At 39.7% G+C, this 264,623-nt stretch overlaps 4 protein-coding genes and 1 long non-coding RNA gene across 5 annotated transcripts; 1 reads left to right on the top strand and 4 right to left on the bottom strand.

The window, feature by feature from the left end:
• Positions 1-68,826: 68,826 nt before the first annotated feature.
• Positions 68,827-72,914, top strand: LOC135464431 (cephalotocin receptor 2-like). The gene is made up of 2 exons (XM_064741857.1): positions 68,827-69,811; positions 72,397-72,914. The coding sequence occupies exons 1-2, from the start codon at positions 68,827-68,829 to the stop codon at positions 72,912-72,914; spliced, it is 1,503 nt and encodes a 500-aa protein (XP_064597927.1).
• A 13,492-nt stretch (positions 72,915-86,406) lies between these two features.
• On the bottom strand, positions 86,407-93,240 carry LOC135464612 (uncharacterized). The gene is made up of 4 exons (XM_064742057.1): positions 90,337-93,240; positions 88,403-88,583; positions 87,575-87,618; positions 86,407-86,843 (listed from the first exon to the last, which is right to left on the bottom strand). The coding sequence occupies exons 1-4, from the start codon at positions 90,476-90,478 to the stop codon at positions 86,407-86,409; spliced, it is 804 nt and encodes a 267-aa protein (XP_064598127.1). The 5' UTR covers positions 90,479-93,240.
• A 1,322-nt stretch (positions 93,241-94,562) lies between these two features.
• LOC135464768 (uncharacterized) lies at positions 94,563-97,435 on the bottom strand. Its single transcript, XR_010443684.1, has 3 exons — positions 97,067-97,435; positions 96,047-96,172; positions 94,563-94,674 (listed from the first exon to the last, which is right to left on the bottom strand). It is a non-coding gene; the product is annotated as an uncharacterized LOC135464768 (long non-coding RNA).
• Positions 97,436-113,152: 15,717 nt separating this feature from the next.
• Positions 113,153-145,922, bottom strand: LOC135464708 (mutS protein homolog 4-like). The gene is made up of 26 exons (XM_064742212.1): positions 145,790-145,922; positions 145,034-145,173; positions 143,058-143,190; positions 141,931-142,157; positions 141,078-141,226; positions 139,770-139,893; positions 136,102-136,168; positions 135,477-135,598; positions 134,833-134,976; positions 133,640-133,911; positions 132,664-132,783; positions 131,681-131,693; positions 131,029-131,082; positions 129,305-129,489; positions 128,669-128,681; positions 128,149-128,194; positions 127,040-127,164; positions 124,533-124,627; positions 124,068-124,115; positions 123,341-123,508; positions 121,487-121,559; positions 119,794-119,858; positions 117,277-117,347; positions 115,364-115,467; positions 114,497-114,588; positions 113,153-114,052 (listed from the first exon to the last, which is right to left on the bottom strand). Exons 2-26 carry the CDS (start codon positions 145,062-145,064, stop codon positions 113,843-113,845), a joined length of 2,751 nt encoding a protein of 916 aa, XP_064598282.1. The 5' UTR covers positions 145,065-145,173; positions 145,790-145,922; the 3' UTR covers positions 113,153-113,842.
• Positions 145,923-153,312: 7,390 nt separating this feature from the next.
• Positions 153,313-242,758, bottom strand: LOC135464577 (zinc finger protein 22-like). The gene is given in 5 exon segments (XM_064742008.1): positions 153,313-156,279; positions 156,281-156,423; positions 156,426-157,958; positions 205,190-205,328; positions 242,481-242,758. Coding segments are annotated over 3 exon segments (1,029 nt in total). The 5' UTR covers positions 156,520-157,958; positions 205,190-205,328; positions 242,481-242,758; the 3' UTR covers positions 153,313-155,487.
• Positions 242,759-264,623: the final 21,865 nt, after the last annotated feature.

Genomic DNA, 264,623 nt, shown 5'->3' on the forward strand with positions numbered 1-264,623 from the left:
GTCACACTTGTGAATAGATGTCGCACCTGTAAGTACATGTATCATTCCAGTTTTAAAAAATATTATAGTTAAATGGAAAATTCCATTTCTGGGAATTCTAGCCAAGGTCAGTTACTTTAAGAGTGTGTGGTACCAATGTAGTAAAACGCCAAGGAACACAGAGCTTGTATCAGCTGTTAGATGACACATGTATACAAACATTCTTGCCCTGAAGACGTTCATGTTCTGAACTGGACGATGGCTGGTTTTTCTGAAAGACAATATAAGACAATACATAGTTAGGCCTCCAATATCTATCAGGTCAGCTGTAGGCATAGCTAGTCTGGGTTAAGCAAACATAAGGAAACTAGATGAGTTACCAATCGTAAAAATATGATTATCTAAGACTATGATTATATCTAAACTTACATACCAGCATTTCATTGTCATTTAACATTATGGTAAAGATTTTCACTTATACAACAGCCGATTCCTCTCCGGTCGTAAGTGGAATGGTCTCTCAGCAACCTGCGGATGGTCGTGGGTTTTCCCCGAGCTCTGCCCGGTTTCCTCACCCTATAATGGTGGCCTCCGTCGTATAAGTGAAATTTCCTTGAGAACGGCGTAAAAGACCAATCAAATAAATAAATAAATAAATAAATAAATAAATACAACAGCCGACAATTTCATCCAGTGAACCAGTGACCTTAGTGAAAGTATCTGACAAATGTTTTCACCTGTGATGGACAGATCAGGACACCACATTGATGATGGAATATAAGTCGTCTCACAAAAGTTAGACTTAAAGTTATGACCTTGAAGGTTTAACAAATGGTGCCATATTTACATGTGCACAAAGTACGACGTGAAAAGGACAGATTTGGGTTGATAGGGAGAATACTGGCACACACAGCAGGATTGCTTCAGATCCTACTACCTCGTATTATAGAAAGGTTGCATGACCCATTTCTGGCAGCCATACTGGATCGACTACTGCTGCTTCACCTGCCCATGTTAAAAAGGACTCCAATATGGCTGACTGGCTTTTGCTCTGCCAGAGTGATGATGTCACATACAACACCTTTATAAGTAGATGCTCGTTGTTGGGGATTGTGTTTGGGGAAGACAGTGTTAGTGAAGACCGTCTGCTGAGAGAAACCTTGTAAGTACAACCTGTATATAATACATACACAGTACATGCAGGTGCGTTGATATCAAGAGATGGGCACTTACCACGTGTACGTATGCGGTATGCTCATACACAAAGGTTTTCTGTTAACCTGTTTGTGTGTATATGGGTAGCATGCTTATGCATGTACATGTATACATATATGTAGTAATTGTTATAAGTTTGTATATTCAGCTCATCGGCATAAGGGATAGCTTAAATATATAACTAAAAGGTTAAACGTTTTATTTAGCATAAGATGTATACACTTGTATAGGGATATCATTCATATGTGTGGTGAAGGTTGAGGTGTTGAATTTATTACGTGTATGTACATGTTTCAATTGTTAGACATCATTAATCATTACTACTGAAAATGGAATTAATTTTGAACTTCAATTAATTAACCATGACTTAATTCACTTTATAATTTAAATTGATAATTTTTATAAGTAATTTTATTTTACATTTCTTTAATTTTATGTCAAGCTCATACAATGTATAATGTATCACCCGACTCGCACAGTCTTGTGCTAACTGCTAAATCCTTGTTCTTTGTTGCTCTTTCATAAAAGCAATCTTGATTATCCTTATCAAAGGCATTGAAAACATTTTTTTCGAGGTCTAACGTCTAACCATTAGAAGAATGTGTGTATGTATATTTTTTTTCAAGCACTTTGCCTTTTGTCACAGCAGGCTTTATCTGGTGCCAGGTGGGATGACTGTATAAGAAAAACTGGGTGGGATGACAGTCTAGGAAACCTGGGTGGGGTGACAGATAGTATAATGTGAATGAGTGGGGTTACAGTATAATGTGACTAGGTGGGATGACAGTATAAGAAAACTGGGTGGGATGACAGTATAAGAAAACTGGGTGGGGTGACAGATAGTATAATGTGACTGGGCGGGGTGACAGTGTAAAAAAACTGGGTGGGGTGACAGCTAGTATAATGTGACTGGGTAGGTTGACAGTACAATGTGACTGAGTGGGGTGCCAGTATAATGTGACTGGGTGGGGTGCCAGTATAATGTGACTGGGTGGGGTGCCAGTATAATGTGACTGGGTGGGGTGTCGTGCCTGTGGTACTTTAGTCAAGTAGCATGGATTCGCTCTCTCACAAGAAGACACAGCCTATGTTTATTCATGTGACTGATGTTTTACGCTGTACTGACTTAAATGACAGCAACCAGCATCATGGTTTCGTGTTTTGTCAGGCATTGGCCTCGCACTTTGAGCTTTTCGTCCTTCGCTCTTTCGCGTTTCGCATTTTCGACCACAGACCACACATGAGAGTAATTAACCAACCAATAAAATTTCACAATTGTCTTTCACCTTAATACTGTAAAAAGTCCATGACTCTCGATTTATATGGAAACAATGTTTACGAAAGGCAGCATGTGCAGTTTTAAACATTTTCACAACACACTATGTTGACTGTGGGCCCCTGATAATCAAAATGCATGTATAACGTGTATGTTGTATATACCACACGTCTACATACACGACAGACCGCCTCTCGGGAACACGTGTTCCTCTACGTGTTTTGTATAATGACTCGATAATTGCGGAAAGCTTTTCTCCAGAGCGCTGCCATTAATCCAACTGAATATCAAGTCGATAAAACAGCGTGCTGTGATAGTTGATGGCTATCTGGTAATATGAAACAGAGAGAACAGATTAACTTGTTACACACTACATTGTCTCCACATGGCCTTATTGCTGGGAAGTCTGTCAAGCGCAGATATATTTATGAGTGTTTTACATACTTATTTATTTTGTTATATATTTTATTTTAGGACAAAGACTTTCTTAAAAAGAATAAAAAAGAAAGAAAAGTAAGAAAAAAAAGAAAGTAAGAAAAAGTCCATAAAAAGTTAAAAAATGAAAAGCAATAAAACACACCGAGATTTGAATCAGTGACCTCAGAATCAAGCACGTTTTGGTCAATCAACTAACCGCTAACAGACCGTTCAGCTAGCCGGTATTTGTTCGCGCCCGTGCCATATTATGCGGAGAATACTGGCAAGAGAATGCAACTCTTTCTAGTACAATTTTCAACAGACTTTCATTGCGATTAGTAAACGAGTTGGGAAGATTATATCTATTTAATGCGCATTTTTGATCCATTACATGAATTATTTCGACCTTTTTCCGTGTATATGTGTTGCGGAAAACAAGCAGATGTGGGCGTTTTTTTTTATGTTTTACTAGGCCTATTCCTAAAACACGGCGCATACGTACACACAATGACGCCTGTTTTACTGGTGCGGAGCTGTGTGGATATGTTGCCTTCCAGTATCTGTGATGCATGCATTACCCCTCTGACAATCCAAATACCTTATCATTATATACTTTGGTTCTTTATAGTTGTCATTGATTTGAAAATAATATGGGTGATATGACGTTATATCTAAGTAGTATCCCAGTCTCAGTGCTGACATATTTATGATCCTGCTTCACGTAACGTCACACCAATCTTAACGTCCCAACCAGGCACAGTGCGTGGACACGAGGGCAAGCTGAACACCAGGCACAGCGCACTGACACCAGGGCAAGCGGAACACCAGGCGCAATGCACTGACACTAGGGCAAGCGGAATACCAGGCACAGTGTACTGACACTTGGGCAAGCGGAACATCAGGCACAGTGTACTGACACTAGGGCAACACCATGCACAGTGCACTGACCTCTGGGCAAGCGGAGCACCAGGCCCAGTGCACTGACACCAGTGCAAGTGGAACACCAGGCGGAGTTCACTGACACCAGGGCAAGCTGAACACCAGGGACAGTGTACTGACATCAGGGCAAGCGGAACACCAGGCACAGTGTACTGACACCTGGGCAAGCGGAACACCAGGCACAGTGTACTGACACCAAGGCAAGCAGAACACCAAGCACAGTGTACTGAAACCAGGCACAGTGTATTGATACCAGGGCAAGCGGAACATCAGGCACAGTGTACTGACACTAGGGCAAGCGGAAGACCAGGCACAGTGTACTGATACCAAGTCAAGCGGAACACCAGAAACAGTGCTATAACACTAGGGCAAGCGAAACACCAGACACAGTGTACTGATACCAGGGCAAGCGGAACACCAGTCTCAGTGTACTGACACCAGGGCAAGCGGAAGACCAGGCACAGTGTACTGATACCAAGTCAAGCGGAACACCAGAAACAGTGCTATAACACTAGGGCAAGCGAAACACCAGACACAGTGTACTGATACCAGGGCAAGCGGAACACCAGTCTCAGTGTACTGACACCAGGGCAAGCGGAACACCAGGCACAGTGTACTGATACCAAGTCAAGCGGAACACCAGAAACAGTGCTATAACACTAGGGCAAGCGAAACACCAGACACAGTGTACTGATACCAGGGCAAGCGGAACACCAGTCTCAGTGTACTGACACCAGGGCAAGCGGAAGACCAGGCACAGTGTACTGATACCAAGTCAAGCGGAACACCAGAAACAGTGCTATAACACTAGGGCAAGCGAAACACCAGACACAGTGTACTGATACCAGGGCAAGCGGAACACCAGTCTCAGTGTACTGACACCAGGGCAAGCGGAAGACCAGGCACAGTGTACTGATACCAAGTCAAGCGGAACACCAGAAACAGTGCTATAACACTAGGGCAAGCGAAACACCAGACACAGTGTACTGATACCAGGGCAAGCGAAACACCAGACACAGTGTACTGATACCAGGGCAAGCGAAACACCAGACACAGTGTACTGATACCAGGGCAAGCGGAACACCAGACACAGTGTACTTTTTTTTTTTTTTTTGATTGGTGTTTTACGCCGTACTCAAGAATATTTCACTTATACGACGGCGGCCAGCATTATGGTGGGCGGAAACCGGGCAGAGCCCGGGGGAAACCCACGACCATCCGCAAGTTGCTGCAGACCTTCCCACGTACGACCGGAGAGGAAGCCAGCATGAGTTGGACTTGAACACACAGCGACCGCGGTGGTGAGAGACTCCTGGGTCATTACGCTGCACTAGAGCGCTAACCAACTGAGCCACAGAGGCCCCGCCCAGTGTACTGACACGCGTTTCTTTACGCTAAGTACAAAATTGAAGACTTGGCTTAAAGTTTTGAACAATCGTACGCAGAGGTCGAACAACACAGATGTCGGGTTTGTTTGGGGAAACCAGGCATGCACACCCCAGAAATTTAGTCAGACGTTTTGCAAAACTCCCAACATTATGTAAGCCAAAAAAAATACGTGAGAAGAGTGATTGAATTCTACGAACACAGTATGCTAATAGACAACAGAATTGGGAATAAAACTGGTGGAGCGGTTACGTTGTGATAATTGGTAAACGGTCCTACGTGAACGGTTAGTCCGGTCTTGAAGACCTAGTGAACATGCGCCCTTACTCCTGATAAACTAATATAGGATTAATACACGACTCTTCGATAATTTTCTGAAAGCGCATATATTGTCTTCGGGGTATTCATAATTAAACATTTATTAATAACATGGGCTCGGGCAACAGCTAGGTCATTCCCCAGGGATATGCATGGCAGACATTCGGCTGTGCGTTGTCCGGGTAATTCTTCGATAATTAAGAGCAGATTTTAAGGACAGAATTATCCAACATTATTATCCAACACTTGTGTCAGTAACTGGATGCCTTAGTATAAATGATATCAAAACTACAAATGCCATAGAATATATGAATACAACAACCGTGGCCTGGTATTTAGGAAGTATTTATTACTTTTTATTGCCATCATCCAGACAGTTGGCATGTATGTAATAGACTTGTGTTCAGTAGGTTCTCGCAACTTTTGGATGGTCAGGGGTTCGTGCGGTTTCCTGTCACTATGCAACTGTAAAACCGTCATTTGAGTGAAATACTCTTGAGTCCGGCGTAAAACCCCAGTCAGATATATAAATTTATAAATTACTACGTTCTCGCTAATATTTCAGTTTCATGACGGTTTGTTTTATTGGTGGCGGAAGCCAGATACAGCAGGATGGATATTTTGCAGTCCGCACCCTTGGCAAACCAGCTGACTTAAGACCGAAGCCGAACCAGGAGCCGCTGTAATCGAACATGAGGCCTCATCGGTTCAAAGCGTGTATGATACATAAGATTCTTGTGATAGCGAGACAGTGTTAATCGGATTGCTGGACGTAAAAAACAATACTGTCCTTACATTTTTATATGAGCTTACACAGTCCCAGCTGATATAGTGCATCAAGCCCCCAACAATGAGCCCTTCAGGTCACCTAACTCACTCCAACACCAAAGAGTCTCTTAATTCTCACTAAAATTCACTCGTTTTCCGTCTCTTCCGGCCGTGTTGAAGATTCAACAACGCGCGCCATCTATTGGGTAATTGATTTTCGGTCGATGGCATGTGAGAAATCCGGAACGGGCGATAAGTTACCGAGTGTAATGCGGCTTGCGGTGTGCGTGTAGTACACCCTTTAATGCTATAAGGCTAACGTATAGATGAGGCTCAGTCAGTCGTCACGTCATGTTTGGTTAGTGCCAGAGAATTGCCCGACAAGATAGTACGGGGATTTTACGTGATCTATGAATCAACATTCAGTGTGACTTCTTCTGTGTCGTGGTTGACTTGAATCAAAAGATGTCCTCAATACAGGTAAGCCTGAGAGAGTTACATGTACTATTGCTGATGTCCGTCTACATTTACACGTTATATTCGCGGCTTATGTAGACATAGGGAGTTATTATTGCTTATATCAGTCATACTTTTACACGTTATATTCGCGGCTTATTTGGACATAGAGAGTTAATATTGCTGATGTCAGTCATACTTTTACACGTTATATTCGCGGCGTATTAGGACATAGAGAGTTAATATTGCTGATGTCAATCTACTTTTATACGTTATTATCGCGGCTTATTTGGACATAGAGAGTTACTATTGCTTATGTCAGTCATACTTTTACACGTTGTATTCGGGGCGTATTCGGACATAGAGAGTTAATATTGCCGATGCCATTCATACTTTTACACGTTATATTCCCGATTTATGTAGACACAGAGAGTTAATATTGCTGATGTCAATCTACTTTTACACGTTATTATCGCGGCTTATTGGGACATAGAGAGTTACTATTGCTTATGTCAGTCATACTTTTACACGTTGTATTCGGGGCGTATTCGGACATAGAGAGTTAATATTGCCGATGCCATTCATACTTTTACACGTTATATTCCCGATTTATGTAGACACAGAGAGTTAATATTGCTGATGTCAATCTACTTTTACACGTTATTATCGCGGCTTATTGGGACATAGAGAGTTACTATTGCTTATGTCAGTCATACTTTTACACGTTGTATTCGGGGCGTATTCGGACATAGAGAGTTACTATTGCCGATGCCATTCATACTTTTACAAGTTATATTCCCGATTTATGTAGACATAGAGAGTTAATATTGCTTATGTCAGTCATACTTTTACACGTTATATTCGCAGCTTATTTGGACATAGAAAATTACTATTGCCGATGTCATTCATACTTTTACACGTTGTATTCGGGGCGTATTCGGACATAGAGAGTTAATATTGCCGATGCCATTCATACTTTTACACGTTATATTCCCGATTTATGTAGACACAGAGAGTTAATATTGCTGATGTCAATCTACTTTTACACGTTATTATCGCGGCTTATTTGGACATAGAGAGTTACTATTGCCGATGCCATTCATACTTTTACAAGTTATATTCCCGATTTATGTAGACATAGAGAGTTAATATTGCTTATGTCAGTCATACTTTTACACGTTATATTCGCAGCTTATTTGGACATAGAAAATTACTATTGCCGATGTCATTCATACTTTTACACGTTGTATTCGGGGCGTATTCGGACATAGAGAGTTAATATTGCCGATGCCATTCATACTTTTACACGTTATATTCCCGATTTATGTAGACACAGAGAGTTAATATTGCTGATGTCAATCTACTTTTACACGTTATTATCGCGGCTTATTTGGACATAGAGAGTTACTATTGCTTATGTCAGTCATACTTTTACACGTTGTATTCGGGGCGTATTCGGACATAGAGAGGTACTATTGCCGATGCCATTCATACTTTTACAAGTTATATTCCCGATTTATGTAGACATAGAGAGTTAATATTGCTTATGTCAGTCATACTTTTACACGTTATATTCGCAGCTTATTTGGACATAGAAAGTTACTATTGCCGATGTCAGTCATACTTTTACACGTTATATTCGGGGCGTATTCGGACATAGAGAGTTACTATTGCCGATGCCATTCATACTTTTACACGTTATATTCCCGATTTATGTAGACATAGAGAGTTAATATTGCTTATGTCAGTCATACTTTTACACGTTATATTCGCAGCTTATTTGGACATAGAAAGTTACTATTGCCGATGTCATTCATACTTTTACACGTTATATTCGCGGCGTATTCGGACATAGAGAGTTACTATTGCCGATGTCATTCATACTTTTACACGTTATATTCGCGGCGTATTCGGACATAGAGAGTTACTATTGCCGATGCCATTCATACTTTTACACGTCATAATCGCGGGTTATTTGGACATAGAGAGTTACTATTGCCGATGCCATTCATACTTTTACACGTCATAATCGCGGGTTATTTGGACATAGAGAGTTACTATTGCCGATGCCATTCATACTTTTACACGTCATAATCGCGGGTTATTCGGACATAGAGAGTTACTATTGCCGATGCCATTCATACTTTTACACGTCATAATCGCGGCTTATTTGGACGATTCGATCAACAGCTTTTAACATGGACAATGCGACAAAAAACACAGATACGTTACATACAAGAATATGTTTTATATGTATATTTAATTAAGTCACATGTTTAGGCTTAATACTCTACTTGAGTATTCAATTGCGAAATACATAAAATGTACCTTTCAGGACGTGTTCTTAATGATTACGACTGTTGCATGAAATCTGTACAGAGTGTGTGGGGGTGGTGGGGGGGGGGGGAGCGGGAAGCCATGATTGAAGAAGAACAGTCATGGCTAATGTAAACTAAGGCAGAGTTATCCCACGCTTTAGCAAGAACAGACGGATATTAATTTGTCTGTCCGTCAGCATGTTTCGATTTGTTTGTCGTACAATAATGCTCCCCTTATATGGGAAGGTCTTCCAGCAATCTGCAGATGGTCGTGGCTTTTCTCCCACCATAATGCTGGCCGCCATCGTTTAAGTGAAATATTCTTTATATTGAGTGCGGCATAAAAGCCAATCACGCAAATAAATCAATAACGCCCCTCAAATATTGTCCCACTAGACAAGTTCATGGGCCTATGCAGCTTTATTGTAAGGAACCTCACACCCACTTGAAAACCTGATCTGTTCATGAGTTTTGCATATGTAATAAGTTCTGGGATCCTCATTAGGAGTTTTGGTTTCTTAATTTGTAAAAGCTGCTGTTACTGTTGTTTAATTGTGATAAAATTTTGTGTTCACGCATATTTTTGTAACCTCATATCAAGATTGAAAACCAGTCCGTGCATTTGTTTTTTCTGTTTAAATATTTGATTTTTCTGCAATGCCTGCTTTTGTTATTGTGCAATTTAGATAAAAAGAGGTGTGACAATTCATTTTGTGTACCGTCGGATCAAGTTCAAAAACCAGCTTATACCGCTTATATTTATGGATATTTAGTGTGGGCTATAAATACTCTGTAGAAGCTTGATGTTATAAAGGCGAAAGGTATGTTCTTGGAGAATGAGTGAAATGAGTGTTCAGACCGTGTGTCATGCTAGTTGTCGGTAATAAAATATGTATCTCACTTGCGCTTGGATTCCAACGGTTTATGTAGCTAATATAGCGATCTAATTCAACGCAATGAATATACGACTCTTTAATATTTTCGCACTGACAAAGAAGAATGGCAAACGGGAAACTCTGTCTGTTCTTTTTGTTTATACTGTTTATGTAAATTTGATAGCATGTTTTTTAAAGTGTGGGGCGGGCTTATGTGAACGGGATCATGCTTATTCAGCTTAGATCCGATTCGGTATTGCGTGGATACCCCGATGGAACTAGGCCTAAGGAACTCTTACGACATGGACTAAGATTTTCCATTAAATGCTGTTTGTATTGTTCATGTAAAGTTTACCTTTGATGTAAACGATACGTCTGTGGTATTTTCCCTGTCTTTGTCCAGGCCTGATTGTCAGTCTCAGAAAATGAGTGTGTTAAATTAACCCGCATGCACCACTTTAAATAGATGAGCTCCTTAACAGATGCCAAAAGTTTAGTACTTAAGGCTTTTGTATATTGTTTTGCGCTAGTAAGCTAATCTCACAGGGTTATTAGCGAAGTCCCACAAGTTAAATGAAGTTGTAATTACGTAGGGCTGTTAGGTCGTAGTCACGTGACTACGAACCCCAATTTGCCTCCTTCAGGTAACTCCCGATCATCCCATCTATCTTCGCCCGCACCATTTATGTGACTGGTGCTTAACGCCGTACTTAACAAGACGGTGGTCCGGTATATGGAACAAGGAAACTGAATTGTCCGGAGTGATCCAACGCCCACCGCCAAGCACCTAACGAACCACCGATCGCAAGACGACGGGAACCGCAAGGGAAAGTTTCGAACACGTGGCCTCGAAGGTCTAGGGCCAGACAGTCGCGACGAGCCAGCGCTTTCATCGTCTTAGCCAGAGGGGGCCCTCTTCCACACTAAACAAATACAATATTAAGTGAATATATACATGTGGTGAAGAAATGAAGGTAGAAAACTTCCAATTAATCAATCAACCATGCAACTGCTCATTCAGTCAACGAATTAATGAATTCAATTAACCTTTGAACCAATCAGTCCAGGAATTAACTAATCATTAAACTAGTTTGCCGGTTGCAGTCCGCTAAGACAAATTGTCCATAGTATATTAATGACCCTTTTAGGTAAGTACGATGAACCACACCTCAATTCTCTACGAGTTACAGGTGCTTGACATGCTCCCTTTCTCCACAAGGAAAAACAATCTGGGGTAGCTACAGCATTAGCGGCGTCTCTGCGACACTCCATTGTGAATCTTCCCATGGAGGGGATTTCCATTAGTTTCAGGCTCAGATGGCACCCCTAAACAACAATCCAATTAGACTTTTACAGACTGATTGATAAACCTGCTTCAGTAATCGATTGGTGGTTCGGGGCTCAGCAGCTGGGGCTTATCTTGGCGGCGGTTCGTGCTTCCCAGTAATCGGACACAGTGAAAAATGACGGAACCAAACGGAAAGTGAGTCTAATTTCTCCCCTGTAAGAGGGAAGTGAATGTCGCAAAATGGTTATCAACGAAAAATTTTGGTTGCGGAGCAGTTAAAAGGCTCAACTACAACAAAGACCGCTCGACGACAATAACTCCATTAGTTGCTGATTGGCTTTTAGCTTCTTTACTTGCGCCCAAACGTCTTTTGAATCTACACTGTAAACATGTGCAGGATTAAAAACCAACAAGTATGTGTGAAATCTCTTACGTTATTTTTAGTTGCGGTATATTGTTGCGGGTAGTTTTTGAACTGCTTAACGGTTCTGCTAGCAGGCTATCCCCCGGGCACCAGTCAATTTGGTATCGAGAAAGGCTTATCCAGACTAGATTCCGCCTTTGGTGGTAGGAAGCTCTCAGCGTGTGATGTTATCCAAACTATGCTTCCGTTATCAAGAATAACAGAGAGGAGGGAGCTTATGCTTATGGTGCTGGCGTCGCTGCAACTATCAGGCCAATGGCCACTGGCCAATGTTCGAATCCAGGTCTGGCTGTTTCAACCTCGGCGTTTAGTCAGAAAGTTTGTCCGATACCTTGCGAAGGTCAGTGGTTTTACACCAGGTACACCTCCTTCCATAAACCTGACTACCGTCATATAAGTGAAGCATTCTTAAGTGAGGCGTTAAATACCGATCAATAATGAGTCATGAATAACAATAGGATATTAACAGGCAGTACAAATTCCTTTATTCCGATGGACGCTCTGTATACGCTCTGTACAAGTTTACGCATGAACCCACCTATCCAATGCTGAACACAAGTGCTTTCCAACACCGTCCTTCACAGCCAAAAATTATTTGTGAGTACCCATTTGATTTAGGCGTAGTTTTCCGCTAACAAACCAACTTGCACAAAATCAAGGTATGTAAAAATTCATTTGGGTATTAGTGATAAAAAAAGAGAAGACAACACTAGACCAAATGTAAATATGCAGCGATCAAGTATCCAACAAGAACTTTAAAAGCATGATTTTTTTTTGTGATGACGTACAACCGAGGTATCGCAGTTCAAGGTAAGTAAAATCGCGCACATTCAGACAACCTGAAGCGATGCGTCAGTTATATCCAATCAGGCGTGAGTTATTGCTTTATCTGTTTCCGTTTTCGTCACATATATCTTGTTTTGCCGGAAATACGAGTGACCAATTGAAAGGTATAAAGCTGTCGTTATTGTTCTGGTTTTACTGTCTATACTGCAAGTCTAATTATTTTGTATTACCTGGTATTAATATAACAGATTTTTAGTCCCAGACATTACACAAATGCTTGCGGAAGAGTATGGCAATTACAGCCTTGTTTAGCCCTGTGCTTTGAGCAAGCAGATCTTACAGCAGACTTTGTACAACACTGAAGCCTGCTATTATCGCGTATGGCAGCCAGAGGTAACAGTGATATGTTGTGCTGTACCTCGATGCACGACACCATCAAACCCGTCATGAACAGCGGAGTTCGTTGGTCAACAAGAACCTAATTATGTATCATCTGATTACAGGAGCCATTCACTTCCACCAAGAGGTCTAAGGCATCCAAAAATAATTCACCCTCGAACCATGAGTCTGAACGTTGATGTAATTACAGCGTACAGCATATAGGATAAAACTAGAGCAGTGAAAATGTGGCCACAGTAGGGGTTTTATTCTAACTGTTCATGTAAATGGTTATATAGTAGGAAAAAGCACACCCTCTATACTTTCTTTAAGAGAGTCGCCTATATTAAGCTGCCTGTAAGATCAGTTATAGTCCCTACCAAAATTGCCTTTAGTCAGTGACAAATAACAACACAAGCTCTACAAACTGACATGTTGAACGTCCATATTATTACAAGGAAAATTCATTTATAATACTTTTTGCAATTCATAATGTTAAACTCATTAAGCTTACGGCTCAGTTGGATAGCGCGCTAGCGCAGCGTTATAACCCAGTAGCCTCTCACTAATGCGGTCGCTATGAGTTAAAGTCCAGCTCATCCTGGCTTCCTCTCCCGCCGTAAGTGGGAAGGTCTGCCAGCAACCTGCGGATGGTCGTGGGTTTCCCCCTGGGCTCTGCCCAGTTTCCACCCACCGTAATGCTGGCCGCCGTCGTATAAGTGAAATATTCTTGAGTACGGCGTAAAACACCAATCAAATAAATAAATAAATTAAGCTTACTTTCGACGCTAAGAACTCATTGCCTCGGGTGACGTCATGATTATTCAAAAACAAGTTGCATACTGGACAGTGGGCGTGGAGAGTGATTTGTTTTACAATAGCTGCACCAAGAAGTGGTCAGAACAATCTCCACGCAGTAACTCAGCCTACATTACTATCTCTTCAAATATCCAGTCATCTCTAAATCCACAACGCCGTGACAGCATATACTACATGAGATAAAATAAAATTCATTTATCAAGGTTATATCATACTAGAACGTGTAAACAATTTCAGATATGCCAGTGTCAGTAACAAGAATAAACGTCATTGGGTTAGAATTAGTGAAAACGCTGTGTTGTTACAATTAATGTATATTACGTTAATATACTGCTGAATATAAGTATTATTTAATTTTAAGGCGCTCTTAATTTACACCATATAAAGACAAGACGACAAATAATATAACGACTTATTTTTGAGTGAGTGAGTGAGTGAGTGAGAGAGTGCATGGGGTTTAATGTCGTACTTAACAAGTTTTCAGTCATATGACAACGAAGGAATTCTTAGAGTGCATGTTTTGTGCCTCCTTGTTGCAGGACGGATTTCCACCGCTTTTTTATCTAGTGCTGCCTCACTGAGACGGCTTACCGAAGGCAAGTAAGCTGCCGGGCCATTATACTGATACAGGTCAACCAGTCGTTACATATCCTCTTCATGCTGACGCCAAGCGAGGCAGTTACAACTTCCTCTTTTAAGGTATTAGTGACTTTGTGACTCGACCCAGGATTGACCCTGGATCTACCGCTCACGACGCGGACGCTCTACCAACTGTGCTAACCGGGGCCGGTCACTTATTTTTGAAGACGGTTGGATTCAGACCTAAACGGCCACACAACATTCTTTCTCAGGTGCTTGGTAACACGGTAAAACAAGTTTTAATTAGCAATTCTAGAACAACCAGAAACACAGTGTGCGACTGACAGGAACAGTTGCGTTTCGGATTTTTGAAATAACTCACGCCTGACAGGTTAAAACCGATAACATGGCGACGCTTTCGATTGTCTCAAAGTGCGCGATTTTCCTTACTTTGAACTGCGATATCTCGGTTGTGGTACATGACAAAATTAAAACGCTAAGCTCACTATTATAAAGTGATGTTATCTGCAGTTTATTAGACGTCACTGGTCTAGAATTAGTGCTCATTCAACAGAAGTCTCTTTTAAAGGTGCGAACAAGACAAGAGAACATTGAAAGCTGTTAACATGTAGATACTGTTATGATATAAACAAAATGATGTTATATGCCATGTTAAACGACAACGAAAAAATATTGGATAATAAATGGTTGTTGGAAGACATGAAATATACCGAAAATTTTTCTTGGCTCCATGTTCAATAACATTCTAAGTATTCCCAAATAATAATGGCTACACAACAAATAATAAAACCAGAGCAAGGACGAAACGACAGGGTGATAGTCTTGAATTGGTCACGCGAAACGGCTGAAATTTGACCTCTTGTCAGCTTACCCCAGCTTTGGCTGAAGTCCACTTGTTCATGTAAACACTTCAAGTGAGTGAGTGAGAGAGTGTTTGAGGTTTAACGTCGTACTCAACAATTTTTCAGTCATATGACGACGAAGGAATTCTTAGGGTGCATGTACGTGTAATGTGCCTCCTTGTAGCAGGACGGATTTCCACCGCTCTTTTATCTAGTGCTGCTTCACTGAGACGACTTACCGAAGGCAAGTAAGCTGCCCCGCCCGAGCCATTATACTGATACGGGTCAACCAGTCGTTGTACCATCCCCTTGATGCTGAACGCCAAGCGAGGAAGTTACAACTTCATCTTTTATAGTCTTAGGTGTGACTCGATCAAGGATTGATCCTGGATCTACCGGTCCCGATAAACACTTCGAAACTAATCACCAACGAGTCACCTGGCACTATAATAGTTGTAGTTCTGCTCCATATTTTATTTTCATAATTGCGTGTACTCCCGTTTATGTACTTTATGCAATAATGGTTTTTCATGTGCACAGATGTCGTCCATGCAACATGTGTCCTTGATACATTGTGTATATCTTTCATATCATCTAAACATCTACATGCTTAATTATAATGACATTATGATTATTATTTCTATTGGCATCGTTACCACTTCTAGGTACATGGCGTAATAATGCTTTTCATGAATACGGCTAAATGGGCAACCCGGAGACATTTCATTATCGTGAGGCTGTATTTAAAGTTCTATATTTCAGTATATATATTGTTACGAGCCCCATCTTTAAATATTGTATTATTTATTTATTTTTTACTTTACCGGGTCAATGTCTGACTGATATTTTCCCCTTTTGTGTATGTTATAGCCAGCACTGTGATTCCGCCGAGCGTTCTCGGGGCTTTGGTGTTTATGAGTTTAGTGTCATTGTAAATAGAACGTACATTCTGGAAATATGTATCAGTGTTGTAAACATGTTGTAAACATGTTGTAAACATGTTGTAAACATGTTATTCACTGTGAAGGATTTTGCTTTTTTGTTTGGAGATATCGGCTGTCACGCCATTCGACATTCGTCATTTGTACTCCATTTTCTTTACAGAGTACTTCGTGAGCTCGAGTTTCGCCACTTGATATTTTTTGTGGAGACGTTATTTTGAAGCCCATTGTCTCCTTGTGCGATTACGTACATTTCATCACAGTTTTCACTGAATGTGACTTTGTGTATATTTCCGAGGAATGAAACATACTCTGACAGCTCGGCAACACGAACGTTACTGTCAACCTGTCTGCGCTGAGAAGTTACACAGGCACTTAGGGAATAAACCACTTATCGGACAGTCATCGGTAAATTAAGAAATCGATCTTAAATGTGAATTCAATATTTACTTGGACTGACTTGCCTTTGGAAGCCGGAATGTTCCATCCGGATTTGGACAGTTGTATTATTTGTCTATATTGTTAAAATATATGTATTGAATTTATTCCATTGTCTTCATGTTTCTTTGCTTGATTTTGTGTGATGCCTATCGCTGGTCTGAGAGTTAAACAAGTCAGTTGTTTCTCATCTTTAATCTCCGATAGCGGTAACCTTACATATTTTGGGCTTGTCCGGGAACTAAAACCTGCTTGTCCTCGATTGTAGCACGTCACTTGTTAGCTTGTTTATCGGTGTTTTGGTACCTGTTTTAGATAAACAGAGATTCACATTTTGTTCAACTATTTATGTAGATTTTTATGTACACTGTAGTGTGCCATTATGGCTGAGGAATTTAAGAACAGTGTTCCTAATGAAGTCAAGGTTTATTTAGGTGAACAGACGGTCAAGGACGTTAATACCGCAGCCAGTTTGCCCGATGAATATGAGTTAATTCATGAAACTAATGGACAAAAATTTCAGAAATAAGTGAAATTGTGATAAACAAAACTTCAAATTTTAGTACTGACAAGCAGCCCTGTGAGAAGCATAAAGTCAAATGTGGGTCTTTCTTGTGACAAGAGGACCTTCCAGTCCAAACCTCAAGATGTAAATTCACTTTCTTGCCGTTATTGTAAAGCCACAGGATACCTATTGTCCACATGCCCAGTACTTAAAAGGAAAGAGGAGTGAAAGTCAGTAGTTAATGTTAACTCTAGTTGTAAACCAGTGAGGCCACAAGTTGAGATAGGTAGTGTTGGTTCTATCAAACCACAAGTTAAGGATGTAGGGCAGACTCCTGAGACATGCTGGAGATTCACGCACGATGGTATGGTTACTGGTAATGGAGTTCCCCTCCCCCCCCCCGTTCGTATACTTAGGGGTACCAGGGCTAGTCAGTCTTTGATGTTGGCAGATGTGATTCCATTATGGCTGAGGAATTTAAGAACGGTGTTCCTAATGAGGTCAAGGTTTATTTGGGTGAACAGACGGTCAAGGACGTTAACACCGCAGCCAATGATTCCTGCACATTCTGATAAGGTGAACAGCCATGTTTTCATCCAGGGCATTAATGGCAAGTTTATTCCTGTTCCATTACTGGAGGTTACCCTTAGTTCTGATTTGGTTACTGGTTTAGTCACTGTAGGGATTAATAATACTTTGCCTGTGGAAGGTATTTCCTTTTTGCTGAGTATGACTTAACAGGAGATAAAGTTAGGGTGTGTCCTCATGTCTGTAGTGTTCCGGTTTTGAACGGCAATACAGAAGACCTACAGGAGGAGTTTCCAGGTATATTTTCCTCTTGTGTGGTTACCAGGTCACAGAAAAGACCTATGGAGAAAGAAAGTAATTCCTCTATTACCTTTGGGGATTCAGCGGGTAATATTAATTTGGCTGAAACTTTCCTTCATGATAATGATGGTGTAGAAGGTGGTCAGGAGTTAGACAGACCTGTGTTCTCTCGATCTGATGTGGATAAACAACAACAGTCAGATCCCAGATTAAGAGAATTAAGTAAGTCTACTTTATTTGTGTAGGAAATAGGCGATGTACCTGCTGGTTATTACAAGCAGGATAAACTGTTGAGAAGAAAGTACAGATCCCCTCATGTATCAGCTAATGACGACTGGGCAATTTATAATCATGTTGTTTTACCTCCAAGTTGTAGACAGAAAGTATTTAGAATGGCTGATGAGAATCCGATAGGTGGATATTCAGTCATTAGAAAGACAGAAAGTAAAATCACTCGCCATTTTTACTGGCGTAAGATTCACAAGGATGTGGTTGATTTCCGTAAGACATGGCACACCTGTCAGCTGGTAGGAAAACTGCAGCATAGTGTAAGACCTATACCATTAATTCGAGTTCCTGCTTTTGGTGAAATTTTTATAGGCTGCTTATTGATTGCGTTGGTCCACTGCCTAGAACTAAGCCAGGATACAAGTATCTTTTGACTATTATGGATACAGCTACTAGATTTCCGGAAGCCATCTCAATGAAACAGATGACTACTCCTCAGATAGTTAATAGTCTGTTACAATTTTTCACAAGGTATTTTTTTTTCATTCACATAGGGAAATGCAATCTGACTGTTGGTCAAATTTTATGTCAGGCTTATTTAAGAAAGTTATGTATCAGTTCGGGATTAAGCAGCTTAAATGCACGTCTTACCCCCACCCCCCCCCCCCCCTTTTATCCCAAGGGGCTTTGGAAAGATACCAAGCCTTGAAAAGTGCTCTCTACGGAAAATGGAGTACAAATGACGAAAGTCGAATGGCGTGAAAGGCGATATCTCCAAACCCAGCAAAACCCTTCACAGTGAATGACAGTAAATGTGACTGCTCTCAAATGGACTTGAGTAAATGACTGCTTACAAGTGGACGTGAATGAATGACTGCGAGCTTCACAACTCTGTTGCTCATATTTATAGACTAAAGCAAAGAAAATTCTGGATCGTTTGAATGCAAACATATTTACAACACCGACACACTCTGTTTACAATGGCAGTAAATTCATAAACACCAAAGCCCCGAGAATGCTCGACGGAATCACAGCTGGCTATAACATGAACGTAATGGGAAAATGTAGGTTAGACATTGACACGGTAAAATAAAAAAATATACAATACAATATTTAAAGACGGGATTCGTAACAATATATTACTCTCTTTTTATTTATTTTTGGAAATGTTGGGGGATGGTAAGGAGCATTTCGAACATTCCGATACTAGTTCATTTTGGTCATTGACTTTGTTCATCTCTGACCTCTCAGGGATGAGTAAATGCCTAAGAAATAGCAATTCACGCTCCTCTTTTAGCACTATTGTAGATGCAATACTCACAAGTCGAGACCAGGAAAAATACTCGCTCAAGTGATACTTGGCACATATTCACACTTCACCGGTAATAAGACCTCTAGTCAATTTACCTCAGTTAAGATTTTATTTTAATTGTTCATCCACATGCTTTTTAAGTAGCAACTTACTAATAACCTAGCACGATGGCGCACTCTATATCAAGCAAACAATATCAACTTCAAGCACAGAACATGGACATCAGCGCCCTAGCGGCTTTTTGATAGGATCAATAGATGCGTTAGATAAGGTTAGCCCTATGTAACAGTGAATCAGGTGCATGTGTTTAAATAGTAACGGGAAAATGGAAGCGATTGTGAGTAATTTATATATCTAAGCTTAATTCGCATGTCACTTATCAAGATTCTGCGCAGACTACAATTGAACTGAATCGTGATCGTAGTTAATTTGCTATTCATATATTCACAACGTTACAAATATTGCTATCTGCGCAGCGCATGCGTGCTTTTAACCTTGTGCACAGCATACAGGCAGGCTAGCTCTCTGTTATGGCACAGAAGAGGGCTTAATACTAAAAATGAATGATAGTTTATGACGATTTGGACTTGAAACAATTTTTAAAAAAAGGTGTAAATCAGTAAATATTATAGCTTTGACAAAATGTGAAAACAAAATGTAAGTTTTCTCTTGAAAATAATATTTATGCGCAGGAAATAAGGTGAAAAATTGAGACACGACATTTTTCTGCTAAATTTTTGATTGTTTGACATGGTACTCAAGTTTCGAATGATGTGTGGTGTGATTAGTGATTTTGCTATTGTGACACTGCATGGACTTGAATGTCATTTAATAAAGAATAAATCATTAATTACCTTTTATGGATATGTAGACAGAGGAAGAAAGGGATGTTCTGTGATATGGTCATTAACCTGCATTAATGGCAATAAAACACAGCCCTCTCAGTGCAGGCATTTGTGATACGTACGTACATCAAAATGCATGGCTTAGCCTTCATTACTGTCTCCTAACGACAAGGTGTCTGTAATTGTAATTGTTGCCTTAGCGAGATGCATTTGCCACATTGGAATGTTTCATCCGCGACAAGCTGTTATCAAAGTTCGAATTGATAAAACCTATGGCTTACCGCAAGCCTGTGGCCGTATTACAACCGAGCGTTTTCTGTTCATGAACTGTACCTGTCAAACGATATAGTGATATCCCTTAGATTAAAAATAAATTAGCCTGAAAATGTGTGAACAGCAATCCGCTTGGTTAGGCGGCCGCAGTAATTTGTACAATTCAAAATTATGCCTTGGGAACAAATTATTCAATCAGCGAATAGAAAGGTGCTGGCTACGAAACTAAAATATCGTGCTGAGATAATTCTTCGTTATTGATATTGAAGTCATTTGCAGAACACAAAATCCCATCTAAAGCAAAGCCTTTGACAAGATAATTTGCAGTTTTAGCGACAGTCCACCTATCTGTCAGCTGTATTATTTTATCAGCAACGGATGCGCTGTGGCAACCTGAGCTCGTCCATAACCTGGCGTGCAGTAAGGTAGTTGCTTTAACATTCTGTGTCATAAAGGAAAAATAAATAGGTCCCTCCGCTAGAGACTTATTTCTGGGACGGTTTAATCACTATCGTAGAACCAAGTCTGTCCTGCATTATCTGGCGTCCAAGGGAGAGTATGGTCGCAGAACCGTTAAAAAGATTCAAATTGATGTAGGGGAATTCAGATTGGGCTATTCATTTCTGCACGTAAACTCGATAACTCAATAACGCCATGTGTATGTTCCAGTCATGGAAGATCTCTTAAAGTCATGAACTGCTGGAGTCTTTTTAGACGGTACCATCTATACCCGAAAGACAACGAGGTTTTTGCGGGACTGGACTTACATCCGTCAAATGTATAGTTATAAGCTATTTCCGTGCTGTGGTGATGCGATAACCAAGTGGCTAGCATCCTAGACTAGAAATGACCTTTCCGTAAAGCCATGCCAGTTTTCCTGGCCATGCATGTTACTCTCATCCATGAATCTCAGCATTCTGCTTCTTTGATTTGTCATGTCCAGAAGTCAAGACAGCCTATCTAACGAAATTGGCACCTTACGATTTCAGTTGTATATTTTTCTCGTTCTTCAGTATTTTAAAACATTTTTTATTTATAATTTTTGGTCTACGAACAAGACAAAGCCAATCTGTAAATGCAAGGGATTGTAACTTTCAATCATCAAAAACAAGTGGAAAACTTCCTCAGAATGGCCACCAAAACGGCACAAGCCTAACATTATTTCAGGCACCAGAAGCTAAGAACAGTGGTCACAATATGGCGCTACGTGACGTCATCGTTTTCTGTGGCAGCCATTTGTCACCAATTCGCCACTGTGAATTTTGTTTCTTTTAGCGTGCCGCCTATATCCAGCTGTCTGTAAAATTAGTCATACTCGCTAGGAAAATTGCCTTTAGCCGGTGACACGTAACGACCCAAGCTCTATACACTGACATGTTGAACGTCCATATTATTACAAGGAAAATGCAGTTAGAATAATTTTCTAATTTATATTGTTAAACTCCATCAGCTTAGTTCCGACACCAAGAACTCATTGCCTCGGGTGACGTTGTAATAATTCAAAAACAAGTGACATGCTAGGAAATTAGTGTAGGGAGAAATTTGTTCACAATGGCTGCACCAACATGCGGTCAGAATAAACTCCACGTAATAATACAGCCTGCACTACACTATCTTCAAATACACTACATGGCCTTTCCTAACAGCCATCTCTAAATCCACACCGCCGGTAGATCATATACTACAAGAGATAAAATAAAATGCATTTATTAAGGTTATATCATACTAAAATGTGTAAACAATTTCAAACCTGGCAGTGTAGTCGTTAAGCGTTTAGGTTAGATAAGGACTAAGCACTAGATAAAAGAGCGGTGGAAATCAGTCCTGCAAAAAGGACGCACATTACCTGCATTCCAAGGACTCCTTTGTCGTCATATGACTGAAAAATTGTTAAGTACGAGGTTAAACGTCAAGCGCTCACCCACTCATTCCGTAATGCATATGTGAATGTAGACATCTGCTAGTAACTTGTGGGTGTTTTACGTAAATGTTTAAAGTTGTGTTCATCAGCTAAATAAATATAAAACACAAAAGAATCATATGTCAAGTTCTGTGTTAACCCCAGTGTCTATTTGAACCAGCGAAAGTTAGTTACAGGTAAGTTGTCACACTGTCGCATGAACTTCACTGGGTTGTGTGGACGGAAATGGCCTTTTAGCGGCTGAATGGTACTGGTGCCGGTGTACCCCTCCTTGTGTTTTATGCATTCTGAATTCAATGAACAGTATTCAACCCGCAGTTAGACATGCCAGGCTTACTCTGCATTGTTATTACGCTTTCTGGTATAATGGGTGCTTTGTCACCGACTAATGGCTGTTAGTAACCAAGGGAACGCGTCATACCACATACACATTTACATAAACGTCAAGCAAACGTGTCGCTCTGTATCAACATCGCAGTTTGGTATCACTATTTAACGCTAATAAGCTGGCCTACAGCAAAATGGGAACGTAAATATAATGCCTTTCTCTAAAGTGAACTTGTTACATGTGAAGGTTTAGAGTGTTTAACGGGAATGCCATAACTCGAACAGCAGCCAGCCTTAAGCGCACCAGTGGTGTATGTTAATTGAATGTGTATCTGAACTATGGCAATCCGGTGGAATGGTAGCCGGCTGGATGGAGAAACAGCTCTATCCTGTTTAACTACACAGCATGTTAATGCTTGCTGGGTTATCGGGAACCTACAGACGCGATGAAGGTAAATAATTAGGAGGGGTCAATTTAGAAAATGTCGCAAAGGTACGCTAAGTGCATTTACCAAGGTGACAAGTTTTAACTAGTGTTGTCACGGATATTAAGTCAGGTGTTAAGAAGGTAAGTTTGGAGGTGCAAGTTGCGAGTTATGAATTACGAATTAAAACGGATCCGTCCGGCAGCTTACCAGTGCTCTCCGGCAATTCCTGCGAACAAACCAAACGTGACTACTCTGACAAGTACATGTCGAAATGCGGCGTTCGATGTGCCCTTTTCATACAATGTTCAGTAAACCCCTGAACCCTTTAGCCTGTTGTTGACCAACATGTGGTTTCTGACTTTTCTCCGTTAAAAACATGTGCATCTCCTCAGGTTTTAACTTTTGATGAATGAGTGAGTGCGTGAGTGCGTGAGTGAGTGCTTGGGGTTTAACGTCATACTTAACAATTTTTCAGTCATATGAGAACGAAGGAACCCTTAGAGTGCATGTAATGTGCCTCCTTGTTGCAGGGCGGATTTCCACTGCTCTTTTATCTAGTTCTGCTTCACTAAGACGCCTTACCGAAGGGCAGTAAGCCGCCCTGCCCGAGCCATTATTTTTTATAGTCTTAGGTGTGACCCGAGCCAGTATTTAACCTGGATCTGCCGTCTCCCGAAGCGGACACTCTGCCAACTGTGCTATCGGGGCCGGTCAACTTCTGACGAGCAAACGGCACTTAACTTCAGAATCTGTTCATCGAACGGCAGAGAATCTATAAGAAACACAGAAAAAGAGGCCCAAAACCAGGGCTGAATGATTTGAACTGTACACATGATTCCAGGAAGTGATGATTTCCGTCTCTATCCACTTGGCTCATGCCCATGACTTGATGGTTCAGATTTCGAGTTCTAATGCCACTGATACGACCCAGTCGCAAATTAAAGCAGCTTACATGAGATTCAGCTCAACAGAACAAATCATGATTAAAGCTTAGTTTGCAGATGTTATTTATACCGTACAGACAAAGTTTTGAAAACTGTTTATCTTTAATCTCTTCGATACATGAAGAGATTATATTTGCACCATCCAAATTATCATTTTTTTCTTATGGTGATTTTGCTGTCACGCCCACATAAAACGAAACAGCCTGTTGTCTATTTCTTTTAGCGAGTCACCCATATTCAGCTCTCTGCAAAATCAGTGCCAAAAATCAGTACTCGCTGCCAAAATTTCCTCTAGTCAGTGACTCGTAAGAACACAAGCTCTACACGTAGACATGTTGAAAATTCATATTCTTGCAAAGAAAATGACGTTAGAACACTTTTTTAACTTATAACGGTGAAGTCCATAAGCTCTGTTTCGACGACAAAAACCCATTGCCTTGGGTGAAGTAAGAATTATTCAAAAACCAGAGTCATGCTGAATATCGGGTGAAGTTCAACATGTCTTGACGGAGAGTGACACGAGTTACCTAAACTGCCATCGACTTAACTGTAAACCATGCTACTGACACTGTCATGTTTGATATTGTTTACACGTTTTATTATAATATAAGCTTAATAAATGAATTTTATTTCATCTCTTGTAGTATATGATCTCAAGGTATCATAGATTTAGAGATGGAGGTTAGGGAAGTTAGGGAATTAAGGAGACGCAGTCTGTTAGCAGGGACAATAGTGTAGGCTGTGTTACTGTGGAGTTTGTTCAAAAAAATTACTCTCCACTCCCATTGTCTATCATGCAACATTCTTTTGAATAACTATGACCTCATAGGCAATCAGTTCTTGGTGTTGAAACTAAGCTTATGGAGTTTGACATTATGAATTAGAAAAGGTATTTCCCCTGCATTTTCTTTTTAATAATATGGAAGCTCAACGTATGTAAACCTCGTAGAGCCTAAAGGCAATTTTGGTAGCGAATATGACAGATTTTACAGACAGCTGAATATGAGCTACTCGCTAAAAGAAATAAGACTATAGTGACGCCTCATACATGGTAATTAACATGACTGCGTTTTTTACCTACTTCTCCTTAAGCCATGGTGTTAGAGGGCGTGGAATTTGTTACTGTTTAACCATTTACATGAGCAGTTAGAACAAAACCCTATCTGAGTTTAATTGATAAGAGGCTATATTTCACTGTTCTGATTTTACACATGTCTTAATTATATGGTTGGGCCTCCGTGGCTCAGTAGGTTAGCTCGCTAGCGCAGCGTAATGACCCAAGAGCCTCTCACCAATGGGGTCGCTGTGAGTTCAAGTCCAGCTCATGCTGGCTTCCTCTCCGGCCGTAAGTGGGAAGGTCTGTCAAGCAACCTGCTGATGGTCGTGGGTTTTCCCCGGGCTGTGCCCGGTTTCCACACACCATATGCTGACCGCCGTCGTATAAGTGAAATATTCCTGAGTACGGCGTAATACACCAATCAAATAAATAAATAAATAAATTATATGGTAAATTTGATATAGACATAATAGCACCGTTATGTGTTTTCCATCAGGTTTTAATTAGTTGTTGGGCGCCCTGGATACATTTTATAATTAAACGTGTCCATAGTACCTCTTACAAAGTGGATGGAAAAAATTTTCTGTGCTATATTAAAAGGCTTGATCTTTTAATAGTAAATACTTAATATGCAGATATTTTAACATTATATTTATAGAAACAATTACATACACCTCTGATTTATTATTGTTTCCTATCGGCCTAATGAGTAAGTTGTGACCTGAGCAGGACGCCATTTGATAAATTCTGATGAACTGAATTGGAGATATACACGAAGTAAAACATGAATTAAGTTTCCATTTGGAACAGTCTACTACAAAATTACCAGTTCTTGATTTTAACGATTTTAGCAAACAAGTTGTCACTTAGTCATAACGAACAGACTATGGTATGTTCTTTTTAAAACATTCGCATTGTTTACCGCGAGTAGATACGTACAGCCTTCCTAAGGAGCGTTGTTTATCATGAGTAGATACTTGTAGCCTTCATTTTTACCACAAGCAAATACGTATGCCTTCTTAAGGAGCGTTGTTTACCATGAGTAGATACTTGTAGCCTTCCAAAGTAGCGTTTTTTACCATGCGTAGATACGTACAGCCTTCCTAAGGGCGTTGTTTACAATGAGAGATAATTGTAGCATTTTAAATGAGCGTTGTTTACAGTGTGCAGATACGTATAGACTTCCTAACAGCTCTGTGTACCACGAGCAGATACGTATAGCCTTCCTAAGGAGCGTTGTTTACTGTGAGTAGATACTTGTAGCCTTCCAAAGAGCGTTGTGTACCACGAGCAGATACGTATAGCCTTTCTCACAGTGTTGTTTACCACAAGCCGATACTTATGCCTTCCTAAGGAGCGTTGTTTATCATGAGTAGATACTTGTAGCCTTCCAAAAGAGCCTTGTTTACCATGCGTAGATACGTATAACCTTCCTAAGGAGCGTTGTTCACCATGAGTAGATACTTGTAGTCTTCCAAAGGAGCGTTGTTCACCATGACTAGATACTTGTAGCCTTCCAAAGGAGCCTTGTTTACCATGCGTAGATACGTACAGCCTTCCATTTAGAAGCGCTAATGCTAACAAACGTTCACACAGTGACAATCATAATGTGGGTAATTACAGAGCTCATTTTTGGCTTGTTTCAATCAGAAAGAATAGTGTGAAAAGAACACAACTTTAACAAAAGTGAAAAAGCCGATAGGGAAACAGTCCTGTGCATGGAAGGACCCAGTGGATTTCTCTGTAAATTTGAAGCCCCGAACTCGTTAACGGCTCTTGTCTCTCGGGAATTTTCAGCTGTTATTAAGATTCAATAGCTCAAATTTTCAGATATAAAAAACGTGTTAGGCCTTGATTTGGATCATTTTTATAATTAAGATTCAATAGCTCAAATTTTCAGATATAAAAAACGTGTTAAGCCTTGATTTGGATCATTTTTATAATAAAGACTCAATAGCTCAAATTTTCAGATATAAAAAACGTGTTAAACCTTGATTTGGATCATTTTTATAATTTTAATATATTTATAAATGTTATCATAATTCAGATTAAATACATTTGTTTAGATATAAACGGATATTTTCTGTACAATTCCAAACTCATTTTGGTATCTTCAGTATAAAAAAATTCTTTTTTTTTTTATTTTTCTCACTATTATTCTTAAGGGTTTAACACCCTCTTCTTGGTATTTGGTGTTAAATTCGGTTCTACCCTAAACAATTGCGGCAAAAACTACATATTTAATTCTGCCGTTCTCTTTCGCCCCCTCCGGAGAGGTCATGCATTTTAGACCAATCAACGGTAAGCTTTGGCCATTGCAGTTGATCTAATTTTTTCGAAGGTGCGTCTGTATGACATATCGCCGAGCTCAGATTGGAACGTCATAAAACAAATGGTTCTTTTTCCACTGCATGGTGTCTGGGTGTAAAATATCAAAAATGTAAAAGCAAAAGCACCGAAGGAAATTCCGATAGCTCATTTCATCAAAGCAAATATAACAAGTAAACAAACTCAAATTCTTTTATTTGTAGAAATACTCAGTATGAACTGATATTATTCAGGGAGGCAAATATACCGGCCAGTGTGTTGCGTGACAAACTCGATGTTGTTTCAAATGACATCTTTATTTAATATGTATATTTACAAACGGCAAATAACAGCGTGGAAGAATATAGATATTGGAACTAGTTTTTTCCAGAGACTAAATGATGCATGTTCTTTCATCAGGCAAAATCTTGTGAAATAAAGATGTTCATGGCTGTGTTAAATTTTGAATTTTGTCCGTTACACTAGTCTACAACTCACAAGAGGGGTGCAAACGCTGAGCTGGTTTGGGTAGTTAGAGCGGCAGTTGTCCGTTAGATCGGTCTACAACTCACAAGAGGGGTGCAAACGCTGAGCTGGTTTAGGTAGTTAGAGCGGCAGTTGTCCGTTACATCAGTGTACAACTCACAAGAGGGGTGCAAACGCTGAGCTGGTTTGGGTAGTTAGAGCGGCAGTTGTCCGTTACATCAGTGTACAACTCACAAGAGGGGTGCAAACGCTGAGCTGGTTTGGGTAGTTAGAGCGACAGTTGTCCGTTAAATCAGTCTGCAACTCACAAGAGGGGTGCAAACGCTAGACTGGTTTGGGGAGTTAGAGCGGCAGTTGTCCCGTTAGATCGGTCTACAACTCACAAGAGGGGTGCAAACGCTGAGCTGGTTTAGGTAGTTAGAGCGGCAGTTGTCCGTTACATCAGTGTACAACTCACAAGAGGGGTGCAAACGCTGAGCTGGTTTGGGTAGTTAGAGCGACAGTTGTCCGTTACATCAGTCTGCAACTCACAAGAGGGGTGCAAACGCTAGACTGGTTTGGGGAGTTAGAGCGGCAGTTGTCCCGTTAGATCAGTCTACAACTCACAAGAGGGGTGCAAACGCTAAGCTGGCTTGGGGAGTTAAAGTGGCAGTTGTCCGTTAGATCAGTCTACAACTCACAAGAGGGGTGGGGGCCTCCGTGGCTCAGTCGGTTAGCGCGCTAGCGCAGCGTACTGACCCAGGAGCCTCTCACCAATGCGGTCGCTGTGAGTTCAAGTCCAGCTCATGCTGGCTTTCTCTGCGGCCGTAAGTGGGAAGGTCTGCCAGCAACCTGCGGATGGTCGTGGGTTTACCCCGGGCTCTGCCCGGTTTCCACCCACCATAATGCTGGCCTCCGTCGTATAAGTGAAATATTCTTGAGTACGGAGTAAAACACCAATCAAAAAAAAACAAAAAAAAAACAAGAGGGGTGCAAACGCTAAGCTGGCTTGGGGAGTTAGAGCGGCAGTTGTCCGTTAGATCAGTCTACAACTCACAAGAGGGGTGCAAACGCTAGACTGGTTTGGGGAGTTAGAGCGGCAGTTGTCCCGTTAGATCAGTCTACAACTCACAAGAGGGGTGCAAACGCTAGACTGGTTTGGGGAGTTAGAGCAACAGAGTAATATTCTGAAGTCTTGTCTTCCAAATGCCTTAAAATGGTACATCTACATGGTACAATGGTACATTCGTATACAAGTCGTCAACAAAAATTGACCTTCCAAGTCTATAATCGCAACACATAGATTATAGAGAGCAAACCAGAGTATGGGGGACCTGTTATAAATTAACGAGAGACCAAAACAACGAGTGGTAGTCAAGAGCTAACAATGATGATAGGAAGACACAAGGAATGTTCTAGGTTGTCGATGGTCAAAAAATGTATCTGAGTCGCTTTTCTGCTGCTACTCTTTATCCACCCAACGCCCAGATCGTACTCAAAACTCCCTTGACCCGGATTAAGCACAGTTGAACACATTTATGAAGCATATCATGACACTGGTGCAGAGGAGAACAATGACGTTCATAAAGGTACATTTGCAGTGTTGGATAAATAAAACTGTTTGTGTTATGCCATGGTGATTCCTCACTATTCACAGTATATCAAGCTTCATGGCTTTTCACCTTTTCCACACACCCGATACTGATTGATCAAAAATTGTTCGTAAAATTTTTGTTAAGTCCATCTTACCCTGGCAGTCATTTAATCTATCAAGTCGCCGATCTGTTGAGCTTTCCCCACTCCGACGTCCACTAAGATTTCTGACAATTCGTGTTTTGCTTTTTTTTTTTAAATGAGGTTGAGCATCGTGATATTCTAATTTTCCCCATCGGCTTGTTTCCATCAGCAACAAATTAGGGGAACATGATCAATTAGACCTTTCAGTTTCCCTTGATAAAAGCGGTTGTCTCACTAGTGATGTAACAGTGGTTGACACTGGCTAAGTAAATTCTATGCTTCCAATCCTCAGGAAGTGGAGGAGGGAAGTTTACAGGGTCAAATTACGCGGCCTTAGGCGCTTCGTAATCCATCGCAAGGCAAATCAGTGCCACTTGGCTTTAGAATTCCGCCCAAGTAGACAAAAAAGCTTTACTCTCTCAAGGTAGGTCTAGTCTGGAGGCCAAATTCGGTGTATGGCTGATTAGCCTGTTCTTTAGAGTGGATTTTCTGATTCAGAAAGTCCCACAGCGGCAAAACTGTTCCATGTGTTATGTATGCCGTTCGTTGGTGGTACTTGGTCGTTAGCGAAGTTATAAAGCGGAAGAAAGCCCTGAAGGCTCTACTTTCCTGGCGCCGTCTGTCTCTGGTGACACAAACACAGGCTGGAAAATGTAACAGGGATGTTTGGTTTTGCAGACGAAAGTCGAATTACCAAAGTGTGACTACTTTATGACATTGAATTCGAGATGTAGCCATCTTGTGCGGCTGAATGCCTTGTCAAACACTATTGCAGATGTTATAGCTAAAATTTCCGATGACGATATGTATGTCTTGCAAGCTCACGTATTGATCATTTATAGGGAAAATTTGAAGCGGTATAGACTGGTAGACACGCATGTGAAGACTGGCAGGAATAGAGCTAGGTGGGGGTGAACGAGAGCGCTGAATGCCCGCCACATTACCAATAATATCCGTCGCCTTTGAGTGAGTGAGTGAGTGAGTGCTTTGGGTTTAACATCATACTCAACAATTTTTCAGTCATATGACGACGAAGGAATCCTTAGTGTGTATCTAATGTGCTTCCTTGTTGGTGGACGGATTTCCACCGCTCTTATGAAGTGCTGCTTCACTGAGATGCCTTACCGAAGGCAAGTAAGCTGCCATTATACTGATACGGGTCAACCAGTCGTTGCACTATCCCTTTCATGCTGAACGCCAAGCGAGGAAGTTACAACTTCCTCTTTTAAGTCTTAGGTGTGACTCGACCCAGGATTGATCCTGAATCTACCACTCCCGAAGCGGACGCTCTAGGTGTCGCCTTTGAACACATATTATTAAAAAATTACCGTGAAAATATTCCAGATGTTTGGGCTTGATGTCCCAATGGTGGCTATTAAAACGATTCTCTACAAGAATGTAAGTTCAGACAACATTAACAAACAACACAGTTAATAGATACAAGAACAATACACAATTTCCTTTGCTAAAGTCACAGCTTTAAGACTTGTGAACGAAGTAAACTGGTACTTTTAAGGCCATATCTGTTTGGTTCAAGTCATTTTTGTTGTCCCCAGATATGTTTTAGTTTGTAAGTAATAGACAATTTAGGGAATAAGGGAAATAAAACTTTACATATAATCATGAAAATCAAATAATTTGATTAGATACCGCCATTAGTAACGCATTGCAAATTTAAGTCTGAGTGCAAAAAAACATGACATCAGGAACATTGCTTTGACACCTTAACGTTTTCATTAGCATTATTTCTTGTTCTATAGAAATCTGACACTCTTATTCGATATATGACAGCTGTCAGGACTGTATACGGAAGAAATCCGTCCATCGTCCATTGTCACTCCATCATTCGTGATTCTCGATTGCCAGTGGCTGATCAGGCGAGTTAAAATGTTGCCATGCACTTGTCAGAGCTACAGGCCATGCCTATAAGGGGTATATGAGATTTAAACCCTGCAAAGCTTTATTACTGCACTGGCTGACGTCATTTTTCTTTGTTACGCTACATTCCATGGCTCGCCATTGTGGCGTCACACCACTATACCAGTGCTGCCTGCAGTCGACATAGCTGTCATGATTTTTTTTCTTAGCTCAGCTTTACATGTAGGCGAGACTGGGTTCTATTTGATAAATAGTGTAGAGACAAAATCGTTAACCACTTATTGAGAAGGTATATGTGGATTTAAACACTGGGTGTAAACACTGGGTGTAAACACCGGGTGTAAACACTGAGTTCAGAGAGCACGATGATCTCATCATTTCCTCTCACAATGGTGTTGACCGCCGTCGTAAAAGTGAAATATTCTTGAGCACTGCATAAAATACCAATCAAATAAACAAAAATAAAATTTCAGTAGATGTTATTACGAATCAAATCAAATATAATAAACTTGACTAGAGCATAGAGAGTAGTAGAGACGACAGTATGGTAGTTGGCAAATGGTCACATGCAATTGGTGACAGCCATCCACTTGTTAGTTAGCCTCAGTTAGGGCTTTAGCTTAAATGTTCATGTAAATGACTAAATGGTAGCACCTTTTTCTTTCTGCGATGGTAGATGCATCCATGGAGAGGTAAAAAGAAGCCATCCATCTTAGATGATCTTTAGTTGTAGTTAGTACATAAAGGTAAGCGTAAGTCCTCACGTACACGTATTTTTGTGAACTTGAAGCTTTCATTTGCCATGGCTGGCCGAGTATTATCAGGCGTCATTTAGCTGAATAGTCCGTAGTTCCTTTATGACACGGAAAAGGATTTCAGATAAATACGTAGATAAATATCTCCAACTTTGAATTTAATCATTTCGCACGATGCATTTATTTTTGTATAATTTAGTATATGATATATATGAAAAGGCTTAATAAATAGAGAGTAAAACAAAAACAGCAACAATAATGGTATACTAGTCCACTGGTCAGACGTAATACATACTGTAATATAGAGTAACATATGATATTGACAAATGTCCGAATGCAACCGTTGAAAATACGGTAAGACAAAAATGCGGGGATGCTACAGGTCATTAATTAGACGTCACTGCTCTAGAATTACTCTAAATGATGTACTGTCATCTCGTTTAATCAACACTGACCTGACCGCAATATAAAGTGTTAAAAACACAACAACTAGGCAAAGAACGCTGAAGGCATTCGTAAATTTAACTGGATTTTTTCTATTATTTCTATTAACAATCTATATTTCAGTTGGAATTTGACAAGTAAATTCCCCCAATGTACGTCAAGATTCAACAGTCATTATTTCTACATGACAAGTAATGGTAAAAGTCACTACTTATGAGGAAGCTCAGCCTTGTGAGTGTTACATGGGACACCTGTCATGGTCACGTTGTTGATGAGGTACTTCTATGAAACTGTTAGCAATCTGACAGAATTAGGCTGATTCTGTGGCAGAAGTGGGCAAATCGCAAACTGATGGCGCAGTTAGCGGCATGGCAGCTGGTGAAGTCCGTGTGTTAAATTATCAGACAGATGGTACCACTTGTAGTCTGACCACTCTCAATTTCTGTGTGGAAAAGCAAAGGCAATGCTAACATTTCGTTAACCAAGAAGGTGCCAGATGTCACGTCACTGGCCTTAAATCTTGACTTTTCCCAACGCTAGAAGAATGCTAACCTGTATTGCGACACACCCGTGTGATAGAAAGCGTGAGAATGGATTTCGAGTTTGAAAATTCAATTGAATATCTTGACTAGAATATCATCTGTCTTCCCTGTATCACTGGAAAGTGATGACTACATATTAGTTTAGGTTTATTTATACATTAATTCTTACATACTCATTTGGAAACGTATTTTAAGTGGCCGAAGTGAAAAACCCCTTCGTAGTGTTAGAGAGGCATACGAATATCGGACTTGACGCTTGGATCTGACGGCGTTTGCCTGATTCTTGTGTTTTCAGTTGATATACTGAATAGCTCCATCCATTTGCCCGACATGGCTGACATATTGTCATACAAACAATCTTTCATTTTAACATCGACCAGGTCTGTGAAGAACTGAAGCTGGCATATCTGATACTATCACATACTGCTAATGTTGAAATCCGAACATTTCATTTCTTAACCAGTCTTTTGGAAAAGTAATGATATGAGTATTTTGTTCATTAGATGGTCTAGACATGTGAGAAAAAAGAAACTCAATATTCCTGCTAAAATTACATAAATATTGGCTAAAATGAGCAGACCAGGTGTCCCAAATTTTACAAGAAATAGGGTTTTGCCCCTTTTAACAATGCCTCTTTGGAGATTTATTTATTAATTTTTAGAGTTGTCACTTTTATTTTTGTTGACAAATCCTATCCATGATCGATTTATTCTATGAGTGTTTACATGCATACACAGCCTCCCACATACTAGGCAAGTTCAAATCATGGACGGGTCTAATGAATTTCTTGTGTACCACTTTATGGAAAACATGGTGAGCTGGATGTTTCATATCTGATGATTCTTAAACTTCGAAAAGCTTTTAAAGATATGTTTTCTGGCAAAAGTGCTTGAATGATTTAAGTTAAAAGCCACATGTTTGAATGGAAAATGTATTGCCATATTTCTGTACGTTTCAAAAATTTATAAAAAACATTCGCCCATACATAGGCTGTTTTTGTAGAACCGTGTTCCTTCAGTATATGATACCGACAGGTAACGGTCATATGATATTATTTTTTTTTTAATTTATCAAGATTGAAATATTGTTAAGAGGAAAGAAAAGTGTGCTCCTCACCTACATAAGCCCATTCCCTTTAGCATACCGTTTGATGTTTCTAATCATGGACAGCACATGAATTTCTCATCTCGTTTGACAGATGGTGTGTCGTGTGGACTGCGAAACACGTCAGACATATCCAAGTGTAATTGCAGCTTGAATTCAGTTAAGATCGCGAATTTATCGATCGTCTTTTTTAATGCTTGCCGTACATTCCTTAGAGATGTTAATTCAGTTTTCCCCCTAGTCAGTAATTTTCCACATTAAACACCGATAGTTTTGTACTTTTGTCTTTGAAGAATGACGTGGAACCCACGTGTCATGCAGATTTTGTTGTGGACGATATATATCTTTCCATATTTTACCAGTTTCAGGATGCGTTTAACATGCCATTATAAAACATCAAAGCCACGAAATTTCCTGAAAAAGTTTGAACTGAAAATGATTGAAGACTTTTTCGTTCTACATGACACCACCAGGCGTCATATGGTTAATTTGGTTAGTAGGGTCATATAACTCATAAAGACATCAGTTAACTTGTAATTGTAACTTGCCTCCTATCTGACTGCCTTTGCTGCACGGTCCTGATGTGGCGACCTGCAGTCGCGGTTATCAAGTGTGTCTCACAGAAAGTGAGTTTCGACTGGCGCGCCAGAGCGAGTTTTTTTGCGAGCATATTGTGACGTATATAATCGTGTGATGTGAGAACAACGCTCACAGTTGGTCCCAGCCGGTAGCAGGCGGTCGTTTTCACTCTCCAGCTTTCGCTGTTTTGGGTAGGGAAAAACATCTGCGATCGCTGATTCGATCTATTGATCTCACAAGATCGCGAGTCGCAACTAGCTTTGTGCCAGACCCGCTTTACACACAAAAGTCGCGATCAGGCTAAGCATTATGACACTTTTGCAATATTGCAACAAAGTCTGACACACTTTTTAAAAAACAGTACCAGATATAATTCGAAATCAATTTCTCACAATTAAAAATACATAGCCTATCTAAATGTGTACAGAAATGTACAAGAATTATTTTTTATGCCTTTAAGTAATTAATGGCAACGTAAAAGTCTTGAAACCTGGAGAGCAAAACCAGAGCAGCGATAACATTGTGGTAGTTGGCAAATGGTCACACGTTACCGGTTAAGTACGGTCTCGTGTGAATCAATCCTCCGATGTTATTCAAAACCTTGATGCAAATGCTCAAACAGTAGCTCCGGCCGTACGTGGGGAGGTTTTCCAGCAACCTGCGGATGGTTGTGGGTTTTCCCCGGGCCCTGTTTCCTCCCACCACAATGATGGCCACCGTCGTATAAGTGAAATATTCTTGAGTACGGTGTAGAACACCAATCAAATAAATAATTAAATCAAACAGTAGCATATTACATGACCACTCCCACCATCACTTAAGTAGAATTAGGTAAAACACAATAGGAACGCTGTGATGTTACTGCTAATATATTAAATTGCTTTATCTTTTAATTAGTACCCTGTCTAAGGCTAAAATGTCAAGAATTACGGATTTAAATGTTTGTCGTCTTTATTGCCAAGAGGTAGAAGAGCAATATTGGTTTTGAACAGAATTTGACATTTCTAGGTACGATTTTCTAGCGGAACCGTTAATGATAGGCCCGTAGATCAATTAAGACCTTAACAAAGTTAGACATAAATTTAGTAAAAGATCGGTCAGCACCCCAATCGCTGTTAGACTATTTATATCGAAAGCCTCTGTTTCTTCTGATGACTGTCTTAGGGTGTTGGTAATGCCTGAATACGTGCCAAATCTCATTAACTATGTTACCATGGCACACTAGTCGGGTACTGAGTATTTATACGCCTACAACTTGTATCTTTCCATCATCTCTGAAAACTGTTCACAGCTTGTGTTTAAACGACGACCGGCCATTCCGGTCAATCCTGAGTCGGGTCACACCTAAGACTTTAAAAGAGGAAGTTGTAGCTTCCTCGCTTGGCGTTCAGCATTAAGAGGAAGTGCAACGACTGGTTGACCCCTATTAGTATAATGGATCGGGTGGGGCAGCTTACTTGTCTTCGGTTAAGTCGTTTCAGTGAAGCAGCACTACATGGAAGAGCGGTATAAATTCGTCCTAGAACAAAGAGGACGAACATTACCCATACATGCACTTTAAGGACTCCTTCGTAGTCATATGACTGAAAAATTGTTTAATACGACGTTAAGCACCAAGCACTGACTCACTCACTCTTTACACGAATCTGTCATATGCTCTCACTTTTTTACACGTCCTTATATCTTGTTAAACTGTTGACAGGTCAAATGTTTTGCGTTGAACAGGGCTCAATATTACAACAAGTATTTTTCGCGCTTCTTTGACATCTCCAGGACTGACCGTATAATCATTTTGCATCGCCATGGTAACAATGATGCTCTAACGTTGGTAATTACAAGAGTAATAATAATGGGTTGTGTTGACATATTACTCCGACATGGATAATTACTAATGATAACCATAATAAGGGTTAACGACAACTCATAAACTACAAGTAGCATAGAACATTATGCTCATTTTATTCATTCGCTTTGAATAAACTTTGCATCGTTCCAGCACGATTGAAAACAGATGGGTGCTTTGTTTCGCATGAATGGCTTTCATTTCTGACTTTCTTAGTTATTTGGTGGTTTGTAGTGGACGTTGTTTTAAGGATAGGCCTTGGGCTTCCTGACCTGAAACGTTCATTATGGTTAAAGGCTGGTTTACGAACGCCTACATCACTCCGAAAATGTCACGTGATCCACCAATGGAGAAGCTTTGATAATGAGCATACTGCTGGTTTGACAGCCAGAAACTCCGACGGTTCCGGAGACGATGAAAGCATGAATATTATGCTTACTTATGGCAATGGCCAAAATGACGACGCCATGAATGGTTGTGTCCGCCAGAACACTTGGCGTGTACATGTACCAAGGCGCAATAACTGTATTTCGCAATGGTGTCTACAAGGCTTCAGGTATGATCCCCCCCCCCCACAATGCGGATTGGCTAATCAAACAACCTGACCTATATGGCCTGTCCAAAATAGCGCAACAATCAATCAGCTAAGTAGCCTCAACTTTCTTTGAAAAGTTTTAGGTATATGCTTATGGATTGAACAGCAGAACACATTGTTTCCTGATTCGGGAGGAACGAATGTAGTTCCGGCAATCAATGGCTGTAGTTTGAGGGATTTATTGGTCTACGTTTGCATTTTCCAGCGTCTTGGTGGACCGCATCTTGTGGTTTTCTGTTGGTTGGATATTGGTTAAAACGTCGGAAGATGCGAACACCTGGAACCGTGGTAAAACGTTCGTCCAGACTTCTTTTGTGTTGGAGTGATAGTTGGCAAAAATGACATCATGCATGATGCTAAAATCACACAATTTTCAGGTAAAATTTCAAAAACAATTCATATTATTAAATACATTTGATCTAAAAACGATTGTATAGAAACAGATAAGAATTATACTGTTTGATTTACGTTAAGCGCGGTTGAGTTATGAGTGACAATAGAAAATACTCACTGCATACAGCGTTAAACCAGAGCAGCGATAAACAATGTCTTGCAGGCCAGATTTTCGACTTAAAGATTTTGTGACTATGCAGTGGCCTTGAACGTTGACATGTACGTAAATGGAAAATTATTATTGGCCACTGATGATTGGGAGTGCGCTCTCTTTTCTGGGCATATTTCAAAATGAGATCTGTTGATGCCAGCGAACACTAGTCCGTGGTTATGTGGGATAATCGAAATGAGACAGCCATATAAGCGATGGTGAGATTCCAACCTGAACAATGAAAACAGATATAGTGATAACGATATCAGAGATCATTACCACAGCTGCATTTTAGTCTTGTAGCATACAGTTAAAGCACTGTCCATAAATTAAATTAAGTTAATGTATTGCCATACCACTTACCTTGATGATCCAAGTATACAAAGGTTGCAAGGCAAGGCACAATTAATATTTTTCAGTCTTGACCACCAAACCAGTCATGTCAGGCATGTACGATGAGACATGACATGGCACTAGACAGGCGCTTATGATAATCATTGATGGACGGACCTTTTCACCAGAAATATAGTTCTGTCTATTGAAAAAATCAATGCGATTACCATAGAAAGTTTTTACACTCAAAGGAAAATGGTAAAATATAGCATGGCGAAAATAATACTATTACCATGGCCACATAGGAAATATATAATATTAAGATGTAAGTAAAGGTCAGAAAATTATTACCTGTATTCGAGTGTATTAAACACTGGTGAAAGTGTAGAATAATACTGATTTGATATGAATATAAGGGGTATAAAGCCTGTAGTGAGACAGCTATATGAATGACATAGCGAGATTACTCGGCAGAATTTGAGAGTTAAATTAGGGTGGAATCATCGAGCTGAATTTCTTGTTATCTGGACATTCAAAGTGACACTTTTAAGGGTAAAATCGCATGTAAATGGAAGAACTATCGTGCATGTCAACAAGAAAATTGCTCAGGGGCTAAATATCTGCTTGGCTTATCTTCAACGTTTCCTGATATGAAAACAACAGTATTATCAGTAGAATGTTTTGTTAAACCCAAACTCGCTCTGCCGATTTTTGTATAACATGATTACCATGGCAATCAATCATATAAACATTATCTCAATGGGTAAAAGTTTTTCGGTTGAGCTACTGTTCGCGTGAGTTTATACGAGAACACGCTATGCTGCGCGTTTGATTCGACATGCTTATTGTCTCTGGTCTACATCATTTGTTACTTGGCATGGAATTTGTGGATAATCAATGAATCGATGAGTTGTAAGCAGAATGCCGACTGGAGACAACCAGTAAGGTCATGGAAATACTCCGACTGCTGCTTTATGTTTGATATGTCACATTATACAGCGCTGTTGTCTCGAGGCTTCATTATTAGCACGGGATCCAACATAACCAATCGGGGACACCGTTATCCTTTCACCCCGTTGCTGGCGTTGGCTGATTGCAACTGAAGTCAAAATGGAGCTGGCGTTTCACGGCGGCTGTTGTTTTCCGATACGAGTCGGTGTCAGAAAGGTGAAAATGGACAGAGCGGCTGATCCATTCCATGCTTTGTCTGCTTGTAATATAACCACGCCATAGCACAAACTGAACAATACTCCTCCCACAGCGGAGTGTTTCCACGTATAGACATCACAGCGTGCAGCTACAACAGGGTGGATCTTGTCACTATTGTTAGTCCAACTTCGTTCCCGCTAAGATGAAGAGTAATTTGCTTCAGTCTTTTGGTTTTCTGCTCATTCCTATTTTAATGAAACTTGCACAAGTTAGCCCTAGAAATAAACCAAGAATCATCAACAGCATATAGTACCAAACGTTCAGAACTTTGCTCTTTGAAACCTGTGTCACAAAGTCGATGTACGATTACCACAGTTATGGACTTTCATAAAGTGTGATACTACTTTCAATCATTCAATGATACAAATAATATCTGTATTTTTGTGCAAATAATAGGCCTACATTGTTTACTGAAAAAGCGTTCAATCGATAAGACTGGATGGAGTTGAAATCTCACTCTACATGTGAAAGTACCCCAAATGTTTTAGTTGCACCGTGTTACATGACGTTCGGTTCTGGATATGGCCGGGGATTACAATAAAAGAAAGTCAGTTAGATGTTGAACGATCCTTAAAGAAGTTTGCCTGAAACCATTCATAATTAAAGAACCCGCGGCTATCCCGGGATTGACAAATGCGACTAATTCGTCGATAATATACCACAGAAATGGGTTGCTGAGATATGCTTTCCATTGATGGGCTCTTTAACTGGTGAAGAAATGTTACATAATTATTTACAGATTTCTCAGAAAAAAAATAAAGTGGAATAGACGAAGTACAGGGTTCGAGCGCCTGCTACTTTAACAAATTTGACATCATCTAAAAACATCCCATAGTGCAAGAACTAAATCAGCAATTCATTTCGAGCAATCAGCGCGGGAAATAGCATATTATTTACCTACTTGCATGAAGCCTGGCTTTTAAATCCGTCTCGAATTACAACCTTGTTCGAAATGTCGATCTCAACCAATAAATTAATCACCGTTATATCCTATACTCTGTTTTCTTTTATCAGGGACGTTCGAGAAAAAAATTGTTTGTCATTTTGGTTATAAAATTAATGGCGCTGAACGTTTGCGTACATTAGAGTTGATTGTTAGGGACGCTCTCAGGGTCATTATAGCTCCTGTGATTATGTCAGTTTTATTTCTCATTCCTGAATTGAGGGACCTTACAAACATGTCGTGCCTTGCTATCAGATAGGTGGTTTGATTTATTAGTATTCAATTAGTATGCTTCGCCGTGTAACAAGGTTTATTTACCCATCCAGTGATCTCGAAAACAGCTCGTGTTCGCCCGTCAGATCCATGCAAGGTTCCGTGCGCACATCGGGGAAGTGTCCTGTCTTCTTGGTACTTTGGTTCTTGCGTTTATTCTCTGAGAGTGGAGGCCAGTACGTTAGAACTCTGATTCAAAATTCTGAACTCATCAACAGTTACTTTTTACGATAAATATTAGAAAGATAGATGCCACTCGTTCCAGACCTTGCTGGGGTGAGTTTGGCTGAGAAGCGTTAGACTATGGTGTTTTGATTTCGACGTGCTTCAAAAGAAATTTATTCATTTATTTATTAGTTATTAACATTGTTAAGGGTACAACACCCATAAGTTCTTGCTGTGGAACCCTTTGATCGATTCACATCACCTCTACAATAACCTAGTATAAAGTACGACCTCAAGTCACTCTGACTGAACAAAATGACATCATAGGACACATAAACAGAACTATGAAACAAAGGGAAATGAAGAAAGTTATTGCACAAAGATGAAAAATAAAATCCTTACTACGCATATTTTGTATCTCTCTTGATAACCCGTCCACATGCATTTTATGTCGTCATATTTTCCGTCAATGACCGGAATTAATGAGAAATGAACTCATCGCTGAACTTGCTGGGGACCAGCTTAGTGCTCCCACTGGCGCCTTTCACACCCCTCTCCCACCTCTTCCCCCTCTCCCCACAGAATTGTTTTGACAGCTATCACCTTTGCCGCATATTGAGTATCATTTAAATCTAAATTAAATCATTTAAATCTAAATTAAATACATGTAAAAATCGCAAAAACTATTTCTGACTATTAACTTCTCTCTATGAGGTATAGTTATTATTTTTCCTGACCTTTTTCTTTACACTACTGTCAAAGACATTAGTCATACACAATATAACGCAAAAGCCTGATGTCAATAGATAGGCCTACGTGAAAGATCAAACGTAGAAAGTATAATGCGAAAACAACGATGGCAGTATTGCATATGAATATGGCAGCCGGATAAGGACATCTGGCCGCGGCCCGAGGGCGGTGCAAATTGCGCGCCTCCGCACATCGTGTGTATCTTTTAACATAATGGATTATACGACCGCGTCCAGCATTATAGTGGGAGGAAACCGGAGGAAATCCATGCCCATCCGCAGGTTAATGGCAGATCTTCCCGCGTACCACTGGAGAGGACGCCAGCATTGTCTGGTACTGAACTCACAGCGACTGCATCGGTCTAAGGGTGTATCAGTCATGTTCTACATGTAAGTCGAAATCACATTTTAGAGCGAGATTTGCAGGTTATCAGATAGACTCGTGTTCACGTGTTAGTCCCATCATTTTGAATTAAATTCACGCTGAGAAGCGGGATTTCGCATTACGTGAAATATATCTCCACCTGCATGGGCTATTGTAACGCGCTGGCACGCTAATTACTCGGCTGGTCACATCGAGAACTAAAGTAATGTACCATGAAGATGAAATGTGAGAGAATATCTGGATACAGATAAAAAAATTCAGAGAAAAGGGACATGAAATAGAATCTTTTGTATAACTAATATAAATGCAGTCCTCTAAATAAACTGATACATTTGTGAGAGTAAATGATGGAATTATGTTAAAGAAATTGTTATTGAGCGATCTACATCAATTTCTTACTCTCCAGGATTATATTTGTTCTTCGGTTACCAAAATTTCACCATATTGGTGGCACTGGCGGATAAAACATTTTTCTACAGTTATTTTAGATTCTTCATTGCTCTGATTGAATATGGTCCTTCCCCGCACAGCTTGTGGAAAGAAAGGATTACTAAAGCTGACTGATCTTCTTGGAAACTTGCTAGTGGTTTGGTGTTCTGATTTGGTGCGTGTTACGCTGATATGTGAGTGGTGATAGTTTATTTTCAAGTACATTGCTTGATACATCATTGATGTGATTTGGAATGAATAGCAGGCGATGTATGCAGAGTGGTATACGCATTTGTACGAAGCCCGATTCTTCATACAGTAGGTTAGAAACAACGCGTTTATCTAAATCAGTGATACCTCGCATATTGTCCTTTTGGATATTTTCCACGGTGTTTATCTGACCTTCAGCAATATTGTCCCAAGCTATATCTGCAGGATATTCCACAGGTGATGTAATAAAATATTTATACTCAGTTTCTAAGTATTTTCTGCTCAGACGATATTTAAGAACTCTTTTCATGTATAATTTTTATTGGCAGCCTCTATAAGTTCGCCCATTTCATAAGTCTAGTTCAAGGTTTAAGAATGACCCATGTCAAATTTCTGTCAGAGGGCTGCGCTCCAGATAACTACTATTGATCTATAGTACGTAGGCCAACATCACGTTGTTGCGGTTCGCGGCACGAGAGAGGAGCAAATGGCTTCAGAAGGATGACGGTAACGTTGGCGCGCGATTTGCTCAGTCCTCGTGCAGAGGGCCGCGGGGCGAGATGTCTTCATCCGACTGCCATAAGATGAAAGACCAGCCATAGAGAATATAACTTTGCTGATAAAGATGTTTAATACAATGCACATCGGTACATTGCAAGCAATAAAGCAGAAATTGTTATCCATATAGAAACTTTGCGATGTTAGAGAATTAACACAAAAAGGCATGATGTAGATAGGGTAACCGAAAGATCAGCCATATGGAATATAATATTATTAGTGCAGTCACAGCTAGAACTTGATTTAATCTTCACTTTTTTCGAGGAAATGTGCAACAAAAAAAGTACAGACATTTTTAGCTTTCCGTTAATTAACACTGTCTTAGGAGAGTTCTTGTTACAGGTACATGTAGTTCGGTTGTACGCTGTGAACCAGAACAGTATTTCTTGTGTCTTTGGAACAGAGTTTACATAAGTTATGTTGTTAACGTTAGGTGTTGTAACTCAGCCCTGTGCATTCCATAAGAAATAAGGGCATCTGTAAAATTTTGAAATACATGTAGACTAACGCTAGAAGTCTGGACTTTCCCTTGCCTCCGGCAGGGATGAGTACTTTGCCACGTCGGGTGTCACTGCCTGACACCATGTATTTATTAATTTCAAACTGTCATCAGTAAAACTCACACCTTCCCACAATTTCCAATAGTTTCATTCAAAGGCATGAAAAAAACCCTTGCCTCAAAAACGACTTTGCAACCTATACCACACATGATAACATTGGAAAAGCGGAAGTGATGATAGAGGTGGTCCATTTCATATCGGCCAACGCACAAAAGATGAGGTCATGATCTTACACATCCACACTCCCAATCCTGGATCTGAAAATTAAGGTAAAAAATTGTTTTCTTTGAAATTGCTAAAAACAAATGTACCATTTTTTTCATTTTTCTTTTTTTTAAAATTCTGCCAAGTGTTTATGCCTTGAATTGTGTGGCTTCCAAACGGAAGTGAAACTCTATTTTAAGTTGGCGTTAATAACGTTAAGCTTAGCTTTATATAAAAGTCCGATCAAAGACATGCGTGTGCGATTGGACAGAGCGCAAACATGATTTCATCAACTCGATAAATTACGAGACTGAAATGCAACATGTAAAACTTAGAGAAGAAGAGTGGAAATTCGTAAATAGAATTTCATCACTTTCTTTAGCTTTGATGCCGGGATTGGTTTGATCAAAGGTTACGTCATTTCATTAAAACAAATGTAGTTTTATTCAGGTCACTCTAACCTTTTTTCCGATCACGTGGTCTTTGTTTCTCGCTAGCTTATCACTGTTTTCTGGTAATATCACTACAAACCGGCCTTCAGCCAAAACACAAAGATAGAAACATAATTATGTTTGTAATTCCGGTGGGTATTAGGCTCATGTATATTGTGGTTGACCCAAGAGAATGTGAGATGCTACATTTTGATGGAAAAATTTTATTAATAGCGTCTACGCGGACAACAGACCCTATAAAGATACCAAAGACGCGGGCAATATTTTGACAGATACCCGGTGAAGGGTAGGATTTTGACAGGTGCCCGGTGAAGGGCAGTATTTTGACAGGTACCCGGTGATGGGCAGTATTTTGACAGGTATTCGGTGATGGGCAGTATTTTGACAGGCACCTGGTGATGGGCAGTATTTTGACAGGCACCTGGTGATTGGCAGTATTTTGACAGGTACTCGGTGATGGGCAGTATTTTGACAGGCACCTGGTGATGGGCAGTATTTTGACAGGCACCTGGTGATGGGCAGTATTTTGACAGGCACCTGGTGATGGGCAGTATTTTGACAGGTACCTGGTGATGGGCAGTATTTTGGCAAGTGCCTGATGATGAGCAGTATTTTCCGTGACCTCTTCCATATTTCCGCCACCCTCGACCCTTAGCGGCAATATCGGATTGAAATGTCATAAAGGACGTGAAGCCCAAAGAAGAGATATAACAGGCATCTGCGAATATGTCACTGTGAAGAGCATATCTGCTTGATGAACTAGCCCGATAAGAAAATATACCTTCGGAAAATTGGAAAACGCCATAGGGATAATCCTTGAAGGGCGCATTTTACGAAATGCCCCAAACTTAGTGTATAAAATCCGAAATTAGGGAAAATGTCAAGTGACTGAGCTTAACGGGCTAAGTGTGACGACCAAACATAACAGCGTTGGTTGTCGCTTTTGTGTGTCACATTTCATCCTACATATATCCGTGCGCCGGACACGAAAGGCTTGGGATACAGATCGTTAACTTCTATGCTTGTCCAACCTCATGGTCCGCACGAATGACAGAACAATGTGGACAAAGGTACAGTATAACTCATCCTGCATGGTTTCCATATATCAGCTTTATTAAAAACACAGCGTGAAACCCAGATTAGAAAAGCACCTAAAACAAAAGCAAGGAGAATTGTAACCTGTCGCTTGTTACAGCCATAAGAAATTACATTTCTAGAGTGGTATTGTCCGCAATAAAGGTCAGGCTTCGGCTTAGGATATTGCCGCTGAATGGTCGAACATATAGTGATCTTGAAGGTCCAGGCGTCGTATCACAGAATGTGCTTGTAGCAAACAGACGTGTTTTCGTGAGATAAAAAATCCCCCATGGCTTGTCTGATTTAGTTAGCACGCGATTGTCCACTTTTGTGCATGCTGATCTATTGTCCCATGTACAATGAACGATGACATATACTGGTCTGTAACAGCATAATCTGCATGAACTGTCGATATGATTTATTTATTGATATGTTTGTTGTTTAACGCCATACTCAAAAATTTTTCACTTTTATGAGGATGGTAAATGTCATGTGTGGGTGAAATCAGAGTGTCCCAGATAAATTGTTATTTTAAATGACAAACTTTCTCTGGTTCGAACTCCTTTGCCGTGGGTCTTAGTGACGGAAAGCCTAGCACCTTAAAGACTCCGCCAAGTTTCGCTCGCTCCATGTGAGGGAAAGTCAATACAACATCAACAGGGGAGAAAGATGGACCTGAATAAAACCTGCCTAGGTTTTATTCTGAAATGAGAGAGTGAAATGTCCTGTGGAAATATTACTATGGATTTACGTGAATGCGCAAAAAATAAGCATCATCAGTGATCGATGACATGCCTTACCAGAACAGTTTGAAGACAGCTGGTCAAGTGGTTGCCCGATCATTCGTGCTGTTGTGCCATCCACAAAGGCAATTCAGTGACAACCCCGTACATTTCCCCTGTTTCACTATGAATCCCATTAAATATTCATGACGCTAGTGTAGTGTGTCACAGATGGAATCAATTGCCTTTGTCTTTGAATCGAAGATCTCCAGGACACCTGATAAAGAATTCAAAAGTGCCAAAAAATAAATTGACGATGCCTGTGAGGAAATTTATTTTTACCCCTCCCCCCCCCCTCCTAAAAAAATAGAATAATTGTATGAATTTCAAATTTAATCCCAACGAACACTTATGGTATCATATAGCCATGACTAGCAGGGATGAAGAAAAGTGCATTAAGGTGACGAGTGCATTATTTTCAGAGGTAGGTAGGTCAGTAATATTTTGCTGATGTATTTAATATACTTTCTTGTGGTCACACCATTGTTTTGTTTGGCATTTAGTGTCGTTCTCACGAGATTTTCACTAATGTGATGGCAGTCATGTTCATGGGCAGAGCGCCTCCTAAACAAACCTCCTAACTGAAACCCGCAGTGGGAGCAACGGGAGATAGATACAGCCTCACGATCTCTCTGCAACAATATGAAGAATTCAGACTGAATGCTAGGCATTGCCACGGAATGAGAAAACTGGAAAACCCGTTTTAAGCTCCTCATTTTAGATTGATCTTTTGAAAGTCTGAATGAATTTTGTCAGTGGATCACGTTTACTACACAATCAGAATACTCATGAGTGTATTTTTCAACAACTTTACACGGATAACGTCTATATAGTACTAAATTTAGAGGTGTACAATTTGATGTCAAGAAGGTTTGGACCCTTATATATTCCTTTTCGCGACATATCACGTCTGACAACACGTCTGTATAGTTCTAAATTTAGAGGTGTACAATTTGATGTCAAGAAGGTTTGGGCCCTGATATGTTCTGTCCTTTTCGCGACATATTAATTGGTGAAACCGAGCCAAGAGTTCCATAAGTTAACTTAAGCGCATTCAGATTGTTTTCATGTACCGTTCGCTAGTCTGATCTATGGCCTCCACGTTGGATAGACAAATAAAGACAAAATACTAATTTAACGAAATCACTGTAAAATGTTCTGAAATGTAGATAATGATGCCATAGCGGTATACCATTAGACAGGAAGTGGTTAATTTAACTGTTGATCTGCCAAAATAACTTGAAACATGTTTTGTCTTGGAACAAGTTCTACATGCAGTTCGACCTGCATGCTAACAATTATCATCACCTTTGTTCTTGATGTTTAGAATGTTACAAGATAGTTAATGGGTCTGTTCCTCTTGCCTTAAAGGCAAAGTCAAACACACACAAGAGGAAATCAGGCGTTCATAAAAAATACACAAATCTTTACTTTGCTGCCTGTTTAGAAGTTCTCCTTTACACAATGGGGGCTTCTTTCAAATCTCGTTAAATATCGTGTTCTGAACTGGGATCAGTCGCAGACGAACAATGTGGCCCAACACGTTACATGCGTTAAAAGCTCTCGCGGACATTTACATCCGAGTATTGATAATTTGGGACATCACGTGATCAGTTCAAAGGACTCAGATAACAAGAGATCGATACGATTGGGTTACAACAGGTAGGGGCGTGTTACTTATGGGATAATACCTTGTTCGCACTGAACATTACATGCTTTCGAAAATGATTTCATTGCCCTTTTCCTGAAAGTTGAGGTCGTTGAACGGACGAAAGCGAAATATGATAGCCTAATCAGGCAGTATGGGGCTTTGATGTTCTGAGGGGGGGAGGCGGGGGGGGGGGGGGGGTGACAATGACACCACTTCTGCCAACATCCCGATGGCGCGTTGTAATGATATGGCGAGGATGTCACAGACAGGTAGTAAGATGCATGACTAGCAGGGTAGGAGACATGTTGGCGGATTAATGTCATTTACACAGCGATAATCTGTGAAATTACTATCAGCAGTAATATTCGCTGTTTCAAAATTCGTTGTTGTAATACATTATGGAAAACATCGCCAGAAACTACATGTTGAGTATTCAAAGGGTGTTTGCATTCGAGTCCAATCAATGTGTTATCCGTGTAAATGTTAGGTTTAAAATATTTCCTTATTTTTGACAAAAATCAGTATCAGTTTGAAGGGAAGAAGATTGCGGACGAGATAATTACAACTTGGTTTTTTAGTATGTCGTCGCGCGCACGTCTCTTAACACTTCCACTTACATGTAGGTTGGCTATGCAGATGGGAGATTTGTGCGTTATTGACTAAAACCTAGTTATAGCGATCACCCACTCGGATATTGTCAGTCTTATTCAGAAGTGTTTGCCAATGCTTTACATCTGTAAACATCCGCTTTAACAATGACAAACGGAATCATAGATCAATATTGCCGATGTTATATATTTCACAACACTGTGTAAAGCATGGATTGCTTGATTCACTATAAAATACGCCCATACTGAATAGATTATAGGTAAATACTGAATAAATACTGAATAGATGTACCAGTGTATTTACCTACAAATACAGAGAATCGGATACGCTGGGTTTAGGTATATTCACAGCCCCAAACATAACTTATAACATAAATTATCGTCAGATTTTTATTTGTTTACTTCCTTGGGAAGTAAATAGAGAGTTATGGCAGTGTCATTACCAGAATCAGAACTTGTTTGGACCAGTAAGATGTGAAGGCTAAAGAAAGCATGATGTATCGATGACATTTAGGGCTTCTCTATGTAATGACAATTCTCAATATAATGACATTATTGTTAAAGAAGTTTGTGATCGGATCTCTGTGCTAATTGATTTTGTGGTTACACAGGCAAGCCGCAGTCACATAAAAAGCCCTTCGTCGTCATCATGCACCGGATTCACAAAGTTCAAAGCATTTTTTTTTGTGTTTTTGGTGTCATGAAGACAGCTTATGAGTCTCTAGTACAACCGCTCGGTAGCTTGATCTTATTCCCGCTTTCTATATTGGTCCAAAATGGTTTTAATCTAACTTTTTCTTTGAGCAAGGACTTTTTTCCTTGAGAATCTAGGTGTCAAGAGATATATTCTGTAAAATCTTCACTACGTTATAATTCTGATATTTTCTAAGAAAGTTAAATTCTTCAAACGCCATTTGTGAGCGAGTTATGTACCGATCGTTCCGCATCTATCCTTGCGCTGCAAGAGCGCATCAAATAAGATGTCGATAAGATTACAATTTGTATGCAAGCCGTCAACCGAAATAGACGATCCGCGTCAATAAATCATTTCTAAAATCAACGTTCTACACAAATCACCAAAGACCTAGGAATGTACATTAAACCTAAAATAAGAAATTAAGACAAATTCATGAGTATTATGGACCGGAAATGTCACGAATAAAAAAGCTAATTTGGTGCTCTTAGGACCGCTTATTATCGCTAATGCAGAATTTGCAAGTAACTTACAGTTATGAAGATGCTGAAGAGCGCGTTGGGTCTTTGGGGATCTTTGTTATTTGAGTACCGTATTAAAAACTATAATGATGAATTAAAACCGAAGTTCGCGTTGTTGACAATGCAATTTCCCAAGGGCAATGTGTATTTGACATCTAGGAGAAATCTCGGTGGTTTGGTGTTCAAGATCGCTGAGTATATTTGTCTCAGATCATTCAAGAGCGTAGAAAAGAGTAGCGATGTCAGAAATGTCATGCTCACCCAGGAAGTCAGCAAGTACTCGGCTAAACATTGATTCAAGGTCGATTTTATACAATAGCTCCATGTTGTAAAGGTGCTTTTCTGTACGGTGCTATTTAAGGTCGCGGTATGTATATTTGTTGCACATATATGGCGTGACTATGCTAGGCTAATTTGTATTCCAGTAACAAAGGGTATCACTGAATATATTGTATTGTTTGTAAAACCAGACATTATTTCCTGTTTCACATGTGACAGTTGAGAACGTTGCATTCCTGTGATCATTGCCAGCGATAACAATGCTTCCGAAATGACGTTTTTAAATTCATTGGCACCTTTTGTGTGCTATATGGCAAGCTTGAAAAGAATAACAAGAAAACAAATGTGTGCAAATTTGGTGAGCAGAAAATAATAAGTCTCTGGATTTACATTTATGGCAAATAATTTCTTTTGTGTCCTAGTCCTGCAAAACTGAACAATTTAAGCGAATGTACAAGAAAATGTTGAAATGCATGAATAGACGAGTTAATCTGACGAATAATTAATAAACTTAGAACAAAATGATTTTCAAATGGATAAACACATTTTGTAAGAGAAAAAAAATGACGTTTATTTTCAACAGATGTATTTCATTAATGGCAAACGTTTTGCGATTATGAGACGTCACAAAAACTGCACGTATCTCTCTTAAAGATCTTCGAAAGTTCTTCGAACGAATTATAAAAACCAAAAAGAAAATACGTTTGTTCATTTTTGATATAGAGCAAAAACATTCATCAAATAACAATTTCTGTTATCAGGAAGCTCGTGACTTGGAGTTCGTGACTTCGTGACTGAAGAGTTACAATCCGAGACTGTCCTTTCCCCATTAATAGACTTATGGATGATTAATGTTTATTATCAGTACAGTTTTACCTTGTTTTCTGGTAAACAGTCCCTAAAGTTTGTGTCTATGATGTTCGTGTTTAATAAGGTCATGGATCACTACTTGACTTCAAAACATCTCTAATATCTAATATCCGTGATGTATGATTTATACAACCTAGCATGCAAGAGCGCCTCTACTGAAAACTGTGACGACGCATGGAGTTATATATTCTGAATATATAAAGCAGTTCATTATATTTACGTTAAATGTTCCGGGTTTTCTTTTTTTAAAGTATAGTTAGGTGTGAATCTTGTGTATGCATTTTCCACGTTTAAAGCAACTATATCTGTGATCTTCTGTGAGTGACATTTAGACGTTGTTTTCGTCATTAATGACTTAATGACGGTGTCGCCAGTGTTCACTATAGTCAGTTTTCAGTAGAAGAAAGGAGATGTATTGTGAGAAGGGGATCAGATGCTGTCGGTGGCGGTGTTGGTGTCCACTTTGGTTAAAGTTTTTTGTCAATCGTGGGGTTGCAGTGGCCACCAATAGTACACAGATATCACATGACTTGAACATTATCCAGTTTTACGAACTGCTCAGTCAGACTAGCTACCGGGTATTCTCTGAAAGCCTTGATGGATATATCTGATTATCAAATGAATATTCTCATGCTCGGAACTATGCCAACTCCTTAAGAAATGAGGCTAAGGGACGTGTAGCTTTCTACTGCTTAACGGAAAAGACCTCTAAAAATCGAAGTAGGCATCACTAAATATACCACTTATAACTATACACAAGTATACTTTCATTTTATAGATTTTTGTGAAAAGAGTCGAAGGCGCTTAAACATTTAAATTCTAAGGTGAAAGTTGGAATAAATCTTTTTGCTTTTTGTGTGTGTAAAAGATTACTAAAATGATGTTGCCAAGAAGTCCTTCCTTCTGGTGAACATCAGGGGAAAAGGTGATGTGACGGCAAAGTTCCAAGATACGGTCAGTATGGCTCATAAAGCCCACCATGGTATTCAAATATTTGAATGCCTTTCATCACTCTTGAAAAAATCTATTTTTACGCACAGTTTTCAGTTGTTTGTTTGATGAACCTTACCTCATATTTCAACTTTCTTTTACTTTAAGTATTTACATGAACAGTTTGAATAATACCCCAACTGAGGTAAATTGACAAGAGGCCGTATTTCATCGGTTGCATTCGGACGTTTGCCAACATCATATGTTACTCTTTATGATGTTAGTCTTTTATATTGTTTCCGAAATTTTGGTTGTGGACTCAGCATTCCGAGGCATGGTCGCTTGGCATAATTTTAATGTGTTTATATATTAAACATGATGACAGCATTTTGAGTATTTTTAGGCCTGTGACATTTAATATACTGCAATTCACATCACAGCATCACAGCTAGGGAGCGTGCAAGTTGTTACTGTTTAACCCTTTACATTCCAAAGAATTTCACCCAGATTCAGATATATTAAGGCCGTATTTCACCGATTGCATATGACAATTTGCCAACTGTCGAACTGTCGTCGCTGCTCTGATTTTCCTGTCCATGGTGTAGTCCTGTGTAGCAATAGCATCGTAAATATCGTCAAGATCAGAATGATTAGCGACAGCAGAATAATAAGTACACGACTACAATGATTGAAATCAGGAACAGACTAATAACCTGAAAAATGAAGAATGATTTGTACCACGTATAAAATAATATAGGTTTTCCAAAGAATGCTGTGTATCACTGTTGAATACCAACATTTAAGTAAGTGTTATGTGCATAATGATAACATGTATTACCATGTCCGGAGTTAGAACATATCTAAATAGATTGTATCCAAGTGTACACGTACAACTGACCCCCTGCTGGCAAACATCAGTGTTCATGTAACAAGGACAGTGATAATCATAGGTCGTCGTGCTGAGCTTCAGTCAAATATTCATTTCGTCGCACTTTTTTACCATACTCGAGAAACATTTCACCTGTGCACTGTCCAGTACTTTTTAAGGAAGAAGGAAACCGTATACTTTCCCAGGTACAGACTTGCAGGTCATACCGCTAAAAAATACATGAGGCCTTCATCGAGCGTAAGACTGCGACAAGGCCCTTCATCGAGCGTAAGGCTGCGCCAAGGCCTTTCATCGAGCGTAAGAAATTGCGTCAAGGCCTTTCATCGAGTGTAAGACTGCGCCAAGGCCCTTCATCGAGCGTAACCGGCCCGAATAGCACAGTTGGTAGAGCGTCCGCTTAGGGACCGGTAGATCCAGGATCAATCCTAGATCGAGTCACACCTAAGACTTTAAAAGAGGAAGTTGTAACTTCCTCGCTTGGTGTTCAGCATGAAGGAGATAGTGCAACGACTGGTTGACCCGTATCAGTATAATGGCTCAGGCGGGGCGGCTTACTTGCCTTCGGTAAGTCGTCTCAGTGATGCAGCACTAAATAAAAGAGCGGTGGAAATCCGTCCTGCAACAAGGAGGCACATTACACGTACATGCACCCTAATGATTCCTTCGTCGTCATATGACTGAAAAATTGTTGAGTACGACGTTAAACCCCAAGCACTCACTCACTCACTCATCGAGCGTAAGACTGTGCCATCCAGCGTAAGACTGCGCTAAGGCCCTTTATTGAGCGTAAGACTGCGCCAAGGCCCTTCATCGAGCGTAAGACTGCGCCAAGGCCCTTCATCGAGCGCAAGACTGCGCCAAGGCTCTTCATCGAGGGTAAGACTGCGCCAAGTCCCTTCATCGGGCCTAAGACTGCGCCAAGGCCCTTCATCGAACGAAAGACTGTGCCAAGGCCCTTTCAGTCATATCATCATTTTATTTTTGTTTTGAGGTTGCACATGTACTTGAAAATCATCGTGTCAAAATCTAAATCTGAGCAGCTGAGATAAATTGACAAGAGGCCTGAATTCACCACTTACGTGTGGCCGTTTTCACCCACCTTCGCTACTCTAGCTTTTCCATCTATACAGTAGGTTTGCATAGGGTGAATAACATGGCGTTTTGGTCGACATCATAGGGTACACCACTAGGTATCGATGCAAGCCTTTGTATAACTACTGTATTGAGGCTCTCGTAGGAATTGTAAAAGTACGAATATTGTTTAAATCCGGAAAAAATGAAAATGTTTCCCACAGCTGTGCGCGCTATTGGACACCATTGTTATCGATTTGTATCGTCAGTAGGCAGCATTAAGGTGTTTCTAGAATTGATTATGTCCGAAAGGCTATTCATTTGTCCTAGACAACAAGTTCTGAAATATGAGATAAAATGTTCAGCAACCAAAGTGGTGTGCAAACAGAACGAATGTACGTTCTCCTGTACAGTTATAGTTTGGCATTTCACCGAAACATCAAAAGGGCAGAGCCCATTATCCAGTTTAGACCAATGCTAATATTTGTCATTGTAAAGCAATAAAAACTGCCGAAGCTCTGAATTAAATGTGTCGACTTATGTTATGTCGGTCGGCAAACGTTGTTTTCCCCATTAGTTTGCTGGTTAATGAAGAGCCGAAACAGTGTAAATAATATATTGGCATTAAAGCGATTGTATTTCAATATTGTTTGTAAATTCTGCGATATTTCGTCGGGTAAAAATACCTAAAATTTCAATTGGAAACGTTTTCTTATAACCTGATGTGCTAAATGAAAATTGGGCAGATAGGGGTATTGAGACGTAATGACATCTGTTTAAAAGTTCATGGTTTTAATGAACAACCATTTGTGAAAATGAAATAAGAAATAAACGATGTACAAAATAAATTCAAGGTGCGCATTCAATGAGAGAATAGAACAAATGTACAATATATTCATAGCCGTTTGTTAGGAACTGTAAATATATACGACTATGGAATATCCTAAATAAATAATAAATAGCAAACACTGATCTTAAAGGAAGAAATGTGTCATAAAATAATATGTCATACATTCATAAAAACAAGACATGACCTTATGGTAAGGAACTAAAATCGAAATTGATTTATGAACACCGCTTTCCCTTTAAAATTCGATGAGTTCTGTTTTATCCATCTAACTGGCGTTTAACGCCATTTTAAAGAATTTTTCACTTTCAACGAAACACGAAGTTTGAAAAAAATCTCTCGCGTGATGTTATTGAACCGTTTAACGGAGCCAAAGCTTGATTCACACAACTATTGACATAATACTTATTATGTGCATTCCACCAGAGGGTCTGAGGAGGATAGAGAATGTTATCTGATCCACCAGAGGATCTGAGGGGGATAGAGAATGTCATCTGATCCACCGGAGGGACTGAGGAGGATAGAGAATGTTATCTGATCCACCAGAGGGTCTGAGGGGGATAGAGAATGTTATCTGATCCACCGGAGGGACTGAGGAGGATAGAGAATGTTATCTGATCCACCAGAGGGTCTGAGGGGGATAGAGAATGTTATCTGATCCACCAGAGGGTCTGAGGGGGATAGAGAATGTTATCTGATCCACCGGAGGGACTGAGGAGGACAGAGAATGTTATCTGATCCACCAGAGGGTCTGAGGAGGATAGAGAATGTTATCTGATCCACCAGAGGGTCTGAGGGGGATAGAGAATGTTATCTGATCCACCGGAGGGACTGAGGAGGATAGAGAATGTTACCTGATCCATCAGAGTGTCTGAAGAGGATAGAGAATGTTATCTAGATCCAACAGAGGATCTGGGGAGGATAGAGAATGTTATCTGATCCACCGGAGGGTCTGAACAGGATAGAGAATGATATCTGCTGCACCAGAGGGTCTGATGAGGATAGAGAATGTTATCTAGACCCAACAGAGGATCAGGGGAGGATAGAGAATGTTATCTGATCCACCAGAGGATCTGAGGAGGATAGAGAATGTTATTTAGATCCACCAGAGGGTCTGAGGAGGACAGAGAATGTTGTCTGGTCAACCAGAGGGTACGAGGAGGATAGATATTGTTATCTGCTTCACCAGAGGGTCTGAGGAGGATAGATAATGTTATCTGCTTCACCAGAGGGTCTGAGGAGGATAGAGAATGTTATCTAGATCCACCAAAATGAAACCAAACTTGAAAGTTGCTCTTGTGCTAAATCTCTTCCAAAGTAATTAAAAACGTTTCTTCGGGAGTTGATATAGTGCTCTTAGTCACGTGGACAGATGTGCCTTTTTGTTTTTTATTATTTGTTTATTTATTTATTTTTTCTTTGGCGAGAGCTTCATATTACCAACATATATGACTTATCGATATCAGATATCTTTGGAGATTTCTCTTCTATTTCACGAACTGAGATACAGTTAGTTTTTAAAGCTCATTAGTCTTGAAATCAGAGGAGCTCTTCTGTATTCATTTCCCAGCAACATCGTCTGCTTCAAAATGACACGATATTCGGCTAAGCTGACAAAATTGAAGCCCGATTAATACAATGATCGCGCGTAAACGATAACCTCACATCGAAAGAGCGTCACCCAGTCGCTCAGATGATTGTGAAGGTTTGTCTGTGACGTAAAACTCGAAATTTCGGTTTCCACAAAACTGACAGTTAGACAGTTTCTTCCACAGAAATTAATGCTGCGCTATTTTGACTCCATTTTCAGCCGAAAAACGAAGCTTTCGTGTTGTTCGCTGTTAATATATCCACAATTTTCCACGTTATAATAACTTTAAATTCTACAGTATTCTACATTAAAATCCAATTCAATAAATATTTGTTTTAGGCCTTAATCATTTCTAAGAGAAAGATGAGGTAAAAAAACTCTTGGAGTCTTTTTTGGATAGGTTGCCACTTCACAAGCGCCATATGTTAATGCAACAGGAATAAAGCGTTCAACAGAAGCTTGTCCTTAGACAAAACATTAGTGAAAACTGACTGAACAAGTTATTACTATGAGCAAATTATCACATGCGACGCATCTCAGTGGTTTAGTACTTACAGCACAGCCAGACTAGAACATAACATCAACTAGATGTTACCTGAGTAATGGTACATGCTGTGTGGTCCGCCTCGCAGGCGGGAGACCTAGGATGAAAGCCAGGTCGGGTCATACCTAAGACTGAAATGGTACTTGTTGCTGCTTTGCTTAGCGCTCAGCGCTGAGAAGTTTAGGCAAGGAAACACCACTGGTTGGCCCAGTGTTCGTAAAATGTGAATGGGTGGGGTGTTATGTTTGATGTTTTCTGCATGATACTTCAGTGGTAGGAGCACATTGGCGGCATGGACTCTCGCAAAAAGTCACTGTATATGTACACACACTTAATGACTCCTCGTCGTCATATGGCTGAAAAATGATTCATACATACATACATACATACATACATACATACATACATACATACATACATACACACACGCACACGCGCACACGCGCGCACACGCGCGCACACGTACACACACACACACACACACACACACACACACACACACACACACACACACACACACACACACACACATACATACATACATACATACATACATACATACATACACGTTGTGTCCAGTGGACCTTAAGAAGAAGATAGATGATTAGTTATTCAGCGTTTAATAGCAAGATTGGCATGAAGAGTGCCCAGTAGTTGTTAATTAGGTAGGTTAGATAGTTTGGTTGCGTAAAATGTGTTCGCAAGCTAGTTGGTTGTTTAGGCTGCCCAATTGGTGTAAATAGCTCAGGTGGTTCAAGGATGTGAGGATGATACTTGTGCGTTCAATCTGCTATAACAAACCAGATAAGATTGTCACTAATGTGTCCAGTCTGCGTTTACTGGTTAGATGTGTTTGTCTACATTTACCTAATTACACATTAACTGATTGAAAATTCTGAAGTTCTGAAATGAAATTGAAATTCTGCCATCACTGAAAACTGTTGATTGCTTCTCTTTGCATGGATCCATCCTTATTTCTTATTTTATATGCTGTCTTAGTCCTTTGTGTTAAATGTTACTTTGGAAACAGATGTTACGATTACTGACCTATGACGTCCTTTTTTATTGACGTCTGGTATAAGACTATCTGTTTCAACACTTCCATTCACAATAATTTTTTCTGATTTGTTTTTTGTTTTATCTTAATGGGTTTTTTACAGCAGCGCGAAGGAATTTTACGGAGACGTTGTTAGACAGTTTTCCAGGAAGAAAAAACCCAATATATGCTGTTTACATTAGCCGATACAACGAACACATTAGGGACTTTCGAAATACAGTGTTATTATTTTGAAATACCGAGATCAGGTTATATGTTCTTTTGCGCGTGCGCATTAAAACTGCCCTTGAGTAACATGATCTTTTACGATAAATTGCCTCTGACTAACTGATGCTAGGATTTCGACCGCGTTTATTTATCTTTATGTCTATCTTTCTGTTTGTCACTGGCTCCGTCGCCTTCGTGGCTCAGTTGGTTAACGTGCTAGCGCCGCGCAATAAACCAGGAGTCTCTCACCAATGCGGTCGCTGTGAGTTCAAGTCCAGCTCATGCTGGCTTCCTCTCCGGCTATAAGTGGGAAGATCTTCCAGCAACCTGCGGATGGTCGTGGGTTTCCCCTGGGCTGTGCCCGGTTTCCTCCCACCATAATGCGGGCCGCCGTCCTATAATTGAAATATTCTTGAGTATGCGTAAAACACCAAATCAAATAAATAAATAAATCTTTCTGATTCTCTTTACCATTTTTGGGTTTATTAGGGTATTTTAAAACGGTAATCTTCACTGTTACAAAGTAGGGCAGAAATGTAAAGTATTATCTCTTTGTCTGCAATGACCATATGGAATTGCACGCTTTGTTAAAGACGAGGTGTGCACTTGTGGAATTCATTATGTCATTAAATGATTTATTTATTTGGTTAATTCTAACAACATACGTATTTACGGACGTAATATTTAATTCAGACCTAGGAATGTTTAAAGTGCACCACAGTCATGTTTTTGGACGGAGCGAATCGTGTTGATTTGCACAGGAATCTGCTGAAGCTGACCAGACACGCCGCCAAGTCGACTAAATGTGAACCCGCCTCCTAGTAGATTAAGGGCTCGACTGTTTTCTAATTGCCCTTGAAATGGTCATTCACCAACGTAAGTAATGGATCTGAAACCATTGAGTATAATTTAATGTGGAAACATTATTTGAAAGGGGAAAAAAGGACCCCAAGTAGCAAAAGTTTTATACAGAAATGTCAGTGTTAAATACATACACCCCACCACCATCTTCCCCACTCCCAACTCTCCACACTAATCCCTATAAAGAGATACGTTTGAGACTCGTATCAATAAACCATCCCTACACCAGTTGAATATTTATTTGTTTTGTTTCAGATTTAATGATTATAACCAACATCTACGTTCAAATTTGTTGATAAGATATAAAACGGACTGTGGGACAATTTCATCACGTAGTATTCGCAAGAAGCAAAGCTTTTATTGTAACGAGATCAGCATGACTCTAGTCAAAGAACTCTCACGCAAAAGTCCCATGCAAATCGTATGAGGATAAAAATCGTATTTTGGGATCAATCACCTGCGTCAGCTTTTCAGGACAAGCTGGTTTAAAGGTGCTTTTAAAGCGAATGTCGTGTAAAAATCCTGTTGACACCTATCAAGGTTGAAAAAATGTCCATTTTCTGGCGAAGTAATGTTTTGAAACTTGGAGAAGTAATCGGCCAATATCGATTAAGGATTATATTTGATATAATGACTTCCAAATAACCATTTGCCGTGGTAAGGTTTTTTTGAGTTTCAAAATGTGAATTAAAATTCTGTAAGTTCTGAGGATTACTTTGAAAATATAAATTTGGCTGCGAACATTTCCTCCAATTATTCGATACACAAGAATGCTCTCACAAAATTGTACAATTTAAAAGGGATTCACAAAAGATTGTGTGGCGAATGTAATTTATGCCTGAGAAAACTTGATTGTCCAAACTGCGAAAGATACTTTGGTCTAGTTGTGTCAGATCATTTCCACTAAACTTAAGTCAGGAGACTCTCGCGAAATGGCGTAACTTTAGGGCAACAGAAGATGTTCTGAAAAATCAGAAATTCTTTTGACAATATGTTGTATTATTACATATATTATGGTTATTCTTTTATTATCCTCTTATTACCCACAACGCCTTTTCTGTCGCCCACTGTAATTTTCTCCAAGAACGAACGCTATACCATTCAGTGCCCTGAGGCGGCTCTCACACAACACCCTGACATAGATACTTAAATCGAAACATTTAGAATGTGAAGTGGCTGTCCGGTGTCAAGCGCAATAGCTGGAGAGCACGAATAAAACATTTCAAAGTACGTTTCTCTGTAAAAAGAGACGCAACCACGTTTGTGATAATGAAAAGAATAATACGTAAAGCTTGTGCTACAAACAGAGACTGTTCGTTTCATATACTACAAGTCACAAGGCTTTTATTTGACACTAACATCCCAGTTACTAATGTCGCTTACCTCTATATATTAGTCGGTTAAAGCGCTAGCGCAGCGTAATGACCCAGGAGTCTCTCACCAATGCGGTCGCTGTGAGTTCAAGTCCAGCTCATGCTGGCTTCCTCTCCGGCCGTACGTGAGAAGGTCTGTCAGCAACCTGCGGATGGTCGTGGGTTTCCCCCGGGCTCTGCCCGGTTTCCACCCACCATAATGCTGGCCGCCGTCGTATAAGTGAAATATTCTTGAGTACGGCGTAAAACACCAATCAAAAAAAAAAAAAAAAAAAAAAAAATCTATATATTATGGTGTATCCTAGCAGAAATGCATGAAGGCTTAAGTAATCAGTCATTAAATCATACTGCTATTCATGCGGTCCACCAAACAACAACCGGTTTTTCAATGGGGATATGTGTCAACTTGTTAAAAACAAGTCACTGGCTATGTATGTGTTGGTGCGCTTCACTCTTTTGGTGTCGTCGTACATGAACAGGAATCAGTAGACCCTTATAGGTGGAGAAAACATAAAACTTACGGAAAGTTCAGATGAAAGAGTGCGAATAGTTAGTTGTTAATGTGGTCTTCAATATTTCTTTTTCGGATTTTTCTTAAAGAGAAAAAGACATTAGATAATAGTTTTTGTATGATGGGTATTTGGGACCAGCTTTTGGTATATATAGTTTTTGTGTAATAATGTTATAAATGAGGATGTAACACAGGTTTAATCAATATTTTTGGACTAGAATTTGGACTTTTCAACTAACAAATGTGTTAAACCCGGATTTTGGTCATCATTTTTAATATATTCATAAATATTATCATAATTCAGATAAAATGCATATGTTTCGATATAAGCTGCAAATTTACATTCAAATTAATTCATTAGACATGCATCACATCCTTATTTAGAACATTATCATACAAGGACAATAAGTGCCAAAGTCATCCCAACTACCCACCATACAAAAACATTCTCAAATACCCTTTTGTCCTAAAAAAAATATCAAAAAAAATATTAACGACCATATGTGCGAATAAGTTTTGACGCTCTTTCATTTGATTTCAGTAACTTTTTATGTTTTCTTCTCCTTTAAACATGATTGCGCCACAAAAAAGAATACTGCAAACATCAAACTAGAACTAATCCAGTATTAGGCCAAATATTCAAGGGATGGATAAACCAGGTCTTAGATCAGCATCAATTAGTAACTCTTCCATTTGCCCCATGATATCTGCCCCGTGTTTTGTCGTGGGTACTGTCCCATGCTGCTGATGATCTAAGCTCTTCAAATTGTCTTTCACAAAATTGGAAGAGCATCCCGTCACACAGCTCTCTCAAATTGGCGAGAACTGTCGCTAACTTTAAAAAAAAAGGTAGGGTTGTACAATCCCCAGAGCCAATCGGAATTGTGGAAAGGTTTTCAAAGTAAGTATGATTGGACTGATATAATGATTCTGGATTAACACCAACATTGCGAAGGAGAGTTGAAAAAGACAAGTCATATAAATCTGACTAATTCTGTGAGGCGGGGGGTTGGCTGGGGGAGGGGTGTGCTCCGTGGCCGGGGTGGTCAGCTTGCCAGCACGCCGCAATGATCCAGCAGCCTCTCACCAATGTGGCCTTTGTGAGTTCAAGTCCACATCATGCTGGGTTCCTCTTCGGCCCTAAGTGGGAAGGTCGTCCAGCAATCTGCGGATCGTCGTGGGTGGTATAAGTGGTATAAGCTTGAGCACGGCGTAAAACACCAATCAAATAAATAAATAAGATAAATGAAATCTGTTAGGGAATCCATATTAAAACATACTCAAAATATGAAATAGTTTGACTCCTTGTTAATGTGTATGCTGACGTAAAATTTCCAATAAAATATGCAAATCTGTATTTGATCATCCTAGTCTAAATTACCCTGGCTATGACATAAATGTTATACAGCTATCGACTAATTCCTGCCAACATTTTGAAAATTATCTGACAACAGCAGTGCTAAATGAATTGTTCGAAGTTTGCTATTTACGTCAGTTACATTTTTTTAGCTGTTTAATGGTGTAAAATACAAGATTTTGAAACCCTCAAACCCAATTGGGGTTCTCTGCATGGACAAGCCCAAGTATTTTTATGTCTCCGATAGTGCACAACAGACCTCATTCCGCCCTAGCAAACGACAGGTTAACGCCGCTGTCTCTCCTCATAAGTCGAGTTTCATTCATTCATTTGATTGGTGGTTTACGCCGTACTCAAGAATATTTCACTTACGCCACGGCGGCCAGCATTATGGTGGGCGGAAACCGGACAGAGCCCGGGGGAAACACACGACCATCCGCTGGTTGCTGGCAGACCTTCCCACGTACGGCCGAAGAGGGAGCCAGCATGAGCTGAGAGCGAAATTAGACGATGTCCCGTTTCTAGCTTATCAGAAACTTAAATGTAAGGAGATTTTATAGCAATTAACCATCCAGCTGTAGACAATAACCGCAAATAGAGTACCTTCATACTAGATGCTGGGTAAACAAAATCTACTTTTCTTATCTCCACTCTTGTCGATAAAAATTGTTCATGTGTAGAGTTTAATATGTCTTTTGACAGGTCTATGTCAGGAAATTCAGGCTGCAATGACTGTGAACATCTCCAGATATTTAATTATAGCCGCTTGGCATATCAATAATATTTGACAATATTTTATTAACTCAGTACTATACTTGTCAGTATTTGATATCGATTAATTACTTGTGTGTGTACAACTCCTAAAGTTATGATACATGCCACTTCACGACTGTTTCACCACACTTCTTTGTAAATGCTATAAGAACCGCCTAATATAGCAAATATATTGCAACATATTGCTACCAAGCTTAACTTTCACATCTTTCGATCTCTCCTTGCAACAGGCCAGTCACAGTGGCGACAAGCTATACTTTCACTGGGCCGATCAGTTCTTGGTCTATCGCCTTACGCTAAGCAACAAGGAATGAAATGCCAAAATTCCCGAGTTTAAGATCTAAGATATTCCCCAGCCCGGGATTAATCTCGGTTCTACAGTTCGCAATGTCGAGTATACGTTGGGTGTACGATTGCATATAGGTCATAGCCTTCCAATTATGCATTTCAAAACTACACTCACTTTGCCTGAGCTCGGCCAGAAACTTTGCTGGCTGACATGTTTAAAGCCCTTCGCTTCGGCTCTCCTTGACCCTTTGTGGCTCTCGCTGCTTCAGTTGCGACTTTAAATCAGGAGCTTTTATGATACCTGGCAAAGGTAGATGGTTTACTCCACCCATAAACCTGGACTTGGTTGTTCAAAACAAATCTTGACCATGGCATTAAACACTAATCAGAAATATTTTTTTATTTGATTGGTGTTTTATGCCGTACTCAAGAATATTTCACTTATACGACCGCGGGCAGCATTATGGTGGGAGGAAACCGGGGGAAACCCACGACCATCCGCAGGTTGTTGACAGACCTTACCACTTATTAATCAAAAATAGAATTCACGTTGTCATGAATTACAGCAATATGTATGAACCCAACTGACTGATTTTCTTCCAAATATCCAAACATTTGTGATCGTTGCATCAAATCCCTGGTATATTTTTACAGCAAATAATGCCTTAGGAACAGCAAGAAACATACCTTTCCCTATAGTGAGGTATGTGGTAACGTCGTTTTAAAAATGATAAAAGTGTTTTGTTGAGAAATAAGGCATTTTTCACTTGTACAACAGCGATTAGCTTCATGGCTGTCAGCAGAGCATATAAGTTGCAAGTATCGAAGCATTTACATGAACAGTGAAACTAAAACCTCAGATAAATTACCGTGAAGCCGAATCTTACTGGTTAAGTGAAACCATTTGTCACATTGTCCTCATATTGGTGAAGTTTTAGTCTTCATGTGACAATCTTTTATTTATTTATTTATTTATTTGATTGGTGTTTTACGCCGAACTTAAGAATATTTCACTTATACGACGGCGGTCAGCATTATGGTGGGTGGAAACCGTGCAGAGCCCCGGGGGAAACCCACGATCTTCCGCAGGTTGCTGTAAGACCTTCCCACGTACGACCGGAGAGGAAGCCAGCATGAGCTGGACTTGAATTCACAGCGACCGCATTGGTGAGAGACCCCAGGGTCATTAAGCTGCGCTAGCGCGCTAACAAACTGAGCCACGGAGGCCCCAACAATCTTTTATACTGGTGAGATGTAGTATCAATTGCCAGGTATAGCTAATGTGTGTAATGCGCTGTACGAGTGTAGGTCAATAAATGAACATACATCAATAAAGTAGGGCAAATTAAAACGCCTGGAAATATGTCCGGAAGGTTCGCTGAACAGTTCTCATGTGTAAGTCTAGACAGTCCATCTTCAGAAATTCTAATAAAAACTAATCGTTACCATCGATTTGCCCAATCTAATTATCTGTCTGCAAAATTAAAACCTTGACAATGTCACGAACTGGATTCCATTTTGGACAGCCGGCAGATGTTGTCCGGATTTGTCCTTTCACATGGTATCCACTTCCTGAGAAAGTTCATCCATGTGTGAAACAAAATTCACTGGACTGATGTATACTAGAATACTAGCTTTGAAAGATTCATAAAACACCAGAAGGTTTCTCCGTGGTCCGCGCTTTAATTGGACAGCGCTTCCAGCAAAAACGGCCAACACTGTTTGTTTTACTGATGATTGAATGCTCAGTGTGATAATATACACGTATTATTTATTCACTCCGTGATGCACCCATTTCCAGATGACAAAGAGGGAGAGCTCAAAACGTAAAGAAACAAACTGATACATCTAGCTGGTTTGAAAAACTAACTTTCAAATATCAAGAACGGGTAAAAATCTTAAAGGTTATGAAATCTTAATTTTAGGATTGTCTCACACTGCTGAGTAACACATGAACGTTTCCTAAATACCTTATTAGTAACTTCTCAATTATGTAAATACTTTATCTATTCCGAAATTCAGTTTTCTAGTTGACTTTCTCGCTCTGAGGTGATTGTTATCTTTCTTTGTTCGTTCTGTGAAACTTTTGTGTGAACGGTTGGCCGGAATGATATAACAACAATTTTATATGCCGTGATATAAGGTGATAATTCTTAGTGGGAAACTATCTTAAGTAATGAACTAATTTGTTAGTATCCTATCCAATGATAAAATTTGTTTGGTCATACAGTGCCGACATTTTTGGGTAACATTTTGTGAAAAAAATAAATAAAATTATTTTTTCATGGCTAAGTCACAATGTGCCATTATTTTTGGCATATTTTTTTTTATAATATGTAATGGCCACACACACTCACACCCACACCCACACCCACACCCCCACACCCCCACACTGCACACACACGCACTCAACCCCCACGCACAAACACACATGCAAGCATACACTCGTGCGCACACTCCCCTCCCGTCCTAAATATACCTCCCGTTCCTTTTTACTCGCGGTACAGTTAATTGATCATCTTCTATGTGCCGGTTTTCTCATTGGCTCTATTTAGCTCTCGCACCGGGAGTGGAAAAAAAATAACCTCAGGACAAAAGTTCGCTTAATTATTTGTGTCACGCATGTTCAGCGCACGATGGTTAATCTGCTCGGAAGCTGCTCTCGCACAGGTCCGCGCTGATAAGCGTCACGTTCAGCATGACGTATTGAGCCATGGCCTTTCCGGTACGTTCTCCCTTTGGTAATACAGTTCAAGTTAGTGTTGGCTGCTGTCATACCGACCAAATTTCGGTGCCTTTAATTACGACAAATATCACATGGACAAGTTGAAAACAGCTGCTTTTCGGGCATCCCTGAATACTTTGAAATACTTCGTTCAGGTAACACGCTTTCTCTTATTTAATGGATGACTATAACTGGATGTTACAGATAGATGTTTCTTGAGAAATGTTCGGTTGTTTTTGTCTAATAGATGACAATTTTATCAGCTTTGATACTTCACTTACTCTTAAGAAGCAGTCATCTTTTGTCCTCCGTCTACGGAGGGTTGTCTGCATTCATTTCCGTAACAATTCTTTTCAGCTTCTATGGGGATAGAAGATAATGTGCAATGTACATTAATTAGGCTATGAGCATTCCATGATCGTTTGAAATTAATTTGTTTAATAGCTGTAACACCATGGCAGTGATTTGGTCCAGACCGAATTATAGCCTTCTATGGATAATTGGCATTCTTGAACAATTTTAGACGACAAAGTTTTTGTACGGAAGTTGACAGATATAAACATAATTGTCGTGTCCATTAACGAAGTATCGGACAACGATAACAGTAGCAAGCGAGGCATGTCATTTGGTGACCATTGTCTGAAAGTGGCTGCTTAAAAATGACACTATGGTTACCATACGTATTATATGTATACTTTGTTCTTCTCGGATAAAGGAAATGTGTTACGGTCTCTCTATTTCCGATCGGAAAAAAATGTTGTTGCAAACGTAAATTAGAGTGCTGTGGCAAATCATTTTTTTTATTCATTCAGACATGAAACTAATGACATGGGACAGAATTCGCTTGATTTGGGATTTGATAGTGGTGTTCGTTTTACAAGTTGATTGACACTAATACGGCCGGAGAATGAGAGAGAAGTTGAAATAGGACTGTACTTGTGTCATTCGAATTGCTTTGATTCAATTACTGAAAAAGCGCAACAATATCTGGCATATCTTTTTTCGTAGCGAGGATTTTGGTGGGAGGAAACCGGACACAGCCCGGGGGAACCTACGCCCATCCGTAGGTTGCTACAAGACCCATCTGAATATAAGCGTTAAATAAAAACTGTCAAATTGTAATTGTGACTTAATAAAACTCTGCATGAACAGACTTCGGGGGTTTCACGTAAACAGAAATTACAGCATTATTCAGCCTGACATAACGACAAAGAACTAGGTTTCGTAAGTAGCATATTATTGTATTTGCGGTTGCTCAGTCATTTATTTTTCCATTATTAAATATGGTGGTAATTAGTAGACTCGAGGCGATATTATTATAAATGTTGCTTTATAATGATTTTGCCTCACGCGAGAATTCTTCCAAATTGCCTGAAATGAGGATTATTTTTACACATTAAAGTTTGGAGGCATTTGAAGCCTCTGTTTTCACACAATTACCGCGTCTTCCTCATAACATGGAGTTAATTTGCTTCCTAGTGATAAAAAACAGAAGTTTTTCAGAAATATTTTTCATAATAAGCTGAAATAATGCAGAGCGTATTTCTGGGGCTGTTCTTTTCTGATATTTGACTGGTACTTAGCTGAGCATTTTCCTCATATCACGTAGGTTGGGCATTGTGTGAATCGTTTTCCTATGGCATTTCAGTGAGGCAATGCTGTAAGCTGAACGCCCTTAAGATATCACAGCCATATGACCGAATTAATGCTGAAACAAACGTTAAATCTCAGTGAAACATACACATACTCAAGTGAGGGATATAGAGGTGTTTTAAAATTACAAATGTATTGAATAAGAACAGCTCGAGTTCCCTCCTGTTTTTAGTGAAAAACCGACAAATACATACTGGATGTGGTTGTATTCTAACTTTGTTTTACACAAGTAAACACACATAGCTATAAATGCATAGATATTATAAAATAATACAAAACATCTCCTTAAAGATAAAACTCCAGATAACTTCATTCCTCCGGCATTGATTTATTATATCGCTTATAACGAGGAGCATTTTCTGAAATGTAGTGACACACTAATAGATTTCAGTTAAAAAAATAAAACTCAGAGTAATGCAACATTTTGAATATACAGGTTTTAGATGGATTCGAGCTCACCCTAACCGGACTCACTAGGCTCCGAGGAAATGACATGGAGGGGTCTCCGGGGCAGAGTAGCTAGCGAACTGACGTGGCACAATACCTCTGGAGACTCAACACTGCGGTCGCGACGAGTCTACCGTTGTACATGGGAATGTCTGGCAGCAACCCGCGTATGTTCGTGGGTTTCACCCCTGGTCTGCCTGGGATCTGACCGGTTTCCTTCCACTGTAACGTTTGTCGCGATCATATAAGTGAAATATTCTTGAGTACCGGTACGGCGTAAAACACAGATGTAATAAATAAACGAATGCCGTAAACAAATGCCCTGGATAATTCTCCGCCTAATGTTATCATGTGTGCGTTGGGCGATTCTGTCGAGCTTATCTGTCAAGAAGCCATTTTTGTTAATGTAAATGCCGTTAATAGTGTTATTCAGAACGAAGTTTGGGAGCTATCAATCACCATCGATGTGCCTTACAGTGAGTCGAAACTCTTTCGCTCTTAGCATCTTTAAAATTTGAATGGGGAGAATTTCACCACTGAAATGAAGAAAGTTAATTCTTATGAAAGAAAAGATGAAGTACTGGAGAATGAACACTTACGATTATATTTTTTGTCCGTTGTCTTGCTTTCATGATTTTCTGTTCTATATTTCAGTTTCGAAATGCCTTGTGAGGATATCAGCAAGGGGGAAACATTTCCCGATGAAAAACATTGCTCTGTGGGATAGAATGGTGCAATTAGACGCAAGAGGAATGCGGCTGAGAAGCCAACAAACCCCGCTACTTTAGATAAAGAGAAGGGGTTATTTGTCGCTAACCTATTAGAATGGACGTAACATACTCACCATCAGATGTCGTTTGGCAGAAAGATGTTCACTGGTGGAATGGAAGCACGTGGCTGAATAACACGTTGAAGAACGTCACAAAACACAAGACAAGGGATGAAGAGTTGGCCAAAATAGAAATTGCGGTACTGGCAATTATTTTGGTGCTGGCAATTTTCGGCAATACTTGTGTCCTCTTAGCTCTGAGCAGAAAACGAACGAATGTGTCTCGGATGCATATATTCATTATGCACCTCAGCATTGCGGACCTACTGGTCGCCATCTTTAACGTCTTGCCTCAGATGCTTAATGATATCACATTCCGATTTCAAGGAAACGACTCTTTGTGTCGATTTGTAAAGTACATGCAAGTCGTAGTAATATATCTCTCTACATATGTGTTAGTCATGACGGCAGTGGATCGCTACAGGGCAATCTGCTTCCCGTTGTCGAACCACTCATGGACTGCTAGGCGAGTGCACTTGATGGTTGTTGGAGCTTATTTTATTGCTTTCACTCTGAGTACGCCGCAATTATTCTTGTTCCACTATGGACGTACAGTTACCGGCGAAATGGATTGCTTGGCAAACTTCGACCCCTTTTGGTTGGTTAACGTTTACGTCACGTGGTTTACGGCAGCCGTGTACATCGTTCCTTTACTCATTTTGACGTTTGCATATGGCTCAATTTGCTACACGGTATGGTTGCGCTCCAGACAACAAAAGTCCGCCAGCCACCCTGCCAAAGTCATCCACGAGGTACAGTACAAAAGTACGGCAAGCACGTTGAATTCTGCTGCTGAAATTTCCAACCGTGTCCACAGGAAAGATGTCCATCCCAGAAGCCATTCATGCAGGGGATTCTCACGTGCGAAAATCAAAACAATCAAGTTGACTTTCGTTGTCATTTTGGCCTACGTTATCTGCTGGTCGCCGTTTTTCATTTCTCAGTTATGGTGGCTGTACGACGAATCCGTCGCTGAAAAGCGTAAGTGGTAGAGACAGCACGGCTAGGCCGCTCTGGTCCATATTTTGTGGTCAATTTTACCAACACATCATTGCATAGTTACGGTGTTTTTCGACGTACTCAAGAATATTTCTCTTAGATGAAGCAGGTCAGATTCATGCGTGGGGGAATTAGGTAAAGGCAGAGAAAATAATCGCATCTTATGAGGTACCGGATGAACCATAATATAACATCGGAGTAACACAAGAATATCGACAGCAACAGCTCGGTTCTAAGATGCAGAAACTCGGGTGGTACATAATATTTGGGTGGAAAATGGCTCAATCTTGAACTGGTCCTCCCAGTTCAGACTCATGAAGGCGCTCCTAAAAACGACTCTAAAGGGCCCACTGCAAAGTTGGCGAATATCTCATGGTGAGAGGCCTCCGTGGCTCAGTTGGTTAGCGCGCAAGGGCAGCGTAATGACCCAGGAGTCTCACACCAATGAGGTCGCCGTGGGTTCAAGTTCAGCTAATGCTGGCTTCCTCTCCGGCCATACGAGGGAAGGTCTGTTAGCAACCTGCGGAGGGTCGTAGGTTTCCCCCGGGCTCTGCTCTTTTTCCACCCACCATGATGCTGGCCGCCGTCGTATAAGTGAAATATTCTTGAGTTCGGCGTAAAACACCAATCAAATAAATAAATAAATAAATATCTCATGGTGCACACGTTTTTGTCCTCACCCATCTAAACTCCTTGCCCATAAGTAAAGCGACACAGATCAGGTTAAATTACTTGGCCATTCTTCATTTAATCAAGCTAGCGATGTCCAACATGATCTCCCCTGATTTACTCAGCCTCTTCAAAGCCCTGAACTTTCCTTCATAAATATGCACGACTCATGGCCCAATCAGATTCCACGACCGGCACCATAGTTGCTGACGATGATAGGAGTTAAAAAAAACATGGGATGTATCTGTAGTTACAAATATGCCGTGAATGGAATAAATTTATTTCACAGTAGACATAGAAAACTACTAGAACAAAAAATAACTCCCTGCACATAGACTTGTCAAAGGTTATCCTTGGGACGGTCATTTTAAAGCAACACAGGCATGACAGAAATTAGTGGCGAAATGACAACAACATACGCTGCATTGGTTGTTCGACCGCTTTTAATGTCACCGGTAATGAGTGATAGCAGAGTGGTTTTCCTCTGCCTGTTCCTTTCGATAAAGGGACATTACCGTTCATAGCACTGTTTATTTCTGGTGTATAATGTTGTGTCAAGGAATGAATCAGAACTTAGATGCATTTGCTTCGAAGAAAGAAAACCGCTTCGGTGGCTTAATGGTTAGAGTGTGCGCCTCGAAGTCGGGAGACCCGGAAACAAACCCGGGTCGAGTAATAACAATTTTAAACATTACATACATTTGTTTTGTTTTGTTTTTTGAAGGAAGCAGCTGTAATTAACAAAAAATACGTGGGTTTTGTTAGCATGGGTGTACATATGAACCTATATCTGAAATACTTGGAGTAAAGTAAACTGAAATTAAGCATTTTAACATCAGTTTTAGAGCATTCGTTCTTGAAGTAATCGTACAAGATCCCTGTGGGAGACAGGTTCAGTTTTCTGTCTATAATTCCTGAAAACCAATGAATTTGACAAGAGAAATAGTCTTTTGTCTTTGGGAGTTATCCCCCTTTGAATCAGGACATGAGGGGAAAATCAAGCAATGAACTCTTGTTTGACAGTCAGATGTATGTCATACCGTACGTTGATAATTTCATGACACGAAATTATATCTCAACAAAAGGTCATCTTCTCGAATTGCGAAAAGTTGCAATTTCTGCTCAATTAGAATTACGTAAAACACTTACGTATATAAATACTCGATTATATTCATATGAGTGTATATTTATTTATTTATTGATTGATTTATTTATTTATTTATTTATTTATTTATTTATTTATTTATTTATTTATTTATTTATTTATTTATTTATTTATTTCATTGGTGTTTTACGCCGTACTCAAGAATATTTCACTTATACAACGGCAGCCAGCATTATGGTGGGTGGAAACCGGGCAGAGCCCGGGGGAAACCCACGACCATCCGCAGGTTGCCGACAGACCACACGAGTGTATAGATTGATACATTTACTGGATATCATCGCATTACAAGGATTACGGCGACTTGTTAACTGGACGGGAAAGACGTCGGTGTAGAAGACATTGGGCAAATATTTGTTGGTCATTGGGTGATTTCCGATTGATACCTGTTTTCCATTACTTCTCTTTTATTCACATTTATCAGTAGATGGAACAGTGCATCTATACTGAGTTACCAGTAACTATTGAAGGCGATAATTTTGGATGGCTGAATGAAACTCCCAAACCACCGGTTGCTGATTTGTATCATTATGAGAATGTCGTAGCATAAACCCAGCATATCTGCAATACAACAGAAAAGACTACAGTACAGGAAGTAAAGCTTGAGAAGCAACGAAATGACCACACGTAATCGATGAAATCTGGTTTCATGTCAGTTTGTCTCAGTTAGGTGTTTATTCTAACTGCTCTACTTTAAATAGTACTAACTCAGCCGTTATTACTACTGTCTTTGCAGAGTACGCCGTCATCATGATGCTGCTGGCAAGTCTTAACAGTTGTTGTAACCCATGGATATACCTGGCATTCAGTGGAAATCTTCTCTATCATATCATACCTTGTAAATCCTTAAAACCACAACGGAAATCGACCCAGTTCACCACGCAGCCAACGGGACAATCCAAATCCAGGAAAGACGGTGATTCCATTGAAATGCCAATTCTGGAGGGCCGGGGATCGCTCACGGGGCAGTCTAGTCGATTCACTCGCTTAACGTCTTTAAAATGGGAAGTGAATTCCATCGAATCTTCTTCCCCGAAAAAGAGTCCCTCTCCTCGAAGTTCTTCTCTAAAGAGCCTCGTGTCTCCGCATGTGAACCGAAAGTTCCAAGTGAGGGAGTTGAACGCCGACAGGGAAGCCACATCGGGGATGATGATATCCGAGAACACGGCAGTTTTACCCATGAGAAACGGACAAAAACAATGTTTGCTTGGGGAAACGGATTCTTTAGAATCTGTGCATTCTGCTGCCGTTTAAATTTTGTATAGATTTCCCTAAAACATCGGCTTGACATTTCCATATGGATACATACTGATGGATTACCTTTGTCATAAATATTCATTAATAGTGTGAGTGGCCTATGCTACTAATCCTCCCCTGATCGCACGACGATTAGGAATATTGTTTTCATTTGCTGACACATTATCCTCTAAAAAGCGGAAGTGAATTCTCCCGTCAGAAGCGTTACAATGATATTATACGTATGTTAAAGGAGACGAAAACTTAAAATTGTGAAACTACAGGCTGAAAAGAGCACATTTTTTTCTATCTGGTGCTGCCTGCTGCATAATTTTGCGATTTTTCCTCGCCACACACGTACAGCCTGAAAACGGCAAAGCTGGCATAAATCGCTGAGTCCATCGCGTCCTCCATCTTTAAAACCCTGTAATTTATACTGGGGGTGTGTTGCCTCTGTTCCAATGAGAGTCGTTAAAACTGCCGGCTTGTTCGTGTAAACTCGGAACCTACGTCCAACATTCCGGTGTCCCGATCGTTAATCGGAAAACGAACTGTACTTTTCGCTACCTCCTGGGAAGAAGAGCTCTACCCGAAATGTACGAACTGCACATTGGCGGTTTCCAACGGCAATTCTCCTCCTAACACAGAAGACTTCAGGACTAGTTCTTAGGCAAAATGGAGTCGCCCACAGCGGATTTTGGCGCTGACTTTATTTATAAGTTATCAACTTGAGGTACATATTAGAACTTTTTATGGCATGCACCTGCGAAGAAATGCATACTCTTTTCAATGGTATTTGTTTAATATTTAAGTTTTCTTCTTCTTTAAGAGTGTGCACCTCGGTTACACAGGAGAATAATTCCTTCTTTCTGGTTAGGTATGCGTTTCTTGCTTCGTTGTTATTTTTTTCTTTCTGTGCTCGATAAGTTCAAGACAAGGACGAGTGTTTCTGACAGTGATGATAGTCGTAGAAGTGCAGTTATCACGGTAGTCAGAGATTCCTTTGGCCTTCATCTATAAATAGCTGACCAGATTTATGAATAATCAGTGAGAAAAACGATTAAAGCGGCAAAGAATGGAATGTCACTTGACTTGCGTTCAGCATCTGATCTACTGGTACGTCTTATGAATTCCACATGTACCATGATTTTTATCACAAGACAAAAAAAAGACTAGCCAATTATATATTTGACCGGTGTTGTATGCCTCATTCAGGAAGGATTCAATTATACCTCACCTGCCAGGCTTATGTTTGGAGGAAACCACTGATCAAGTAAAGACATTCGCCTAAGTTTTCACTGTGTCATTTTAATTCTTCAGAAGTCATAATAATAAAAAGGCTCAATGTTGAAAAGTAAATGTACCGCGTACAACCTTTATTGTCTGAAATCTTCCAAATGTGTTACTGCAAATATGTACAGGTCTCACACTTTGGCATATAGATACAAAATTGAGTAAATCTGTGCACAACTTCAACAATCCTGGCACTGCTGATGAGTTGCTGGTACTTTAATCATCGGTGAATGTCGACAAAGCATTAAAAACGCACCAGAGGTAAAATGTGGAACTGATGCTAATCCAAATTTTATTTGGTGTTGGCGGTGTATTACATTCACACTCGGATAAGTCATATATGCATTAGTAATAACAAGTGGCGTTGGAAGTGCACAATTTTAATACACAGGAAGTGGAACATACAAGAGGTCCGATGGGATCACCCCTGTTTGCAATGCATGCCACATAACACCTTCTCGTGGACACTAACAGTCTCTGGATAACAGCTTGTGGGATCCTACGTCACTCATGTTGTAGCCTAGGACAAACTCTGGATCTCTAACGTTGGCGATTTGGGGTTGACGTCCGATTCGCGCTCGATGGGAGATTGATTGGGAGATAAGGCAGGTCATATCATTGTCTGTTGTACATTATTCTGGATCAGGAAATCCATAGAAGCACATGCTGTATGTGCTCTGGTATTGTCCTGTTGCAGCTAGCCCAGTTGACGGAAACGGAGGACAACGCGATGTCTTAAAATGGCGTCTCTGTAGTAAACTGCATTAACACGACCAATGATACAGGTGATGAAAAGTGATACTCTCCCATACCATCACACTTCCACCACCACGCCGATCACACAATCAAGATAACGTTCACCACCACAGGCCAGAGAACGCTATGCCAGTGTCGAAGTAGCAGTTGTCTGTTCTGTCTTGTGATGGCACTGTGGTGACATCCAAACCTTGCTGCTATGACCCTTGTAGTCAGGCCAGCTTCAGTCAACGCAATGGCTCATTCCCGATCCTCACGTGTTCCCGCTACACGGATTGTGCGGATAGCCTTTGAATGTCTTCCCTTTATACCCCATTTCTGCACCCAAAGGTAATGTCTATTTGAAATTGTTGTGCTTTTATTGTGTAAAAACGTGCTTTTCAGTCCTGTTCCCTTTTGCGTTTTGGTGACGACTCACACAAAGGCTATCAAACGTGACAATACCTTTGGAGCACCATTAACCATTATTTCCGTTGTTATTCTCAAACTATCATGATATTTTCATAGATTCATGTTGGTGCGTTTTTAAAGCGAGTCAGTATATTATGTGTCTGTGTCATCAGAATAAATTTGCGAAGTGTGTGATAAAAGTCCCAACAGAGGTTGATTTTCTCATAAATAGCAATGAACGACACTTATTCGTAAAAACCAAATATCACGTGTTCTGTAAATGCTATTTTCCTTTTTCGTTATTGGGTCCGGCCGTTATAAGCGATTAAGAACCCATATTGTTGTTGCATTTTATTTAATTTTATGCCTAATGTGAAAATAGATAACCAAATCGACAAGGTTTTCTTTTTCAAAAGTGTATTAGCATACTGACATTAGGTTAGGTTTTATTGTCAGACTTTGAGCGAAACCCAGCAGCCAATCACAGGAGCTGTAGTTCAGTTTGACCCCACATATGATACAGTGAGGAGAGACCAGATTGGTTGACGGGTCGATCGTCATCAGAGAGTTAGCCTCGCCCACTAGTTGGTTTTCCAGGCCTTCTTGGAAAAAGGGAAATAACTTTTATTAGATCCGAGTCAGAATGTGGCTGAAAACTTTAGCTTGAAAGAACAACCTGATAACATTTCTCCCTTCTTTTTGCTTATAACATTGCAGCAAAACATATAATGGCGGCGTTTTTCAAAGGTCTAATTAGAATCAGTGAAATGAAAATATCATTTATATTTTCGCCAAAGCGTACAGATGGAAAAGGAAATAATCTTGATTCTACATCGGCCTACATTTCTCTGGCAAAGCAGAATGTATTTCCAAAAGCGTTTCTTTTATGGGTATAGAATGCCCATAACCTTTGACTTTTATGTTGATACTAACAAATATGCACCGTTCACGGCATAAAGTGTAGGCATGTACACTATGTATAGTGTAGTTATTTTAATTTCATTTTTGTTCTCTTTGTTTTTCACATAATTTTGTTGCGTTGTATACCTGAATGTGAGGGTCAGTTAAGCTTTTCATGCGAAATTGTAGTTTTAGGTGTTATTTCGGTAACAAAATGATGCACAACTGTATGCCAGTAGTGTGTCATACATACAGGTAAATGTGAGTTCCTACCTTTATCTATATTGTGTAAACACAGGTTATACAAATAAAGGCCCTGTGTTACGATGGATATCAATCGAGACCATTAAAGTAGAAGAAAGCTAAAATATGAAGTAATCTTCATCATACAAACAACTGAAAACTGTGCGTAAGAATACTTTCATTTAGATTTTTTTTAGACTTTTTTAAGAGTGTGGGCTTTATGAGCCAAACTGCCGGTATCTAAGAACTCTGACGTCACATCACCTTTTTTCGCTGTTGTTCACCAGAAGGAAGGAATTTTGGGGAATCTTCTATCCGTAATCTTTTACTCATAGGTAAAAAGAGTTATTCCAACATTCAGTGTTGTGATTAGAGTTGGAAAAACTCCCAGAGTTCCTACCCTCTGATAGTATGGTCCATAAACCTACCTTAGAATTCAAATCTTTGAGCGCATTTAACTCTTTTCACAAAATTTTTTAAAAATAAATAGAAGTATATTTATACATAGTTTAATGTGGTCTATTTAGTGATGCCTACTTTGATCTTTAGATGTCTTTTCCTTTAATAGACGAGTGATACCCCCAGTAACAGGGTCGAGAGATGTATAATCTTTTCTCACACTACGGAAACTTTTCACATTTTAAGTCGTTTAAACACAACCAGATCAGATTTAAACACCACGAGTTTCGCTACCTTTTTCATAGTCCTAAAAATCTATAAGATCAGAAGCTTTTTTACCGTTTGAAAATGAGGCATGAACATTACGAAACACAACACAGGCCACACAAAATAAGCCTCTTGATGACTAATACTTACAGGTGAAGTAAAACAAATGTACCGTTTTATTCGAAAAGATATTATTTACACCTAGAAAAACTATCTGCAAAAAGCAGCCTTTTAATTTTCTGCGAAGATCATTCCCGCAGTTGTGTATATGTGCACCCCCTGACCAAGTTTGCACTGGAATTTCGTAGCAGTCTGAGGTGGAGCCAGTGAAGGCGAGTATTTGTCGGGTGATATCATCAGTTTTACAAAACACAATGGCAATAAATTTGAGAAATCGCTAAGGAAGTCAAAGAAGACAACTGCAAGTGACAAAGAACTTTCACGAGGAAAGCTTACTATTGATAAAATCGTATAACACTGACAGATTTGTTGAAAAGACGCACGTGAAAACGTCGACCAACAGCAACACGTCTTTATTTAATAAATCCGTGTCTGGTTACGTGGTTGTAAACTTTGTAGATTTAGATATGCTAACCCGACACATGAATACATAAAAATATCATGATAGTTTAAGAATAAGAATTTGTGTGCGCCGTCATCAAAACGCATCAGGACACACTAGTGAAAAACACGTTTTTACACAAGAAAAGCACGAAAAATTCAAAGAGTATACTTTTGGGTGCAGAAATGGGGTATAAAGGGAAGACATTCAAAGGCTATCCGCAAAATCGCTATAGCAGTGGAACAGTATGGAAGATACAGTACCGTGAATAACATCTGAGGAACCGGAACGCGCCATTGCCTTGACTGAAGTTGGTCTAACTACAAGGGCCATAGCAGCAAGGTTTGAATGATACCACTGTACCATCAAAGGACAGAACAGACAATTGCTACTTCGACACTGGCATGGCGTTTTCTTCTCTGACGAATTCGTCTCAGGAACGCTGACGGCGGTGGTGAACGTTATCTTGATGATTGTGTTGTGCAGACTTGATCGGTGGGACGGCGGAAGCGTGATGGTTTGGGGCGGTATCACTTTTCATCACAAAAGTGATGTATGCACTGGTCGTGTTAATGCAGTTTACTCCAGGGACGCCATTTTAATACGTCACGTGGTCCCCTGTTTCCGCCAACATGGACCAGCTGAATACTTTCCAACAGGACAACGTCACAGCACAAACAGCACGTGCTTCTATGGACTTCCTGTCACAGAATAATATACATGTTACGACATGGCCTGCCTTATCTCCCGATCTAACGTCCATCGAGCACTTGTGGGACTTAACAAGGGACAACGCGGTCTTAAATCGCCAGCGTTAGAGATCTCGTACTTGTCCTACAAGTAGGATACCACAAGCTGTTATTCAGAAACTGTTAGTGCCCATGAGAAGGCGTTGTGTGGCATGCATTGTAAACACTTGTCATTACTCATGCGCAATTTGAATGCAATAAGCCGTCAACACCAAATAATATATTGTTTAGCATCAATTCCACTTTTTACCTCTGCATTTTTAATGTATTTCAGTATATAAGAAATAAACAATTTATCACATTCTTGATAGGAATCTCACTGGAAATAAGAATTGCTACATTACTAGAGACATTAAATCGCCGTCTGCAAAAAACTTATATATTACTATGTTCAAAAAAAGCCAGATTTAGGGCTATAAATAGCCGATTTATTTAGTGATCCCTACAAATGGTTGAAGTTGTTTCTGGACTAACAGAGGGCCTTTACTACACACTTTGATCACAACTAGAATGATTATTATCACTATCTGATAAATCAGGGCGTGAACAATTAACAATACATGAACATCACTGAAAAGCAGTTTTTGATTAACCAGCTGAGTGAAACACTGAGTTTTACATCGTTGTAGTTCGTCCATGATTTGCTCAATCCCTGGATTGTCTCAGAGTAATTGTTTTGGTTTAACTTCTGCATTACATGTTTTCTATCTGAGCAAAGAAATAACATAAGTTATATGTATGCACAATGTATTTGCGGCATGCCTTTCTTAATATTTGTGACATTGCTCAATTTTGACTCCGTTAATTGCTTCATTCATTCAGACTTCAAAAGTGACAAGAATAGAATCCACAATCACCTGTTGAGATACACATACATTTGAACTTTGTATTGGTATGTGAGATTTTTGGAGTGAAAGATAGTTATTCATTCTTTAAAACTAATTAAATTGTAAAGTTACTACATTAATGTGATTTTTATCTTGTTCCCCGGTACATACATTAAAATGCATGAATGAACTGCTTGAATGTCCGTGTAGCAGATAAATGTTTTATTTAAGATATTTTAATTCTGACCGCCGTCGTATAAATGAAATATTCTTGAGGACGGAGTAAAACACCAATCAAATAAATAGATTTATGGTAACGGTAATAATATACAATGCATACTGTATTTAGTCAGTTGTGAATGTTTTGATCGCAACAAATTAAATTGTAACAATACTAGGTTGTTTTTTATTCGGTTCCCCCTATACATACATGTACATGCATGATTGTCCATGCAGCAGATAAATATTTTATTTAAAGTGTTTTCGTAAAAAAAAATTGAAAATATTATCGATATTAACATGACATAAATTTATTCACAACTTAACGTTCGATACTAAAAGCACACATCTAAATTATAATTCAGACATCATGCATAAATGTATCAATTATTTAAAAAAAACAGTAGTGATTGTAAATTTACAATTTATACATTGTTTCATCATACATCATCATCATACACCTGTTTTATCAAACATCTACATCCCATGGTAATAATATACCAGACTTACTGTCAGTTGTGAACATTTTATTTGGAATAATTTAAATACGATTAAAAGCAAAAAAAAATTTTTCTGTCCTCAAAATACTGAATGAGGTTCACTTCTTTTTCATGAAATCTGTTACTTTTGAGTTACCTTTGAGTTGCTTTTAGCTGTATAATGTTTGTAAATAGTGCTTTGAATCATTCCTTTAAAATTGACAGTAACCAAATTCTAAGGTGAAGTATTTCTGTAAATTTGCTGTTTCACTTCACACAAACTGATTGTTCTAAAGACGGATCTTGCGGCACCTTAGTGCTGTCTAAAGAAATATGAATACTAATACAGTCTTAATGCATTTTTATGCAAAGAACATCCCTTCAAAGGGTATATCTGCATCTTTTATTTCTTAAGATTTTTTGTTGTTGTTGAAAATAGTTTTACCCTAAATCACGGAATAACACACCAGTTATTATTAACCAAGAAGTTCTTTTTCGTCTGTATAATTTTTTCTTTGTTGACCTATTGCTGCCTGTCACAGAGGTTTGTTGTCTTCTTGAACTTTCTTTTTTAAAATCCACAATTAGATGTAATAAGTAGTGTTTTCAGACCTCGAACTCAGTGGAGGACAAACAAACGTTTACGTGACAGCGTTACACTCGCTGTCACAGAAGTAATACAGCGTGTGAAACCGTTCGCCAGAAAAGGAATCGCCGAGTTCGTGACTCTGAGTAGAAGGGTTATGGCTTGCCCTTTAGCATAAAAATAATTCCAGTTTGTAAACGTGATTATCATTGGTTAACACTTTATGACGTTGACCATGCAGTTAAAATTGCTTTATGGAATTTAGGGCATTAACTAGGTCCGAATATTACTATAAGAAATGAATGATTCTTATATTCTGTGCATTTCGTGACAATAAAAAGGCCTTTCTCTTCCACAACGTTGCCCGTTCCTAGGGCGTTATTTGTGGTCAATTCTTTATTTATCAAGTTTATGAAACATAAGTTTATTTGGCTGCTGAGAATGATGTGTGTGTGTGTGTGTGTGTGTGGGTGTGTGTCTCTCTCTCTCTCTCTCTCTCTCTCTCTCTATATATATATATATATATATATATATATATATATATATATATATATATATATATATATATATATATGTATGTTACACAAACATTATTTTTCAAGCCCTACAAAACAGTGTCAAAAGTTTTGGCGTCTGAATTGTTAACCGAACTGTTAACTGAACTCTTAATTGTCACTTCCTCGTTAACTAAAACACGAAGAAATTTCTTACATGGTAGACAAACTACTTGCCAATATAAATAAACAGCACAAAGAGAAGAGCCAGAGCAGCGAAGACAGTGTGATAGAAGTACAGCTTAGAGAGAAAAACGGGGCCTCCGTGGCTCAGTTGCTTAGCGCGCTAGCGCAGCGTATTGACCCAGAAGCCTCTCACCAATGCGGTTTCTGTGAGTTGAAGTCCAACTCATGCTGGCTTCCTCTGTATGTGGGCAGGTCTGTCAGCAACCTGCGAATGGTCGTGTGTTTCCCCCGGGCTATGCCAGGTTTCCTCCCACCATAATGCTTGCCGCCGTCGTACAAGTGAAATGAGCAGCGATGACAGTGTGATAGCTGGCAAACGGTGACACGTAACCGGTGAAATATCAATTTACTTCAGTTCAGATTTTATTCTAACTGTTCAAGTAAATGCATAAATAATAGCAAATTACACGCTCCCTAGCTCCATGGCTAGAGCAGAATTAGGTTTAAAAAATGCAGTAAGGTTAATTGCAATTGAGAGGCCTCCGTGGCTCAGTTGGTTAGCACGCTAGCGCAACGTAATGACCCAGGAGCCTCCCACCAATGCGGTCGATTTGAGTTCAAGTCCAGCTCATGCCGGATTCCTCTCTGGCCGTACGTGGGAAAGACTGCCAGCAATGCTCGTGGGTTTCCACTCACCATGCTGGCCGCCGTCGTATAAGTGAAATATTCTTGAGTACCAATCAAATAAATAAATAAATAAAAAAATAATGGAAATTTATTAGGCGTCACTGATCTAAAATTACTCAAAATGCTGTGTTGTCATCACATTTAATATATACAATAACATTAAAATAATGCAAGCCCTACAAAGCTGCGTTAAGTGTACTACATCTGACGCCAGGTGACCTCACACTGAATTGTTAACCGAACTGTAAACTGAAATGTTAAATGATGCTTACGTCTTAACCAAAACACGTACAGATTTCATATTTAATACACAAACATTACTTGGCACAGCCGACAAAGCGGCACTCAAAGTTTTGGCCTCTGACGTCAGGTAACGTCACACTGAATTGTTAACCGAAATGGTAACCGAACTGTTAACTGGCTCTTACACCTGAACCAAAACATGCACAGACTTTAAATTTGGTATACAAACACTATTTGGCTCACCCTACAAAACGGCACTAAGCGTTCTGGCGTCAGTGTGAAGTCATGCTGCAGTTTTAAATGTTGACTGAACTGTTAACTTGCGCTTACGTCTTAACCAAAACACGTATAGACTTTATACTTGGTACATAAACATTTGAACTTCTTCTTGAGACGGATGTAAGACATAGTTACATATGTTCGTCGGTAAAAGGAAACAATTAAAACTGTGAGAAAACATCTTAATTGTAAACTTTTTTAGAAGACAATTAACATTTCTTCGTTTTGAAGCAATATAAGAGTATTGAAAATCAAACGTTTACACAAGCTCTAAAACATAATAAAACACGTCCTTTCAATAACAGATATTTTAAATATATTTATTTTTATGAAGAGTACATGCAGGCAATTTTGTACTCTGAGCAAGCTTATATGATATGGCATCTAATTCTCAACAGAATAAGAACGGGGATTGAAAACATTTTCATCTTGTAGATCAGTATATTTTCAAAAGAGTATATGCAGGAAATAATTTATTCTGTGCCTGGCTACTATATGGCATTTATTGCTCAACGTATTGTCCTATAGAGGGATGTAGGTTGCATCCTGGATAAAACTGACATTTTTATCCTTTTGTTTTCTTGCCAAGCAGTGTTTGTTTATTAAATATTCCAGAACAGAAACTAGTAACTTCCTACCGAAGCAGGTATGGTCTACTTCCCTTATAAGACATAATGTAATCAGAAACCGGCCATCGCAACGAACTGTTCCTTAAGAATTCAATTCCTGTAGGATAACACTAAGACTTTATAATACCTGGAAGGGATTAGAGCCTCAATCTGGTGTTGAACTTGGAATCCCTGTCTTGTTTGGGTTAGAGAGGATCCAACACTTTACTTTACTTTACCAGTTCTTTATTTACTGGTTTTGTCATTCTCAAAACAAGTTTCACATATACGATGGTGGTCAGTTTTAGGGAAGGAGAAATCCGGGGTATGAAAGGTGAACCACCAACCTTTGGCAATTTACTGCCAAACACTCCACATACAGATATGCACGGTATATTTGGTGGAAAACAAGCTGTCATCAATCAAGGTTTTAGACTGTGTAAATGGCCACATGAGTGGGGTCGACCAGTTATTTTTACCAACACCACATGAACAAGGTCAAGATAATCGAGGTTTGAACTAACGCCCTTCCAAAGACACCAGACATGCGCTGGAATTAACGACATTCCAAAGACACCAGACATGCGCTGAAATTAACGCCCTTCCAAAGACACCAGACATGCGCTGAAATTAACGCCATGACAAAGACACCAGACATGCGCTAGAATTAACGCCATGACAATGACATCAGACATGCGCTGGAATTAACACCATGAGAAAGACACCAGACATTCGCTGGAATTAACACCATGACAAAGACACCAGACATGCGCTGGAATTAACGCCATGACCAAGGCACCAGACATGCGCTGGAATTAACGCCATGACAAAGACACCAGACATGCGCTGGAATTAACGCCATGACAAAGACACCAGACATGCGCTGGAAATAACGTCGTTCCAAAGGCACCAGACATGCGCTGGAATTAACGCCATGACAAAGACATCAGACATGCACTGGAATTAACGCCGTTCCAAAGGCACCAGACATGCGCTGGAATTAACGCCATGACCAAGGCACCAGACATGCGATCGAATTAACGCCATGACAAAGACACCAGATATGCACCACATCCAGGCCTTCCCGTTACATTACATACTAACACTGGTGTGACCAGTATATGATCAATCCCGAAAACTGGCAAAATTTGTGTAATCCAGATTGTATTTTCTGACTTAAAAGATTTAGCGTATACAAATCGAGTTTCTTGGAATCGGCCTTCTTTCTAAACGGATAAGCACTGAAGCTGAAACTACATGTAATTAATTGAATAAAATATATATGTATATATGTATCACATAAATAAATATTAAAATGTGTAACGCAATAAAATGAACACAATAATGTTAAAAACAAGTGTTAGCGGTTTATTAGTCAATATAAAGCCCCGTTTACACTACCGCTTTTCAACCGGGCTCGGCCCTGATGGGGCACGGCCCGGCAAAAAATTGAGTAGTCTAAACGGGTTAAGCGTACTCGGCACCGTGCCAGATTTGACCGGGCCGAACCCCTCAACGAGAGGTAGGCTCGGCCCAGCTGAAGCTCGGCTCGGCTAGCCAAACGTGTAGTGTAAACGCGCCACCGTGCCTGGCCCGCTCAGAGGACTTAACTGCGCATGCTTAAAGGCAACTTCCTCTGACCTTCCACTTCCGGCTTTTCAGTTGGCGCACTTTTTTTCGAACAATAAGAATTTAAATATGTCAACAAATCGTGGCGCTACTTGGACAAAAGAGGAGACAGAACAGCTATTAGCTATTTGGGGCGAGGAAAACGTGCAGGCGCAACTTGAGAGCGCTCGTCACAACGAGAACATCATACAGGTGGATGTATATGAGTTTCGAAAAGGCCGTCTGTATCTTTGCCTTACAACTACTGGCAGCGCCATTTTCGCAGCTGAATAAAGTGTTTGTACCTCCAATGTCTGAAGAGTGCCACAAATAAATAGCCCAACTCAACCTGAGTTGTCGTTCCTGTTTGTGATAATGGATTTGGCCCGCCAGCGAGGCGTGTAATGTAAACGGTACTTGTCAAGGGGGCTCGGCCCTGATCAAGCGCGACCCTGCTAAAATGGGCCCGGCCCGGCTGTAGTCTAAACGCGGCTTAAGACTATAGTAACATATATATGTATAAAAATAGATCTTTACTTGAAGTATACATGTATATATTCTAGTAATATTGTGGCCTTTTAAAGACACTTGAAATAAGCGAAATAAACATTAACATCGAATCCAGAAAAAAATGAAAGCCATATAAACATATATCAGGATGATCAAAAGAGATACTGTCCTCCCCGCAGGTAGTAAAATATACATAGATAAAAATAGCACTTTACTTAAAGTATACATGTATACATACTAGTAAAATGTAAAACCATGAAAGTATCAGGATGATCAAAAGAGATACATACATATACACGTATCACATTAAAGGTTATATAGACACTATAATTAAATGTATAATAGAATTTTTCCACCGAGTAAAACAGAATTAAAACATCAGAATTTACGGTGGTCTGTAAGGTGAAACATGGGAGAGTACTGTACAGATGACGAGGTGAAACATGGTTGTTTAATGAACACACAACGAGGTTAAAAATAACATGAGAAGGTAATGAACATACGGCGAGGTGAAACATGGGCGAGTACTGAACGGACGACGAGATGAGACATGGGAAAGTAATGAACAGACGACGAGGTGAAACATGGCAGGGTAATGAACAGACGACGAGGTGAAACATGGGAGAGTAATGTACAGACGACGAGGTGAAACATGGCAGGGTAATGAACAGACGACGAGGTGAAACATGGGAGAGTAATGTACAGACGACGAGGTGAAACATGGGGGGTAATGAACTTACGACGAGGTGAAACATGTGAGGGTAATGAACAGACGACGAGGTGAAACATGGGATGGTAATTAACAGACGTCCAAGTGAAAGATAACAGGGGAGGGTAATGAACAGACGACGAGGTGAAAGATAACATATGAGGGTAATGAACAGACGACGACGTGAAAGATAACATGTGAGGGTAATGAACAGACGATATTCAGAGAAGAATATGGCTGATAATAACCAGAAATTATAGTATGTATGACAACAGAACATGCAATGTGCACAGCATGTATAATTCATGAACGTCAACACAGCATGGTTTTCGATTCCTGGGGCTGTGGAGCGGAGTTTTGTATTAACTTTCATGTTATTTAAACAATGTTGTCACCGTAATGTGTGAGAGAGTATGCGTGTGACGTGAGTAAAGCCACAAATACCCGGGTGGCCGATGTACGCCTCCCATCCCTCCTTCTAACGCCCATAGTCCATTAGAATACAGGTAATCGTCCTTAGACTGCCGTGTCATGGTCAATGTAAACGTGATCATAGTCGGCTCGTGTCACGCCAATTGAACCACTCTGTCCTGTGACTTTCTGATGACTGAGATTGTCATACTTCGTATTTTGACCTGCGCGCACATCAGCGGAAGTGGCTGTAGCTTCCAAGTTGTAATAATCACTGGTCTCGTTTTCAGTCTGTGTCTCGTGGAAATCTTGGAGATGCCCGTATGTATTCGTGGCCAATTCACCACCGCTTTGTAGGTTATCGGCTTCCCGCAAGTGATTGTAAGAGTACACGGTCTGGTCTAGGCCAGTCACGTGACCATCAGACTCATTTTTATTGTATGATAAGTTGGCTGCATCTTGATTGGCCTCTCGCTGCCTTCGCTTCCGTTCTCTGATCACTTCCGGTGACTCATAGTAAACATCCGCTCCAGCAGAATTTTCTAGAAGAGAAAAATAATATTCACTGAATATATCTTACTGTTTATCTATTCTAAATGTCTAAATACAGGGCCAACACTAAATTATAGTGTAGACCTCTGTGTAAACTAGAGCAATAATTTGCACATACATATCGATAGACTGACATGACAGAAATGATTGAATGGGTAAGCCGCACTTAGAGCTCAAATGGAGTATATGCTCAAGGCCAACAATGCCAAATATACAAGTATATGTACGAGTTACTGCACATGTCAAGTATTTAATATAATGTATTAAGACATGCAACTGTTTCGTGTACCGGTATGGTTGACAATCTAAGTGTATGCTTAAGTCTACCCTTATCCCGAGCCCATGTGTGAAAACCGCGCAAAGGACGCAGTCAGGACGATATTAATTCTCTTGAATACCTGCTAGACTGCTATCTCTGGCAAGACAGACTCTTGCATATAACCTGAACGTGTACGACCGCTCGGGATTTTAGTAAAGTTGTGTTTGAGGACATTAAAGGGATCATATCTCAATTACACAACGATGAATCCCAACATTCTACAGTTTATGTTTTAGGTGTCACATAGATCACTGTTTCTGTAAGGCATAGACCGATATATCACTCGATAAAGCATAGTTTTGTACTGAACCTATTCTATCAGACCCGCATTTGACGAGTGCCGGGGCACGTAGGCAAGCCTTCAGCCTCACATACACTGTAGGGGATGGATCTTATACTCACCGGACGGCGAAGGTGTTTGTTTGTTTGATTTCCCGGAGAAAGGGCTGTGGCAAAACAGAAAAATATATTACATCAGCATTTTATCAATACTGGTAGATTTGACGCGGACACATATGCAACCAGACCTTTCGTATTGTCGTAAATATTTTAAACTCTTTGTGTTTCTTGCCACGTAACGCATGTCGTTACCGCCTGTACGGAATCATCGCTTTCCTTAACATAGGTAGGCCCAACTAGGGAAAGCATGCTGGATTCAGGCTCCCCTGTCTCATACCTTACACAACTGTAAATCTATATAAGACGTAAATGTTTGATAATTTGTAAGAAGTTTGCAACTTAAACTTGTAACGTAGTAGCCGTTCAAACTTTGACAGTGTAACATGAATGGCTAGATGCTTGTGTTTAACGTCGTACAAAGAGTCATTAGGTGTGCGTACATAAGTCGTGTCTTCTTGTGGCAGGGTGAGTCCTTGCCGCCAAACTGTTGTGTCCACTGAAGTATCATGCCGAAGATACCAGATATGACACCCCACCCAGTCACATTATACTGCCACCGGGCCAACTAGTCCTGCTCTAACAATTCAGTGCTGAACGCCAAGCGAGGCAGCAACAAGTATCATTCTTTGTACCAAGTACCACGTCTTTGATTTGACCCCACCATGATGTTCTAACCATTAAGCCACCGAAGCGTTCCGTAATGTGTTAGTCTTGCTAAAACAAAGACTTGGAAGTGAATCCAAGACATGGAAAATAGAACTGCAAACAAAATGCCGCCTACTGGAAAAGAAAGCCAATAAATTGAAAAGAGCATGAAGTCAAGGTACTGACCTTTGTTTTCTCTGTCTTCTTCGTCGGATAAACTTAACAGCAACAACGACGATAACAACCACAACGGTTACTATGGCGATGACCCCGATGATGAAACCAGCCATTTGCCCGGATGACGGTTGTCCATCTTGCTGACCTTGCAGATCGGCAGTACCATTGGATATACTCGACTCGTTGACTGCTATACAAACGAATCATAAGGACACGAAAATTATTATAAATATTTACACTGTTTTCAATTAAAGGGTCCAATGGCCAACATAAATTGTAGTTTTGTCATAGTTTGCATGTCTTCCACCATGTCACACGTGGGAAAGTTCGCCAGTAACTTGCCAAAGGTCGGTGTATGATTCTTGAGTTCATATGGCGTTAAACAACAAATCTGAGTGAATTCTGGGTTTAGCATGGACAGTGAAGGCGATGTCCACAATCACCTCAATATACCTGCGATATATAGATACTCCGAAAAAAAACTGAGGAATCGCATACGTGACATTTCAATATTTCGACGAAATTTTACTTATCATCTTCAGGAAACATATAAAGTCATACAAGTAGCTGGTAAATATACACAGTTCCGTTCTACACGCAAACAGTAGAAGGCTCAACAGGTTTAGACTGATGGATGATTAGACAGCCTTCCCTTCCACTCAACCACCAGTGAGTGAGCGCGCGTGCGTGCGTGTGTTTAATTATAGATGGTAGGCCAAAGCTGCAAGTCATGCAGTGTAGAGAAAGGCTCCTACATGTAGATCTGACTTCAATCAGCTGTATTTCTAGCAAGATACAAGTCATACAGAGGCAAATGTATCTGACTGTAGTCTCTTGGTTTCTCCCCGAGACCATCTGGACACAGACCCCCATTAAAACTTCCGTTTTTCGGGACGAAAGTAATTCTGTGTATTTTAGGGTGTAAAGTCTTTTCATGCTGACAGACTGCCGTTTTTGGTGTAGAGGTGCATGCTTGGTATCAAAATGATGGAAACTGTCTAACTTTTGGGCAGGTGATGAAAGTTGTGAAATTCTGGGCGAGAGGACACAAGGGGAAAGGTGGTGATGAGGCTGCAAGTGACGTCCCCTTGGCGTTGCTAGGCACCCCTACCAGCCACCGGCATAGAAAGGTCTAGATTTTGACGGTCAACCTATGTCAAGATGTTTATGGCTTCTTTCTTACAGGCTGGACCAGGTATGCACCAAAGTTTATTGGCCACGGAATGTTTGGGGCTGAACTATAGCGCTAAACGTTAACATTGTCACTTATGGGAAACTACTGGGGGTCTGTGACCAGGTTTATAATATCATCTTTGTCAGGTTTTAGTAACGTGCATTGGGAAGAGAAATTATGGAGCTCATTCAACTAAGGTAGATAAAAGCAAAACATTAGTTATTGAGTGAGTGAGTGAGTGAGTGAGTGCTTGGGGTTTAACGTCGTACTCAACAATTTTTCAGTCAAATGACGACGACGGAATCCTTAGGGTGCATGTACGTGTAATGTGCCTCCTTGTTGCATGACGGATTTCCACCGCTCTTTTATTTAGTGCTGCTTTACTGAGACGACTTACCGAAGGCAAGTAAGCCGTCCCGCCTGAGCCATTATACTGATACGGGTCAACCAGTCGTTGCACTATCCCCTTCATGCTGAACGCCAAGCGAAGAAGTTACAACTTCCTCTTTTAAAGTCTTAGGTGTGACTCGATCAAGGATTGATCCTGGATCTACTGGTCCGAAAGCGGACGCTCTACCAACTGTGCTATCCGGGACGGTTATTAGTTATTGAAGTCAGATGTATAACAATTTGGACTTCAGGCATACATGTAACAAACAAAAGGTCAGTTAAATTTTGTCCCCATTCGAAAATGGATGCGGAATTGACCATGAACACGTGGTGCTTCGTAATTTCAATTTTTTTGCCTACTCGTGAAAATGTAACATACCTGTTGTTGAAGGTTGAGTTTGTATCTCCTTTGAATTTCCGATGGTGCTCGTATTACATGGTAGTCGTACGTCATTGGTGTCTGTGACAGTCCTTGTGAGCTTCTTAATCCTGTACAAGCGCATGGAATTAGGATAATGCATATAAGTAGTAACCCAGTCTCGCTCGAAGGACCGGCGATAGTTTACTAAAAAACATACTAACAATTAAGTAATAACGTAATCCGAAAAGTTGCTGCGGCCATCGTCAATGTTTAATGCGTGTGGGGTGTTGAGAGCTAGTATATGAAGTATATTCATTTGACGAGTCAGTCAGCAGCATAACTGTTTACCTCCCTGCGACCAATCAAACATCCGTGACAAAATGCCATGGATCGCCTACAAGCCTTTGTCCACAGGCAAAACCTACCCTGTCTCTTCTAAGAGTCTAAGAAACCTGTCTCTTCCACGTATCCCCAAAGGTTCATAAACCACAACAGATAGATGATCTGCATATCTATAAGCTGGGGACTGATAAGTGTTGTGTGGAGAGCGTTTCAGGCTGTATGGCCTCTAAGTCGTTGATACCAGCCTTATGATCGAGGTTTATACCGTCACTTAATATGTTTAATTACATGCTAAAACATCACGGAAACTTTGAACGAAGACAAGAGGCAAGACCCGACTCTTATGTGAAACATCTCGGCGAAGAAATATGTATCTAAATCTACCAGATATCTGCTATTAACAAATATAAAAACTGTCTGAGTTTGGTACTAACATTTTAATCTCACTACTTGTACACTTATACCTATATCGTGAAACAGCCTGTAACGGATTCTGCACCATTCACCATAGAGTCCGACTCTTAAGAACATTCTGCTGCTTACCGCCGATGTGACGTCACTTAATACCAGTCTGCCATTCGAAGAAATATTGGTTGAAATAAATAATTAATGGTAAAACTACTGTTGAATTAGCTGAATTATCAGCATACGTATCATTAGCAAAGATTACAATGCCTTTCGGTACCTTACAATGACAGCCTTATCTCTGCTATGTGCAAAACAAGCTTGTTTGTCTTGAAATTTTACAATGGTTTAAACATATGGGATTAATGCGCCACTAATAAGCATTTAGCACTTCCAACCAACATATCGTTTTTCCTTTGGGAAAAGTTAGAAATACAACGCACATATAAATGTATTATAGAATGAAAGTTATAACTATTCTGTCTGCCTCTACTCTCTTTGTCTGCTGTTGCAATACATTGCCCATAGTACAGTGTAAAGTAGGTATATGTATGTTTGAGGTATTAAGTACAGTAGGTCTAAATTTATGCACTGTTTACTGGTAGGGTCTAACTTGCACCTTAGTAAGTCGTCTTACTTTGCTACCAAAAGTTTGAATCTTTATCAAATTGAATTGTATTCTGTCAAAATAAAGTATTTAACCTTCCAAATTCTGTCATGCATGTTGATCGTGGATTTCATCTACAGTGCATCTCCATTTTCTGGTAATTAACTCTATTGTCACATCCTGACAACAACATGAAATTAAAACTTATTCTTGAATTTAGAATTTGTATATTAGTTGATTGTATGTGTGTCAAATCTACCCCCGCAATTAATGAGCTAAACACAAAAGCATAGCCTGTGACATACATACGGTCAAAACATTGAATTTTTTACTTACAAAAAACAAAAAACAAAATAATCACACACTCACATTAAAGATTTCCCTTTCATTTAATACTAAACCTCGTGATTATTAGATCGACACAGATGCTCAACCATGCGATACCTCGATTGGCATAGATGCCTTTATTCTTTGTAAAAGGTGGCTACAGTTATACATGTACAGTGCCTACAGTATGTATAAAATAGCACTGTCTGTCCCTAAAGACCACAAAACATATATATGAATGCCTTTATGTAATCCGAATATACGTGTTTTCATTAAAAATGTTTTTAATAGCAACAATTCTGCAAGTCATGATTCGCCAGGCTAGGATGTTCCTTTTAAATGCTCGATGAATTAGTCTAAAATGTTACAATTAACTCTGAAAACAGGGAGATTGTGTTTTATCTGTGGTGGAAATTCATTCAAGAATACTCTGATTAAACCAGTTCACGATCGCAAAATTTACAGACAGACGTTCTACGTATTATTTAGATCTCAGTTTAGAACTATTTATTTAGTTTTTCTTCTTAGTCATTCTTATACATTCAAAGGGCATGTAATCAGATGATAAACGGTGGTGCTGAGGCTGAAATGACAACTTGACACTGTAGGAACAACCGAGCACAATAGAACTTACACGACCGCGAAGTGGCTGCTTTCCAGGGCTTTCGACTTTGCTTTGTCGCCGAAACGATCAATGTCACAGTGCTATCAGTCTGTGTGGTAATTAAATTTTCCAGTTTGATTAAGTTGTAATCTTTGGTTTTGTTTATAGGCGTTTTTACATTTTCACAGAATAAGTCGGAACGGCCTTTCACTGTGTGCCTACATAATATTCAATGCCTATAAGTATGTTCAGTCTGCGGTTCTTTGTGGTTAGTTGAAGGGGAAACGCCTTGCGGGTTCAGTTTTATAGATAATGTCGATAAAGACGAATACTCAGCATTATCAGTGTGTCATTGACGGAGTTTGTTGTATTGGTAGACAGATTCTCCTGTAAATATATGTTTGCCTATGTATGAGTATTTCATCGCACGTCTGAGCAGACTGGATATGCATCAAACACCTAGACCCTGACCACATTCACCTAAACACGGCTCATGTAGCCACCTAAGAGTTCAAAAAATTTCCTTTTTCTGTTATCTGGACAGATCCCTTTGTGGTAACTATCTCCAATGTCACATCGTATTTAATAGAAAATCATTCCAAAAGAGAAGGAATCTCCACACCGCTCCGATGACCTTAACTAACCCACGCCGCGCTCAGTTCCGTCAAAGTAACACACCGTTACAACTCTTATCTTATCGCTTTGTAGTATTCAACTGATTTCGCACATTGGCCATTCAACACACAGCAAGACCTACCAATAACATATGGCAAGATTGGAATTTACAGACACAAAAAAAAAAAAAAAACATTCTCGCCCAAACTTGACTATACAGGTCAAAATTACACGATTAGTCATGTTCTTGCTAACTTACACAGCATTTCAAATAAAAATTATTACTCAATCAACAAAAAAATCTGCATGGGCATGTAGCCTTCAAAATTAAAAAAAAAGATTATAATCTATACGCCACTGTTGCATGGTTTACACCTGACAGCTTCATTGTTTTGTTGAACATTCGTACTATCACCAATCTGAAACAGTTTATAAGTTAATATTGCTGTTTGAAAACCACTCGTCTTATTTAAAATCTATAGGTTGCAGCCTCATAGGTCAGCGTTCCGAGGGCAAGACTCATGCCCGAACCGAGTATTTCGACAGTATTCACGGTATTCAGAAAGTACTTAATGTCTGCAAAAACAATTGCTCGACCCACAGTGTACTAGTTGAAGCTCTTTTTTTGTTCAAACATGCACAGTTATCTTTTTTTCCATCTTTTGATTTTTATCTTTTGTTTCCCTACGTAAGTGATTTCTTTCCTCTATTAGACCTACCAGCACTATACACTATAGCTATCTACATGTTTTTACAAAGTGTTTGATATGTATCCTATGTGAAAACCCTTGTAGTTATCCATCCGTATAGTCCTGGGTAAAGGTTTAGGCACCGACATTTTTGATACAGATATATACACAAAATCATGAAGTTTGTTTTCAGCCTTGTAAGATTTGATCGTATTGGTAGACATGTTTTCCTCCCGACTGCATAAAATGTATTTGTCCACGCGCATATATAGGCTGTTTTAACCCGTGGTTATCAGGGCGTCAAAACGTATACACTAATCAGTAAGGCCGGTGTGGTATAGACACACCTCAGCGCTCGATATTATCCGAAGGCCATCTGACATAATGAACAAGAGAGCGGACGCTCGCACATCGTCTCCAAGCAAGGTTAATGAACAACCAACACCTCCACATGCACAAAACACTGAAGATGGCCACCGCAACTTTTCGGATTATGTTATTACTTTAATTTTTTTTTTTTACAAACTATCGCCGGTCGTTCGGGCGAGACTACGTTATTACTCATATATGTTCATATTAGTGCGTATATATGTTTTTCTTAAACATTTCCATTTCTTAAAGCATTTCCACTGTATTTTAAAGTGCAAAATACATCACTTGTTATACAATTCAATATATACCGATATATAATCGTCGTCTTTTTCCAGAACCACCATCCCGAGTGTGCCTTCTTATGAACAGTCATGGTATAGACATCTTGGCGCGTACTGAAACAGATAAAAAAAATAAGTGACGTACATCCTTTTTAATCCATGTAAACCAAACATATAATACACTTTCCATGTAACAATTTGCAAAGCCTGTACATAAATAGTGATGACAACAGAGCATTTGAGTCATTCTTGACCAGTGACGTCAAACATATTCTAATTTACATCACTATATACTTTATTTAACTATAATTCTGCTTAAGTTATGGTGATGAGAAGGGCGGGGAGTAAGTTGCTACTATTTAAACATTACATGAACTGTTATAATATAACTTCGTAACTGAGGCCATTTGACAAGAGGTTGGATATCATCAGTTCTACATGTGGATACATTTTCCAAATATCGCTACTTTTACTCTGCATGCCATAGTTTTTATGTCCCATAAAGACTTAGGGCACTGCATTTGGCTCAACCGTATAAAGTGCTATTTTCAACCAAGCAAATCAGCCCTGACCAACCAAATTACATTCAGGCTCCAATCCAGCTATCGCTATAGTTCACGGTTTGGTTGCTTCCTACTTCAGAACGGATGTTAGTGTCTACCTGGTGAAGGGTGGTTGTTTACTTCTTCCATTCATGCTAGAAGCCTCAGTGAAAAAAACCTTTAGCTATATGCCGTTAACCAATATTCAAATAAATAAATAAATAAGTCAACCGATACAATACAAGTGTGTAAATCAACGTGACATCCTAGTATATGCTATAACAGAATATTTATTTTATTTTTACATTACACTGTATTCAAGAAGACTTCATAGGCCCATGTCATTAATGTGGGAGAAAAACGGGCAGACAAGGCTGGGTATCAATTTTTCCAGATTATGTCTATAATATTTTCTTTAGTGGTGTTTTACGCTGTTCTCAATAATATTTCGTGGAACAACTACCAGCGTTATGGTATGAGGAAACCGGTAAAATCACGACCATCCGCAGAATGCTGGCAGAACTTCCAAGACACGAGCCAGCATGAACTGCACTTGAACTCACAGCGATAGTACTGGTGAGACTAATTTTAATATTGTGCTGCGCCAGCACGCTAACCATTCGGAAACGCGGAAAGCCCTGTCCTATCAGAGTAAACAGCACATCATAAATTACACACAAATGCCCACATTTATTTTGATTAAAAAGTACAATAATAAAGAAATAACATAATAAACGAGACAAGTTGTTATATGAGGGGTATAGCTTTCACCGGTTTCAGAGGACAGCTAGTTCGATTCGGAATGCTCTTTATCCTTAACAGCAATCAGAGGCAGAAAGCTTTATTAAAAAAAGACAGTGAGATATAGCACCTAATCCAATCCCCTCAAGTAAATAAATAAGCAAAAGAATAAATAAATACATGTAAATAAACAATGGCTTCACCTGACATTCTTGAAGCACCCCCCGTCAGTCGGGCTCACTGTTGTCATGTGAATCTGGTGAAATGACATCAGAAATAAAACCACTGGCCAACAGTCCATCCCTCCAGGCAACATGGCTTTAGAAGATCTGAAAAATGGACCGAAGTTAACAAAAACAATAATGAATCTGACATGACCGCATGGCTACTGAGTGGCAGAGAAGCTCACGGTCTAACCCGCGAAACTGACTTGAGTGACTGAGAAATTGACATGACTGCATTTGTGACTGAATGACAGAGAAACTGATGGTTTAACTCGAGAAATTTACCCGGGTGATTTGAGAAATTGACATGACTGCATGTGTGACTGAGTGACAGAGAAACCCACAGTCTAACCCGAGAAACTGAGTGAGTGATTGAGAAGTTGACATGACTGCACGGGTGACTGACTGGCACAGAAACTCACGGTCTAACCAGAGATATTGACCGAGTGGCTTAGAAATTGACATGACTGCACTGGTGGCAGACCGCAGTGGCAGAGAAACTGGTCTAACCCAAAAAAGTGACGGTTGGAGCTGGAATTTATCAAGTTTCCACTGTAGTTTTATGCTTGTGTTGATTTACCATGGAAACACCTGGGAACACGTACTTACCTTAAATTGATAGCTCACACGACTGGTACAACGGACAGATAAACTAATTGGTATCCAGCAGTAGTACAGAGATATTCAATGTAAGCTTATGGAAGAAGACAGGGCTGTGACAGTATACGTGATCGCAGCCCTACAGAGCTATAAGTGGGGTACCACTGTAAATCGAAGTCATCCACATCACATAATTAGATGCTTATGTATGTAAGCATACATACTTACCTCACGGATGGGACACTGGGATGACAGAGAGGAAACCATACAACATACTCATAATTTTGACATTTTCAGCATTTCTGAATTAAATTCTGAACATATTTTCTGAAGTATTTTTTTGTATAAAGAGGAATTCCTCCAAAAAGAGGACAAATCTCATGCCTGTAACCTGCTTACCAGTGTTTACGCGTCTTGTCATACAACGCGACCAACCAAGCAGTTGTCTGTCATAGGTGACAATCCCACCAGCAGTATTACGCAGCGGTACATGAATCTGTATAAGGGTTAGAGGTATGCGCTGTAGGCTTATCACTGTATGGCGTACAGCCTCAATAGGCTTCAAATACATATAGGGCCGGATGAAATGTATACGCACTTTTCAGTGTGCAGGTCAATCCGGATGTTTGAGGCACACGATTGACGCAAGTACACATGGGTAAAGATCCGAAGTCCGCATAGACATAAGCACTGTATAGGCCTACAGTACATACATATACAGTACACTCTTGACAAGCAAACTTTGGTGTTTATCACAGTGGCGGGACATATACATAAATTACCATGTAACCAATGAATACCGGTCTGCATGTGTCGTTGCCAAACGAGACAGGCGTACAGGCCTTTAACAGTTCATCATACGTCATGTATTCATGTATGTTTGGGAGATTTTAAGGTGAATGGAAGGACGGTAACAGCGTGTAGGCGATGTATTTTTTGAATACCCTATATATTAAAGCTTTATTGAATCACGTGTAAACATCGTTAAGCTGTTATTGATTCGGATAAAAATATGCTTCCTTAAATGTTTCGGTAGGCCTATGTAGGACACTGCTGCAAACAAAAAGGCTATCCTTTCAAGCAATATACGTTTAGCAGACTGAACGTATATCCACACAGTTACAGAAGCCCTTATCATATATAGTATTTATTTATTTGATTGGTGCTTCCTGCTTGAGACAACATGTGGAAATCTGTCATTAACTTGTCATGTTGCGTGTAATAAGTAGTAGAATTGTAAGGCTGAAAGTTATATTTGTTTTATATTTATTTGATTGGTTTTTAACACCGTGCTCGAGAAGTTTTCTGAGAGTTACAATTGTGGTACAGTAATTTTCCCCACTCTACGTACAATGTGTAATACTACAGACAAATATATTTGAGTTTGTATCGAGTAGGTTAATCATTTCCTGACATATAATCAGTTGGTTATCTAACAGCAGTTTTTCTGTTTCCTCTTACCTACAGCATTACACAAGGGAACTGGGTGGCCACTCAAGATACTGACCCCGATACTGTTGCACGACGTGACTTGCAAGTCTCTAGTTCATGCCTACATCACAGACAGTATACATACAAGCTTAATACATGTGTATGCTGTATTTATCCCAAAATTCGCTTGAAAAAAAGTGCCTGTTTAGAGGCATATAGAAAAGGTCATAAAATATTACTTCTGGCGGTGTAACATACATTTTTCCACAATATCATTCTACATCCAACTTTCTAAAATCAATATAGTCAGGCAAATGAGTAACTCAGTCATGGACAAAATTTGAGGTCAAATACAGTAAGTCACGGACAAAATTTGAGGTCAAATACAGTAAGTCATGGACAAAATTTGAGGTCAAATACAGTAGGTTTGAAGACGACTTCTCTCCATTTACCGCAGACTCCTGCACTCTTTCCCTCTAGTATGCAAACAATATTTACACAGACTACGAGACCAGAGCACCTTGAAAATCAATCTATTTCTGCTGTACAGCGTAAATGGCATGACTTGGTATAGTATTCATTCCGTAGCTAGGGAAAGTTTGCAGGCAAAAGAGAATGCAAACTTATGAATGCCTAATTTGCATACTGAACTATGCAATTTATGAAATACTCGACAATGCACTTACTTGGGTCCTCTACAACAATAGTGGAGGAAATCAGACAGTACGGACACAAACGTTATACATACATGTACTGATCCCCTCCTTCATAGTTACATGGATATTTCTAGAGTGAAGAGTGTGCATACTGAGACAGTTTGGGCAATCACGGGAAGTGGCTGTCTTCTGTGACAGGTTGTGTCGTCATGTGAAGAGTGTGTATACTGAGACAGTTTGGGCAATCACGTGAAGTGGCTGTCTTCTGTGACAGGTTGTGTCCTCATGTGAAGAGTGTGTATACCGAGACAGTTTGGGCAGTCACGTGAAGTGGCTGTCTTCTGTGACAGGTTGTGTCGTCATGTGAAGAGTGTGTATACTGAGACAGTTTGGGCAATCACGTGAAGTGGCTGTCTTCTGTGACAGGTTGTGTCGTCATGTGAAGAGTGTGTATACTGAGACAGTTTGGGCAATCACGTGAAGTGGCTGTCTTCTGTGACAGGTTGTGTCCTCATGTGAAGAGTGTGTATACCGAGACAGTTTGGGCAGTCACGTGAAGTGGCTGTCTTCTGTGACAGGTTGTGTCGTCATGTGAAGAGTGTGTATACTGAGACAGTTTGGGCAATCACGCGAAGTGGCTGTCTTCTGTGACAGGTTGTGTCCTCATGTGAAGAGTGTGTATACTGAGACAGTTTGGGCAGTCACGGGAAGTGGCTGTCTTCTGTGACAGGTTGTGTCGTCATGTGAAGAGTGTGTATATCGAGACAGTTTGGGCAGTCACGTGAAGTGGCTGTCTTCTGTGACAGGTTGTGTCGTCATGTGAAGAGTGTGTATACTGAGACAGTTTGGGCAGTCACGTGAAGTGGCTGTCTTCTGTGACAGGTTGTGTCGTCATGTGAAGAGTGTGTATACTGAGACAGTTTGGGCAATCACGTGAAGTGGCTGTCTTCTGTGACAGGTTGTGTCGTCATGTGAAGAGTGTGTATACTGAGACTGTTTGGGTAGTCACGTGAAGTGGCTGTCTTCTGTGACAAGTTGTGTCGTCATGTGAAGAGTGTGTATACCGAGACAGTTTGGGCAGTCACGTGAAGTGGCTGTCTTCTGTGACAGGTTGTGTCCTCATGTGAAGAGTGTGTATACTGAGACAGTTTGGGCAATCACGTGAAGTGGCTGTCTTCTGTGACAGGTTGTGTCGTCATGTGAAGAGTGTGTATACTGAGACAGTTTGGGCAATCACGTGAAGTGGCTGTCTTCTGTGACAAGTTGTGTCGTCATGTGAAGAGTGTGCATACTGAGACAGTTTGGGCAGTCACGGGAAGTGGCTGTCTTCTGTGACAGGTTGTGTCGTCATGTGAAGAGTGTGTATACCGAGACAGTTTGGGCAGTCACGTGAAGTGGCTGTCTTCTAAGACAGGTTGTGTCGTCATGTGAAGAGTGTGTATACTGAGACAGTTTGGGCAATCACGTGAAGTGGCTGTCTTCTGTGACAGGTTGTGTCGTCATGTGAAGAGTGTGTATACTGAGACTGTTTGGGTAGTCACGTGAAGTGGCTGTCTTCTGTGACAAGTTGTGTCGTCATGTGAAGAGTGTGTATACCGAGACAGTTTGGGCAGTCACGTGAAGTGGCTGTCTTCTGTGACAGGTTTGTGTCGTCATGTGAAGAGTGTGTATACCGAGACAGTTTGGGCAATCACGTGAAGTGGCTGTCTTCTGTGACAGGTTATGTCCTCATGTGAAGAGTGTGTATACCGAGACAGTTTGGGTAGTCACGTGAAGTGGCTGTCTTCTGTGACAGGTTGTGTCCTCATGTGAAAAGTGTGTATACTGAGACAGTTTGGGCAGTCACGTGAAGTGGCTGTCTTCTGTGACAGGTTGTGTCGTCATGTGAAGAGTGTGTATACTGAGACAGTTTGGGCAATCACGTGAAGTGGCTGTCTTCTGTGACAACTTGTGTCGTCATGTGAAGAGTGTGTATATCGAGACAGTTTGGGTAGGCACGTGAAGTGGCTGTCTTCTGTGACAGGTTGTGTCGTCATGTGAAGAGTGTGTATACTGAGACAGTTTGGGCAGTTACGCGAAGTGGCTGTCTTCTGTGACAGGTTGTGTCGTCATGTGAGAAGTGTGTATACCAAGACAGTTTGGGCAGTCACGTGAAGTAGCTGTCTTCTGTGACAGGTTGTGTCCTCATGTGAAGAGTGTGTATACCGAGACAGCTTGGACAATCACGCGAAGTGGCTGTCTTCTGTGACAGGTTGTGTCGTCATGTGAAGAGTGTGTATACCGAGACAGTTTGGGCAGTCACGCGAAGTGGCTGTCTTCTGTGACAGGTTGTGTCGTCATGTGAAGAGTGTGTATACCGAGACAGTTTGGGCAATCACATGAAGTGGCTGTCTTCTGTGACAAGTTGTGTCGTCATGTGAAGAGTGTGCATACTGAAACAATTTGAGCAATCACGTGCAGTGGCTGTCTTCTGTGACAGGTTGTGTCCTCATGTGAAGAGTGTGTATACCGAGACAGTTTGGGCAGTCACGTGAAGTGGCTGTCTTCTGTGACAACTTGTGTCGTCATGTGAAGAGTGTGTATACCAAGACAGTTTGGGCAGTCACGTGAAGTGGCTGTCTTCTGTGACAGGTTGTGTCCTCATGTGAAGAGTGTGTATACCGAGACAGTTTGGGCAGTCACGTGAAGTGGCTGTCTTCTGTGACAGGTTGTGTCCTCATGTGAAGAGTGTGTATACCGAGACAGTTTGGGCAGTCACGTGAAGTGGCTGTCTTCTGTGACAACTTGTGTCGTCATGTGAAGAGTGTGTATACCAAGACAGTTTGGGCAATCACGTGAAGTGGCTGTCTTCTGTGACAGGTTGTTTCGTCATGTGAAGAGTGTGTATACCGAGACAGTTTGGGCAATCACGTGAAGTGGCTGTCTTCTGTGACAGGTTGTGTCGTCATGTGAAGAGTGTGTATACTGAGACAGTTTGGGCAATCACGCGAATTGGCTGTCTTCTGTGACAGGTTGTGTCCTCATGTGAAGAGTGTGTATACCGAGACAGTTTGGGCAATCACGTGAAGTGGCTGTCTTCTGTGACAAGTTGTGTCCTCATGTGAAGAGTGTGTATACTGAGATAGTTTGGGCAATCACGGGAAGTGGCTGTCTTCTGTGACAAGTTGTGTCCTCATGTGAAGAGTGTGTATACTGAGACAGTTTGGGCAGTCACGTGAAGTGGCTGTCTTCTGTGACAGGTTGTGTCCTCATGTGAAGAGTGTGTATACCGAGACAGTTTGGGCAATCACGTGAAGTGGCTGTCTTCTGTGACAAGTTGTGTCGTCATGTGAAGAGTGTGTATACCAAGACAGTTTGGGCAGTCACGTGAAGTGGCTGTCTTCTGTGACAGGTTGTGTCCTCATGTGAAGAGTGTGTATACCGAGACAGTTTGGGCAGTCACGTGAAGTGGCTGTCTTCTGTGACAGGTTGTGTCCTCATGTGAAGAGTGTGTATACCGAGACAGTTTGGGCAGTCACGTGAAGTGGCTGTCTTCTGTGACAACTTGTGTCGTCATGTGAAGAGTGTGTATACCGAGACAGTTTGGGCAATCACGTGAAGTGGCTGTCTTCTGTGACAGGTTGTTTCGTCATGTGAAGAGTGTGTATACCGAGACAGTTTGGGCAATCACGTGAAGTGGCTGTCTTCTGTGACAGGTTGTGTCGTCATGTGAAGAGTGTGTATACTGAGACAGTTTGGGCAATCACGCGAATTGGCTGTCTTCTGTGACAGGTTGTGTCCTCATGTGAAGAGTGTGTATACTGAGACAGTTTGGGCAATCACGTGAAGTGGCTGTCTTCTGTGACAAGTTGTGTCCTCATGTGAAGAGTGTGTATACTGAGATAGTTTGGGCAATCACGGGAAGTGGCTGTCTTCTGTGACAAGTTGTGTCATCATGTGAAGAGTGTGTATACTGAGACAGTTTGGGCAGTCACGTGAAGTGGCTGTCTTCTGTGACAGGTTGTGTCCTCATGTGAAGAGTGTGTATACCGAGACAGTTTGGGCAATCACGTTAAGTGGCTGTCTTCTGTGACAAGTTGTGTCCTCATGTGAAGAGTGTGTATACCGAGACAGTTTGGGTAGTCACGTGAAGTGGCTGTCTTCTGTGACAAGTTGTGTCCTCATGTGAAGAGTGTGTATACCGAGACAGTTTGGGCAGTCACGCGAAGTGGCTGTCTTCTGTGACAGGTTGTGTCATCATGTGAAGAGTGTGTATACTGAGACAGTTTGGGCAATCACGCGAAGTGGCTGTCTTCTGTGACAAGTTATGTCCTCATGTGAAGAGTGTGTATACTGAGACAGTTTGGGCAGTCACGTGAAGTGGCTGTCTTCTGTGACAGGTTGTGTCGTCATGTGAAGAGTGTGTATACCAAGACAGTTTGGGCAATCACGTGAAGTGGCTGTCTTCTGTGACAAGTTGTGTCCTCATGTGAAGAGTGTGTATACTGAGACAGTTTGGGCAATCACGTGAAGTGGCTGTCTTCTGTGACAGGTTGTGTCGTCATGTGAAGAGTGTGTATACCGAGACAGTTTGGGTAGTCACGTGAAGTGGCTGTCTTCTGTGACAGGTTGTGTCGTCATGTGAAAAGTGTGTATACTGAGACAGTTTGGGCAGTCACGCGAAGTGGCTGTCTTCTGTGACAGGTTGTGTCGTCATGTGAGAAGTGTGTATACCAAGACAGCTTGGGCAATCACGTGAAGTGGCTGTTTTCTGTGACAGGTTGTGTCCTCATGTGAAGAGTGTGTATACCGAGACAGTTTGGGCAATCACGTGAAGTGGCTGTCTTCTGTGACAGGTTGTGTCGTCATGTGAAGAGTGTGTATACCGAGACAGTTTGGGCAGTCACGCGAAGTGGCTGTCTTCTGTGACAAGTTGTGTCCTCATGTGAAGAGTGTGTATACTGAGACAGTTTGGGCAATCACGCGAAGTGGCTGTCTTCTGTGACAGGTTGTGTCGTCATGTGAGAAGTGTGTATACCGAGACAGTTTGGGCAGTCACGCGAAGTAGCTGTCTTCTGTGACAGGTTGTGTCCTCATGTGAAGAGTGTGTATACCGAGACAGTTTGGGCAATCACGTGAAGTGGCTGTCTTTTGTGACAGGTTGTGTCGTCATGTGAAGAGTGTGTATACTGAGACAGTTTGGGCAATCACGTGAAGTGGCTGTCTTCTGTGACAAGTTGTGTCGTCATGTGAGAAGTGTGTATACCAAGACAGTTTGGGCAGTCACGTGAAGTGGCTGTCTTCTGTGACAGGTTGTGTCCTCATGTGAAGAGTGTGTATACTGAGACAGTTTGGGCAATCACGTGAAGTGGCTGTCTTCTGTGACAGGTTGTGTCGTCATGTGAAAAGTGTGTATACCGAGACAGTTTGGGCAGTCACGCGAAGTGGCTGTCTTCTGTGACAGGTTGTGTCGTCATGTGAAGAGTGTGTATACTGAGACAGTTTGGGCAATCACGGGAAGTGGCTGTCTTCTGTGACAACTTGTGTCGTCATGTGAAGAGTGTGTATACCGAGACAGTTTGGGCAGTCACGTGAAGTGGCTGTCTTCTGTGACAGGTTGTGTCATCATGTGAAGAGTGTGTATACTGAGACAGTTTGGGCAATCACGCGAAGTGGCTGTCTTCTGTGACAAGTTATGTCCTCATGTGAAGAGTGTGTATACTGAGACAGTTTGGGCAGTCACGTGAAGTGGCTGTCTTCTGTGACAGGTTGTGTCGTCATGTGAAGAGTGTGTATACCAAGACAGTTTGGGCAATCACGTGAAGTGGCTGTCTTCTGTGACAAGTTGTGTCCTCATGTGAAGAGTGTGTATACTGAGACAGTTTGGGCAATCACGTGAAGTGGCTGTCTTCTGTGACAGGTTGTGTCGTCATGTGAAGAGTGTGTATACCGAGACAGTTTGGGTAGTCACGTGAAGTGGCTGTCTTCTGTGACAGGTTGTGTCGTCATGTGAAAAGTGTGTATACTGAGACAGTTTGGGCAGTCACGCGAAGTGGCTGTCTTCTGTGACAGGTTGTGTCGTCATGTGAGAAGTGTGTATACCAAGACAGCTTGGGCAATCACGGGAAGTGGCTGTTTTCTGTGACAGGTTGTGTCCTCATGTGAAGAGTGTGTATACCGAGACAGTTTGGGCAATCACGTGAAGTGGCTGTCTTCTGTGACAGGTTGTGTCGTCATGTGAAGAGTGTGTATACCGAGACAGTTTGGGCAGTCACGTGAAGTGGCTGTCTTCTGTGACAAGTTGTGTCCTCATGTGAAGAGTGTGTATACTGAGACAGTTTGGGCAATCACGCGAAGTGGCTGTCTTCTGTGACAGGTTGTGTCCTCATGTGAAGAGTGTGTATACTGAGACAGTTTGGGCAGTCACGGGAAGTGGCTGTCTTCTGTGACAGGTTGTGTCGTCATGTGAAGAGTGTGTATATCGAGACAGTTTGGGCAGTCACGTGAAGTGGCTGTCTTCTGTGACAGGTTGTGTCGTCATGTGAAGAGTGTGTATACTGAGACAGTTTGGGCAGTCACGTGAAGTGGCTGTCTTCTGTGACAGGTTGTGTCGTCATGTGAAGAGTGTGTATACTGAGACAGTTTGGGCAATCACGTGAAGTGGCTGTCTTCTGTGACAGGTTGTGTCGTCATGTGAAGAGTGTGTATACTGAGACTGTTTGGGTAGTCACGTGAAGTGGCTGTCTTCTGTGACAAGTTGTGTCGTCATGTGAAGAGTGTGTATACCGAGACAGTTTGGGCAGTCACGTGAAGTGGCTGTCTTCTGTGACAGGTTGTGTCCTCATGTGAAGAGTGTGTATACTGAGACAGTTTGGGCAATCACGTGAAGTGGCTGTCTTCTGTGACAGGTTGTGTCGTCATGTGAAGAGTGTGTATACTGAGACAGTTTGGGCAATCACGTGAAGTGGCTGTCTTCTGTGACAAGTTGTGTCGTCATGTGAAGAGTGTGCATACTGAGACAGTTTGGGCAGTCACGGGAAGTGGCTGTCTTCTGTGACAGGTTGTGTCGTCATGTGAAGAGTGTGTATACCGAGACAGTTTGGGCAGTCACGTGAAGTGGCTGTCTTCTAAGACAGGTTGTGTCGTCATGTGAAGAGTGTGTATACTGAGACAGTTTGGGCAATCACGTGAAGTGGCTGTCTTCTGTGACAGGTTGTGTCGTCATGTGAAGAGTGTGTATACTGAGACTGTTTGGGTAGTCACGTGAAGTGGCTGTCTTCTGTGACAAGTTGTGTCGTCATGTGAAGAGTGTGTATACCGAGACAGTTTGGGCAGTCACGTGAAGTGGCTGTCTTCTGTGACAGGTTGTGTCGTCATGTGAAGAGTGTGTATACCGAGACAGTTTGGGCAATCACGTGAAGTGGCTGTCTTCTGTGACAGGTTATGTCCTCATGTGAAGAGTGTGTATACCGAGACAGTTTGGGTAGTCACGTGAAGTGGCTGTCTTCTGTGACAGGTTGTGTCCTCATGTGAAAAGTGTGTATACTGAGACAGTTTGGGCAGTCACGTGAAGTGGCTGTCTTCTGTGACAGGTTGTGTCGTCATGTGAAGAGTGTGTATACTGAGACAGTTTGGGCAATCACGTGAAGTGGCTGTCTTCTGTGACAACTTGTGTCGTCATGTGAAGAGTGTGTATATCGAGACAGTTTGGGTAGGCACGTGAAGTGGCTGTCTTCTGTGACAGGTTGTGTCGTCATGTGAAGAGTGTGTATACTGAGACAGTTTGGGCAGTTACGCGAAGTGGCTGTCTTCTGTGACAGGTTGTGTCGTCATGTGAGAAGTGTGTATACCAAGACAGTTTGGGCAGTCACGTGAAGTAGCTGTCTTCTGTGACAGGTTGTGTCCTCATGTGAAGAGTGTGTATACCGAGACAGCTTGGACAATCACGCGAAGTGGCTGTCTTCTGTGACAGGTTGTGTCGTCATGTGAAGAGTGTGTATACCGAGACAGTTTGGGCAGTCACGCGAAGTGGCTGTCTTCTGTGACAGGTTGTGTCGTCATGTGAAGAGTGTGTATACCGAGACAGTTTGGGCAATCACATGAAGTGGCTGTCTTCTGTGACAAGTTGTGTCGTCATGTGAAGAGTGTGCATACTGAAACAATTTGAGCAATCACGTGCAGTGGCTGTCTTCTGTGACAGGTTGTGTCCTCATGTGAAGAGTGTGTATACCGAGACAGTTTGGGCAGTCACGTGAAGTGGCTGTCTTCTGTGACAACTTGTGTCGTCATGTGAAGAGTGTGTATACCAAGACAGTTTGGGCAGTCACGTGAAGTGGCTGTCTTCTGTGACAGGTTGTGTCCTCATGTGAAGAGTGTGTATACCGAGACAGTTTGGGCAGTCACGTGAAGTGGCTGTCTTCTGTGACAGGTTGTGTCCTCATGTGAAGAGTGTGTATACCGAGACAGTTTGGGCAGTCACGTGAAGTGGCTGTCTTCTGTGACAACTTGTGTCGTCATGTGAAGAGTGTGTATACCAAGACAGTTTGGGCAATCACGTGAAGTGGCTGTCTTCTGTGACAGGTTGTTTCGTCATGTGAAGAGTGTGTATACCGAGACAGTTTGGGCAATCACGTGAAGTGGCTGTCTTCTGTGACAGGTTGTGTCGTCATGTGAAGAGTGTGTATACTGAGACAGTTTGGGCAATCACGCGAATTGGCTGTCTTCTGTGACAGGTTGTGTCCTCATGTGAAGAGTGTGTATACCGAGACAGTTTGGGCAATCACGTGAAGTGGCTGTCTTCTGTGACAAGTTGTGTCCTCATGTGAAGAGTGTGTATACTGAGATAGTTTGGGCAATCACGGGAAGTGGCTGTCTTCTGTGACAAGTTGTGTCCTCATGTGAAGAGTGTGTATACTGAGACAGTTTGGGCAGTCACGTGAAGTGGCTGTCTTCTGTGACAGGTTGTGTCCTCATGTGAAGAGTGTGTATACCGAGACAGTTTGGGCAATCACGTGAAGTGGCTGTCTTCTGTGACAAGTTGTGTCGTCATGTGAAGAGTGTGTATACCAAGACAGTTTGGGCAGTCACGTGAAGTGGCTGTCTTCTGTGACAGGTTGTGTCCTCATGTGAAGAGTGTGTATACCGAGACAGTTTGGGCAGTCACGTGAAGTGGCTGTCTTCTGTGACAGGTTGTGTCCTCATGTGAAGAGTGTGTATACCGAGACAGTTTGGGCAGTCACGTGAAGTGGCTGTCTTCTGTGACAACTTGTGTCGTCATGTGAAGAGTGTGTATACCGAGACAGTTTGGGCAATCACGTGAAGTGGCTGTCTTCTGTGACAGGTTGTTTCGTCATGTGAAGAGTGTGTATACCGAGACAGTTTGGGCAATCACGTGAAGTGGCTGTCTTCTGTGACAGGTTGTGTCGTCATGTGAAGAGTGTGTATACTGAGACAGTTTGGGCAATCACGCGAATTGGCTGTCTTCTGTGACAGGTTGTGTCCTCATGTGAAGAGTGTGTATACTGAGACAGTTTGGGCAATCACGTGAAGTGGCTGTCTTCTGTGACAAGTTGTGTCCTCATGTGAAGAGTGTGTATACTGAGATAGTTTGGGCAATCACGGGAAGTGGCTGTCTTCTGTGACAAGTTGTGTCATCATGTGAAGAGTGTGTATACTGAGACAGTTTGGGCAGTCACGTGAAGTGGCTGTCTTCTGTGACAGGTTGTGTCCTCATGTGAAGAGTGTGTATACCGAGACAGTTTGGGCAATCACGTTAAGTGGCTGTCTTCTGTGACAAGTTGTGTCCTCATGTGAAGAGTGTGTATACCGAGACAGTTTGGGTAGTCACGTGAAGTGGCTGTCTTCTGTGACAAGTTGTGTCCTCATGTGAAGAGTGTGTATACCGAGACAGTTTGGGCAGTCACGCGAAGTGGCTGTCTTCTGTGACAGGTTGTGTCATCATGTGAAGAGTGTGTATACTGAGACAGTTTGGGCAATCACGCGAAGTGGCTGTCTTCTGTGACAAGTTATGTCCTCATGTGAAGAGTGTGTATACTGAGACAGTTTGGGCAGTCACGTGAAGTGGCTGTCTTCTGTGACAGGTTGTGTCGTCATGTGAAGAGTGTGTATACCAAGACAGTTTGGGCAATCACGTGAAGTGGCTGTCTTCTGTGACAAGTTGTGTCCTCATGTGAAGAGTGTGTATACTGAGACAGTTTGGGCAATCACGTGAAGTGGCTGTCTTCTGTGACAGGTTGTGTCGTCATGTGAAGAGTGTGTATACCGAGACAGTTTGGGTAGTCACGTGAAGTGGCTGTCTTCTGTGACAGGTTGTGTCGTCATGTGAAAAGTGTGTATACTGAGACAGTTTGGGCAGTCACGCGAAGTGGCTGTCTTCTGTGACAGGTTGTGTCGTCATGTGAGAAGTGTGTATACCAAGACAGCTTGGGCAATCACGTGAAGTGGCTGTTTTCTGTGACAGGTTGTGTCCTCATGTGAAGAGTGTGTATACCGAGACAGTTTGGGCAATCACGTGAAGTGGCTGTCTTCTGTGACAGGTTGTGTCGTCATGTGAAGAGTGTGTATACCGAGACAGTTTGGGCAGTCACGCGAAGTGGCTGTCTTCTGTGACAAGTTGTGTCCTCATGTGAAGAGTGTGTATACTGAGACAGTTTGGGCAATCACGCGAAGTGGCTGTCTTCTGTGACAGGTTGTGTCGTCATGTGAGAAGTGTGTATACCGAGACAGTTTGGGCAGTCACGCGAAGTAGCTGTCTTCTGTGACAGGTTGTGTCCTCATGTGAAGAGTGTGTATACCGAGACAGTTTGGGCAATCACGTGAAGTGGCTGTCTTTTGTGACAGGTTGTGTCGTCATGTGAAGAGTGTGTATACTGAGACAGTTTGGGCAATCACGTGAAGTGGCTGTCTTCTGTGACAAGTTGTGTCGTCATGTGAGAAGTGTGTATACCAAGACAGTTTGGGCAGTCACGTGAAGTGGCTGTCTTCTGTGACAGGTTGTGTCCTCATGTGAAGAGTGTGTATACTGAGACAGTTTGGGCAATCACGTGAAGTGGCTGTCTTCTGTGACAGGTTGTGTCGTCATGTGAAAAGTGTGTATACCGAGACAGTTTGGGCAGTCACGCGAAGTGGCTGTCTTCTGTGACAGGTTGTGTCGTCATGTGAAGAGTGTGTATACTGAGACAGTTTGGGCAATCACGGGAAGTGGCTGTCTTCTGTGACAACTTGTGTCGTCATGTGAAGAGTGTGTATACCGAGACAGTTTGGGCAGTCACGTGAAGTGGCTGTCTTCTGTGACAGGTTGTGTCATCATGTGAAGAGTGTGTATACTGAGATAGTTTGGGCAATCACGCGAAGTGGCTGTCTTCTGTGACAAGTTATGTCCTCATGTGAAGAGTGTGTATACTGAGACAGTTTGGGCAGTCACGTGAAGTGGCTGTCTTCTGTGACAGGTTGTGTCGTCATGTGAAGAGTGTGTATACCAAGACAGTTTGGGCAATCACGTGAAATGGCTGTCTTCTGTGACAAGTTGTGTCCTCATGTGAAGAGTGTGTATACTGAGACAGTTTGGGCAATCACGTGAAGTGGCTGTCTTCTGTGACAGGTTGTGTCGTCATGTGAAGAGTGTGTATACCGAGACAGTTTGGGTAGTCACGTGAAGTGGCTGTCTTCTGTGACAGGTTGTGTCGTCATGTGAAAAGTGTGTATACTGAGACAGTTTGGGCAGTCACGCGAAGTGGCTGTCTTCTGTGACAGGTTGTGTCGTCATGTGAGAAGTGTGTATACCAAGACAGCTTGGGCAATCACGGGAAGTGGCTGTTTTCTGTGACAGGTTGTGTCCTCATGTGAAGAGTGTGTATACCGAGACAGTTTGGGCAATCACGTGAAGTGGCTGTCTTCTGTGACAGGTTGTGTCGTCATGTGAAGAGTGTGTATACCGAGACAGTTTGGGCAGTCACGCGAAGTGGCTGTCTTCTGTGACAAGTTGTGTCCTCATGTGAAGAGTGTGTATACTGAGACAGTTTGGGCAATCACGCGAAGTGGCTGTCTTCTGTGACAGGTTGTGTCGTCATGTGAGAAGTGTGTATACCGAGACAGTTTGGGCAGTCACGCGAAGTAGCTGTCTTCTGTGACAGGTTGTGTCCTCATGTGAAGAGTGTGTATACCGAGACAGTTTGGGCAATCACGTGAAGTGGCTGTCTTTTGTGACAGGTTGTGTCGTCATGTGAAGAGTGTGTATACTGAGACAGTTTGGGCAATCACGTGAAGTGGCTGTTTTCTGTGACAAGTTGTGTCGTCATGTGAGAAGTGTGTATACCAAGACAGTTTGGGCAGTCACGTGAAGTGGCTGTCTTCTGTGACAGGTTGTGTCCTCATGTGAAGAGTGTGTATACTGAGACAGTTTGGGCAATCACGTGAAGTGGCTGTCTTCTGTGACAGGTTGTGTCGTCATGTGAAAAGTGTGTATACCGAGACAGTTTGGGCAGTCACGCGAAGTGGCTGTCTTCTGTGACAGGTTGTGTCCTCATGTGAAGAGTGTGTATACTGAGACAGTTTGGGCAATCACGGGAAGTGGCTGTCTTCTGTGACAACTTGTGTCGTCATGTGAAGAGTGTGTATACCGAGACAGTTTGGGCAGTCACGTGAAGTGGCTGTCTTCTGTGACAGGTTGTGTCCTCATGTGAAGAGTGTGTATACTGAGACAGTTTGGGCAATCACGTGAAGTGGCTGTCTTCTGTGACAAGTTGTGTCGTCATGTGAAGAGTGTGTATACCGAGACAGTTTGGGCAGTCACGCGAAGTGGCTGTCTTCTGTGACAGGTTGTGTCCTCATGTGAAGAGTGTGTATACCGAGACAGTTTGGGCAGTCACGCGAAGTGGCTGTCTTCTGTGACAGGTTGTGTCCTCATGTGAAGAGTGTGTATACCAAGACAGTTTGGGCAGTCACGTGAAGTGGCTGTCTTCTGTGACAGGTTGTGTCCTCATGTGAAGAGTGTGTATACTGAGACAGTTTGGGCAATCACGTGAAGTGGCTGTCTTCTGTGACAAGTTGTGTCGTCATGTGAAGAGTGTGTATACCGAGACAGTTTGGGCAGTCACGCGAAGTGGCTGTCTTCTGTGACAGGTTGTGTCCTCATGTGAAGAGTGTGTATACCGAGACAGTTTGGGCAATCACGGGAAGTGGCTGTCTTCTGTGACAAGTTGTGTCCTCATGTGAAGAGTGTGTATACCGAGACAGTTTGGGCAGTCACGTGAAGTGGCTGTCTTCTGTGACAAGTTGTGTCGTCATGTGAAGAGTGTGTATACTGAGACAGTTTGGGCAATCACGTGAAGTGGCTGTCTTCTGTGACAGGTTGTGTCGTCATGTGAAGAGTGTGTATACTGAGACAGTTTGGGCAATCACGGGAAGTGGCTGTCTTCTGTGACAAGTTGTGTCCTCATGTGAAGAGTGTGTATACTGAGACAGTTTGGGCAGTCACGTGAAGTGGCTGTCTTCTGTGACAAGTTGTGTCGTCATGTGAAGAGTGTGTATACTGAGACAGTTTGGGCAATCACGTGAAGTGGCTGTCTTCTGTGACAGGTTGTGTCGTCATGTGAAGAGTGTGTATACCGAGACAGTTTGGGCAATCACGGGAAGTGGCTGTCTTCTGTGACAGGTTGTGTCCTCATGTGAAGAGTGTGTATACCAAGACAGTTTGGGCAGTCACGTGAAGTGGCTGTCTTCTGTGACAGGTTGTGTCCTCATGTGAAGAGTGTGTATACTGAGACAGTTTGGGCAATCACGTGAAGTGGCTGTCTTCTGTGACAAGTTGTGTCGTCATGTGAAGAGTGTGTATACCAAGACAGTTTGGGCAGTCACGCGAAGTGGCTGTCTTTTGTGACAGGTTGTGTCCTCATGTGAAGAGTGTGTATACCGAGACAGTTTGGGCAATCACGGGAAGTGGCTGTCTTCTGTGACAAGTTGTGTCCTCATGTGAAGAGTGTGTATACTGAGACAGTTTGGGCAGTCACGTGAAGTGGCTGTCTTCTGTGACAAGTTGTGTCGTCATGTGAAGAGTGTGTATACTGAGACAGTTTGGGCAATCACGTGAAGTGGCTGTCTTCTGTGACAGGTTGTGTCGTCATGTGAAGAGTGTGTATACTGAGACAGTTTGGGCAATCACGGGAAGTGGCTGTCTTCTGTGACAAGTTGTGTCCTCATGTGAAGAGTGTGTATACTGAGACAGTTTGGGCAGTCACGTGAAGTGGCTGTCTTCTGTGACAAGTTGTGTCGTCATGTGAAGAGTGTGTATACTGAGACAGTTTGGGCAATCACGTGAAGTGGCTGTCTTCTGTGACAGGTTGTGTCGTCATGTGAAGAGTGTGTATACTGAGACAGTTTGGGCAATCACGTGAAGTGGCTGTCTTCTGTGACAAGTTGGGACATCATGTAAGGTGTCTGTCTACTGAAACAAGTTAGGCCGTCATGTCTGGTGTCTGTATACTGAAACAAGTTAGGCCATCATGTCTGATGTCTGTCTAGTGAAACAAGTTTGGCCGTCATGTCTGATGTCTGTATATTTAGACAGGTTGGGCCGTCATGCGAGGTGTGAGTATATTGAAAGTGTACAGCAACTTGTAGGTGGTCTGATTTATTTGACATAGCAAAAGGATGTAGCATTGTAAACACGCTGGCATTAAAGTCAGCCAGTGGCAAGGAGAAACTGCCATGACATGAATGAAATAGTGTTGAAAGCAATGCTAAACCTCAAGCCAACACACCAATAATAGCAGTCACAGATATGAACTGTGAAGTTAGAGGTAACACTGACACAGTAATCAAATCACTGCCCTCCTCAATATAATCAAATTCATTCTTTTTTTTTTTTTTGATTTTCAATTCACTTTTTATTATTAGGTAACACTCAGTGTAATGTGGCAGGCTGAGCCATCATGTCAGCTGTCTGTACAAGGAGATAGTTTGGGCCGTCACATCTGGTGTCTGTATAACTGTATTTACTGTTTATGACGAGGTAGAATATAATATATTATCTCTTTCTAAATCGCAGCAGTCCTTCATTGTTTTGATTGTTTCTGTGGGGTTTTTTCTTTTGTCAAACCTCAGATGATGAGGTATTGGTTTCACTCTCAGCCACTTTTTCTGCCTCTTCAATCTCCTTCAGGTACTGTTTCTTCAGGGTGTTCAGATAGCCTCTGAGGCTCTCCTCCTCCAGCCGAGAGTTACGCGCTGCCTGTATCAGTTTGGTGGCCAGCTTGAAAGTGGCTTGTTCCTTCAGTGTCTCAGCACTCAACTTGTTTTTGTTCTGAAACACAAAGGATGTACGGTTTTAATGATTTTAAATTAACAGGCTGTCACATTATGCCTTCAGCACTTATGTTATGGGGGCTCCTATACCACACAAAATACTTTCCTTATTCGATAAATATATCAGGATGACATTTTAAGGGCAAGCAAATAATAATAATTTACATTTATTAAAATCTTATTAGCACCCAGAGGACAATTTACTTTATTTATTTGATTAGTGTTTTACACCACACTGAAGAATATTTCCCTCACATGAAAGCGACCAGCATTATGGTGGGAGGAAACCGGGCACTGCCCTGATGAAACCCACTACCATCCACTGCTGGCTTACCTTCCCAGCATGAAGGCTACTGGGTTATTGTGCTGCACTAGCATGCTCACCAGTAGGCCATGGAGGCTTCCCAAGTAATTCCAGGCAAAACTTTCAAACTACATGTACCTTTTCTTCTTCTTCTTCCAACATTTTGGACAGTCTTTTGGCTCCCTCCACCACAGGTCTGGGCATGGTGGAGATTTCAGCTAATCGCAGACCTGTGTTCAACAAACAATTATACTCAAAATACTGCTGATGCTGAGAACTGATCTGATGGTGATATCTTTAGATAATTCACCTTTGGCAAGTGACCAAGAAACATTTCCACTTGTGACCTACTTTCAGTTTCAGTTTCATTTTACAGATATATCCACCATTGGGGGGAAAACAAGTGGTCTTCAACAAACGATAGATGGTGCTAACAGCCACATGAGCATCTGTGCTGACATCTGATTGTCACCAAGAACCATAATCAGTGGGAGATACATGCATCTACAAATTCCTGTCCCAGGCCACAGATTTTCATACTGTAACAAAGCTCAATTAAAGTCTTTGACACATAGCACGCTCACAAGTAATGAGTATCATGTAAGACTACATAAACCTACAGACCAGAGGTGACAAGCCAGTCTGAACCTAAGTATCTCTTCTGGCCTAAAGTAATGTATTTGACCTAAAAATTCATCTGAAAGATATCATTTTTAGGGACAAATAAAGGTCATAAAATATTATTACATTCATTTTTTCCAATATATCATCCAACCCTCTAAAAACCCTCAACACATCAGTCTATCAATAAAACTCTCAGTATCAGTATTGGGAAAATTGAGTAACTTATAGTTATGGATGAAATTTGCGGTCAAACACAGTACTTTATAGTTAAGGATGAAATTTGGGGTCACACACAGTACATTATAGTTGTGGATGACATTTGGGGGTCAAACACAGTACATTATAGCTACACTTAGTTGTCAGTTCAAGTTTTTCACCCACCATAGTGATTTTCTTCTGTCTTCCCCTTCGACAGGATGTGAGAATGAATGGTTTTGTCACATTTCCCTGTTGCACTGACAAGCTGCTGGACTTGAAAACAGTAACTGTACAACGAAAATAATAAAAAAAATAATCCAAAAAAAATCAGTACAACTACAGCTATATTTTTGGACAGGCATTGAAAACTGATACCAGAAGAACAATTCTGGTACCAAAAATAATGTCTCCTCCTTGTCCACAATATCACTTGAATATCACAAAGTACTGAACCTGTGAGAGGCAATGAAATAAGTAACGAAAGACATTTCTAACAATGACAGATACATATGGGTATGAATGTTGGGTGACCGACAATGGAAATGTTTCAAATGGAATCCCGATTCAAACCAGATTTGATCAGGTTTAACCCAGGTGTTCTGGAGATGTTTCAAGGACAAGACAAGTTACGTCAAAATATTGATTCAGTAAGCATCATTCACATTTTAAGGATGCGTGCCACTACAATCTCCTAAACAGGGCAGCTGTGGTCAAATTAGCACCCAGTTCCAGACAGTGGCCTTTGAACTTTGAGATTACATCTGCTTTTCACGGCCAAGACAACAGCACAATTTTCAACATTTTCAGTTTCTCCACTGTTTATACCATGTTGCTGCTGATGGGGACACAATTTCCACAGCTGAATTTCAGTGAAACAGATATTTAAAGTAGTAAGCATGCTGCTGCTAGATTAAAATATATGCGTGAGTGCAAATTAGCACCCAGCTCCCATGTAATGCGATATCTCACGACCAACTGACAACCAAACCACCAAAAGTTGATCAACCCTGTAGAACCATGCCATGAAGCCTCAGTTCGACTCGGGTCCAATTTGGTAATGCTCTCACTGCTTGTGGGGTCTTAATGGCATTCAACAACCTACTATGCTCATCTGGCCATTTACACAGTGATATATTGACAGAGGCATTACTTATGGATAACAATTCCTGGATTTATTGTGTTGGTGACGTTTCGATGCAGGTTCTTACATCGTTATCAAACCATATGAACATACAGAGATACAAGACAACATATATACAGTAAGAGAGTGAGTGGTGTCAACAACAGGCAACAATGTAACATAGATAGTAACTTCAGGGTAATGGCTTCAGGGTTTAAGGCGGTCACTGTCTAATCCGATGAGGTCATTGTAGGCGCTCGGTAGGTGGTACCCGCTGTCTCGGTTTAGCTGTGGATTGTGTCGTCGGATCATGATGGCTTCCAGCAGTTTCCTTCTTTTATAGTCTGACTGGTTGTTTTGTAGGGTTTGAACTGTGTTCCATTGGAGTTGGTGTTCTGGATGGGCTCTGATAATGTTGTTATGTTGTCTTGTATCTCTGTATGGTCATATGGTTTGATAACGATGTAAGAACCTATATCGAAACGTCACCAACACAATAAATCCAGGAATTGTTATCCATAAGTAATGCCTCTGTCAATCTATACCATCCCAATTCCTAAATGCCTCTGAAAGAAGCTACACAGTGACATGTTCATAAAAGACAAAGTGTCATCCACCAATGTGGTCTCAAAATCATTACCTCACATATGAGAGAGTCATTAACAGTAAACTGGTCTGGTGGTTTACACCACACACAGGATACCAATTACCACCATCATATAACAGAAAACTCTTGAGTATGGCAATGAAACAACCATCAAAAAAATGAATAAAATTTGGTGAAGATCTGCCCATTATAGTTCTGAACATGGTTTGTGTGGATAACAAATGCGGGACAGCACAAACACGATATCATATGTCTATTGAGGAATTAAGTGACAAAATCTTCTGAGCAACTCGTTTGAGCACAGTACATAAATCGTGCAATGCACAACTGTGGCATCAAAAAGAAAGGAGTAATAAAATAGACACTCACTTTTCTACATTTGGATAGAGCTCAGCAAGATTGGTCAATTCCATGAAGTGAGTTACAAAGAATGTAAATGCCTGAAAAGGAAAAAAAAATTATAACTGCCATTTTAAAATATCAACCAATTATTCAAGCATTACATTTGTTGTAGTCTCATCTTCTAATAATGGTCTATTCATAATAAATTCCCTGCTAAAGACTTAAGCAAGATTGATACTGACTATAAAATCTGTTATGAATGTTCAGTAACAGACAATTAAGGTCAGAGCACATAATATACATTTACCATCTGTAAATGACCTAAAATTTTCTTCAAGACTAAGCTCTTGCGCTGGTTCAGAGAGTTCTGGTTTTTGAAGTATGAATGAAGGTAAGATGATATCCTACAGGAAAAATGTAAGTTCAAACACCAAAAACTAATATTCTCTGACAATTATTCGCAGTTGAAAAATCACTTTTGGGGGGCCAAATTTTAGGTCATTTTTCAGTTCATATGTCCTTTGGATGAAGCTGATAGTTTCACAGGACAGGAGAAATAATTATATCTAAGGTGTACTAATTTCATGTACACTGATCAATATTAGTATAATAATATCTCTGTTTATTAACCGAAACACAGTCAATTTAGAAAAACACCTTATGTGTTTTCTTGAACAAAAGCAATAAAATCTTGGTGCGAGTGCTGAAGATTTTATTTGGTCAGATTTTGTGACCTCTTCACACATACACTACTGCTATAATGACTAGCACAAATCCGCTTTAAATACGTTGAGGTTCATGAGGCACTGATATCACCAGTAATTCCTCTATGCAAACCTCCTATATGTACCTTGACGTTCATGAGGCACCGATATCACCAGAAAGTCCTGTATGCCAACCTTCTTTAGATATGTTGAGGTTCATGAGGCATTGATATCACCAGCAAATCCTCTATGCAAGCCTACTATACGCACCTTGAGGTTCATGGGGCATTGATATCACCAGCAAATCCTCTATGCATGCCTACTATATGTACGTTGAGGTTCATGATGCACTGATATCACCAGCAAATCCTCTATGCAAACCTACCATACATACGTTGAGGTTCATGAGGCAATGACATCACTAGAAAATCCTCTATGCAAACCTTCTTTACGTACGTTGAGGTTCATGAAAGACTGATATCACCAGCAAATCCTCTATGTAAACCTTCTACACGTACCTTGAGGTTCATGAGGCATTGATATCACCAGCAAATCTTATATGCAACCCTTCTATATGTACCTTGAGGTTCATGAGGCATTGATATCACCAGCAAATCTTATATGCAACCCTTCTATATGTACCTTGAGGTTCATGAGGCATTGATATCACCAGCAAATCCTCTATGCAAACCTTCTATACGTATGCTGAGGTTCATAATGCATTGATATCACCAGCAAATCTTATATGCAACCCTTCTATATGTACCTTGAGGTTCATGAGGCATTGATATCACCAGCAAATCCTCTATGCAAACCTTCTATACGTATGCTGAGGTTCTTAATGCATTGATATCACCAGCAAATCTTATATGCAAGGGGGCCTCCGTGGCTCAGTCGGTTAAAGCGCTAGCGCAGCGTAATGACCCAGGAGTCTCTCACCAATGCGGTCGCTGTGAGTTCAAGTCCAGCTCATGCTGGCGGCCGTACGTGAGAAGGTCTGCCAGCAACCTGCGGATGGTCGTGGGTTTCCCCCTGGCTCTGCCCGGTTTCCACCCACCATAATGCTGGCCGCCGTCGTATAAGTGAAATATTCTTGAGTACGGCGTAAAACACCAATCAAAAAAAAAAAAAAAAAAAAAAAATCTTATATGCAACCCTTCTATATGTACCTTGAGGTTCATGAGGCATTGATATCACCAGCAAATCCTCTATGCAAACCTTCTATCCGTATGCTGAGGTTCATGATGCATTGATATCACCAGCAAATCGTATATGCAAGCCTACTATACGTACCTTGAGGTTCATGAGGCATTGATATCACCAGCAAATCCTCTATACAAACCTTCTATACGTACCTGGAGGTTCATGAGGCATTGATATCACCAGCAAATCTTCTATACGCACCTTGAAGTTCATGAGGCATTGATATCACCGGCAAATCTTCTATGCAAATTTTCTATATGTACCTTGAAGTTCATGAGGCATTGATGTCATCAGCAAGTCCTCTATGCAAACCTTCTCTACATACGCTGAGGTTCATGAGGCACTGATATCACGAGCAAATCCGCTTTGCAAACCTTCTATGCGTATGCTGAGGTTCATGAGGCACCGATATCACTAGCAAGTCCTCTATGCAAACCTACTATAAATACGTTGAAGCTCATGAAGTATTGATATCACCAGCAAATCTTATATGCAAACCTTCTATATGTACCTTGAGGTGCATGAGGCATTGATATCACCAGCAAATCCTCTATGCAAACCTTCTATACGTACCTTGAGGTTCATGAGGCATTGATATCACCAGCTTACATGCTCTGTACAAATGTACTGTACGTACCTTGAGGTTGAGGAGATATTCACAAATAGCATGACATATTCCTACTGCTTCATCACAACTGGTTCCTAGAACAAAAAACATCACTGTACCTAATACCATCAAAACTGTGAGAAATTCAAAGACAAGCTAACAAATAACATAACTTTTATAGTTTAACTGTTTCAGAAGATGCGTGGAAACATTTTTTTTCCCCAGCGCGCTTGGTAACTCCATAAATCAACTTTTAATCTAAAATTCTTACAAAGTTCATGGGATGTGCCATGCTAGAACAACTGAAAACAAAATGTAGCATCACTGGCTAACAGCATGAACAGACACTGATACTGTCTTGAGTTATAGAAACATTAGACTTGTGATTGATTGGTTAAACTTATGTGGGATACTTTATTGAAGGATACATAAATCTGGCCTCGCTTTGCCCTTTTTTTTTGTTTTCTTGGCTCAATTCGTGAAGTAGAGACAGCACTTACAGTGTCCGATATAAATCATATACATTAAACATCTACTGTTCATCTTAATACGTCTTTACTCACATGTACATTTGTTTGGAACTGTATGATTACAGACAGTATCCTTGAAAATATATCTTGAACATTTTAATGCAGATGATCATTTCACAATTTAATCGGTGTGATTATCTTATCATTTTTCAGTGTCCGAGAACGTTATTGTGTTTTTATCACTGAAGAGCCATGCGTCCCAGTCCAAGTCCAAACCAAGATCACTGATAGGTGACAGGTGTAGTTGTGCCTACCACAGAGATTTAGAGGTGTACTTTCAGAAGCGACGAGGGTAAAGTTTTACAGAATGGGGAAGGACAGATGGGTAAAATACAAGAAGCTAAAAACCTCCAAAGTTGAATTAGGGCTCTGAAGTCCTTGTATATATACCTCCATGGCTCTGGCTCCAATTGCAGCTTAGTTTTGTCATATACAGGGTGTCCTGTATATGTAGTCACGTACCATCCTGAATCCTGTGTTTCAGATTTAACACTGATTTTAAATTTTTTCCTCTCTTTCAGAGTTAATTATGGCTAATAAACTAAAAGTACAAGAAATAGCTGAATTGGTTTTTATGTTTGGAAGAGATAGGGCAACACACCGCTGTGTAGCTCAAGCATTCAACCTTAAACTGGATAGCGCCCGACTTCTGGGACACGCTGTATATGTGTCCGGAAGACTCTGTGTATGATGTGCAGACCCACTGTACTACGACCAATGATGACCAAGTGGCAGAAGGCTTGTGGTTTATATTCCAATAACAAAAATTTACTCTGCAATCAGGATACCAAAAGTCCATAACTTCTTACCCTGACATGAATGGGTCATTAAGGTTTGCGATGAAACTAAAAATTGTGATCTCTGTATGAAGACGATTTGGATGAACGGTTTTTGGTGGAACAGCATTCCTGTGTGGGTTTCTGTCTGTGTTGGGGTGCATGGTAGGGTCATGATTTTTTCCACAGCCTATGGTGCTAGTGGGTGCTGATGTAAGGAGCTCTCTTCTCCATGGGTGAATCTGAAACGTAACTGAATTGTGAATGGTTCTTTTGTGGCTAGACTCCCACTGTGTAAATACCTGGCTGCGTGATGGGCAATCTGAGACCTCAAAGGTAAAATAGTCATGTTGTGAATACCCAAGCCTACGGTTATGTTAATACACCTTTGTCAAACAGCTTCTATATGGGACATACCTCGACCAAGTTCATCCATAATAATCAAAGAGGAATGGGATGCATTCTGGATGATGTAATTTACCTCTCGTATCTGTCAAAAAAAAAAAATAAATAAAAAACAAAATAAAACGGTTGATCTTAATGTGTACATTTTTTAGAATTTTTTAACATGACATGGGTTACCCTTATTATTTACAACAAATTTGGGATCAAATAATAATGGTCATATTTTTAAATCCTGTGGTGTGGCACTAGTGTGAACCAGGATATCCATCCGGATGGTGTTACATAAACTGATTGTTGCACGTCTATATAGTGTCATGATACATCCTTTGCTACTGTAATGGCCTAATGTGACACGATTATGAGCTGGGAAAGGAATGTCTGACTTCAATAAAATGGGGTCAGAGTTCTGCTGTTGGACATTTGATTGCCAGCTCCCCATTATGTATATTTTTTTTTCTGGCTACCACCAGGCAGATACGCTAATCATCTTCATAGTGTCAACTAAGGTATATACTCCACGTTTTTTCAGTGACATGTGCAGGGATGCGAGCATCTTTCAGACAAAAACATACTAAATGTCAGAATTTTACACCAAAATAATAGGTTTATAGGAAATTTTTTGATAAAATTATGGGCATTTATAGGATTAGAAAGCAAAAAAAATACCCAAATACTGTAATCATAGCGGCCTTTATCACCCCATACAAACACTGGTACTGTCTTTTTTTATCCACAGCAAGGGAAAAATTAAGAGCAGAAATGAATATGAGGTGAACATCATATAGACAAGAAGTCTTTTGTTTACATAGGAACCATTTCTGTTCAAACTCCAAATGATCTCTTACCATCTATAGTTGATGGTCAGGTTCATTTAAAGCATGCTTCACTCAGCAGACACCTGTCTTTTGACACGTTTGCTGCTAATGGAAAATGTCCTTTTAACATGACTGTGGCCGTAAGAATTAAATTAAGTGTAGACACAATTGCTAAAATTTTTCTCAACAGAAATTTTTGTCCTTCTATATATAGTGGTTGAAGTCAATATGAAGGCTTTTTGGCCAATAGGGAATCATCTGGGTTTCCAACTACTCATATATTGATCTCCATTCTCATCCCTTTCTTGAGAGTACTTCTCACATAAACTTTGTTGTTGTTAAAAGCACCATTTATCAGCTAAGCAGTGACTAGCTGTTACTTCCTCAACTTAACTGCTGTCATAGACTTCTTTATGAATTGATGATGGACCAGTTAGTTTTGTGAATTCAAACATCTGGCATCTTTCAAAACATCACAGGTCAAAAGTAATTTATTTGTGAATTTCATAAACATTGTGTGGTGCCAGTCAAAGCTGCACATGTGTCATGCCTTGTTATATACATATGTGTCTGGTATAAGGGTAACTATGAAAATAAAAATAACACACAGGCTGTCACTATTATTAAGCATATAAATGTTTAGATGATATGAAAGACACACACAAAGTTTCAGGGATATTGGTGTAAATGCATCAACAAAATCGGTGTGTATGAAAATCCATTACTGCTCTAAGTACCTGAACAGGAGTAATTTTGAAAATAATTGACCAATTACCATTAAACTTAAAAATGCAGAAGTTTAGGTAAGTTCAATACGTTTGGTAAGTTTCATCAAAATCGGCGCAAAAGTTTGAGAGGAGATATATGGACAAAATTGTGTCTATAGACAGACGGACAGACAGACAGATAGACAGGGTGAATCCATTTTTTATATCCTGGAGTAGACACTTCATACTGGTCTTACAGATCAGGCCTATCACTGAAGAATGGACAAAGTACACATACAAGAAGCTAAACACTATGAGGGTGGGCATGTGATCAGAGCACACACCTCAAGGACGAATGTTGAGGCATTCGTCTCCGGATCATCATCTGTCCTAACTCGGGTAAAGATCTGGTCTGCAATGCGGAAGGACGCATAGTCAGCTGGTACAAAGGAACCAATCTGAGCCATGATCTGCAGCAGCGCCATCTGACGGATGTACGTCGACTTTCCACTCTGTAACATTATGTTAGAAAAAGCATTTTCACAAAGGGTTACATGAAGGATCTTTTCACCTAAAATATGTAATGTCACACTAGCCACAATGGACACACAACACAACACTGGACACACAATGCCACACTGGACACACAACACAACACTGGACACACATGCCACACTGGACACACAATGCCACACTGGACACACAACACAACAATGGACACACAACACAACACTGGACACACAACACAACACTGGGCTCACAATGCCACACTGGACACACAATGCCACACTGGACACACAACACAACACTGGACACACAATGCCACACTGGACACACAATGCCACACTGGACACACAATGCCACACTGGACACACAACACAACACTGGACACACAATGCCACACTGGACACATAATGCCACACTGGACACACAATGCCACACTGGACACACAATGCCACACTGAACATACAACGCAACACTGGACACACAATGCCACACTGGATACACAAGGATATACAAAATTTCAAGCGTTTTCTGAGCTACATGTATGTACGGTATATAAATAATTACCATGTTGGGTCCAGTGAGTATTAGGAAATTACTGTCCTGAGAGGCATACTGAAATGTAAATAGAAAAAACAAATAAACAAACAAGAAAAATTAGAATGTGTCACCAACAGCGATGCCCTGTTCAACAAGAAAGTTGAATCAGTACAGGACCAATCTTCTTGGAGTCTCTCACACTTTCATGTAAATATACAATCTCACTCCTCATTCAAATCAGACACGCTATATATATATGTTTACAGTGATCAGTGATCTTGCTTGAATGAGTCCACCTAAACGCATACACGCTTGGCTTTTAGACACTGATGAGCACTGCTGGCTTATACACATGTACGGTTATGATGTGATGGAAAGAATGCTGAAAGCAATGTCACACACCCCAAAACCTTTACTATACAAATATAGCTTTGATGAAGAGGTTTGCGATTCCATGAACACAAAGTTGTTGTATGTACTGGTGAGTCTTACCGTGTTGTTAGGTACTGGTGGCTCATCAAGGATCTTGTCCAGGATAGGATGCCGACCTTGTTTGATGGCCATTGTGTCCGTGAACTCTGGCCTCACTACAATAATAAACCAATATAAGACTTATCAATCCGTAAGCTGAAGTAAACTGTTACCATATTAAATGAGCCAGAAAAGAGAACAGTGAGTAATAGCTAATATCACCTCAAGAATTTATTGCTCACCATACTTAAGAATTTATCACTTTCACATTGATAGTCAGTTTCATGGGTGGAGGAAACCATGTGCCCTGGGAAAACAACTGACCTCTGACATGTAACTGATGCACATAAACCAGAGAGCCAAAAAACACCAACCATTGGCTCGTTATTGATGAACTTTCCCACATGTAAAGCACAGATATGCACGCCATGTTAGTGAAGACAAAAGGTTTTCAACAAACCAAAGCTCCACAGGCAGTAAGAAAAAAGGAATCTAAAAATTCCCAGTTCTAATCTGGCTTAAACCTGTACCTTGTGTGTTCCAGCAATTGAAAGGCAAACCCTTCTAAGCATTAGAACATGGCCCGCTAACTAGTGATTTAGTAAATTAAGGGGACAAGTTTTATCTTAATAGAGATACATAGGGCCTACATGTGTTATGGCCTGACTGTTCACATTGACAGACAGGTGCACTTCCAGTCAGACAGATAAAAACCTTGTTCAATGGTAAATATACTGATCTAGTTTGGAAATGTGCCCGTGTGGGCATAGGATACAAGGATGTTTAAGACAGATATGAGGTGTATACATGTACTAACCATAGTTTGACAGTGTGCAGGCATGGGCAAAGGAGACAAGAGTGTCAAGGGCAGATATGAGCTCATCAGGTGTATACATGTACTAACCATAGTTTGACAGTGTGCAGGCATGGGCAAAGGAGACAAGAGTGTCTAGGACAGATATAAGCTCATCAGGTGTATACATGTACTAACCATAGTTTGAGAGTGTGCAGGCCAGGGCAAAGGAGACAAGAGTGTCTAGGACAGATATGAGCTCATCAGGTGTATACATGTACTAACTATAGTTTGAGAGTGTGCAACCATGGGCAAAGGAGACAAGAGTGTCAAGGGCAGATATGAGCTCATCAGGTGTACACATGTACTAACCATAGTTTGAGAGTGTCAAGGGCAGATATGAGCTCATCAGGTGTATACATGTACTAACCATAGTTTGACAGTGTGCAGGCATGGGCAAAGGAGACAAGAATGTCTAGGACAGATATAAGCTCATTAGGTGTATACATGTACTAACCATAGTTTGACAGTGTGCAGGCATGGGCAAAGGAGACAAGAGTGTCTAGGACAGATATGAGCTCATCAGGTGTATACATGTACTAACCATAGTTTGACAGTGTGCAGGCATGGGCAAAGGAGACAAGAGTGTCTAGGACAGATATAAGCTCATCAGGTGTATACATGTACTAACCATAGTTTGACAGTGTGCAGGCATGGGCAAAGGAGACAAGAGTGTCTAGGACAGATATAAGCTCATCAGGTGTATACATGTACTAACCATAGTTTGAGAGTGTGCAGGCCACGGCAAAAGAGACAAGAGTGTCTAGGACAGATATGAGCTCATCAGGTGTATACATGTACTAACTATAGTTTGAGAGTGTGCAGGCCAGGGCAAAGGAGACAAGAGTGTCTAGGACAGATATGAGCTCATCAGGTGTATACATGTACTAACCATAGTTTGAGAGTGTGCAGGCCACGGCAAAAGAGACAAGAGTGTCTAGGACAGATATGAGCTCATCAGGTGTATACATGTACTAACCATAGTTTGACAGTGTGCAGGCCAGGGCAAAGGAGATAAATGTGTCTAGGACAGATATGAGCTCATCAGGTGTATACATGTACTAACCATAGTTTGACAGTGTGCAGGCATGGGCAAAGGAGACAAGAATGTCTAGGACAGATATAAGCTCATTAGGTGTATACATGTACTAACCATAGTTTGAGAGTGTCAAGGGCAGATATGAGCTCATCAGGTGTATACATGTACTAACCATAGTTTGACAGTGTGCAGGCCAGGGCAAAGGAGACAAGAGTGTCTAGGACAGATATGAGCTCATCAGGTGTGTACATGTACTAACCATAGTTTGAGAGTGTCAAGGGCAGATTTGAGCTCATCAGGTGTATACATGTACTAACCATAGTTTGGGAGTGTGCAGGCCAGGGCAAAGGTGACAAGAGTGTCTAGGACAGATATGAGCTCATCAGGTGTGTACATGTACTAACCATAGTTTGACAGTGTGCAGGCCAGGGCAAAGGTGACAAGAGTGTCCAGGACAGATTTGAGCTCATCAGGTGTATACATGTACTAACCATAGTTTGGGAGTGTGCAGGCCAGGGCAAAGGTGACAAGAGTGTCTAGGACAGATATGAGCTCATCAGGTGTGTACATGTACTAACTATAGTTTGAGAGTGTCAAGGGCAGATATGAGCTCATCGGGTGTATACATGTACTAACCATAGTTTGAGAGTGTGCAGGCATGGGCAAAGGAGACCAGAGTGTCCAGGACAGATACAGCCTCTGTCAGCTTGTACAGACATCCCACATCGTCTCTTATATCACTCAGCAACCTTGTGACCACACTGCAGATAATAACATGCATTTAAAACTACAACATATGCGAATAAAATCTTGCCTGACAGCAAAGTACAGTAATCATGAACATCATCTGCTGCTCATAATTTTGTAACGTCAATTTAAAACTGATAATCACTGATGAACCAGAATTACAACATTCATTTTTTTTTTTGGAAAGGTGTCAAAAATGGTTTAAAGTATCAAATGTGACATCATCAGCTCTTTACACAGTTCTAATCTCTACATATACTATAAACCAACACATAATTAATACAAGATTACTGACAGAAAATATGTCACCGGCCAAGTATCTTCAACACAGCAAAATTGCAAATACCCTAACTTTTCAACCGCCTCTACAACCAATATTTTGAAACATTCTGAGAGAGCCATGGGTGTAGAGAACTATTTTGCAGAATTTTATAAAGTTTGCATCTTTAGTGACACAAAACTGAAGATCATTTCAGCATCAATTTGATAATAATTATATTCTTACATTTCACACAATAAAAGTGCTTTGTTGGTTGAAAAGTTTGAACATTTACAGTAACTGTGTTAAATTTATTAGTAGATTACTACATTGTAAGCTTACATAAGAACCTTTATCATCATAGAAACTTCACAGTTAAATTTAACAAATTCTTGCCTAAAAAAATTTCAGTGTGCCAGAAAAGATCTGAAACTGACACAAACTGACCGAACAGGAACAACTCCACCAGCCCAAGAGGTATTTTGTATTTTATCTTGAGCATCTTCCACAAAGGCATAATGTCAATAATTCTTTACCTGTGACTTTGTGACTTTTCATTTGAAGATAATGGCATACAAATAACCAACAACTAAAATGATTATTTTTCCTTAACTGTAACGGTGTATCTACATATATGTAGATGCATATACGATGGAGTTTGTGGAATTTCTTCATAAACCAAAGACTATACATGGCTTTTTCTTTTAAGTCAATTATTGCCACATCTGTGATTACTTACACGTTAGTCATCAGGTAGATTTCTCGCAAAGACTCCTTGGCTCGATCTATAAAAATCACCATAATATGAATACATTGACATTTGTGGTGTCACTCCATACTTCTCTCGTTTTTTAGCAATCGTAAGTTAATACCAGAGCTACTGACCATATCCTACATTCAGTGATGGTGGAAACAGCCCCTAAACAAGCTGGCGTACAGATTATTTAAATTATTTCAAGTGCATATTTGCAATACTCGCAACATTCACAAAAAGTCGATGTCATCATCAAATGAATGGCTTATGTTGAAAGATGAGGATAATGATGTCAAAAATATCACTTAACGACCAACAAGAAAGAGTCATTTAGATATACATGTATAAAGAAAGAAGAGCATTTTGGGCAATGCTTCTAGTTAGGCCTGCTGCAGGTTGTATATTAAGATCCAGTAGTCAGTGAGTGCGGAACAATCCTTAACCATATTTATTCCCTGACTTTGTCTACAGAAGAAACGATTTATTACAATGATATTCTACTCACCATTTAATCTAATCTGTGTGAAAACAAATAAACAGGCAAACATTATTATGGGTGGAAAGACATGTGAATTAACATCAAAACTTTCTTCCCAATTATGGACCACACATCATGGCAAAACAACTTTTATTATTAAATCATTCAGACTCAGAATGTATGAATGTTTGATACGACATGAAAAGGTAAGAATTTATTTATTTATTTATTGATTTGATTGGTGCTTTATGCTGTACGCTATGTAAAAATATATATGCATGACTCCATGATCAAGTCTGTGTTATAATGACGTATGCAGATAAGCTGATTTGAATATTCCAGTATACATGTATACAGGTTGGTTGGTGCATTTGGATGCATCAGTTATGCCCATCATGTACAATGACATGAACTGGTGGCACAAAGCTTTTTAACCAAATAATAAAACCTGCCAAACAATGTTTAAAGGTTTATAACAAACACAAAGGGAATGTCTATGTAGTATTCAAATTAGTGATCAAATTGCTACAATCACAGATAAACACATGCAAACCTGCATCAAGCCTCAAAAGTTTAAAATTATTCTGAAGGCTGAAGATTGCAAAAACTGATGTAAGTTTAGGTGTACAGATTTCAATGATCACAGGTTATTTAAACACTCACCATGTCTGATGTTGTGAAGCTGAGTGTGTTCCGATGCTTGACCTTCTTGATGAAGATTCCTGGCAGATCATCAGCCGAGTAGGGATTTTTACCTCCACAGTTCAGCTGCAAGAAGAACCCACGACAGGAATTGTAGCCGGTCTTCAGAGGGAGGTTGAACTTCTCACCCAACTGTTTGGTAATCTCTGCAACCAGATCAAGATAAAACTTGTAACTCAAACCTGTATCTGGAAATTGCTCTCAAATATATAAAGCCTTAACATGCACAGCTGTCCTACAGGTCCCCAGGGCTGTCTTATAGAACACCAGGGCTGTCCTAAAGACACCATGCTGTCCTATAGAACCCAGGGCTGTAGAACAGTTTTGTAGAACTTTTGGAACAGTAGAATCTCTCTGTCTATAACAATTCCATAGAACAATTTTTATTAGGTTATGAGACACCGCAGGCATCGAGTCCAGTGTGTATTTCCAAGACAACATGGACTAGGTGTTCTATATATCCCCAAGGCTGTCTTATAGAACACCAGGGATGACCTATAGAACACAGGGCTGACCTATAGAACACCAGGGCTGACCTATAGAACACCAGGTCTGACCTTTTGGAACAGTAGAATCCGTGTGTCTATAACCATTCTATTTTATCAGGTTATGATACACCGCAAGCGTCAAGTCCAGTGTGTATTTCCAAGACAACATGGACAAGGTGTTCTATATATCCCCAAGGCTGTCTTATAGAACCCCAGGGATGACCTATAGAACACCAGGTCTGACCCATAGAACACCAGGTCTGACCTATAGAACCGCATGCTGTCCTATAATAGAACTTTTGGCACCGTACAACCTGTCTTGATATAGGAATTCTATAAACCAATTTTATCAGGTTATTGTGAGTCCAATGTGCATTTCCAAGACAACACGGATGAGGTGTCCTACAGATCCCCAGGGCTGTCTTACAGAACACCAGGGCTGTCCTAAAGACCAAATGCTGTCCTATAGAACCCAGGGCTGTCCTACACAGCTCCAGGGCTGTTCTGTAGAACTTCTGGAACAGTAGAATCTGTCTGTCTATAACAATTCTATTTTATTAGGTTATGAGACACTGCAGGGGTCAAGTCCAATGCATACTTGTACATCTAATAACATTTTTCCAGTATTAACATACGTGTACATATACTGATTATTCCCCTTCTGAAAAAAAAAATGACGTGAGACCTGGATTCTCTGCGTGCATGTTACACTATATGTCCCTGAAAACAGTTCTGACCTAATTGAGATTTCTGAAATGTCCTCTACATGTACTTCTGAAAATGCATATAAGCAAATAAAAAGATATCGTGGAAAATCGTTGACAGTTAAGCTGTTTTAAAAGCATCTGAGAAGGGGTCCATGTACTAATACTCCGGACTAACAAAAGAAGAATGACACCTAAACAATGAGCGAGTTGTAGGGTTTCAAATCCTGTAAATACCTTCAAGGTCAAGAAATATGATACAATCAAGAAGGAAACATAGCCCTATGTATACAGCCATACACATAATCCGTTTATCACACTGGCAAACACCTGATCATTAGATGGGTACCATTTGAGTGAAGGTTGGTACAACTTGACTGGAGTTGCATGGGTACAACTTAATCAGGTTACAAGTTTGCATGTGGGAACGCGTTGCTCTTTATTCTCTTCGGCTGATACGATTACTTCTTAAAGGTACAATCTTAACAGATACCTGCTATGTCATCCACAATCTCTGTGTACGCTCTCCGGGCGATGTCTAGCAAACCTGAAACACAAGGTGCAGTTAGAGGTGAACAGTTTTGTCTTTACAAACAAAATTTGGTGTAGGCTCTTTGGGCGATGTCTAACAAACCTGAAACACAAACAGTTTTGTCTTTAAAAACAAAATCTGACACAATTCAACTCAAAAACTTAATTTTTGAAGTTGGTATAAAGGCTGGATATGTCACCACGTTATCATGTTCATGTTAAATAAGGACTTATGAAGTAGTAATCTGTTTCTTTTTTTTTTTATCGTGAGAAGAAGACAACAATTTGCTAACATTCGAAAACAGCAATTCAAATATTATTTCTGAATAAATAAAATTAAAAAAAAACATGCAGGTATATACAGACACACATAAACATAAATTTAAATTAAATTAAATTAAAAAACAACATGCTGCAGGTATATATAGACACACATAAACATAAATCGTCGTCATATGACTGAAAAATTGTTGAGTACGACGTTAAACCCCAAGCACTCACTCACTCACTCATAAACATAAATAATGCATTTTTAAATCTTAGTAACAATATTTAAAATCTTAACAACATAAATAAACACTGAATCAAAAAGCAAAGAACATTCTCATTCTCACCATTAATGTTTGGCTGAAATTAAGAGAAGAAATCCATGAAATGCAACACTTAATAAATAAACATCTATTTAATTTTTATCGTTGTTTAACACCATACTGGTAAGTTCTTTACTTGGCCGTCTGTTTTCTTGGTGGAGGAAATTGAACAGTCAAGATTTAACCGCTGACTCATGAACTTTTCCAAGTGTGCTATACAGTCTTGTATTTTATATTAGTGGCAGACAAGTGATCTTACACAGAAGATTGTGCAAATGGATCAGTACAAATACCTCAGGCCACTTACACCGGCCCGGATAGCACAGTTGGTAGAGCGTCCGCTTTGGGACCGGTAGATCCAGGATCAATCCTTGATCGAGTCACACCTAAGACTTTAAAAGAGGAAGTTGTAACTTCCTCGCTTGGCGTTCAGCATGAAGGGGATAGTGCAATGACTGGTTGACCTGTATCAGTATAATGGCTCGGGCGGGGCGGCTTACTTGCCTTCGGTAAGTCGTCTCAGTGAAGCAGCACTAAATAAAAGAGCGGTGGAAATCTGTCCTGCAACAAGGAGGCACATTACACGTACATGCACCCTAATGATTCCTTCGTCGTCATATGACTGAAAAATTGTTGAGTACGACGTTAAACCCCAAGCACTCACTAAGCACTCAGGCCACTTACTGTCACCAAGGCCCCAAGATTTGTCTCCTACTTTGTGTGCCTCCTGTGCACCCTATATCCCACAAGCCACATCTGCTATCCTGGAGTGCTACAGTTACACGGATATCCTTAATTTACCTTCCATGAATTACACTGATATGCAGCTTTGTGCATGACAAGCTCACACAAAACGCAAATAAGAGTGGCAGGCAGACTTGCGATTGGCCATGTCCAATTACCAAGGCAACACAAATGTGTATACAACTGATAACACAAACCTATATATATTTCTTATCTTAACAGAAACCAACAGTGAGACCTGAATATTTATTTCGTCTACATACTCTGACAGCAAAACATTTCTGTGTCCTCATATTGAGCGTGCCTTTCTGGAATCTTGTGTCGTCATGAATCACAGTCTTTATCTTCTCCATTATTACCCCAAACCCATCATCTTGTAGAGTCTGCAACAAAATCAGCCATGCCTGATATTTCTCTAACCGACTTCTGCTTTATGCCTTCCTCACACATTATTACAACAGAAAAACAATGGCAAATTTCCTGACTTCACAATGACCATATGTTGGCCATAACTTAAAACTCCTAAAAGTGTTGTGAGAAATCATTCTGTCAATTATGAAATTTTTAAAATAAAACTATTTTACATGAGATAAACACCAGTGAGACTGGACTGGACTGGCGTATACTCTGTCTTCATTTCAGCTGACTGTATATCCAACCTCATGGGCCAGCCTAGTCCAGTATTAATCAGTATACTTCACCTAATGTTTGGCCTGTAAGACGCACTTTCAGAAGTACAGACAGACCTAAAAATGGTACTTCTCATGCCAAAAGCTGGAATTAATTAAAATTCACAACAAAGTCTTCCTTTGCCATATAATGTGGTAGATTTAATCAGAATCAAGCCAACTGTGTCAGCCTTATATGACATACAGCAATGGTCTTTGTAAAGTAATGGGAACAATCTTTCGGATGTCACTGACACCTGAAAGAAGCCAAACTTTAACACTGACGGCACTTTTATTCTTAAAAAAGAATGCCTAAAATATAAGAAAGCTAGTTTTGGGGTTTAGGGCGCCCCCTTTTTATTTTATTGACTTTTAAACCCTTCTGTGACATATGTCTCCAGCAAAATGTCATTCCCCAGTAAATAGTACCTCTCTAGAAGGTAAACAGTGGAATGGTTCATACACTCCTCCAAATTGGCTGGCAGCCTGTGGCACCGCCAGAAATTGACATAGTACCTGTCAAAAAGTTTACAAGTTCTGAACAGTGGGTTTATCAAAACAAACTTAGAACCTGTCTAAAAGCTCTGAACAGTGGGTTGATGCACTCCTCCAGTGCGGCTGACAACGGCTCCACCAGTTCCAGAGTGTGTTTCAGGTATATGATGTGAGTGATTTTCCTCTCAGCTATTCTGACCGTCTCTTGTTTGGGGATTTGAATGCAGAGGGAGAGGAGGTGATCAATGTCAATGAATCTTCCCAGAACCACCTGGAGGTTACAGAACAGCTCTTCATTCTCTGTCAGCTCCGTGACGGCATCTTGTCGTAAAGTGATCGTGTCCAAGTCTGTCAGAAGGGAATGACACAAACATTTCATGACTGTCTGATGCAAAGGGTTTATTGGAAGGCGCATGGTTACCAGTGACCTGTAGCCTACTATTTTACTTCATGTCATTCTTTGCTAAATAGCTGGTCACTTTTCTAGAGTAGCCTTTTACCCGAACAGATACAGAAAGCCCTGATGATGATACCTTTTATTATTTATTGGAGAATACTGTTAAGAAAAATTTGAATTCAATACACATACATATAAATGCAGTTTTAACATGTTCAAGTATGACAGTTCACCAATACAAAGGAGGTAACTCACAAACAGGATTTATTTATTTATTTATTTTATTGGTGTTTTATGCCGTACTCAAGAATATTTCACTTATACAACGACAGCCAGCATTATAGTGGGAGGAAACCAGGCAGAGCCCGGCGGAAAACCATGACCATCCGCAGGTTACTGCCAGACCTTCCCATGTACGGTCAGAGAGGAAGCCAGCATGAGCTGGACTTGAACTCACAACAACTGCATTGGTGAGAGGCTCCTGGATCATTACGCTGCACTAGTGCGCTAACCAACTGAGCCACGGAGGCGCCCCCCCCCCCCCCCCCCCAACCTTCACCAATAGGAAGAAACAGGTTGGTAATTCTGTTAACCTTTTATTACAGCAAATACTTCCAGCACATGTGTAAATTGTAATGTATACTTAATTTCTGAATATCTAATTGTCATATAAAAATCCTAAAATTTGTTTCAAAGTGGATAAATCACCTAGTTAAATCAGGAGCATTACCAAATCATTTCAAGCCTGTTTCTTTTTTTATTTCATTTAGATTTACTCAAGGCGGGGCTTTGTTCTACAAAACTTTAAAGAAATTTTAAAATAACAAACTTTAGTGCAGCTATTTCAAGTATACCCCAGACTTGGGATTTACCACATGGAGGTTGAAGAATATTGGCACGGAGAAATCTAGCACCCCCTGGCGTTTTTGTGAAGTTGAGGACCCCGTATAAACTGTGACGGCTTCTTGGATCTTTCATGTTTTCAACCAACTCTAAGCTCCGAGCAGTTGATGCATCTGGAAAAAAGTATATGAAAATGGTAAAAAAATACATAAAAGGCATGAAGAATACAGGAATATGATGATGAGGGCTCAAAATTAACATCCGTTAACCACCTTCCCCACATGGGCACAATTTGCTTTGGACACCCTAAACTGCAGTAATGGCTGTCGTGGAACTGTCATGGAATGACTGCTCTGGGGACAGCCAGCTGGAAAATCCCATTTTGAGGCCTGAATGAGATAAGCATGGAAAACATTATCACCAGCTTCCGGCTTTCCATGAACAGCATAAGCTGTCTTTATTGTTAACCAAAAGGAACACAGAAAAACAAGCACTTTCACCTATTTTCTGTTTCATCACATCTAACAAAACAGCATTTTCCCCTCACTATCTCCAATTGTTTATATTTAAAACTGAACTCTTCCTATATTATAGTCACAAGTAAATTGCGCTGGGACTCCAAAACATTGCTTCAATAACCACTGGAATTTGTGATTTGTGGTGAAATACTGACCAATCATGGTTGTGTTTTCACTGCCCTTGAAGATGATCTTGAGAGATTGCGGGGCAAACATGATGTTCTGTATAAACTCCACGTACTTGAGCAATGCTGCAGCCGCAGACAGACAATAATACCTGCCCAAATATACAAATATTTGTTGTTTCATTAACATTTTTTAAATATTGTCCGCAGGATTGCCTTTTTGACAGGAAGCCTTCTGATACTGTATATACTTAGCTGGGAAATCTTGGGCATATACCTGGGAAACCAACAAACATTGATTACACCTGACTAATGATTTAAAATAAACTTGCACCAAATCCAGAGCCTCAATTATAGCAGATGACTTGTTGATCACAGACGACTGGTTTCAAACATTTATAATGAGGTCCAAAAATTTTCACACATGTAAATCCAATTAAAATTCAGATGTTTTCCATATACATTTGCAATGTACAAACACATACATGCAATCTGTGGACTGTGACTCTTTTAAGGTAAAGACAGCGATGTTATTTTCATCTTTTAAATCACCATTCCATCACTATTCTTACTCCTGGTTGTAAAACACAATGTGCACGTGTTCAACCAAATCATGTATGATCATTATACCTTCGCTCTACAGAAAACTACTTACTTTGATGCCAAATCCATATCCAATGTCTTCATTTCAGGCAGGCGAAGTTGTTTTATCATCTGTAAACCTGAGCAAACAAACAAAACAAAGTAACACCACACCACACTAAATTTTAATATAACTTTAATAAATGGATATTATGCAGACCCTACATGCACAGCATTACATAATTTACAGCACTGCTGTACATGTTGTTCTGTGAGTGGAGGAAACCGCAGTGCCCAGGGTAATTAAACCATCAACATTAGGCAAGTTACAGAAAATTAAACACTGCCTTGTGTGATGCCAGAATTACATGTCATACTTGTGGTCTTCTGAATGAATGAAAGACTATGTTTAACAAGCTTACTGTCACCAAGGTCACTTAACAAGTAAATAAGGGCTGGCCGGTAGCAAAAACACTATAATGTTTCATGCTTTGTCTGTAGTGTCATTGCTGTTTGGATTCCCTTATCCTTCACTGGCAAAGCATCATATTAGAGAAATTTTGTGAAGTACTGTGTAAAGCAGATTAATTAAATTTACAAACATAATTCTCTTATTTATATATCTGTGGAGCATTATGGTGGAAAGAAATGGTGCTGAGCCCATGGGAAATCCACGATCGTCCACAGATTGCATAATTCTCTGTCTCTTATATTCTGAACATTGACAGCAAACTTATTACACAATGTACCTTTCAAGACTCTTTAGCTCATACAAAACCGATGATGTAAGTCAAATAAACAAATGCAAAACAACTTAAGAAAGCAAAATATACACGTACATGTCCACTACAGCCAACCAAAGCTAGGAGGTTCATCCATTTTTGAACTATTTGGCCTTCCTGACAAAAATTCCTTCTTGGGCGTAAACCCCTTCAATCATTATCAAAGGCCTAGAGTAGGTCCATCACTTGGAAGTTATTTTCTTTTTTCTTTATTTGGGCTAATGAAAAAGATTGGGATTTTTCAAAAAAATGAACTTTGAGGGGAAAAAAAAGAAACAAAACAAACTAATAAAGTAAGCAGGGTTCCCACACTTTTGAAAAAATCTTTTCTGAGAACTTTCAAGGACTTAAATTGCGATTTTCCAGCACTTTCAAAGACCTTAATCCACATACTAACTATATTAAGGTAACTAGTTTGTACAATCACACAGCTGTACACATCTAATACTGAAGTCCCCCATAATGGCCACAGTGTCTGGTAATTTGAAAACCCACAGTCATATTCTTGAACTACCACTGGAATTAAACAAGAGTACTTGGACTTGGCTTGTCAGTATACATGGTACACATGCAGTGTGACTTTATTGGGCAACGGTGTCAATTACCTACATGTACAGCATGGTACTTCAGTGCTGACATCTCTCTAGTGTCAGTTACCTACATGTACAGCATGGTATTTCAGCGCTGACATCTTTGCAGTGTTAGTTCCCTGCATGTACAGCATGGTATTTCAGTGCTGACATCTCTGTAGTGTCAGTTACCTGCATGTACAGCATGGTACTTCAGTGCTGACATCTCTGTGGTGTCAGTAACCTGCATGCACAGCATGGTATTTCAGTGCTGACATCTCTGTAGTGTCAGTAACCTGCATGCACAGCATGGTACTTCAGTGCTGACATCTCTGTAGTGTCAGTTACCTACATGTACAGCATGGTACTTCAGTGCTGACATCTCTGTGGTGTCAGTAATCTGCATGCACAGCATTGTACTTCAGTGCTGACATCTCTGTAGTGTCAGTTACCTACATGTACAGCATGGTACTTCAGTGCTGACATCTCTGTAGTGTCAGTAACCTGCATGCACAGCATGTACTTCAATGCCGACATCTCTGTGGTGTCAGTAACCTGCATGCACAGCATGGTACTTCAGTGCTGACATCTCTGTAGTGTCAGTTACCTACATGTACAGCATGGCACTTCAGTGCTGACATCTCTGTAGTGTCCCAAAACCCAAACCTCATACATGTACCCCTGTAGTGCCAAGGACCTGCCCCTTCACAAACAGACACAGTGGTCAGGGGTGTATACATATGTACAGAATGGCACTTCAGTGCTGACACCTCTGTAGTGCCAAAGACCTGCCCCCTCACAAACAGACACAGTGGTCAGGGGTGTATACATATGTACAGAATGGCACTTCAGTGCTGACATCTCTGTAGTGCCAAGGACCTGTCCCCTCACAAACAGACACAGTGGTCAGGGGTGTATACACATGTACAGAATGGCACTTCAGTGCTGACACCTCTGTAGTGCCAAGGACCTGCCCCCACACAAACAGACACAGTGGTCAGGGGTGTACACACATGTACAGCACGGCACTTCAGTGCTGACACCCCTGTAGTGCCAAGGACCTGCCCCCACACAAGCAGACACAGTGGTCAGGGGTGTATGGGGTGTATGTCCCAAAACCCAAGCCTCACACATGTACAGAATGGCACTTCAGTGCTGACACCCCTGTAGTGCCACGAACCTGCCCCCTCACAAACAGACACAGTGGTGTATGTCCCAAAACCCAAACCTCACACATGTACAGCATGGCACTTCAGTGCTGACACCCCTGTAGTGCCAAGGACCTGCCCCCTCACAAACAGACACAGTGGTCAGGGGTGTATACACATGTACAGAATGGCACTTCAGTGCTGACATCTCTGTAGTGCCAAAGACCTGCCCCCTCACAAACAGACACAGTGGTCTGGGGTGTATACACATGTACAGAATAGCACTTCAGTGCTGACACCCCGGTAGTGCCAAGGACCTGCCCCCACACAAACAGACACAGTGGTCAGGGGTGTATGGGGTGTATGTCCCAAAACCCAAACCTCACACACGTACAGCATGGCACTTCAGTGCTGACACCTCTGTAGTGCCAAGGACCTGCCCCCTCACAAACAGACACAGTGGTCAGGGGTGTACACACATGTACAGCATGGCACTTCAGTGCAGTAAAAAGGGGCCAATTTCTAAATTTCAAGTACTTATTTTGAAAATATGTGATTTTCAAGCGATTTCCAAGTCCAGCAATCACTTCATCCAAAATCAAGAACTTTCCAGGATTTTAAGGACCCTTTCGAACTCTGGTAGCTTCACCTTGGCTATCTACAATGAGCATATTTATATTGATTGGCCCTTGGAAAGAATGCTTATTGCCAGCCATTATTGTTAGTTTTTTTATTGTCAATGTCTTCCTAAGACTAGTAATACTGTAAAATTGATACTCAGTCACAAAACAGTATGTCGTTGGCATACACAGTTTGGGGTGCTAAAGGTCACACAAGCACAATTCAGGCAAATGGGTCCAAAATGGCCTTCGAACTAAAGAGTGAGGGATTTTTTGTCCATTGTTACTACCCAGGAAGGTTACCTAGGTAACCAAATGTTATGACTTCATTTCCAGCACAGCTCAAAAATATGGTGGTCATGCTAGGCTGATTTTTTGATACGCTGTAGTGAAAAAGGCATCCTGCACGCAGAGGTATGGCATGATGGCACCACGCAAAAATTACGGTATATATATTCTTAAGGTTGAAGTTGACAAATTTACTGCATAAATAGTAAGGAAAATCAATGAGCTTTCCATTCTGTAAAGTCTCCAGTTTAAGTGCATAGATTTTCTTCAGTGGAAAATTTGGGGGTCAAAATAAAACAAACAGTAATTCCTAAAATAAGTAATTATAACAAACCTTTAGTTTCGTTGAAATACTTCCTCTGTATGGTTGAAATGCTGCTTCCTACAAAGGTGTCACTGATGATTTTGAACAGCTTTGTCATGCTTCCCCTCTCACCAGCTGTATGTGGTAGAACAATCTAGAAAAAAGAAAAAACAAACACCTTTCTATGTAGAAAAAAAGTACTTCATTATTAACTTAGGATTCAGATTTTATTGCCTGTTGACATTTGTTATTTATTTGATTTGTTCCACATTATAGCTAAGAATTTTCCACTTATACAATGAAGGTCAACTCCATGCATGAAGAAAATCAAACTGCTTAAGGTACCTGAACGTCATCAACCTTTGGTGAGTTACAAGAAAAAAAATGAAAAAAAAACAAAAAACACCACTGTACACTATGACATAATGTTCAGGAGAGAAAAAAAATACATATTTTTATCAAAACTTTGTTGACAGTGTTGTAAATTTGTCCAAACTTTGGAACAATTAATTAATTTGTGCCAAATTGCAAATAACTTCTAAAGTTTATTACAACTGTGTAATTATCTTAAATTATATGAATACTTCAATCTATTTATTTATTTATTTATTTATTTGATTGGTGTATTACTCAAGAATATTTCACTTATACAACGGCGGCCAGCATTAGGGTGGGAGGAAAGTGAGCAGAACCCGGGGGGAAACCCACAACTATTGGCAGGTTGCTGCCAGACCTTCCCACATACGACCAGAGAGGAAGCCAGCATGAGCTGGACTAGAACACAGAGCAACCACATTGGTGAGAGGCCCCTGGGTCACTACACTTTGCTAGCACGCTAACCAACTGAGCCACGGAGGTCCCCAATCTGTAAAATTGTGCGTAAGTAATTCCAAAGAGAAGCGTTCTGAACACCCCAATATTTTGCCACTAACTAAACCATTATCAATATTGCACAGCTTATCTACTGGTAATGACACTAAAGTTCAACAAACAGCATTATATTTTATTTACTTTATACTTCTGTAGGACTGTGCATTTGTAGTTTAGTGTTAACCTTTACCTAGAATTTAAAGGTAGCCATATTAGTTTTCTTGCAACTAGTATGAACAGTGGTGGTAGCACCTTAGAGACCAACACTGGAAATACTGTACTTCACCTAAAGTTTCGACTGTAAAAATGCAATTTCAGCTGTACATGTACATACCAACAAGTTTTTCTGAGAAGAAATTAATCAAACGTCAAACACAGCCCATGTGGTGGCTGAATCAGTCAGAAATTATCAAGCAAAATGTGCCCTTCCAAAAAAAAAGTAAACTTTAGGTGAAACACAGTGCTTACTTCTATGGGATTGTACAGTTGTAGCTTAGTCACAGCTTTCACATAGGTGACTGTGTCACAGAACTGAGACAGAACCAATACTGGGCTCCTTAGGTCAATACAAGCCATGCCGACTTCCCCTCGAGCCTGGCCACGCCCCTCCGTCAACGCTGTAACAACAATATTACACATCAATACATTTCTCAGATTTCTCAACTGTCTTACACAACTGGAAAAGCCAAACATTATGATATAAAAACGTATGTGTGGTAAATGACCTACAAGTTTGCCCCTCAAAATATTAATGTCATAAAATATTAACTACTTTGTTGCAAACAGGTTTCCAGTAGGACATCATCCTGTCTGTCAACAAACTTCAAAACTCCTATTCTCTGAGAAAAATTCACACGGTCATAAAGTGTCAAAATTTCAGGTCGTTTTTACTCCAAGTGAATGGAACACATGTACAGTAATGAACATGTATGGTACACATGTACAGTTATGAACATGTATGGTACATATGTACAGTTATGAACATGTATGGTACATATGTACAGTTATGAACATGTATGGTACATATGTACAGTAATGAACATGTATGGTACATATGTACAGTAATGAACATGTATGGTACATATGTACAGTAATGAACATGTATGGTACATATGTACAGTAATGAACATGTATGGTACACATGTACAGTAATGAACACCTATGTGCATGTAGGTTCAGAGAACAATGGTAGCCAGTTGAATATTCTCATAAATTTAACCAAAATCCAACTAATCTTTCTTACACTGTGTACATTTATACTGACATTAATTATCAAATAATGGCCACAAAGACTTAAATTTGCTCTTTATATTTCACCCACCAACAATGACAGAAGACTCTTCTTCAGGAGTAGAAGAGCTGGAGTTGTATGGGGTCTCACTTGACGCCGAGGTTCCAGCTTGGGCATACCCTGGCGTTCCACCTCGGGCAGGCCCATGAGTATTGGCCCGGGAAGACCCTGGGGTCCTGGCTTGGGCAGAACCTGTGGTATTTCTTGGGGTGTTCACACCCAATGACGTGGAACTGCCCCTTGATCTGGGTTCTACACTATGGTGAAGGAATATTAAAGGGCAAATGGTAATAAAAGTCATTAAGTTACCCATATGCTTCTACACTGTTTGTATAATAATAAAATCACACCTGACAGAGCAGATTTCAAAATGTAACAGTCAGTCATAATGTCTCGTATTTCAAGTCTGAACAATAGACATCAAAAAATCTGATAGTCTGTCTACTGTACTTTACTTTTTTCAATCACACTTAACATATAATTCAAAAATTGGCAACGACTAGAAGATGGAGTGATACATGTAAGTTCCCAGTTGAGCTTAAATCCTTAATTTAAACTTACTTCCAACAATATGAAGAATTGGCTTTGCTGTTAAAATCTGTACTTAACATGCAGGATAGCTTGTTAGTTATTTGCTAGTACAGGTTTGTTCTAGGTCCTACGGTTTCCCCCTCCAAGTAATATAAGTGCAATATTCAATCAGGCAATCAACCCATCATGACAACATACTCAGGAGTTTGATTTGAGCCTTGTTTGTCAAGAGCTAGCGAACTTCTGATGGTCGCCACTGAGGAACCTGGTAATAGTAGTAACTCTGAAACTACTGTTTGTTTATTTGATTGGAGTCAAATATCCTTTTCAACATTATTTCAGTCACATTATGATTGTGTGTCCTTGTAGCAAACTGAACCTAATGATGACATATAGTGCTGCCTCACTGGAACACAATGATAAGACACGAGGCACGACACTCAAAAGAGTCACAAACTATGCTGACACTAGGTCAACCAGTACTTATTTCTATTCATACTGATGTCTACAACAACTACTGTAAGTTCCCTCCTTAAAAGATGCTGTCTGTTCATCACTGGTAACACCTTGACAAGTTGCTTCAGAGTATAGTTTTCAGCTACGTGTACATGCATAGTGACCCTGACCTGCTTGTACTAGATTTCCCAGGATACAGGCCCCTGGGGGTGGAGAATCTGTTACATGCAGGTGTGCCAGATCCTGTGAGAGGACCCCTACTTGTGATCAAGGCTGTGTTCGGGGTTTCCAGCAAGGAGAAGTCTGTGTGCAGGAAAGAAGAGATTATAAGAAAACAAAACGGGATTTCTTGAAGTTTTAATCGAATGTCTTTTTTTTTTTTTTTTGGAACACAATCAAGATGATTTCAAATGAACTAAATGGCTGTGGAAGAAGTTTCTGTGACACAAATCCTAGACAGAGAAAATGCAATTTTTGCCAAGCAAGAGAAGAATGGGTTGACTTTAACACCCTCACAGTTGACAAGGATGATGTGCATGAATCTGAGAAACACAGGTTGCCACAGATACAGCACAGGGGTTACTTTCACAAAACTTTGTATATCAATTTTTGTAATTTTTCTCATAAATGATGATGCTTTATGGCACTATAACCTAGACAATGTCTTTTACAAAAAAAGTTATGAGAAATGTGACTTACAAAGTTTTGTGAAAGTGGCCCACACTGGACGAAGTAAAACATAAATATTACCAGCACATGTTAGCGTGAGTTGATAACTATACCATGAAAGACATGGCATGGTGCTTTACTTTTCACTGAAAACAGGTGTGATTATTGAATGTTAGTTCCTTACTTTTTCTCTATTATGGTTATAACTAAGAAATCCATCGCAGAGAGCTACTGTATCTAATGTTGCCACCTTTGTTACCCATGCAGCTATACATGAAACTCTTTGGTTTTATTTCTTAATATGGATTAAAAAAAGGTGGCCTAAACTAAACTGTAAAAAAAAAAAAAAAAAAATTCTCAGCTTTCTGTTTGGGGCCTAGCAATAAATCCCTGTATGTAAAATATGCATAACATAGAGCGCTTATCACGAAACATAGTATATGCCTTAAAAGAGAAAACATTTTTTCTTGTTTTCTTGGGCATATCTTTTTTCCTTGAAACCATATATATTCTCTTTATTTTATAGTACCTTTTCATATATCCTTCAAACCAGTATGATATATGCTCCAAATGGAATTCTGTGGTATTTACATTTTTACCTTCATTGTAACACATTTCCAAAAAATAACATTTCAAAATCTGAGCCAAAAGTCTCAATACTGTCAACGAGGATATTGGGTTTTAAAAGTAGTGTGACACTGATTTAAAAAATGTGCTGGAAATTAACTTATAGACGGTGAGTTTGAGTATCAAAAGGTTTCAAGTTCGATCAATTTTACCTATGGATTTTCGTTTACAGTAGTCGACACCAAGTTCATTCTGGACTAGTCACTGTTTCCCACACTGTGACATGTACACACCTTAAAGGTAAACTTAGAAGAAAATAACATATTTATACAACCTTAACTGAAAGAGCAATACAAAATGTGTCAAATTCTATTTTCATAAGAAAGAAAATGATTTTAAACATCATCATTTTCTACAAAATCCCCACATTTGAGGCACACTGAAAGTCCTGCCATGTTTTAGGCTTGTGCAATGAAAAGCCTCCTGTGCTTAAGGTTTACACTTACCATATGATAAACGTGCATTTCTAGTCCTAACTAAATATGTTCGTATACTGTGATAACTGATTTTAAGGTCTGTGAAAGCGAACTCTAAAATGAAGAGCTTAGGATGTACTTGAGGGCCACAGGAACATGCCTACATGGGTGGCTGTAGGCTGCCAAAATGTGTTTGGAATGTCATGCCCGAACAGCCACTGGGTAAACCCTAAGCAAGATGACGTATGCACAAATCTGATAAAATGCGGCCAAAAGGAGACTTCTAAGCCTTGGATGTTTAACTATTAAATACTCAAATAACAAGCACTGCTGTCAGAAAATAGAAATATTTTAATTAACCTTAAGAATAGCTCTTCATTTAATGTATAGGTTGCATAAATATATCTTTTTTCTTTTAAGAGATCAATACTCACTGTATTTTGGAGGTTTCCATGTTGTTGCCATCTTGATAATATCTTCGTTGACGAAAGTTCCTTAAACAAGGACTATTGCAAGTCAGTAATCAGCAACTACTGATAATCTTGATAATATCTTCGTCTTCAGTAATCAGCAACTGCTGAATAAAGATATAAGACAGAAAAAATGTACAGAGTGATTTATATGGATTCTATTCGCTTTATTTTTTGGATTTCAGGCAGCCATAACATATATGTATTCAGCTACTGTGGATTTTATATAGGGCCTACCCAGCAAAGCCTTTTTGAAGCATTATTTTGTGAGTTTTTCAACAGAAAAGACTGGAATTGATAAACAGCTGATGGGTAGGCCTATATGGGCACTCCATATTTTGTTGTTGTTGTTTTTCCTTTATTTTTTATCAATAAAAATTGTAATTGACGGAGGAAATAAAACTTATACATCTAAATTTAAGGGATTGCATTGAGATTGTCAGTAGAAGGCATATTACCACTTGCTGACGTATCTTCAGATTCTTGACTAATTTCTCCAAATGTAAAACGACACTTACCAGAACATTCTGTTTTAAGTCTGGTTGGGATGAGTTTTTTTTACATCAGCTTAAAACTTTTGCAGAAAAATTTGAAATTATGTAATTTGCGTGATTTTTACGTTTTTTAAGAATAACAGATCACGGAAGTTTATAACTTCAATTTCAGATACAGAATCACAAATTAATGACTAACTTTAACCACGTCTTGATCCGAACTCACATCATTTGTGCTCTGAACTTCGAGAGCAAGCAGACGACATCTCCAAATGGTCCCGGTCTTTTTCGCCCAGCAAAGATTTACTCCAAGGGAGACAACTCCAGTAAGTTGAATTCGTGAGTTATACCCCCTTGACCTAGACATTTCGTAGGTGTGTGATTGACTTGCCATCTAATTTTTGATGAATCTTTCTAGATCACACTTCTGTTGACTGCTTATGATTTTACAATTGCAACCTAGGATTCCTCATCATATGATTGAAAAATTGTACGACTTATAACCCCAAGCATACATACATGCACACAAGCCATAAATTCACATGTCTGTGGTCGACTAATGAAGTCAGGTTCAAATCCAGGTCTCTGGATTTTGGTGTCAAGCCAGGTGGTTTATCAGTTACCTGTGTGTGTGCAATGACTTCCTATGCACAATGACTGACTTCTTTGCTTTATAATACCTGCCAACACTTAAGTGAAATATTACAGGTATGACACTGAACACTAGCTAAATTAATTTTCATTGATAAAAAGGAGGTTTTAACTAGTGCAGTTTTCAGAGTTTTTTTAGGTCTCTTCATATCGACATATCGCTTGCTTTTCTTTGTGAGATGATGCCCCTTGAACTATTCTTGAGCACTCAGCGTAGAACTGCCAATAGTGTACTGCTTGATGTCTTGGGTTCTGGTCAGAGTGCCTGGGATTTAAAATCATTAAAAAGTAGTTTGCCACATTTTCAGACCTTTTTGAATCAGCCAGCTTGCAGAGACTATGTGCCTTAAGCATTCAATAACAGAATTCTTAGATGAATGATCTCAACTGTTACTTTCGCCTGGCTGATTCATTAAGAGCTCTGTTGCTGACATACATCTCTTCATCAAACCGAAATCCCTTCTTTAAAGAGGAACATTGTCACAATTTCTAAAACGGTAAAAAAAAAACACATACTGTCGTAATATTAACAGTATTACATGAATTTTCACCAACGAAGTCTGATCTCCTTACAAAATATGAATACATCTTTGAGGTATGAAATTTCCAATCCACATTAAGCCAATTCACCTGCAGTCATCCCGTTTTTGACTGGTGACATCCTGCAGTGAAAACCCTTTGTGAAAGAAGCTGACATGCAGTGCCAGATATGTTTCAACAACAAGATGAAAACTTGAGATGGTCTGCATGACTGTCACTTACTAACCTCAAGTCTCATCTGGGTCACTGCTTGCAGGGTTAATCTTGAACACTAATTTTGCCCATTTAAAATTTTTATACATATGGTACTCTCAATCAGACAGTAGGTCAGCAACCTGCGGTTATCCTCTCCGCTGTGAGAGGTTTCCTGTCACCATAATGCCGGCTGCCGTCATATAAGTGAAATATTCTTGAGGACAGCGTAAAACACCAATCAAATAAATAAATACAGAACCATGGAGCCAGACATAGTATCATGATGATCAAGCCAGGCCTTGTGCTGATCCCAAGCTGCCTGACAACGACACCAGACAGGACACCCTTGGGCCGTGTCATATTATCCCGAGACCAGCATTATGATACCCATGAGTCAGCCTCATAGGCAGGTATAGGCATCACTTTGATCATGTCCAGTATGGTCAGACTTCGATTTCCATCATAAATAGTACAGAAACACCACATTAGACCAGACGTCACTTTACAAAACACCATATTTTATTTATTTTTTTTTTCATCCATACCTATTAAAATATGTCTCAAACTAAAAGCACTGGTTAGCAAAGCACCTGGATTGACCAAAAGGGTTATGTCCCTTGCCTGTCACATACAAGTGTACACATCTAACCAGGATGCTTTACCTCATGGGATGAAATAACAAATACCAGTACATTGACTCATGTATGACAAACCATCAGAATAGTGTCATAAGATAGATTGCTGTCATAAAAAATGTACAAACAACGACTGTGCTATACAATATAAAATATGGCAACATTATTTTTAATAAATTCAACGAGCGAGGTAAAGACTCTTTTTACACTGAGGTTTTCTGCCAAGAACAGCACTTGGCGGAAGAGGACAAGAGGCGATATTTTATCCCCTATCTCATTATTTCAAACTGTCTTATGTATATAATATATATGTATGTATAAAAAAAAGAATATAATTTTTTTTTTTTTTCTTTTTGGAAACGGGTCTCATTTTCAAGACTTCCTCTTACAGACTATTCTCTGAAAAACGCAATTTCAAAGTTGTTAATTCCCAAATTTTACAGGGTAAATCCTGGGCAACTAAATTTTACCTAGTTCCCTGATAGGATAAGAAACTCCTAAAACATAAGACTTCTAATATCTCAATGCACAAACAGTACTTAAAACAGGTCAGTTGCACTCTGCAGTACTACCTTTGTCAATTGTCTTATTAATTAGACATCCAATCTACAAACATGAATTTGACGACCTTGCTACAGGCTTCCACCATCTTGAAAAAGAAGTATGGAGTCTCATAGAAGCAGAGGTCTTTCAGGACAAAACAAGACTGAAGTAAAACATTGAGCATTTGAAAGGGACAAATTGTGAAATACTCAAATACAGTCCAAAGTTCTTCATATATTTTTTCTTCTGATAATTGGAGCTGTTACATCTTTTTTTCAAACGCACTTTTAAAAAATTAGTCTTTAAATTTTAACATGCATTTAGAGCAAGCTGTAATATTTTCCACAATCTTCAGACATTAAATTACTCATTACATGCTGTCCTTTCTTCTCAACAGACACTTCATTAAAAAAAAATATCTGGATTAATTGTTCTGAATATGTTTTATTCATGTAGATTTTTTGATGTTACTTCAAAATTGTTTTGTCCACATGTGATGAGCTAATCGACCGTTCAAAAATTCATAATCTCCACAATGACGAACAAACTGACTCCCATAATTCATTGTAAAGATTTTAAACAACATTCCATTTCTCCTCATTTTCAACAAAAATAATTTTCTTTGTAATTCATTGTACAAATTTCAGTTTCCCTTTAAAGTCAGTCCCAAAAGGCCTCTTAATCCATCATCGAAGCTTTAAACAAATTTTCCCCTTTTCATACGAAGTAAAACATTACCTGTCAAAAGTACATTTACATACAGTATGACTAGACTGACAACCGGGTTTGCTGTTTGTAGACCAGTTACTCCAATTACTGAAAAGTTATGTCCTCTGATATAGCCGACACAAACTTTGCCTTGATGCAGAAACGAATGGCGAATCCCCTCCACCCTTACACACACACCAGAAAAACCAGTTCATTCCACATTGTGTGTTGAAGATTCAGGAGAATAATTTGTTGATGGGTGCATGGGGCAACATCTTCACTTGCCTCGCACCCAGAAAGTAACTCAAAGAAGAAAAGAAAGACTCCTGAAGACTACAGTCCGAAAGTCTTTAAGAACAAGGGGGTTGAGCTTTACGCACTTTGCAAACAAAGGCTTTGCCAAGAAATAGCTGCAAAGATGGAAGGATTGTTTCATAACGATACACTTCAGCAGAAAAATGCTTGTTCATCGCTGGATTAAATTTGAACACCTTGATATGGAGGCCATGATGAAGAACAAAACGCACACCTGCTGATGTGTTATATTTGATGAAAACCGTCTTCACGAAAGCAAATGTGATGTCTTAAACCACTTGCCCACACCATGAGTAATAATGCAGCTGCCTTAAGAAGATGACAGTATAAAAATGAAATTTGCTTCTCTGAAAAAGGCAGGTGGCTTTATGTGTCACATTACACTCAAAAATGGTGTCAGAAAACACCTACATAGCACAACAAAGGCACTGCTGCATCACTGAAAAAGTGCCGCAAATTTCCAAATCAAAGGCAAATATTTTAAATGATATCAATTACTTCATGCTGAATAATAATACTTTGACTGAACATATGATATGGGAAAAAAAAACACCTTTCTTCTGTTATTAAATTAACCTTAACAGAAAAACAAAAATGGCCCACATCTGCACATATATACAATAAGACCAAAACAAAAAACGCATGGATACAATTAAGTGCTGAGATAAAACAAGAAAAAAAATTACAACCAAGTTGACAACAAACTTGCTGGTATGAATAGTCTATCAATAACATGTACAGGTATATTACTTGATCATTAAGAAATTGTTTCAAATAAATTTGTGTTGCAGAGACATCCTAAAAGTTGCAACATGCCACATTCTACAAAGCACATACATCATCTGTGTTATATGATCACTTTATGAACAATAAGTTAAAAATAGTCTTTGGCAATAAAACATCTTCATATTTTTTTCATTTTTTTTCAGATTGTCAATTATCTGATTTCAAACCAAAGAGGTGAGTTAAGTGTTGGTGAGCGCATGTGTGACAATAGTTAATAACTAATAAACAGAAACCTGCAAAACTTGAGAGATGGAAAAGTTCTTTCTTTTGAATATATTGCATTTTATCAGACAGTAAAAACTAAAAACACTCACTGTCATTTTAGCTAGCCTTGTCTTTCTCATAAAACAAAGGAAAAATAGCTCAATTAAGGAAAGATCTTTCATTACATCAACAGTTGCACATTTCCACTGGCTTTTATACAATGGCTACATAATCAGTTCAGATGGAAACTTTGAGGAAAAGGCAGAAAAATGAATACAAAAGTGTCCGAAAAGCTGGACTTCATGTCAGGCAGGTTTATATTGAATATTTTTGGAGGTTTACTCCATCACCGGTTTTACAGTACTGATCCCTTTAGAGAAGGAATTTTGTACACTTACATAAATTCACCCCCTGCCCCCTCCCAAAACACTACTAATTTCCACAGGTAACTAGCATTTAATTTACCACAGCGATGAAAGCGCATAAAAATTGTCACTTTTCCCACAACTGGTACAAAACATATGAAAAGCACTACATTAACAACCTGTTCAATACACATCGCAAGACACACATCTTTCTCTCACAAGGCAAGCGAATATCTTTCAGCTGTAATTGATTCTTCAACCGGGAAATTCTGTTAACAACAACATTATTTAAACAGTTAACAATTTATGTGTATTGGCTCATAATTGTGTGAATGTGGGTATTACAGAGACGGATCAATGACTGTACAGAGTACAATCAGTTCATGAAATTCAAAAATCCCATTTCTGACACCATAATTTTCCCAAACCCAGCAGCCAAAGTGTGCTCCTCTTCCCTTAAAAAAGACCTTGGAAAGTATTTTTTTTATATCTGAGCATATATCATATGTCTGAGAGAATCATTCCATTTGGGGCATGTATAACGGCCTAAAACGGTTTCAGCATGTCTTCACTGATCAATGAAATTTAACATCCCATTCTTATCAAATGTTATCTTTACAGAATGCAAGATTGACACTGAACAGAAAAAGGGAATCACCTAATAATAGATACTGAAATTCTGCACATTTAAATCTTTTCCCAAAAAATTATACGACTGCCTCTTTCAGGATATTAACAATACTTCAAAAGTAAAACAAATCCATGATCTTATAATCAGCTGTTATTTTAATGCTGTAACCAAACAGACAGACAATGCTGGAAAACTGACAAAACAATTACACTACAAAGTCTAAGACACAGTACACTAGTGTTTGCAAGAATTTCAAACAGGGAAGCATAGGTAGATATACAGGTCTTTCATGATACAGGTGGAATCAAGTAAAAACATTCTACCTATCAATATAAAAATATATTCGAAATATGCCTCCCTCCAAGAAAATTTTCTACGAAATGTCAATCACTGTCCAGGAGGTGGCAACTCACCAAATTTACTAGAACCAACTCCCCCAATATCAAATTTCATGTATGTTTACATTTATTAAGGTCAAACAATAGCGTCTTCAGCCTATTACAGTAATGAAATGCCACTCTTTAACATATGCACTACTCAAACTACACTAGAAAACCCCTTTGCTTTGTTGCTTTGTTTTCTTATTTATTTATTCATTTATTTAAGCATTTCCTGAATAGGCTACATACACTTGAAAGCTGGGATCGCACACAAACAGCTGTCCGGGGGCAATTTTCCTGTGCAATGGCAACTCAGGTCCAAGCTGGAATGAATCAATGTTCTCTTGTAATACATGGGTACTACCTTACCAGTCTGGCCACAAATCGCCACAGCAAAAGCAAGAAAAAACAAAAGGCTACAAGCTTAATTAGGTCTGAATTATCTTAGGTGGTAAAAATTTCCCAATAGTTAACTGTAACTCTCCTGGGAAGACAGTCTCAATGTGGGCAACTGACTCAAACTAAACAACCAAAAGCTGGCTAATATGGCTCACCAAATACACATCATAAATCCAAACACCAACAACCACATCCTCCACAATGCTCAAGCATTGGAATAGGTTTTGGGGCTTTCAAGAATTCACACAATTTTTTGCTATCTGTTGTCAACTATAGAAGGTGGTGTACAGTAGGAATTAATGTCAGTGTTCCTCTCAGTTTTTCTTCAAGCAAATCTAAACATTTGTCTATCTGGAGACCAATGTCTATCTGGCATAGTTCATGTCACTAAGCAACTCTGCGATATGGACCTGTAAAACCAACTGCAGTCGTCAAGCATCAATGCCCAGTGTGAAAACACTATCCAAAATTTATTGCCACTTTAAGTAGAAAAGCATTTGTTGTTTTCCATTTGCTTTGTTCTGGCAAACTGAATCAATATCCACTTACAAAATGCCATGTAGAATCCTACACCTATTGAAAGGTTAAACATCAGAAATACTGGTGTAAGTCTGTTTACGTTTGCAAGTCTGAAGTTATTTTTAATTATCCTCCTAATAATTAGTATACTACTAATATTAAATCCTAATACAAAGCTCAAAGTAGCAATTAATCCAGAATTACTGATATCAAATTCAACGACCACAAATATGTAGTGATATCAATATATATTAAATAAATACATGTACATTTATTGATATCACTAAATATTCATATTGACATGAACTGATATCCACCATTCTATATTAAATGATACTTTTGGCTGCCCCATATTATATGAACAATCAAAGAACGTTATCTGAAACTCACCGGTATAACTGACATCAAACTTCTGAATTTATCTTTCTATACTGGGTTGGTGGACACCAGAGGTGCAGGTAATTTCTACAATAATATCAACCTTCTCAACCACTTCCACATTAGCAACAAAAGAAAAGACCATTTCAAAAAATCTTTTCTCAAAGGTTACAATGGTGGAAAGATTCTTGGATCAACACTGTAACCACACCACGAAAACATCGAAACCGCGTGGGCAAGCACTATAATCCCTGTGCAGAAAAACCTGGCATTTACAATAGCACTATCCTCTCAGTAGTTCTTGATCCTTACAGCCCGTTCAACACCTCCCCCACCCCCCCACATTAATACCTCTCTCCCCTCATCCCCGACAAATAATCAGTGAAGCAGTTGGCAACTCAGAGAGGCCTGAGAACAGTCAATTGCTGAACAATTCAATATAAAAATTAACCAATCAAAACAATGAATTTCTCTTTCAAATGTAACAATTAGCAAATTAGCACTTCACCTAACAACAACTGAAACAAAGCCAAGTTTCAACAATAGTAAAAACAGGAAAAAGTATTCAAAATATTTGACTTGGAAATTATCCTTTGACAGCAAAGGCACAAACCAATCTTTAGAGCCAAAGACTTCAGTTAATCAACTCTTGACATCTCAAAACCCAACATTTATGAAAATTCCAAGGCCCAAACCATTGTATTAAACAAAGAATGAATAAACAAGATATTAGGGGGGTAACACCATACGGGCAGTATTTGGCCAAATCATGGCAACTGTATAAACTAAGAGTCTACATTATTTTCCTGATTTCATAGAAATATGTACGCCCAAGCTTGGTCTGATCAATAAGGCAGAATTTTTCTGTTAGAACGGACAATGAATGACCAGCAAATTCGGCAACACCAAGTCTACCTCCATAACTGTGTATACCCTTTTGTAAAATAATTCTACTAATATTTGTATTACTCTAGGTACCATATCAGTGGTTCTTTTGGAAGTCGAGATAAAGGAATCCAACATGTATGTATGCGCAGAACTTCACAGGTTGTGAATTGCAAGAGTTTTAACACCTAAAAATGTTAAGGCATTGGCAACTGAACAGCATGCAGTTTTCTTTGACATCTTTGCCCATTATTAAAGCAAAACAATTTCCATAAACTCCGAAGACATCTGGACTTAAGTTAGTTAAAGGATTCCTAGTAGAAGATCATTGAACATTGATTACCTAAACACTTCACTAATTGTGGCAACCTGATCATCAAGAATGCACTGATATTCAGCTTTTTTTTTGGTTGCTAAGGACAGCTACACGTATAGACCAACTCTGCCTTGTTTTTTACCACATAAACCCTGTACATAATAAAAATATAAATCAATTCACCTTGATTTCTTACTTACTTTCAACATCCTAACCAGCACTTTTAGTATCACAGATCAAAACTGCACTATTACAAACTTGCTGTCCCAGTTTGTCGTTTTCACTTGCACCCCTGCCTACAACCATCCCCTTTCCCTCCTTCCTCAAGGTCAAAAAATTTTGGCCCTGATCTGTGAGTGTGAATTCCCAGAGTAAATATCTAACATATCTACTGAGAACAACATTGGACACTCTATTTCATACATAACTTTAAATGTTGACTTAGCATCACTGCTTGTTGATAAGGGCCACACATGGAGCTTAACTTACAAGAGTGAATATCTGTCACAATATTCTGAGTTCACCCACAAAACTTTAATTAACACAATGTTTTTAATTTCAACAATAACTGTAAAGAAAATTTCTTCACTGTACAATCCTGTTAATGGTCATCAGCACAATTCCACTCTGTGAAGGAAACAAAGTTTTTATTTCAACTCGAACAGTTACAGTTGACTAAAACCCTGTCTGTTTCAAGTAGAAGACTTCCCCAAGGGGAGACAACTCTCACCCGCATTCTGACAAAAATCTGTTTATATACAAAAGGCACTAAAAACCGTGCAATTGCCAGCAAAAATGCAAAAAAAAACTCACAAAAATGACAATCATCTAGAACCCTTGAATGTTTTTACTAAGCTACCAAACAGAGTAAAAATATGACAAAAATGACTTGATATAAATCAATAATGAGTAACCTGCTGATAGATTCAAAATGAGAGTTTTAGATACATCCTCATGGAACATCCACTTTCCCAGTGGAGTTTGAAAAAATACCAAAGGTGAGAATAAAAAATGATTCAGATGTACTTCCACTAAGACCAATAAAATGAGTTAATCTTATGATAACAAAACAGAACAGGTGTATGAAAAGAATGCAGCTTGTGTGCTGAGTAAATGTACTTGACATATCAAGACCAACAAATCTGAACAAACAAAACCAATGTGGAACATTAAAAAAAAACAAATAAAATAACTCAAAACTAGCATCAATTTTGTATATCGTCTGAACTGATGGTGAATTTTCGTAGACTGTCATCGTCAATGACAGGTGTGTCACGTGCGCTACGATGTTCTGTCGATTCTTTAGTGTCCATGTCTCCAAAATCATCTGCTACTGAATCGCGTCTGGAATTGGACCCTTCAGAGTCTATGCTCTCAAAACTTGTTGTTGACCAGTTCCTTGACTTCCTATACGTAAAAGTTGGCTCTAAAAACGGTCCTGGACTGTCTGCGTAAAATGCTGAGCTGCTCTGCCTTAAGTGTGGACTCTCTTCAAAGTCTGTGCTTTCAGCACTCGCAGAAGACACAGCCGATTGCCACTAGACAACGGCTGAGCTTCCGCTTCAAAACTTTCACCGCTCGTTGCCGAGCACTTCCTGTTACCACCTTCTGATTCCACGCTGTCCACGCTCGAAACGGAACAGGTGCGTCCCGAATGTTCCTGTGAATCGGTCGTGTCTGTGCTGGACACAGAACTTTTGCGCACATTGGAGCTCTCACCTTCTGGCACTGCCAAGTATTTGCCACGCTTTGAGGAGCGCTTTAGATGAATACGCATGTGCCTGGTGATCATGTCTCGGCGGCATGCAGCGTAAGGACACTGCGGGCACCTGTACGGTTTCTCACCTGTGTGAGTGCGCTGGTGAGTGTTGAGATGGTCACTGCGACTAAACACCTGGCCGCAGACCCTGCACTCGTAGGGCTTCAGTCCCGTGTGCAGCCGCATGTGCCTCGTCAACATATCGCTGCGTGAAAACGCTCTATTGCACACTTTGCAGTAATGAACTTTGTTGTTGTCGGCTGTTTTGACAGTCTCTGTGGGTAAATGTTTTGCCATGTGTTTTGCCAAGTTGTCATACGACGGAAACACTTGTCCACACACAGGGCAAATGTAGGTCAGCTCTGAGCCTTGGGCATCGTCAGACTGGCGCTGGAATTCAGTGACAGGGGGAGGTGAACAGAAGAGCTTAGGCAGAGGCTTATTGGAAGAGACCTGGAACCTTGCAGGGCTGCCTGGGTACACCAGGCGAGGCGATTTTGGCATTCTTGCTGTGCTCTCCTCCCGACCCTAAATATGGCGATCGTGGCGGAAAAGTAAAATGTAACCCTGGTGAATCCGGGCTGAATCCAGGGGATAAAAACTCTGGGTCTGAATGGCAGCGAGACTCAAACGGACTAGGTAAGTTAAATTGAACACTCGGCCCTCTGGGACTGACCAGAGTGGAGAACGTGGAGACATCATTTCATGCTGAGGCGAGTAGAACATTGGAGGGGAGTGATGGTACATTGAAGGCGACAGCTGTGTAGGAAAAAGGGGCAGGATTCCTCAGTTCCTCGTGACTGGCGAAAGTCGCAGACGGCATTTGCTTACTGCGGAGATCCAGAGGTTCCTCGTTCCTGCGACGTGCCTTCTGCGAGGATCCTACAGGAGCCTTTCTTCCTGGTTCTAGATACTCAGTGGCCTCGAACACATCATCTTTAGTTTCAGTGCTTTCGTCTTCATCTGCCCTCCTTGATGACGATGGCTCAACATCACGTACATGAATAAAAACCTCTGAATGAAGAGACACGTCCCCTCGTCCTTCACTATCTGTACTTGAGAAACTCGGATTTTTGCGTTCAGACTCTGCCTTGACCAATTCCAGTCTTTTCTTCGGTGTACCTGGTACACATTCTGAGGGACCTCTTCACACTTTCAGGAGATCCCTCACATCAGTGTCCTTCAAACTTGATATGTATCGCTCCTGTAAATACTTTTTAAAGCTTTTGGGGTAGGATGCTGCCTCCTTTTTCTCTGTATCGGCCACTGTCATGTAGCCTTTCTCCGCCTCCGTTTGTGACATCGATATGCACTCCGGAGGCGGAAACAGTTCTATGTTCCTGGAAGGCTCATCAAATGACATCTTGCTTTCCTGTTTTGACCAAGCCTCCATTTGATGCCTCCGTTCCTCAGAAGTCTGATACTGCTCCGTTTTATCTGATTCTTTGAGGTAAGAAGCACCATGTGTTGGAGACTTCCACAGATGGGGACGATAAAATGGAGACTGTTGTCTCGGCACAATGACCGGTTCGCGGTACTGCTGCGTTGAAGGCGTGTTGTGCATCTTCGGCGGAGGCGAGGGTCTCTCTGAAGGCGATACATCCACGAACGCCGGCGAACCACACAGCTGCTTTTGCTCGTGTTCTGATTGGCAGGCACTTGAGGAAGGCAGCTGCTTAGGGATGGGGTAGCAGACGCTGTGGGACGTGCTACTCTGCTGGATCACTTCCTGTTGATACTTCATCCAACCTTCCTGCTTCATCTTCAACCTTCTCACATGCACCTCCTCGTACTCTGTGTAAGATCGCACCGTCTTGGTCACATTTGTGGAATGTTCACCTACAGTTATCTCCCCTTGTTCGCACTCTGGGATCAGGGGCACCCGAGGCTCTGTCGGGGTTTGGGTGTACAGGTCAGACTCTTTTTCAGATTCGTACCCGGAGCTCTGTTTATCAGAAAGTCGCTGAAGCACGGCACTGATGTTCTTCCTGCGTTGTTCCTTCATTTCTGGTTCCTCGGCACTCTGTCCGAAGTTCCCCATCATGGACATGGTGGCGGGACTGATGAGGAGGACAGAAGGAGGGCACTACCCTCGCTGTCAGGGGCAGCCATTAGCTCGGACCACCCCCTGCAGCTGGCGGACCCGCAGGTTCTCACGCCCCCACACCCAGCCATCCGGGTACAATCTGCAAAGAAAGGATGAAGACAGCAACATGAGTGGAAGATCATTATTAATTTCCTGATTTCAGCTTATTTTGTACAAAAAATAGGCAAAGGAAGATGGCATTTTAGTGAAAGAACAATCCACTTATTTCAACCCATATTTTGTACCTAAAACATACAGACATGCTGGCTTCCTCTCCAGCCGTATGTCAGCAACCTGACATCCACAGGTCTGTCAGCAACCTGACATCCACAGGTTGCTGACAGACTTCCCTCGGGCTCTGCCCAGTTTCCCCCCACCATAATGCTGGGCGCCGTCGTTTAAGTGAAATATACTTGAGTAAAGCATAAAACACCAATGAAATAAATAAAACATACAGATGAGCAAAGGTGAGTGAAAGATTATTGATGTATTTCGCCTACAGTTAAGCATTTTTCAAGTGGCACATAATCTTTACAAACTTTTTCCCATGAAGTTTGATTAATTTCTTATCATTTGTAGGGAACAAAAATATCATTTTAAGATATTTAGGTGCTTCTAAAAAATGCCATTTCTTAACCAGTCTTTAGGTGGAAATACAGTATGTGCATTTTAATTCCTGCATATTTGTTTACATCAACATAATTCAACATTGTTTTCAAATTATTTTACTCCTCATCCCGCAAATGAGGTTCATTTGGTACGATGATATTCTACTGGAAAGATGTAAGTTTCATCATTAAAAGATATATTTGTAACATTTATATGTCTCTAAAAATGTACATTTCAAGGTGAAATTTTAGTTCATTTATCATACACATACATGCACTATTTACACACTTGCCCCCAAAATTCATCCCCAAACATGCATTTTTATAAGCAATTACCTATAAAAATAGGGAATTACTTTGGTAGTGAAATTATACGTTTTTCCTGCGGCATATCATCAAACTTTCCAAACAAACCTTAATAGGCATTTCTAACATCAATAAATCTCTCGGAATACAGTAACTTAGTCATGAATGACAGTTCAGGCCACATACAAAAATTCAGTATTAGTTTTTAATTACTTTCCTCCTGATATGGTCATCTAAACTTTCAGTCAACTGTGCACAAATATCTAAACTTTCAGTCAACTGTGCACATGTATCTAAACTTGGAAAAAAGTCGATGCAGGACATATAACGCCAAATGTTCCAGGAATTCACATTATTGAAGAAGTTACAATGTCATTTACATGGCAGTATTGTCCTGTACAAGATCTGGTCCCTGTCGAAATACCCTTTGGCGGAGAACATTTTCCTTGTTCTGCCGCTTACCCTAAACGACCTAAAATTTTTTCCAGAAATTGGGAGTCCTATTGATTTTAGAAAGCTGCTTTGGAAGGTACGATGATATCTTTCTGGGAAAATGTAAAGTTCAGTACCAAAAGTAACATCTCCGGTCATTTTTTTGAATCTAAAACTGCTCCTTTGTGGTCGAATTTTTTTATGATATTTCCATGTACATAGTACTTACTGCATGTCTTTCTTTTTGCGTAATTTGTAGTGGGGGATAGAGGATGGGGGGTGGGTGAATGGGAGCGGGAGGGGGGTTGGTGTCACACATGTGACATATATACATGCTTGGGTGACCTTTTCACCCTATGATATCACACCACCCAATTACTACCGGAGAATGCCCAAACATTTATATAATCACATCAACAGAACTATTAGCCAGCCAGGCTGTTTATCATGTAGAACACAAATACATTATATCCTCATCATTCCTCACACATGGGCGGTAAACTGCGCAGTGTTTGTGTTCATGCAACTCGTGAACAATGCACGCAAAGCAGTACACATGTGACAAAGCTAACATGTAAGGTTTATATTTCCATAAAATCTACATCTGCCCTCGGCCTAAACTGATTTGAGAGAAATGAAAACAAATCAAAATGCAGATGGTAATTAACCTTAATGACTCCATAATTAGTAGACATGAGAACAGACTGTGATTACGGCCAGAACTACATTGAATCAGAGATATTCAGAGGATTTATATTGCCACAGAAAAGAAAACAACACTTTCTAACATGACCACGATGTTCAGTTATAAATGTACATGTATAAATATGCGCTCTATCCATATTTGTATGGGCTGAATACCGGCCTAATTATTCGTCAACCATTTACCTTACCAAATGTTTTCACTTTCATTTAACGAAAAGAGAAAACACATACAAAAAAATAAAGAATTTCTCATAAAAATGAGAAATTTTATCAAGAGTCCTACAAATGTTAGAGTGGGGTTTTGATGAGTGTGATGTTATCAAAAATAACAAATATCACATAAATAAATACTGAATACTGAATAAATAAACACATTCATAGAGTTTTCAAATATCTGGTCAATCAAAAGAAAACCTGAATCTGGACAAATTCAATGTGCCCATTTCATACATTTGGTCATCCATAAAATCAAATAGTGAATGTGCTTTCAAAGGTGCGCTTTTCTATAAATGCAAAAGATAGAGTGCCAGCACCCTGCGGGTGGTCGTGGGTTTCCTCTGGGCTCCGCCCAGATTCCCCCCACCATAATGCTGGTCGCCATCGTATAAGAGAAATATTCTTGAGTACGGCGTAAAACACCAATCAAATAAACAAGTAAATGCAGAAAAGGGAGGACCATTCCATATACATGTACTTGATCATTTCTAATTTATAAAACATGCACAAGAACGCTTGCATGATGTTACATACATGTATAGTTACATCAAAGGTTATTGGAATCAGGCGAGTTGTTGTCTTATTTCAGGTACCTCTTATCAACTTCTAACTGCCGCTTAATAAAGTGTTATATGCAAGAATCTGACTGCTTGATCCACAAACAGATTTCAGAATTTCTGTCAAGTCAGAGCACTTTGATCTACCTTGTCACAACCACCTTATCAGTCACAATGCCCCATATATCACAAAATTCCCTGCACAGAACAGAGTATCCGCTGATGAAGCATCAGTACATGGACATGCTGTTAACTATCTGTCTTAGATAACACAGGTATACATGCAAATCAGTTATCACAAATACATTAGAAATACAACTTCTTAAAGTGCTAATCTACATGTACACATGTACACAGCCAGGAGTAAATGCAAATCTAATTAAAATACGTTCTCGAGTTTCCTGAAAATCAGTAATTATGCAATGCATGTGTACCTGAAAATGTGTACAACTGTGACAGAAAGTATGATCCACCCATATATGGTGTCACTGGAAATAAATGGAAATTCTTACCACAAATTTTACCTCTAACACAAAAATCCCAATAATTTCCTCTCTCATAATAAACCTTGTGCTCTCATACAGGCACTGGTAGGGGCTCATGTCAAACCTAGTCCATGGAAAAGCATGAATTTACAGGTCAGAGAGGCGGGACCCCCTCCACGCTACCCTCAATGCAAACAAGCCACATCCTGGTTCACCAGAGTAATCGAGGTCTCGGTGGGGGTGGCCCGCTCTCCCACACTAACACCATTATTTTTACCACAAACCACACTTCCTTGTACTCAAACAATATATTTAGTACCGTAAAAATCCTACTCATTCAATAAAACTTTTCACAAATCAGCATTTACTTCACAGATACCTCTAAAGCAACATCAAAAGCTGCTTAGAGTTTACCAGTGATAAAGGTGTGTGGCTTTGATCCTGCCCTGAGCAGATGACTCACTTAACGATGGATTTATCACCCACCTGCTGAAACATCTGCACGTAGCTACTTAATCAATACTGGAATACTGACATGTATGTATATCCTGAATATATACCTATTGAGGTCAATACTTAACAGGTGACATTCCGAATGCATGCTTAGGATGACTCATTGATTTGCTGATTGACATGCATCATCCACACAAAGGTGCTTACTTAATGCATATAACTAACACTGAATCATTAATCATTAAGTGTTAATGACACTATCACGGCCATATATCTAGAGCCATTTTGGTTCCAGAATAAATGTTTGGGCTCTCAAACTGTTGGATGTCCCAAAATAATCCTGCTGTATTAAAACTATCGAGTAAATTAAACACAACTATATTGGTTTACCAATAAAGAGTTAAATTTTCATACAAATTTCTTTCATTCAAAAACTAAGGGTTGCATTTTTATAAAATGACCAGTCACTATGTCAACTTTAAAGTTTGGGATCAGAGCCTTTTAATTTTTTTCTCTAAATAAGACTCATTTGCTGTCAACAACATTATACTCTCACTTACACATAACTTTCATTAAAACATGCATTTGTACTGATCAACAAGTGACACTGAGCTCTTAAAGAAAGATCCTGGACACACTTCATACTGATGTTGTCCACTGGCCTTTGGCCAGATGGTGTGTCTGTCCACAGTCTTATTTGAAAAATCTTCTCAGCTTTGACATAAAACAGGTAGAATTATTATTACACGTGTATCAAAGTCATACCCCAGTAAAACCACTAAATCTGTTATATCAAATAATGTTAGAGACTCAATCTGGGTCACCGGGCTGTGTGAATTCTCAGCTTAACTCCCCCACAGTTTTGTAGGTGTACACCTAATATGTATCTACAACAAAGTGTCCCAACAAAAACTTGTCAAAAGTAGGTCAATCCGACAATGAGATATACATTACAGTACAATATCCATAAAACTTACCAGCAACATTACATCTTAATACAGCCCCCAGTGTAAAATGTTCTTAATAATTAATTCTTCAGATCTGACCAACCATATAATTATTTTTTTTTTTGTTTTTAGATAGTGCACGGTCTTGGCACTTTAATTTTTATGAAAGTTTATGAAATTTTTTTTTTTTTTTTGCGTTCAATGCAGACAGAATTTGTTGTTTGATATGTACACTTATATAATGTTGAACAAATTCACAGACAAACCTGTAAGTGGCAACTAAACGAAAACAAGTCACCAAAGTCAAAAAAAAAAGATATGAGCAGATCAATGGTCGTAATTTCGACCTGAATTTGTTGAGCGGAATGCGAGTGCTGCTAAAAGTTTCTGACACCTCTGTACTAAGATTTTGGCATCTACTTGTCCAAAGATAGTTCAACGCTCAGCCGTTGTTGCAGATTTATTGCTCATCACAACAGCTGCCCCTGGCAGATATACAATAGCAAGGTTATAATACAGGCTTGAAATAAGGGCAGTGTGACAAAACAATGTTTTCATGCACTTGTGTTTCTCCTGGAAAATCCCCCAATGACCACCTGATGTGAGCAGTTTAGGCCTCCATATATTTACATGAACACAGGTTGCATCAGATTTATTTGAATGCCCTGTTCACAAATATTTTCGCTTTCATAGCCCTCAAGCTTATATGTAGATGGAGAAAATGTGTAGCTAAAAAGCCTGTAAGAGCTGTTACAGGAGGATAACAAATAACATCAGATAATTCAGGACTTCCTGATCTACATTTTCCTACCCTATACAGCCTGCTGTTCTTCTCGAATGACCTTTTAGTCATGCAAAGAACTTCAGGAAAACTTCTTGGTCACATCTAGTCACGAACAGAACAAAAGAAAAACATCCACGTTCTAGTCATGCACAGAACACCAGGAAAACTTCCTGTTCACCCGCAGGACAGCAAGATAACTTTCTAGCTACATGTAGTCACACATAGGAGGAAAACTTTCTCGCTAAATTGGGGCCCTTCATAGAACAGCACGAAAACTTTTTTGACTACACAGTCTCACAAAAAGTAGCAGGAAAACTTTCTGGCTACACGTAGTCACACACAGAACAGCAAGAAAACTTTATGACTACACTAGTCATGCAAAGAACAGCATGAAAATTGTCCGGCTACATGTAGTCACACATAGAACAGCAAGAAAACTTTCTGGCTACATGTAGTCACCCATAGAACAGCAGGAAAACTTTCTGGCTGCATGTAGTCACACATAAAACAGCAGGAAAACTTTCTGGCTACACGTAGTCACACACAGAACAGCAAGAAAACTTTATGACTACACTAGTCATGCAAAGAACAGCATGAAAATTGTCCGGCTACATGTAGTCACCCATAGAACAGCAGGAAAACTTTCTGGTTGCATGTAGTCACACATAGAATAACAGGAAAACTTTCTGGTTACATGTAGTCACCCATAGAACAGCCGGAAAACTTCCTGGCTACATGTAGTCACACACAGAACAGCAAGAAAACTTTATGACTACACTAGTCATGCAAAGAACAGCATGAAAATTGTCCGGCTACATGTAGTCACACATAGAACAGCAAGAAAACTTTCTGGCTACATGTAGTCACCCATAGAACAGCAGGAAAACTTTCTGGTTACATGTAGTCACCCATAGAACAGCCGGAAAACTTCCTGGCTACATGTAGTCACCCATAGAACAGCAGGAAAACTGTCAGGTACACGATTCAAATACTGACTTCACTCATTTCACTAAAACATTCCTTGCATTTTTCCATCATAATTATAAAGTGTTTACTGCTTCTCTCTCAAAGTATCAGTCCTAATTTCGTATTTTACGTACTTTCCATTTTGCTGATGTTTATTTTCACGTCCAGATATAATGCTATAAACGTCCTTATAACCATCTTAATTACAGTGTAAGAGCTATAAGTGATGTGTACACAGATCAGTCAATATTAGTGACTGGTGGTCATCATTTAGAAAGAGGTTCATGTGACAGTCCAAATTATTACTGTGGATTTACATTTTCCAAGTACAATAGCAGAGTTTAAATCTCAAACAAGGGAAAAAGTAATAAATAACAAAGCCTAGGAATCTCCAGGCAAATTTATAATGTCACACCAGCTTGATCCTCAAGGTGGAACTTTTTATCAGTGAATGCCACCTTTCATAAAAAATAAAGCAATAGTACTGTTAAGTGATCTTAGTACATGCATACTTATTTACTTATTTGGCTTGAGTCGCTTCAAGAACATTTCACTTTTACGACTGAGTAAAAAATACTCAGGCAATATTTGCTGCATAAAACCAGCGAAAATTTAACTAAAAAAACATTGTACATACTTAATATGTTTGAAAAACCTCTGCAGTATACTAAGACAAAGATTTATAATTCTTTAAACTTACCAAGCCATAGTTGGGAAGGTCTTCCAGCAGCCTGCAGATGGTAGTGGGTTTCCCCTCAGGTTTTGACCATTTTCCTCCCACCATAATGCTGGCCGCCAATATATTAGTGAAATATTCTTGAGTATGACGTAAAACACCAATCAAATAAATAAATAAATCAATAAATAAATAAAAGTTTTTATTCAGCCACCCAGGTTACTACAGCACACCTGTAAAACTAGGTCAATCTCTGTAAGTTCACGAAGGTTATGGGCAGATATAGAGAACAAACGCTGGTTCAGTTCAACTGGAGCAGCTCACATACCTGCAGACATGTATGTATACCACTGCACCCAAATGACCACAAATTTGCAACAGCTACATCATCACATCTAACATCCTGGTCGTCTTGCACTCATCTTTAGATGAATGGCTCATGTTAGAAGATGGGATGCCAAACATTTGACTGATAGACAGAAGAAAGTGTTGAGCTCCTTGTCGCAGCCAAAAATTTGATTTTCCTGGTTCTGATTACAGACACAAAACCTTCGAAACAAAATAAGAACCCGGAGGTGTGCATGATCACATTTATGAATACTGGAACACTTAAAGAAGACTTTAAAACACACACAATTCATTTCTATTATACACCTTAAGCTCTTTTTATATCAGTGGATTGAAATGGGCATGAAAGACTGTAAATGCATGTGTTCCTTTCAGGATTCAGCCTTTTTTTTTCTTCTCAGCATATGTTATGAATTTTTATCATGAGTAATAAGCAATACCTGTCCACCATTATCAATCATACTTTTAATGTCCCTGTATCAATCTCAAAGTCTTCGCTCCCATCCCTCTCCCCACCCAGTGTTATACACTCCAATTACCACAAAGTCATCAGATGTAACCTGTGGAATCCAAGACAAAAGCCCCGTGGCAAGACGCCCCGCAGACAAAAACCCCAGCGGACAAAAACCCCAGCAGACAAATACTCAAGGGGACAAAACCCCAGTGGTCTTAATTAATGCACAAAACATACCTACACTGTCATGTACTCTTTTCTGACACATTGTTTCTCTACTTCAACCTGCATATATGCTGACCTTAACTTCAAATTTGAAATTTGCATTTACAACTATGAAATATTATAATGGGCATGATAATACTGAAATATAAAAGCCGTAGTTAAACGCTCAAACTTGCAGCAAAATCACACTGCAAATACATGTACATGTGTACAAAAACTTAAAAGTATGTTTAAGTCATATCTCATGATGACACATTAGACAACTTGGCCAGCAAGGTCCACCTTGGTTTCTTGCTTCACTCATTATTGTACACTCACCTTTGATTTATTTCAGCTAAGAATTCAAACAATTTCAGCTTCAACCTTTCAAGGCCTTAATATCAGAATAAGGAAGCAAAATCAAAATTGGCCTCAGCTTGATATACCTACCCAGGGTCACAGGACACCAGGTGTACATCATTAATTGACTGATCTGTATATGTAATATATACACAGCCTTCACCCTGACACATTTCTCAACATAGTCTGGTATTCAAAAAGTAGGTCAGAGTCAAACCCATGTTTCAGGGTTTCTCTTGTAATGTGATATTGTCTGATGGACTGGGTGCATCAGGACAGTTAGGTGTGAGATTTTCTGTACACCTTTAATACATGGTGTAGAGTTCAAGCACTGTCCTGAAGTAAAGAAAGTTCATTTCTGCCTGGGAAAGTCAAAAAACATAAGTCAAAACTCCCAAAAAATAGTATGGGAACAGCCCCCAGTGTTTAACCCTGAATTTTTTTCTCGCGTACTTAGCGCTGGTTTGACGCTGTGGTACAGAAGAATTATTTCCCTTATAAAACATGATGCTGGTTTAAATAAATTTATGTAGACCAACCGCAGAGGGTGGGTAAGAAGATGGGAAAGGGGGTGGGGGAGAGTGGTGGCTGTTAGGATTAGGGAAAATTATGACCTATTTCCCATGCACCTTATGATTTAAAGTCAAAGACAAAGGCAGCAAATCCATGCTCTTTAATTTTTTAGTCCCTTGAGGTTTTGTTAACATTTGGAATGGGAGACAACTCTGCAAACTGTTGTATTTTGATGAAAGACATCTGTGACTGAAGATTTCCTGGAATTACTTTCTACACATCGATGTTGATGATTTCCTTTCATTTCCTTTCATAAGTGTTTATCAGACCTGAAGACACTGAAAATGAATGGCCTAAGTTCTACTTGTAAACTGTGAAATGTTATATTTCAATGCATATCAATGTGGCATTTAGCTCTCACAAAACATTTAAATTATTACTAAATTATTAATTCTTTCTCCAAATTCTTTGTCATGGTGTCATCCTGGATCATAAAATGACATGGAAAACACACACAAATGTCTTATATCACAAGTCCAAAAAATCAGACAGCAACACCTAATAACACTCACCTATGACTGGAGGTTCAAATCCAAGTCTTTCCAGATGATTCAGTGGTATCAAAGTAAATTATTCTATAGTGAATATAAAAATGACTTCTTTTCTCCCATTTTAATTCTTTTACAATGGCAAATTTACATGCATGTTCCATATTTCACCTGAAGTTCAGTACTTCTCACATGACACGTTTGGCTTGATTCTGAGAGATTCATCCACCTCGTAAGGCCAATTCAGAGTCGTGTGAAGTTGGATTAATTTTCTATCAGAAAATTGGCATCAAAAATACCATTTGACAGTGGTTGCTTAACAACACAAAATAAGAATCTGCGAGAAATATATCGATATAAAGATTAGACGTTGCTCCATCCTGTCTATGCGTCACCCAGTTATACCATGTACTGTATGATGCCATAATGTGCATGCAGCCTTGAAGGGCTACAGAATCTAAACATACTCATATGTATAACTGCCTTACTGCAAGTATTGGTGATTAAGTCGATAAAATGCCAAAGTGTCTAAAACAGCCAAAGAACACGTAAATATACTACTTTTTTTTTTGTTCAAAGATTGCTGCATAAATCTTAGATGCAAGAGACATAACAATGCTCAGATAAATCCATAAAGAGCTATCTGCATGCAGTCTGTACAGACAGGTTCACATGGCGATTGTATCTATCAGGCACATTTCCTCACTTCAGCGGAGAGTGAACGTGGGGGGTGGGGATCAAGGACATGGGGACTCCTTTCACAGATCACAAAGCTTGTATTGATCAACATTAGATACACCTGGCTCCTTTTAGGAGAAAAAGCTGTTATTACCTGAGATCATCCATGACAGATGAGTTATGTTCCAACCAACAAAGACACAGGTACTGAAAATCCTCAGAAATACTCAGAAGCAGCTACCTGTGGAGCCTGGAGAAAAAATTAAATGCAGACTTACCTGAAAACATATCGGTATAAATCTAACCATATACAGGCAGATGAACACCCTTCACCTGTACGAGTATACAAATATATGTACATACCTGTTAATACAAGCCAGGAAGAAAGAATCCTACGCAGAGCTTTAGGTAGGCATGCCAGCGAGAGGCACGCGTAGTGAGTATACTGTTGGCCGCAGCAGTGTTACACAGAGTGTGTATGTTTTTCCCTGTACTGAACACGTGGTGACCCCAACTGTCAAATGAGCAGCCAGGGAGAGCCAGCCAGCCAGCCAGCCAACCAGGATGTAGCAGGATCAGCTGTACAGTTGGGGCTCTAGTTGGGTGGGTGGGTGACTGGCTGTCAGAGTTGTGGGCAGGCCAAACTCTCCTCAGCTTTTAATATGCATCATGATGTCAGCAGGCCTTTGGCTGATCTCAGTCCTTCTACCTTTAACTTCCTAATAAAGTGCAAGCGTATTGTATCTATTACCGGGGCCAAGTTAAGGAGCCTGGCCTGGGTGTTGGGGTGAGTGACCACATTTCACACCACTACTAAGTGCATGTATATATTGTATTTGCACCAGCAACATACACATGTAATGTAAACGCCCTAATAAATGCGCAAAAAGTCTTACTGCGGCGTGGACAATGTAATATAAGTTCTCCTCCATCACCATGCATCAATATTGGTCGGATCAGAGAATGTAAATATCCTAATAAACTGTACACGAGTCTTAATGACTAAATTGCTCTCTATTAATTGTGGTATACTTTCTTAATGACAGAAATAAGTGGCATTAATTGTCCTGCCAATGAGTTATGGGTGTGTGCTACAGCAAGCAAATATAAATCTTTTAATAATGTCGTGTTAACACATGTACTTGAACATGAACATTACAAATTCAAGTTTCAGAACAGCGTACTACGTCATACATTCATTTTTACGCTTACACGTGAAACCACACTGGACGCCAGTTTATGAACAAATGACATTATACTATGTTTTATTTAATTTTCAAATCATTGTAAGTTTTATAATTGACTATCATCTGCATCTTGCTTAAGGACAGGAATGGTATGGTTACATGCCTATTTTGTAGCAGTATTCAAGTTTACATAATACTACCCCACGAATATCAGCATTTTTCTTTTTCAACAATTGATACCCAAACCCGAGCAAGAACATAATTTAGAAGATTAATCAGTCTCCTAATAAATCAGTTCTCTAAATTAAATATATTTCACTCCATTGGAGAATGACATTACTGTTTCATAAAGCATTGCTCCATTGTTGTGATTAAGAAAGTCTCAAAATCTGACTATACAGGTACTGTCAAAGATTTAAAATACGGGTTTGAACCCTGTCTGTACTCAGAGGTGATGTAATAGTTGTACACATTTATATCATTTGACCCTCACCACCAAAGTAATCGGCTGGCTTCATCGCCAGATGCAAGTGCATACACCTATATATGTGAACTTATTAAACACCTGAGCTCCGGTAAACCAGTTTCCATCTCCAGTGCTTTGAAGTGCATGCAATGTGCCTGCTCTGACCCTCACCTAACGTGTATTTAAACCTCCCATTTTAGTGCCAATAATACATATAGATCAGTGAACTCTGATGAAACAAATAATCAAAAGGATGATCAACCCATCCAGGGAAATGAATTCACAGTCGATGCCAGGAATGCCCATGTCTATATAGTAATGTTCTCTGCATGATCACCAAATGGACTATGGATATTTTTAGATTACGAACGAGCCAAGCGATGGAAACTGAAATACTCGCACCTTTATTTAATAAACTGGTAGATGTACAAAAAAATTTCTCACAATCTGCTTGCGGCCCCACCGCCTTGTCAAAGTCAAACTGACTAAACCCAAGAACGTTTTTTTAAAAAAATTTAATTCAGATGACAGTCAAAATGGAAAGTATACATGCATAAAGTATAGGCCAATCAAGTTTTTTAACATTTCTAGCAGATATGATAGATCTGACCCCAATTTCATGGTGACACATGTCACTTCTGAAAGGTGAAGAGCATTGCGCACGTAAACTACTGTGCGTAAGCACGGAGATCTACTTTCGATTTTGACAGAACTGTTTGCTTTAAATCTCGCATGTATGCTATAGCTTGATCAGGAATTTAGGCGTGCACTCATATCGGTATGCATATTCAGTACGCTCTGTTTTAATTTCAGAAGCGTCATCTAATTTTTATGCGCATGAAACATGAAACGAAAAGAACAGTAAATGAAAGCACGCCTCCAAACGTAATAAAATTTTTATTCAGTGCATAATCATAACATATAAATCCCCTCAAAACAATGAGGAGAACATCACGAAAGGAAGCTAATATTTGACCATATCATACGGTCTATTTCGCTAGGCCCACTGACACGTTGTGCTTAGGTGAAACTACTTCCTGCAATTTGTTCACATTTTTTCATGCCTCTATAATGGGTCTCTGGCGATTCTCACCAATAAATGCATAATAAAATGTACACTTTATCATGACAAATTCAGATGTCAAATTATACTCTTAGGTTCAAAAAATTTAGACATACATTTATATACATACATGTATACAGGTATAGAGGTATCCTAATAGCTTTGAGCGAAAGGTATTAAAAAGAAACCAGCACATGTGAAATATGATAAAATTAAATCAGACCAAACAATTGCAAGATTATTTCCTTGCCATAAAGGACAACCCTGGTGGAAGGAATAGCTTCCTTACTCAAAGTGAAAAACTTGCAGGTAGATCACCTGACATCAACAGGTGGAGCGATTAATTAGGGCAGTATGTGGGGGAGATCAATATTACCATCAACTTAACAGTAAAACCTGTACCTGTATGACTAACTAACTTTGTTGTTGACACACAATACAGGTAAACACAAAGCTATGTGTGATGGTTAGTCATCTCATACAGGTCAAGGCATGGTCACATGTGGGGGAGGGGACAGCCTGGGTAGGCGAGGGGTGTAGTAGGTGGGGGAGCGGGGGAGATAGGGAAGGGAGATGACAGACTGGGTGGGTGAAGGTACATGCAGGGGGAATCTTCTTTATACTAAATTGTACAAATGTTTTTTGCCTTTCACAACAGAAGAGATTTAAACTCAAAACCACAATATTATGAAAGCTGCCTCCGATGCACTCTTCTATCACAAAAATGTGACTCAACCTACCGTATGTATGAAAACAACCTGTGCCTTTATGCATGTCAGTCTGCCAGACATCGTTTAGCTCAAACCTGTCTACGATATTGCTGAATATTACTGCTAAGGTCACGTAAAGCCATATAATCATTCATCTAAACATTCATTCAATCAAGTCCAAAAGCAAAAAGGATTTTCTTTTTTATTAAAGTGCAGAGGATTGTCAGAAATGAAGTTGCACTGATGGCAGCACATTGCATGTTTTAATGAGACATCACTGGTGAATCACTTCAATTACTGTATCCTGAAATGTCAGCACAGACAGGTGAACTGTACAGTAATTTCAGGTACAAGGATAGGTCATACAGAACCTTGAGACTTACAGGAATCAAATAATACCTTCCATCTAATTTCTTTTGGCAAGCAGTTTGATTTCATTTTCATCTGATAGTGTAATGTACATAAGTAGTCTGGAACCTTAGCTATTGATTCAGAACATTGATAGAATATTGATTTAGACATAGAATTTCACATACACATGTACAAGGATGAAAATGTCCCCATATGTTATATACCTATAGATTTTAGGTCACTGCCTGTGATGTGTATAGCAAGAAAAGACAGAAAAAGTTAAAGTTTTCAGAGCTATATCTCAAAAACAATTGTGATATCAACCCATCAAGGTGACACTGCGATAGTGCTCTAAGAAATCTTACAGAAATGTAATTCAAAATAATGCTTTCTGAGAGCTTTTAAGTTGTATGAAAACTTAAATGTTTTTAAAAATCATAAATCATATTTTTTAACTGAAAACAACATGTATGCCTAAAAATTCATTTATTTTTTCAGATATTTTTAACAGTGTTGAAAGGCATTTGAATATTTGAAAACTATGGTGGGTTTATGAGCCATACTGACGGTATCTAGGAACTCTGATGTATATCACCTTTTTTCCTGATCTTTACCAGAAAGAAGGAATTTTTGGGAACATTATTTCAGCAATCTTTCACTCATGGGGAAAAAAAAGTTCGTGATTAGAGTCGAATAAACTTCCTGTGACAACCGAGTTGCTAGCCTCTGATAGTGCGGTCCATAAAGCCCGCCTTAAAACTCAAATATTTGAGGGCTTTAACTCTTTCACCAAAAAAAAAAAATAAATAAATAAATAAATGAAAGGACATTTATGCATAGATTTAAAGGGCCTATTTAGTGATCCTACATCCATTTTTAGAGGTCTTTTTCTTTAAATTAGTTGTTTTAATACAGCTTGATCAGCCCAAATGTAATCCAAAAATAAAATGGCTCCAGATATGGTCTTCCATGGTATTGCATCCATTATAATCTGTATCTACTTATAACTGGTCACAACTGGCTACGACTTTAACAGCCACTATGAGTTGATGGAATATATTTTATATATATTAAGTCCTAGAGTAACCTAGCTGGACCCAAGCTCTTTGTGGAAACAAATATTATGCGTGCATCGTCTCGTTCCATATGGTTTGCATTGTATCCTTGCAGGTAAGAAGCCCTGCATCTTGCAACATTCTGCAATTAATCCAGGTGACAATTCAATGCGTACATACCATAAGACCCATTCCATGAGCATGACATCCATTTCCAATAAGTTTAGTCAGTGCTAGATGTGACAAACCTAACTGATTATAAATTTTTGTGACCTAATTGAAACTTTTGTTTTCTAAATCAGGACTAAGTTTCTGCTTTGACAAAGGCAGCCATGCAATTTGGTTGGTGTTTTACGCCGTACTCAAGAATATTTCACTTTTACGACGACGGCCAGCATTATAGTGGGAGGAAACCCACGACCATCCGCAGGTAGTATTACCTAAAAATCAATTGTATGGCGTACCACAAAAAGTGCTCCAATGGAGGCTACCAGGATTACAAACTAGTTGGATGTTTATGGTAATCAATAGGTACTAACCCAGATACCTGATTCTGAAAACCATACTAGCACACTCGATGTCCTGGTCACCCCTAATGCCCTGGAATTATACAAACCTCAACCATAACAGCGTACTCCACGTAGGTGTGGTGAAAACTGCATGCAGCAGGTCCGTAAGATCACGCACGCATGGATAAGGCGTTTGTCTGTCATAGAACGAGAGTAAAGTTACAAAGGCCTCGGGTAAATATGCATCATTCGCTTGAGCTGCTGATGAAGACAATTTGCATACGGTTTTATTTTATTTATTTGAATGGTCACTTCATGGATGAAGGCAATCATATTTGTGCATGTTGAATACCAATGTGTCAAGCTATACCGTCATTTACTATGTTGGTACGAGACTTCCCACTTCCCACTTCATGATCTACAGACTAGTTATGTAAACAAGGTAAATAGCAGGTGGGGTTCAGCATAACAGGATATGCTATTTAATGCTGACAAAACATAAATTAACACAACTCAGATTCTAGGAAAATATTTACTCACAGTACATGTAATTTTTGTTTCCTGGAACCTGTCTTTTTCAAAACATCTTATGTGCTTGTAATGTATCCATAAATGTACTTCATGTTTAATTCTTTTATGATGACAGTTAAGATTAACCAGCAGAATTATCGAATTATCAGCAGAAACCGTTCCAACTGTAACACTGCACAACTGATCCCAATTCCTCAACCATTTTATACATAAAAGGACAACTCTGAATTCAACTTTGGCACCAATTTGCATACAGTTGAAATCTGAACTGCATTGGCTTGATTTGCCGAACTCAGGGATTGACAAAAAGTGTAGTTGTATCAGTCTAGTCATGATATTGCTTTCAAAATTCCCCTATATAAACACCGTATAGAACTGTATGAAAAGGTGCAGCAAATGTGGTATACACACTTTCCACTGTGAACCAGAAAAGCTTATTACCTGAAGTTAATACTGAGATAAGGCCAGCTGGAAAATCAGTTATTGTCTGGTGACCTAACCACTAGCTGCCTAACCAGAGGCATATGCATATGTATGTAGATAACCTAGAACTAAGAAAGCAAGACATGGTAGCCAAAAGGTTAACAGTGATTGTTACAAAAGTTTTTAATAAAGCAAAAAAGGCAATTGTAACATCATATTTAGACGTGTGCCAGATGTGGTTGGCTGCTTGCTCTCATATCGTAACAGTATTATGTGTAACATCTAAATGCATCTACATGTAAGTCCTGCTGCATATAGAAGTGCACACACAGCATGAAACAATCACTTATTGTACACTGTATCTGGTTGAGCAAATCAGCACAACCAACCTGTAACACATGACATGGATAAAACGCAACATATTACCTTCTGAACAAACACATCTCCTTCAGAACTGCTCTCATCACAGACACAGCACGTCACTCAGAATTTCACTGCTTATGGAAGCCCACCCCTCCCCTTTATTTTGTCAGCAACTAACGCCGCAAATTTTTAAAAAGTTTATCACTAAGGACATGACCCTAAAGTCGAACCACCCCCTTCTTCCTGTTCCACAAAGTTCAGCTACTATATGGTACAAGTACTTTACATCTGAGGTCAGCAGACATGTACAATGAGACTAGAGCAGAGTACAACAAAAGTGTTTATAACAGGGTTGCATCAATGATATAGCATCTGAATACTGTAGAAAATTCTCACATGCACACCATCTAATACCATTTAAGCCTCCCGGGTAGTCCCAGCAAAATTCCCTGTCCAACAAATCATATATCCAAGCAACTGAAAAACAAGAATCTTAACTATGGATCCATGACTGCCTGTTCTGTACACTTACATCCAGATTTAATGCCTCAATTGATGTTCAAACTTTGTTCATCAACTAATCATGGAAGGGGGTAAAGATGGTGGGAGGGAATGGCAAGGCCATTACGGTCAGTATCTTTCACTATGACCGCTAGGGGAAATAGCTGTTCTAGGCTATGATCCATCTATCCTCTTTACTTCTAAAATCTGAGTAAACTGGTGTATACCTTCGTTGCTTTTTAAGCTGCTTGCCAATTATCATGGATGGAAATGATCCATTTAGAAAAGGATTTTCTACTCTCACACTGAGTATTTTACTACAGCAATATGCTATAAGGAACAAACCAGCCAGAGGTCACACAGATATGACACCTGCCACTCCTCTCTACCTAGTGGTTACCATCAGAGTAGTTAACACCACATTATTTTATTTATTTATTTCATTGGTGTTATACGCCGTACTCAAGAATATTTTCATTTATACGGCGGCGGCCAGTATTATGGTGAGAGAAACGGGCGGAGCCCAGGGGAAGCCCACGACCATCCGCAGGTTGCTGGAAGACCTCCCCACATACGGCTGGAGAGGAAGCCAGCATGAGCTGGACTTGGCGACTGCATTGGTGAGAGACTCCTGGGTTATTACGCTGCGCTAGCGTGCTAACCAACTGAGCAACGGAGGACCCCAAGATCATATTAAGTTCCTACTGAAACTTTATCAAGTAATTAACATGCAAAACCTGCAGCCATGCACACAAGCCAGCTGTTTAGAAAATCTCAAACTGTGTTTCCAAAATCTTAATGAAATTTAAATGATTTGTTAAAATCAGCACTCCATGAACTAGCTTAAAAGTCTGGCCTGTCTATCACTTTAACTCTCTGTCCACCGTTTCAAATCAACAGTCCTTGAGAAAATCCACTCAACACTTAAAATCAAAGGAAATTAAGTATGATAACAAAAAACACCTTCTGCAAAATACATTTATATGACACGTTTCCTGGCATTCAAAATCACGTGTCTGTGAATTGCTCAGCAATCCACCCTCATATAACAAGTTTCTGGTCTCGAACATCACTTTAGGCCACAAATGCAGGCTTACTTGTACTGCAGGAAATGATTGGATGCTTTCAATTTCAAACTTTTTTTTTCATATATCCATCAACTCTGACTAGAGTGTGGCCAAAAAAAAAAAAAGCCACACTGTTTCCATGACTTTTTTTTGTGTGTTGACATGATGTTAATATACCTTAGGCAAATTATAGGAAAATATTGTCCATCTTTCAATAAAACCATGTTTTCATTGTCCTTCAACTCCATCTGGGTCAATCCTGATAGTTTTGTGTTCTTTAAGAAATTACAAGGAAACCTACACCGTACATTACACGTCATTTATAAACAAAAATGGATGAACAAGCAAGATGATAAAATCTGAGCTCAGTTGTTCAAAACTGGTTTAAGGCTTAATACCAGATTTACCTTGGTTCCAGTATATTAAGTATGAACTCAAACTGCTGCTGTTATCTTGACTTTGGAGAACTGCATTGGCTGGTGAGTTTGGGTAAAGTTTTAAATATAACATATGATTTAATACCAGTATTAGCTAATACACTTTCAAACAACTTGGCCGAGTTTTCAAAATAAATTTATTTTGATTGTTCCAAACCCATGAAGTGATTTCTTACTAAAGCAATGTTTTCTATTTTTTACTGCATACCAGTTTAATTATGCAAGTTTTGTTATTAAAGCAGATACATGTGTAAGTAAATAACTAAGTTAATTTTTTGTTCACAGAGTTGAACACTGTGTACACATATGGCCCTGCAACGCAGGACTTCTACACAAAGGTACACAAAGTTATGAAAGTTCCTTTTGAAGTACATTACATGACCATACATTTCGTGCATGACTAACCTGCCCATCTTTCCTGATTCTGAGAGTTCTATTGATTCAAAAATGGTGTTTGCTGGGAACATGGGATGATATTCTGCTGGAAAATTGTAAGTTTCAGCAACTAAAATAATATTTTGTGACATTTATTCGAATCTAAAAATGTACTTTTATGGGCGAAATTTATGGCCATTTAGAGTATATGTCTTGTAGAAACTGGTGCATGTAATAAATGAGTATGTCTTTTACTTCTTACACATGTAAACAGAGAGTCTTTTAAAGGTTAAAAAATTTGTGAACAATTTGCTTCAAATAACTAGAAGAATCTTTCTCAATTGAATAGTTCAAACAATGTATTTAAACAATGATTTAAACCCACAAATCGCTTACATATTCAGACATTCCAGTGTCCCTGACCTCTTTCAAATGGCAGTAAAGCCCCTGGACTATCAGACATATACATGTAGGTGGATGTGTATTACATGTATACAAACCTGTGCATGTAAAGTAGCTGGGTATCGAGGTTACTCTGGAATCCCTGCAAGGCTTGCATTATTGCTAAATCTAAGTCAAACAACAACAGCATTTCATTTCAATAGATTGTGGGTGGATCAAGGGAATAATGTTTGTTTCCGAGTTTCGCCGACAGATTGGCTGAATTATTAGCTATACAAATGTGTGTAAGTAAAATGCTTGGTTGTTGTCTACAATCCCTGCGAAAGCCTAAAGGCTGCACGACTCTCATAACAAACAAACATCATATTAATTTTCATTTTACCTGCAGCACCGTACTGCCTCGGTATAATATGAAGAGTAAATAAATTATTAAACATCTAGATGCACAGATATACATATACATAAAACTATACAGTAACATGTAGTCTTAAGTTTCATAAGCAAAGCTCTAAGACAATTAAATGGCTATAGTTCATTAGCTTAAGGAAATAAAGCCTCTTAATCCCTATTATAAAGCATGGTCGCACCATTAAAAGTGAAAGTGCAAGATCACTGTTGTGACAATGAAGCCAATTTACGTTTATATATTTACTCATCTGAGAGATGATTGAAGCAGTCCTCATGATAAATATTTCACTTCACATGCATACAGCACTGGTCATGCTTAAGGGAGTTGGAAACCACAGCTCTTCCTCAGATTTCTGGCAAACATCTAGAGTGAGTGAGTGCTTGGGGTTTAACGTCGTACTCAACAATTTTTCAGTCATATGACGACGAAGGAATCATTAGGGTGCATGTACGTGTAATGTGCCTCCTTGATGCAGGACGGATTTCCACCGCTCTTTTATTTAGTGCTGCTTCACTGAGACGACTTACCGAAGGCAAGTAAGCCGCCCCGCCCGAGCCCTTATACTGATACGGGTCAACCAGTCGTTGCACTATCCCCTTCATGCTGAACGCCAAGCGAGGAAGTTACAACTTCCTCTTTTAAAGTCTTAGGTGTGACTCGATCAAGGATTGATCCTGGATCTACCAGTCCCGAAGCGGACGCTCTACCAACTGTGCTATCCGGGCCGGTGCAAACATCTAGACCAAAAGGGTACATGAAACATTTGATCTTTATTTCCTAACATGCAGTTTAGGATATGTCCTAACACAAAAATACCAAAAACAGACTTCAAAGGTAAATTCTTTGAGGCATAAAAATGGCTTTAAACTACAGTTTTCCTAAGGCCCCATTGGTCAGTCTGGAAATTAAGTTGATAAAATTCCTGACCATTGACAGAAAATATCAATAACCCAGAGAGGTTATTAAGAGGTTTAAAGTAACATATAAATTTCTTTATTTCGCTTATAACCATAATCCTCATTTTAGAGTTCCTTTTTTTATATATCCATTTAAAGCCACAGCCAAACCAGTCAGGACTAGATTCAAGCTACATGTACTGACCTAGCCCGTCAAAGGCAAAACAGCTGTGGAAATTTGACAACTGCCAAATGAGCCACAGAGACAAGCACTACCTAGTTAAGGGTAATCAGGTCAACAAGTTTGACTTTGTGATGGTTTGCCCTTATAAGATGATGTTTGATGAGAAAAACGATATTCTTTAATGAAACATTTGATATATTTCTGAGATATTTGAATATTCAATGCCTCTTGGTCATGTTTAAGAAACAAACTGTCTGCACACAAATTTCCTGTTCATAGCAAAAATTAAAAGTGGAATGTAAATAAATAAAATTTGCAAAAAAACTGAAGTGAGTGACATGGTAAACACTCCAACAGTGCTAATCCTGAAATGCACATTTGTATGGTACTAAATAACAATGTCACTGTTTCAAGATATCACCATACACTGTATATTGGCTCCTAAGTAACAGTCTTAATTAACTGTAAATTTACACTGCAGCTGACTGAATGTACCCAGGCATGGCCTTGCTTTTACAGTATATCCACATGTAAGCTGAAGTATATCCACGTGTAAGCTACAGTATATCCACATGTAAGTTGCAGTATATCCACATGTAAGCTACAGTATATCCACATGTAAGCTGCAGTATATCCACATGTAAGCTACAGTATATCCACATGTAAGCTACAGTATATCCACATGTAAGCTGAAGTATATCCACATGTAAGCTGAAGTATATCCACGTGTAAGCTGCAGTATATCCACATGTAAGCTGCAGTATATCCACATGTAAGCTGCAGTATATCCACATGTAAGCTACATGTACAGTATATCCACATGTAAGCTGAAGTATATCCACGTGTAAGCTGCAGTATATCCACATGTAAGCTACATGTACAGTATATCCACATGTAAGCTACAGTATATCCACATGTAAGCTACAGTATATCCACATGTAAGCTGCAGTATATCCACATGTAAGCTACATGTACAGTATATCCACATGTAAGCTACAGTATATCCACATGTAAGCTGCAGTATATCCACATGTAAGCTACAGTATATCCACATGTAAGCTACAGTATATCCATGTGTAAGCTGCAGTATATCCACATGTAAGCTACAGTATATCCACATGTAAGCTACAGTATATCCACATGTAAGCTACAGTATATCCACATGTAAGCTACAGTATATCCACGTGTAAGCTGCAGTATATCACCATGTAAGCTACAGTATATCCACATGTAAGCTACAGTATATCCACATGTAAGCTACAGTATATCCACATGTAAGCTACAGTATATCCACATGTAAGCTGCAGTATATCCACATGTAAGCTGCAGTATATCCACATGTAAGCTACAGTATATCCATGTGTAAGCTGCAGTATATCCACATGTAAGCTACAGTATATCCACATGTAAGCTACAGTATATCCACATGTAAACTACAGTATATCCACATGTAAGCTACAGTATATCCACATGTAAGCTACAGTATATCCATGTGTAAGCTGCAGTATATCACCATGTAAGCTACAGTATATCCACATGTAAGCTACAGTATATCCACATGTAAGCTGCAGTATATCCACATGTAAGCTACAGTATATCCATGTGTAAGCTGCAGTATATCCACATGTAAGCTACATGTACAGTATATCCACATGTAAGCTACAGTATATCCACATGTAAGCTGCAGTATATCCACATGTAAGCTACAGTATATCCACATGTAAGCTACAGTATATCCACATGTAAGCTACAGTATATCCACATGTAAGCTACAGTATATCCACATGTAAGCTGCAGTATATCACCATGTAAGCTACAGTAGGTACGCTGTAAAGAAATTTATCCTAAAACAGAATTACTACATTTCATGTAAAGCTTGACTTGTAAAAACGCACTGTCAGAAGTACATTCAGGGCTTATACAATACTTCTGAAGCCAACAATGAACTTTTTGTGGTAAGAAATTAAATAAATTTTAAAAAGAAAACCTCTGACATGGCCGTAAAAGTTGGATGAATCAATTCAATTAGTCATTCAAATAGGGATTTTGAGCTAAACTAGATGAAATATAGTACTAGATGAAATATAGTACTATTACTCACAGCTGTATACTATACTCTGTATATACATGAACATATCATCATCAGACAAAAACAACACTAATTATTCACCAAATGATTTTATCCACAGTGTCCCAAATGTCACAAAGAACTGGTAACCCAAACTATTGTCCAAAATTAAGTCTTCAACTCGAAAATTCACTGTGCACTCACTCATTCATTCTTGAGTCAGAGAATATACAGCCTGTAGATTTGCATTCTTGAGTAACAACAGAATATGTGTACAGCTAACAGACCAAGGCGCTGAGTTACAGTTGAGTGGATGGTAATTATATTCTAATTTCATGCACAAATAAGTTAAAGTCACATGTACATGCATATAAACATTCAAAATCAGCACCTATTTGTTATGTCTGTTTCTAGGCATTATTTTTCTTTTGGACAATTTTATATGTAGATTGTTTTGCAGTTGTACCCCACATATTCACCAAGGTGTGACATGCCAAAAGGTTCCAGAAAAAAAAAAAATCAATCACCACTTCCAGTAATTAATCATCCAGCAGATCAATACAATACCTCATTAACGGTCAATATAAAAACACTGATGTGAAGTGGGTCAGTGTACCATGGTGCGTCTACCTTCCTAATAATCATACATGTGCCACTTTATGAAGAAAAGCCTAATGACATCAAAACAGGAAGCAGTTGAAAAACTACAATGCCTAATTACCACAACCTTTTAATTTTTGCAAAACTAAACTTCACTTAATATAAATTTCTTTATTGCTTGTTTTATTCATTTTTTTTTCTTAAATAAAACTGGAATGAACACGCTGAAAATTGCCAGCCACATGATGTCAGCATTTATCAATTATACAACAAACAAATAGGAGCTTTACAGCGGCCTGCAATGGATGGAAAACTGTGCCGGAAGCGCCTGCGAGAGGGCAATGAGAGAATTGCATGCTGCCTGATGGCTGCCTGCCACTTCTATGTACCAGACGACACAGTGAGGGTGATTACCAGGCTGCAATTGCGGTTTCCGCAGATTTAATTGCACTTCACTTTCTGCACAAACTTTCAGGAAACTCTACAGAAAGAGCAGCTTTAGCAACAAAGCCCATCAGTTATAATCATATCAACTAACGGAAACATTTTAAAAGAAGCTCTTCAAGCTTACTTAGTTCATATGGTAATATTCTTTGTTTACCGCATAAACACTATTGCCTACTGCTCAGATATTTATGCATCAACATAAAATACACATGTTACGGTCACTGTGAGTTCAAGTCCAGCTCATGCTGGCTTCCTCTCCAGGCCGTACGTGGGAAGGTCTCTCAGCAACCTGCAGATGGTAGTGGGTTTTCCTCAGGCTCTGCCCGGTTTCCTCCCACCATAATGGTGGCCGTCGTCGTATAAGTGAAATATTCTTGAGTACAATGTAAAACACCAATCAAACAAATAAATAAATAAATAAAACACACATGTAAATTGGGAAATCTAGAGGCTTTGCTGTCCAACTATAAAATCTTTCCCGCAAATCGCATAAAAAACACAAAAACATAGAAGTCCCACCTTATTACTGGACACCAAAACAAGACCAGCACCACACAGGCTGGATCAACTTCTAGAGATAAGTAATGTAGATTTAGTCACACTTGAGTAAGCTTGTCCTAATGTCTGATAATATATGTTTCATGGAAAACATTTGACATGCAGTTTAGGCAATTTTACTTAAAATCTACGTTCAAGTTATAATTTTACTGTTGGAATTTGCATGTACCAAGAACAATCCGACCTACTTTGCCTTCTTTAGCATGTTTAGTGCTATAGACCTACATGGCTGATCACAGCAAATGCATCAATCAATTCTAACCAGGCCCACCCAGGTCAGCTTCCTGAGAGGGAATCAATAAAATACCAGACTCTATCACAGAAATTAGGGCATATCAGCATACTTAAAAAATTCGCTTGTCTGATGGCAGCCATCTATCTACCTGTAGGTGTCCGTAAACAGTGGGGTTGAGGGTTATGGGAGTCATGAAGGGTTGTGGGAGTGATGGAGGCCTGTGGCATAGGTGCATAGGACATGAAGTCAGGTAAGGTAAGATATTCAGGTGGAAAGGAGGACACATTCGAGGTGGGTGGGTGGTGACTAAGGGATCGATGGGGCTCACTGAGATGGGAGGATGGTGATGGGAGTAACAGGACAGTGTCAGACAGGTAGGAAGATGGTGATGGGGGTAACAGGATGGTGCCTTAGGTGGGAAGATAGTGAGTGGGGTAGGAGAATGGTGCCAGAGGTTGGGACATGGTCAGTGGGAAGACGGTGCCAGAGGTGCAGGGTTTTCGGTAAACAGACCCAGACATACCCCCTCAGACACACAAAATAGTGAAATAAAGAAAAGTCTTTTCAACCACCTGTGAAATATTTGAATCCTATTTCAGATGTTTTTACAGTTATAAATAGTTAATGCGCCAAACAAACCAATCTGCATACTGCCAAATTCTTGTGTGTCCACTACATCACCAAAGAGTTCCGTTCCTGAATCTCGTCAAAATTTTCAGAATCTATGTCCGAGACCCATGACTTAATGCAGGAAGGGCCAGTGTGCTCCTGCATAACAGCTAGAATGCATAGGCCTATCGTACCCCGAAAATCCGGTTTAAGGATGGTCTACTCTACTGTCTTCTTCGTACGTGAATAATATGGGGAAAATGCTTTAAAAAGAGACAACAAATCAAGGTTTGATGTGCGAGATGATGTGCCCTGACAGGCAATATGTCAAGGCAAGATATCATGGAATTGTCTTTCACATACAGTACACCATGGAGTAAGATGAAAAGTATCCACAAGACGTCAACGGATTTAACTAACCTGACTTTTGTTCATGAAGCGCACATATTTTCATTTCACCAACTTGCTCATCAGACTACTCTGATAAAACACAGGAATTTTAATATGGATCATCTTGCATTACACCTGATCAAAAGACTCAAAACTGAAGGGGGGAGTACCACCTTCTTACTCTCCCCACCCCTCTTCAACCCTCAGCCTTAAACAGACTCAAAATTTATTTTCTGCCAGAAACCCTGAGGTGGGAAGACAGTGAATTTGGGTAAGAAGATGATACCAGAGGTGGAAAGATGGTGAATGAGGTGGGAGGATGGTGCCAGAGGTGGGAAGATGGCGTCAGTGAGAGGATGGTGACAGAGATGGGATAAGGGTGATAGCGGAATGGTGTCAGAGTAGAGACAGACACTGGCTGACAGAGGAAGCTAATGTGTTAATATACTGTATGTACCAAGTGCAAATCACATAATTGATTACCACTGGACAGCTGCACTGAGCAAGCACATCCTTCTTACTAATCTACATACATATAACATGTACACAACACACATTCGCACTTTATACTCCCTCCTTCTTTATTTATCCAACAGGCTTTTCAATGTTTTTTTACTTAATATAGAAACTAGTCAGAAATGAAAACCCACTGTACATTTGCTATAGATACATAAACTTCTAATCAGATTGAGGACATTAGTCTGAAAATCCTGATGCATCAGATATTTCAAAGAAATCAGATATTTCAAAGAAATCAGGCATCAAACAATTACCACCAGTATGAAACAAGCGAAAGCTTTTCTTTTTTTTTCAAATAATGAAATCAAATAATGCAATACAAGGACCATTTAATAATTTTCTCATCCCGCTGCCTACCTGTATCAATGAAAATTCTTGAATATGTTATTAAGCAGCAATCAACTATAAGTACATGTATGCCAGATATAAGTATGCCCGATATAAGTATGCCAGATATAAGTATACCAGATATAAGTATGCCAGATATAAGTATGCCAGATATAAGTATACCAGATATAAGTATGCCAGATATAAGTATGCCAGATATAAGTATACCCGATATAACTGCCCGATGCTTTCCACTGCACATTTCACAAATATATCACATTACAGCTTTTCTCAACACTAAGTAAAGCAATGATCATTATAAATGCTGTTGGTAATATTCCAATAGACAACTGAGATCATTTAATCTAAAGATTCATGTATGCTGTGAGTATGAGACATGCTTCAAAAGGATGAGGTTAGTGACAGATACCATTCACAGACCACGTTTAATTTTCCACAAAATTACCGAGTATTGTCCATTTTATCTATTTTTAAGAGAAAAAGCTGCATGTATAATGTAATTGGTATCCACTTCATTCAGGTCTGCACATAGTAAAAGTACTTAGCCCTAAATCCAAAATGTTAGTTTCTACAGCTAGATTACAGCTAACCCGATTACAGCACTCGCATTTTACACGGAAAAGAAAACAATACTTTGGGCCGTATTACATCCCATTTCAAGCTATGTCCAGGCTTCAATGTATTATCAAGTCTTACAAGCTGTCAACAAAATGCAAAGATTCCCAGACAGACATTGCAACACTAATGTAACAAATACATGTAAGAGCGACAGGGCCTCTGTGGCTCAGTTGGTTAGCAGCGCAGCGTAATGACCCAGAAGCCTCTCACTAATGCGGTCGCTGTGAGATCAAGTCCAGCTTATGCTGGTTTCCTCTCCGGCCCTATGTGGGAAGGTCTATGTGGTATGGCGTAAAACACCAATCAAATAAAATAAATACATGTAAGAGAAAAAGGCTAAAGAAACTTACTTACCCCACCACTTGTGTGCGAGTCATAGTATTGCAACTGACAATGATGATGAAGAAGTGGACTGAATTTATACTGGACATAAAACCCTTACCAGTCATCAAAAAATTCTGTCCACACCATGAGCATCATGGTCTACAGACCAAATATAAGTTTCTATATCTGGCTGTTCCAGTTGACCCAGTTTACAATTAAATGACTTACTGCAAAAATAGAAACTGAAGTTAAGATTGGAGTGGAGAAATCATACTGTTTAATAAAAGTGATATTACATGTGGAGGAGACGGTGGCTGGTATAAATGGACTTGACAGACACAGTAAATCAGTAAATCGCTTAGCATTCATTTGACAAAAGAATTACATGTGCTATAAATGAATCTAACCTAGTGCACTAATTTCAACGAAAAGACTTCTTCCATTTTTCTTGGGATTCAATAGAGCCATCCGCCTGCCCATTCCAAGTGAAATTGCAGATAATAAGGGGACAAGTGTGCCAGTTTCCATGTAACAGATTAGAAGACTGACCTAAAAGTTTTGTTTAATCCAAATATGCCACTTGGCACAGAATAAACTTCTCAGCTTTAAGGCAACATGGAGCCCTCTTCCATTTGACAGCACTTTAGTTGCACAATCTCGCGAATATAAATGCAGAAATAAGCCCCAATAAAAGAAATTGGGTCAAAATTATTACTCAGTCCCCCAGTAGATATCTACTTAGTAGGCGATCTTACTACTTTGACCTTGCCCATGAAAAAAAAAATCTTAGATTTTATTGTATTACACATGTACTTATTTATTTCATCCCACTCAGTGCCCAAATTGTAAATTGAGCATAAGATTTCTCTGGTAATAGACAAAATTGGACACGAGCCTATAGTCTGTAACAAGCTTATTTTAGTGCATTGTACTTATTGCTGACACTGTCATTTAAAAACCACGTGATTTTAACTCTGCCAGCCAATGATGTTGGCCTGACACAGAACAGGATTCCATAGAATATGGTAAAAAAAGGCGAATGTCAAGGTTTAATAAAAAGTAGTATTTCAAGGATGTCTGACTGTTAGCAAATGACTGGACTAATTTTGTGCGACTTGTAAGTTAAAGAGAGGATATAATTGACATGGTCCACGATAAGAGTAATTCCACTTAAAAAGAAATAAATAAAAAATAGCGTAAAACTGAATGTAACACGAACTGGCCTTGTCCAAATCCCGATCAATTTAGAACCTGATGATGAAAGTTCGGTGTCAATTTTTCTTTTCTTTTTGTAAAATCCAAATCAATTTATCCCACGATTCACAAATTACATGTACTCAAAACCCACTTTGGGTTTATTGATAAAATCGCCTTTTCTTTCAATGAAACAATTAAAAAAATTCATTAAGAAGTATTCCACTGTTGCACTTCCAAAACTATCAGAAAGTGTTGGAGGCAAATTGTTGAAACAAAATAAGACGACAAAGCTTTTGATTGTTGAAATCAAAATTGGAAATTTTATTTCAATATGACCTTGGTGATGGAAGACCAATTTCATAAAGATGTGACATGTAAATTATATCAGCATAAATCCAACCATCCTGTTTCCAGACCTATCAACCTGCATATAATTTTTGTCCTTGAATCCTGACATGGTGACACATATTCCTAAAACTATCCTGAAAAATCAACGTACATGTAACAAGCCATTCATCACAGAAACCAATTTCCAAAACACACCACATATATGTCTTCCAAAAATTGAAGAAAAAACACAGGGAAGAATTTAAGGTTTTATCATTAAAGAAAGAAGGTTAGCACAGACTGGGTATATACATGGGGCTGACTACAAAGCGATTTTTAATGAAAATAAAATTTCACACTTAGATTTGCATGTATATATAATTCCAAACTGTCTGTGGTATCACCCCTATCTATATAGCTTAGTGGTAACATATATACATATTTGCAGATCAACACTGGCATCTTGATCATCTTGAGAAGCTCCACCTACAATATGCAGTTTTCGAGCTACGCCATTAGGACAAATGAATGAAGTCGTGGTGCAAAATGACGTTGCCACTTTACGGCACAGTAGGGCTACTTGCGTATCTTTTAACGTGGCACTGATCCTGTTTAGATCAAAGTACCGGGATAACATCATTATTTTTGCAATATTGGGAACCCAAATCCATCCAAAAAACATGGTTCAGAAGATCAGTCTAATGCTTTTTAATTAGTACTCTATATTCTATATACCACCCCATGTTAAAATTACCAGATTGGCCCTACTGTGCCGTAAAGTGACGACGTCATATCATAAAGGGACGTCACTCTGTCGTTGTTAGGTCATATCTCGAAACATGCGTATTGTATCATGCCTTTACAACTAAATCAACTAACCATTCGGAGAGACTATCCAGGGATAGTACACTTGTTTAAGGTTACAAAAGAATCCTACACCATAGCCACTGAGGAACACCTGTACAAGGGGAAGAGAACAGGGTGGCGCCGGGAGGAGGGGGGCAATGAAAACATCCAGATATTATCAATAGTAGCTAGATGCAGCAAAGTGTCAGCATATAGCATGTATAAAATTTAGAACAGCCTTTTCTTCAAAAATATCCAATAATGTCCAACATCTGATCCACCAAATATTGTAAATGTCATTTGATTAATATCATTGGTTTTACTTACCCCAATCATATAAAAACTCATCACCAAACTCTCATTCAACTTCTCACTTTTAGACATCTCTGATCTAACAGAAAATGAATGCCTGATATAAAGGCCAGTTGTGTAAGTTGAGGAAATATCTGCACCATTTTTGAAAGATGTGACTATAGCCTAGATGTAGCTGATCACTTTCACAGTTGACTCGCAAGCATTTTCCAGGAACCACCTTACCACATTCTCCAAGAAGCAATCAACGACAGCAGTGGGTCACATAATCTGTGCGCCCTCTCACTCTCGTTCATCTCACTACACCTGTCTGTGTCTGATCATTGCACATAAATCTGTCTGCTTCTTACACACTTACCTATACCGACTCTGCTAACGGCTCTCAATGTCAAGTCAGCCTCCACCAAAAGAGCAAAATGAATCTGAATGAAAATCTCAGAATCTAGATGCAGACATTTGTACTTGTCACCGAGCCAGTTAAAGAGTATCACTGACTGGTCTATAATAAACTTCATTCCTATATGAGGACTGTTTTTCTCTGAATTACGGTATATACTGACAAGAATCAAGAACTGGGGAGATATATATCACAGGAAGGCTCAAGGACATTTTCAGCTGACCCAAATCATGGCACTCTCAAAGACATACACTCAAAAGAACTAAGACAATGAAATACATATTTCACTTTAATCACTTTAACGAACAATTGGGCCTTCAAATGGCACTTATTACCTCTGCCTATACCAAAAAACTTTTAATCCATTAAGCCGCTCAATGATGTAAATAGCAATGGCAATGTCTTACAGGAGACATACACATGGAGTACACCTTCATAAGTACATGTATGTATCATAAAAGACAAAAATAAATGCCGACGCGATGGCTGCGACTATCCATGAGGCACACGGCCAATAAAGTGATATGTTTAACTGCAGCTCTGGTTGCTTTGGCTGCAGATTTAAAGGTGGAGAAAACATAAAAATGACAAAGTTTGAATGGAAGAATGCAAACAGTTATTCCTAAATGTGGTCTTCAATACTTTTTCTGATTTTTTGTAAAAGAGAAATAGACACTTGAAAATAATTTTTGTATTGTGGGTATTTGGAACCACCTTTTGGTATTTATAGTCTTTGTTTAATAATGTCATAAATGAGGATGTAACACAGGTTTAATAAATATTTGTGCACTAGAATTTGTTTTTTCCAGCTAACAAATGTATTAAACCTCAATTTGGATCATACTGATATTTTTAATATGTCAATAAATATTATCATAATTTAGGTTAAATGCATATGTTTTGATATAAACAACAAATTTACATTCAAATAAATTTATTAGACAAGCATCAAATCCTTATTTAGAACATTATTATGCAACAACGATAAATACCAAAAGTTGGTTCCATACACCCACTATACAAAAATATTTTGAAATACCCTTTTCTCTTGAAAAAAAGAAAAAATCCCCAAAAAATATTACAGATCATATTTGCAAATAAGTTTTGATGCTGTCATATGATTTTGGCATCATTTTTATGTTTTCTTCTCCTTTAAGTCAGAAGACTCATCATGTGTCTGGACAATCAAACTGGTTTTGATACACTCAGGTTTCCTCCACTCATAAACCAGACTTTTAACACAAACTTGCAACACCTGTCATCAACCACATGAAAAGTTTTTAACTCTGACATTGGGACTGCACAAATGATCATAAATCAAAATCTGATACCTGGCAATGATTCCTAACTACTGGGCATGTTGGCCATCATACACACATATCGACGTATGTATATCATTGTATATATATCATTATAACATATCACTCCTACATGTACATAATTTGATTTTCCCAAATTTAATTTTGTAAGGTGCGACTGGATTGGATAAATTTTTGCGTTCATACTCCAATAAACTGGGAAAAAATGAAGCCACGTAGGACTACTTTTTCTCAGAATAGAGCTGAAAGAGACTGAAAGCACGTCATGTAAAATGACATACAGAACACCATAAATATATCTGCTTTCACCTGTATTATATTCACATTCATAAACAGGAGCATCGGTACAAATTCTGTGGAGAGTCTAAGAGACAAATTAAGACCGTTTAAACAGTATTGTTTACCTAAGTTTGAACTTGATCACAAACACGCAAAGGCTTGCTGGGTCAGTGAGTGCTTATGCATAGCCGAGGGCCAGCGCTTGCCTAAACAAGCCAATTTGATCAAAATCACTTTCTAGCTGATGTTTAAAATACAAACTGTTGTTCTTGAATAAACAGTATGTTTGAATACTAAGATCTCATCCTTAAGTTACAACTACACATGCCTTGCATCCGGCAGGTGTAGCCTACATACTCCAGCATATCCTTGGTGCGCAACAACTGCAGTAGTCATTTATGAACAGTGCAGACATGTTTGTCTCCTAGAGATGCATCTCACGAAATAAATTCAACTCTCAGCCTCTTCTGCTCCCAAAGTTCTCTAGCTCGGGATTCCCCTTCTAAATGTAAAGTTATTCACAGGTCTTTTTGAAAAGGCCCCGCAGCCGTAAACTTTGCCTCGCCATTTCGCTCACTTTGAATGCGACATTGCTTTGAAACGGCAGAACTTTTCATTGGCCCATAGAATCTCATTCAAATAATCGACACTGGCATACGACAATTAAGATAAAAGTGCAAAACACAAGCCATGAGAAATGCGAGAAGTTATTCTTTCCAGTTCTTAATAACTCCAGAGGTATTACTGACCTTCAGAGTACAACACCTGTAATCAACCACCTGCTACCTGTCAACCAGCAGGTGATATGCCAAAAATAAGCTACATCTGATAATCAGCATTTTTACCTGACCGAAGGTAATTTTTCGGCTTAGCCCAATATCTATACTTGTACCTATATATATATGTACTGCAGTAATTCAGATGTGCAGAATGTTTACGCACACTAACACACACTGCTGCGAACTCCTACCTCATCAGAATAATTAAACGCCATAACTTCACACGATTTTTCACCAAATGAACACCCTTCTCTACTCCAATGCAATGTATGACGACAAGTCCAATGGTGAAAATTTCCGTGCAATTATAGGTGATTTGCTGTAACAACCAGCATGTGACCCTTTCCAGGTAAGTCTACTAATATTATGTTTCCAATGTCTATAATAATAATGTATTATAAAATATGCATTTTCTTAAGTTATATATTTTTATACAAAAACTGTACATACACATAATCATAATCATTTTTAAGACCTGATGGCATATATATATACTTTTTCCATCTTAGTTAAGTTAATTATGTCAGTCAGTTGAGTCATCAAGCCAGAAAGTATGTCAGTTGGTTTAGGAATGAATAAACCTAAATATATAAACTTCAACATATATGTACAAGGCAGAGACAAAACCTATCCAAATGTACAGGTAATGCAAAAGCCTATGAACAGCTACATTCTGTACACGTACCTAGCAAGGATGTGGGCAAAGACAGACATCAGGGTTGAATTTTAGGGGAAAAAGTTACACACAACAGTGCATCTGACTGCATCATCTACCTGCACTGTAAAACAGCAACATGTAACAGGTAACACTTGTGACAAACCTGCACACAAGTAAAAGTCTGGCTATTTAATACACTGCATTCTAATGTAGATTTATGGCTAATATAGATGTAATGGTATAAGAGTGGAAAATCTATAATGACAGTTTTCTACATGGAGACTGTGCATGTAATCTTGTTCTACATCAACAGCCAAATATTTAGGTACACTGCTGAGTGCACATGCTCCCCATATTAATGAATGCATGATAAAACAGCACAGTGAAGTATTGAAGTCAATTCTGACAAAAATGCAAAAAAAAAAAAGAAAAGAAACAGAAAATAAACAGACAGATGTGACTGGAAACGAAACATAGAAAAACATGACATACACTAAGATTGACTCTTTCCTGTCAATTTCTTTACACCATGCCAATGAAAAAAAAAAAGAACTGACAGAAAAATAAATAAAAGAAATAGGGGGAGAAAGAGAGAGAAAAGAAGAAAAGAGGATTGTGGCTTGTCGTACCACGTACCTGACTTCTTTCTACGGGAGGAAGGACTGGAAACTGCTCTTGTTATTAAAATCAAATATGCAATTTTCACACGCACCCACAAGTCTGTGTACACTTCTAAACATCAAATCAAACAGCCATCCTAGAAGCCTATCTGCATATCCAGCCCCCAGCAGTGCACGTACTTTGCCAAAAAATTCACACAAACTGAAAACAATTTGGAAACTGATGCATGTCAAGCATTTTTTATATGGATTGAGCACGAACAACGCCTGCCTCATAGACCAACAAAGAGTCATGGGGCTCCATACTGGGCTCTTGTTCCCGATTTGAAATTCCCATCGCCAAATATAACGGTGTGTGTACAGGCAAACAGGCGCTGATTAAATAAGACGCTAGCTTTGTGGAGTTCTAACAGCTTCATGGCACTTTTACCTGATGCTACATTTATACAAGTGTCATTTGTTTGCTGGGCTTAGCCCCTGTCTCTGTGGCCTGTCTAAAAACAGTGGGGGTTTTAACGAATATCTAAAGTGTACACTACATGTAGCAGGTTATTTTCCAGGAGTGTGAGGGGCAAAAACTAGAAATGTACGTACATCAGACGTTTTTATTCACAATCCTGATGTTTTAGACTATAATGTTTCTGTACATGTAATGGACACGGGGACGAAGGAGGGGGTTGGTTGAAGACAAGGGATAATGAATGCATCACTTCCGCCGGTTATTTTTACCACAAAATGTTTAACGCATAGCACATATTGGGGTTCGGTCATGTTACATGTACTATGTTGAGAAATCATTACATTAAAGATACACAAAATACATGCACATGAACTCAGAGATACTGGACCACACCTTTAGCATCGTTACACGTACTTTGTTAAGAAATCATTAAATCAAAGATACACAAAATACATGCACATGAACTCAGTGATACTGGACCACATCTTTAGCATTGTTACATGTACTTTGTTAAGAAATCATTACATTAAAGATACACAAGATACATGCACATGAACTCATAGATACTGGACCACACCTTTAGCATCGTTACACGTACTTTGTTAAGAAATCATTAAATTAAAGATAAACAAAATGCATGCACATGAACTCAAAGATACTGGACCACACCTTTTGCATTGTTACATGTACTTTGTTAAGAAATCATCAATGTAAAGATACACAAAATACATGCACATGAACTCATAGATACTGGACCACACCTTTAGCATTGTTACATGTACTTTAAGAAATCATTAATTTAAAGACACACAAAATACATGCACATGAACTCTAAGATACTGAACATCACCTTCAGCATATGTATGGATGTACTTACTGGATACAACCAGAAGGGTAAAGTTAAATGTTTGCACAACCACTTATTACAGGTTCTGGGAATGTCACAAAATGACATTCCGTATCCAGTGAAATAAAGTTAGTACGGCATAATTTAACAAACGACAAACAAAAGCTTGTTGTCATTACCATGCCCTGACTACAACCATGCGCCTTATTCCTTACTCAATTCACAACTAACAACTTTTTGGCAATTTATACAAAATGATTTACAATGGGAAGGTTAGTAGAAGGTGCATTATAGGTGCACATGGTCCATAAGGGACGGTTAGTAAAAGGTACATTATAGGTGCGCGCAGGGTATGTAAGGGACAGTTGGTAGGTGTATTATACACGCATATGGTCCTTAGGGGGCAGTTAGCTGAGAGTAATATTAGGCCCAAAAATAAATAAAATGAAATTCCCCACATAAGGTCACTGAAAGATTACAAGAAAATACGAATGTCCACAGCCTCCCAATCGAAATATTTACACTTGATCTGTAATACCTGCAAAGGCAGATTTTTTGTCTCCAGTCAATGAATGAATATACCTGCTCTAACAAGATGATTTCCATCTTCCCATAGTTTTGATCAAGTGATTTTGTACTTGCACATGGCCTGCAGCACTGATGCGAAAGTCGTGACCCGAGTGAAGGTGCTCATTTAGACCTAGTCTGACGAGGATTGTCCTTAGATGCGTAATGAAATACCTTCTAGACAAAGCCCTTCCCTCCTCTGTCAGAAAAAGAGGTTGCATAAGAGCAGATTGCGTGAACATCTGTGTTCACAAAGTCCACTATGTTCGCACTGTTTTAACAGGACAGATTATACCCTCATATTTACTAAATAACACCATAACTCCAAGCCTGAAACGGTCTGCCTTTGAGCTCTAAGCCTTATATTAAATTCTTCATTATTTTTCCAATGGAGGTCATCCAAAGCTATATTATCTTTAGGATCAAATCTCCTCCCCTTAACTGTAAATTCACCACACCCAAGAAATCCACAGAAAGCAGTAACACATACTGCTAGCAGCCACAAATCAGTATAATGGCCAACCACATCCTGTCTAAAGGTTGTATAAATCTGACACAGGATGCTGTATGTAATAGGCGAGCGAGTTCTGTTTGATGCACTCTTTAATCTTTTGACAGCATTAAGAATACAGTGTAGTCAAAATAATGGGTGCTGATGCACATCCACTAAAGGGTTAGACATTCCTGCCTTTAAATACGGAAACTTGATACGTGCCAAATGTGATCTAATGGTTGTGTGCTTAAGATTATAAAATCTGAAGCAATGCATAACACAATATATTAACAACTACTCAGTCAGTTGTGGTTAAACACCATTCCAACTGTAGCAATGCATCACAAGAAACTTTAACAACACATCTACTTAGCTCAGCACCTAATTGACATGAAAGAGTTATGGGACCTACTGCCTTGCTGTGCTTAGCTCAGCACCAAATTGACATGACCGAGTCCTAGGACCTACTGCCCTGCTGTGCTTAGCTCAGCACCAAATTGACATGACCGAGTCCTAGGACCTACTGCCCTGCTGTGCTTAGCTCAGCACCAAATTGACATGACGGAGAACTAGGACCTACTGCCTTGCTGTGCTTAGCTCAGCACCTAATTGACATGACCGAGTCCTAGGACCTACTGCCTTGCTGTGCTTAGCTCAGCACCAAATTGACATGACCGAGTCCTAGGACCTACTGCCCTGCTGTGCTTAGCTCAGCACCAAATTGACATGACGGAGTACTAGGACCTACTGCCCTGCTGTGCTTAGCTCAGCACCAAATTGACATGACCGAGTCCTAGGACCTACTGTCCTGCTGTGCTTAGCTCAGCACCAAATCCACATGAAGGAGTCCCGGGACCTACTGCCCTGCTGTGCTTAGCTCAGCACCAAATTGACATGACCGAGTCCTAGGACCTACTGCCCTGCTGTGCTTAGCTCAGCACCAAATTGACATGACCGAGTCCTAGGACCTACTGCCCTGCTGTGCTTAGCTCAGCACCAAATTGACATGACGGAGAACTAGGACCTACTGCCTTGCTGTGCTTAGTTCAGCACCAAATTGTCATGACCGAGTCCTAGGACCTACTGCCCTGCTGTGCTTAGCTCAGCACCAAATTGACATGACCGAGTCCTAGGACCTACTGCCTTGCTGTGCTTAGCTCAGCACCAAATTGACATGACGGAGAACTAGGACCTACTGCCTTGCTGTGCTTAGCTCAGCACCAAATTGACATGACGGAGTACTAGGACCTACTGCCTTGCTGTGCTTAGCTCAGCACCAAATTGACATGACCGAGTCCTAGGACCTACTGCCCTGCTGTGCTTAGCTCAGCACCAAATCCACATGAAGGAGTCCCGGGACCTACTGCCCTGCTGTACTCGCCTTACTCTGTAATTCAGACGCCCCATGAATTCCATAATTTTTTTTTTTTTTTTTTTTGATTGTTGTTTTATGCCGTACTCAAAATTCCATAATAACCGATGAACTGCGTCTACCGTTCTGGATGATTGGGTAGGTCAACCACAGTACAACACTATACGTTTGCCTGTCCAAAACCTACCCCCCATGCAGTCTCTGGCCACAACTAGATCAATTTCTGTGTATGCTATCCGTAAGGTACCCTTTAGATTTGACACAAATCCCTGCCATGAGGAGCAAAATCATTTTCTCTTGTGTTATGCAACATACCCTTGGCAGTAGCTACATAAAAGTCTAGATTAGCTGCTGGCATTGGTTTTTGATCTACGAATACAGCTCTACCATTCCATTTTCTTAAAAACTCTAACCACATTTTGAGATCTTTGCATGTATCTGATGTTAGCTGCACCTTGTGATGTACTCTCTTACTTCAGCTACCACCTATCAGGCAGCATTACCTTACTCCCAAAATCGAGATGGCCTAATAAACTAAGTAACTCTCTGTTTGTCACTTTCTTTTTCTGTGTTATAATACTAACAAACTCTATTATCCTACTGAGAGTCACCTGTGGTAATCTTGCTTCCATGTGAAATGTATCTAAAACAATACTGAGTTACTCTAGCTCATGAGTGGTACCCACTGTTTTGTGTGGTGCTATGGGGACATTCAATCCATTAAAAATGTGATAACAAAGCTCTTTATACGATGGACTATCAATTGTTAGAAAGTCGTTTAAGAGCTGAAACATGCAGCTGATTTTACATCTGTGAACTGCTACTCATTCGATTACTTCAGACAATGCATCAAAGATTTTTTGACTTGACCTAGATCCAAAAGGAAGTCTAACACACAAGTAATACTTGTTTCTCCACTTAAAACCCATACAGGTGCCACAGTGCAGGGTCTACTGGTGTTAGCATGAATGCATCTGTAATATTTGTTTTACACAGCCACTGTCAGTAATGCCTGGTCCACGCTGCTTGTATCACCTGCACTCTGTATTGGTACATGTAGATCATCTTTTCATCTGGTTTGATCAGCATGTCTGACCCTCTTAGACACAATACTGGTATTGAGTACAGTGTTGGCTTTGTAGAACGCCACCAGCTGTACTTTAGAAAACTCAATATGTGGCACACACAGGCCTATTAACCTGAGATTCTTCTTCAGCTCACTAAATGTCCAGTTTTCAGGTCTCTCTGGGTCCCATAGAGGAGGCAGGGCATCAACACTGGTACCTGCTGTTGCTGTTGCACCTGACATATTTCTGTTCACCCTGTCTGACATATTGAGCAATTCTCCTCATGATGTATGCCGATGATGTCTAAACTAGGAATTTGAATTTGGAGCTTTAGGAACTTTGAGAAGTAAGCTTTTGTACACTGAGAGCTTAGCTGTCCTAACAGAGATTGCATAGTGATTAGCCTTGGATCTCCTGATTGGACAACTAATGTCTAGCATCTTCTGTGTAAAATACATCTAACTGGACATCAATTCTGAAATTAGGCCATTTTATTGGCTGAAAAGAAAGTCTTTTGATTGGAGTATTCCTAGGACTTACTGACAATACAAATAACATTCAACCCTTTAAATTTGATTTAATGGCTGCTTTGTTTTTCTCAGGTTTACATGAATATTAATTGGCTCGTTAGTGACAAAGGTTAGGGATAAGTCTGGCACTTGGTCAAGACTCTACCTGTGTTTTCTTCAGCCAGTGTTCATCTGACTACAACGAACTGTGCAGACAGAGTCATTTCACTAAATTTTGTGTCTACAAAAGCAGACACCGAGAAACTGTTGGTGTCTTCTGCTTTATCGCTGTCCATTTTATCAGTGTCAAGAGTGGCATGGGTCATGTCATGGCTAACCAAATCTCTTGATAACCATAGTCAATCATCCTCGTATACCACACATGTTCAGTACCTGACATTGCTGACCATTGTAATATTATCAGACAAATTGTCATTCTCATTAGGGGTTAAACCCTTAAAGAGAAAAGTGTTAAGGAACAAAAGACGGCCGATGGCAGCCATATTGGATTACCTACACTGAGGAAAATCAATCCCAACTTTTCCTTCATTAATGTACATGTATTGTGATGCCGGTCACAATTTGTAATCAGGAACACTCAAGGCAGGATTTACTTATGTACTGAACACTTTATGAACGATAGGAAAACAAGCACATATAAATTAGACAGATTCACAGTAGTTGGTGTAACTTCAGCTATGGCACAGTTGTAACGCAGAGTCGGTGGTTCCGGGGCTCTGGGTTCACTTGACAAGTGACAGCACATTTTTATACAAAAACATACAGTATAGTAACAAACAAGTTTTAACAAGGTTTACAGACACACAATTCTAACAATAACGCACATGACTGGTCCTGATATGCAGCATTGCGGTGGATTAAAACAATTGGTGGTCACCAAGCCTACAGTTCCACTGCAAGACCAGATTAAAACAGATTATGTGTAAGGCCTGCTAACATTCACAATACAACACATGTACCTCAAGCCAGCGTGTAAATATGAATTTGACAGGGTTTAAAAGTGTTGAAGATATCTTGATTACAAAAATTTTAATGCCAGAGAGTAGTATGAATACTGAAATGGAAGCCGTTATAACAATTGCATCCAATTACTTCTGTGCAGTGCTTTCTGAGTAATTTGTGCATTTTAACCTATTGTAAGAAAATACTAGCTTTACGCTTCGGTAAACTACCAATACATTTATCATGTTTACACAGCCTTCATGCTTCAATATTATTCAAAACAGCTGTTGACCAGCACTGATGGAACAAAACTCAAAATTCAAAACCTAACTGAAACTATGCATGTGGCTTTCCATAAATTCTATGTTTTTTTGTTGTTTTTCTTTTTGATGTTTTTTTCAACTGTATGACAGTATCTCCATCTAGATGTTGTAAGTTGACAATGCAATGGACAGAATACCATAAGGCTATATTGGACTGTTATTATCATGCTGTATGTTAGTATTTCTGGGACCCCTTACTGTTTTTACTTGTCCTGTATAGTGAATTTCCTTATGATGCTGGGTAGTTACTAAGCATGGGTTTAACCACCACTTTCAATGCCCCTAGACACTGGGATTAAAATTGCCATATCATCTAAATCCTAGGTTCGTTTTTAATACAGGATCGAACAAAACACTCCTGTCTACATTTACTAATCTACTGCATATTCAGCATCCCATAGGCCTGTTGACAACATTATACAAGAGATCGAGGTTTGAGCTGGCCCAAGACACTACACAACAGATGATCTGATTGGTCAGTTTTTAGGTCAGTTGAGAATGTCCAGCCGTGATCCGAGTTCATTGCCAGGCCAAGACCACATTGGTCACCTCTGTCCAATGTCTGTATTACAACCACTGACCGCAACACATGTATCATTTCAAACCAATATTGATTTTTGTCTCACTATCAATGTTTATATGTAGAGGATTTTCTAAACAGGAGAAAATTACAACGCACATCATGTGTGACGAAGGTGTAGGAGCATAATTTATAGAATGGACATAAAAGTACAAAATAACAATGATTTCAAACAAGACAGCTGTATACACACATTCACGTTTACATGTAGTTTAGATTATTCAATTCAGACCAGAACAGGTGCAAAAAATCTAACTGCTGAGTAGCACAGAACAAAAATAATAATACAAAGGTAAACAAGAGGAGAAGATGTACATGCATATGATGATATATTATAACATATATGTACATGTATAATATATAAAATATACATACACCATAGGCAAATCAATTTGTTCTCAAAAGATAAACCAATTCAGAGAGTGGATAAATGAAGTGTAATGCCATGTCAGCAACATTTGAGCCCGATTGTGGCAAGGGTACATTTAAAACAATCAAAGATCAATGCCAAGAGAAAAAGGAATATTCAAGCGGATTTTTACCCCATTTGAATTTTTTGTTTTTAACATGTTGTCCCGAATGACATAAGGAGATTTGTAATGAATAAAGAACATCCAAGCATAGTTACAGGAATCATGCATAGAGTAAACATGGAAAGAATTATTCAATTGTTCCAACAAACACAAAAGTTAAAGATAATGAGATCTTCTTGATAGGCTAAATAGTGTACCATCATAACACTGTCAAAATGCACTGTCAGCCTCAAAGGAATGATTTCTGTCTTAGAAAGCGGATTCCATAATCAATCCAAATGACATGTCTGATCATATAATCTTAGATTCACTGAACCTGTACTCACAGGAAAGAGAAAGAGAAAGTAAATTGTCAAATTCAGCCATGTAGTTTTAACATCACTTAATCTGCATTGTCAAAAGACTAAACAGACAACTGCTAGGCACACAAGCCTGATTAACTCTAAGTTGTGAAGGGATTTTCTGTGGGTCAAGCACACTGGCCATTCCATTGTTGACCAGGATACCAGGAACGAGACCTGACCTCATGCAGTCTACAGGGGTCAACGCCCGCCAGGAAGACTTAAGCAGCTGCAACTGAGGGCGACATGCAGCGGCAATCGACGTACTGTGTGTCAATGACTAAGCTAAGGGACAGTGAACTGGATCACACAGTGCAGGTTTACATCATGCATATATTGACTCTGTTTACAGGCAGAACCTACACTGTATCTGTCCTCCCACTGGCTGTACCAGGCCCCCTAGCATGCCTAGGCACATGGAGCCAGTGGCAGTGAGCCAGTTCAGAGCTGAGCCATCAGACACAACCAAATTTAATACCTTAAGCTTTCTAAACTTCCAGTATCATAACCAGACAGTCAACTTATAAATCTTATCAACCCTTCATTCCTTTCTGACATCAACATTTTTCAACAATTTGAAGGGCTGATATTAAGTTAATATCTCTATAACTGCACAGTTTAAAAAAACATTTTGACATTATGTCTTATCAATAGGTTTTTTTTTATTTTGCGTATTAGGGGTAATATTTTGCATATTAGGGGTAATATTTTTCTATCTGTTCAAAAGTTTCTCCACCTGCACACATTCATTAACACGTTTGTCTCAGGAGCTAGAAACATCATGCTCCCTTCAAACAACTTAACGTGTCCACGTAGTTGTACATGAAAATGTAGTTTTGACATGCTGAATTTTGGTCAAAAAATATTTCAGAAGCAGTGTTCTAAAAAAGACCAAAAAGGACTGATGTTATCTGTTTTGAACCTTAAACATACTGAAAATAAAAATCGCTAATATCTTATCTTATGATGTACTCAAAACTACCTTGATGGAAGCAGGATCAAACCTTTGGAAACATTTTCACATGATGATGCTAATTCCCACCTATAGGGCAATTCATTAAGAACTAAGCAATCACCAGTTTCCATTCCTCACCCTCATACTTTTAATAAATTGCCTTGTATGCATCACTTACTTAGTGGAATAAAATATGAGATCCAGGAGTATGGTACAGACACAGTTTGTGGAGGATCACACTGGCTTCATGGATAATTAGAAGAACTACGGTACTGACACAGTTTGTGGAAGGGTAACACTACCTAAATGTATGATTAGAACAACTACAGTACAGATGCAGCTTGTGCAGGAGTCACCCTGCCTACATGTATGATTAGAACTGTACTGTACTCAAGCATTTTGTGGAGGGGTCACCCTGCCCACATCTCTGGCCTGAGTGACCCCAATGAAAAGTTTACCACTGGACAGTTTGCAGTGTCTCTTTGTTTTGACCAGCTGGTGTTTATTAAGTAGCAAAGACCAAGGCCTGTCTAGGACATGGAACACACAGTTTCCAGTTTCACACCTCCACAGCAAATTGTCAACCATGTCAGTTCTTTTTTTTTTAAATTTTGCCAAAACCATAAAATATTTGTAATAAACATGGGGGACATATGCATGTAATATAGGATTCACTATATAAAACACATAAACTTTTTCCCTCGATTTCTGATGTTTAGAAATATACCTACATTGTACATACATATCTCGTGAAATAAACATGATTTGCCAAGATCTCACAAATGACTTGCACACATGCAATTTTTTAACAGCGCAATAATTCCACACCTTCCTTTGATTACTGGAATTCATTCATCTGAATTACATGTATTTAACACAAAATATTGGTTAATTTCAAAAGCTCATAAAATATATACAATGGACATTTTTATTCACATGGTTACACCAGTTTGACTTTGTCAATTTCACACTTATTGACCAGCTAATATGTTTTTGTCACAACCTGTTTGTGAAACATGTCACATGTAGTCTTATGTATACAGGTGTAAAGATCACCTGGGTTCATGATCTACAAATTATCACCATGGTCCATCAAGACAGACAAGCACATGATGACGTCATCACCTGCACCTGTGGTGCATTGTGGGCTTGAAGTGGGGTACCAGAGAGGAATACAATATGGCAGAGTAAAAAGTTTGGGGAGAATGACTGAAGGAATGGTTGACTGACTGGGGTTTATAGGCCATTAATGAATGAGTGATTGACTGACTGGTGTTTAGGTCAAGAATGAAAGCTTAACTGACTGACTGGTGTTTAGGCCATGAATAAAAGAATGATTAACTGATGAGTGTTTAGGCCATGAATGAATGATTGATTGACTGAATGCTGTTTGGCCATAAATGAATGATTGACTGACTGACTGCTGTTTGGCCATAAATGAATGACTGACTGACCAACTGACTAGTGTTCAGGCCATGAACGAATGGATGATTGACTGGCTGGTGTTTAGCCCGTGATTGAATCAATGAATGATTGAGTGACTAGTGTTTATGCCATGAATGAATTATTAGGATTTTATGCTACGCTGTATTTCAGGTACAATCTGCTGAGAGGTGTTTGTAGAAGACTGCATGCACGTGAGGAAGAGAAATGTGTCAGCAACATAAATGCTCTTCAATTTTTTCCTAGGAGCTCTTAGGAAACATGATCGGGTTCATCTGAAGTGTAATTTTCTTCAATGCCTATGTCCCGTACACAGGTACCTGTCCTTGAACCTATCAATCAACGTTACATCACAGGTATTCATGGAGGACATTCTCATCGCATCCATGAAAAATTGTAATCTGGTTTATCAAACAAATCATTTATATCAACAAATCAAAATCAATTTCCAGAAACCAACACTGTAATAATCTGATCACTTTAATTTCGGTTCAATTAATTAATGTACTCCTGAAGAAATTTTCGCTTCACTAATATGATGGCAACTGGTTCTGAAGGGTGGAGGTAACCAATGTTGAAAAAATAAATCACGTCCTGTGAAACACTATTCGGTTCTTCTCCTTGAATGGTTGCACACGGCATGTGGTATGAACAAGTTTTATGAAAACTGTCTACAGACTTTCAATGCTGCGCCGCTTTAGTCTGGTTATGGTCAATGGTAATATTTATGGTAATGTGTTCCTGCAGGTTGGAGATATTTATCTATGTACATGTATAAGCCAAACTATTATACACCACATCACGTCTGTTCAAAGAAAGCAAAGGTCTTTCAAACCTATATGTATAATACAACCTTTTTTTCTCAAATTTTGACTACATAGGCATCTTTAGATTCCTCCTACGTGATACAAGAGGCTGTTGCGTCGTAACTGTGTGGCTGTAACGATGCATTTTCTAAATTACACTTTAGTACTGTCAGATAATACATGTACATGTGATATTTTTGTATGTCAAATGTCGCAACATTTCTTTCTGAATAAACAAGTGTGGAACTAAGCAATATAACAATACGGACAAATGTTGGTACAGGACAAAATAGCAAACATGTAAAAACAACTTTTTTAACGAAGTGGTTAGCTGCAACAAATTGCTAATTACTTTTCTAGTTAAAAATTATTTCCAGGCCTGATCAATACACAGCAAAACATATAGTAATCTACCAGCCACCCATGAAATGAGTACACCAAACCAAATAGTTCCCTTTTTTTTTGTGAACAAAATATTACTCATAACATAACAAATCACATCACGAGACAGAATTTCACAATGTCAGCTTTCACAACCACTAAAAGTGCGCACACATTTGTCCACCCCTTATGTAACATATTAGCAAAACACAGTTCAATAACATTTTGGCTTTCAAAGCAAATCACATATGTTCTCTCACAGCACATGCTGGTAATAACAGTGTAGTGTGTGTACACGAGTATGACTGACACCAGCTTCCTGCCATCTGATGACATCAGTATCATTCACATTTCAGGCCAGTGAACCTGGTTAATACAAAAATAAATATTTGCTCTCTACTTTCATAGATTTCACCACGTGGGTGGTTTATGTAATTAGTAATGTGTAACGCGTAATTAGGAATGTGGTGCATCCTTTGGTTCTTGTTTCTCTGTCCTTTACAACTAGACAGCTCTGGATAAAACATGGTAAATACTGATTATTCAAGACACTTATTGAAATGCCGACAATACATCATTTCAGACAGCTGGTTTCCACTTATTGATAAGCCCTTCTCGCTTTATAAAAAATATGACTGGAATTCCAAATCTTCAGCTGACCTACTTCTTATAAAATTCCATTATGCAAATGCACAATTTTATAGGCACTGCAACTCCAAGTGGATCCAAGATAGTCAAAGCAGCTTTGTGGACAGCTGAATTCAGGAGTAACACCTGGTAAATACCTCTCATAAAAGGCTTCATATCAAAAGCTGTGGCAAACAACTGAACCCATATTTATAGGTTATCAAAAGGAGACAGTAGAGGGGGCGTATGGTAAGTATGTCAACAGTGGTTTAACACATGTCCCTGTACATTAGAAGCATCAGATCGGGACAAATTGATGTGTATGCACCAAAAACTGGGCCAATCAAACCAAAGGCATGCCATTGGCCACCCAATCATCGTATAGCAAGCCAGTCTTGTAACATAATAACTGTACCTGTCCTAATGACAAAACTGGAGCACTGACCTTTGTGCGCCGATCCATTCCAGTAACTGTGTGTGTATTACTGTGCTCTGAAGTGAGACAGGACAGTGTTCATGGGATCGGATCTCTTGCCACCACGAATCCCAGCCCTCTGGTTGGTGGAGCAGACAGCCAAAGAAACCTGCAAAAGGCAATGGGCACAGTTTTGGGTGAAGATTCTTCGTATGGGGTGAACACAGTGTCAAGGATTACCCTGACATAAATACCCTCATTTGTCGATCTGCATGACACTAAAAATGCCACTTTTTTCCCCCTAAAATGCCTCTGAGGCTTCGAAACCCAACAGTGCTGCATGGTGATTGGTCTCCTTTTAGAACTGTTCCAGGAATGATGCATTTTTTTTGTTTTGTTTTGTTTTGTCTCAACAAAACTATGTTCTCAGAACGTATCAAGTCAGCCTACAGTGATACTAGGGAGCATGGTTGATCACTTCCTCTATACTGGTTACCCATCATTTTCAAGGTGAAAAGTGCACTGCCAAATCATAAAGCATGTATTTATATAAAACACATCTCATATACACAACTTAAATGAAGGATGTATTCTAAATGACATCATATCATTTAGATGTCTATGTAATATAATTATATATTATGTAATATAAAGAGTAACATGTCAAGATACTTTATTTTATTTACTCATTTGATTGGTGTTTTACACCATGCTCAAGAATATTTCACTTATACAACGGCAGCCACCATTATGGGGGGAGGAAACCAAACAAAGCCAGGAGGAAAACCCATTGGTAAGAGACTCCTTGGTCATTGCACTGCGCTGGTGTGCTAACCACCTCAGCGGCGGAGGTCCCCATGTCAAGATAAAAACACATTTGTGCACCCATACAGTTAAAGGCAACATGAGCAACACATTTCCACTTAGCAATTAATTTGAGAGGGTCTCCAGAATATGACTTTTACAGGTGGAGGAAACCAGAATGTCTAAATCGAGTAAATCACCTATTAATGTAACAACTATTACACCATGGCATAATATGCATATAATATATATATATGTAAAAGGGTAACATGTGATACATAGCTGCCTATTTACATGTAGTTGTCGTAGTAATACATGTAATATGCATTACAAATACTGATCTGTGAAACAATTTATCCTCTTAATTGTTGTACATGTACATTATTCATGTAACTGTATGTGATACAAATGGCAATCTGATGAGATACAAACTTTTACAGCAGATGTACGAGATACAAATGACAATCTGATGAGGTATAAACTTTACAGCAGATGTACCCGATACAAATGGCAATCTGATGAGATACAAACTTTTACAGCAGATGTACATGATACAAATCGCGATCTGATGAGATACAAACTTTACAGCAGATGCATGCGGTACAAATGGCACTGTGAAGAGATACAAACTTCACAGTAGATGTACGTGGTACAAATGGCAATCTGATGAGATACAAACTTTACAGCAGATGTACATGATACAAATCGCAATCTGATGAGATACAAATTTTACAGCAGATGCATGCGGTACAAATGGCATTGTGAAGAGATACAAACTTCACAGTAGATGTACATGGTACAAATGGCATTGTCAAGATACAAACTTCACAGTAGATGTACATAGTACAAATGGCATTGTCAAGAGATACAAACTTCATAGTAGATGTACATGGTACAAATGGCATTGTCAAGATACAAACTTCACAGTACATGTACGTAGTACAAATGGCATTGTCAAGAGATACAAACTTCACAGTAGATGTACATGGTACAAATGGCATTGTCAAGATACAAACTTCACAGTAGATGTACATGGTACAAATGGCATTGTCAAGATACAAACTTCACACAGGTTGAGATAAACCAGTGCATATACTATTACACACATGATTTTGACCACTGCAAGCAGAATTTTTGTACGTTCAAACAAATGACCTGGTCTGGCAAAATTCAAATCGCCACCTTTTATTCAACGTCAACAACTTCAAATGACTTCAAAACATCGCTTCATCAGAAATCGTATTTCCATAAAGTGTACCAGACTTTCTTCGTTATGAAAACAGATTACCCTGTTCCTGTGGCTTTTCATTGAGCAAAGAGACGCAAGGCTCATATCACATTGTGAATTTAACGGGGACAGGAGCGTGATTCTACAAATATGGTAGCCGTTAACAGCAAAACAAAAAAAAATGATCATTCCAAATGACCACCCGACTTAAATTTGGGTTTACCCGGCGATCGACTAATGGATCAATAACTGACCCAAGCGATGAAGCTAATTCAACAACATTGTCAGCCACGCAATGATGTTTCAAGGAAGACTGGAAGCAAATGTGTGAAAATTATGGTAACCGCAAATAACCCCCATGGTCGGTTATTAAAACAGTTACATGTCGAAACTAAGTACACAGTGCACTTAATCACATATATAGACCAACAGTTCAGTATTGAGAAATTTTGTCCTGTGAGTGGCAAAAAATGTCCAGTAATTTTTAAGGATCAACAGGACAATTAGCCTCCTGACTTTACTACTAATTTCCATCCCTGTGTGTTGTACATCATACTGCACTTTGGACTTTGGTCACCATATTTAATGCCCAGGGCGACTGTTCATTTAATGATATATTGGTGACATTAACAGGTATTGACATACGTATATGTATTCATTTTTAATGGAACAAATCCAACCAGCCTGTCAATGACATATCAGTGAGAGAAAACCTGCTGCTAAACCACATTTCATTATAACCCTAACTCTAGCAAGATTGGCGTGAAAGAAGATAAAAAAAAGGGTCAAATATTGATCTGTTCAGCATTGCGCAAGTCTGTCCAGTCAGTGTACTTTATTGTCACCCAAGTACTAACACGCAATTTGGGGATGGCATGATGTGACCTAGAGATAATCCCTTAGAAAACAAAGCAATGCTTTAAACCCATGAAGATGAGGTTCCATGTAACTAGGCCAGAAAAACATTAATCTGTTATACAATGTATATCTATAAAAAAAAAAACAAAAGAAAAAAAAAAAAACAGGGTGCAGGTGAAGCATCACAACAAATACGATTGGCCAAATGTCTGGTTCAGATCTTGTGTTCTCCGGCGTTTGGACTCCTGATCAAAGGGTTCCAGGGAATTGCAGAAATGGTGTGACCAGCTTGCAGTGACTAGGGTCTGGCAGAAGACGTCACTGCAGGTCTACTGACGTCAAACGACGCTCTCTTCCTGGCAGCAGTCCCCTGGAAAACAGGCTATCAACCAATCAAACCTCACGCTGTCAGAGTAGACAACCGATTTCTATCATGTTTAATGTTGTTGCTTTTTTGTGTCGCACCGTATTACTCTTCACAACAAAACAAGCGACTGATAATAATATAGGTACATGGACTTGAGAGTCAAAGCTGACGGATAGCCTGTTCCTCCTTCACTAATTATGAAACTCTCAGGGCATTCACATCACAACCTGACTTCAGAATCATGGAGTCATGTACACAGAACCATAACCATATGCCTTAAAGAAAAGGAGCTTATGTGAAGCGAAAACTGATCAAAACATTCGTCTCATCTTGAAATGTAACCAGAAAGTGTGAATGTTTCCCTGCAGCAGAATCAAGTGACTCTAGTCACTTAATGACAATCATGCAAACACACAGATCTATATTTCCTATTCTTATATCTTGATTAAAAGGATATCATAAAATAGTCAATCTTTAGTTCCAATTGACATGTTTAGATGAATGGTACAAATAATTTGGCAAAATCATAGTTCAATCTTAACTATGGGTCTCCTAGGGTCCACACTTTCCCAGTTTTAATAGCTCCCCCTTAAAATGCAGTGCTCTTTTGCCATTGAAGGTAAATCTAGTGGACCATTTATGTGTATATCTGAACGGAAGGGAGAATGCATGTTTTTTAAACACCTAAGGAAATATTTTGTATCTTTACTACTTGGTAGTTTGTCAAGCACACAAAAGTAGTCATACTCAAAAAAATCTATGTTGCTATCTGATCTTATGTATCTACTGATATTGTCATTCTTGAGATCTAGGTATATTTGTCAATGAGCCACCATGTTCAGTAGGTCTGGCTGCGCCAGCCAATCACAACTAAGAAGACACAGTTTTTAAAGCATCACCCACGTAAATGTATACTCAGGGTCACCCTACAAGTCACAGGTTTTAAAGCCAGTTTTTAAGTAACTTCCATACTCTGATACAATTAACACTGAAGAGATAGGTAAAACTGGAGAAAAACTGGAAATGAGCCATGCTGATTTCAAATTCTGACTGTAAATCCATGTCAATCAACCATCAGGGTCATTTGAGGAGATTTGTGACCTTATACATGAATTCAGCTAGAGGACTAATATTTCTATTTTCTTTCATTTTATCTTTATTTCTCTGACTGGTGTTTTAAGCAATCATATGCAACGTATGCATCTCACAGATGCATGTCGATAGAGGCAATCAGGTATAGCAGTTGAAGCAGCCTGACGGAGGCCAGCACAACATATCAATACATATATGTACTTAGAAGCAATACTTATATGCACTTCTAAAACCGCCAACAGAAGATAACTAGTGAGCATTTCAGGACTGGGTTTGTACCGAATCCGCCTTGAGTGAGTGATTGAGTGCTTGGTGTTTAACGTCGTACTTTACAATTTTTTTAAAATTAGGAATTGTTTTGTTTCAAGCAAGACTTTCACTTGTAACACCCAATTTGTTTCCAAAGAAATGAGCCGTTTTATTAAAGTGCTTGTTATGGGGGTACCAAGCGTGCCCTTTTCATGTTGTCGGGACCAGTAGAACTCTGGGAATACGGGTCCTGCTGGCCAGTTAGACTTTCTGCTTAAATTCTAGCCCTGCCACTCCAAACAGGTGGAGCAAAGCATGCTTGTAGTAACTGAATTCTGATTATTTGTTTCCAGCATTTCTCATTAGTTTGAACAAATTTCTCGGTATGTGCGAACATGTTGTCTTGCTTATTTATTCGCATGACGTCAATGCTGCCTGTGTTAATGAATTCAATTGACAGTGGGATGAACACCTGTGAAAACCACCTTACTTTGTCCTTACGTCACCCAAGATCAAGTGTTGTGATGCAAGTCGTCTAGTGAATGTGTTCCGTAGCGAACATCTGAATTTTTACCCGCTGACATTCAATATTACATGTAGTAGGAATATATAACAGAATTCGCAATATGACCCTGTTGTGCCACAAATCTACGATGTCTACGATCTTGAAACCTGTTCGTAGTGGACAGTTTCCTCTTTAAGCAATTGGTCTGCTTAACTTGCAAGAATCCCTCTAGACAATCATGTTACAAGTAGGTGACCAGAAAATACATCTTGCATGTCGGTATAAAGAGAATTTTTACCACGCTGTTAAAAAAAGAAAAAATCCCCAGAAGCCTAAAGAACGAGGATGTGGATGCAGCATGGGTACATATATCTTAGCCTAAAAAAAACTTAATCTGACAAGGCAGTTGTTTTTCATAAATTTGCGAAACCATAGGTTTAATGCACAAATAAAGGGCTCCGACCATCAACAAATACAGTTTAGCAGGAACACTAACAACTATTTTGAATTTTACATTATGACCTACTTTCTGACATCTGTCACAGTCAGACAGCTGAACCAGCCTGCAGAGCAAGTGCAAGTGCACCTACAGATTTGAGATTGCCAGACTTCTAAATACACACCACAAGAAATGTAAGTTATTTTTTTGGTTGTTGTTTATTTTGAATGGGAATGTTAACAAGTACAAACCAAAGTGTAACCAGAGGATGGCTGTTGGTCAGATTTTAGAGCATGCTTACATGGAAAGGGCTGTATATCTCTTCTGATATTTACAAAAGCATCATTAAAACAGTTGATTCCATACAGTTCTGTTGTTAATGTGCCTCCAAAATTTACCAAGTTGTTGTTGTTCATCAGAAATGAAATATATATGTAGTTGACAATGTGAAACATGGTTAAGTGTTATAGATATGTGACACAGGTCAATTTTTCAACTTTTATTTTGCTTGAAACTCACTGAAAACAGCAAAAAATACATACATGTACTTTTCATAAAATATAACGCAAAATATAAAGCAAAAGATAGAGTCAGCGATCATGAAATTCATCAACTAAGCTTTGCCCTACAAACAGAGGAGATATAAACAGACTGCTGTCTTGAGTACATTATATTTTGACACTTTCAGGCTTCTTTTGAAATAAGAAGTTCATTATAAATCAATTCCACATATAAATCAAGTTCACAATTTGAATAAACCTGTTTTCTCTTATTTGTTCTTTTATTCCCATTTCTTATGACTTACATATACAATGAACAGAACTCTCCTGGGATTTATTTAAAATAAATACAGACCTTTGTAAATGGTGACACCTGGCATGTTACAAATTCCCTTTGTTCTGAATATATATATATGTATATTTTTTAATATTCAAAAGTGAAGAACTGCATCCAAATTGTGCAGGTTATGCCTTTAATTGTTAAAGTAGCCTCTGAAACAGAAACAAGTGGATCTCATACATAGTAGACATTAAAAAACAAACATAAAGAGAGATCAGTATAGAATAACACTTTGGAACATTTGCACTCTGTTGCAAATGTTTCAGTTAAAAAGAAAAACAAACAAACAGGCTTGGTGTACATATTTATCCAGAGACCCATAACAATTCATTGACTTGGCTTACAATTTAACAGCTTCCACTAGGTCCCTTTACATGTACAAGTACACATGGATGTCTTTATACACGTCTACATGTACAAGTACACATACAGACATTTATAATTCTACATGTACAAGTACACATACAGACGTCTGTATTTCTACATGTACATTGTGAGTTATATATATGTACACGGCATGTCACAGAGTAGGTCAAAATTCTGTGTTGAAGGTAACACAGAAACTAAAGCCAGATAGTGGAGATTTTTTTTTTGGTGGTGGGGGGGGGGGGGTGCGGGGGAGAGGGGAGCTGCTAAAGAAAATATACATTGAGAAAAAAGTAAGACAGAAATTCAAATTCCAAATTCCACATATAACAAGTGGGGCGTGTGTCAGTTGGGTTAGCTGATGCATGTCAGAATGGATGAATCGGACAACTGGAATGTCAGGTACAGGTGACGCAGGTGACAATCATCAAGACGTGACCAAAACCTGATCCATGGACACCACAGACGGAGCAAGAGGAACCCCACCCTCCCACACCTACATGTATATCCATACCCTCCACATGTGTTATATGATGGGATCTGCACAGTGCTTTGGTGGATGACATGTCTCAATAATGCATAGTGATGATGTGTCACAGTGCCTTGGCAATGTCACATTGCTCTGGACATGTGTCTCAGTGCTCTGGCATCACAGATCTGGCAGTGCCCTAAAGATGTGTCTCATTCCCCTGGCAATGTCACAGTGATGTGGGTAAGTGTCACAGTGTTCTTGCAATGTCAGTACTACAATGGTGTATCACAATGCCATGTGCCACAGTTCCCTGGCAATGTCACAGTGATGTGGATAGGTGTTACAGTGCTCTGGCAAAGTCAGTATTTATTTTTTTCTCAAGAATATTTCACTTATACGATGGCAACCAGCATTTTGGTGGGAGGAAACCAGGCAGAGCCTGGGGTAAACCCACGACCTTCTGCAGGTTGTTGGAAGACCTTCCCATGTGCAGCCGGTAAGGAAGCCAGCATAAGCTGAACTTGAACTCACAGTGACTGCATTGGTAAGAGGTTCCTGGGTCATTGCACTGTACTAGCACGCTAACCAAGTGAGCCACGGAGGCCCCTGCAATGTCAGTACTACAATGGTGTATCACAGTGCCATGATGTGTCAGAGTCCCCTGACAATGTGACAGTGATGTGGATAAGTGTCACAGTGCCCTGCAATGTCAGTACTATGATGGTGTGTCACAGTGCTCTGCTTCACCCCAGGCATCCACTCACTACCATCGCACACTGAAATGAAAAATTCTTGAGTATGGCGTTGAAGAACAATCAAATAAATAACCTAAAAGACTGAAGCTGATGTGGCAGTCATGTTAAGTGAAATTCCACAATAAGTATACTCCATTTTCCTGCACTATAAACTTGGGTGGATCGATTGATATAGGCTGAGAACAAGGCTCCAGGATTTTGTCAATAGCAGTATGTCAGTGGGTCACAGGAAGTTCAAGCATCATAAAGAGGCCATTACTTGTAATCAATAGAGACAGTTGGTGGTACATCTTCTTTACTCTGTGGTGATCATGTACCTATACCATATGCACCACACCCAATATTAGTTTACCATACAATAAACCACAATTTTGGTTCAGTTCTTCTAAAGGCTACAGAAGGATCAGAAATTATCTTCTTTGAAAACTTCCATTACAACTTCTGAAGTGTATTTTAGGAGAAAATTAAGTGATCCTAGAAAATTTGGGATGGCTCCGAGAAAATTGGTTTCAACCAGGTTGTATAAAGTCAAAATAGTCACAACTCGCTCATGCACTAGGGCTAGGAACAGAGCCCAGTTTCACAAAGCTCTCTTAAGGCTACAAGCTCTCCACTACAATGAGGATGTAATGCCTACAGTATTGGTTGCCGTGGTAGTTAAGTGAACACAACGTTAAGAGTGCTTCATGAAACCAGGCCTAGAACCTCAGTCAATGACATGGGTCCTGGCTGGCTAAGTCAGCTAGAGTGTTCTCACCAGACAATCCACCAATAAGGTCACAGCCTCAAATCCAGCTACAAAACAAATCAAAGCTATGGTTTTGATTTTATTGAATGGTGTTTTATGCCACACTCAAGAATATTTCCCTAATGACGCTGCCAGCCAACATCATGGTGGGAGGAAACTAGGCAGCGGCGGGGGTTGGGGGGCGGGGGTTGGGGGGTGGGGGGCGGGCGTTGGGGGGTGGGGGCCGCGGAGGAGGAATCCACAACCATCCGTAGGTTGCTGACAGACTTTCCCACTTACAGGTTTGAGCTGGACTTGAACTCACAGCGACCTCATTGGTGAGAGGCTCCTGGGTCACGCAGTTATGGCTTTAATTCAGGACATCTATCTGCTAGATGTAAATGTACCTGCCAAGAAGTGGTGACACTTCTGTTCGCTCCACCCACAAACCTGTACTTCAGTCATACTTACACGTGAAGTTTTTGTGGACTAAAGAGGTGAAGGACAACGACACTAGGGATCTTTAGTTTGCAGGTAGAATTTTACATAGGGGTGGGGGTGGGGGAGGTATAGGTGATGCCCTGCTCAAATAAGTTATCTATTGGTTGCCACAACAACATGTAACAGATCTTTGATCCTTAATCCCTGACCCACTGACCCCAAATCTATCAACCAGCATGGAACACGGCAACTTTACAATAGGAGCTGCTAAAAGAGCTGATGAGCTGACAATGTCAATGGGACAGACAAAGTTCACAATTGAATGTTCCTGGTGATCAATACTTAAACCTACAACTGACTTCCTGAATACAATGCTTACCTTGCAAAACATAAAAGTCAATATTGCGGATTGTATACCTATTAATTACAATCCACCAAGTGTGGAGGAAGATATCAATGTACATGTGAGCTAACGTTCTTCCGGTAGGGTTTCATCCAACCTGCCATGCAAATCTTAAAACATCCTTATAAAATTAATACTACAAAACTCTGAGAATCAGCCAAAATGGGTAATTCAGATAATGCTTATCCCTGCCAAAATGCTCATTGCTTGAAGAGAACCAAAACTCAACACACCCTTGACATGCCACATTTAAGCCATATCAATTTGCAAGTGGGTGGGGGGGTGGGGGAGGGAGGTTTCTATTGTATCTTCGCTGAAATGGGTAATACTAAAATAGTGGATCAGACACTAAAAACGGACCAGTATAAAAATAAAAACAGCAAATCAGACTTGATTTTATTTTCTTCCATGTATGACAACTTAGCGTTCTTTCTACGTCTTTGGCCTACTATCGTATTTTCTACATCTATGGCGTACAAAATACGCCAAAATCGTACAAGCAGGCCGGTCTGGAGACAGTCAAAAAAGATAATTAGGCAATTATTTAAAAACAAGGATTTGCTTCAACAATAACAGAAAAGTATGCAAAAAAGGACTGCTTTCCATCGATCTTCTTAAAAGCTTTTCCACCAGAAATTGGGAAGACCTCAATGTAAGGCAGTCGCACTTTGATTAAGTCATAACCTTGAATCTTGGTACATGCATTTGAAGAGTTTCCAAGCAAGGTCAACAGTACATCATTAAGTGACATGTACATATTCCAGACATCAGATCCTATACATGTATCTTGGACATGTAAAAACAGGAAAACTGTCCTAAGGACAGAAGGACAAGGTGTCTTTCACAGAACTGATGATGTCCTCCATCCACAAGACTTCATAATGAAGAATGATCAATGCAGTTGGCCTACATGACATAATTCACAATGAGACGTTGACAGCAATCAATAGAGAGATCTCCATATGGTACATCTGACTCAATGTATATACAATATCCACTGTATTTCACATAACGTTTAGCATGTAAACAGATACTTTCAGAAACTTATAAAGGTCTTAAAATGATACTTTGGATGTCATCACAAAAATATTTCTAGTAAGAAATTAATTAAACTTCACATACAAGCTTTTTTTTATTGCCCTGCAAAGTTGATGAATCAGTTAGAATCAAACAAAATTGTGTTGCCTGAAATATGCTAAACTTTAGATCAACAACACTATGTAGTGTACAAGTGCATCTTCTGTGTACTGTACTGTGCATACCATCAGTGACCCACACATTGAGAACAGGGAGACATCTAATGCCACTCATAATCTCCTCACACAAACAGCTCAATGACGGGCGTCACCTTATGCCAGCACTATGCATACCATCAGTGACACACAAATTGAGAACAGACATCAAATGCCAGCCATAAACTCCTCACAAAAATAGCTTAATGACAGGAGTCAATTTATGCCAGCACTATGCATACCATCAGCGACACACAAATTGAGAACACAGAGACATCTAATGCCAGCCATAAACTCCTCACAAAAATAGCTTAATGACGGGAGTCACCTTATGCCAGCACTGTGCATACCATCAGTGACACACAAATTGAGAACAGAGAGACATCTAATGCCAGTCATAATCTCCTCACACAAACAGCTCAATGACGGGAGTCACCTTATGCCAGCACTGTGCATACCATCAGTGACACACAAACTGAGAATAGACAGACATCTAATGCCAGCCATAAACTCCTCACAAAAATAGCTTAATGACGGGAGTCACCTTATGCCAGCACTGTGCATACCATCAGTGACACACAAATTGAGAACAGAGACACATCTAATGCCAGCCATAAACTCCTCACAAAAATAGCTTAATGACAGGAGTCACCTTATGCCAGCACTGTGCATACCATCAGTGACACACAAATTGAGAACAGAGACACATCTAATGCCAGTATAACGCCTCACACAGTTTAATGATGAGAGTTTACCACCATTCATACTGTCCTCCGAATAGATTAAAACCAGGGCTGATCAAATCCAGGTGTTTCTACACTGTTCTAGTTTACACACATACAACATGTACATGCCCCAAATCACCACACAAGTGAAGTCCTCATCTGTATTTGATTTTCACACCTCATTTTTTTCCAGGACTTTTTCAATGAGTCCTGACATCTTCTGGAGACCAATGCACACAGCATTGCCAGCTACATCTAGGGGCTATGTTGAACATGTCATGAAAGCAAAACATTTAACTTTGCTGAATTCTCTAAATATCACTGTCATTTCAACATCTAGATGTACCTTTGTCCACTACATGTTTACACTGTCAGATGTCACATTCTAACTCGCTCTTTTTGTCCAATTTTGTTCCTATTCTTTTGTAGCGGTGTTTTATTAGCTTTGTTTCCTACATGTATATGTACTTTTAAAGGCCAAACCAACTATATTTTGTGTTTCATAAAAGCAAGCTTTCTCCCTAACCTCCAACATCGACAACAGCTAGTATTAATTACATACATATTGTATAACACTCTATATTTTTAGTTAAATATTTGGCAGTATAAAGACAAAGACTTTTCCCCCTTCCTTAAAATCAATGAACACTTCATTGCATATTATTAATATTATTGTGTATTACAATTTATTTTTTCATTAACATGAAACCTATAATATGCATAGCCTGAATTAAATTTTCATTTGTTAAAATATACTAGCTGAGGGAATTTTTAATATTCACCAATTTAAACCTTAAATAACATCTGCAACTTTAAACATTTTATTATATTTTCCTGCATTTGTAACTAATGCAGGTAAAAATGTGCCCATAAAACACATGAAGAGATCACATTTGCCTGAGACCACAAAGAGGGATAAAATGAGAGGTTTGTGTGTTTATACACACTTGCCTCCCAAGCCAATCCACCAAGTAACATATTGCCAGACAGAGCCTCTGGGAAAAATGATCTACTTCGAAAATTAAATGTTTAACTTTGAGATTATAATAATCCTGTAAGACTTGAGTGAATTGTGACACAAAGATAGCCATAAAACATTGGCCTTTTCCTTTCAAATTTCCGGAATGTCCCCCAAAATTCCTAAAAATGGCATTCTAAAGTTATTTAAAGATTGATGAAATCATACATATACAGGTTCATTTGCTGTAGTTTTAAAAAAAAGATTACAACAACTTCGAAGGATTTGGTCAGCTCCGGTGAGAATGGTTTAATTTTTGTACAATATGAACAACATGTCCATCTGCAAAACAAACTTGTAACCCTTCGAAAGAAACAACGCAAAGTTGTAAATCCATTAATCATGGTAACTTTGATAACTACTCATAGCTTCCCACGTCCTAGAACTTGAACAGGACAACACTACAACCGTTTATGTGCAAACAAGCTGAACTGCAAGCTACCAAGAGTGATTAGCAGTCATCACAAACGACTGTAAAGGGAGACAACTCCTGCAGATAACATGACAGTATTCAATCACACTGAGATGGTAATATACCGCCTACTATAAGCCTGGAAATAAGCAGCAATTATGTCCTGCACACAGCACAGTATTTTGACAGGGGAAAACGGTTTGGCACATGACAAAACTGCCATGTAAATAATACTGTAAGTTCATCACAATGTATGTTTTTTCATTGCATTCGTGATTTAAGTCAGACTTTATCTCTTAAATGTACATTACATCATTCACGCATAGGGGTGAGGAAACCACTGTCAAAAAGAAATTTTCCCCTTAACTTTATAGAATGGATATCGACTTATAATTGTTTAAAGTTCAGACACTTGGTGTCTGAGAGAGTTACAGCAACACACACACAATTGTCTTCATATTCAATCTCTGTTTGTTCTTTGGCGTTTTTGTCAGCGTGAAAAAGAGAGGAACATTTGTATTGCTGGTTCATATCCCATCTTGAAAGAAAAACGGAAGATAGAAGAGAAACCCTTGGGCCTGGCACGTCTGTTTTCATCAGATGTACATACATGGAAATATGTTCCCAGGGGTGAAGAAAAACCAGGTCATCATAATCAATACATCTTTGATCAGATCTGTATATCAACTGTTCCTATCCGTTTACTCTGTTGATTTAAAGCCATGCTTCAATCAAATGGATTAGGCCAGCTGTTTTCAGAGAAAGTCTGGACTATGCTCTAGAAAGCCTTGGTACAGTAAGCCGGCCATACATCTAGCAATCCTTTGTACAGTAAGCTGGCCATACATCTAGCAGTCCTTTGTACAGTAGGCCGGCCATACATCTAGCAGTCCTTTGTACAGTAAGCTGGCCATACATCTAGCAGTCCTTTGTACAGTAGGCTGGCCATACATTTAGCAGTCCTTTGTACAGTAAGCCAGCCATACATCTAGCAGTCCTTTGTACAGTAAGCCGGCCTTACATCTAACAGTCCTTTGTACAGTAAGCCGGCCATACATCTAGCAGTCCTTTATACAGTAAGCTGGCAATACTTCTAACAGTCCTTTGTACAGTAAGCCGGCCATACATCTAACAGTCATTTGTACAGTTAGCCGGCCACACATCTAGCAGTCCTTTGTACAGTAAGCTGGCCATACATCTAACAGTCCTTTGTACAGTAAGCCGGCCATACATCTAGCAGTCCTTTGTACAGTAGGCCGGCCATACATCTAGCAGTCCTTTGTACAGTAAGCCGGCCATACATCTAGCAGTCCTTTGTACAGTAAGCCAGCCATACATCTAGCAGTCCTTTGTACAGTAGGCCGGCCATACATCTAGCATCTTTCGCACACGATTTTTTTATTTTAATGTTTAAAATGTTTAACGTCCTACTGAAGAACTTCTGCCATATGTTAGTGAACTAGTATAAGTACATTGTCAAACCTGAAAATAGTCCTGCACCAAATAGTATTTCGACAATGTCCAACTGTTTGATACAGTACAAAACTGCCATGTAGATACCACTGTGGAACTTTTTTAATAATGCTGTAAGATTTGCCATTATATCCGGTACAAACTTCATTATTTCTAGGCTTGATTGTGGGTAGAGGAAACCAAAGTGCCATTGGCTAATCCCTGACCATTGGGTAAGTTACACTGGTGGACTTTTTCCACATGTGACATTGGTAATAAATGGTGGAAAGCAAGCCATATTCAGCAAACTATTTGCAAGACTATATGAAAAAGCTGTGTCTACTGATGATCACCACTAAGGGCCCCTGGAGAACAATGGCATGCACAGTCAGTAAACAGAAAATTAAATACTGTAAATGCTTTTTTATTCGCGTGATACTAACATTCGCGGATTTTGTGGCAAACACATTTCCGCGAAAATAAGTGCCATTGACTATAAAACCCATGTAAGCAATTTATTAATGTTGCATGCCTAAGTTATAAATTTGTTAACAAGCACTACAGTTGTAATACTTTTTCAAACACGCTAATAATACCTAATTAGAATGTATTTCAGCTTTCACAAATCCAGCTTAATTGATCGTCAGTTAATCTTGCTTTCTTTTAAAGAGGCCTGGCTCCGTCTAAGTATCGCCACAATGCGACGTTGGGCGTGTCTACGTGATACGATATACATACGATGAGAGAGGCTGTTTTTTTATCAACTGTATTGCCAGTCAGATCACCTTTCCGACGCGCCCGATACACCGCTTGAGGGTTTCCGCACTTCAAACTTCCTTTTAATAATGATGACTTGTATGTAATTTACTCAAATCTGTCACAGTTCACCCAAAGTTCCGCTCACCCAGCTGATGCACGAGAATTAAACAGTGGGATTTATTTATATCACATTTAATACTTCGTCGTCTCCCAGAGTGAGCGACAGGAATATTTGCTAACACAGCAGGTAAGGGCTTCGTCTTATAAAGATTAACAGTCTTCAAAAGATTAAAAGACAAGGAGGATTAACTTCCTTTGTCTGATCAAGTTACACATCTTACAGGTGCAAACAAGTTTAAATGATAACATTCTTACTCCAATGCTTGAATTGTTTTATTACCTGACGTTTCTGTATTAAGTTTGATTTTCGTTTATCATTCTGTTAAGATCCGCGAAGGTTGATTCCCGTGAGTGTGTCGTCTTACCAAATCCGCAAAAGTTTATGCACACGAATAAAAAGACATTTACAGTATACGTAGGTACTATTAAAGCTACTGTTATATCTGACCTTTAACACAAACACATCCAATGAGCATTATTATAGTGAAAACTACTTTTGGACAGTCTTGTATTTGTGTAAAAAAATGGACTTATAACATAAAATGAAAAACGTGTCTCAAACAAACACACCATAATAATGTAACCGTTTGTTTCCATTCTGTTGTTGAGTTCCAAAACATAAATCCCAAATATACATGCACTTTTACCCAGGAAAGTTCAGCTATAGGGACTTCCCAAAGTAACACACTGAGCAATGACAGTAAAGGTGTAAATGAGCCATTTACATTTACCGTAGCCATTTATATACATCTGTAGACCTCCAGCACTAGCTGAGAGCAACTTTTCCCTGAAGGAAAATGAGAATTTTGTTACATGTACATTCCCTACTGGGCATCCAAACAAATCTCGGAGCACTATGTGTGTACTGCAGCAACTTTTTTCCAGGATCCCGGGATAAACAAATACGCAGCGGTCATGACGACAGTTAGGCTCCTCCCACTCGACAAACAGTGAATGGCATGTTTCCCTGGCCTTGGGTCCCTTGTCGGGTGGCGAGTCCCAAAGCAAACAATCTGGGAGACAAGAGGAGCATAAGCCTCAGAAACCAGGCCATGGATCAATGTACTGGCTTTATGTGGAACCCACAGAACAAACCATTGATAATTTCCATAGTCACAGCGAATCATTTGCTTCATTCATCCATGTGCAAATTGGTGTTTGCTGTTATGAAAGGGAACCTGTGTCAAAGCGCCACTCATTAGGCCTTCACATCTCCTATATTAACGCATGTACATACATACACATATACATATATAAAGTGCTGTATGTTTTACTCTTACCAAATATTGCTCCATCACTTTCATACTATGTGCGATGCAGTTTTTTATTTTGCTGAAAAACAAAATTCACAAACAGTTTAATTCCTAAAGAATGACATTAATTTCCCATTTTTAGATAGGTTCTGCTAACGATATTTAATTTATTTATTTATTTGATTGGTGTTTTACACCATACTCAAGAATATTGCACTTATACGACAGCGGCCAGCATTACGGTGGGAGGAAACCGGGCAGAGCCTGGGGGAAACCCATGACCATCCCCAGGTTGCTGACAGACCGTCCCACATACGTCCGGAGAGGAAGCCAGCATGAGCTGGACTTGAACTCAAAGCGACCGCATTGGTGAGAGGCTCCCGTGTCATAAAGCTGTGCTAGTGCGCTAACCATCTGAGCCACAGAGGCCCCTCTAATGATATTTAAGCCATTGATTTTGAATGTGTCAGGACTGGTATGCACAGAGAAAAACTCTGGGCAGTGGTTTGTCAACTAATTTATTTCTTGTTTCATTAGGGTTTTATGATGTACTCACGAATATTATATTTCGATGACCATAGCCAGCATTATGGTGGGACAAAATCGGGTAGAGCTGGAGAGAAACCCCCAACAATCCGCAGTTTGCTGGATGACTTCTCCACATATGACCAGAGAGGAAGCCAGCATGAGCTGACTTGCAGTCACATCGACCGCATTGGTGAAAGGCTCCTAGGTCATTGGGCTTATAAACTAGGTCATTATGCCTATAAACTAGGTCAATATGCCTATAAACTTATATGCTCATGTCAAATGAGCATAATAGCAAATGCTTTTATTACTGAGCAAGTTTTCCACTGCACCATTTTAATTCCTTGCTCATATACATGCTATAGGGTGTATTTACATATATATACAAATATATATATATATATATCCATTTCACCAATGATTCTGTAGTAAAGTTTTATTAGAGAAGATACTAGAAAATATCACTGACATACCCAAACAGAATGTGCATAGATATGTATTCTACCACTTTGTTAGTTGCAGGCCGTGTGCAAATATACATATTAAACAGGGATGACCTTTCAAACGTCTAGTGTGTCAGGCAACACACCGGCCAGTACGCTTACCTCCCACACTTCCCAGAATAATATTATTTCACGCCATTATTTCTACAAATAAAAGAATTTGAGTTTGTTTGCATGTTAGTTTTACTTTTATAATTTATACTCAGGTGAAATATCGGAATTTCCTTCAGTGATAAATGCTTTATTTTGCACAGTTTATAGATATCGCTTTTGTTTTCTACATTTTTTGCTATTTTTCACTCAGATGCCATGACGCGGGGAAAAGAAACGTGTTTCATGATCTTGAAATCTGAGTTCAGCTATACGACATCCTAATACTTGTACAGTATACTTTTACATTTCTACATCATGCAGCATCATGGTGGAAGGAAACCCACGACCATCCACAGGTTGCTGAAAGCCCTTCCCACATTCGGCCGGAGAGGAAGCCGGCATGAGCAGGACTTGATCTCAAAGCGACCGCATTGGTGAGAGGCTCCTTGTACAGTATACTTTTACAATTCTACATCATGCAGCATTATGGTGGAAGGAAACCGGGCAGATCCCAGGGGAAACCCACGACCATCCACAGGTTGCTGAAAGACCTTCCCACATTCAGCCGGAGAGGAAACCAGCATGAGCAGGACTTGAACTCAAAGCGACCGCATTGGTGAGAGGCTCCTTGTACAGTATACTTTTACAATTCTACATCATGCAGCATTATGGTGGAAGGAAATCGGGCAGAGCCCAGGGGAAACCCACAACCATCCACAACCAGTATACTTTTACATTTCTACATTATACAACAATGAGACCCAACATCATACATGTACATATATAACCTTGAAATATCTACATCAACTCCAATGACCTAGGACTGTCATTCATTTGTCAAATGCATGACCTTTGCAGAGGGACTGAAAGAGACAGCAACCTGAACTACACCTTTCTTGCTTCATTTTCTTCCTTTTTGGGGTGTAGAATAGAGTAACCCCATCGTCTTAGTGTTTGTTGTGTAACGCGATGCCATTGGACTTGTTTCGTACGAAATCAAATCCCTTGAATTCCGCGCTTTCTCAGGATTTGACATGGTATGAAACAAGGGCCAGTGGTATAGGGTTACACGACAATCATCCGCATTCTCAGGATTTGACGACGTAAGAAACAAGGGTGAGTGCAATCGGGTTTAAACCAATAACGCTACGGTGGTGTTAAACCCTTAATCAATTGGCTTTAAATATAGCTAGATAAACCATGTAGATTCACAGCTTATGAGCTGTGTACCTGTTTCAATAACCTCAATTTGATTACATGTGTTCAAGACATGGAATCCTGCGCTATAACGGACATGTGACATATTGTGACGTCATTAGAAAAGAATTCCAAACGGCACTTTCAGATCAGCAATTACCTAGACCCAGTGTATTCAGGCCAATCTGCACTAGAAGGTGATGTGTGAAAAGCAAAGCCATTCTGACTGCATGCCAATCAATTTCAATGCACGCAAATTATATAAAGGCGTATTTGGCGTGACATCAGCATCAATGATAGGCAGTGGAGGAAACCACTCAAATCATTGTACATTTTCATGCACTGTACATGTATTTCATAGGCACTCTTCTCATGTACATATATAGCATATGCATCCTTTTGTATACATGTATTTCACATGCATCCTTTGCACGTACATGTATTTCACATGCATCCTTCGCATGTATATATATTTCACATGCATCCTTTTGTATACATGTATTTCACATGCATCCTTCGCATGTGCATGTATTTCACATGCACCCTTTGGACGTACATGTATTTCACATGCACCCTTCGCACGTACATGTATTTCACATGCACCCTTCGCACGTACATGTATTTCACATGCATCCTTCACACGTACATGTACTTCACATGTATCTAACATGTATTCTGAAAAAACCTCCCGATGGTCGGTGGATGTAGGTGTCGTTATACAATTGAAATATTCGAGTATGGTGTTAGTCCAATGTAAATGAAATCTTCTGACATGAAATCACTTAGAACCAGCATTACTTGAGCTAGATCGGAAAATACTCTTGTTGCAGATGGATGTTTGTTTAACAGTATTCTCACCTCTGGCCCTATGAAAGCCTAGGAGCTGGGAAAGCCTTTAGAGATTGTTGAGGAAAAGTACTCGGAATTGAAAATCAAAAGGTATATTGTGCATTTAAAATCTAGCTCATTATTCATGTTGGAATATCAGGTTAACATGCTTCCAGAGAGCATATAACTCAACAAGGAAAGGAATGATGAATCCTGTACACTGTTCAACAATTTGCGACGAATGCCATAATCTTGACTGCAAACTCATATCATGCTATTAGATAACACTTGCTTTTGCCTCATTTGGGTGACAGTAGGCCTTCAAGGATCTATTTTTAGATTTTTCAGCGGCGACCAGAAATTTTTGCCCAGCCTAGACACAGCGACAGTGAAATTGGCTGTCACTCACACAATCAATAAATCAATAGAATTCCAAGAAAACTTGTTAGAGAGAAGGAAGTAGGTCATGGCTGAATGTCACCACAGACCGCAGTACCAGGAACAGTGCAATAAACCCAGTCTAAAAATAAACAGCAGGTTTTAACTACCATTTGTCGAGAAATTTTGTGATTTCTAGCAAAAACTTGGGAAATCTATGCCCAAAAAAACTTACAGCTTTTATAGGCCTTGGAGAACATTTTTGCAACACAGACTCATGTGTAATGCTGATGTTATATTTTATGCTCACTCAGGTTATTCCAAACCTTGCAATGAGAGCTTGTTATACCTCCAAATGAGAGCATGTTATACCTCCAAATGAGATCATGTTATACCTCCAAATGAGAGCTTGTTATACCTCCAAATGAGATCATGTTATACCTCCAAATGAGAGTTTATTATACCTCCAAATGAGAGCATGTTATACCTCCAAATGAGAGCATATTATACCTCCAAATGAGAGCATGTTATACCCCCAAATGAGATCATGTTATACATTCAAATGAGATCATGTTATACCTCCAAATGAGAGCTTGTTATACCTCCAAATGAGAGCATGTTATACCCCCAAATGAGATCATGTTATACCTTCAAATGAGATCATGTTATACCTCCAAATGAGAGCTTGTTATACCTCCAAATGAGAGCATGTTATACCTCCAAATGAGAGCTTGTTATACCTCCAAATGAGATCATGTTATACATTCAAATGAGATCATGTTATACCTCCAAATGAGAGCTTGTTATACCTCCAAATGAGATCATGTTATACCTCCAAATGAGAGCATGTTATACCTCCAAATGAGATCATGTTATACATTCAAATGAGATCACGTTATACCTCCAAATGAGAGCTTGTTATACCTCCAAATGAGAGCATGTTATACCCCCAAATGAGATCATGTTATACCTTCAAATGAGATCATGTTATACCTCCAAATGAGATCTTGTTATACCTCCAAATGAGAGCATGTTATACCTCCAAATGAGAGCCTGTTACTCAGGACAATGAGGAGATTGTTAATACGGTCAACTGGGAGACTTGTTACACCAGTCAAACTGAGAGCCTGTTAATCTAATCAAATGACAGCCTCTTACTCAGGTCAAACTGAAAGCCTGATACTCAGGTCAAAATGAGAACCTGTGACTCAGGTCAAACTGAAAGCCCGTTACTCAGGTCAAAATGAGAGCCTGTGAGTCAGGTCAAATGAGAGGTTGTTACTCAAGTCAAACTGAGAGCACGTTACTCTAGTCAAATGATAGCCCATTACTCAGGTCAAATAAGAGCCTGTTACTCAGGTCAAAATGAGAACCTGTGATTCAGGTCAAATGAGAGCTTGTTACTCAGGTCAAATGATAGCCTGTTACTGATGTCAAAATGAGAGCCTGCAAGTCAGGCCGAATGAGAGCATGTTACTCAGGTCAAATGAGAGCTTGTTACTCAGGTCAAATGATAACCTGTTACTCAGGTCAATCAGAGAGCCTGTTACCCAATTCAAGGTGAAAATCTGATACTCAAGACAAATTAAGAGCCCGTTACTAAGTCCAAACTGAGACAATATTACTCAAGTCAAACTGAGAGTCTGTTGAGTACTCAGTTCAAACTGAGCGTCTGCTACTTCTTCCATGCAAGAAGACAATTAATTAGGTCGAACTGGGAGCATACTAATTAGGCTGATTTGTGTGCCAGTCCCATGTAAGTGGGTCAGTATCTAGGCCTCTGTCAGGCTAGCAGATCAATGCTACGGTGATCGCTGAGAAAGTTGAATCACCCTCGATGTGTTTTATTGACTATGGCAAGGTCTGTTACAGAAGCCCGGCCTGCTTTTCATAGTTACGCAGCCAACTTGCTCTCTGATCAGCTGACGACGGCCACTGACACAGATGATAGAGAAATCAATACCCATGTCCGGGGAGCCTAGCCATCCAGGGCCATTTCTTCTACCTCCTTACATTTAATGAAGTGACAACAGCAGAAGATAGTGACTGACATCTCCCAACAAATACATGCTAAATTGAAACATTATCTAATTCACAACCATAAATTTGTTTAAAACCTTCCAACTGAATTTGTCACATCTGTAGCGTTGCAGAAAGTCTGAAGCTTTTGTTTGCCATAAATAAACAGATACATTTGAACTTTTGAAAACTTTTCACTCTGTCGCACTCTTTTCATTCTGCAGCACTCTGGAATGTCAATATGTCTTACCTTGTAAGTATAATTTTCGTGAACTCACATGGAAACAGTAGGTCGAACTAAAACTAACATTTGCATTGAAAGACATAATTTCATTAACACTTGAAGATCACACATGAAGTGAGTTGAAAGATATGTATTTAATTCGGTGAAAAAAAAAAAAAACACTGCAAACATTTTAAATTAACATTTTAACATATTTTACAAGTTAAAAAAATAAATAAATAAATAATAAAATACAAAATTGTGCCATTTTAAACACATCTACCCATAAATCCCATGCACATGTATGGGTACTTCACAGATTCTATGTTTATCACTTTTCCCCATTTTGTTGCGGTGAAGCTTTACTGCATGGCAATATTCTGCAGGTTTTGTGGAGCAATATTGATGTCCTCTAGTCCAGCCTGGGGTGATGACCAGGGCATTCAGGAATATGAGCGTAGCGAAGCACTGGTCGATTAATTCTGCCCCAGTTTTCAGCCAGTCCACCCACCCTGCCACAATGATCTTGATCTAATGATACCCTCTGCTTCAGGGGTTGCCAGTTCCTTTTGACCCACATCTCTGATACTGGAAGAAATCAGGGTCATACAGTGCGTACCTGCACATGTGTATCTGTCGTTATGTAAACTAAAAGGATGCAGCAGTTATTACTATCTCAAGTGTACATGTATCTTGACATCATGACAAGTGAACCTTGGAAATCTCATGTTAACAAAAACTACAGAACATATGACATTTACCATTTGCAATCTGAGTTGTGCAAAGTAACACTACGAGTGAATTCTGTTTGCAGTGAGTAAAAAATAAACCAAAAAGTGAATACTGCTAGTCGCAAATGAAAAATTAATCTGAAAGCACAATTTGCAAGTTTGTCACATGTACATGTAGTCTGCAAGCAAGAGAAGAAATTTACTTCGAGGTAAATAAAGTTTGAAAGTTTGGCATAGAAAAAATAATCTACACAATGTTGATATCTTTGATAACTGAAGTGTCAACAAGTGATACCACAAGCATTACGAGTATGTAAACTACGCAATGTAAGAAGCATTCAGACAAAATGACAAACTGAAAATGAACAATGAACAATGTGACAAAACAAATTAGCAGGAACAACTAATATTTTGACTGAAAATTACCAATTCAGAATCCGATACAATCAATAATGTATACTTATGAAATCAGTAATCTAGTTACCACGGCAACCCCAAAAATGGGCAAATGTAAGCTAGGCACCACATATCATCACCGCTGTTTATAACTAAATCAAAAATTAAAAACACTTATGCAAAACAATTAGTTACCACAGCAACCAAAACAAATGGACAAATGTTAGCTTGGCACCACATATCATCACCTCTGTCTATGAATAAATCAAAAATTAAAAACACTTATGCAAAGCAATTAGGTACCGCAGCAACCAGTACAAATGGACAAATGTAAGCTAGAAATCCGGCATCACTTCTGTGTCGATCAAAAATTAAAACTGTGCCTGCAAAGAAATTAGTGGTGTACCCTGGACACGGAAACAAACGGACAGCCAAAATATCCAAGACCATTATACGACTCATCTAAAGTTGGGTGGATAAAAAGTGATAAACCATTATTTTTATCTCACATAACATTTTTGGTCATCCAAGGCCATCATTTCAATCCTGGTTAGCCTCTTTGGTCAAGGTCATTTTTATCTAAAATTGAAAACGTTGACACAGATGTTCTCAGTAGGGCAATGCAATCAAAAAGCCTGCGGCAAGCAAGAAAACAAAGGAGAAGAAAATAAGAGCAAGAGAAAAAATTCTCCAATGCTCCATATTTTTAGGGGTTCCCTGAGGAATTTATATGAAGAGTAATCATGCGAGGAGAAATCAGACTGGGAAGTTTTTGAAGCTGGTTTATTTTGAGCTCAAAATTGCAGAACAATTCCCCATCCAGGTCATATGTGCAGAGTTTGAAATGACCGCAGGCACACAATGTCCGAGGATATAGTGACAATTTTTGTCGGGCTGTCTGGTGTCGGGGGGAAGACAGCCCGCCAGGCACCTGAATTTTCACCAATGTAACAACGATTAGCCCCAGGCGACAATTCCCTCCGAGATGATGATTTCTGATATCATCTTGTATTTACAGCTTGTGTGATTGCCTCTCCAAGTAATTACTTTCCATTATGCAGTAGCGCAATTCAAGGGAGGTAACAACCCTAGTCGAAAGTGCCACAAGGCATGGTTCCTGACAATATCCGTAAAAATGTGAAGCTAAAACTCTTAGTGGGTAGGTTTAGATGGAGGGCACTAGGTTTTGCCAATAACAGCACCATGGCCATCAAAATTGCTGCCAATCTGAAGACGATATGATAGAGATTCCGAAAACATAGATATTATTAGATTTATGCTTCAGCGATGTACATTTTTGCTCATTCTCAAGTACTAAACCTGTGTCAAACTGTCCACCTTTCTCTCATCCAAAATGCCAACGAGTAGAGCATAGTTTTTGCTGGCTAAGTTTTTGGCTGCATTACCAACCCTACAGGCTACATGCACCTGTTCGGTGTGCAAACTAAATACATGGCTCAAAGCTTTCTTTATTTTCATAATCAAACCTATCTTTACAATTTCAAGGACTGATTACAAGACTGAGCTGGTCTAAATAAAGGCACATGGATAGTTTCTGTCAAACCGGAAGAAAATGACTTCCTGAAATCCAGACCTGCTAATTTCTGACACATTCTTCAGAAATATCTCATTATGTGTGATAGAATTGTACCAGACTGGGATGAAGCTCCTCAGACATGTCAGACAGGTACAATGTGCTACTGTTTCAAGTTTATTCCTTTGCTGTTTCCAACATCCAGCTGGTTTGAATAGGAAGCTTCTCATCCCATGAAGAGGCACACCTACACTAAAACAATACTGTTACATATAAACAACCTTATGAAACATCACCAGAACAATTCCATACAAAACACATCACTTCTACTGGTATTTTGGATATACACCCTGTATAAGAGTTATGATTATTGCTGTCTGGGCACACACACATCCCAACCCTAAATACAGAGTTCAAAAAGAGTCCTTAAAAGCAGGATTTGAAATATTTGGGAGCCCACCAGTTCCAGACAAGGACTTTCTTTTTAAAAAAGAAAAGTTACTTCTTCAAAACAAGAAACAAAAACAAAAGACACAGTACCTGTGGAAATTTCTGAAATATATTTAGGCCAGAATTCAGCCTATCAAAACTACTCTTAGAATTTTCTATCTTCACTTTTGTAATATTCTTTTGAAAGCTGTATCATGTTTGTCCTCTGAGACGTATGTTTTAATAGCAGGGATTCAAAAAATTTAACAAATGAAATAACTATACCCAATTTGGTTGCCGATAACTGAATGTTAAAGAAACTGAATTCATAGAGCTAACCTTTCTAAAACAAATTAAACACGTGTCTCAGGAGACAGGCCGTCCAATTTCCGTTACCTTGCCATTGCACATCCACACGTATCACTGAGGCTGTTCACAATAAACTGGGTCATTATGTACAGAACAAAGATGGTGTCTTGGCTTCCATTCATTATCCTAGTAGCACGTAGTGTTTTACTTGTACAGTATGGGAAGTGACATCATAGGTGGCGCTGTTTGTAGCTGTCCCCACATTCAGCATGCTTGTAAGTGGTAAGATACTGATGCGTCATATTGAAAAAGTGTCAAATCAGCAGAATCATAAAGAGATTCCATTCAGGGAAGAATTCTGAAGTTTATTCAGTTGGGATAAAAAGTAAAACGAGAAATCTATGGAAGCAAAGATCTTATTATACATTCCTACTACTGGTAATTTATCTGTCAAATAAACAAAGCCACTTTAAAGGAAACCTTATGTAATGTGATTGCTTCTAAATTAAATTGGGCAAAATAAGTACTGAAAAGGTTTTAAAAACTAAACGAAATACCATTTTCTCATGGAAAATAAAGCAGAAAAAGTATATTTTAAAGAAAACTGCAGTACTAAATAAATAGCATTTAAAGATGAAAAGAAAACCTCCAAAATTAAAATATAAATCCCCACTAAACAAATTTAAAACTTCTGAAAAGGATATATGCCGTAGATTTATGGCAAAAAATCAAATCAAATCAAATCAAATTTTCTGTACTTACCTCTAATAGCTCAAATTATTGCCTTTCAGTAAGCATCAGTATACATACCTGGACTATTTGTATTATAGTGTTAAAACGGTTCTAAAATTTGAAAAGTTATCAGGCTTAATACAATTTAGGAAAATTAACACTGATTTCAAACAGTAACATATGCACAGACAAGGCTGATATTTTGTGTAAGTTTATTATTTGGGCCATGGAATTTTACTAGATGTGCACTCTCAGTCAAAATAAATCAGGGAAGACATGTTATTTTATCCAAATAAGTCACTTTATTCCTTGTATATGCTGGCCTACATGTTTTAAGTGGTAAAATGAATATTATTAGAAATATATAGATAATAACACAACACAACATGAACTTTAGCCTGATTTGTAAAAGATATTTTAACTCAATTCAGACTCCAAACTGGTCGGTAACTTTTTTTAAACTCAATTTTTGACTTTCTCTTTGTAAAATTTGGACTTCTATGAAAACTTCTGAATAGATATGAAGAAACTGTTGATCAAAAATTTTTAAAAAAATGTAATATTTCAATCAAGGAGATTACGCCCTCACATCCAAGGTCTCTAGCCCCTGCAACAATCAGGAAGGGGACAATTGGTTTGGTAGCCAGCAGGTGCTACCAAGATCAAATACAAGAACATTCTGATACCCTTTATAGGCAGCCTCATTACAGCACACCTTAGAAAATGCCCAAATTATGAAAAATATTGCACGACATTCTCAAGTCTAATGATTGAAAACATTCCCTATAATCATGTGCATTGACAGTACTGTGACTGTATCTGCAATTCTAACCACAGAATAAAGTTGGCACATAAGACATTCAGGTCAAGATTCCTAATGCATGAAAATATTTGAGCCCAAATTAAAATGCTGGTAGTTGGCCCTGCCTTCTGGCATTACTCGCTGCTCTTCAGTTTTTACATGTCTGTATAATTACTGCCCTTGCAATGTGAGTCTCTTGTCATGACTTTAATCTGTGCATCTGGTCTGTCAAACACAGCTTCTAAATCATAAACATTGATTACTCACGGTCATACTGAGATCTCACATGCATATCAACCTTGGTGACACAATACCCATTTCCAAGATAGTGCAAAGGTCTTTGACATGTACATATATGCTGGCTTACTTTATTGATGTGAAACGAAATAGTGTCATTTTTGAAACATGCATAATCTTTTAGGACTGGGTCTTCAAATACATCCTAAATGGTAAATGTATACTTCATTGCAAATATTTAGTTCAAATAAAAATGGGTTTCCTGGCAGATTCAAACTTTGCAGGAATTCATAGTTCGGCTGTCTCCCCTGGGAAAATGGTGCTCGCACAAGGTTACCATGACGCTATAATGTTATAATAAGGAGAAAAAGGCTCAAGAATTAGAGTTTAAGAAAGCCGGTTGGCTGAGCAGAAGACTCCACACGATGCCCAAGAATCAATCAATGGGCAGTTTAACAAGGCTGGCTTCTGGTTAGTCCATTCTGCATGCTACTTGATAAAGATCATCACCACCTTGTCTGCCATTCTTCGTCTCTGTTTGGGTCATGGTCGCCCCATTTCCAGGAAGTAAGTTTCATTGCTTGTGCGTCACTGGTGGCACTTTTCTGGTACTTTAATATTCCACATGCCTGGAGAGCCTGTGCTGTTACACTGTAGCAATGACAAGGAGGGGAGGGGAGGAAAAAACATGTCCACAATTTAATTTCCTTGCATGAGAAACCCAACGTCTGCTAATTCCTGATAGCCCATCATTCTCCAAAGCCCCCTATAGGACTGGGTGGTCCTCCGTGAACAATGCAACACTTGCACAGTGGCATAACACCATTTGGGAGATAAGCTGCCTTCTTCAATGAGGCCTTCGCAATGTACAATTTAATTAAACCACAAAACTCTTACCAGAAAAGCAGGGCACCTGGTGGTGGTGGTGGGGATGGATGGGAGGGGGGGGGGGAGGTTGGTTGACAGAGAGATCTGTGAAGCAAAACACCTGTACATCTTTAACAGTTTCATGTTCATACATGTACATTTCAAGGAGATAGTTCTAGGGGAAAAAAATTTTGATCACCAGTTAAACTGCAGAGCAATGAATAATATTTCACTTAAAACAAAATTCACCCGAATCCGGTTCAGATTGATTTATTTATTATTTTGACTTGAGTTTTACATCATCCTCAAGAATACTTTGCTTATACAATGGTGACTATCATAAAATAGTTTGAGCGTGACTTAACTCGAGGACCAGCTGATATCAAGGAACCATTTCAAAGGATACTGGTTGAATTGGCCAGACATTTCTAGTTATTTTGATCCCTGGAACATTTAAAAATTGGCCTTTCAAGAAATTCAGTGTCCTAAACACTGGCAGTGAACTGATTGTTGCCGACTAGGAAGATTATCTCCCTTTGCTGACGAAGTGCCTTACTGTGTATACAGCCAAGTGTAATTCAGACACCACAATGAGTCTGTCAGATTACACATGCAAGATTATCTCCCTTTGCTGCTGACGGCCCAATTGCCTTACTGTGTTTACAGCCAGGTGTAAGTCTGACACCACACTGTGTCTGTCAGATTACACAACAAAGATTATTTCCCTTTGCTGACAACTGCCCAAGTGCCTTGCTGTGTATACAGCCAGGCGTATGTCAGACACCACACTGTGTCTGTCAGATTACACAAGCAAGATTATCTCCTTTTGCTCACGACTGCCCAAGTGCCTTACTGTGTATACAGCCAGGTGTAAGCCAGACACCACAATGAGTCTGTCAGATTACACAAGTAAGATTATCTCCCTTTGCTGACGAAGTGCCTTCCTATGTATACAGCCAGGTGTAAGTCTGACACCACACTGTGTCTGTCACACTACACAAGGAAAGATTATTTTACACTACTCCCAGCAAGTATGGGATGGACTAGTGAACATAAATAACATGTATTCTAAGAATCTAATCAGTGATTAAAGGCAAGCACCACTAAATCTAGCTAAAGTTCGGACGTGGCTACATGTACCTCTAGTGAATGTAATGTGTACAAACACTCATGTTTACATGTAATAAGTGTACAAATCGAATTTTATGGGTACAAAATCGCAATAACAATGCGGCAAACATATTTTTAACCCTTCTTAAAAATGACTTCAAATAAAAACACCAATGGAAAACATTTTTAATTACGGTAACCGTTTACTTGTGTCACTAGAGCAGAGATGTCAGGAATTTCCAAAAAAGGGGCTGAGATGCCCCAGAGGGAAACAGAAGACATGTTTGGTGTGTTAGTTGGGTCATTAAGGGGAAAATTCTTCATGTTCTAGTTCAAGATAATGAGGTTACTAAGGATTCAGCATGTTTGACTGGTGTAGTGTCTTTGATGTGTTCTGTATATCTTTTGTGATCAGACTTTTTAAGACAGTTTCTTCTGCTGTAAAAAAAAAATCGCAGATCTGAACAAATGTCACATATATGGATACCCTAAATATTCGTGACACCAGCAATCATAAATCATTGAATTTGACAGCCATTCTAGATTCTAGATAATGTGGATTTTCCAGATTAGACGTGGTAAATTCTGAGAATTAAGGGGTGCTTGTTTAAGAATTTCTCACTGCAAGTAACTTTGTGCTTTTACATCTGCTTTCTTTATGCACATCACTGAAAGGCATTTAATCGCCAGCCATTTTGCCAGGAAAACAATGTTCTAAGACAAGGGTTGATACAAACAGAAGGAATTAACGGGTCACCATTCGGAAACTCTTTGCACACTACATTTAAGCTATATTAATTTACAAGGTCGGGGTTTAGTGCTAAATCCTAGCTTGTAATGTGAATGCTAAAATAGTGGATCTGATACTAAAAAACGAACTTGTATGAAAATAAAAAAGAAATCCGACTTTGAATTTTATTTTCTTGTGTGTATGGTGTCCAAACATATTTTATACTTCTTTGGCATACAGTCGTATTTTCTATGTGTTTGCCGTACAAAACATGCAAAAATCGTACAAGTAGGCAGGTCTGCTAAAAATGTATGATCAGTCAAAAAACTGTTACACATTTGACCTTAAATACTAAATTCCTAATTAGTTTATCTTTGTCACTGAATGTAATCTACTCTGAAAGCACTAAGCAAAGAGCCTTAAGTCACACGGTCTGAGAATGCTATTGTTTATACATTAAGAGGATTAATTCAGATTGTACATGTATCTTAGTACTTGTTCCTTACGTGGGAAGGTCCTCCAGCAACCTGTGGATGGTCAAAGGTTTCCCCCGGGCTCTGCCCAGTTTCCACCCACCATAATGCTGGCTGTCGTTGTATAAGTGAAATATTCTTGAGTACGGTGAGCACGCCTCATAAGAACTGCCAATCAGTATGCAGTAAGCCAGAGTTATCAGAGAGAATGTGTGGAAGAGTTTTGGTGAACCAAACATATGGACCAAGAAGGGATACATTTACCTACTCCAGACATTTCCATACCAGTCAAGAAAACTACCAATAAATGTTAAACAAAGAAACAAATTTGTGACATGTTTCACAGATTTATCATCAAGACAGAACATATGACGGTAAAGAACAAAAACCATAAAAGCCTAACTATACTGACATAACCATTGTATTAAATAGAGGACAACCCAGTAGCCATAGCAACCTCTGAATTACAGCTACAAATGACGTTTACGATTAAGCAGAAACACCGGTGTCACCAGCTTATGAGGACCAATCACGTAGCAATAATGGCGAATAATGTCACACAATTGACTAGGCTAGGCTAGGCTGGCAACATCAGTGTTTCTATATAATTGTAAGCGCCTAAAGTGTACATCTACCTCTGCACTACAATACAGTGTCTCTCCAGGACGTATCAAACAGTAAAAACTTAAATTCAATGTTATAAATTCCAAAAGTTAAAACAAAACCAGGGGTGAAAATACGGTGCATTAGAGTGTACACCTCTCCTGGACAGGTAAGTTTTCTGAGACACAGGTGAAAACATTAAGCAACTGTCGCATGTGACAGGTTCAATTTAGCATTTTTGTACAATTCATGCAAAAAAAAAAAAAAAACCCCAGATATGTTAACTGATTTTCATAGCAATTTTCATAGCAATTTCCATAGCAACATTCAACGCTGCTATACACAACTCTACCTGCTCACCAAATATTGAAGGCGTGGGCTAAGAACACATAAGGCCGTAACCAAAGCACACCTGCATATCCAAACTGACAATGCAACAATCACCTGGTTGACATGGCAACTTCTGAAAAGGACAACAGCAGATGATATAAAGTGACACTTGGTCTCATCAACCCAACTTCAAAAACAATCAAGCATGATTTTACGCATTATACAAACTACATGTACTTGTGTCTCCTGATATCCCACCTGTCAGCACTTACTACGTATACAGTGGTTCCGCTGACCTAACATTAATAATAATAATTCACCTGCCCTACCAACACTCTGCCCGTTCCTTGCTATATAGCCTGTTCATGCAAAACACAACACAACAGTTAACTAATGACCTGAAGCCTTTAATGACTGATTAAACTGAATCCTCTATCAAGTGCATTACAGTTTTCGTTTCCTCTTTCGAAAGAGGGCTTCTGCACAGGAAAAGTTGAATGGCTTATCAGCTGAGTTGGCAGCATACATGTTTAGGAAGGGCAGCGCTCACAGGAATTGATAATGTAATCGCAGCAAGCACAGCGAAGTGCGGGAAAATGTCGACAAATTCTAGAATCACTGCGCAACAGGCGTGGTCGAATGACGTTGTGCTGATAGCAGCGGGGGCTGACTTGAGCTGTATGAAGTCTCGCCTGGCCAGATTACGGTCCAGCAAGCCGGGGAGCGGCTTCCCTGGTTTCAGTATCCTCATCCGAAGACACGGTAAAATAAGTCACCAGCGTTTCAAGCAAATCTCTGCCATACGTGTTTAACTCCTCTTGAGTCGGTGGATATCGGATTGGGTGATATCGGACTGGGAATATCGGGATATCAGATTGGGAGAATCGGATTGGGTTCAGAATTACATATTATGGATGTAACATGGTGAGGCTACCTGGCAGAAAACAACTTCATAAGGACTGAATAAAATCTTCAATAAAACCTTTGCTCAGTTTTCTATAGGCAGAGAGTTTTCCTCAGTTTATGTTTGATCTCACAAAACATTCTGTCAATGGCACTGTGGGTAAACTTCATCTCGCTTTCCCCATTTTCAATTATCGGGGACTCTAAACTGGAGATTGTGGACTGAACCATGGGCTGTCTAATAGACAGGTTTAGGTTTTCCCTTTGAAGACAGTGATTTTCCATGTACGACAGAGCATTAGAGAGCATATATTTTGTTGCAATGATATTGTAGGTTTTCAGTTTTTTGTTTAGGTATACAGCAACGTTTTTGCATTCTGAAGCTTCTTCCTCAATCTCTATTACCAGAGCCGACCAATTCAACCTGGTTGATTTTACAGCTTGAGAGAGTAGCAACCACCTCAGGGTAGATGGCTGTTTCACGCTAGAAAATTCTGTGTCTTCGAGTACTTGTGACAGCTCTTTCAGTCTATCATATCTGGTTGCAGAATACTGATATAATATCTATATCTCATTCAGAGTGTTTCTGTATTCACCAATACCTTTTGACAATCAGGCCGCGTCCTGCGATGCAAGGGTCACCCAATGTGCTATACAATGCACATAAACCAAGCATGGACGCTGCGTGGCTCGCAGCCGTACTCTGACACCCCATCATAACACTTGCCCCATCTGACCCCAAACCAATAAACTTTTCTATCAGGACTTCCCATTCTCCCAAAACTTCCACTATTTTCTCTGTGACTTTTTCAGCTGTTCCCTCGTGTAATGTGTAGTTTCCCAAAAATATTGTTTCAGACTTTCCGCCATTCACAACACGAGCAAATATTTTCTCTACAGATACATTTATAGTTTCGCTGAAGATAAGGCCGATAAAATTTGCTTTCTGCAATTTGAGATTTTAGTTCATCAGCCACTTCCACTAATGGGTTTTCAACTCTTGGAAGCTGTTCCTGTGTGAATAAACCTGTCCACTCCATGAATAATTAAAAAATAATTAAAAAGATTCGTCTGCTTCTTACTCGCCATTACAAAATGTGCGTTTCGTGAGACCCTCAAGGGAGACTACTCCACAGAAAACACATTTTTAACCAACTGTGAAGCATGACTATCCCCTGACCATCCAGCCACAATAACCAAACTCGATGGCTCGCTCACTCTCTGACCTTAAGTACATATCACACTGCCCAGATTTATTAGCTTTAGGGCTTATATATTTATTAGCTTGACATATAGGTCTATCCAAGTTATTATGTATACTGGTTTTCTTACAAACTTTAACTTTACCAGTCCCGGGTGAGTTCTACCAGTCAAAGACGGAAATTTACCGGTAAATGGAAACACTGATATATGTCTGTATGTACCACACGTACAAGCATATATCTTACAATTAAAGCCAGTTTTCCCAGTGCCGAGCTACAAAGTTGCATTCTGATTGTATACATGTGCATGTATTTCAGAGGCAATAAATTTGTGTCCTTTTTTTTTTTTTCATTCATGTAACATGAACTACTGTACTAGGATATTACCCTACCTTCCAAACAAACCTCAAAACACCTTTCTAAGATCAATGGAGTTTTTAGTATGAGTAACTCAGTCATGGACAAAATCTTAGCCTAAATATAGTATTCTTGTACTGTTAACTATCATCGCAAAAACTCTGAATTAGATCCAAGGACATAAACCTGGCTTTAGAGTCAAGAATAAACCAAGACCATAATGACCGCTCAGCTGTAATTACGTCTTAAATGTATCTGATCTCAGCCTTTCATACACGTTTTGTTTTCCTCTTCGAGATCAATAATCTCGGTTTCATTTGCGACATCGAATAAAATGTTAGGAAATTTTCTGCGTCGTATCTTCAGCTACAGGAAGTGATTCATAGCTAGTATCAGATGGCATATTGTCAGTATGGAATTTCAAAAAAACAACTAAAAATCAGATATATAAGATACAGATAAAAATATCCCTGTTCAGGCTAGTGAATCAGTTACAAAACTAGCAATACGTAAAATCAGACACTCTAGCTAGAAATCTAAAGGGGCAGCCCTGGGTAAAGGTCCACCAATGAAAAAATGGGCAGGATGGCAATTTTCACTGCCTATCTACTGACAAAAAGGGGCAAGGTTGCAAAAACCTTTCCAAAAAAAGTCTAGACAGGAGTATGTAAGCCTGAAAGTGTGTACAAAGAAGCGTATGCACATATCTGCAATTGCCATTACATTGACGTACACACAACATTTCTCACATATGTGCAGAGGTATTTCACAAGAGTGGCAAGAGATGTGCAACCATTTCTTAGCAGATCAAACTGGCAGAAATGCGCCCAGTCACTTCACTGCCGATAACTGACCCGATTTCTTTCCATACCACCACACACAGTCAAGCCGATCTACTCGCGGTTGCAGCCAGCCAGCCCAGTCGGCGTGTCCTCGGAAAAATCAATCAGTGAAGGGAGATCAACGAACCTTTCGCCCCGGCTCTATGTGAGGGAGTGGGCCAGTAAGCCGCCTTAGTGCAGACAGAACCAGGTCGACTTAATGCACCACACTTTTCTCTTGCGCTCAGCTGACTGACTAGCACTGATCGTATTAATACATAGTATTTTTCACATTGTATTTGCACACTGAATCCTTCAAACCATTATCAAGATCCTGGGTGCATGTAGTTTACAATATGTACAGTGAGTAGAAAGGCACATGGAAAGTACACTAATCATGCTCGTTAGAGCTGCCAGCATTACACATAGCTTAGCACTACACTACATCAACAAGTATAATGGCTCTTCTAGTATTGATTATTATGGGACATAGAACAGTAGCTTTTCTGTGTGCATCAGATCTGCATGCTTGAAAAACTAGGTCAGAGTAACTTGTCATGGTAGGTGTGTCCAAAATTTGGCTGTAGCTGGCATATTAGAGAAATCAGGCACTTCAGCATGAGCTCATGGTCTGAAATACACGATATAACCCAGAGTGAACCCCTGAAGTTACTTTTGTGTGACACATGTCAAACTGCAATGCAGAATTTCTCAGTAATATAAGAGCACTTCCTGAAACAGATTGCTTATAACATGTACAGATATGTGCATGTACAAGCATACACCTATACTACTACTGCACATATATGTGTCTTCTGCACAACTACTGCATGACATTATCTTTTACAAAGACATGAACAACAGCACTGACATCTTCATACATAGAAATTTGCCACCACTACAAACCACTATAGATATATAAGCTCAATTCCTTCACAGAAAGACATTTCCCAATGGTAATTTTCACAGACTGATCCTGGTAATATATATATAGCCCATGAATGGAGTTGACAGTATCAATACATATTTCAACCACAAAGTGAATCAGAAAAATGAATGTACACATGTAATGAACCAGGTCTGAACTATCATAATAAGACAACTTTGAAACATTTGAATTTAAATACATGCACAGCACATACTGATTGAAGATAATTGTAGGCTCTAATGAGGAAAAAAACGTGACACCACTGGCAATCCACAATATTTTATCTTAAAGGAACAAAAAACAGATATATTTAATTACTACATTCTGTTAAATTTTAAACGTCTGCCAAAATAAAAAAAGTGCAGAACAAAAATTGTGTTCATATTTTCATTATGAAGGAAAAGAAGTATATTTATTCCAATCAGCCAGATACATTAACATTTCTGAGATACATGATATTTTCTTGATGTTTCTCTATGTACAAGTAAGTCGCAATCATTTTTAAAGAAATTCATTTTGAATTTCTCCACCACTAAACACACCTATAACAAAAACAGTAAGGTTGACAATAAGATAAAGAACACATTGACAAATGTATGGAAAATCTTTGAAACTATCTCTTATCAACAATTTTACCAAGATGCATTTTGTGAATACAAAAACTTCTTCATGCATGTTCTTCACATTTCCTTAGATTTCTATTTCCACTGACATGGTAGAGAGATGCAATTAGGTAGGTGAATACAGTATCAGAATTAAAGTTTTAGCATTCTGAATCATAGAGGGCAACCTCTATCCATTGCACTTAAACATATTCTGCCGATACATGTACATGTCTAAAGACACTGCCAATACAGCAGCATTTGACTACAGTCAAGAAAATATACATGTACCTTCAGCAGCCAGCAGTCAACACAGCGGATACAATTTAGCTTACAGGCAAACACGATTACCTAATTAATTAAATCAAATCAATACTTAGCCACTGGCATGTGTATGAAGGAATCAATATGTAACAGTGATCAAAGACTCACAAGCATGTACATGTACAGCTACATTTAATACACCGTTGTACCATCACACTCATTTCATTCACTTTTAATTAAAATTGAAAGCAGAAAACAACAAAATCCAAAGTCATACAGATATTATTCCACCAAAACATTCAGTGGAAATTTATAAGATTATCTGAAAAAAAAATATGTTTTTCTACATCATCCAGTTGGAAGCCTGTGATGATGGTTCTATGTCGCATGTCTTTCTCCTTGTAGCTTGACAAAATCTACAAGTATTTAAAAGGTGCTGCAAACGAAAATTTGAAATTAATTGACATGGCTGTTAATTCCAGCCGTCAATGCTGAAGAAACATGCAGCCAGTTTGATGGTAATGAAACTGTCCAATTAAATCAATGCGTGAAGACTGAAACAACTTAGGTGAGCGCTTGTGCGCAAGAGTTTCGCTCCGTTTTCTGCGCACTTGCCCGACTTAAACAAACAGAGGATAAATTTTTAAACACACAAAACACATTCAAAACACTTACCTTTTCTTTTCTCTTTTCTTCAAGCTTCACCCAAGATGCACCATCAATGTTGTACTGTCAAAGTCAGTAGAAAACTTGGCAGAGCAAAGTCGCGTAGAGTTGCGAGCAGCTTCAGAAGAGTTCGCGGAACTTTTCTGTGGCGCACTTGCTGAGCACCACTCACTGACACTTGGCGATTCCGGAGCGAATCAAGAGTGAAACTACCAGACTGCTGCACGCTGTTTTAGCAAGATGCACTTATTTTGACGCTAACGTGTGCTTGGGGCATTTCTACACGTTTGACATCTATTTCGCGTGTGCTTTTCAGTTGTTCAAATTTCGCCCTTCCTCCCACGCAGACGCCATTTTGGAATAAATGCTCTCTCGATTCACTACCTGCAGCCGCAGCTTCGTATGTGGGATAGCCTGTGCATGAACGGAACCTTCCGCAAATTTGTCAGCCTCTGCAGGATTAAAATGCCTAAGATGTTCTTCCCGAAGAAAATAGTTTGCATCTGGGTTGGGGCAAGTCGGGGATCAGTAGATAGAAAGAAATTTTAATCAACTGTGAGCGGTAGGTCAGTATCCAGGCAATTCTCTTACGTAGATAGTGACGTCACCGGGTATTCCCGGGCCGCTAGAAAAATATACGTTTCATACAGAAGAAGTGTTGTTTTCTAGTGGAATTATTGTCTTGTTTGTGTGCCCTGTGTGGCGGAGGTGGACTACAGACCTACGCCTGAGCCACACATCTGACATCAATGTGTTTACGTGTGTATCACAGCCTATTAAATATTCATCTGGGTGTCTTAACCTCAGAGTAACTTGTACTCAGACTGGCTGCCGAAATAGGTCAGTCTCAGGTCAGGTTGACGAGGCGCTCGAGTGGGGCTACCGTCTAACCCCATTACTCAGAATTTTATTCAAGTACTGGAATGTTGAGCGAGTAAAAAAATTTAACATAATGGATGTTGACATTTTTAAAGTACCTTGCAATCACTGGCAGTGTAAATGAAGGAAAAAAGCAATGCGAACTTGCAGTTTGCAGGAAGTTACAAGGAGACAGTTGGAGAGAGAGCAGCTTTGGGACCCTCTCACACCCACTACCTCCCCCCTGCGCCAGCTTTATAATGTTCACCAATGAGTTCTTGTGAACTCGGTCTACAACACTTTTCGGTACTTTTAATACTGAGTTTTAAAATTCTCTTCTTTTTTTTCTGCATAAATCTGACAGGGTAGGATGTCTGTCTTATTAAACAGTATTTAGAAAAATACACTTTCTGCCATTTCCAAGAAGAATAAAAAAAACTGCCTGGTATAAATCACGTTAAACAGAATGAGATACTGGGTGTTACAATATTCATCATAGAACAGGGACCATATTAGCCCAAATCGGCTTAATTTAGCGCTGATCTTCTGTTTCAGGTATCGAATGCCATTCTAAATGAAGCAAAGTGGTATAAATATATATACCCACACATTATTTCGGGCCTACATTCATGCTACACCGATAAACAATGTGATGTACGGGTGGGTGGCCTTCGCCAACAATATGAAAGGCGCCTCCAGTATGAGGAGTTTAGGGGTGGGTCTGTAAAATTGCACACAATTGCCCGTGAATAATGTATTCACAGGATGTTATTCTCTCCAACACATAACCAAAGACATGCCCGTGCAATCAATGTATCATGCCCCGAACAAGCATGTTCCTAATGGATGTTGATTCCCTCGCCCTCAGTGTTTGTGGGTCTCAGTAACAATCTCTGGTCGACCACGCCCGTTATGCCCTGTGGGTAATCTGACGTTCTTCACCAATACATACTAGAGACCTTTAGTTTTAGAAGTTACAAGGACAAACTTTTAACTTCAAGCCACAATTAGTTTATCTATTCTAGTTTGATGTAACAAGTTGCGTGGCTGCGCGTGACACATGGGAAGGCTTTCCAGTAACCTGACAAAAGTTTCTGGTGTGGAACTCCGGTTTCTTCCACTATAACACTGACCGCCGATGTATAAATGAAAAATTTTTTAAAAAGTGTGGCGATTATTTTAATTGTAATAGTAACACTTGAATAAATAAGTCGAAAGAAGCCATAGGGACGATTAAGACCTGATTTAGACAAATGAACATCATGGAGGAGGTGATTTGGCAGGAAAGAACAACAAACCCGCTAAACGTCACCACAGAGGCAGGAGTGTACAACAAGCCCGCTAAACGTCACTGCAGAGGCAGGAGGTAACAACGGACCCGCTAAATGTGTCCACAGAAGCAGGAGTGAACAACAGACCCGCTAAATGTTTCCACAGAGGCAGGAGTGAACAACAGACCCGCTAAATGTGTCCACAGAGGCAGGAGTGAACAACACACCCGCTAAACGTCACCATAGAGGCAGAACAACAGACCCGCTAAACGTCACCATAGAGGCAGAACAACAGACCCGCTAAACGTCACCATAGAGGGAGGAGTACATCCAGGCTACACAGATTTTACCAGACTTACTTTAAGGGGAAAAAGTTTCCCACTTCTGTTAACAAAAACCAGATGCCTCCAGCGAGAGATGAAATCGAAGATTATGACGGCGTATGTCCGGTCGTGTCTCAATAGCCCCCACCCACAATCACCAACCCAGACGAATCTACGGTTAAAAAACTTAGGCCTACGTTCTCTAGGCATGGTAGGCAAAATTGGTTACTAATTTACAGCGTGGAGGTATTCTATGTTGGCCCAGTAGTGCAGTGAAGAGAACATAAAAAAGCCCATAGGCGGCGGAACCGGCGGAACCTAAAGTAATGTTCTTTTTTTTTATAGACCAAATAACATTGACTGAGCGGTGTGCATAAAAATGCTTAATACATGAGGGACAACGTGCAGATTATCGCAGCTTTATAACAATTTTTTCACGAAAAATCGCCTAAACTGCGTCTCCAGCGATATAAATGGCGAGAGCTGAAGGGGCCTAGGCGGTTCCTGGACCCTCGCCTGATGGACTGGGAAACTAATCCGCTTCCCAGCTCCCCCCCCCCCCGCCCCCAACCCCTCCCAACCTCCACAACCGCCCATATTATATAAAGTTGCGCCTCTCCTGTCCCAGTAAGCATCATCAAATCAAACAGTATTTCTATTTCTCTCAAGGAGTTATCTGTCTCCTAGGTGTTTTTCTTATAAAATGAATGAACGATCGTTCGTCCATGTGTACGGAAAAGTTTCAGGCTTGGTTCTCAATGACAATACCGTTAACATAGATCTATACGGTTTCCAGTTTTCACGAATGAAACTTAAGACTCAGGCAATCGCGATCGATTTACCTCGATTGAAACCCAAGAAATTCTTTGCAGTTGCACTGAAACTGACCCATCGACTTGCACTACATCAATTCATTCGTGGTAGTCACGTGATTTCATGAAATCCAAGTCACTCTGTGATAAAAATGTGCACATACGATTCATGAAGAGCGTTTGAGATGGTCGTACGTAGATGGTGCGACAAGGACCGACCGATTAAGATCACAGCTGTCTTTGTGTGTGTAGAAAAAACACCTGAGACCACGGCGACCGCTGGGGAGCTCTTCAGATTCATCAAGATTCGCCAAGATCCCTTTTTTGCTCGCAGGTTATCTAATGAATACTGTACAGTCTTAAGTAAGACTGAGACTTTAGTGATTGAACGGCTCTCAGATATGGTGAATATCTTGGTTCTCCATTAACTACATAGTGTTAGACCTTTTATTTTGTTGATTTCGTTTCATTTCTTTTCTTTTCTCATAGTCGGCTTTATGTCTGCATGTACAATCCCCGGCGAGCTGCAATGAAGGCTCCATGCAAGGTTACTGCTGAAAACACACATCACATCGTAACGTTTCAGTTCACCCTACATTGGAGTATCGCTTTGCTTCCACGGGTAATGTGGTAGATGTTACCGTGTATAGCTTCCTTTGTCTTTAGACCGCTCTATTCACACAGGAAATCCGGTCTTTACATATAGCTGTCATATACATGTACCATGTAGGCGACGTCAGTCATTCCAAGTCAGCTGGCGGGAGTTCTCTTCTCCTGGTTTCTGTTATAAATGATGACTGAGACTCCCCAGTTTCCCAGAACAAGAAGGTGTAGGTAGCCTGTTAAGATATATGGATGTTTTTATGAATGATTGGTAATGGATAGACAAGTATCTAGGAATTGGTTGTCGTGCATATATATCACAATTTCTGGGAATTTATTTTTTCTAAGAAACATCCAAGGCTTTCGGGAAAGTACCATTCACCAATCCTACTTCATTTCCAGGAATTAAAGCCCGCATAGAATTTAAGACGGTGATTGGGGTGACCTGTGGGGGAGGTTAGCCAAAGATGGGGGCGTTGAACTGATTATTTCGTGATGAATTTTTAATGGCCAGTATACAGATTAAGATATGCCGCAATAAACAGGCTTTGTTACGCACATCCTATATAACACAGCCATGGAAGATACACCTTTCACTATACAAATATGGTTTGATTTGATTTGATTTGATTGCGGTTTAACGCAATACTCAAGGATTTTTTCACTTATTCGATGGCAGTCAGTTTTGTGGGATGAAACCGGCGTGTTCAGGGTATAATATACCATCGACCTTTGGCATGCGACTGATGAACTTTTCCACATGTGATGCACATATAAGCTTAGCATATTGGTGAAAGACAAGTGTCATACAAGGGTCATATAAGTGTCACGAACCATTTATTATTATTATTATTATTATTATTATTATTATTATTATTATTATTAACTTCCCACGATCAGTGAGTGAGGTCCGGAATCAACAAATTCCCTGTTGCGAAGATCAGGATCAAACCGATATACCTCGTGTGTCCATTAGCTACGGAAAGACGGCCGCCTTTTTGTCGCCCTAAACACTGAATGTGTCCAGCTTTCGATTCAGATCGAGGCATCGTTATCTTTGGGTTATTCTAGTGAACATCTTCGCGGGATGTTTAACACGGATTTGCTGATATGAATTTTTAAGCCACGAAAACTGCGTACAGGCAGATTTTGTTGATATGATGTCCATGGATTAATAAAAAAAAACTTTGTTTACATAGGTGTAAGAAGACTTGAATCAACAATGATAGAAGAAAAGAGCCACCATTTCATGGGATATTTGGAAACATGAATTAGCCATTTGACATGATTCTGATGAACTCCTTGTGTGGGGAAATAAGGAGGTCATATAAAGTAATAAATGAATAAGGCAATTATTTCTTGTTTAGGATTACACAAGAATAGGCATGTGTGTTTTTACCACAACTCTCATTCCAAACTATAGAAAAATATGAAAATTTAAATTTACCGTGGTTGACCGAGATGGGTATTCATCCGAAAAAAAAACGTCAAGAGGTAATTGTTTAATAATGAACTTTAAAACAATTGATTCCCGGCAATCTTTGTAAGTACTTGACCAAAGAGGTTGGGGATTCGAATCCAGCTTTCGTCAGCACGAACGTAGTCCCTGAACTAGCTGAAAGACTTATTGTGCACAAGAGTAAACAGAAATGCGGCTTTGGTTGATTTTGCTGCGCTTTCCTTTCTGTTCATCTGAATTTACACAGACTTCACATTCTTGGTTTGTCTTTGAATAAAGAAGAATGGCTAGAAAAAGCGACGTGACATTGAGTACAGATGAACGCTTGTTGTTGTGACAATAGATGAACAGAACAGAGAGTTGGTTTTCTAAAGCCCTGTTCATCCTTTTCACGGTTTAAGGGCCGACTTCTATTGTTGCAACTCTCTGACGAAAAATACTTAAGCACTGGAACCCGCATAAATATTATGTAAGTTTCTGGAATCATTGTTAAACGTTATTTGAAACTAGATCCCATAAAGGATAGCGTCTCAAATTAAGGCTAGAAGATATATATCGTGACAGACAGTTCCACGGTTTCTAGACCAATTTCCTAATGGTTTCTTAGCTAAGTTTTCAACAGTTTTTGTGATGCTATTGTACTATAACTTGTAGATACGTCACGCGTTTTGGGGATCAAAGTTTCAGGAAATGACTGCGAGATAATCACCCATTTGTCGCGTCTTAAGCTTTCTTGGAATCGACACGTGAAGTAAAATAAATCCTAAACCTGAAAACGATGTCTGGGGGCCTGGATGAAGTAACACACAACCCTTATCAATCCGTATCCGTTGATCCGTAATTATGAAACCAGTTTTCAATAGCAAATTACATATGTATAAAATTTAAAAAGGAAAGAACAGAATTGATTCCTTACAATACAAATTTACCGTTTTCATGGAGTTTATGTGTTTTTACAATGGGTTTTCATTCTTATAAAAACCCGTTCTATAATTATCGGAGATTACTTACCTGGTGTGGTCTGGCATAAATTCTGACGGATGTCGCTTGTCGTCCGCTAATATATGTTCCTAACTTGCCAAGAATCGGTGGAGAGTTGTCTATGAATCGGTGGTATGAATGGCCGTAATCTAAAAAGCAAGGTTTGTGAAACGATATTATCTCTTTACAAAGATTGATGTACACCTAATTTTTAAAACGATCTGATTAAGTGTAGCGCTGGTCATTTGCCAATGATTGTAAGTTTACTGCAATTTACTTAAAGGTGTTTTAAACAAATACGTCGCATACATGTCTGATATACTCAGTACAGGTAGCATTTTTTTTGGTTTCGAAAGATAAAGGCTTTTCCCGTTTCCTCAACTCTCAAAACAGACCACCTTCTTATAAGTAAAACATTTTTGCATGCGTATATAGTGTTAAACGACAGTCTCAAATAAATACGGAATAAATAAGCAAAGCACCATTAAGGGGGGAAAAGTGCAATTTACAAAGGATCATCTAAAAAAATCAGCTGCATGGAGTTTTTAGGAGAGCAACCACATTTGTGAAGACAACCGCCATTTACCATGGAAACATCTACGGGACAACGTAAGACATATCTATCGCGTTTGTCCTGTACCGTAGGATACAGTGATTCACACTCGAGTGTTGTCTCGTTTTTGGCATCCGACATTGCATATACGTTATGGAGTAGAATGTGAAATGTGACCAGTTCAGGACGGCCTGGACGATCATGCAAAATCGGTCTATCAGACCCACAGCGAGCATATCTATACACACACATGGGTGGTTGGACAGTGCAAAGCCATTCCTTTTCAATTAATCATGAACAGAGGGAAAGAGAGAAAAAATAACGCATACGTAGGCTGGCTGCAGTATAGATCAGATAATGAAACATCTGCGACAGTGGTGGCAATGGCTGGCGATTCCTTCGGGTTCTTATCTTACAGCGCAAAAGGTTTGCGTCAGTGATTTGTTTATCGCGTCAATGGACGTGATATAAACATGGTCAGGGTATGTCATGACCACAAGGCCACCCCGTCCGCTCACAGCTGATCCTTGTGCCTCAGGGGGCAGGGGCTTCGCTCTGGTTTGAGCCCCTCGGGGATAGAGGGTGTGGGTGGCGGTCGAGTGTGTTAATGGTATATTTACACCTGTGGTATTATCGACTGTTATGCTTGTGCAGTTTGTCGGCTCTTTGGTATCACTAAATACCACAAAGCCTCACGCATTCTACATATATCTCTGCTGTCTAAAGTTTTATGGATTTGTGCTTTCCTCTTCTTTTCCTTAAATCTACGTACATGTAATAGAATATTAAAACAAGTTCCGGCCCACCCTCTCCCATCCATAATACATACCACTATCATATAAGTGAAAAATTCTGATGTGTTAAGAAAATAGATGCAAATAGATGAGTATATAGAAATCTTGGGGTATACGCGAAGTCAGGGCGGGGTAGCATGAAACCTCTTTTGCTTTAAGTGTATGTAGCTGCGATGGGGACCGTTCTTGTATGTAGACATTACCTCAACCATGACATGTAGACGAGATAGCAACATTAAGCAGGCTTCATGCCAGTGGAGCAATGTATGTATATACATGTGAGTGCTCTGTCACGCCACGTGTTTGTCATGTGACACCTACAAAGGTAAACAAAATTGCCACAAGATTCAGTATCGAAAATCAGATTCATGATAAGTGTTTTAAGTTGTTTTTCGCTTCAAGTGCAAATACGTCAAGTATGTACACGACACATACATACATACATACATACAGGGATGCCTTTTTCATCACCATCCCATCTGCTCCTTAATTCAGTCAATTCATGAAAAACTGTACAGTCGTTTTGCGTCATTTAAAAACATTGCTCTACTCGGTAAAACACAACAGCAAATCTAATAATTCATGTTTTTTTCACACTTTATTTATCCTCGTTTTGGTATAGAGGTGGGCTCGGAATGCTTAATGGCACACCCACAACAATGACATGTATCATTAGACTAAGCTGGTTTCCGACAGCGCTTGTTGGCGTTATTCACCATAGGCTTGTCGGCAAGCGAATCTCATGAATTACACATTAGGCTTATCCCTGATGATACTACAGCTGACGATTGACGGCCGCCTGCGTAAAGAGAAACTTGCTTGGAAGGTTGTCCACGCAAGACGTTATATAGAGAGTGTTTATCAAGGACAAACCTTAACTACCTAATCTCCCCCCAGGGCTGTCATGTTTCCATACACATGCCCAAGGTCGTTAGTTCGAGTCCAGCTTGGTCCAAAAATATAGTTAGAAGATTTGTAGCCACAGATAAAAAGGCATGGCATTCGGAGCAGGCATATAACTGAAAGCTACTATGATATAATGTGAATTATATATCTGATGTCTTTTCCCTTATCTATAAACAATTGAGAAATTTGACGAATCCAACTAGTGCCGGCTCGAGTTCTGCTTTATGTCAAGAGGTTTGTCAGATGCTGTTTGTGCATCTTATTGACCAAAAGTCTGGCTGCCGTCGTATATATAAGTGAAATATTTTTGACGATTACGCAGAAAATAATGCTCAGATGACGGGTAAGATGTATGGCAAGTTTCATCAAAATCGGCACGGTGGTTTAGGAGGAGATGCATTGACAAACTCGTATCTACAGACAGACGGACGGACAGGCTGACACAGTGATTCCAGCATGCCGTCTCCTCTTACTGAAGGGATATAATAAACATATGAGTATGGTTTGTTTGTCATTCAAGGTTGCATTTGGATTGGTCAAGTGCAACAGTTACCTTAACATGAAATAAATTAAAGAAGAACTTCTAAGCATCTCCACGAAAAGACAGGGTCGTTGTGAGTTCAAGTCCAGCTTATGCTGACTTCCTGTATTCAGCCGTGTGTAAAATCAATCATACCCACTGCAAAATTGCTTTTAGTTAGTGACACGTAACAACCTACCTCCACACATCCTATATGTTGAAAATCCATTACTTTGCCATGAAAATGAAGTTAGAATACTTTTTCTAATTCATAATGTTAAACTGCTTAAGCACAGTTTCCACGGCAAGAACTCATTTCCTCGGAAGCATCCGCCTCGAAGTCGGGAGACCCGGGTCAAACTCGGGTCGGGTTATACCAAAGACTATAAAACTGTTCTTGTTGCTGCGCTTGGCGCTCAACACTAAGAAGTTGGAGCAAGGAAACAATTGTAGATTCCACAAAGCCATTTCTGACTTAGGTGAAAGTTTGAGATTGGATTTTAGAACTTAATTTTGCGCCAATAAATTTAAAGCATTTACCACCTCATTAATATTACTCTAACAGAGTAATGACCCAGGAGCGGTCGCGGTGAGCATGTCCAACTCATGTTCACTACCTCTCCGGCCATAAGTGGGAAGGTCTGTCATCAACCTGCGGCATGGGCTCGCCCTGCCACAAGGAGACACAGTCGTCATATGGTTGAAAGATTGTTAAAGGACAAAACAGCACCTGGCTAAAACATATTTCAATAGAAAGCAGGGTACTGACGTTTTTTAAAAAAAGTATTATACTTTTTATTATTATTTTAATGCGATTTCACCTAATAACATCTAGACCACGAATGGAGCGTGTGAGTCGAGTCAACCGTCTTGAGAATTTTTATCCAATTAAACACGTTGCTATCAAAATGCCAGGCCTAAGCTGTAACATAGCTTTTACTCATTCACTCCATGAAGTGACATATGATAACACAGGACTACTGCACAAGACATCATTTTGAGATCGTTTACAACTGTTTAGTTATGTATAGCCGAAGGGTCATTTCTCAAAGTGTTGTGGGACAGTTCTATATCATTTACGAACCACCACAGACATAAAATCAGTTGATTTACAAGCCGTGTTATATTCAACAATGGTATCACAAATTATGTCAGACAGTAGGATACCGTCTCAGCCCAAGTCGTATTCATTGCCTCAAATACATTTTTTGTCGTTTATTTTAGAGTTTAGTAGCTAAAATTATCCGTCCTATAAACGAAATATATGTGGTACATACAGTAATACCTAGCTGCTTGTGATTAACAGTAGGCCGTTTATAGGAGTCCATGTTTGAACTAAACTCTGTCAAAAAAAGAAACGCAACCCCTGTCTTCGGATATCAAAAATTCGTTCGAATAAAGTTATTGCTTCCAAACTAAATTTTAGCCAAATGTAATGAAATTATACACGTTTTTAATGAAGATTACCATCCAAACAACTGCCTTTTCTCTCCTAATTGTATTTTATTGCTTATGACGTCACAACGCATGGACTGACCCTGTTGACGTCGCACACAAAACCATTCACATGCAAATCATGTCAATGGCAGTTATAGTGTGGGGGTTTATAAAACCAAATGTGCTTTCGTATTTTATTCATTCATTCGTCGACGAAAGGCAGTCGGTAAAATGCCGCGACTGAGTGCTGCCGACCGAAATATCGCCATTGGTCGTCTTCAAGCCGGAGAAAGTTTTGGTACTACTGCACGACACCTAAATGTTCACAAAACAACGATATCCCGACTTTGGAGCCGTTACAACAACTTTAATTCGACCAACAATCGCCCGAGAAGTGGAAGGCCAACAATCACGACCCCACTTCAAGATCGGTACATCCGGGTCCTTCACCTGTGTAATCGGCATGCCCTACCAACCGTGACTGCCACACAAATACCAGGTTTGAGGAGAGTGTCGGCTCAACCGATTAGGAAGCGTCTGAAAGAAGCGGGTTTACGTGCCTGTAGACCAGTTGTTGGACCTGTACTACGCCCCTTACATCGACGCCTACGACTCAGGTGGTGCAACAACGTAAGGATATGGACTTTACAAAACTGGAGGCGCATCTGGTTTTCTGATGAATCCCGTTTTCTTTTGACACGTCACGACGGAAGACAGCGTGTGTATAGGAGACGTCATGAACGCTTTGCGCCCATCTGCGTCCGGCAGGTGGACAGATTTGGCGGAGGCAGTGTTATGGTTTGGGGAGTCATCTCGTACAACCAGAAATCAGACTTGGTGATCGTTCCAGGGAAGCTGACAGCCCAACGTTACATCAACCACGTGTTACAGCCTCACCTTCTCCCGACAGACACAGCTTTTTCAACAGGACAACGCCAGGCCTCATACTGCACGTGCAACAATGAACTTTCTGCAGGATTCCAACGTCAATGTCTTGCCGTGGCCCTGTAAATCACCAGACCTCAACCCTATTGAACACCTGTGGGATACTCTGGATCGACACGTGCGTCAACGTCAGCCAACGCCACAGACGCTTCAACAGCTCGCCGTTGCGTTACAGGAGGAGTGGAGGGCCATTCCCCAGGAGAGAATCCGGCGTCTTATCCGTTCTTGTCCAAAGAGATGCCGTGCAGTGATTGCAGCTCGTGGTGGTCATACGAGATACTGAGGAAGACGCCCCCTGGTGAGCAACTGGTGTCTGTGAGATGACTTTTGAAAAGACAGTTTTAAACATGACCATCTTGATTATTATTCTGCCAAATTTCTGACTTCTGTCTTCAATAAGAAAAAAGTTGTGCCGTCCTAAAACTAAATATTAAAATCTGTAAAATACGGGGTTTGCGTTTCTTTTTTGACAGCGTTTATAAATCGCTTTAAACCGATTACATAGGTTGATATGCTGAGGTAGTTACTAGCACATAACATAACATTATGAGGGCTTCTTAGAAGCATTCCCACATGTCTATACATGGTAACTTTATGTGAACGTAACGTTATGAGGTCTTCTTGCAAGCATTCCCTCATGGCTATATGGTAACTTCATGTGCACGTAACGTCCTGAAGGCTTCTGGCAAGCATTCCCTCATGGCTATATGGTAACTTTACCTGTACCTACTGCCATGAAGGCTTCTTGCAAGCATTCACTCATGCCTATACGGTAACCCTACGTGCACGTAACGTTATGAAGGCTTCCTGCAAGCACTCCCTCATTTCTTTAGGGTAACTATATGTGCACGTAACGTTATGAGGGCTTCTTGCAAGCATTCCCTCATGGTTACATTTTAACTTTATGTGCACGTTAAGTTATGAAGGCTTTTTGCAATCATTCTCTCATGGCTATCTGTTAATTTTTAAGTGCACGTAAGGTTATAAGGATTTCTTGCAAACATTCACTCATTGCAACATGGTAATTTAATGTGCACGTAAAGGTATGAAGGCTTCTTGTAAACATTCCCTTATGGCTATATGGTTTTTTTTTTTTTTTTTTTTGATTGGTGTTTTACGCCGTACTCAAGAATATTTCACTTATACGACGGCGGCCAGCATCATGGTGGGTGGAAACCGGGCACAGTATGGCTATATGGTAACTTTATGTGTACGTAATGTTATGATGGCTGCTTGCAAGCATTCCCTCATGGCTACATGGTAACTTTACCTGTACGTACCGTCATGAAGGCTTCTTGCAAGCACTCCCCAATGGCTATATGTTAATTTTTACGTGCGCGTAATGCCATGGAGGCTTTTTGCAGTCATTCTCTCATGGCTATCTGTTAATTTTTAAGTGCACATAAGGTTATAAGGGTTTCTTGCAAGCATTCACTCATTGCAACATGGTAATTTAATGCGCACGTAAAGTTATGAAGGCTTCTTGAAAACATTCCCTTATGGCTAACTGGTAACTTTATGTGTACGTACCGTTATGATGGCTGCTTGCAAGCATTCCCTCATGGCTACATGGTAACTTTACCTGTACGTACCGTCATGAAGGCTCCTTGCAAGCATTCTCTCATGGCTACATGGTAACTTTTAGTGCATTTAACGTTATGAGGGCTTCTTGCAAGCATTCCCTCGTGGCTACATGGTAACTTTATGTGCACGTTAGGTTATGAAGACTTCTTGCAAACATTCCCTCATGGCTATATGATAACTTTATGTGCACGTAACGTTATGAAGCCTCTTGCAAGCACTCTCTCATGACTATATGGCAACTTTACCTGTACGTACCATCATGAAGATTTCTGTCAGGCATTCCCTCATGGCTATATGGTAACTTTATGGGCACGTAACGTTATGAGGGCTTCTTGCAGTCATTCCCTCATGGCTATATGTTAATTTTTTACGTGCGCGTAACGTAATGAGGGTTTCTTACAATCATTCCTCCAATGGCCAAATGGTAGCTTTACGTGCACGTAACGTTATGAAGGCTTCTTGCAAGCATTCCCCCATGGCTATATATGGTAACGTTAGCTTCACCATCACCAAACCGGGCAATGTCCTCATAATTGGAGAGATCAGGATTCAAACTCTGAGCCAGATTAAGTCTTAAAGAGTAAAATTACGCACATGTCTCAAGGAAATTTCGCGACAGTATGACAAATGTAAGTCATTAAATGGACATTCAACGTGAATGATTTATTCAGAATACGATATGCCAATACATTGGTTTAATAGACCATCCCTTGTAAAAGTATTTGACAGAGAACGGAAATAAATGGTTTTTCATCTGATGTATTTCATTTTGATCTTTTTTTGCCTTTAAAATAACTTCCATGTGAAATACATGGTCCACATATCAACAAAAACTCAATAAACAATAAAAAGAGTTTTAGAGCTCTGAAAACTACATTTTAACATGTCTAATATATCTGAAAGTATTTTCGACATATTTGGCATGACCCAAAAGCCTCATACCAATGCGGTCGGTATGAGTTCAAATCAAGGTTATGCTGGCTTCTTCTCTAGTTGGGCGTGGAAGGGTCTGTCAGCAACCATGGGTTTTCAACGGGCTCTTCCAGGTTTCTTCTCACCCTATTGCTGCCGTCGTCGTATAAGTGAAATATCCTTGAGTATACGACGTAAAACACCAATCAAATAAATAAATACATCAGTTGTTTTTGAGAAATCTGAAATAAATCTGAAATATAACCAACGCAGACTAACCATGACGCACAGGTGTTCTTATGTACAAGACAAGGATGTGTCGGACTGATTTTCCTCTGCCCATTCATCTGTCGTAGGCCTTCACGGTTTACAACCGCTGACGTCGTCTCTTCCTGCGAATGACGAAATCATTTCTGGTGTATACTGCCTCCATGAACTCCCATTGACGGCTGCCTTCCCATTAATAAGCACGTGATGAGAGGCGGTTGAGAAGGGGGAAATGTGCCGATAATGAACATGAAACATTAATAACTGTTCGCTACCTTTGGCAGTTCGCTTTGCTGTGAAAGTCAGTCTATAAATACAAGCTGTAACATCTGCGCCCGTTTTAAAATGGAACCGAAGGCTATTTGTGTGTAATATCGCTGTAAAGATAGACAATAGCTTGCAAATGCCAAAATGCTGTGATATTTCTTGTAAACACACAATTATCCCAACTCCGTCGAGTCACTGATTCTACGTCATCTCGCCTGTTGAGATGGCAACCGCTTATGCAAAAGAAGCGGGCGTTTTCAAAATGAGTCTGCCGGAGCCCAGTTTCTCTTATCCGACGTCTCGTACAGGTTACTTTGGACGTTATCAGCTTTACACGCACAACATCGGTCAGACGTGACGTCATCATATGGAATTTAATCGCCCGCAAAGGTACATGACTCCGATACTGTTTAAACCGGGTCCAATGCGTCAGTATGGTATTGAATTTCGGGGCAAGGCCAAATGACCAGAGGTAGAGGGCGTCCAGATTGACGTATTTCCGGATGTTTACGAAAGAATTCAAGCAGTAGAAGACGAATGCTCAAAGTTTAAAAACAACATAGAGAAGTATTTATTTATTAAATAGCAAGGGGGCTTTGACAGTTATGATGCTGCTCTCCCACATGCCCAACCTAGGCCACGTGTGTCTTGACAAGGTGTTTTGATAATACATACGCCTCGATATGAAGGGCTTTATTTTAACAGAAAAAAATCTCTAAGTGATTTCTCTTTTTGTGATTACTTCTCTTACTTGTTTAGCAAGATTTTTTTCTGGGTGAACTAGTTATTCTTTGCCATACAGATCTAAGAGTAGGTTTTTAAAGAGTAGATTTTTATTATTATGGCAATAATCCAAAAGCTAGCTGAGATTTATTTGACATAAAAGCTATAAAAGCTTTGGTGGGGTAGAGGTAACCTACCTAACCCTTGTCTTAAGTTCATCCAGTGGTGGGCGGGGTTGTGGGACTCTTTTTAATTACCCACTAATTCCGTTTTATTTCACCTAGCCCCTATAAGTCTGACACCAATGCTACATTGTAAGGAAAGTCACACTAACTATGAATGTGCAACGTAAGACAAAATTTTGTGGTGGAAAGGCCACTTAAGAAAAAGACTATCTAGTGCTAATTAAGGAATTATTTGACATAAAACCTATAACACTGAAATAAGATGTAAAATGTTCAGCATGGTCTAAATGGCAAGAATCGCCAAGTTAAGATTATGTGGTGGAAAGGTGCGTTAAGACAAAATCACAGGTCAATTTGCACCGAACGACCTTTGATTCTACTTTAATTAACAAACATCCCACAGTACTGAAAATAAGTGGAAAATGTAGGATTTAGTATCAATAATCACCAACTTAGGACAAGATTATGTGGTGGAAATTTCACTTAAGACAAGATCAAAGGTCAATTCGCACCAAATGACCTTTGACTCTACTTTGATTGACATACATGTTGAACCTGCAGCTCTGAACACCGGTGGAAAATGCAGAGTTTAATCCCTTCACCAGTAATCACCTACTTAAGACCAACTTATGTGGTGGAAAAGTGATGTAAGACAAGGTCAAAGGTCAACTGACACTTGAATGACATTCCACTGCCATGTGAATGGCGTTCAAATAGTCTACTTTGCGACATATAGAGGTAGAACAGAATTCTACCTCCATGCTTGCCGTAAAGCGACGACGTCATTTTGTACCGGTACGTCACTCAGTTGTCGTGATGACCTAACTTTAAAACTGTCAAAGATAGGGTCACCTGCAAATCTAGAGGGAGGAAGAAGGGGGAGGGGGGCAATATACTAAAATGTTGTAACTACTGTTTTAGTATCTTTTCCAAGATGGTTGATAATGAAATAAACATCTTGAATACACTCGATTAGAGTAATGAGCTGTTTATTCCAACTTGAAGCAGAGCTACATTGTACTTCTCTGATAATATATCACTGAACTTGTCAATCTCATGAACGAAAGCCCATGAAACACATATTCATATATAAAAATGGAATTGAAGGATTCCCCACTCTGACGGATATATGGCATCATTGGTAAGTTGCCTCTCCTAATGAAAAGTAGACTGGGCATCTCGCACAATGAGAAAGCAGGATTGTAAGACAAATGAATGTTACTCGTTTCCTGGAGATTCAGAGATACGGTACATTATAGACAAATATGTTTATGCTAATGTTTTAGGCCTTCATTTTAAGCGAGATTCGAACTCTGGCCCTGTGAATGATGTGCCACCTCTGTGCTGTCTTTGTTTATTTAATGTTTATTTTCTCTGACCTTTCTTCCGATGCAAAATCAGCTTTGCCACACATTAGAGGTGGGCTGTAACCGTCCCCGTCGTCCAAATGACCAAATAGTTAATATGGACTGCTTTCATCATGTCGCCTAGATGAAGCTAAGCCAAAGCAGGCTGGGGAAATTATTGTTTATGTACTTGTTGGACAAAAATTTGGAAGAGTACAGATGTTGTATTTTGCATTTTTTGGGATCACTCCTAATAATTCGTGTAGCACTTCGGTGTACTCCATTTCCAAAGAATTTATTATTGAATCATCACACAAAGAAACACCGACTAAAGCGAAAACGTAACATTCCACCTTTGCTTTTGTATACTGATGTGCTACACAACTACGAGGCATGACCCCTGGGGAAGAATGCTGTTACATCGCGAAACGTGGATTCCCATCCAAATTTTGTACACGAAAAACACTGTCAAAAATTTCCACCGCTTTCTTTGGCATTGCTTGGGTCTGGCTACATGATAACACTATTCAATAGCAACTATTTATTTACTGTTTTTTAACAACAGCTCATCATTATTGTCCACCTCTAATTCGGGGTTTCAAAGGTGAATTTCACCGGGGAAAAAAGGCTCAATGAAGCCAAGCATTAAAGAAAAAATGAAAGGAAACTCAGGCAGGTTAGCATGGTATCATCATTCACATGGCAAGAGAGGGAATCCCTAAAACAAGACTAAAACATGTCTACCATGCAACGTACGGTAGATGCACCTCTGAATCTAGGATGTGACCGATATGTCTCTGTAGTGCAATCCTGCTTTCTCAGTTCATGTGATCTACTCTCCATGAGCAACTTATCAGTGATGCCGTGTTTTTTCCAGAATAGGTTTTCCTTCAATTTCACAGACAAAAGAATATGTTTTACGGTGTGCGTGTGGGCCCATGCACTTAAATATGAGATTGGCCATTCAAATGCTATCCTATTAGACACCTGGCAATGTATGCATGTAGCTCTGTTTCAAGACGGAAAAAGAATGCAGCAGTTTTGCAGAATCTGAATCTGCCTCTTTGAACAAACACTATCGAATAAGTTACATCAAGTGAACATCAATTATTTCTTCAGCATTTGGAAAGGCACGTCCTACATGTAGGCTAGTGCGCTAGCTCAGCGCGATGACCCAGGAGTCTCTCACCAAAGCGGTCGCTGTGAGTTCAAGTCCAGCTCTTGCGGGCCTCCTCTCCGACCGTACGTGGGAAAGTCTGTCAGCAACCTGCGGATGGTCGTGGGTTTCTCCCGGGCTGTGCCCGGTTTCCACCCACCATAAGGATGACAAACGTCGTATAAGTGAAATATTCTTGAGTACGGCGTATCATCCAATCAAATAAAATAAATAAATAAATCCTACATGTAGGTCTATCTGGATGGGTCAGGCTGAAACAACCGTCACTAAAAGCGCAGCTAAACATGTACATGTTATTGGCACAGTATTTGGTTAATTTAATTTTTATGAAGCATTTTATTAGAGCCATGTTTAAACGAGATACTATTCATTTTTATGCACGCTTGTGTGACCATGTGATGTTTAACACAAGCAGATATAAGTTTGGCAGATTTGCTGATGACATGGAGCTGATCGTTTGAAATACTGGCTTTATAGACAAATAAAATTAATCTAGTTCAAATCTCTTTTCTGCATAGCCAGGTTTTAGTGAGAATTATACATTAATAAAAAAGTTTCCGTGGTCTTTGATAGCATTTGCTGGTATATGGCTATCGTCGAATAACTCAGTCATATCGATCTTATGTTTTAAATATATTGCGTTTATAAACACGTCAGTCACTGGTCTCTACTGTTGAATGTTGAATGTGGACTATACGAACTCATATGTCTATTTGGGGCGACGGGAATTACCGAGTGAAAACGGGTTTTGGGGGCAAATCTCAAAGTTGACAAAACACACTAAAGAAAACATTGAAGGTTTAAAAACTCAACTTTTTAACCTCCTCATTTTTAAAAGATATACCAAACTTTTATTTTCTGTTGACGGGTAATTTCGCTGGACTAGGACTTTAAGTTGGTGATTATTGATGAGGAGATTAAAGCCTACGTGTTCCGCTATCTGGCTTTCAGTTCTGCAGGCTCAACATGTATGTCAGCTGAAGTAGAATTAAAGGTCGTTCGGTGCAAATTGACCTTTGATCTTGTTATAAGTGACCTTTCCACCACATAATCTTGTCCTAAGCTGGTGAATATTTACGATGACATCAAACCCTACATTTCCCACTAATTGTCAGAACTATAGGTTCTTTGTTAATTAACGTAGAATCAAAGGTCGTTCTGTGCAAATTGACCTTTGATCTTGTCCTAAGTGACCTTTCCACCTCATAATCTTGTCTTAAGTTGGTGATTCTTGCGATTACCATGCTCGACATTTTCTGGTTTCAATGTTATAGGTTTTATGTCAAATAAATCCTTAATTATCGCTTATTAGTCTTTGTCTTAAGTGGCCTTTCCACAACAAAATTTTGTCTTACGTTGCAGATGCATACTTGGTATGATTTTCCGCACTATAGCTTTGGTGTCAGCCTTATGGGCACTAGGTCAAATAAAACTGAACTGGGGGTAATTAAAAAGGGCCCCTCTACCAACCCACCCTGGATGAACTTAAGACAACCTATGGTTAGGTAGGTTACCTCTACCCCACCAAACAGTCAAAGCTTTTATAGCTTTTATGTCAAATAAAACTCAGCTAGTTCGTGGACTATATTCCGTCTTCTCAATGACTTTTCATATTAGCATTGTAAAAGCGCGTTTTACATGCGGTTAAATATGGCTAATTTATTACCAGGCAGACCGTTAATATTAGGATATGCAAGATAGGTCTGCAGATACTTTATCCCTGCTTTTACCAAAGAGTTCCTCGCATAAATATATATATAGTCGCATATATATTTTTTTTCGGTCATGCGTTTAAACCGGGCTCCGTCCGGTTTCCTAACACCATAATGCTGGCCGCCGTAGAAGTGAAATATTCTTGAGTACGGCATAAAACACCAGTTAAATAAATAAATAAATATTATAGTGTTTAATGGGCAATATACAGAAATGTATCCAAATCCGTACAAGATGGAGGCGAACAAACCCTTGATGGCATTCACAGACAACGGAAAACATATGCCTTTAGCAGTATATGCATCTACTATTCCAAAACAACCTTTTGTTTGCTGCTTGTTTAAAATGAAGTCTGCATATACCCTCAGGAAATCTTTCGTTAGCTGGGTTAGCTACAAACACGCATTCACTGTTGTAACAAGTAGAATTCACTGTTAGCATACAGTATGGAAGTGTATCCCCAAAACTGCTATTGTTGAAAGAGATGAAAGGCATTGCGAACAGTATGATGGCGGATCTGAAAATTGCACGACGAGGAGTTTGAAAGCACAAGCAAGACAAAAAAGAGAGAAACAAATAAGAAAAAAGCCAGCACAATTAAAGAGGCTGGAAATTCTTTCTACTTTCAACTTCATTTTTTTTTACTTTAAGTTATACATGTGACGACATCATGATCAAAGCTTACTTAGATCTGGCTTTTAATAATTATATTGTGTACAGATATTTATTTAATATTTAGTTACTTTTCTGACCAATTAGGTCTCACGTTTGAATGCGCCACTCGCAGGTTTGAGTCCGCCACTTGGAGGTGTGAATCCGCCACTCGCAGGTTGAATCCACCACTTGCAGGTGTGAACCCACCACTTGCTGTGGCTATAAGTTTATGTAACTTAGTCAGGTGCCTGGCGAAAGCCGGTGGATGGTTTCCTCCCGGCATCGGTTACCTCCCAGCACCCGGTCGCCCCCCCCCCCCCCATCCCCCGGCACTCGGGATTCTATAGTCCTATAAACCTGACAGCAACATAAATGAAAAATTCTTCAGTTCCGCAGTCGTATGCAGCCAAATAACATCAAGAGACCTTCCTTAATAGTTTAGACGGAGAACCCACTCAGTGGTTTTCTTTTACAAACAAGTGGAGTTATGTCCGACAATCGTAATTGAAGTTCGCTAACCGCTTTATTGTTGTGAATCCGAAAGTTGTCCGGTGAAAGCCTGCCTAATCATACAAATGTAATTAAATTAAGCCGTTCACAAACGCTACTTCGTACATTACACTGACGAGTTAAGTGGCCTGCCCATGTATAGCGCTACAAATCTAAGCCTTCTGTAGTCATTTATCAGCTAGACCTTAATCACCCATGGTAGAAATGTCAACTTTAATGTTTACATGTAACTAGAAACCATTCATGCACTTCGCCTCGTGCATTTGTTTATGTTACAAAACATCGTACATAGAGAGCATTACACAAGTATTTACACGATTGCAGTTCAAATCTGAATAATAAAATTACAAAGTACAAGGTTCCTGTCCCGTTCCATCAATGCTCCAAGCAATTTGCTGCATGTTTTTTTATTTATTTATTTATTTTTTGAAAGATTATTTATGACGTTGAAAAATATATGGTTTGTAAACATAGAATTCCATTCAGCGTGTGGTTGGATACACTTCCCGAGCAGTGTAACGTATCTCAACCTGATAAAGTATTAACTGACTAATTGGTTCGTTGACTGAGTGCATGAGTGATTAGAGTGACTGACTGACTGGCTGACTGGATGCATAGCTGGCCAACTGATAAAGGTCTGTATGACTCTGATTAGCTGAATGACAAGATATCTGATTCATAATGATTGATTGATGGTCTTTAACTATAAGACATCAGAAAACCACTTGTGTAACTGAGGAACTTCCTACAAGTGACACAGATTTTCCGCTGCAGTGCTTGAGCTCAGTATGTATGCACTAACACTGTGGAAGATAAGTGATATATGTACCTAGCCCTAACTCCACCTAAAACTGTCATTTTAATCAGAGTGCCTTGCATATGAAAGACAGAACATAGGTTTTATAAAAAGATGTTTGAAATAAAATTAATACAGCTCTTTCTGACTTCAAGAGCGAAAGTAAAAATGGAGACTCATAAAGTAAGCCTTATTTTCTTAATACAAGAAATGTGATGTATAATGTGCCACGTGATACAGTAGATATATAACAGGTTTGGCATCCCGTGTTGACCATTCACTCAACTATCCCACATCAGACAAAATACTCCACTTTTAATTGGACAAGAACGGTCACGTGGGGTACGAATATATTCTAGAATCCTGCAGACTACGTGAAATGTGTCTTCTGAGTAGGTTATCTCCCTTCGATGGGATATGATATAACCATATAACTAATAGTATTCTGCAAGTAATCACGCACTCGTTCGGCCGCTGCATAACACCAGCTTTGTTTGTCACGGTCTCGGCGACTTTGCGGTGATTCTTGGTGAACGTGCTTTAATTCTTACATCAT

Source organism: Liolophura sinensis, chromosome 4 (genome assembly GCF_032854445.1).
Source record: "Liolophura sinensis isolate JHLJ2023 chromosome 4, CUHK_Ljap_v2, whole genome shotgun sequence".
Classification (NCBI taxonomy): domain Eukaryota; kingdom Metazoa; phylum Mollusca; class Polyplacophora; order Chitonida; family Chitonidae; genus Liolophura; species Liolophura sinensis.

Coding starts and splice junctions, on each gene's coding strand:
- LOC135464708 (XM_064742212.1), bottom strand. CDS start 145,064: ATGGCAACAACATGGAAACCTCCAAAATACA. Junction 142,158..143,057: donor GGGAAATCTAGTACAAGCAG/GTCAGGGTCACT, acceptor CCTTCACCATAG/TGTAGAACCCAGATCAAGGG. Junction 136,169..139,769: donor GTATTTCAACGAAACTAAAG/GTTTGTTATAAT, acceptor TTGTTTGCTCAG/GTTTACAGATGATAAAACAA.
- LOC135464612 (XM_064742057.1), bottom strand. CDS start 90,478: ATGCATTATCCTAATTCCATGCGCTTGTACAGGATTAAGAAGCTCACA. Junction 88,584..90,336: donor AACTCAACCTTCAACAACAG/GTATGTTACATT, acceptor TCGTTTGTATAG/CAGTCAACGAGTCGAGTATA. Junction 87,619..88,402: donor AGAAGACAGAGAAAACAAAG/GTCAGTACCTTG, acceptor GTTTTGCCACAG/CCCTTTCTCCGGGAAATCAA.
- LOC135464431 (XM_064741857.1), top strand. CDS start 68,827: ATGGACGTAACATACTCACCATCAGATGTCGTTTGGCAGAAAGATGTT. Junction 69,812..72,396: donor CGAATCCGTCGCTGAAAAGC/GTAAGTGGTAGA, acceptor CTGTCTTTGCAG/AGTACGCCGTCATCATGATG.